Source organism: Gavia stellata, chromosome 25 (genome assembly GCF_030936135.1).
Source record: "Gavia stellata isolate bGavSte3 chromosome 25, bGavSte3.hap2, whole genome shotgun sequence".
In the NCBI taxonomy this organism is placed as follows: Eukaryota; Metazoa; Chordata; class Aves; order Gaviiformes; family Gaviidae; genus Gavia; species Gavia stellata.
In genome coordinates, this window is record NC_082618.1 from 6886384 (window position 1) to 7128329 (window position 241946).

Here is a 241946-nt window from a genome sequence, read left to right on the forward strand (position 1 = left end):
AGGATTGCTCCAGCGTAACCAGGCTCTCAGGTACGTTCTTCACTAGTTGCTCATACCTTGCCCTTGTCCGCATACTACCTGGACAGAAAAGGGTGTGCACTCAAGGGTGTGTTAAGCTTTCCAGGGCATATAGCAATTCCGTCCCAAGAGGATGTTTCATATTTGACTTATCTTTAGGGACATCTTGATTTCTGAAGATTTTTAAACTGACCTTTAAGTTTTGTCCAGTTAAATACTTCACATTCTTGCCTGCACAGCGAGAGGGAAAACAAGTGCAGGCAACAGGCAGGTTTTTTCTAGAACCAGTAAACATAAGTGCTTATGACTCTTAGAGAAAACCAACTACAAAAAAGCCTTTATATTAAATACCCTTATGCTTCTTGTCTCATGTAATAACTGCTCCATTACAATTACAAAGCAATTCAGAAAGATGGCCTGTAGTGGTATTGCTTGTGATTAGTGGTATCTGAAATTGAATTAATTTTGGAAAAAACAACATTTTGGGAACTAGCTCCCTGTGCGTTTAAGCCAGTACGAAGTCTCAACTTTAAGCCTGGACCCTAGCGCTGTTGTCTTCTCTACTTATTTTTCATGCCAAGTCAAAGGATGCAGTCAGTAAGTTGTTTGTTCACTTTCAAAATGTCTGCTCCAGGAGAAATAAGGTATTTGTCTTGGCTCTAAAAAGTGAGAATAATCACAGGTATGAGACTAGGAGTCTGGAAGCAGAGATCAACCACCCCTACCAATGTTATATTGATAGGATCTCAAGTTTCCCCCATGCCACCAGTGATGATCATAAAATTCTTCTCTAAATAGAATTCTTCTCTAAACAGGAACTGTCTGTTCAGAACTGCTGACACCAAAACAGTAAGTTTAAGCTGCTTTATTTTCTTTAGTGGGTTAAATCTGAAACCTAGGGAAGGCTATCTGAATGACATTATTCTTAATTATGTCAACACATATAATTTTACAGAAATCCAAATAACAGATTTATCTCCTATATCAGACTGCTTTATAGGAAACAGCTAAACTTGACTGACTTGTCCTATGCTGTCCTTTTTTCTTTTAATTGACAACTTTCATCACTGCAGTTTTGCATTAAAACAAGCCACACCCAAACCCAGACCATTTGGTACTGTGAAAAATAGTTTAAAAAGGAAATACCTCCCTCCAAAATAGCCAAATGAAATTGTTTCTTTTAGTTAATGTGAAGCTTTTCCTTTAAAGTCTGAATAAAACAACTGTTGAACTCCTAGATTGCTGTCAAAACCATGAGCTTTCCTGCTATGTGGAGACTGGAGCTCAGATAATATCTAGATTATATTAGTATATTCAAGCTTCCAATGTCAGAAAAATAAAGGCCAAATGACTAAAACTTTCCTGAAAAGCACAGAGAGAGGATCACATACGGAATACATTTCCTGAAATTCTGGGGTTTTTTTATAAAATAGCTTGTACATGAGTGATGCCCCAACAACTACTCCTACTCCCCAAAACAAAATAACAAAATCTCTAGTATGGAAAGTCTATAGTAGCATAAAGATGTATATACCAGTATAATTTGTACCCCACATTTAGGGAAATGTTGCTATAAGCAACATGTTGCTATAAGCAATATTTCCTACTGGTACAATGGCATCTGTCCCAGGTGTGTTCCATGCAATGTCTATAGGTTCCTTAAGGAAAAAACAAAACAACACGCCAACCTGCAAGTATTCTTGCGACATTTCATTCTGATGCCAGAAGCGGGTGATACCTGGGAGAAACGAGTTCTTATTTTCCTTCTGGGTGTGACTCTCTTTTAATGCAAACTTCGCAATGCTGTAAGCAAACTACAAACTACCAAGTGGAGCCAAGTTCTGTGAGCCCAGAAAAAGGGCACATTCAATGCTTTAGGCATTCAAACAAGTGGACTAGTTTTTAACTTGACGAGTTATAAGTGTAGAGTTTACAGGCACAATTTGTACTTCCACCACTTTTTTTCCTCTGTCCCAAACTGACTTTGTTGGCCTAAGGCAGGCAGTTATTTTGGGACAGAGAAAAGTTATAAATAAGTTCTAATAAAACTATTAGGAGCACATATGGTACTGAACTTCTTTCAAACCCTTCTTTGTAAGGGAACAAAGAGCATTTTACATTTATTGTGATGGCATAAGTCCCCTATGAAAAGTTTAAGGAAAGAGTTTCAACAACAGTCTGGAGTAAAACTAGATCAGGAACCCAAAATAAGAATATCCAGTGATCTGTAGAAATTCCAGATTATGCTAAAAGAAATGGCCTAAGCAGTTTCCAAAAGCAGACGAAAGAAAAGGAGACACACAGTGCAGACTGGCTCCCTGGCAGTGTGTCAGACTTGAGGCCTGGCAACCCGCAGGAGCACGTGGGCAGATGATATTGCAGCTGGCTTATGTCTGAACTGCTTCCCTTTACCCTGCCTATTCTGTTGCTTCTGAAACGGAGGGTAAAAGCCACCAGATGAAGGGTATTGTCTGAGGTAATCTCCTGACCAGTCTGACAGTACCCCAAAGATCCCCCAGTGAACAAAGTCTTTAACGGTTCTGTGAATTGCAGACATTTTTATCCTAAAATAGATATATCCTCAGTTAACAGTAAACAGGGAATGATGAGTTGCCGTCATGTTGGCAAAAGTATTCCGGGATGCCTGGAAAAAACAGACATCATGCAGAAGGACATCCCGCATCCACCAGCATCAGCTTGCACTCATCAAGCGATACAGAACGTTGTTTTCCAACATTTTAAAAATTGATATTGCTATTGAATCAAAACTACATTAAATCAAGATCTTTTTAAAGTAAAAGAAGAAGTAATCACATTGATATTTTAAAAAATTAAATAATTGGCTTGCAACTTAGTAAGCACCCTTTGAAGCGTGAGGAATAGCTTATCTCCAAGACATGGTTTCAACTCCCTGTTCACTCAGGAGAACTACACTATTCTGCTCACAGCATTTTCAAGATTTTCTGCATTATCAGGGACATAGATTTCATCAAAAACAAAGACAAAATACACACTAAAGAATAATCAAGGAGCCAATTCCTTTCTGGTTCTCAGGAATGCGTGTTCCACACCTGGATAAACATGGGCCTATGCAGTGAATGGAAACATTCATTCCTCAGCTGTGTCTAGATCCAAATCCTTTCTTTCTCTCTCTGATTTACTTATAGTCCTACATTGAGTGGTTGAAAAACTGCATAAATTCTGCTGAGGCAAACAAAATAGGTATTCACAGGCAGGCCCAGCAATCTTCCTACTGACCCTTTATGTCTACCATAACAAAGAAAACTTCTGGGCTGTGACCTCCAACTTGAATGAGAGATCCTGAAGGAATCCACAGCTCCTGTTACTGGGGTATCATCAGCTGGTTGTGACAGTTGTGGCATTAACAGAAATACCAACTGTCCTACAGCATTCTGTTCTCCATCAGAAGATGAGGACCAGCACCCCTAAGAATGAGACAGGAAAGGGGAAGCATCCACTTGTGCTGATGTAAATAATGTACCTTTCCTCAAGAAAGTGAAAGGTATCCTTCTGCCTTGAGGCTACCAGTGTGTAGGTGGGAGTCTTTTCCACTTAAGGCCACATCCTGCTAGAAGTGCAAGGATTTGGAGATCTCATGGAAGCTGGATATCCTTTGATCTTTTGTTCTGATGCTGTCTGAGCAAGCCCTAATGTCCATGGCGGCTAGGACGACAACAGGAACTGTCAGAAGTCTCATCCCACCAGCAAGGAAACACTTTCTTTCCTCTGATTTGACAGATCTAGATTCTCTACGTCCCCTTGGGGAAAGCGAAAGATCCAGGGCCATGAGGGAATCTGAGCTCTTCTCTGAAAGAAGGGTCCAAGAGTCTCAAGAATAGGTATCTCCCATGGAAAATCAGGACATGTAATCAAAGACTATAGTGTAAGAAATACCTACAAAATGCAGGCAGCAGCTTCGGTTCCTTTGCTTCAATTTTCTGTTCTAACAGATCTCAGATATTGCCAGGGCAGCATCACTCGTGTTGTAGCAACAACATGAGCCCAGCCTTAGCCACTCTACAATAATGAGAGTAGACTGCAAAAAGATGAGACCTGATACACGGTGCACAGCAAGCCCTAGATTAAACCGTGCTTCACGGAGGTCAGTGGGAGCCCTGCCACCAGCTTCAGTGGTGTTGGAGTACACCTGTGGCAGGAAAAAAGGTTAAGCTCTTTTAAATCACCTAAAGAAAAGCATCAAAACTTGAGGGTTTATTTCAGGAGCTATTGTTTGTATGGCTGAACTAGAAAAACAGAGGGACACAGGGAAGTTCATCACTGTAAATTATTGATCCACTGCTTTCTAGACATTGAAACTGGTAATTAAACAAATGGTAAAAAGATACTTCATCAATTATAGAGGTGTCACTTTAAATTACACTTGCTCCAGGATGAATAAAACACAGGGGTTAAATGCTATGGGTACTTCTTCGTGTTCAAAATCCTCACTACAACACTGATTCTAATTCTCTTATATTGCTGCTTCAGAGCTGCATGCTCTTTGCATGTATTAAGCTAGATAAGGGGAAATTAGAGCTTTTGTTTCACCAATCTTTTTCACACAATGTCCAGAAGGCACAGTCCCATGGTCAGGAGAGAGAATTTGAGGCCGAGACTAGCGGGATCCCTTTGCTGCTCAACATGACTAGTTATATGGCTGTAAGTCAAGGCCACAGCCCCTGTGAAAACAGCCCCCCCCCCTCAAAAATCAGACCAAAAAAAGAAGTTTTGTCTACTAACAGCCAGTTGTGAAAGCTGTGAAGTACTGGGCAGACATTTGATACTGGTAGGTCTTACGGTTTTTAGAAAATAAATACACGTACACACCCTCCACAACCTGAAATAACACTGGCAAGCTGCTTCTGAAGCAATATGATGATGACATCAAAGATACCCTTTTAAGCAGAAATCATGTCACAACCATAATGACTACTCAGATTTGATTTATGATAAATTTTTGTATCAGAGTGCATGCCTTACTGCATCAAGCTTGAAGTTATCTCCATTTCACATGTTAAATATTATATGAATGTAAAAATATACTTGCTCTAATACTCATTTTGAAACAAAAAGAACATCCAAAGAAGAGCTTGGCCATCTTGCAATTACTGGCACAGACACTCTCTAGAACCATTATTACATCTCTCAAATAGGTTTCACTCTGGAAAAGCATTTATTGAAGGCTGAGTTTATCAACTGATAGAGATAGGTCGGGGAGTATAAATATTCTAAGTGAAAGACTGCATATGCAGCACAAGCAGACAACTTAAAAGCGCATGCAAAAAAAACCCTAACAGGTGGACACAGTTGGCATCCTTCACTGAGCAGAAGCAGCAGTGAAGCAATAACGCTAGGAGGCAAGATCAGGGAAACAGAAGTTGTTGTTGGAGCCAGAATGATCCTAGAAGTCAAACAACTTGCACTTGCCATGGTGAAGTGGAGAAGAAGTGAAGGGATACCCAGGTGGGAGTTCACTTCAGAGAGGAAAGAGAGAGGCCAAGGTGGTGAACCGCAGGAATTTGCTGTGGAAGCTGGAGATGAATGCATCATCAGCTGATGGAAGTAGTCAAAAGTGGGAGATGAAGGCTGGACAGCAGAAGTTTTGTGAAGGAACACACCAGCTCTTGGTAGGGGGACAAAAGAATCAAAAGGCTGAGCTGACTCTCCCTACCACTCCCCAAATAATGAGTCTGAAGCGCAAGGAGAGCAAGCTCTCCTATGGGCCTGATGCCAATTGCACTATGAAGTTTTCCTTGCCTGTTCTAAGGAGAGTTACACCACATAGGGCTTTATTCATAAGTGCCTGATGGCGTCCTGTGTATACAACAGCTCCTACCAGCAGAACAGTATTTGTGGGAAATGTTAGGAAGAGTGTCTAAGAGAGATAAAGCCTTTGAGTTGCAGACGAAGCTGCCAGCCCTCATTTCTAGCTTGTCAGAGCAAGTCCTTCTTGAAGTCAGCAGCCTGGAATGAAGAGAATCTGGCATTTGTGCATATATGTATGGTTCAGACAGTCAGGGCGGAGCGGCTGACTTTAATCATACTTTCCACAATGGGTGGGGGGAGTGGCAAAGTACAATGAGTGATGGGTGTTATCTGCTATATATTCACAAATTCCTCTTCTTTGACTTTGTATTTCAAGCCTGACCTCCTTTCCTGCTTCCACTAGCCCCTAGAGGAGAAGGGGAAGGGCCAGCACACAGAACTGGAACTTGAGAGTCCTTCACATTCTCAGGATTCCTAGTGTCTGTGATAGGCAGCACAAAGGCAGCACACACTTGTCTGGTGATCTGACAAATTCCACGTTCTGGAGAATTACTGGAACAGCTGATGGGTCACAGGAGTAGCAGGTACTACCCTTCCCTACAAAGCTGAACCCCACTATTCCAAAATTCACTAATCTAAGTGCTAACCCATTACTGCCTCTGCTGCTCCAGCTTAACCTGCTGGGTGATAATCTTTGTGTTTAGTATACACATTTTAAAGATGGTTTTTTAATTGCCTTTTGCTAGAATATCTCTTTCAGGGGGGGTGAGGGTGGGGGATATCAATAGAGCATCTAAAAATACGGGCTTGCACTAGCAACTGCCAAGCTTTCTTAGCTTGTTATGAAGCCTCTATAACAAGAGTGCTAGTATGGTATCAAAAAGGAGTAAAGCTCCAAAATAGTTTAACCCAGCTGCCCTCTACTGTGTTAGCAACAATACTCTAAAGAATTCCAGTTCAAGCCACTTTTAGTTGCCTTCTACCCTCACAATGAGGCTACAGTCCACTAATCACATGGAGCTTCAATTCCATCTAGAAATAGCCTCTTGAAGTTTCTATTGCAGGATGGCGTTCCCAAATTTTGTTTACTTGGGTGCCACTACTGGTGGTGACAGCAATAGCAGCTACAAATTGCAGGAACCTGCATGTATGCCCAGAAAGGGCACACGTCCAGAACCAACCTCTCGCACGAAAGGTTTTGGCAGCAAAATGAATTCCTTCTCCCTTACCCTTTCTGCCTGTGTCGATCACAACGTCATGCTCAGATACCACAACACAGTAACCTTGTCCTACTACCCCACACATATACCTTGCTAGAGAGTCCCACAGGGCCCAAAAGTCCTTTAAACCTTTAGACCTGTTGAAGAGCAGTGCAAAAGTGGGCATCCCTGCATCCTCAGCTGGGCAGGGTGTCCTCCCTCCAGGCTCCCATTGCACTGGCTCTCCCAACCTCCATCCAGGAATGGCAATGCTCTGGGAAGCAACAGTGGTATATCTGCTCCAGAGAGAGCAAAACACACCCGACATCATTGCCCAGCTGGACCCCTCTGACTTGGGCTATGCTCCCCGCTTTGAACCCTGGCCATGCTGTGTGCTGCTCAGGCAAGAGAGAGAACAGACACCAGTTTCTCTTGACTCAGTGTCTAAGCGTGTTTACCCTGGCTGTCTGTACCAGCATTTATCAGTGCCTCTCTATTCCTGACCTGATGCCATGTTAACGGGCAACAGCAACGCAGGCACTCCATGGGCAGATGGTTACTGTACTGCTTAGGAGCTATAGTGAGTATTACAGCTTGGGAATCCCCATTACAAGAAGTGGAGATAGTGTATTCTATTTGTAAATCTTAATAAAGCCAACATTTAGAAGACAACTAATTACCATTTATATTCCAAACAGCTGGCCTAGCTCCACATCCACAGGCTGGGAGGTTTTAGTGCCAATCAGCCCACACACCAGCGCATAAAAGTCCCCCAGTACGACTGCAGAATCTTCTAGCAAACTCAAACTTCTCGCTACCACACACTTCAAGGATCAAAAAACAGTAGCATAAGAAGAGAACAGCTACACAAGCCATCATTCCCACAGCATTACCTTACAGACACTTCTCCAAGGTGAAAAGAGCACAGATAGTGTCCTCCAAGGTGCCAGGATGCAGTCCCAGGCCTCTGTAGGTTGACCTAGACAGCTGACATGACTGTGTTGCAGTCCATCCCCTGTCCCCAGTTGTGTTTGTCCTGGCCCTCTCCCTCCTCCGTACTGAGACCAATACCTGTTCAGCTCTGTGGCGAGACAGTTCAGGGAACAAAACAAACAGAAAACTTTTTCTTCTTTTTTTTCTTCATCATTGTTCTCCAAACTTTGTTTCAATTGATTCACCAAAAGGTCAAATGGATGCTAGTGTAGGTACAAGGCAGGGAGTGGAGAACTACAGCAAAACCAATTTAAATAAAACTTCATGTCAGTATAAGCTTATCTTAGATACTGGGGGAATACATCCTCCTGGCAGGCAAGTAAAGAAAGGGCATTTCATTGAGAGGGACGTGGATGAAGCTCTAAGACCCTCTGGCTGCTTGCTTCATCCCCTACCCTTTACACATATACATGCCTCCAAATGTTTAAAACCTTGAGAAGTAACGTATGTATATTATCACCACTAGCAGCCTCCAGGACAAGGCCAGGAATGACACTAGAGGCTACAGGACTGTCAGCTGTAGTGTTCCACAATCAACAATATAAATTACCTAACTTGACGCATGTGGGTATGTATGTCACACCAGATTTGCTGGCAGAAACATGCCGAGCTAATACACTGGTCTGCTGTTCAACAAGATTGTGAACAACTGACACTTTTTGGCAGGTGCCTTAGAAATGACGACTGATGATGCTGGACTCTGCTTGCAAGCACAGCGGAGGGTAGGAGGGGGGAAGCTCACTGCACACACTCATCACCGTGCCAGTTACCGACCCAAATGAACCTTCCCATTCCCTATCAATATGCAAATCTTAATCCAGCCCACGATAAACACTGATTGATTTTCTACTCTAACGAGCACTGTGTCACATTTGTGTTGACTAACCATCAGTTCAGATAAGTGGTTTGCAATTAAGATAATTTGGTTTGGGGCCAGTGAAAGTATGGCCTGAGAAGCACTTTTGAGAGTTCAGCACAGTGCTAGAGAGATTAACCAGAGAAATTCACTGCTCAAAACTGAAGGCCAGGTACCAAGCCAACAGCTACTTTTAGACCTTTATATCACGATTTACCTTTCCAGCCTATCCAAAATAAAAAGCAAGATTTGTCACAACAAAACTTTTCCTCGGAAAGTAATAGCTTGCTTGTACAATGCTCGGAAAAGATTTCTTTCTGGACACGTGCACTCAACCTGCAGCAACACTGATTTTCTTCCACTCCGTACCTCCACTCAGGTGGCAATGTGATCCCTTCACAAAGGCTACCTATTTCTGATGGCAGACAATTAGTATTTCAGGCAAAAATGCACTCGATCACAAATAGCCAACTTAACTGAAGCCTCTAGGAAAAAAGTGAACAATTACATGAGCGCAGCTTTTGAGTTCCATGGACTTCAGCCTTGACATAGTTCACATTCTCATCCTACACAGGGCCACTTTGAGGAATTTTCCTCCCATTGCAAGCTGAGCTGAGAAAGTGGTTTGGATAGCAGCAGTTGCCAGGTAAATCTATTCAAGGCTTAAGGTTGGAAGGAGCTCCCCTACGACCCCACCTAGACACGGAATCATCAGAGCAGAAACAGACACTTGGCAACCGATCAGGTTTCAGTTTAAAGACAGAGAAAGATCGAACACCCCCTTTCGCTCTGTAAGTTTTTTGCATACAGAACTTCACATCTCTTGCAACATTTCCTTTTCACATGGTGCCCTCATGACCAAGCTGCCAGAGCAACCTAAGTCCTCACTCCTGACGCTCACTACCTGCCAGCCTCTCAGCACCAGACACCCCCTGCTCAGGTAGCTCTCACCGACACAGGAGAGGAAGGTTTCAAGGCGGTCACTGTCCACAGCAATCTCCAGGAAGAGCAACTCATCTTCGACTTTTTTCTTTTGCTCTCCTTCCCTTTATATTTCTTCCTTGTATCAGGACACAATTATCTCAAATCAGATTAGTTTATACTTGAGACAAATAATGTCTGAAAGCTTTACCCAAATATATAAACAGCCCATAACCATCAACCCCTGTATTCTTTAACTATATCAGGCAAAAAGAAAAGATATTGTGCTCTCATCATTTTGTCATCACACCTTTTTCTTAAATGTTCTAGGGACTCTAACACACCTGTTTTAGAAACACCTCATGAAAGTGCATAAATTATTCCTTCTGTTACCCCAAATCGCTCCTAGCTTTCTCCAATCCCTGCATAAGCAGTCATGAGAGCACTGCTTCTTCTATGAATTGAAGAGACATCTTCTTGGTGATCTTAAAGGATAGTATTTTAAGGCAGCCAACATCTAATTGACAGACAGTGCTACTGCTCATCTGTACTTCTGTAATGACCAAGATTTCAAACAATTTAAAGAAATGCTTCCTGCTGGAAACCAAAATTGTCAGTGATGAAACTAAGCACGAACTTAAATAATAAGAGAGCCAAGATACAGGCATTTGTCCTTAAGTTATTTCATAAGGCTGAGCTTTAATTTTCTTCAGCTCTGCTAATTATCTGTAGATCCACTACTTCAGGAGGATGCAGAGACAAAAAAGAGAGCAAAATAAGATTGGTTGGATCTATAATACAGGCTTATTTTGGCCTCCCTACCTTTTCTGCCTCCCACACCTTTTTATCCTCCCCAAACTTTTCCAGCCTCCCCTTCTTCTTGGCCTTTACTTTTCTTGCTGACCTCCCACACCATTTTGGCCTCCCACTGCTTTTCAGTCTCTACATTTCTTTCTGGCTTCCCACCCCTTTCCAGCTTCCTATCCCTTTCCAGCCTCCACTTTTCCTTCTGGCTTCCCACACCTTTTCAGCCTCTGCTTTTCTTTCGGCTTGCCACCCCTTCAGCCAGCCCAAAATACTGAAATCCCCTTAAGGTTGTGAATACGGAGGTTCCCTATCCAATCAACAGTGTCTCACCTTGATAGGTGCATCCATACTTTGACCAGAAACAAGCTAGCTTCCATCCAGACATCCCACAGTCTTAACAGCACGATTTTATGCCCAAGGAAACATGCTGGCTCTCTCAGTAACTCCAAATCCTGCTAGGACTCTCATAGCACTGTACAGTTAATTGTGTTAATGGAGGTACAAAAGTAAAACACGAGAAATTCTGAGATGGTAAAAATCAGAGTTTCAGAGCAATGCTTTCATAAGGTTTAGGGGTGATGTAAACCCCCACCACGCTTGTTTAAACAAATGATAGATGTTCTAGCTTTGCTAATAGCTCCATAAGCTGCTGTTCCCAATTCCTATCCACAAACTTTCCGGACAGAAGATCAGCAAGATTAAAGTTAAAAATCATCTGCATTCCCACAGTGTGCTACAATTAGGCACACAAAAACACACTCTGTACTTCTCTGCAGAACTTGCTTTTGATCCCCTCCTCCAACTTTAAGAGCAATAAATCCACACACAAATAAAATGGGGATTTTGGAAGACACATATTTTATATTTGCCCTCATTTTCAAACGAGACCTTAAGTTTTCCTTTCTATTTTCAAACAAAATTATGGCCAAAAAAGCTTGCGACTTCAGGAAAAATCAAAAATATACATTTTGAATACACTATTGAAAAATGCAGCATTTGGTTTACTTGAGAAATGTCATAGGTACTTTTTTTGTTTGTTGTTTTTGGAAAGGTGCAACAGATATAAAAGCAGTTCTTCATTATACATTACTATGCTTTTCCAGTAATCGTATTGCTCTGAATCTTCTCTTCCAAGTTGCAATATTTTTCTATTTACGTGGTACTTAGTAGCTCTGAAGGAAAAGGAAAGAGAGCTGACCACAAAATTCAGAAGTGCATAAATTCAAAAAGAAGATCTGAAATGTCTGAAAAAGTTACATTTTAACAGCCCAAACACTCTTCCCACGCGAGTCAGGCACGCATAGCTGCCCCCACCTCATTCCCGCATGAACAAACCGATGGAGAAACCTTATTATATTGCATTGTGTGCACTTGGCGTTGTTTGTGCAGTACACCAAAAAACAATCCGGTATACAAACCCTGGTTGTTATTATAATCTTAATAGTTGTAATGGGCGGGTAGGAAAGCTACCTGTAATATCCATGAGAAAATAATGTGCTAACACAAAATAGCAGATAAACAGTCAAGAAAAGGCAAGAAAACTGCTCGCAACTGAACTTCAGTGCTCACACAAAATAACGCAAAAGAAACATCTGTTTTGCTGTCTAAGTTCCAGTTCTGTCAGAGAGAGAATTCCTGGCTTCCTGGTGCAAAGGTGTGGCTTTCCCTCCCAAGATGCAGAAGAGGCAATTCTGAACAGAGTCCAAAAATCCTAAGAGTATAAGACAACCTGTTATTTAAAACAACAAGATGTGCGGACAGAGAACAAGGCTTTCTGGTCTCTAATTTGGAAGGTTCAATAAAACTCCAGAAAAAAACCTCAACAATAATTTCGTGCAATTATCTTCCCTCTTCTCAAAACTGCACCATTGGACACATCAGCCTTTGCTACAGATCAAAACCGGAATTGCAGAAATACTACTTATAATGCAACACTGTGTAGTGTCGCACATATGTATCAGTTTTTGTTTTTTAAAAATGTTGATTATAGTGTGCTGCCTTGTAATGTGTGGAACTGCATATTTTAGTTATTAAAGTTAGCAAACAAGTCTGGCTGTTGAAAGTCATTTCCCTGAGTAAACAATGACTCAGTGTGGACTGTATAATGTAGAAGTTATTAGTTACTGTTAGCAAGTTTAAAAAACCCAACTTGCAACATTATACAAAGACATACTTCAGAATGGAAAATAGTTTTCCTCCTACTTCTACGGTTCCAGTTACACTGTTTCAGTGGAATTTCATTTTCTAAAAAACTAAACAGATCACTATCTCCTTATTATATAACTGGACATTGACTTAACTGGACCCTTCAACCATGAACAATAAGCACAGTGAGAGAGCTGAGTTGACCCTCTTTTCTGTTCTCAGTTTGTCATTATAACTCTGAAGTAAAGATGATTCTTTCCTGGACAGAAATATCCCATCTAGACCAGGCAGCAGGTGGCAATGAAAACAGACTTAAAGACACCCATAAAATATTGAGGATATGGTAATGAAGAAAAAATGCAATTGTAAGCTTACTGAAATTCTCTGACAAATACTGGTCTGTAGTTGGAATTACAGCTCCTTCAATAATCCTCCTCTTCATTAGTAAAATGGCCAAATACACCTGGTGATTGTCAGCTGGCATAAGGCACCACAGATTACTCTAACTAATGAAATGCAACCTCAGCTGCTAAGACGCAAAGGTTTCCCTGAAGTCTTAAAACCACTACAAAGGCTGTTCTCCAGCTATGACTACACACTACCTCAAAGATTAGGACCACATCTCTCTATTACCTTTTGTAAGGGTGAAATCTCTGGTCAGATATAAGAACAGTACAAGGAAATACAGAGTCAAACACCCATGGTAAACTTTTACCAGAAAAGCGCCTCCAGAAGAAATTACTGAAATCATAATTTAAAGGCATGGCCTTTTAAAGCAGCTATAGCTTTTAAGGTCCTGTCTGCATCCAAACAGCAGGATGAATGCCATCGTAATTGTCTTTTTGTCCACATGCATCTTTCTGCCCAGCAGCGATTTTGGAAAGCTCTTTTATGGAGAAAGAAAAAAAAATTCTGTTTGGGACAGCGTGGATGGAGGGGTTTTTTGTCATTCATAGATTTTCCATTTCCTGGCAAAATCAGAATACATTTTGACATAACGTTCTTTGCCACCAACAATTACACTGCCCATTTGGTTACCAAACTTTCCAATAACTGCAGGCTGCTGTATCGTCCAGGTCCAGGACCTTACTGCCTGGAAGGCAAACACTGTAGCACTCCAAAGGTACTGACTGCTGAATGCTAAAAATCTACGTCCATTTATTATCAGCTGCTGAACTGAATTACAGGAAGGGTGGTGGCCAAGCTGGACCAAGGTCAACGTACCGGTTAAAGGGCTGCAAGTGTCCCAGTGAAGAACAGCTAGCTGGTCATTCACATGTGACCAAGTGCTTTCCTAAAGAAAAAAAGCTGCCAGGGAGAGCTATCCATGCACGCATGAATGTCACAGGAGTTCCAAATACTAACCTTTATCGCCTTCCAGTACAGGAACTTAATACAGGCCAGACTACGCTGAAGATATATATTAAACAGAAAAGGTACTGGCCCTGCTGCTCCTTATTGTACTGAAGAGTATTTAAATAATGCAGGGCAGGGCTTTAAAGATTACTAGACCTTCCACCCCCACAGAACATGACTCAGTTGCAACAAATTACTTGAGATTTGTCCACTCAGAACCTTCTGTCATAACAAACTTCGTTAGCCTTTCACATTGACTTATACTGCTCGCTTACATTTTTATTAATGCTTTCTGGGAAGAGCTGGCCACCTACTCCACTAATGCAACAACAAGTAGTAAAGTATGCAGAGGAGGGCACAAAATACATAGTAGGATATTTTCCATCGAAGAGTTCCTTCAGTTCAGACAGAGGCACAGTAAAAGTGGCTCCTTCCGGGCAGAAAAATAACTGAGTTACAATCTCACAGAAAGACAACCCATGCAAACCTCACCCACTAGAAAAGATGGAAGGTTAGATGTATGGTTTCTGTCGAAGTCAAGGATAGTAATCCTAGTCAAAGCCAACCACATCACTCACGAGTTGGTTATAAAGCAGTATATAACACAGTAAAACCCCTGACGGAAGACAAACACGTGCTGTAATCAAAATCGCTTTATGCCAGTACAAAGCACTGCTGCTACCAACAGAGCAATCCCCGTCTGATCCCAGACATTTCTTCCTGTGCCATCGTACTCTGCGCAGGCGGAGATGTTCATCTGCTCACACAATGAGCTGAGCTGGGAAACCGCTCCAGACAAACTACCTGTTGGTTTTGCCTACTCAGTTTTAATTTGGATAAGTTCTGAAAAGTTAACCACATCTGACTGTCATCAATACAGGTAAGCCAAAGCACAAGACAAATGGTCTTCCTCACAGCAACATTTTAGAAATATACAAATACGCCTTTATAAATGGTTCTTTAGCTTGTATGAAAGGACAAGTGATTGAGCTACATTTGCATCACTTACAAAGGGCAGTAGGACACACCATCCTTAGGAAAATCTGCTGTACTTTAAGTTCTCTCCACCTCCTTGTCTGCAGTGCCAGTAACACATTGCATTTTCCCCAAATATAAATTTGTCCTGCAGAAGGCATTAGTTACTTGAAAGCATCCTGTGAACGGTCCTCACCCGTTACTCCTTCAAACTGGGATGCAAAATGCTCTAGCCCAGTGATCGTCAACATTTTGCAGGCTGGAACTATTCCAAACTGCCAGGTGAGAGCACTCAGCTGAGGGAGGGGGCAATGGACCAAAATGCACGGCAGCTATAGTTTATACGTTGCTCTGTGACTGTGGCCAGCTGCTGCAGTTTGTTTCTCCCACATTTGGTGCAGACTGTCCGTTTTGACAGCGGTAGCAGAATTTGTACAGTTCCTAGAAAGCATGCAGATCCCAACACAGTAAGGCTAGGTCCTCTAAGCAACATGACACTACAAACAGTAGAAAAATCCCAAATGTCTGAATACTATTGGAGTAAGACTAAGACTATTGTACCTTTGCAGAAAGGCATCCACAGAGTTTGAGCTTATTCGTAGAAAGAAACACCATATTTAATCTGCTATTAAGCTTTCTTGGCCCCCAGTTTTTTACTGTCCTTCCTCCCGTGGGCTTAGATCAAATTTAAAAAAAAAAAGTCTTCCACCTGGCTTGAATAATTTTGTCAGGATCTATATAACTTCTCTTATAGATATTATAAATTCTGAAGAGGTATTGTAAATCACAAGTTTCTTTGCTATTAGTTATGCAAAAGAGAACAGAAATTGCACACTCTGGATCCTGAGTCACATGGGATCTCTCACTCCCTTACTGTATTATGATTCAGACTTTTTTTTTTCTCTCTTTAAAAAGATGATCTATCCTTTATGTCATGATAAATTAGGATAGCATGTGTACAGTCCAGCACTCCATTGGTCCCTGCCAGGCAGAATAAAAGACAAGATTTATATTTACACAGGCCCTCCCTAAAACACAGGATTATATCCAGTATCAAAACTAAAAGTCCTTAAGTGTTATGACAGTGGTTGGCATACCAGGGCCTACTGGAAAAATTAGGAACTCATCAGTTCTGTAAGCCTTAGGCAGTTTCTAAAAGAGTTTTGAAAAGGTGCTGACAACTGGTAATTGTCTATTGCTCCAAAAGAAGATGAAAGAAAAATGCCTTTCCTCCCAGTTACTCTAAGATGTGGTTCTGCTTTTGTGGCTTGTCCCACCAACCAAGCAAATTTTCTCATTTGTCACTTTCTAAAACTAGGCAGCTGCCATCTACAAGTAGTTCTGGAGAAGCCTTCCACTTCAAGCAACTGTCATAGAAAACATAAGTAGCAGAATAATCTCTGTATTGTATCTCAGAATAATTTTTCTTCTGTAATCCCCCCAAACTGAGGATGCAGATCAAGCCAGCTTATTTGGAAAGTTCAAGTTACTCGAATGAGACATCCATTCAGCGCAGAGTCAGATTCCTTCCATAAATCACTGTCACTCAAAGCAATTAACTCCAGGTATATTGGAAAAGGGAAAAACTGGCATAGAAAGTAGCCCAAGAGATAGCGACCCTTGAGTCTTAGTGGGGATGTAGACCTGTGGCCTAAAAGCTGGAGAAGTTAGTGTTTGACAACATCTCCACCTATAAGAGAGGACTAAAAATGCCGAGCTTTCTTCGTGAAGTGCTTTTAGGCACCTGTCCAAGCACTGGCAAACAAGGAAGAATTATTCCAGTATAAGTGTAAGTGCTACCCACAGCAGGACGTATCACCACTAAGCACACAACAGCACGAGAACGCAGAAAACAAGTCAGGGGTGTCCAGAAAGCCATTCTTCAGAAGAGTAAGGCAGGACCTGCCTGACACACCGGCCGTGACACGGCCACGTTTCAGCTCAGGAGCAGCCTTTCTCTTGCCCCCACGCCCAGCCACACCCTTTCCCACCCCAGCTCCGGCTCCCCATGCGAGCCTCGGCAGGATTCACCCCGTCCCAGGCAGGAGCCCGGCGGGGAGCTCGCTGCATTGGGATACAACCAGGGAAGCGTTACCGGAGTGTATTTAGTAACGTTACGGAAGGGGAGGGGAGGGACTCCCCCGGGCTGCCGGAGACGTGCCGTGCAGCCGCCAGGATACCGGCTGCTGTGAAAGGGTCATTTGTTTCTACCGTGGAAATTTTAGAGTTTCCGGGAAGGTCGCCGACTTCGGGGGAACGGCCGACCCGCGGCTGTCCGCCCACCCCGCGCCGGGGCGCCGTCCGGTGCCGCCCCCGCCTCCCCTCCGCACCTCCCGGCGCAGCCCCCGAGCCGGCAGCGTGCTGCCGGCAGCCCGCGGCCATGTGGCCGAGCCCCGGCGCCTTTCGGCGAGCACGGGGCGGCGGATCGCGGCCGCGGTCACACACACCCCCCCCCCCCCCCCCAGGCTGCGGCCGGCCCGGCCGCGGGCACGCCGCTCGCCCCCCGCCCCGCTCACCTGCGCTCCGCGCCCCCCCGGGACGCGCGGCTCGGGGCCCTGCGGCGGCTCCGCGAGCGGCTCGGCGCCGACTGCCCACGGGAGCCCGCGCCGCGCCGCTAGTGAGCATGTCCGAGCGCCGGGCATGCGGAGTGCGGGCGGTGAGGCCGCGGCCCTGCCTCCGCCCTCACCTGCCGTCAGCTCCGCGGGGCGGGCCGCGGAGCACGGCCGCTCCCCTCCTCGCCGCCCGTCTCGGCAGCGGGAGGGTGGGAGCGCTGCGCCCCGCGACCCCTCCTCGCCCCCTCCGCCCGTCGCGGAGCGCAGGGCGCTGGAGGCAGGGACCCGCTCGCCCCGCTTACCTTGTTCGGGACAACAGCATCCTGCCCGTAAGCCTCTCTACCAGATCGGCGCGCGGTCCCGTTGCCTAAAATTAGAGGCACCTGTCTCCTCCAGGCGCACAACAGATAAAGCTCGGGCACCGGTGGTAATTTTACCATCCCCTCCCCACCGACGCCTGTTTGTGGGAATGACCCAAAGCGTATCCTTCCGAGAAGGCCGAAGCATGAAGTTCAACTCTGGAGCGATTCCCCATAGCCAGAGTGAACTCGGGTGACCATCCGCTCCGTGCAGCAACACACATGTCTGTTCATCTCACATACATGTGAAATACCAGAGGCAGGCTAGCCAGGATCCACAGGGAATTCTGCGTATGATTTAATTCTAACAGACTGAAGCATACTGAGCTGCAACAGTAAAGCTCTGAACTTTCCATTCCTGCAGCAGTTCAAAGTATCTTCAGATACTTTAGACAGAAGCTTCTGTTCATACTAAAGCACAGTGCATCAGAAACTACTTTTTTTCCTGCACCAATGATAGTTGACAAATACAGACTGCTGTTCTCAAAAGTAGCAAATTACAGTTTTATGGACTGTTAATGAATATTTAAAACTTTTTAGCTGAACTAACAGCTTTTCTCTCCCTGATGTCTCCCCCAGGTTCCTGGCACATGCTACTCGGGATAAGGTTTAGAGGAACGGTTCCCTCCGGGAAAAACAATTCAGTCCAGCCAGTGTCCTCTACAAATAAGCCAGTAACATTCCGGGACCATTTACTGGAAACCAAAGAATACCAGAATTGCCACTATCTCCTCTTCCAACCAGGCAGAGCTCTCAGGTTTTTCTGAAGTAAAATGACTCTACCAAACGATTGTGTCATCCACACAGTAAACGTCTTAGCTAATTTTCAGATCGAGCTTCAGATTACGTACTAGAAAGACAATGCTAGGAAACTGGAGCAACATGCACAGATGCGTACTTCAGTACAAGATGGCTCTGCCCAAAGCAGTCTGCTACCAGAACTGAAGGTCTATTAAACAGTTTGTAAGTACCTATGACAAAGAGATAGAAATTCATAGTTGCATGTAGGTACATTTAAACATTTTAAAGAGTTTTTACACAGTTCCTTCTCTTTAGACTCCTTTAATTAAAAAGTATACCAACCCAGTTAGAAAATATTCTGAAGCAAAACACGCAAAATGGCCATTCACTCCAAGTACTGAAAACTAAAATTATTCTTAGAAAAGTACTGTCTTTCTTAACTATTTACATCTACCAAGGCAAACCAGAAATAATCAGCTCATTGATTTTCCACTTGCTTACATACAAACCCCGAACCCAGGTCAATAAAAGTCAGAAGTTAACAGAATACTCAGTTCCTCAAGATTAATAACAGTCCGTCAGTATGCTCCTCTACCACTGAATTTTTGATGTGTGAACCTTCCTATAACATTCAGTGTAAGAAACCAGCAACAACATGAACAATCGGTATTGTAGAGGATCAAAATACTCTTTTCAAAGCTGTTTCCCTTCCTTTGTAGTTTGAAAGTGCTTCCAGAATTTTGATAGAATGAATACGGCCAGGCCACACACCAACTGCAAGTCACACCAACGTTGGTACACTGAAGTATTTCTACAGGAAATACACTTCAATAATTTTGTAAACTCCCAGCCACTTAATATTAACATTCATTGCTACTAATTTCATCATAGTGGGAGAAAACTGTTCACAACACAGCTACAGTCACTCTGATGACCAACCGGTCTTGCAGACGCCTCCCATTTTTGCACTAGCATTTCTCAGTTCAGAACAACGGTGACTAAGTTGGTTATCATGTAACTAACACTACAAGAAGGGAAAAGAGAACAATAAAAATCAGGCTTACAGTCTTGCGTTCTCCATTGCGTCTAACCACACGGATGATTTCTCCAGTAGGAATACATTCAATCTGCAGTTCCATTTTTCCAAGGTAAGTTAGTAAATCTCTCTATTCTTTACGGGTAGTTCCGATTTCAAAGCACAGCAGCAGAACTCTGCGAGTAGTCTGGGAGAAGACCTTGACTAACTGCAATCTTTGGTTCAGAGCCCTGTTGTGAGAGGAAGAGATGAACCTCTGTATTTATACTAAGTGTAGGTGTGAGCTGAAACAACAATTAAGTTCAAGACTAGTTTCCACTAGTTACAATGTGTCAAGACAGTTCCAAGAAGCCTAAATTTATGTTCGTGTTTATTGCCGCAAACTTTGTTATGTTCCATTTTAGTCCCAGCGGACTTAGAAAAGTCAAGTCGCTGCGGATGCCGTTTCACAGCTATTAGCACGAAACAATCATATGGTAGACTTTACAAATCTACCAAGAGATTTTACGTAGAAAAGATTCTTCATCTTCGCCTCCAAGATACTTGGTTTAGAGATAGAGCAATAGAAAATACTGATTGCTCCCACGGTAACTACAGGAAGTTCTTCAAATTGCTGCAGAACTAAATAATTATTAATTGAATCCTTGAGTAGCTAACTAGTCATGACAAAGAAAATTCACTTGGGCATGTTACTGCCCAAAAATTCCTACTATAAATATGAGAAAAATGATCTGGTGAACACTGGTTTAAGTGCAATTACAGAACTCTACTACAGCCACGTCATCCATTAATGCAGTATCTAGAACTATAACCCTCCCCATACACCCCCCCAACAGACGCAGATACCCTGCCTGTGACTGGGGAGAAAAAAGATCAGTCTACATCTCAGGTATTTTAAGACTTGCTGTTAGGGGACAATTCCTTCTATCTTCTTGGAAAAGCCAAATTTGAATTTTCAGCTCTACTCCAAACCAATTCCAGATGATACCACCTGTCAAAAAAACTACCTGGATGTTCAGATTAACAAGCACCTGGCCATTCAAGAGCAGATACAGGGAACACCATTCTGTTCAGCAACTGAAAAGAAATGTCCTGTCACTGTTCTGTGCTTCGTATCTGGAATTATTCTTATACTTCCCTTTGCTGTTACAGACAAGATTGTTCCAGTCCAACGATTGTTTCCTTGACCACTTACTTCCCAATATAGGGTTCTACTGAAAAAGGTATTTTATCACAGTTAAAAAAACACATCACTATCACTTCCCCAAACAAAACCGCCCCACTCAGTAATATGGAGCAATACCTAGCCTATCTTATCTACCATTCCTATAAGAGAAATTACAAAGATTAATAGTCTAGAACACGAGGGCTGTTCAACTGGAATGATTTCTGTAATGCAGATACCAGAATTGCGTGCAAAAAAGCTTCTGAAAATGGGCTACAAGTAAGTGAGAACAAGAGGAAAAAAAGAAAAGGATAAAGAAAGTAGAAAGAGGCTGAAGAAAAAAAAATATATATAAGCGAGAACAAAATAGAAGAAGGAAGAGACAAACACAGTGTGGTCTCTGCCGAGACCAAGCAGTACACTTTAAAACCACAGTTACAGTGAAGCTCGTATTTGATAAACAATGCTGAAACATTCCCCACTAGGGCTGATGTCTGTATTTGATAATTGTCAAAGTATGGTTAACAGGTTAAGATGTTTGCTGTTGTATTTTTCTTCTTTCTGTGGTGCTAGTAATTTCTTGTTTTCTGATTTTTTCCCACACCTCTGCATTTCCTCTCGCCAGTTTGCATTCCCAGATCTCATACTTCTGCTGACTTCAGTTTTCCTCCAATGATCTTTCCAACCTGCGCTTCAAAAGCTCCCACACAGGTTCTCTTGCTACATTCCAGATTGTGCATATGAGATATTCTTACTTTTAATTGCAGAGACCTTTTAAGGGGAAGATTACAGTTCCACTGTCATACAGGGAGGTGGTATGTACACACACAGATACATGACTTTTCTTAAGTTGAAGCAGCTGAATGGACAAGTTCAGTGTAGCTCTTGAGTAGATCAGTTTCCGGAGTAACTCAGTATGTACTGCACAGATTCATCAGGCGGTGAGTGCCATTGCCTTGGCTGAACAAAGCAGCCACAGAAAGAATAGCTTATTCTGCACTACTGTGTACAACATAACTCTAATGTTTGAGCTTGTGCCTGAAGAGAGTTAAGGATAAGAGAAAGCAAGCTGTGCATATAGACAACTGGCCTCAAACACCTCCATCTTTACACAAAAATCTTTTCCTTCATTCTCTTTCAAGACTGGTATAAAGAAAAAACAGGTATAAGGAAACTAGGGTATTATCTGCTTAATGCATGAGTTATAAAGTTAAATAACATTGGTATTCATGCAGTGGTGAGTACCAGGAACTTTCTGTGATCTCTGTATCTTGTTATTACAAAAGAAACTGCTTTATTTCAATCACTTTGAAATTGTGAATCCCTATATCCAAGGACAGATAGGGCCATAGGAAATATTTCTGTTAGTTAATGCAGAGTCCTCAAAAAAGGTATCGTTTCCTCTCTCAAGGAAAACCTAATTCAAGCTTTGTTCAACTGACCTTTCCACTGCAGCACATTAATTAAGACAAGTTCATCTGAGTGTCACTTAATGTCTAAGAGCAGAGAAGGAAGTAGTGGTAGTAGAAACAATAGTCTTTATCAGAACATATTTTTAGGATCTAACAAATACGCAAGACATCTTAGAAATATTTCCTGTTTACGCAGAGCTGTACTATCTATGTGCAATGATACACTGCACATCCTGAGGTTAGCTAGGAATCAGAAATATATGGAAGTTAAATAAGGCTACACTGGACAACATTCCTTGGTAGACATATATCCTATTTTAAGATAAATTCTCTAACAACAGGGAATTACAAAAAGTTACCCTTAGATGGAAATTACTTGATAGCAAATTTATATTAAAACGTACAAAATTTAAAATATGAAGTACAATGTAGCAGATCTTTGACAAAACCAAAAAAAGACATCTCAAATCATATTGTCAAAAATTCACTGTGAAAAAGTGAATTTAGAAGAACCTGTTCTTAAAAATTAAGACAGCAATTTAAGTGGCTTGAGCATTTTTACAAGGAAAATATAAAAACCTCCTCAATGGGGGAGGGGGGGACAGAAAATCCACAACAGAAGCCAGTTTAATACTGGATTCATTTAAATGGGAAAAAAAAAACCAACTTAGATGAATCTGCTTTGTCCAAGAGTAAAATAGTATTTGTCCTTGCCCTTCTTTTGCAGTCCAAAGCCCTACCACATGTTATCACTGACATATTTCCATTCTAAAACACTGTTGTATCTGCACATTAAACATGACCAAAGTTTCCTGGAGAAAGGTCATCATGCACAAATTAATCCTCCCCACCCAAACCAATGTGTTCGTTCTCAAATTAACAGAGGCCATGTAGAACACTTCACTGCCACGATTTATTTTAGTGGTACATGAAAAGAAAACACATGAGTATAAAAACATTTCCAGTGATTATAACATCCAATTAAAGGTGTTTTAAGAAAGATAAATTTCATCAGAAATTGCATCATTACAGGTCATGGAATAGTTTGAAAAGCTACCATAGGTAACAGTAGTAAACAAAAGTGCTACTGTGTGCATAATACTTAAGAAAGAAGTATACAGTTCTGTGCAGTGTCCTACTAACACACAAGCAGATTCAATCACAGCTGCTGTGGGCATTTTCAGTGAAGTCCTGTGGTTCAAAGGATTAGTTTACAAAAGGCAGCTTCTGTGTCCAGTGATTGAGAGGGTTATCAGCTCTCATACAACATTAAGGATCTTGAGTTTCTTGCCAATGTAAAGCGGCTGTATGGCTCCCCCTCTGAGCTGCTCATAAACAGCAGATGCACCCTGATTAGAAGAAACTGGATCTTGGTCCACAGTAAATTGCCAGCTGTGGTCTGGAATTCAAAGACCACTGTTCTTGGAGGTCTCCACAGAATCTCCTTGCACGGAGTATACGGTAATACAGTTACACAAGTAAAATCAGAAACAGAGTACAACTCAAAGAACTGGAAGCTCTCTGCAATTCAGTAGGGATTTGTCTGATGCCCTAATTGCCATGAAAAGTCATGTATCTGAAAGATTTAGTGCAAAATAAATTCTCGTAAGACTGGTACAAATGTGAAAACTGTTTCTAATATTGTTCCAAAGTGCAATAGGAATGTACAAACTGTAAACCTCAAGGCAGTTTTAATCCATGTATGAACACAGTATCCTCTGAACCTGCCCTCACTACTTAGAACTGGAAACAGTTCCCAACACCAAGCATTAAGCTGAGATACAACTAACTAAAATGTACAGAGGCTAGGTGTTCTTAAACCTCACACTGCAGCTATCTAACCAGTTAACCTATGTTATAGTTTCCATAGTACACAAAGATGCCCAGACCCCAAAAGATTTTATACAGTGAATGATATAAGCAAGTAACTGCAAAACAAATGTCCTATCAAGGTGTTAACTTTCTGTTGCAAAAGAATCCTGAAAAACTAAGGCTTTGAGAAAGAGAGCAAAAAGGAATCCATTCAGTTCTGAAGCAATATACCAGCATAAACACACCAACAGCCTTTGCTTTGCTCTTCCACCTGAGCCAAATTTCCTCTTTTCCACCCATAACCAACATGACAGTGATGAGTAACTAACTTTACTTACCATACACAGTAGGTAGCTCAAAGTTGTGTATCTAGAACATGGGAGACCCACAAGTGCTCTTTTCCGGCACTGCAGTTTGAGATTCTGTGGAATGTTGGTGCCTCTTCCAATCCTTTCCAAACATCTCCATTTCCTCATCAAGAAACAAAACCATTTCTGAAGCTAACTACCTTTTAGGTTTTTGAAAGGTACATGATCTTTCTCATTCCATCTCCACCCTCAAGTGCACAGGATATATTAAGGTCTGAGCACCTCCACAAAACCAGAAATTTTGCAGACTGATTGCTATAAATTTTAGAGATTTACAATTTTCGTAGCACAGATTGTGCCATAAGAAAGATCTTGTTCCACTGAAATTCCCCATTTATAATTCCCATCATCTCCATAGTAAGTGTAGCAATTATTTGACAGGATGGTATCAGGGAAGTACTCAAATATGGCTGTAGCTTTCTGAATTCAGTATGACAACAGAAAACAATCAGGGTTAGTACCATGGTCATTAGCTCTTTTCCAACAAGTGCTTCATGAACTATGGTCTGCTCCCCTATGCTAAACCATTTCTCAACTTAAGCAATTTCTTTCAGAAATTGTGGGATCCTGGTTAACTCTAAGCCAGGAATTAGTGTAAAAGTGGTTTTATTTTACTTTTTTAAATCAGAGGGAGAAACACAATAGGTAAATTGCTAAATTGTTTTATAAAAGAAGAATTTTTTAAAAATCAGGAAAAGTGTGTTTTGATAAAAGTATCTCAATCTGGAAAAATTATAAATGGAAAATCCTACAGTTATCAGTAAGGCATGAAGAAAAGGGATCTACTACCAAAGGAGAATTTACACACTCCAAAGATTTTCTTTTCATGTGACTTGTTGCCACATGTGTTTCCCAAAAGGTAATTAGCTTCCATTTGAGAGTCAAATAAAATTTGAAAACAAGCTAACTAGCTGTATCTAATAAATAATTTTTAAATAACTTCATTTAAACCCAAAATTTGGAATCAATGATTAAGTGGTTACAGCATTTTGTATCGTAAATAAAATATCCTCTAGAAAAAAAGGAGCAAAAAAATCTATTACAGATCACAACTTACTTAGGTTAAATCATAGTATTAGAAATGTCTATCACCTTAAAACATACAGCATTCATTAGGTGCTAATTTTACGGTTCTCATCCAGTGCAAGAGAGTTACTCTCCCCATAACAATAAAAATATCTGTTTCCACAATAAATTATCTTCTAAGAGCTTACAAAGTTTCTGAACAATCCTACCTGTCTTACTTGCACTGCCTTACTCCATCTTCTAAGAGTAAAAGCTTATAATCACTAAGACAAAGAATTATCTGACTCCTGAATCAGGACCACTAAATGCCCTTTCTGCCTTCAGAACTCATCATGCGATTCCGGATTGTCAGGTTTCTGCATCCAATTGTTCTCTTCCTGTGACAGATCCTTTCCTATTAATGTTCTGTTAGGCTGAATCTAGAAGACAGACAGTAGTTAACAAATTAACACATTCAGAAACACTGTGTTGCTCTGTACTATCAATACACCATTACATAAAGGTATCTTTCAATTTTCTCATTTTCTAGCAAGTATGTAAGTGATGCATCTATGCAGCAATTATGAAATTTATAAGAAAAATCTAGTAAAAACCCACTAAACTGGTACCAAACCATTAAGTGTTATGCAAGAAGAAAGGCACATGGTGTGTTGTATCCACATACAACTGACAATCATCCTGCAGAGTTTGTGGTAGATCTTAAGCTCAGAGACAACTGAAATACTGGACTCTGCAATGTTTCTCACCAATATAGGAAAAAAAAGATGAACAGTATCACTGAGATATACCAGCCATCCCAGTAACTTTCATTACTGTATCTCCTAAGGTAATGGAGTTTCACAGTCTTCTAAAACCCCTGCATCCAACAACAATGCAGAACTTCCATTTTAACCATCCTACAACACATTAGGAGAGCATGGAAAATTATGCATAAACAAAAGGATTTTGGCAAAAAATGCTTGTGTAGAAGAAGCAATGCCCAGTCCCTTCATCTAGTCCATGCTGGTTAAGTCATCCTTGCAGAAATTAAACGAAATCGTCTGTTAAACAAATAACTTGAGTTCCAGCTGCCCTGTCTTTCCCCAATTCCAGTGACTAAATATACAGGAAGCACTTCTGTGCAAATCTACCACAGAACAGAACACAATGAGTTCACTTAAAATCTGTCAGAAACTTGGCAGCATTTAAGTGGATTTGAGTTCTCATCTTTACAGAAACTAGGGACCTAACTGACAGAGCCTGAAGTTCCAAAAATGAAAGCTGACAGAAAGAAACTTGTCTTATTTCATTACAGCAATGTGTTGCCGTAATAGCTACTCAATGTCTTAGCGTATCAGGAAATTCTTTTACAGAATGTTAGCCAGCACATGTCCTTTTTGCAATTACTTCTGCTGCCACCTCCCCCAGGATTAACACAGCTGCACACACCTATGTTCAGATGCATATGAAAGCAAAAGAAATAAAAATTACATCAACATTAATCAAAGCTTCCAAATATATTACCTGAAAAGGTTGGCTGATACCAACTATAGACTGCAAATTATTGCTGTAATAACAAAGCAAAAATTCTCCTCCCATATCAGGTATTTCTGCAGCACTCATGTAAACCTGTCAACAAGAATAACAATAGGCAATTTCCACAGAGAAAGAAGCTTACAAAAAAGCAGTCTCTGCTATTCAGGACACCATAAAAAACAGTATTTACTATTTATAAGCAAGTTTTTAAATGTAAGCTAAAAAGGACAAGGACAGCAGTAACACATGAAACCATCTGAAAACTATGTCAGGGAGGAAAAGCAAATATCCTTCACTATGTTAGTAAGGTGACTTGGTTCAGCGAGAAGCAACCCAGAGCTGTTCTAAGGGAAGGGGCAAGGCCACAGAAGCAGCAAGGAGGGAGATGAACTTCCTCCTGGTGGCAATAAGCTGTTAAATGAAACAGCAGAGCAAACCCACCACCTCTGTTTTGTACTATCCTAAAGATCCTAAAGTTCCTGAACTGCAGCCCACAGTATCCCGCTTAAACAACGTTCACGGTGCTTAGAGTTTTAAGCTTAGTGATACGAAAGCATGATATCTGAGAAACTTTGAGATGCAGAATACTGATACAACACAATTTGGGCTCTTGTTATAAACTTGATGCTAATTTACAAAATCTCTAACAAGAAATAACTGTTTTCCATTGCTGTCTGGAAAATCTCATCCATCCCTCCACTCACTGTGCCTCCAGAATTAAATCTGAATTTCTGTTTGTTCAGATAAATACCTCTGGAAACAGATCATCGGTATTCAAAATAAGTTTTGTTTGTTTCTTTGTTTGAAATCACTTTCGGTAATCACTACTAGAAAGCTATGTAGCAGACAGCAGTTTTTAAAGAGGGACCAAAACACTCAATAGCCAAAACAAAGGAAAGTCTAAGAAGGCCTAATCTGTAGCTGTATTACATATCTGGAACTAATTGTGTTTGCAACATTAGGTACCTACAACTATAATGAAAATCACACAATAAATATTTAGGATACATTGAGCAACTTTGAGAATCAGATGAATAAACAGCCAATTTCTACTTTCAGTGGCAGAAACAGACCAAAATATAAAATGACAGTAGTTTTTAATACAATGAAAAGTCACTACAGCAATAAATCACTTTTTCATCCATTCCCTTAAGCTATATGATCACACCTCAGAAGGTGTGCTAGACCGCCTGAAAATTAATAACAATTAGGAAGAGGCATTTTAAACAATAATATCACTCTCCATTAGCTTTGACTGGGAAGGAAGATACAGAACCCATAAAAGGAAGGGGATACGGAACAAATAGACCTTGAATGCTATTCTGTGGAAAACTATATTAGAAAGAAATATAATTGGCTTACTTGTTTACTGTCTTTGTTAGAAGAAACTTCATCATCTTCTACCCAAGCATAAGTAACATAGTCATTCACATGCCTGAAAGCAACCTGCAAAGAAAGATGCAAACATCAGCCTTCTGAAGGCAACAAAAACTACATGGAAAACTCAAAATCATGAGAGAGATGTTTACTACTTCATTGAAGTAATTAAAACACTTCACTTTTAGGATCAAAACATTTTGGGGGCACGCACAAATCTTTTGTTTCTGAGAGTGTGCGAGTGCTCTGTTCTTTCACCCTTCCCCTGACTTTCTTTTATTTTTGTTCTTTCTTTGCTATATAAATCTTTTGAATTGCAGGCATTAGGGGAGGACAATTCCTTTTCACAGCTTCTGCACCATTTCACTTAAATAAATCACCACTTCATCTTAGCAGAGAATTTAAAGGATGCAAAAGAGCTCGCATGCTATGCAACTAAACTGTCGGCATACAGAAACTAATGGCAATCAAGGATACACGACTATTTCAGAGACTTTTGCACCAGCAAAAATCACAATGTCTTATGTCAGAAGACTATCAACTACCTCCTCCAGTCATATTCACCACCTTCATGAGAGTAAAGAGCCATGATGCGGTAACATTACCTTGAAGAGTCCAATCCAGTCCCAAGCACTGCTTGGGAATTCAGGCACTGCAGAATAGCTGATTAGAACATCACGTTCCGCACTCCACTCACCCTCAGGATTCAGTGTGACCAAAGGATCTGATAGAAGAGGCTTCAACTAGACAAAACAACAGAATTCAAAGTCAGTCAAGTCTGCCATTCTTTCAGTCATTCAAGTTACTCTCTGCCACAGCTGCTGTGGGACTCTTAACCGAATGGAAATAACCTGAAAGTGATTTGCTGCCTTCACTATAATCAGAATGAAGCAGAGATTATGACTTACAGAGTTTAGAAAAACAGCTTCTGTAAGGCAAGACTTAGTAAAACAAACTTTTTCTTAACAACATAACTGGGACAGCACCTCAAGCCCAAAAGTTCCTGTAACAGGTTTGTGATCGCTGATGCCATAGCTCATGTGACTGATATAGTTATTCAAAGTAACGGAAATTGTCTGTTCTTCTTCAGAGAATTCGCCTTCTTTTGATGCATGCTGGCAGAGATTTTTCACTCTCCAAAGAATTCTATCGGTCCACGCTGGCTTTCTTTTCTTCTCACTGCAAAAGTGTAAGATAAAAAGTGAAATGAGAAGAAAAACAGTTGCCAAAGGCTAAGAATACTGTGCAAAATCTACTCAAAGTTGAAAGACTGTCAGATACATATTAATAAAAGAAGGCAATCACATCCAAGCTTCATTTTACAGCTCTGTTCAATATGCTTTACAACCAAGGTTTCCTTAATTTGAACTCAACTCCATTTATACAGATAAGTTTCATAAGTTTCCGAAAGAGGAGTAAAATGAAGGGGAGAAGGGCATTTCAATGGGTTAGTCAGCTTCGTAAGGAAATGATACTTTCTCCTAAAACACTCCATAAGAACATGCAAGAACATTGAGATAATAGAGCAACTGCCCCAAGCTTCAAATCTGTAGTTATTCTGAGAAAAGGGGCATAAAGTTAAAGAACATGTAGGAAGAGTCTGAATGATGTTTGGAAGTATTCAAAACATTTGAGAACAAGTTTCTTTTAACAACAAAAAATGGACAAACTTAGGTAGCTTATACTAATGACAGGTGACACAGCAATGCTTTATTTAAAGTTCCTCTAACTTGTACTAGCCTACATTTCAAGTTTGCAAGCTATTGCTGTCTCATAACAAAAGACTTTAAAAATCCCATTATCGAGAAAGTTGTGCCTGCAACCTGCAACTGTGCTATACATCAAACTGTAATCATAATTCAGAGTTTCCTTTTATACCATATCAATAACAACAGAAGACATGAGCCTTTCGTGGTTCTCTCTGTAGTGGGAGGAAGACTTAACAGCAACTCTCTGTATGGATGTATCACTTCAAATTGAAATGGAGAAAAGATCATACCCTATGGAAGAGGAATTAGAATGGACTGGATTGAATTACAAAAGTTAATGAGCAGGATGTGTAAGGAAAACTGTCAGTTTAATAACTTTGAATATCAAAATCATCATAAACTGAAAATGCCATTTAGTTCAATATTCAACATACTTTTGTTTTACCCCTTCCCATATACAACTCTGACTCACCTTTAATAAGGTGGAAAGATTTTAAATTACTAAGGGGCCGTATCCCACTTACTCCAGTAATTATATAAACCGACAGAAATCTTTATGAGCTGCCATATGTCTGCTCTGCTGTGCAAGAAAATACCAAAAGAACAGCTTAAGTTAATACACTCACTCTTTTACAGAAAGCGGCATATTAGATGGGAAACAAAACCTCAAAAACCACACTGAAAAAGTATCAAAGATAACAAAATACCGTGCGCTTCATATAACGCACACTTTCCAAGGGTGTGTGTCTTGAGGTCTACTGATCACCCCCCATCCGACCAAAATATTTCTGCTAGCTTTAACAGCAGAAGGCACACAGTATGCGTAAGCATACTTTTTGGTCTTTAAATGAGCCAATACAGACTATTAGGCTATGAATCATTCTTAGAATGTCTAGGTTTGGATTACTGTAAGTATTTTTTGTTAACTGGATTTATTGCTGGTCCCATTTTATCTCTTCACGCTCAATTAGGGAGCAAAATGTCTTTGGATCCAAATGAATAAACTTCCAGTATTAAGTGCAACAGCAGAGTAGATAACGCTACAGCTTTCAGACAGGTTCAGAAAATCCCTGAAGAAAATCAGCTGTCATCTGATTTTCAAATATTTCACAAAAATCAAATCAAAAGCTCGGGAAGGAGCATTGTTTTGATTCTGAAATATTTACAAATCTATGAAATCCAGAAAGTTCTCTTCTTACTTAAACCAAAACAGGGACTTCTGCTCTCTGGAAGTAAAGAAAAAGATCAGTACAAAACCCCTGCTGGGACAGGAACTTATCCTTCCGTTGAAACATAACACTAATACTTAACAACAAACTTCAGTGTCAGAGAAAAACTTTGGAAAAGTAAGCTACTCCATTTTCAACTTAAAATCATTTATAAAGACACATTTACATGTATTTTCAAATACCAGCAGTATCAAATGAAGTGCTTAAACAGAGAAGGAAAACAAAAATTGCAGACAATACTCTTTTCCTTTTGCTCATTTCTGACAACCAATGGGCACTTTTAGTATTAAAGAACAAAAAAGACATGGCTTAAACAAGCACTGGTTTATTCTGTTAATCTAGTTTTTCCAAAAAGAGTTGTTTCACTACTTTCCTCATGCATTCAGCAGACTCAGGCTTCTTCAGCCAGAAATATTCATTTATTCAGATCTGACCACTGAATGAGCCTAACAGAATAGCGCAACAGCCCCAGTTAACCAGTACATTCAGAAAATTCAGGTTTGCTTACTAAAGTGATATTTAGTCAAGTACCACATTCACTCTAACATTCCATGTCTAAATTCATCTTATTATGCTTTTACCTTGTATCATATACATCCGAATAAAGGTCAAACTTGTAGGTGGGTTTGAACTGCAGAGGACCCTCTATGAATTCCTGAAGAAATGCTTCTTTCTTTTTTGCCATATTTAACTGCAGAAATAAAAAGTAACTTTTAAAGATTATGTTTAAAAATCAGAGCTTAAAGGGCAATTAGGAAAGGAACTGAGAAAGCATCTTCCAAGAAGAATTCAACTTCTCAGTCAGTAGAACATATTTGGAAAGGTAAATTCAGAAGTGCCTCTTCGTCACTGCCAGAACTCTTGACATGATCTGTTTAGAAGTTTTGTAGCAGTTCTACTCAAAACAAATTCCAGAATAAGTTTCTCTTGAAAATAATTCTTGGGAGAAGAAAAAAGGAGAAGAAATTAAGGTGAGGAACAATTCACAAGCCATGAAGTTCAAAGAAAGCTTCAGTCAGACACGAGCATGACAAATGCTGACACAAATTAGTAAGAAACTAAACAAAAGCAGAAAAAGTTTGCAAGTAATTGGGGCTTATGACTGAGACATGAGAAAGCAAACAGCTAGATCTGTTCCACTTCATGACTACTCTGAAATTGTGTTCTTTAACAGAAATTAGAAACTCAAGAGGTGATGTTAACTACTGTGTTATGTTTGTATGCATTAAAACCAAACCAAACAAACAAAACCCCCAAACAGATTGAGACAATATACCTGGTCCTTTTCCCACAGCAGATTGTAACGCTTGTTATTTATTGATTCTCGGACAAAATGTATGCCATAATCTGCTATCCGGAAGTTTAGATCTCCAAACCAGAAGAGAACACTTAAAAAAAAAAAAAAAAAAAAGAAAAGCAAAAAATCAAGGAAGATTTGTAGGAATCCATTAACATGAGGGAAGAATTCAACAGAATACAAGCCATGACGCTAATTAGGTGCTCTAATCACTTATATTACTTAATCTAAACAGCTTAAACACAAACATTAAGTAGTTATAGATAAGCTTACACAGGGATAACCTGCTGCTAAACAAAAAATTTAAAGGAATTGAAATAGAAAATTAAGTCCCTTGCATTCTTGCTGCTTGCTCATTACTGCCTGGGTATTAACTTCCCCCAAGTCACCTAATGACTTACATCTCTATTAGAGACAGATTTAGAATTAAATTTTAACAGTAGGTAAAATAATTCACAAAATTCATGACCTATACACCAGCTGGTTATGTTAATCCACTAACTCAGAGCTCTGGTTTAGTGCCTTGGGAAAGTGGGGATACATACTGGGTGCTCTGTAGTTATTAGGAAAGAAAGTTGTTATTACAAAGTACCAGAGTGTATTATCAGCAATGCTTTAAACATCAGGAAAGCTGTTTTTTCAAGTAAATTAACTTCTCTTTGAAGATCCCTACTTTCAACGTTTTGTTCAGGGGTCGATACCCCAAACGTGATCTTATTATTTTAATGCCATTTGCAATTTCTTCTTAGAAGATGACAGTAGGTGATTTGGTACATGCCCATGCACATAATCAAGAAAACGAAACACATCAAATTGAAATGTCAAACACTTATACTAAGGTAGGAAAAGCAGTAATTTTGAAACTCACATGTTATACATTTTTACCTAATTTTAATGAACTCATTAACAATTAAAGTGATATTACATATCTATTCTGGATTTATCTGTCCTGGCAGTTTTATGGGTATATAAAAAAAAAATGTTTTTCTCAACCCTGTTTTAAATGGTTTTATTACCATCTTTAGACTTCAGCACATGAAAACAATGGAACATACAAGTAATTCCTGCAGAATTAAGGAACAAGAGCTCAACTAGTGGCCCAAATCAGGTTTGCTTTGGGTTTTGGTTTGGGTTTTTTTGTGAGACACCTGAAGGAAGTGTAATTCATATAGCTACAGAAATCATCAATCAAGGTTTTAAAGGCTGAGAAGCCCTCAGCCAGATACTAAAATTGCAACAGAAATAAAACCAGCCCAAAATATAACATAAATCTTCTCAAAAAATGGAGAAAGATAAACATTTAATAGCGATCGAAAAGGGTTTTGGTATAAATGGGCTTTAGCTTCTACAGATCTCCAGCACATAACACGTGCAGTACATACACTAAAAATTTAATGTAATTCAAGACTGGAAGAGAACAGTCTTGTAAAATAGACCTCCATCTTTCAGGCTATCTTTTTCTCCCAGGATTCAGGGTCAAGGCTGAAAAGCCATTTAAAATAAAAATGATGGATGAAAATTCCAAAACCAAAACTCTTCAGTGTATGAGTTTACTGTGTAACAGATAAAAATAATACAGACAGAATAGGGTCTGAACAACTCACTCATGATCCAAGGTACTTGGAATATTCTCTCCTTCAAACTGCATTTCCAGAATTTTCTCAAAGTCATCCAATCGCTGCTCTGTGTTCTCCATGTGAGCTGGCAAGTGGCAGTTCATGAAACAAATCGTATGACCATAGAGGGACATGCGAATGGTGACTCCTCCTTTGTTCCCCTGATACGGAAGACGAACAACGTTCTCTGAAAACTATAGTCAACACCTGCAAATGTAGCTATTAACACCACCTATAAATTTTTAAATCTTGCTATTTAGATTTAAATAAATACAATTTCTTCCTACAGAGGTTGTTGTATATCAGATAATAAACTGGTAAAATTATGGTCTGTGCTGTGCACTTGCATACAAGCTTCAAACAAGTGAGTCTCACTACTTGTCAGTTTATTCGTTTTTAAGTAAACTCTACATCCTCTCTCCCACCATGAAACCATTTAGAGGCACCCACCACTGTAAGCATAAGTAACCACAGCAATCAAGTCTCAGGTGCTTCCTTACCCAGTATCCATACAGGCCTGTGCGTGTGTAGTGGGTATGAATATCCCGTATGAAAGGAAGGTGGACATGCTTCACAAAGATCAGAAGCAGTAATCCCTGCATGCGGATGGAAGAAAGCTGGAAGAGATACGAAAGATGGAATGGTCATTTCCAGGGCGGTATTTGGAATTCCTTTGGTCTACTTCATAGGAGCTTTTAGGTGAAGAATGCCATAGCAGAAGTCATGCAATTCCCTCGCCAAGCCTGGCTTCAGTACTGTGACACAGTAAATGCAGCTGCATTTCAGTGCTGTAAAGAATACATTCTTACGGTAGACTTGCTTATAAACAATTCTGATGAATCTCTCAACTAATTAACATTAGTTGTAACATAATATTACAAATCTGAAGTTGACCTCAAAACATGGGTATTTGCCCAAACATCTTTAAAGACCTTTCTTCTGCCTCACCAGCCTCTTGTTTCTGTCTTTAAGCATCCTGTTCATAAAGAACCAAATCCTTGATTTTTCACCTATAATCTTAATAGTGCACAAGTACAAGTCCTCCATCAGGAGCAAGTTTTTCAAACTGAAACATCCTTCAGGATATAACTAATCATGCTAAATGCCATTAAAATGCCTAAAAAGCACAGCAGTTATTCCTAGGTATTTGCAAAAACAATGAGCTGCAAACAGCAGTAACTCTTGCCTGCAATGTCTGTAAAAAACGACTTACCAAACACTTCCAAAGCAAAGATGCTTAGGGAGCACATAAGACACTGTTTAAGCTTTAAGATACTGGGGGGTTTTGCGGTTTGGTTTGTTTTGGGTGGTGGTGGTTTTTTTTTGTGTGTGTGTGTGTGTGTAAATAATCTAACAAAGATGTTCTCCATTAAACATTTATGAACTTTGCAATGTTCCTGGCGTGAGACAAAAAATTCATTTTAAGTGTTTGTTTTAATGATAATGATTCAACTTAAAATACAGGCATTAAAATACATTAATTGTAGTTCAATTTTATGCTGGATGAACTTAGAGAAAGACTGTACTAGAATAAAACCTATTATTAAATAACAACACTGACTATACAACTACTTGAGAAGTACACAAACTCAGCCCAAAATTTCAAACAGAATTCCTCCTTTCTTTGCCTCCACATCTACACAATTAAATGATTTCAGAATACATGTTAATGTTTTCATTGTTTTTGAACCCAACAAAATACTAAACAGTATATTGAAATGATAGATCGCAATAACTAGATAATGCATAAATATTTGTATCTGATTAGACTTTTGGTGTAACCAGTATTCTCCTTTCCATAATTATATTCACGAGATACCAAGGTCTTTCAGTCCCTTTATTATTTGCTACATTTCATTCTGCTGTGGGCCAGTCCCCAGACATTTCTCAAGATCTATACAAAACCTCTCCCCCCTGTAGGTTTTGAGCATCAAAACACAATGGATCCCTCCTCTGCTGGAACTAGCCCTAGTCCCACCAATATGTAGTGCCAAATCAAGCAAAGACCTTTCACAGAGCGGATGTGATTCTGGTTATGGCAAAAGAATTGACTGACTCCAACCAGCCTAAGACTCAAAATGGACCCTGCTATTAAAGGGACAGAATGCCACAAGGATGACAACTACCCTTCTACACCCAACCTTGTCACAGGTCAGCAAAGAAGGGGTAACTGTCCCTCTCCTCCTCAGCCAACTTCCCAGCTAAGCCCTAGCATAAGCTCTCCTCACTGCCTGTTTTGATTTTGACCTGGTCTGACAGTCCCCTCTGATTATTAGAGCTAATCAAGTCCTGCTGAGAACCATTAGGTGGCAGCATCCATTCATTAGTGCGTCCAAAGTGCCACATTTATAAATTAGAATTCAAAATCAATCACGCATACCACCAGGAATTCTTTTTAACTGTCCGTATACAGGGGCTGAATGTCAGTCCACAGCCAGATTTTTACTGTTTATCAGCAATGACTTACACTAGAATGAATGATGGGTTTTTTCCTTTTTATAACTCCCAATGGGTCCTTTGTCTTGTTTAATTACAGTTAAAAGAATGGCACAACTACTGAGTCTGATTAGCATGCAGATAATACAATCATCTCAGCAAAATCACCCTGAAATAATGCTTGACTTAGAAAACCAATACAACATTCAAAAGGCTTTTAAGATCTCTTTATTAGAGAAATTGCGGCTATCCTTCTACGTTTATTGTTTGCATTATTACAATAGCTAGTAGTACTTTAGCTTATCTTATGCCCCAGGTATTACCAAAAATCTTGTCAGTTAAACTACCATACAATGTTCTAGGGCTTAAATCAAAAATAAAGTCCTCAGAAAAATATATATACCCACTAAAATCCTGTTTTACATATATGCAATTTTTTTCACCTGTAAACAAGTTGGAAAAAAAAAAGAAAAAGAAACCTTACCAATCTTAACGAAAATCACTGCCATTGCTTGGGATATTTATAGTGAAAGCAGGTACTTAAGCAGACTACATTAGAAGCATCACAATACAGTTCCCCAATATTGCACAGAGCAAAAAAAATTTCTACAAACAAGAGAGAGACAGAGATATTGTGGCCACAAGAAATATGCTGTTGAGTGTAAGTTTACATCACATTTCATTTTAAATAACCTTCATTACTCTGTTCCTTGAGAATGTATTATTACGACAGGAGTATTTTTCTATTGGTCACATGGTTCTGCAGCACTTACACGGGCCATCGCGCGTATATCTGAACAACTTCTTGCTGTTTGTCATCTGAGCTGCAAAAGCATCAAAACTGCCCAACTATTCCAAATGAGAAACGAAAAACCGTATGTCCAATTTTTACTGCTAAAATTAACAAAATTATTATTATTAATAGAGAAAAATTTAAATTGTCTTTATCAACAAACCAGGAAAACAGAAGTATGATGAAGAATCGCTTCTAACGTAAGTGTACCTATGGAAGCGACTGACATCTGCAAAAACCACCATCAACTTATCTTTTATGGAGAGTTTGAGGAGAAAATAAAATCTGAATGGAGCTGGGGAAGACATTTTCCTTCACTGCTGTAACACTTAAGAGATGTAAACAATTACCTTGATATATCCCAATGGAGACAATACAGTCATGAAAAAAATGCTCCATGGATCATCAAATGCCAAGTCAGACAGAAAATTTGTGATTCTTGAGTTCACCTCCTGTAAGCTGAATACATCAAGATTACTCACACTGTATCACTTGGGTTTTGACAGAATTCATATAACCCTTTCAGAACACAGACCACAAGACCCTAGCAGACATCTCTCAGCATAAGTCACAAATTTCTTGCTGTTCAGTTTCTCATTTACAAGCAGCTTAACCCATCCACAGGTCTAACACATCTAACACTGAGAAAAGCAAAGTTAAAGGAGCTTATATACACCTGGAGACAGAGTTTAAGACAATGCTAGACTCAAGATATGTTACAACAAATAACCTGACTGTCAGGTCTTGAAAATTTCAAGAAAGTTTGGAAAACATGATGGCAGATTGTGCCTAATAAGCTTGCACCAATTTCTTTAAAACATGCTGAATTTTGGATGACTTTCATATCAAAATGAATATGCCTCTATGTGCCAACAAAGAATACAGCAGCCAAAAACTTTTTGTGTGTTCAGAAAAAAGATATTCTGTATTTTGTCACAAAACAACAGCAGAAAGGAGAGAAGTTTTGCTAGAAATCATCTCTGTTCTAAGTCACTAACTCTACTCTTCACCTTCTGTGAGCAATAATGTTAAACCACCTCCTAGGCAGTGATTCACATTCCACAGTCTTCCCAAAACAGACAGTAAGCTGTTGAGATTTAGCAGTTTTGCAATAAACTTACAAAGCAAGTTCTCTAATGTATACTTACCCTATAACATACATATCCATAGTTGGGCCCAGTGAATTGAGCTGAAGTAAACTAGTGACATCAGGAGGTGGAGAAGCTGTGCCCACATTCCAGGTAACTAAGTGTAGTCTACAAACAAACAAACAAACAAATAAAAATCACACAAAACCAATGCTAAAACTGAAACATGAACAAGTAACCAACCCTAAGAGCATCGAATTTCCCCGCAGAATTTCTATCTACAGAAAACAAAGATTTTCTGTCACTTTTCATCAATCAGAAATCTATTTATTAACTAGCATTAAAAAAAACAACAACAAACACAAAAACATGCAACTAGAGGGAACAAAACCTGAATTCTTGCCACTTATCCTTCAGCTTTTTCCCCCAGATAAGGAAAGCTTCATCTAGAGTGCGAGACACTTCTTCATGAATTTCATCATCTGAGCTGATGTCCTCTACACAAGCCATAAGCTGTGCTACTCGCTGACGGAGCTGCAAGCGGCCACTGGACCCTGTGCTGCTGAAACTTGCAGATCGACTGCGAAAGTTGTGCAGGCTTTCTAAATCGTTTAGGGAGAGGGCTGCTGAATCTTGAAATGCATCTTCACTACTGAAGGATGCCATTTGCTCAAAAGAAAATAATAACTACACTCTGAAGGACTAGCCCATTAAAATCCGAAGTATAAAAGAAACAGATGGCTACAGGTCTTCCAGATCAAGTTTTCACTTGTGTGAAATTCAGCATTGCTTCTAACGCCAAAGGACAAATGTAGATGCAGCAACGCTGAAAAAAACCTGTAGCATTACTACCACACTCAAGGGGTTGTTACAAAAGCTGCAATCACATCCTACCTCACACAGTGAATTATTTCTTCATAATAGATTTAATGTGGTTAATTCTATAAGCTCAAGATTTAAAAGAATTTATTGTTGATTTGAATCAATCATGTGCCTCCATCCGTAGGCTAGTAGAAATATAATCTCCAGCTCCCAAACATACAAAGAGTTCTGACCTAAACCAAGCAAAGCTACTGCTCCTCTCAAGCACTGTCAGAAACATTTGCGTGCCATAGGACTTGTCTATTGTTTTTTTATAAGATGGTAATTTCAATATCAGAGCTTCTAAAAAGGGATTCACTTTACCATAAGTCTTGTTACTTGTCAGACTTAAAAAATAATAAGCTGTTAATTTTCCATCCATCTTAGGGTCCTATAAGGACCCTATAAACACTGACAGTTAAATAACTAGTGAATCCCACCAATACACCCAGTGTTAGGGCCATATTTTTATACCCCAATCAACTGCCTGCTCAAGGTGACACACAATGTATGTGAAAGAGCTGGAAAGTGACCTTGCATACCAGACTCATTCCATAATTTCTCTTACCAATAGATTCCCTTTATAAGACTACACTGAAGTCAGCCAAAAGCTATTCTAAAACAAATTTCGGGGGGGGGGGGGGGGGGGGGGGGGGGGGAGGTATGTATGCTGCAGATCTAATTCTGCCATCAGAGATGTATCACTTGGGAACACTCTCCAGTTACTAATTTCGTAAGACAATTATCTGATTAAACAAAACTGAAATAATATTGAAGTCATCAGTCATTACTGACAGAAATTCCTCAAAGTGCCCAGTATCCACACTACTGATAAGAACACAGGAAAGACAGCAGTGCTAGAATTTACACCAATAGAAAAAATACTTGTAAAAATTTCAAGAACATCCTTAATAATTCAGTTTCACTGTAGGTTATGACTGCATCTGCAGGAAAAACGTAATAGTGAGGAATGTACACGCATCTGCAAAGCAAATAACCTACAACATTATGTAGTCCCAAAGGTCTACTGATGCTCCTGACTACTTCACAAAGCCGTACAAGTACTGCCCACAGCAAGGAGGGAAGACTATACGGCGATACCAATTTTCATCTGATGCCACAAAGACAGCCTTCACCAAAGGGAGGAGGACACTGCTCAAACTCTTCTGGAAGCTTTCAGTACCCCTGGAGTACAGTCCCAAGCATGCCTTCTGCAAACACATTCCTAAAGACAAGCAAACTAATGAAGGCGTTCGTTAGTGTCACTGACTCCTGGAATGATTCAATAGCAGAGAATTTTTTAGGGTCCTAGTGTTTATAACACTGCATTAAGATGACTTTTAAGATCTTTGAGCAAATGTTAGCGTGTGTTGGGGTTTGTTTTTTTTTTTTTCCTGTCATAGACAGCTATTCCACTACCCTTTAAGTAGATTTCTCTAGTGAACCAAGCCCACAGCGCAAGACACCGCAACTTGTCACCACAGAAGACACAATGTGAAGACACAATGTAAAAACACCGTAAAAGCAGAAACCAAAGATTTATTCAAGCGCCTTCCTCCTCACAAAAAGCAACAAATTTGAGGCACTAGATACATTAAGAGCGAGCGCAGTAGACCTTGCCCTCATTAAACGTAAGTAGGTGTCTGGAAAGTCCTAAGGACCCAAACAATACTCACTAAACCTCCCTGAAATGCCTCCAGTACCGACGCTTTCAAATCAGAAAATCAGCTTTTCTTTTCTATTCCATATGACTACGTAACATCGCCAATTAGTATAAGTCCCTGATAATAAGCAGAAACACAAGTTTTCCTAATTCTCAGCTAATTACGTAACGACTTAGCTACTCTTCTCCCGTACTCGGAAAAGCCGCCCTCAGACCTGCGCCTCACGCCGAGCCGCCCCCGACCGCTCACCTCAGCTCCCTCACGGCGCCGCGCTGGGCCGGGCCCGCAGGCTCCATCCCCAGGGGTTCCAGTCAGGAAGCGCTGCGGACACCGGCGGCCCCGACCCCGGCCTCGCCCGGCCCGGCCCGCGGCCTCCTCGCTCCCCTCAGCGGCGACGCGCCCGGTGCCGGCAGCGCTCCGCGCCCATTGGCCCGCGTGACAGGGGCGGGACGGCGGCTGCGGAAGGATGGCAGCGCGCGGGGACGCCGCCAGGCGCGCGGGAGGACCGCGGCGGCGCGTGCCGGCCTTTACACCCTCCCCGGGGCTGCACCGCGACCCGCCGCACCCGAAACAAAGGAGGCGGAGGCGTAAAGCTCTGTCTAGTATTTTATTAGATTTCGTTTCCAATATGCCTGTATTGGAAGATTCAGGAGACAAAAAAGGCACAAACTCACATTTAAAGAAACAACGAGATAACCTAACCCATTCTACAAAGTGTGTGTCGCCAAAGGGAAGAGCACGATGAACCCATGGGAACGTGTCGGGGAGGCCCAGCGGGGATGAACCCAGAGGGGTGCAGCGGGGTGGAGGGTGGGGGGCAAACCGCCCCCCTGACCCAGGCTGCGGCGAGGTACCTGCCTCCGGACCCCCGAAACCCACCCAGCGCGGATCGGAGAGGGTCACGGCCCAACAACCATCGCCCTGGAACAGACACAGCCCAGCGTAACCCCTCCGGGAGGCAGCGGGGCGAGGGGCTCTTGCCAAAGCCGATGAACGATGGAGCAGGGTCATGCTGCCCGATCTTCCCTACGCTCGCTAGCGGGAACCAAGCATCGAGAGTGAAAGGTCTTTATAGGATTTGTCCGTCCCAAGGCTGAGGGATGCTTTCACTTTGGATTAAATTGGAAGGAAAGAAAGCAAGGGGCAGGGAGCAGGGACGTTCCTGCATTTTTTATTTCCCCCCGCCCCGGTTTTTCCACTAATCAGGAAAGCTTTGTGTAAAAGCTCTTACTCTGAAATCAGAGGATCAAAAAAGGATTGCACGGTGGAATGTTACAATCTGCTTCCATAGCGATTAGTGTCATCGGATGGAAAGCCTCTTGGATAACACAAACTGAAAGAACAAGTGTGCTATGTGTATCCTCAAGTGTAAGAATCCCTCAAAACGTAACCAACAAACACGAACGGAAGTCAGTGCATAAATTTTCAGTTAAAAATACTTTAAACTGAAAGAATTCTAAGTGGGACCTACACTCCTAGAATACTTCCTGAACAGCTGTAGAAGATGCCACGAAACATCCTGGTCCCAAATAGCCTCGCAGATTAAAATTTAGTTTCTTCTCCTATTTTACAGTAAATTTGTTTTACTTCTGCCTGGTGAGATCGCTAAAAATCCCTCAAACCCCACCCCCACCCCGCAAAACCGTCTGAGGTCACTGAGAAGAGCCTGCCAGAGTTACTGGTACGATTCAGAGCTTATTGCACTTAGACATGAGTAAGGCAAAATAACAAACTAAAAATAAAGGGATAAACTGCCCCCTCCCCAGAAACCAAACACCATCCTCTCCCTCCAGAGCATGCCTCATTTTCCCTCGCACTGAAAACAGTTCCGATCCCAGCACATACTTGTTCCACACGGCACGGGATCATTTCAGGATCTCCTGCTTGCAGGAATGTGAAGGGCTGGAGGAGTCAGATGTATCACAGAATGCCAAAAAGACTCCTCAAAAGTGGTGCTACACCCACGACTGTGTTTGGCATTCAGTGTTTCATGTTAGTGCCGCCAAACACAGAAGTGGAAAATAAAGTGATTACTACTAGGCAAAAAAAAGAAAAATCAAACATTGGGCCTTAGGCATAAGCAAAGAAATTGGTTTTTTTCTCATATGTATTTAATAAAGCAGCATTTCTTTGATTCCGTTCTGCTTATTTGATTGTCTAAAGCTGATATCAACATAAGGATAATTACAGTAAGTAGTTGAGTTCATTAAATGACCAGAGCTCTTTACATTGTTTAACAGTATCCTTTGTGATTTATAGTAACTGACAGATATCCTAGAAAACAACTGCAGGTCTTCGTAAGTTGCTTTTTTATAGCATGAAAGGAGATATTTTAGTCAGTCTTGCAATGGGAAGAATATTATTGCTGAGCAGAACCACCGACCCAGGCACCTGGATGTAATCAGATACCAAGACTTTACTTGTACACCAGCTTTTGCTACATCCCAATTTGTCCAGGGAGAATCACATTATTATTAGTCAAAATAATTTTAGCTTTGTAAGTTATGGGAAGCCTTAGTAAATAAAGAACCAGGAAGTTGCAACATACATCAAGCAACTTTTCATAACGATTTTGTAAGACTGACACACACAGCTGAAGGACAACATAGCTACATGGGCCAAAGGGACCACGTACCACTAAATTGAAACTCAACAGTTATGTGCTGGAGGCCCTAGCACGGGGATGCTGAATGCAGCTTCTCTGCAGTCTTTAATTCACATGTGCTAAGACAGAACAAAGTAATGCCGTGCAGAAGCCACGTATCACAATTCATCGCAGACCAAGAACTACATCTGGCTACTCCTGATTATGTATTCAGATTACATGCCTTAAATTTCAATTTCTTACCCTGGGAGCAAGGGTCAGAGCATAGCATTTTGTGGAATAGTTTCGCACTCTAAAATACCGACAGTTTCCCTCTCCGAATAGACATTCAAAGAATGGTGAAGGGCTGGGCATGAACAAAGGTGGCAGTTTATCCCACTTGGGGGGAAAAAAAAAATAATCTAAGTCACCACATCACAAGACTATTTTAGCTAAAAATGTCACTTGGAAATCAAACAGGGCCACGTGGAAATTGGTCTGAACACAATGAAAAAAAAGGAGGGAGGAGTCGTAAATACAGCGATCTCTAAGTCACACGTCTCCAAGGAGCTGCCTCCTTCATATACGTGCTAACATTGGAGTGCTTAGTACCAGACGGTCTATTTGCTCACAATATTAAGGGGCATCTAGAATTAGCTATGGGAGATTTAAAATCGCCTGCCGATTGGATATAGAAAGGCTTGATCCAGAGATGGTCCGTCAGTCAAGAGTGTGGATTCCCCGGGCCTTCCTGATGACTGTCTTGCAAACTAAAATAAAGAGACAACAGGAAAACATTTTAGAACCACTTTGGAAGAGCAGTGTGCCAAAAGAAGTGTCAGACTGAACCTTCAGAAAGCAAACATGACAGACACTGTCACCAGTGCAGACAGTGGCAATACACCACTGCATCATTACATTTCAGCACTAATCACTAATCCAGAGCAGAATTTCCAACATTGTCTAAAAATGACAAACAGAAATTGCAATTTAAACAACCTAGCAAGTCCAGAGGCTACAAAACAATTAAGACCACCAATTCGTTTCTCTAAGAACTAGAGTAAACGTGAATGAAGAGGAAACTAAAAAGGTGTAAGTTGCATTAAAAAATTAAAATACATCTATCAGAAGACACGCCTTCAGACACTCCCTCACCTTGTGCTCCCCACTTACCACCAAACAACCAGCAGATAACAGAGGACAAGCAGAGGTACAGAGTCCTTGATCACGCTGTGGTTCTGCCCCACCCCACTCTTCCCAAGGATAGCTAGGATGGCGTTTTCCTGCCCTGGAAAAGTTGCAGCTAGCAACTTGGACTTCTCTACATGAATGGACAATTGCTTCTTTCTCCTTGCCTTCTTACTTCCCTAATACTATACCACATTTTTGTACAGTGTCTAAGAAAAACCCACCACAACCAAAGCCCAAAATGATTACACAATTTAACAGAATAAGGTTCAACTTTCTCAGCACTGCTTACAGGTTATCATCCAGCGTGCTGTCTAGAATACAGCCTAGGGATTTGGCCGGCAAAGGCAAATTCATATATGCTCTCCAGTATGACAGTCCTTCCCCGGCCAAGTTAGCATACTCATAATGAAACAGATGAAAAACAAGTCAAAAGCTTTAAAATTGTCATTGCTGCTTCTGCTGCAATGTGCAAGTGTTGCTCCAGGCCTTGGCCCATTAGTAAATACCGTTAACGAACAATGCGAGAAATACATTCCAAACGTATTTGCAAGGAATTTTCAATTTCTGAACGTATTCTAAGTATTTGCGGGTACAACTTATTCTTTTGGGACTGACAAAAGTTTCTCTGCAAGTCATGGAAAGTAACGCGTGCATTACAGAAATAAGAATAGCAGTAAAGTCTACAAAATGTTCTAACACATTTTTCTTACACTTTTCACCCTGACATTTTTTTAGAACAGTTCTGAAACAAGACAGTAAACTTACTCGTCAACCTGTCAGTGAAACAGGTTCACGATAAAAACAATTAATGCCACAGATTTGCCTGCCAGAAGCTATGAACAGGATCATTTCTTACCCAAATGCATTTTTTCTCCTAAATAGAGCAATACAGAGTTTTGTCAAATTCTCTTGATACCTACAGTGCACAAGGAAGAAGTCATGTTAGTCATCTGCAGCCGTCATTCCTTTCACCGGATCTTTTTCTCTCATCTGAAACAGAAAACACTATTCAAGTACTGTTTCTCACATGAAGTTATCTCAAAATTTATTGGTATGGAACATGTTAAGCTACCTCCTTTATGTAAGACACTGATTATATCTGAGCATCCCAAATCAGTGTTTGTGAATATGCACATGCAGGCACCACTTCTGGTTAAACTGCAGGTCTGCTAGGGAGCTGGAACCATTATCCAAAGGGCAGAGTGTATATGAAACTATAATGAAGTATCTTGAGGCATGAAGGAAGAGAAGGGTGCAGTGCGGGACACAAATCATGAAACAATGTACTCATTATTACCAAATTCATGTTTCTCATAGTAAGAACCCTGTTACATACCCCCACTACCTGCTTGTAATACTTAAAGCTAAAAATCCTTTTACTGAGCTGGTTTTTGGAAACTAACAAGGACAAAAATGACCATTCAGCTTTGGGTAAAAGCTAACAGAAGGTATTAAAGCAGTAAATGAATCATTGCCACTCATACCCTCATTACCTGTGGTTCAATACATTTATTGGCTCAACAAGAAACAGAAGGAGAAGTCCATAATGATTAGAAGGAGATGCCAACACAGCAGAGTCATAGCCAATCATTCAAACCACAAGCAGCATGACCTAAATAGCAGGAGGACAAGACACACTACACTGTGACAATGCAGCAGTCTTTCCTCTCTCTACTGTACTGGATAGAAACAGTTTCTCACACAATCCACACCTGCCCTGCTTTTCCACTGACCTCATCCAGCTGTCTCTTGGTCTCCTCCTCCATCCTACGAATGTCCTCCATAGTCAGATCAACCCACTTATCAAGCCAGCAAAAGAGCTGCCGATGGAAGTTTGTGAAGAGACGCTTTTCTTGCTGCAAAACGAGAAGGAATAAAACATACAAGTGAGCTTACTCATAGGGTAATTAATATGGATCTAACCAGATCATAACAATTTTCAGAGATGTGTACACTGAAGAACCAGCTCCCTCACCCACCTTGCTATATAGCTGCCACAATTGGAAACTGGAGCTAGCTAATTTTTATTCTTTTAACAGAATATCTAGAGCCTTGAATCCCCAGAGAAATGCATTTTTTTGTTAAGCCTAGACAGCAGCCTGCACAGTGCACTGAAAGAATTAGCGAATGCTTTAGTAATTCCCTTTGATTTGACAGTATTGTTCTGACTGAATAAAGTGCTCCAGGTTGGGTTTACTTAGAGCACGATAGTTGGCCTGAAGGTGCAGAAAAAAGGAGAAACAGAATACAGTATTTTTAAAATAATCCTTGACTTGCTAAAAACTGGAGGTTAGCAAGTGTAAAGGGTTGACATGCACCTATCTTGCTTTTTTCTTTTGCAGTGACCTAAAAAAAGCCTAAACTTGTTTTCCACAGCTGAAAACCTTCCAACGGAGGTAACTAATGTGCACAAGCTAATTCAAGTTCGGAGCAATTTATTTCCATTTTATAGGAGGTAAGATAGACAAAATCATTATATTAGAGAGGGGTACACAATGCCTCTTGGAAAGTTCTCATTAAGGAAGGACACTTCAGTTTTACCAATTATGGTTTCAGATCTGATAACTTGCTCTCATCAAAAGCAGCTCGACTGCTTTGACGCAAACATGTAGCTGAAGAGACACTCATAAAGAGAAAAGTATTCAAGGCACTACTTTGTTCAGAGCTTTTGTTACAGGTATTTGAAATCCTGCAGCAGCATGGTCATTCTCCCTTAGAGTTCTCTTTAGATTCTATAACCAGAGAATTGCTTTTGCAGAAGCAGCACTGTAGTTTATCAATATTAACCACTGAGAAGTCTCCACGATCTGAAGTCATAAGCATTTTATGAACATGGTATTGCCTGGAAGATTGCACGTACTGATTCCCAGGTCTAGCACCCTGCTGCAGTTCATGGGTTATGAACTCTGCCACAAAAAAAACTTTTTTCAGGATACCAATTACTCATGTTTTAAGTTAATGAAGTTTCCCACCATCTGCTTATTTTTTTAACACAGGTTTTTCAAGCAGACTGGGAGACGAAAACATAGTGCTCTAGGACTTGCAGAAATATCCTCAGCTGATTAGGATCAGATAACTGAAGCTATAGCTATCTCCCCACAAAAACATGTCTTGCCCCTGACCAAAATAACCCTATTATACATGCATCATCTCATCATTCACAAATCAACTACCAAATGACTGCAATTCTCAGGCTGATCTATGAAACAATGCAAAACAGCCAGTTTACCTTTATACATTAGAGTGAAAATGATTCAATAGCTAATTCACAGAACAATCAGCCAGCCCTGCCCTTGGATTATCAGCAAATTGAATCCAACTTTAACTGATTGCAGTGTATCAGGCAGAGGCCTTGACTGTATTGCCTGAGGTGACATGACTGGGTTTCAAGTTAATATCTCCAGGCAGGATACAGTATTAGAAGAAGCTGAGGTGCTAAAGCAGATGGGAGATGAACCATGCCTCATTTCTAGATCTCTCCCTATCAAAGAGCTCACTTACCTTCTGTATAAAGTTCTCAACTTTATTTTGCAGGCCCCACCACTTGAACTTGACTGTTACCAGTTTGTAGGCACACATGTATGGACAATCTGTCTGTTTCCCCAGCTCCTTCTGCAAAGACACAAAGATACTTGCATCAGGACGCAGGTCAAATGCCTCCAGGAAAGCAGCTCCTTGAGTCATAACTATGAAGTCTTTCCATAATTCCTCAAAATCATCTTGCATCCTTACACCTTGTCTATCTTTTATCAACAAGTTTTGTCACATCTTTGCTCACCCCTTTTCCAGGGTATTTAAGAGCATGATTAAAATAGACCCTAGTTTCCTCCACAGCTGAGCTTCCCTCTGTTCCTCTCCTCTGTTCTCCATTTTTTCTTCCGTTAAATTTATGTCTTTCAGTATCTTCACTGTTATGCCATGGCTAATTAGTTTCCTGAAAGGCTTTTGACAAAGTCCCTATCTAAAACATTTTGGAAATAGATTATATCATCTGAGTCATCTGCATAATTATCAAGCCTTAAAGAAAACTCCACCAGGTTTGTAAAGTGGACTTTCGTACTTCCTTTTACAGGAGACATATCCACTCTTCCCAAGTGGATCATATCAACCCTAGCTTCTGTTAAGATTGCCTGCTAGAGATCAGACTTGCATACCCATAGCTCCCCAGATCCCATTCAGGGTCCCTTTTAAAGACTGATATCATGTTTGCACTTCTAGAGTCCAGATTCCAAGGATTTAAGTGAAAGGTTAAACACTGCTGCTCATAACTCAGTTATTTCATCTTTGAATTCTCTTGGGTGAGCCCTTGGGCTGAACACCAGACAGCTCTGGCAATTTCTTGGAACTCATTCTATCTATTTGTACCACGCTCTTCCATTTCCTTTAACTTCAGAACAGATCACAAGCTGAATTCTGCATTTCCTTCTACAAAAGTGAATCCAATGTTTTACATATATGTCTGTGGCACCAAGCCCCAATATCTATACTTCATTCATGCAAACTGATACAGTTCCTGAACTCATGCAATACACACCTTCCAGTTGGGACCCAGAGGTCCACGTCCAGTCTTAACAGATTTAAATTTTGCTGGATCTTCTTCTGCCTTGTAATCCTATTGGATGGACACACAAGATTAAACACAAATTATTGTACTGTTAACCAGCTGCTCACTATCACAAAGGATTTATTTTTCTGGTGAGCAAAGACTAACCTCTAACTGCCTTCTCAAGAGCTACTGTTTTCAGACTTCAACATTAGGTCAGGCACTCTTCAAGGAAACATATTTCTCCCCCCTGTGCTGTGTCCTAGACCTATGTGAAGAAGTGGTAACAAACTGATATGACCTTTGTAAGGACTCCTTTGGGGTAAGACTATCAGAAGATCTGTAAGCTCTCAGGACAGGTTTCTGTAACCACTCATTCTTTGGGAGCTAAACACTGCTGCTGCAGGAAATACCACAGCTCCAGAGAGCGTAGCTATCTAATATTTTTCACAGCACTGTATCAGTATGATGCTCGCATACCGCACACTAGAAAAAAAGCACAGTCAAACTTGTAATACCACCAAAAAGAATGAGGCATTAGTTATGCCCCCTATTGCACAGCAAATGATTTGCAGCATTCCCTTCCTGCATGTTGGATTAAGACTGGGGTGTATACTCTACTCCTACCCCCAATTCGATTAAAATGAAAACAAACTCAAATCATCATCAGTTTAGTGCCAAAAGTGATCAACTGGCAGCATCTTCTTCAGGAGTCTTCTGCTCCAGGTGAATTCTCCTTGCTCTCTGGCAGCATTTAATTCACAGTAGTTTGTATTTGCAGATACAGCTTAGTACCTGCTTAACCTATCAGAATGAGATGCTACTTATGTTCTACCAATTCATCTTTATTGGAACGAAAAGCTAAAATAAGGACTAGTTCTGGTTTAATAACCAAGGCCAAGTTTGAGAACAGGTAAATTAGCCATATTTGAACGGTATCAGAAATACTAAATGGGGAAACTCAAACAACATTCCATTTTTATATAGTTGAGGGTTTTTCCAGTACAGTACAGAAACATCCCTTAGTTTCTTAGAGTAACTAGAGTGATTCTTAGAACAAAAGTATTAGCTACATGATTTCAAGATACACTTGTGAAGCCATGGGCCAGTTTCAAAAGGAGGCAGCTTAAAAAAGATCCTGTATGGAAAAGGCAGTGCCATTTCTTGTTATTCAAGCATTATAATCAGCTGCAGTGTTGTAGAACTACAAATGTACACTGTTACACGCACTGTAAGGCTAAGCAACACATTTTACAGACAGTATTGACATAGCTTTTAAAAGAGCTCTTCCTCTAGCTTGCTTAAACACTTTTAAGGAATGCCTTTTCTCCTCTTTCCATCCTCTCATTTGTCTTGTTACCTGTGACCATCCCTGGGAACACAGTTTGTACATTATCCCTCTTTTAGCACAAGGCCTCCCACAGTAGGGAGCTCTTACCCACCTACCATACCTTGGGAAGTACTTGACTCCGATCAGCAATGTCTATATAAATAGCTTCTACATTCTTCCATACGTCTGGCTCCAGTTTATGAACCTGCAGTGAAACGTAACTGATTCAACTACAGAACACTCCCATTCTAAGATCATAAAAAAGCAGATGGAGATGCAGACACCCAGTGTTCCCCTTCCACATACAGAGAGGACACCGCAGTAAACACACAATACAAGATCTTCTAAAGAAGCAAAGGTGCTCACACAGAACAAGTGTTTGGGGGACAATTTAATTCAGCATATATGAGAAGCCAATGGGAGGGAGCCTCTGCCTTGCTAGTGCAATAAGCTTTTCAAATCCAGGAACACAGCGCATAGACAGTTCCACACAGTAATTCTCTCATCCAGCACAGAAAGCAGCATTGTGACATTAAAGGGATGAATAAAATACACGACAGGAGTACTTACATTCTCTTGTGTTCCAAGATCTGATTTATGCCAGGTTTCAATTTTGATCAGGAAGTCATCCTTCATATACTCATTCTGTCATCAAAATAAAGCTTCTTGTTATTCTTTGGATATATAACTTGTCTTCTTATTAGCTAGATAAGCAGTAGGAAAGTCAACTCAAAGAATTGTAACTTGTCTGGGGTTTGACTTAGGGAACTTCACAATTATCTGTAAACACATCATTGCTATTAGAAAAATTGTTCGATCACTAAATACGTAAGATCAAATAAACCACAAGCTGTTCACTGAAAAAAGTTCCATTGTTTTAGTGAAACATTTGGAGTCTATAAATAGCTTTTTCTTTACAGGACAATACCTGCCACTCTATTTAGAGTTTAGAAGGGGTAACATAAGTTAACTAGGCAGAAATTGTCTTTTCAAAGAGATTATTATTGATCTAGCACTGAGTACATATTTGGATGCAACTCTTCAAATGAAGAACAACATTAAACTGATGCGTTGAGAGCTTTTGACACTGGAAAGGGAAGGGACAAGAAGCACAGTTCTGCCAAGTAAGCAAAAAACTTTCCATTTCTCATTATCACTGCGAGTAGAAAAGGACTTCCAAAGGTAACCCTATCCTCTCTCAAGGGAGTAGAAACAAAAGCACAAGCCAATGAAACACTCAGCATGTAAAAAGGAAATATCAAATTCAGAAGACAGATTACTCAAAGAGACATAATGGTATGAGCTAACTTTCTGTTAATCAGTTTATCTAGGCAATGGCACATTCCCATGTGTAAAGCTGAGCATTGCTGCAGTAAAGAAAGATCTCTGTCCCTAGTTGCAAAGTGCTTGTGGATATGCCACAGTTGGTAAGGGGGTTTAACCTACATGATCTTCCAATGACAAAAACTAAAGTGCTTTTAGCTCAGGCTAAAGAGCTTCTTATACCCAAACACTTCATTTCAGACATTACACATGCTTCCATAGATCATCAGTAAAAAATACTTACTGTAATAACTGGTCCAAGAAATCAACACATGAAAAGAAAGAGATACAGTACTTTAGTGAAAAAAGAACATACAGCAGCCATCTCCCTCCTCCCCCTATTAGCAAAACAGGGACAACTCCAGCTTCCCAGGGGGCTGCTGATACTACTGAGGAAAAAACCCTGTAAGTTGATAAAAACCAGCTAACTTCACCCCCTTCTCCTCTGGAAATTCTCATACTTGGAGAAACCCAGAGGAGCAGCAATTAATTATGTACTGCCACTTCTGCTCTCTGGACTCCAGCCAGCTGGATGAGAAGATGGAATAAGTATGTTTAGCTGACAGCATTTTACCAATCCTTTCTCAGCTTGCAGATAAGAAACCTCTCCATAGTTCTGAAGCAAACACGTGCTGGATTTCAGGCCAGTGCAGACCTCATCACGCCTGCGCACAGTAACCAGACCCTCTGCATCTCTACTGCTCAGGGTAACAGAACTCCCTGGATAGTAAGGCTCAATTATTCAACACAGAAAAGCAATTAAAGATCCTGTAACAGTCAGCGTCTGTTCTACCTGAGCCATCAGAGTACGTTCGCAATCCTACTCTAAGAATAAGGATGTCTGAAGCTAGAGTTGAACTTTGCTGCTTTGTTCTGAAGCTTAACACGAGGGCTTTACTAAGAAGCCATTTTGTTTTAAAGGTACCATTACAATTTGTGAGTTTCTAACCCAACACCCTGTAGACAGTACCATCCCTTATCACCTATCATGCACATCCAGCTACCTTAATTGCCTACTGCTGGGCCTCGGACTGCTCCAAACCCCTAAAAACTTGAAAATTGCTTTTTACAGCAATTTACAGAAGGCTAATTATTTAGACTGACACGTTGGGGTGGAGGGAAAGAACAAGCAAGCAGAGCCGAGGCTAATTTTTAAAAGGCTGAATTTCATCTCAAAGAACATTTCATTATTTCTGCAAGAAGGAGTTTTTTTCCTGCTAGTCCACATAAAATACTGAATAAATCAGCAGTAATTATAAACCACAGCCTTCCCACGACAAACTGCTTTTCCATGACTATGCACCATGACTATGCAGCTGCCTTAAAACAGGTTCCTTCACCTTCCTAATTTCTTCTCTGTAGGGAAGATGCCTCATTTGTAAAGCAAACAAATTAATCTCCTTAGAAATGTCCATTAAAACTTAGATGTTCAGCTTGCTATAAATTATGGCCTGCACTTGAGGCATTACAGCAGCAACTCCTACACATTTCAGCTGCAGTTATAACTTCTCAATTTCTTGACATTTGGCCACAGGCATCTCATGCTGACACCCAGAAGAGTCGAACACACATCAAATTGCTTTTCTATAAACATTTAAGCAACATTAATATTTAAGTCAGACTGCAGAAAAGAACCAAGAACACTGTTCTCCTTGGCACCAACCCATGGTTATAACTATTAGGCAATCCTCACTTCATTTTTACTGTAGAAATTGTAAATACATACAACAACAATCTAATTTACAGTTCATACTCTCAAAGGAGTGAAGCAAGGCTTCCATTCAAAGTACGTAAGAACAACATATTACAGCACAAACAAGTGTGCAGAATTGCAGGAAGTTATAAGCTAGGCATTTAAATTTAAAAACCTTCAGTATTTCTTTGATAATGGTATAATATTCATATTAAAGTAATAATTGAGCTTTTCAGAGGAGATATAGGGAAATGCAAGAAGGATGATCTCGTATAATTAAAAAACACCACCATGATGCATCATTAACTAAAAGTACTGCTTTATTCAAACTTAAAAGGCTCAGTGTGATAGCTGATATGCAAGTAAGCAGCGCTCCAGAGAGCAATACACTAATATCACCTTGGTACAGGAGGGCACAAGCAGCCGTACCACTAACTCCTACACAGTCAAACCAGATTTAGTTGTTACTGTGTCCCTGGCTCTTAAGTTTCAAACTCTAGTGAGAAGACTGAAAGCCAGCATGGCATTTTATGTTGCACAAAGATTCACACAAGGCCACCCAAGTCTTCTCATGTACGACCAAATTATCCGAGCGTGTCCCAAAGTAAAATGACAATGCACAAGGCAGCCTATACCACATACATGGGTTCTTCCCTCCTGCCCAGTACGAGCAAGTGAAAGTTGCAGCAACTTTTCTGAGCTTTTCTTGATTCATGTCAGGCTGGCAGATTCTCTAAACAGATTTGTCAGCCTCCGCAGAAAAACTGCCTTCTGCTCCAACCCCCACAACAAAGCACTTTCTATCTCATACTATATTGGTGTTTATTACAGTTGAGGAATTTTTTTTTTGTTATAATTTCTAGCATAGCAAAATCTGAAATTTTGTTGACTGTGCTGGAAAGTCTTGTGCTTGATTTTAGTATCACATTTTTTTCCACTTAAGTAGAACTTTAGCAGTGTGTAATTGAAGGATAAGCAGCTAAAAGTGAGAAAACAAGCTAACTCCATACCTTTATTTCAGAAATTGTTGGAGAAGAAAAAAAGGAGGGTATAGCTAGGCATTATGTCTAACAAAACCTATTGGAGTCAACTTAGACAGATCTGTTTCCACAATTTAAAGAATTAATGAAAGAACTGTTTGAGTTTAAACCAGTTTAGTGTACTTAACATGGAAATAAACTAGACATTTACTAGCTAATTTAAGTAATATGCAGCAAGAAAACTGCATAAAAATGAGAAAAATATATGTCATATATTAAGAACTTATTCTGCAGTTGATGATGACAGTATCTGAATTTTGTATTTGAAATATCCATTCCACTATGCTGCTGCATGTAATTTCACGGACTGAAGTAATGTTATCCTCCCCCACTGCAAAGCTTTTTCCTTCTTTTAAAACACTTAATTTAAAATTATCTTAAGTAATTCTCTTAGGTAAATTGTTGAAAAATAAATTTAGCTATATTGACTTTCAAGAACAGTTGGAATTTTTAAGTTTACAGTTCCCATAGCAACTGTACCGCTACCAAAGAGCAGAAAATGTATCCTTCAAAGATACAAACAGCATAAAACACAGCCAAAAATACTGCATAAGTTTGGAGGCAAAGTCAAATTTGCAGTTCTTACAGCAACAAAGACCAGAAAAACAGTAGTGGTTAAACACTGTGGCTGATAACATCAGTGAATAAATAAGATACTAAACACTCCTGTAGAAAATGAGTTTGACAATATTTCACCACTTTGCACAGCTTCCAGAGCCTCACCCCAGACTTTACAGATGGATTCACTTTACGCTTGTTGGATGAGATTTGGGTATCTGTGTGAAGCCCCCAACGCAGAAGCAACGGTAGCATTACCTGTTCACTAACCTTGGATACTGCAATTGAGCAAATACCAATCGCACAACACAGCTGCTGCCATCAAACTGCACTAAGCAAGAGGCAACCAATATCTTCCCTGTTCCCCTCTTGCATCTTCCATTTTTTCCCCCACCACACTGTGCTGCGTTTGAGTACATAAAATCATCCCTCATACATTCATTTAATTAGTGTTACACATCTGTTCCTTTAGTAGGACTAACATCCGTCTCTTGGTCTGTTCTTTCCCACTGTCATTCATTAGCAGCACATCAGACAAGGGCATTTCTTTTAACCCCACAGCACTGTATTTTGCTTTTCCTGACCACAGAAAGGGCTTAGAGAACAGAAATCTAAGGTAAGAGCTGAAATAGCTTCCCTACTGTTGCTTCTTTCATTATGCCCTCCCACTCTCCCTCCTGCCCCCAAGAAACGAAATCCACAGTCCTTCCCCACGAACTCACCAGTTCTGCAGTAGGGATAGGCATTCCATGCTTTTTCATGTATATTCAGAGCTCCTTCAGGGGCCAGCATTCTCACAAATGTTGGCACTTTGCTGCAGAATTTGGAAATAGGAAGGCATTGATAAGAACTACATGTAACGAGAGCTATGGCCCAGACACTCCGAGACAGGCAGAATATCACCTCAAATGCAGACGCTAGAGTCTTGCACATGTGCACATTGGTGGAATTGGTGGGGTATGATGATTTCCAGAGAAAGCTGAATTGGACAGGTTAATCTAAACCTTCTTTACATAATGAAAGGAAAGAAAAAAAGAAGGAAAAAAAAAAGGAGGCTAAAACCAGGTTGAAATCTAGGAGGCATTTTGCTCTTTAGCCAAATTCAAGTATCAAAATACTAGGTAACAGGATCATATTTGCTTTGAAAAGCCGAGACACATTTTCTTGGGACAACAGCCATGCTTACAGGGGCAGATAGGCATTACCAGTGATGCTCACTTCCAGCTGTACCATGTGCCAGCTGCTGTTATACTCCTGTCTTACCTCCAGGTCTTTCAGCCTTTACATAATCTGTGATTCTCACAGTCGCTGCAACCCTATTGCATCTTCCTCTAGTTCCTCTTGCCCAACTCTGGGAATAAGATGTTTCACATACCTCTGTAAGTGGTAGATCTTGTGTGTGTACTGCCCACGCTCTCCATCTCTTTCATAGGGTTCATTCACCAGGACCTCCACTCCTTCACCTCCACCAGTTTCATTTTTACTGGCTTCTGCCACAGAATACAGCTGTCCCACTTGATACTAAAGAAGTTAAAGATGCATTATTGTGATAGCTGTAATTTAGCAGAACTTATAACTTTACCAGAAGAAGCCAAAGATAAATTTATTATCTGGGGAGAAGGCAGAGAAAAGGACGTTCACTTGTGTGTCCAGATAAGCAGCTCATTTAATTTCATTTTGATATAGAAAGCTTGAGTGGTAGTTAGGAGGAAAGCACTGCCAACTAGATAGTTACCTTTAACACTTAAATCTCAAGCTCGAAACCAACACAAATTCAGGAGGAAGTAAAACAGATTAAAGGAATGTCAGGACAACATTTGAAGAAAATGCAGGAGACCTCAGGCATACGGTAGCAAAATCCATTGGTTTTCAATCTTTTCGGCACACGGGTGTCCTAATTGTTCAGGTCAAATGGAGAATAACGCACTGACAGTCCTAAATTAATAAGCATACAGTACTTTATCCAGAAGAACCCCAAAGAACTTCACATGAAGTTTTGTGACAAAATGGGGAGTAGGAGGGGAGCGAAGAATTGCAGAAGGGAAACAGAAGATAAAGGGTACTTGCACCACCCAATTTAAGTGCCCTGAGAAACATACTTGTTAGATGCGCACAGCTTAGGAGCCCATCAGAGTCAAAGATGAGCATCCCCCAAGTGCAGTTCAAAACAACTAAATAAGCCTGAAGTAAAGAGGGTATTTGCATCAGTGGGCTTTCCAATGAAGTGCTGCTACCTCTGAGGGCTGAATATGCTAAAATTACCCTTCTTGGCCTTTATGACAAGGCCTACTAACATGCTTAAATCTCTCTTGCCAAAACTGACACTACGATCAGATCAGGTAATTTCTCTTGACTGAACACCCATTTTCCTCCTGAACCTACTTCAAACTCTGTTCTATCAGGTCCTCTACAACCAAGCCTTTTCTTCCTTCTCAACTGTCTTTATGCAACCCCAAATTATGTTTTACTTCCACATAACTAAATCCATTCTAAAAACTTATTATCTTTGTTTTGGGTTGGATTTATTTCTGTATCACACTTCCTCTTAGCCACAAGCATTAAACCACTACCAGGGAGAGCACAGAGTTTCAACATACTGTAAAATTCTTACCTTATGATAATTTTTCAGTCTCTTACAAACACTCACTTGGCAGCATTATTTCCCAGGAATCAAACTACTTGACACTATACCATCTCTTTGATAAGAAGCATGCCCAAAGGTTTCACAGGGAAGAGCAGAGGAAAATCAAGAATATGAGCAAAACAGAACATTCTTCTCTGCAGAAGATGTAAAGACTAATATGCTCTTGCCTCTGGTAGCTAAAAAAGGGGATGCAGAACTCAAAAGATGATCAAATGAAGAAAATTCGCACAGGCCTCTGAGGCAAAGTTAGATGAGCAGACAAGGTTTGAGGATGAAGACGCTAAAGCACTAAGTCAAAAGGAAGTGTTCAAACTTAACAGAGTTAAGTTTTCAGTGCTCAAAGTGAGCAAAACAGCAACTGTTGCCAAAGGCAGTACAGAGAGGCAGTCTGAAAGGGTAATCCACAAAGTGTTAGGCATCAGAAGTGCAATGATTAAAAAAAAAACAAAACAGAACCCCAAAAAACTCCAAAACATAACTACAAAGCAATGGAACACTGTTTAGGCCTTCTTCCTTTTCCCCAGCACAGGGCTGTGCATCAGAATCGGGAACAGCACTTACCACTCCCTACACTGAAACCCAGGCTGGAAAAGAATACTGCTCAGAGCTTACAACCCAGAAATGCTTCAGTGGGCTGGTATATCTTCAGCAATGAAGAAAGATTTCTACAGTGGTTAAATTTCATTGTCAGAGCATCCAAAATAAAAACAGTACCCAAGCCCTATGGTGTTTTGTACCATCTGGTGCTAACAAAGACCAATAAAACATTTATTCCTATTGGAGGAGTAGCAGATAGTAAGCCAAAGTAATAAGGCTAGATGCCCTGGCCTCAGTTAATCTGGAGCAGGGCAAAAAGCATACCAGAGGGATTTAAGCAAGTGCTCTACAGAGTCTCAAGTTCAACACACAGGCATATTAAATAAGCCTGACCACCTGTTAGACTATCCCTGAAAACAATACAAAACAGCCATCTAGCAAAAGTAATCTGTAAGAAAAGCAATCTACAGACCACTTTTGAGCTAAGAGCAACAGCTCTGCTGGATGTCTCCAGAAGGTACTGGCCCAGGTTATACGAGGACTCCTCACTTGGCTGGACAGTTCCTGCACTGTCACCAGCAGATTCGGTTTCAGTCTGGATTTTGGGCTGCAGTACAACTCTCTGCCTTCTGACATTTCATATACTACATTGCTTTCCTTATGACTCCCTACAGATGACCCACACAAAACAGAATACTCACCTCCCTCCATAAGAGCAAAACATGAGTTGTGAAATCTTAGAAACAAGTTGATTTAGTAGAGTAAGAGCCACACGTACACTCATAGAGAATAGAATTTATCATGAGTTTGGCAACTACAGCATTAGAGGGGAGGACTGAATGGCTTTGACTGCTTTGCAGCAACTCTCAGGACAGGTCTCCAGGGGCACAAACTAATTCCTCTTAGTAACGGTCTCTCATTCATTCCTTTTCCCTTTTAAATACGTGGGTCAAAGTTCAGACACTAGGAGGATAAGCCCTTTGGTTTGGCATCTTCACCATTTAATCTTCCCTGTTATTTCTGATCCTTTAATCGCATTGATAAAAGACAAAAAGGCCCAAATAAAATGGTCCCAATGAACAAATCCCACAGCATCTGCCTGCAAAAGTTAACAGAAAAACAGATTTTGGCTCCATGAAGTCCAAAGTATCAGGCAGACCCATCCTTGCAGACCTGAGAGCTCTTGAAAATCTTCTCTTCTGCAGGAAGTTATCCCCCTTGATCTATGCCACAACACCTCTTATACAGCTAACAGCATATCTTCATTACACCAAATTTCTTTCAGAAGGCCTGATCTCAATGTAGCCATCCTCAAGCACAGTTATCCTCCTGAAAGCAGCTTTCAACACAATTAATAAATAAGAGTCCTTTGTGTTTGGCAAGCTCCTTACCATGTGAGAGGAACAAAGAGGCAGCACAGAATGTGTACACACAGCTCTAATCCATACCAGCATTTCAGAGTGGCAGCTGGCAAGACACCCACACAGACGCTCAAGTCTGCGCTCTCAAAGTTGGCACTGTGCAATGTGATGTTGGTCAGAGTACAAGAGTAAAGGTTAGCACCTAAGATACAACAAGGTTTTTTCCTTTTTGCTCCCTGCAGTGCGACAATGTATAAAACAACACAGAAGTGCAGCTTGCAGCCTGTGCTTCAGCAGGACCACATTTTGGCAGACTTTCCTAGTAGAAGACAGCCTGCTACAGTCTAACTCCTACATCCCAGCCTTCAAGTTTTAGTCATCAACAGGGCTTCTCCTCCATCATTTTGTTCCCATCTTAGCAGTTACTTGGCTAACTATTTGGTGTTGATCTCTTTATTCATCAAGTCACATCTCCGCAATGTCTTCCTGATCACTAGTTTTCTCTTGAATTCCTTGCTATTGGTTAAGCTCCATTTGCTAGGGGTGAGGAAACGGAACACATCATCCCCAGAGTATCACAGAATGACACAGAAGACTCCCTCAGCCCTATTACAATGCCTCAAAGTCGCAATTAATTTCATTCTCTATCTTACGCATTGGCATCAGACTTTTGGCAGCAATTTACATGCTGAAGGCGTGAACTCTTAAGCCTTTTGAGCAAAAATTCCCCATACTAAAGTGAAATCAGAAGTCCTCTTGCTAGCCAGAGATGCTTAATGAGCAGCTACGTGGTGAAGAGCCACAAGTCTCCAGAGCCCTATTTAGAGTTTTGTGCACAAGGAAATCCTTGAAAGCAATGAAGTTGTAACAGCTGTTTTGTAGTACAGACAGCAGTGTAGTGACCAAGTGATGCACAGATGTGTCAGCATCTTTCCACACAGGAAGGGGGATGAAGCAATACACAAATTTAAAGCAGTAGTCATCCTTTGAGTCAATACTGGAAATAACCTTTCTTCTTAAGCATACCTTTAAAACTACCATATCACATAAGTACATACGCAAAGCTAAGTGAACTCAAGAATTCTTTCCACTTAGGGAACTTTTTCCTGAAATCTGGCCTATCAGGTGAGAACCACCAGATCTTGAAAAGGGGCATCATTCAGGGGACATGCTGAAAACATGCAAGTTTGGGGAGAAATTAAGTTTGGTCAAGTTGGCAGTCTATCCACAATCCAAGCACATTAAGGTGTTCTCTCTAGTATTTTCTTTCCTTCTCTTCTAATGATTTTTATTTGCTCTTCACTTTACAGACTTTTCAATAGGTTACTCAACTCTCTGGAACTCCTCCGATCCAGGGGAAAGGAATACAACTTCTTAAAACAGATAACCCCAGGGCATCCTCAGACAAGGAGGTTGCTAGAGATCGACAGATTTACGTACCGCCAGAAACCTCAATTTTCCACACAGGCAGCCTATACACAAGGCTCAAACATGCCTGGCACTAAACAGCCAGCCAGGGAGGGAGAAGAGCATAGCAAGGGACTCGCTTTAACTGGATGAAGGTTAATCCTAGTATCAGAGAACTCAGAACCTGTGCTGGGTTCCATCCAGTCTAACCCCCTCAAAGAAACAATCTGTACACCGATGCTTTGACTTTCTCTTTACACAGCTTGATACCTAGGAGGCATATCACTACGAGGGAGGGCTCCTGCTATTCATGCCAAGGTCTTCTGTTTATTGAGCTCTGGAGTACCTTACCATTTACCCATAACTTTCTCTAACTTGCAAGTTTGCATCCTTTGCTTACTTGCTAAAGCTTATCATGTTAGTCCTTTCTTTGTCAAGGACTTCCCCACACAAGTAGCACTCAGGCACAATAAAAGATCTAAATATACCTACTCTAATACTTTAGTCGGACTTCTGTTAAAACTGCTTGAAACAGATTCATGCAGAAAGCATATAATCTACCGCTAAGGAGTAAGCGACAGACTTTTGGCATCAACAGTCTCATTAACATAGTACATAGACCTAAAACCACTCTCTGATCAGAGGTCTAGGCTTTCTGTCAGCATGTGATGCCTGTCACAGCACACTGATCCACAGGAACAAGGAACTCAGCTTAGACATCGCTTTTCTTTTACTTGCCAGTCTCATGGCTGCAGGAATACACTACACCAAGTTCGAAGCTGTGTTCTGTCAAAGGGGGAGAGAGTTACAAAAGGGATATGCTTAAAACAGTGCTGCCATGATCGGGCTCACCATTGTCTCTGCCACAGTAGCTGCTATATTCATGGGAAAGAAAAATGTACAAGAGTGCTGTTATTGCAGCTCTCCCCGAAGAGTCAGGGCAAGCCCTTGATCAGAGCTCACAAGCCAAAGGCTTACAGCCAAGGATCACAAGAAATAAAAACACATCCAGAAGAAGGAATCTACCACAGAAATGCTATAGACTCAGTCATTTCAATTTCTCATCTACCTTGCTAGTATGAACATTACAAAATAGAAAACATTTATATGGTTAGATTCTCTGCGAGAGTGCTGTTCAGTGAAGGGAGGAAGGAAAGGTAAGCTGCAACTCCCAGAGAAAACAGCAGGGAATCAGCCACAGACTTTGCACAGCTACCCTATGGCCAGTTTGGCAATCAAAATGACCGTCTCCATTATAAACTACCTTTCTTATCTCAATTAGAGCTTTACCTAAACAAAGAGAAAGTTTTCTTTCTGCAAAACCTAGAGAAGAGAGGTCTTTAAGAGTCCTAAGATATACACAATCTTTCCTTTTGCTATACCGGCCTCACAAATCAGAAGAAATTGTTGCTCTTTGTCTAAGAGTTTAAAACAAAAGAGTTCCAGCAAAATACAGTTGAAAGGGTAATTTAAATTTGTACTAAAGCTTCCTCTTTATGTTAAAAAAAGAGAACAATAGCATTAATCAAAAGGAAATTGCACTTTAGAACAGTCTGACAAGTCAAGATTTGTAATCAACACATCTGAAAGTACTTTATAGGAGTGAGTATCAGTACCCTCAGGCTTAAAGAAATTCAATTATCTGGTAAAAATGACGGTGAATGAGTAACAGCATACAGGGGTCCTGAAGACCCCTATAAGAAGCTTGCTATAAGATGCTATATCCTTCTCTTGCATTTTCCAGTTTTTGTTCATACAAACTGCTTTGATCACAAGTTTATTTACAGTCCTAAAGAAAGGAAACAACAAGAAAAGGACTTACCTCCTCCACAGACACAGGCAGGATAACGCGGCTGAAAGGAAATACAGAAACAGAAAGTTAATAAATATCCCTGCAGCTGCAAGATTTACATGACACATTCCTCACAGTAATGGCTACACAGCTCTCCTCTCCCCCCCAATATTCCAGCACGCACCTAGGGCTAGCATTCCTAGCACTTATTCTTTAGTCCCAAGACTATTTATACAATAGCCTCAAAGAGAATCAATACATGATATAGCATAATTGCAATCATATACTAAAACTGTATAATTCTCATAGACCCTTACTGGTAATATCTTACCAGTCTACAAATCTACACAGCATCAAAACAGTTGCATGTTCCTTCTCACTACATCCTTCCAACAGTCACATCTTATTTCTCATCAAATTGTTGTAGAGCATTGCTATGCGCTTCAACAATTCTGCAGAGATCTGTGATAGTCACAAGCCATTGCAAGATTTGTTTCTATGTCCTACGCAGTAGGAAACAACACCAAGCAGAGAACTATACAGAAGGATTTCTCAGAGCTGACTGTGAAGGAAGGTGTTGCCATTTCTATACATGAGTCACGGTTTTTTCACATTGTGGTTTCCTGAGGGCCTCTTAGAATCAATGGACTAGACTACAGAGCAAAAACTGCCAGAAGTCACATGGAGATTTTTTTTTAAAAAGACAAGAATAAAACTAAATTTAAAGCTGATAAAGATGCATACACATTAAGGCCTTTAAAAATATTATATGTACCTCCCAAACTAGATTTGTATTTGACCTCTGCTTTCAGTAAAGATGATGTTGAAACAAGGAACCAAAGCAAGATACAGATATGAAACAGATACGGCTACTGTGGGTGGAAGAATTCCCAGTTCTTTGGCAATTAGTCTCAAAGAAATTGGGATATAATGGGATTAGAAAAAAAGCCCTGTTTATTTATAAACTGATTTTAAAAAGCAATCCTGGTGAAAATTTAATCTTTTTTCTACGCTAGAGGAATGTTACCAATAAGATACCACGGGACAAACTGTAAGAGGGGCAAAAGTTTACAGATTATGCAAGGTTACTTATGACAGCAATGCTTTATGCTGGCTGCAAAGTACTGGAGAAAGAGCTACCGAGAACTGCAGATGAAGTTCAGTGTCAATAAAAGCAGAATAATGCATGACAGGCACTCATTTTCCCCAAACACATGGGGTTAATGAGCCCCAAATTAGCTATCGCCAACAAATATCTTGGTGTCCTTACGGAAAAGCATCTGGAAACATCAGCTCAGCGGCAGTTCAAAAGTAAACACAACATCAGAAGTTGGAACACCACACATACACACACACAAAAATAAAGACAGTTACGCCACTATAATCTCTTATGCATCAACATCTTGAATATCACACATAGTTCTGGTCACCTCACCTCAAAGAAGATACAGAGCAAGTGAAGGAAGGCAAAAAAGATGATCAGAGATGGGAAAAAGCTTATGTGTGAGAAGAAAGTAGTTAAACTAGGCTTTTCAGCTTGGAAGAAAAAACAGCAAAAGGGTTAAGATACGGCAGAGCATTGGACAGTCATGAATGGTGTGAAAAAGTGAATGGAGAAGGAACAATGACAGTGTATGTCTTACAACAAAACAACTCAGGACAGAATAAAAATCATTAGGCAACAGATTTAAGACCAACCAAGTGTACTTCTTTACATCATGCATACTTAAGTTATGGGATTCCTTGCCAAACAGAAGTAGTATAAGCAATTTTAAAATGGGATTTGATCAATTCATGGAAGTCTGTATGTCACTTACTGGTAGGATACAGTGAACAACAATCATTCTACTCACTATTTATATCTTATTTCCTAAAAATACCTGCTAGAAGGCAAGATGGAAGAGGACCTTTGGTCCAATTCAGTATGGTTTTCCTTTCATAAGGGAGAACAAAAACCAGAAAATGGATTTCCACAGGTAGACCATGCCATCAAGCATGACATTAGGTTAGTTAACTGGATAAAATTAAAAGAGGGATAGAATGATAAGAAAAGGTGGAAGACCAAGAAACAGGGAAGAAACAATGGCTTTGGAATGGAGTTCAAATGTTTTTCTGCAGAAAACCTGGTGTAAAAAGATTGATGTAAGCTAATGAAATTCCATTTAGGAAACTGGAAGACACTAGATCTGAACATTATCTTAGAATTCAATGATCATGAATGGAGAAACAGAAACACAAAGAAGTTAAATAGTTTACAATTCGTTTAGCCTAGCAAACAAAGAATGCAGGGTATGACTAACACTTATAGGTAGTCAAATGATAAAGAAGGAGAAGGGAAGACTACTCCAGAGGACAAGCTTTGCAGGAGCAGCAATGGGAACTTTGGGACAGAACTTGACCAACTTCTAAGAAATTATACAATGCAGTTGCCTGCCGTATCAAAGGCTTGAAAATGATGAAGAACACTTAAGATCCTTCCTAGATTAAAATCTGCCTCAAATGACAGCAAAGGGAAGTACAGCTGCAGAGAAGGTCAGTGTCATTATCGTCACTTCACAGGAAAGGGAAGTGAGTCTCTACACTCTGATTCTCCTCAAGGTCTTCCTATGCACTTTAAATCAAAATAGGGAGAGCAAGCAAAACTTCAACCAGCATTTACAAATCCTGCAACCAAAAAAATACAATCAAACAAACGAACAAAATCCATGCAGCTTATGTGCAGCATGGATAGGTAGAAATGAAAGAGAAGTCTTAAAGACTGATAGGACATCAAATGAAAACTTTAAAGCTATCACTGCATAACCATAAGTATGAGAAATGTACAGAAAAGATGATACAGATTGTCTGACAATAAGATGTGACATCAGGTTTTTGTTATATTGCTCTATTCCTGTAACATCTCCTAAAATACTGATGGAGCACATAATAATACCTATTTGATTTAGTAAGGAAGAGGTGACAAGGGGTCACAGAGCTGGAAGAATAATCTGCTCAGGTGGCACGCAGTTACAGCCCACTTATATTTTTACCACCTACATTAGGTAGGCAGTAAGGTACCTCTATGCAGTGTTGGGCCAACCAGAACTCATAAAACAATAATAGCAAAGTACTTCAAATATCCAGGTCACACCAAAACAAGTAGTTTCTATTGCTTCCTGGAACATGAGATTTAGTCAAAACACATCTCAAACAGCATGTAAAATGGGCAACTTTCACATACAACATCAAGGAAGATTTAGACCAGAACCAATACAGTGACACAGCTCAGAATGTGCAACCGTTAGAGCTAGTTGGGAATCCCAAGAAGTAAAAAAATTAATGCTCATTTCTAAAGTACAGTAGCAACCTTAACTGTCCTTAGAGCCACATATATCTTAAGAAAAACACGACGAAGGGAAAGAAAGAAACAGGACAATATAGCTAATGACAAGACTTAAAAGATTTGGTGACCCTTCTGAAAATAGAAATGGAAACCTGTAAAAAGGAATAGATTTAGTAATTCTGGTCTTTTAACCTTTAGTCTTAACATTTACACTTCACACTTTGTTTCTGGAACAGGCAATGTGAAAAACCAGTAGATATGTTGACTTGGTGAGGTAAATGATAATATCAAGTAAAATGACTTTTGGAAGTGATGCTCATGAAAATCAATTTTTCATACACTCAGAAATCTGAAAATTCAAAGTACATATGTTCCCATCTTTACGAGACGCCCTGTAGGTAGCGTAGCTCACTGGCAAGTGAGCTTTACTGCAGTACAGGGCAAGAGATTGTAAGCAGAAGCATGAAAAAGATACATTAATGTGAATAGAAATAAACCAGACAGGTGCTGTAAGAGGAAAAGTACATTAACCAACTAAATTAATAGGAAAATATCAATGAAAGAGATGTTATAAAAGAACAAGTTAATTATCTTTTCATGCACCTGAAACTAAGCACTTAGCCCAGGTTTCTGTCTGCTATACAGTTTTACACTACAGGAGGTAACAGTGTCTCTATGTTACAAAGACCAGCTCTGCTGCTGCTCTTCAATTCCACACCCCTATTGTTGGATAAAAATAGCAAGTGTTTAAGGATTGGTGAAAAAAAATAAGTTAATCAAGACTAAAGACAACTACAATGATCAGTACAACCCTCAACATAGTTTTAACATTTAAATCCACACCATGGTCCATGGTCTGGCAAAGTAATTGCTATAAGGAGGACACTGTCATGTAGGTAAAGGTGTCTAAGAGAAGACCTGAAAATCCACTTTATCATTGGGATCACAGCTATCTTCTATAAGGGGAAAAAAAAAAGCTTCTTCCATCAGTCAAAAGAAGTTTAAAATGATAGAACGCACTTGACTTAAGAATGCACTTAAGTTAACCTTAAGAATTCAGGAAAGAAATATGTGCAGTAGTATGCAAAGCTTGAAGACACCGAGCCAAAGTGCACCGGTCCAAAAGAGCATACCACGTTAGCAAGCATAAAGCAGCTGAACGAAAGACTACGAAAAGCGATGTGACTAATAGTTACACGCACACACACTCAGGACAGAGCGTCCAGGCCGTTTTCCACCCCTTCTTCCCCACCACGGGGCAGAACAACTGCTGCAGCCCCACAGACAGCAAAGAACTCCAAGGTGAGGTTTCCACACCAAAAAAAAAAAAAAAAAAGGTATTTTGGAGCTATCTTATTTCTGGCACATTCACTCTTGGTGGAGACTCTAGTTAGAAATTACACAGCTAAAGGAGAGGAGGGGGATGAAAACCAGGCTCGGCACTTAGCCCTGTTAAAACGAGCAGGGGGGGGCAAGATGCCACTGCCTCCCACAGAAACCGCTGTGCGTCGACCCGGCGGCTCCCAGCCGGGGTGCGAGCCCAGCTCCCGACTCCAGCAAGGCCCCTGGCGCCATCAGCCCCCCCCGGGAGCACCCGTCCCCCCACCCCCGCGTGCGGAGCCGGCGGCGAGGACAAGGGGCCGGGGAGGGGAGGGGGGGGGGCACACATGAACCGGGCCGCCCGCCGCAGCACTCCCCAAGCCGCCCGGTCGGGCACCGGAGAGCCGCAGCGGCGGTGCGCAGAGGGGGACAGCGGGCGGCCGGTGCCCGCCGGTTGCCCAAGCGGAGGGTGCCGGTGGCAGCCGCCGGCCTCCGGGGCGCCCCCACCCCGCCGCCGCCGTGACCTTCACTCCCGCCCCCACCGGCGCCGCGGCCCTCACACAGCGCTCCCCCCTCCCTGTCCGCGGCCCGACGCCGGCCGCAGTGCAGGGCAAGGCCGGGCCGCCCCCCGCGGCTGGTCACCGCGCCAGGCCCGGGCGAGCGCCGCCGGGAGCGGCCGGGGGGCGACCGGGGCACAGCCGGAGGGGTGAAGGGGGCCGGGGGAGCTCCCCGCACTCACTATTCCTTGATGAGCACCATGGCGGCGCCGCCGCGCGCCTCCCGCCCGGGCCGGCCCCGCTGAAGGTGACAGGCGCCTCCCGGCCGCTCCGCTGGACCGCGCCGCACCGGGACGGGGTGGGGGGGGCCGGGGCGGCGGGAGCAGGGGCGGGGCGTTTCTGCGGCAACGGCTGCGTCACGGCGCCACGCAGGCGTCCTTACCTCAGCGCCGCGCGCGCGCGCGCCGGGCGGGAGGACGGTGACCGCGGGGTGAGGGCGGGGGAGTGGGCGCGAGACCTTCCCGCCCTCCGCGCCGAGGGGCGCGAGCGTTTACCTCAGCGCGCTCTCGCCGCTGTCCCCCCTCAGCCCGGCCTGAGGGAGACGCGCTCCCCAGCACTAACACCCATACACTCCTCGGGGGTTGTGGCACGCTTGGTCAGTGACTAAAAGCCCCTCTCTTTTCGGAGGGCGGGGAGGAGGGCTGACAAAGGACGTGGGTATTAACGCAAATAGCTAGGGGATGAGTCAAGGCTGCAGTCAGGGTAAGTGTGTCTTCTGGGAATGGGGCTCCACCTTGACAGCAGGTCATGATTTATGGCGTTTTCAAGTCCTCTTGCATTTTCAGTACTACTTCAGAGCAGCAGCCACCCGAGCTGTACTGGGCATTAAGAATAACCCAAGATAGTTATTAGAAGACAATTGCAAAAAGCCCTTTTATGTGACCTGTACTCAATAAAAAACAGCTAAAGGGTACTACTTTTACCACTTCGTCACTGGAATCACAGAGCAAGGATTGTCTTTATTTGATTGGAAAAATAAAACGCTATACATTTGGTGTCACCAAGCTCAAGCATGGATAACCAAAATGTGCAGCTTCCCCATTGACACCCGGCACCTCTTCTGTAGCCTTCCCACCTAAGGCCACAGTTGTTCATCCTTCACCATTTGCTACCAGCTCACCCTGCGTAACTGAGCTTGATCTCTTTTCTCAACCTGCTGTCTACATTAAAACAGATTAAAATTTTCTCAAAGATTAACCGAAATGGGGCTGTTAGCTCCTAATCTAGAGAAGACAGACTCAAGGAAACATTCAACGTGCAGCCCAGCGATTTGGCAGATGACACTGTGTGAAGCATTCATGCTTACGTGGTCTCGTTAGTAACCAAGCAATACCTTTATTACGTTCAGCCTCAAAAAGAAAACTAATGATTAACTTAATACCACATTTATTTTTAGATAGTACTGCAAGAATGCACATCACCTTACAAACACACAAAAGATAACACAGGCCTGCCCCAAGGAGCTTACAATTCAACTTTGACAAACACTACCAAAATATTTTTGTCAACAGGAGGTGGGGGAGGCTAAAGCTGTCAGGTTAAAAAGAGGGGGCTTTCTGAAAAAGGGGATTGTCCCAGGAATAAAAAGCGAGTGAGAGAGGCTCAGGCACAAGGAAGCGACAAGCAGCAGTAGGAAGGATGACAACGTGGAGCACAGCACACTTGATAAAAACAGATTGCGCAGAGACAGGCTGGGCAGCACAGGTAGAAAAACAAGGACCTGTAGGGTTTATAATTAACACCTAAGAATGCATCGACATAACACATCATTGTTTCAGCTATTCCAGAGAAGATAACATTGTCAAACTTAAGTCAGAAATGGTGCTTTTTTTTTAATTTAAAAAAACCCAGTCCCTTCCCATCAGGAATACTACCGTAATACTAGTTTCCATTATGAATACTTTGCACTTCTAAACTGGGAAGTAGGGAATACCAAAAGCTCTGCAGATGCCGAAGAGACTCAAAGGAAAAAAAAAAAAGTAACAAAACTTGTAGTTTTAAAGATTTAATTCTTTTTTACCCTACAGTATCTGCTTTATATTTTGCGGCATATTTTCCAAATTCATCAGCCTGTCAAGAGGGAAATCTCCTACTTTAAAACATTTTAGTGATTTACTGACTTAGTTAAAATCTCATTATCCTACAATTTTCCTTTGTAGACAGAGCATGAAGAGGCCAGGCTTTGTTGTGGGAGTTAAACATTTCAATGGCTGTAGCAGCATTGCAGTTAAGTTGGAGTCTCAGCAAGATTTGCTCTTTTTTTTTGCAGACATCTGTGTCCAGTTTCATCTCAAGGATCCGGATACTCTATGACAGTAACCGAATAAAGTTATAAGTGTCCTATTAAGCAAAACAGCACAGCTTTTCTCTGCTATTCTTGATAGCATCATTGCATTAGTGCTATAAAGACTGTGTCAGTGGGGCTTAGGTACTGACAGATTAGCGAAAGGAAAAAGCTGTCATCCCTCCCTTACCCACTCTGTTAATTTATTTTTTATATTAAATGCATGAGAGCCTGCAGAGGCCAGGAGCAGTGTTTCCAGAAGGTGTAATCACCTTTACACAGCAACACCCTTGGCTCTGAGGGCTCCTACAAACAGATCAGGTTTCTGCTTCTTCACGTTCAGTTGGGGATGCTTCTATGGAGGAGATGAGGTCTTTCCCATGACAAACCTCCTTGTACTTCTCATATGGATGAGGGTAAGGGGGTACAAGGTGCATAAAAAGAACCCCTACAAATTCTAGCATTTAGGAATTATGAAAGTAGTTAAACACACTGACCTATATTTGAGCTATACAGGTAAATGCATTATTGATTCAAATTGATGTGGCTCTGCAGTCTTTGGTAGCCCATTAATTTTTTCCACAAGGTGGCTCGTGCACACAGAAGACTGAGTGCATCAGGAATTCTCTTCGTCCTGCATCACTTGGCTAGAAAGCAGCAATGCTGTTTCCCACCCCAAACGTAAGCAATCCACAATTACATTTCCATAAGCAAAATACCCATGAACAATCACGTGTAGCAGGACGATCCCAACAGTGTTTGTTTCTGCACCGTGCAAGACCGTTTAGAAGAGGCTGACGCCAGAATACTGTCCTCTGAGGGGCCCACCCCTGCAGGAGGTGCAGCATTTAAGCAGTTCTGCCACAATCAGTAAAGTATTTGCACATCTTGCATGCAGATACAGGGTTTTTGATAGATACATTTGAGACTTCTTTTAAAATTAGTTTGGTTCACAACTGTCAGAGTAAAGTAAACCCCACTAGATCAGACCAGTGTTTCACCTAGCCCAGCACATATTTTCTCCATCTTTGACCAGTTCTTAAGAGACAGAACATGTAGAAAAGTAATCTTTCCTTGGCATAGCTTTATTTATAGCAACTTAAAATCTCCCTGAGTTAGTGGATGCATCAGACCATTGTTTAACCAGCCCCTTTAAAAAAAAAAAAAAAGTTCTACTTCTGTTCCCCACTACGTTCTGCAGCAATGAATTCCACAGTTTGACTTTGCACTGCATGAGAAAGCGCTCCTGTTTGTCTGTTCAACCCCAAATAACTAAAACTTCCTTGTGTACCCACTAGTCCTGGTGACCGCAAGCCAAAGGCACGCTCAATCTGCAAACAGAGCCCGAAGCTGTGAATCAAAGGCATGAGCTCTATTCCTCGCAGCTGACCAGCAGCTTCTAAAGACCATGGCACATCAGCAGAGACACCAACCATCTATATCCACTGTTTTATCAGATGAAACTGGGTTAGAGGCTATTCCTAATGAAGGGCAGGAACTGGGAACCACAGTAGGGAGGTAGACGGCAGGAATAAAAAGGTGTTCTTTGTTTAATTTAGCTGCACGTACTTCAAAGGCAGCATCATGTCCACTGCAACTTCATGAAAACATGCCACCCTCCGTATTCCACCATTTTGCAAAGACATTTATATCAGCAATTCGAGTGACATAAGAGTGGAAGCTGTCACGCTCAATGTTCTGAAACTGAGGTGGAAGGAATGCTGAGTTAGCACACTGACACCCTCCAACAGCTGTCTCTATTTTAAGATTCTGTGAGTCTGAGGACTGTGGCTCAGATGTTCACCTGTCTGAACTCTTACTAAAAAAAGATGCTTAATCTGTCATTTTCATGTCACAAATATCTCGGAGCAAGAGTAGGAATATTCTCAAAATATTTAGGAGTAAGTATAGTAATATGAACTGCGGAAATCTGCAGAAAGCCCTCTGGAAATCTAGGCAAGCTGTTCTACTGCTCATGGGTCTCTGAACATGTACTTGAGACAATGCCAGCTGAACAGAAACATGAATCAAAACTCTTCCCCCTTAATTATTGCTCATCACAAAAGAAAGAAAATCTGGGAAGGTCGCTAAATCGTCACCAAAGCTAGAGGCCAACAAAAGACAAAAAGTTCTACAAGAGTGAAGTGTTGACAGCAGGCAATAAGGCTGTCTTGGAACAAACACATTTAATAAAGGCAACACATTAAAAAAATTCCACAAATGTGTAAAATACTCAAGTGGCAAGTCATTTCCAAATGAGTGACTGAAGACTAGAAGGTACCATGGAGTGGAGTAGCATCTGAACTGCCCGCAGGAGGCTGGCTGGAGGCAGTGACTCAAGATGGCGCTGCTGTCCCACAAAGCTGCTTCCTCATCCCGTGCTGGCAAGGCCACCAGCGAGGGACTCCACAGGGCTCCTGCCGTCCTGCCGAAGCTCTCTGCAAGAGGTCACCAAGCTTGCTATTTAGAGAAGGTGAAGGCCTGGCTGGGCTGAGCATCTGCATGCTTCAAACCATCACCAAAGGAGTCAACACCCAGTTTCCAGGTAATTTCTCAAAGGAAGGTCGAAGTGCGCTGTTGTTTCTAATCCCTCACTTAGAGCTAACGGGGCAGTGACTGAGTCTTGTACTTTTCCAACCAGACATAAAGAAGTTGAATGACTTACCCCTGCCAGGCTTTGCAGTAACGCAGGAGTTGGCAGTTCAGAAAGCACCACCGCTACACCTTCGTGTTTTATTTCTGCCCCCAACCGTCCTGCAGCCACTAGCTGAGCCAGCCCAGTGCGTATGCTGCTGCACACCCGCTGATGATGGTCATCCTCAACACTGCACAGTCCTGCTCCAAGCAGGTCCAAAAGGTGCAGTGGTTAACGCTGGTCACAAGGCTACAGAGGCTGAGCTACCGACCTCAACAAGAAGGTTAAGGGCAGAAAAGTCAACTTTAGACAAGACTCAGGAAAACCTCTATAAAAATAAGCAGGTTAAGAATTCCCTTTGTATTCCCTCCATGGTGAACAGGCCTGGGGTACCTTTACCCACATGTATTGCTCTAAGTCAGCTTCACCATACAATCAATCACCACATACTCTGTCCAGACAGAGCATGAACATCGTAGAAGGCTCTTAATACAGCCAAACCGGGAGCTTTTTGGTCAGTTACAGTAACCTGGTGTTCAGCAGCTTGGGGGCTACTATCAGAACAATGTAAATAAGCTATGGCTAGAGGAGGAATTACATCACTGCATCATCCTGCCATACATCCACAGGATCCAGTTACCAGACACAAAGGAGTGTTCTGCACTCTTGATTCTTTTCAACAGCAAGTCAGCTCACGACATGTGAACACCAAGGTATTTGGAGCCCCAGAACTCTCTTCAAGAAGCTTCTCCACTTTACTAAATACACGCGGCTGCTCCCCTCCCAGGGTCATGTTGGAGGGAAGAAGAGGCAAAAGGCAACAAGTCTCAAAGCACTTCATCGGTAAACAAGATCCAATTCCTATCTCAAATGTTCCAGGACTGCAGACAGTTTAAAACACATACAGGCGGTTTGCAGGCCGGGAAGAAGAGGAATTCCAGGCCTTTGAAGGCTTGGTCTAGGACCAAGCAGTCCGTTAGGCTCTTCATTTCAGTGTGGAAGGCAGATCCATTGCTCACAGTCTCTGTCATTTGCAGTAATAAAAGGTTTGGGAGCTGTCAGTGCTAGCAGCCAACATTTAGCAATACACTGAAGCTGTGCTCATACACTTAGGAATAAAATCCCCTTCCCTGCCTCAGAAACAGTCTGGGGTATGTCTGGATAGACAGTAAAACCACTGAGTCCAGCTACATATCAAGCAGAAAGACCATTATGAAGCCTCAGGGAGGGAGGAGAGTGCAGCTTGCATCTGAGACAACGTCAGCCAAGGTTGGGGGAAGAGGGGAAGAAAACAGACTTCAGTGTGTTACGTTCGCAAACTCAAATTATGATCTTTCTTCCCTCTTCCCCCATCCCTCTATTCCTTCTCTCCCCAATTTCCTATGCAGAGATTCTGCTGCTGGAGAGTGTGATCAGGAGATAATTTAAGACACAATATCTGCGTGGCCTTTATAAAAAGAAAAAGTGTCCCGTGTTCTGGAGTAAGGAGTGGGAAGTCTCCTCCTGCCATACATCTGAGGAAAGCTCAGTCATCATGTCCAGCCCTCACTCCAGTGAAGAGCAAAGACTGGCAGAGCCAGGAGAGAAAAAGCCTGGCTTACACCACAGGTAGAACCCACGGATGTGGTAGGAACCTGTACAGGGGAGGTTGTATTTGAAGCACCAGTTTAAACAAAGGCTTCCTCATTGGGAGTGCCATTGATTTTGAAGAAAAGTTTGGCATCATCCATCTTCTGTTTTTTTTCTCTCTCTAGTCTTCGTCTGTAGCAGATCAGGTAGATTGGAAGGCAGAAACCCAGGAAGCTCACACCAAGCAAGCCAACGTTCACCTGCAGGAAGGAAGACAAAAGAAAATTAGGCAGGCTAGGAAGACGACAACCCAGTCACACACGCCCAAGTGTCAGAACCCAGCCTATGTCACTCAGCTACGGGAAAACCAGGAGACGCCCTGCTCAGTGTATTGGCAACAACCTCCACCGTATTTATATTTGCACTCCTGTGCCCAGAGCACCACGCGTATAAACTAAATACTGCAAGAGTTTGTCGTTCTGCATCACAGCTGCGGGAGTCTTGTTCCACAGAACAGGCAGGGCTGTTTAAGCTGCAGTTCTTTTACACCAAGTTTGATGACTGAAGAGCAACACGCTGCTAGGGTGGGCACAGGTAGCCTAGAGACCAGGACTCTCCCCAAGACCACCCATGTCCTGATTTTAATGAGCTGCCCAGACAGACTCTCATCAAGACACCGTATTAGCCCTACCCTCAATAGCCACTCGGCTTTTCGGACATTAGCATCAGCAACCCAAAATTTACTGTTAATTGTAGCTAATGGCTTTCAAGGGAACAGAGTATTTCTACTGCATTTTGAGGTCCACACAGATTCACTCACTTTTACCTGACAGATTTTGACTTGCCACAAACTGTTAGCAGAAAGCACTCCCGCAGCCTTCTCCCTTCCTCCCTTTCCATACACCAGCATACGGGTTAATGGCTTTCCCTCCCAGGGAATCATCACTCAATACAGGGAAGGGTCTCCTGGACAGCACCAAGGTAACAGCAGACTGATGGACATGTAAAAATCCAGCTGTTTTTAACCTTGGTCCATGCACTGGAGTCCTTTTGTTTTCAAAGAAATGAGCCAAAATCATCTTAACCCCCCCACGCTTTCACATTAAATTTGAGAAGAACTTGCCCAGAGAGGGTCTCCTTCCAAAGGTCCCGTCAATGCCATAAAAAGAGGCTGCTGCAGAAGGGCGAAAAGGGCACTGATCAACGACTGCAACCCTGTCAAGCTGCCAAACTGAGTAGAGGGGTATCTGTCAGCAGAGAAAGCAACAGCATTATTATATGTCCCCTTGACTGTTCATATCACACAGATCAGATTACATTCCCAGTCGACTAACACAACAGAGCACAGTCCCAAGGCAGGCATGATACGAAGAACTTCTCTCTCCTGGACTTAGGTATAACTACCTCTTTTTATAGATTGTTTAGCTATACTCAATGGTGTGTGCAGTGCTCTCCAGAGCAGAATGCAGCTGGTGACAAGGCTGGAGCCTTCCTCTCCAGACTATTCTCATCCTGAACTCTCAAACTTAAGAAGTATCAGATCCAGCACTTGTTTTGCAGCTGTACTGTAGGCAGGTGGAAGTGCTTATACAACTACTGTTCCTATTGCAAAGGCAGAAGAGTGTTGATATTTACAAGCTAAAAGCAGGGCCTCTTTATCCAGATGACAGCATTTGCAGCTGAGCAATCATTTTCATCTGCTCATAACAATTTGCTCCCTTTAGAAGTGAGTGAAACCTGCATAACAGGTTAGTATGTGTTTTCCTTTTTAGAGGACAAGTCTGATCCTATGCCACACTAAATAATACTGTTGATTGGAAAGTGCTGAATATCAGATACTACTAACGGAAAAATAAATTTCAGGAACAATCTAACATCTTTCTCTTTCCATGACTGAGCAGCGTTTAAAAAGGGTCAGGTCAAACTAATCTTGGAAAGACAGACGTGGATCAAAACCTTCAAATATTCAAAGAAGTCACATTCAAAGCAAAAATACCTCACTCCAGGAAGTTCCAAAGAGTTGCAATGGTCAAACAGGATTAGTTTACAAGCGAGATGATAGGTACAGCAACAGGCATTTACCTTGCCTAAGACAAAAATCTTTTGCTTCTAGCTGCCAGGGAACCAAAAGTTTCTGCATTTTTGAAGCAGAGTCTTAGATGGGTTTTCTAGTCTGGATTCCCCAGACACTGGGACCAAAACCTTTGACAGAAGGAGTCTGGGAGTCTGGAATCTCCATCTGCGGAGATATTCAAAACCCAACTGGACGCAGTCCTGGGCAACTTATTCTAGCTGACCCTGCTTGAGCATCAGGGTTGGACTAGATGGTCTCAAGAAGTCCCTTCCCACTTCAACAATTCTGCGATTCTCTGAAAGATAACAGCTTCTTTCTGTTCCTCTGTCCAACAGCTCAGGACAGAGAGGCAGATCTGTTTTCAAAACCAAAAGCATTGCTTAATAAGGAAGAGAGTATTTAGATTCAGCTATTGATAGTTTTGGTAAGTTGGAAACAGGATGGATTATCTGTCCTGGGAAAGGGAGTAGGCATCACTAATGGTATCTTGAGCAATGCTTTACCAATGTAATTTCAGAGCAGACCAGTAGCAACGTATTCAATTATGTTGATGTTTTACCTGGACACACGCACATAGCTACTCATTACAAGACAAAAAAAGCCTTGAGTTTTTACTATCTAACCTTAGCATTGATAGCCTAATCTCACCTGAGGCCCATATATGGCTGTGCCTGTCTCACTGCAGTAGCTATGCCAAAGGGGTTAGCTGTTTCTAAACAAGGAAAGCATCAGCTAGGACTTCAGTCCAGCTACTGTCATATCCAGTGGTGACTGAGGAAACAAGTTGCATCATTTTTCCCCTCTGAGCACAAAGACTTCACTTCCTGATCTCCCTCTCACCTGGACAGCTTACCATCACAAACCAGTTTATCTGGCTAGCCACATATTATAGGTAAGCAGAGACTTACACAGCTGCATAGAGGCCTCCCACAGCTGAGTGAATGAATCCTCTCACGATTGTGTGCAAAATGAAGGAAAGAATCTGAAAAGAGAAGCAGAAAAATGTCACGTCCTAGATACCACCTAGATGTGCCAGACCCCAACATACAACCATTCCTAAAAAGCTGTTCTTTCTAGTAGAAAGGTGGGCTTGAGGAACCCAGAACCAAAACCTGAAAGATCAGCACAAGGGAAGAAATTTGTACTCATCTCTAAAAGCACTGCTTTTCCTTACTTTGCAAAGGCTAACATGTAGTGCCCCCTGAGATGAACCACACAGAAGACCTATCTCATTTGTAGATGGCACTGTCGCAAGGACATCTCCCCAGCCACATGTGGCCAGGGTCACAATGCTTCTTCATTGAGCTTGTGGCCAATTTAGTTAATTTTCCACAAGTTATTGAGGACAATATGCAAGTATGAGCAAACTGTATCTGTTTGCTTACATCATCAAGGCATGTTTAAGTACAGCATAAAATCACTGAACTCCTCTGCCAAAACCAGGTAGTGCCACAAAATAAATATTTTAACAGGTTTATAATCCCACAGGTACCATTGAGCATAGCATTTGATGCAGAAATAACCTGCTGTATATATCAGTGTCATGCTTCTTACAGCAACTTTTCTGACCAGCAGCAGCTTAAATCGAGCCCAGGTGAAATGCACTGGCACTGCTGAGAGGATCTCAGTAGGAAAGCATTTGTTGTTACAGAGCTCAGCTGCAGAAACTTCTAAGATTGAATAAATTGTGGATCAACTGACATTTTAACTATAGCTGCCTCTTTAGGTTCTCTCAAGAGATGTAAATTGCATGGTTTTACTTGTTTCAGCTCTAAGACTGGGGTTCCCAAAGCAGTACAGAAGTCTCCCAGCAGTGCCAGAAAGCCCTCCTGCCACTAGCTGGTTCTGCTGGCTTGCAGGACCTCCTGGCACTGTCCTGCCTGTCATTTTGCCAGGACCCACACTGCCAGCCCCTCCAGCACACCCACCCATTTGACCTATTCACCTGCAATGGTAGGTTAGGAATAAGACAGGTGATTCCAAATCCAACCAGCAGGACATTTGTGAATGCAAAGGCATTGGTGGCATTGGTGATTTTCTGGATCTGACGATCACGCTTCTTCTTTTTCTTGTCACTTCTGGAAGGATAGCAAAACCTGTGTTACAAAAAGCACTTTCACCAGCTACTGGAACTCACAGCAAGATTCTCCACATATCACATCAACTCTATCTAAACCAGTTTGGCTAGAGGTCTGCCTAAGGAGGTGGTAGGATCTCCATCAGTGGAAGCTGAGGAACATCTGGGCTATTACTTCAGTGCTGTTACTCTTACTGTTAGGCTAGAAGGGAAGTCTGAGCCTCCCCTGCTACAATTTACATTTGCTCTTCTTGACTGATATTAGTGGACATGGGAGATAGTTTGGTCCTTTCCTCTGCAATTATCAAGTCTTCCTGCAGGCTTTCTTTTCTATACTGAAGAACCAATATTCTTTTCAGTCTTTCATCACAAAACACATTATGCAGAGCAGAGGGGGGCTGCTACGTGGCTGCATGTCCCATGTGGTGCACACTACGCACTGCTCAGCGTTGCTGTCCTCATTCTCTTCTGCGCCATCGTCGCATTCTTTCAGTCGCCAATCCATGATGTACCCGATCACAGGCGCTGTCAGCAAGCACAGCAGTTGCAATACCCCAAAAATGGAAGTGTAGAGAGCCACTGCAGGAAAAAAAAATAGATTAAAGAAGTTGTCAGTCCAAGTGGTACCATAGCAGGAACAGAAAAAAAAGACACAAAAGAAACTGTTGCTCCCCATTGATCACTCTCATTAAGAGCACAGATCACACATACTTACAGGCTAAGAGGCAGGGCTGAGTGAGCTGCGACTCCAAAGCCCCACTTCATCATTTAGCCTCCCAGAGGCGTGACATTAGAGTGGACATACTGGGCGCACTTGCTTCAACCATTCTGATCCTGCACTAGTATTCTCTGGGCAGCATCAGCCCAACAGCAAGTAGGGCTCCAGGAGCGGAACCCAGCAACTGCTGAGTGCCAATGAGGTTTCTTCTGGCTAGGACCAACAGGGAAAGTTCTTACAGGCAATATATCCTGCACAGCCAACCCTGCCTTAGTCATCTCCTCTCCTGCCTTGCTGGGAGCTGCAGCCACATCTTCTCCAGCCGCGAAGCTCCAGCAAGGTCAAGCCAGGCTGGGAAGCTGAGCACTAACCCATCTTGTCCTGAATGGACAAGTTTGGAGACAGGGGGAAGGGAGATTAGCAGCCAAGAACACAGCATCTGAGAGCAATCATTAAAAACTGAAACCGATGAAAATTCCCTATGTGTTAAAGATGGGAGAAGTGTCTATATGGCTTGCTAAGGGAAAGCTGATGCCAGCAAACTTAGAAGAAACTGTCCCTCCTGTTAGTGAACAGTTCCCCCAGCCTGCAACGCTTTTTCCACTTCCTCTCTGCAGCGCACGTGATGGATTTGTAGGCATCACAGAGAAGGGCTGGTGAGTCATGGTGTACCACAGCTCTGAAATAAGGATGTAATTCTGAAACTGCCTATCTCAGCACAGAGTGCTTACAAGTTACAGCACTGTAAGCAAAATACAAGCAAAAAGAATTTTAGTTTATCACTCTCAATGCATCTTTAGACCTAGCTAAAGCAGTACAGCCAGGACTTATACCAAAACCAACTTGGTAATGGAGGGAAATTTCCAACAAGCCTTTCTCTCCTATACAGTTGTAGCAAACCCTAGCAGGGCTGCCTTGCTGTGCCCAGGCATGGCACCTGATGATACTTTCCTGGCTCCAGTTGTTGGCAAGGGAACCAAGAGGAACTTCCAGCTCCAACCTCCAAACTCATATTGATGCCTCCATTACCTCCGCAAAGGCAAGCCCTGAAGTGGCCCCACATCCCATCTCATTATAGCAACTGCTGTAGCCAAGAGAGACAGGTGGCATCACCCTCTGCAAACACTCCTGAAGCTGATTTGCTGTTGTCTGGTTATTTTTTAATAGAGGGTAAGAAGCAAGCCATGCTGTCATGTTTTGCCTCTTCATGCTATTCTGAACACTTAATCTTGGGCTCTAAACAGCAAGAGCAGAAGCCAACTTGAAGCAGGGAATGAAATTTATGGGGTCAGCAAGAGAAGAGAAGAGAAGAGAAGAGAAGGAGAAACAGTAGCTGCTACAAAACAGAGCCTCCTCAATTTATCTGTCATCTTAAAAAACATTCTTTCCTGAGGAGAAAAAAAGATAACAATACCTAGCGAATACCAGCAGAAGTAGAAGCCTGGATAGAGCAAACAAAGGGTGCACACATGGGCACAACCCTTTACATCTACTGTTCTACGTGTCTTTCCCTCAAAACTATCCTGAGGAAGCACCTCATACAGCTGAGTTTTCCAGCCCACCCTGATTCTACACAAGGTCTCCAAGTATTATCACATTTGAAAGCAAGGTGACAATTTATGAAAGATGCAGCCAAATTTCAAGTTCTAGACACATCTACTCTATCTTGCCTTCCTACAACACAATTACGCAGTCATTTACAGAGCTACTGAACCCCATAGCTTCTCCCCCGTCTTTTGGGGGTTTTCACAAGAAAAGTAGCCACAGGCTGACTGCTTTTTCCACCTCTAGGTTTCATGACAGGTCTAAGTCACCATAATCTGCACAGAAAGCAGGACTTTCAAAGACAAAGTGGCTCACTGCAACTTAAAGACTTTACTCCCTATCTGAATGATTTTCCCCACATCCTTCTCTCCTGTTCTGCTCCCAGGAATATTTAAGTTTTCTTTGACCATAACACTTTGCAGGATTGACTCAACTCTTTTCTTCCCTTGCTGAGTGCTCTGAGAGCAGTTGCAGGTGGAGGGAGCTCTCTAAACAAATCATGTTCAAGTAAATAACTGCAAGAAGAATGAGGAATCCAAGGGAACAGCATCCCATCCTCTTCCTGATCTGCACAGATTACATTTCTAGAGAGCTGCACGCGTCTTGGAAAAGCTCTTGCAGCCTGACACTGCTGTGACTAGACAATACCACTGTTTTGCTGATGCCATGGAAACACCAAGACAGCGAGCGGACTGCACTGTGAGCCCAGGCGACATTCAGGAGGAGGAGGGGGAAAATGGGAAGAAATCTCACAGGTGGCACAGAAAAAATGCAATACACCCAAGGGGCACAATCCCTTTTTTAACACAGAGCTTGATCTAAACAGAATTGGCAGCATATATAGTTAATATTAGTTCTAAAATACCAAGGAGGAGAGGAGAGGAAAATAATGAAAGAAATAACAGAGCAAGCCAGGGCAAAAAGAAAGGAAGAAAAAAAAAAATCAGTGTGAAAGAGTTACAAGGTAAGCAGAAAACTAAGCAGTGTTGGGAAAGGTAGGCAGTGTGAAGTTTGTCCTGTTTACTGTTTAATGTCTAAATTGGCTCTTGAGCCAGGAGATAAAGAGCTGAATGCTGCAGGCTGTCAAAGGCTCAAGAAACAAAGCAATTCAGGGAATGCCAGGGCACTTGGAGTTTCCTTCCCTCCCCCAGAGCTCACTCCTGTTTTCAGAGGAGTGCCTCTTGATTTATCAGCTTCATGCAATCCAGATTTAACAAGTTCAAACTGGATCTTACTACAAAGGACAAAAAAAAAAAAAAAAAAGCCTAAGTCTTGTTTTGCAATCCTGGGTATTTTCAACAACAGTAAACTAATGTACTCTTTCCTGTTTGCTCCACGTACTGAATCAGAGCTATAAATACAGACGAGTCCGGCGCAGTGAGCACCCCTGAGCCTCCCCAGCACACACCAAGCTGCACAAAACAGCTATGACTTCACTTCTCCCACCCCCGGTTGCTGGGCTGAGACACCTAGTCCAACCATTAGTCATGACAGTCAGCTGCTCTGTACTTTGTACTCACTTAGGATAAGCAAAGCAAATACCTGATGAAATAGGTTTTCCAATTAAAAAAAAATAAATTATCACAGTCCATCCTGAGAGGCTACTTTCAACAACCCATCTGGGGAAATAACATGGAATAGTATTTAACAGGCACTGGGCTAAAATTAGCTTGACATTCAAGTGTCTACCTTGCTGCCCCTCTGTCCTGGGCCAGTTCCAGTCCTCCACTAGACCCTACCAGCAGCTGTCAGCTGCTCTCTGACACCAGTAATTGCCATACACGGTGTATCTGCTGAGTAATCAGGCTTGGTGGCCTCTTGCAAGGACTAAGTCTGGGTCAGGTACGAGTTCCAAGGAAGCAGATAAAAGTCTTCAGGTTACCCTACCTTGATCTTCATCTCCAGACAGAAACTCAAGGATGGTATTCATGGCCCCCATGTAGAAGATGAGCCGTAGCTGAGTGACACACATGGTGATAAGGCTGAGCAACAAGATAGGACTGAAGACACTCTTCATGAAGGAGGGAGAAGCTGCAGAAGGAATAATGAGAGTCTCTGAAGAAGGCAACATACCTTCGTAAACATACAATTTCAGGAGAGGTTTTGGTCTCTGGGTTAGCAGGTCTTCTCCTAGCTAGTCATTCCAACACTGTGTGCCAGTGGCAGCTCCAAGAAGTTCACAGTTAGCAACTACCTGGTGCCTTACAAACTTCCATAATGAACAGCTATAGATGCTTGGAGTTTGGCTACCGGTAACTGGGGCAAGGGGAACAGGAAGGAAGACTTGCCTAATTCTGTGGATTAGAGCAAAAGGAAGCTTCAAGCCATTTGTTTTTGCCATACCCTTGAGTAAGGAAGGCTTGGTCATGATGGCAACAGTCTACCTAAGAGACAGCAGTGACCAACTGCTCTGTCTTTCTGCAGCCGTACCAGTTACCCATGATGTTGTCCCCATCGCTGTCAATAACATATGGTGTATTTAGACACATATACAAGGACAGGATTCCTTATATAACTGAACTTGTATTTAAATAATGGTGGCTGGCATCTGGCCCTGGCAACACACGGATCACGTATCGCTGTCTCATAAACAGGTCTGGAGCAGAGAGGCCACCAGCCTTGTGCCAGCACAAGCATCCCTGGGGCACTCATGGAACCACACCTGTGTTGTCAGGCTGGCACTTCACTTCTAGGTCCACCGTAGACAGACAGAGCTTGTTGTTCTCTTGCAAGGCCGTCGGCTCCTTGGGGCCCTTCATGGAGCTCCCCACACTGAGACGGCGCCCCACAGTCGTTACTTGCTTGTAAAACTGCTTCCCCGTGATTTTGTGGTCAAATCCCAGCCAGCTGAACTTTATTTTCACCCTGTTGGGCAGTAAAGAGCATAAGAGCTGCAACACAGGGTGAGGAATCAGAGGCAGCAAAGTTGCAGGAGTCAGAAAGGCTATATGCGGATTTAAGGCATTAGTTTCCATCTACAAACCCACAAATGGTCTGAACTCAGAGCACAAAGAGATACTTCCCCCAGGCCAATTTGGCATAGGTCAATATAGAAATACTTATGACTACTGACAGATCATTTTTCCTTCATAATTCCTACGCTTTGGAAAGTTCCACTTTCCACAGATATTCACCAGCCAATGCATAACACCAATGGCAGACGTAAATACTCAACCTAAGAAGAAGTGGCAGCAACAAACAACATGGAAGGGAGCTCCCTGTCCACTCCTCTAAATTAGCCATGCCAGCACTTTCTAGAGGATTAAGATTAGGATTAGCCCTCAAGGTCAATCTAGAGGACACTTACGAGTAGTCCATGTCTTCTGGTCCTGGGAAAGGCTCCAGTGGCCAGTTGAAGAAACAGTTGAGGAAAACTAGTCCTGCACAGCTTGCCCAGACAAGCAGAATAAGGATGAAGGAGACCCCAAAGTCATATATAACCTGGAAATCACAAGGGAATATGGTTTTGGCTTTAAGACCAGAAAGATACTTCAATATTCTTTGAATGAGGTCTGAGAGGAAGCTGTGGGAAAGAACAACATGCTACATTTAAAATGGGTTTAACTCAAGTGGTAACAAAAAACAGTTTTGTGACATGCAGGCTTAGAAAGAGATGTATATGCACATCTTTAACAGCAGCTACAGCAACAACAACAGGACCTCCAGCCGGAATAGCATACAGCTGTATTGCAGATGACTGCCATCAAAGGTTTTAATCTAGGACCTTCTCCTTGGAAAGCCAGCAGGAACTTCCCTGCACACTTGAGACTGCCTTACCTTTACTACATCCCCCTTATGCTAACTCTGCAATGAAACATCTCTGGTTCAGAACCACTAGCGATTTACCAAGGCAGTCCAAGTGACTATCTCTTCTGTCCCTTCAGTGCTGTTTGCTACTCTGAACTGTGTTCAAAGCCAACCGTCGGTGACAATCACACAGATTAAATATACACATATGTATTAAAAATACATATATATACTCCTTAAAGCTTAAAAAAGCAATTTTTTCATAAAAAAGATCTTCGGTTTTTCACTTTTGCTTAGCACCTTTAAAATTTTACCGTCTATTAGCAAACAGATAGTTCTCTTTGCAATATTTGTTGCGTTCATGAGGCAGTCACTTGGGAAGTCTTTTAACAGATGGGAACTGAATCTTGCAAATGCACATCTCTAAACAAAATCTTTAACAAAGAGTCCCTCTTTCTTGCCACATTATTGCTAAATGGTGCAAAACTCCAGCACACCACCACCAGTCACGAGTCACGATCCCATGGCCTCACCTTGATTCCTGGAAAAGTCACAGCAGAGGAAGCATAGGAGCCAATCATCAGAGCAATGAACGTGGAACGAAGGTCACCAAACATGTTGGGCAGCTGGGGAAAGAAAAATTGGTTGAAACTGGCTGCTGCCAAGACAAGGGAAGAAAAGGGAAGGAGGCTTTCTTGAGAAGACACAAAGCTAATGGCAGACATAAATCTGGCATTTAGGATTAAGACTTCTGAATACCAGAATCTGAAGCAGACAGTTTTACTCAGGAATGACTTAGCTCTTCGGGATATTGCTCTGCAGGTTGCATTGGTGTCTCCAGTGTCAGGGAGCATCTACAATCCAAGATTTACATACTTAATGACACTACTTCTTTCTAGGCTGACAGCATACTTTGCTTTGGTTATCTTCAGCACAGGAGTGTTTGCTCCAGCCCTTGTGCTTTCTTTAAGAGTTCCTTATCCTGAGGCCTGTAGCCACCACCTCTTTTTCTCTCCAACAAATATGTGCCCAGGTTCTCTACATATCACCTTCTTCTTAGTCAAGAGTTGTTAGACACAGGCTGTGGTAGCCGCACAGTCTTTAACACACCCTGCAACACCTTGAACTGCTATGTTTGTTTATACACCTTGGGTCAGCACCCAAATCTTTGCAGTAGACCAGAAAGTTCCTGTTATAACAAGAAGGAACAGAGACAAATACGAACTGTGTTGCTGTTGGCATTTCCATTCCTAGCTAGGTACCTGGCTCCTTCTGTGAAAGCAGACTCTCTCTACGAGTGGAGCTAAAGCTGGCCATTTCTGCGTCAGTTGGATGGCTCAGATGCCCAAGCACACTAGCTTGAAGCTAGGTGCAGGAAGGCAATCACAAACACTAGATATCCAAGGCTTTATTGCCCAGCGCAGCTACGAAGCTGCTGAACTCTGCACCAAGAAGCAGGCAACAGCATCTCACATTGCTATTCCTGCAACCCACCCCACTTTGCTGCCTGGGCTTCTATCAGGTGTGATGGCATTGCTGAAAGCAGACCAGGCCGGTTCTGCAAGGAGCTGTTGGGAAAGCAAAGCTCACAGCAGCCACTTCTGCCACCTCAACAGCAAAAGCACTCCCAGGCTAGCTCTCCAGCCCCTGCTTCCACTCAGTACCCAAAAGCAGAGTGAAGCAGGCAGAAAGAGCTGTGAGACCTTCCCAGTCTCCTGGGAAAGGAGGAACTCCACGTTTTTCTAAACAACCAGAAGTGAACAAGTTTCCATCACTAACTAACGACGGCCTGCAAACTGGAAGTTACAGGGAGAAGCTCTGAAGTTGTAGGCTACAGGCTCAGCTGGTACCTCCTGAAGCTGGTCAATGGGCAGAGATTCTGCTGCAGGCAGACACATTTCCCTTGCACCTCCTTTTTCAGGTCACTTACTCCCCAAATTCACTTGGGCATCACTACCATGTCAGCCTCAGAGGGCCTCAAAGCAGGACACTGTGGGTGCCTTCTAGGACTGAAAGCATAACCAGCATTTTATCTGTTTAAAGATGCTGCTGAACAAAATGATTCAGGGAACATTAGACCGAGTCTGAGCAAGCAAATGCTGTCATCACATTCCCCTTCCACTGCTGAAAAACAAATCCATCTTTCCCAGGAGTAGCATATAAGGCAAGCAAATCTGGCTTGTGTCACAGCAGGGCCAGCGTGTTTACAACACAAGTATTCCTGTGCAGGAACACTCTAGGATCCATCTGGCTGTTTATCATCCCTCTCTCTCACTGCAGAGCTTCCTATGCAGTGCAGTCTCCAGGTCCTCAGATAACCCCAGCCAGGGAACGGCAGCAATGATTTACCACGCCTGATGCTGCTGGTGAACCCCGAGCAGACGCACACAGCAGAGGCAGAAAACGCTGCACTCCTCTGCGGCGAGGATCCCCACACCCATCCCCAGATCCCTGCATGCGGGAGAGCTGCCAACAGGCTGCTTTCAGGAGCTGCAGACAGGAAACGGCAAAGGATCCAAAGGTCTGTTACCAGGCACAAAAAATCTCTTGGAAGCAGTGGCCTAAATACACACCCCAGAAAACAGCATCTGCAGAATACCATATCTGCAGGTTGCAAAAAGGCTAGTCACTGTCACCAGGCAAGGCATTCATTTAATCTCAAATACCCCAAACCTAAAATAATCTCCAGAAATTACAACAAACAGCTGCTCCTGCTGGGGAGCTCAAAGCAGGGCAAGGGCTCCACAAACACAGCTGCTTCTTGGCTCAGGCTGGTTTTCCCCAGAGCCCACAAAAAGCCTTTTTCATACAGCAGACAAGCAACTCCCAGGTGGATCCTCCTGCTCTGAGGACTACTTGGAGATGTAGAGCAGGCCTGAAAGCAAGGCATCATGTCCCAGAAAACCCAAGGCTGCTTCTGCCTCGATGGGGACAGAAGTCCTAGAAACGCTAGAGATTTCCTAAAATCCTATTTGGCACCAAACAAGCAGCCAGGTTAAAAAAAAATGGGCATAGGAGATTTAAGGTCTTATCCAACCCAATCAAAGTAGAAGCTGCAAACACTGAGCACTTGCGAGGAAAAGAAACCTGAGACTACCTGGAGAGGCAGAGGGGAGACGAAGGGAAAAAGTAGCCCATACCCAGAGAGAAAACCTCTCAGACTGCGAATGCCAGAGCTGGCAATGCCTTTCAGGTCTCATCTAAAGACCAGCTACTAAAATAACACACAATATTTACTAAGCCATATTTTATGCTGTCTTTATAGCAGTGAGCATTGGGAAAAAAATGAACCATAGAGAGAAAAAAAACCTAAGTCACAGAGCAAGTCGACTCTCTGTTTTTCTGTCACTGAAAAGATCTGATCCTCGTTCTGACTGTATCCCTGCAGGCCAGAAGGGACTCCTCCACTAATTTCTACTTATTCTGGTATGACAGCCCCAATTCCGCAAGTCCTACAATGACAAACTCTTATGCCTCCTGTCTAAAGGTCATTAATACTCAATGTATTATTAACTTTATGCCCCATAACTTAATTTTGCCATACCATAACTGTTTTTTCCCTGGAGTCCTTTATTACAGGTATGTAATCCTAGACCAATAAAATTATTTCCTCATCTGCCCTATAGTGAGTTTAAGACCTTCGATCATTTTTTATAATTTTTTCAGCTTTTTCCTGGAGACAATCCGTGTACAAAAAGATACTACAGTAGTATTACCAAACCCAGTTTCTCTCCTCTTGCAAGGACTGTTTGAAAGAACAGTGGAAAAAAAATCAAGGGATTGAGAACTAGACTACTGGAGAATGGTATTTTTGTTCAAGCTAAACTTTATTTTCCCTATCGGGGGTATATTTGGAAGTTATACAGACACTAAAAATATGTTTTCCAGGAAAGCCTCAAACTGCCCACTTTGTCCAAAGCATATGGCAGTTCCTGTTCCCATTCTCCAACAAACAAAAGATCACAGAGCCCTAAGTTTTCCTAATATTTCCGAGCAGAGAAGATTCCCTACACAGAGATGCCCCCCTGCTCCGATTAAAGGGCGCTGTTTGTAGCAGAAAATAAGAGCAAAGCAGCTGTAATTCTTTGAAAGGAAAACAGGACAGAAAACAATCTATAAAAGGCTCTTTGTGGTAATTTATCACACATGTTTATTTCTTTGCATGAAATAGCTTCGGAGCAGAACCAGCGCCAGATTCCTGTGTTGCTGTCAGAGCCACCAACACAGATCTGTTTCCATTTCCAATCTTCACTTATATTGGCTAAGACCAAGTCACGAGGCAGAAATCTCCCCTCTGCATTTTAACAACAGGCACAGTCTGACCTTGTTCCCAGAACTGGGAACAGCACCACTCGCTCACTCCCCCTCCTCCCCAAACCACAGCGCAAGGCACCCAGGAACGGCAGCTTGCTTTGGCTCCGCCGCTTGCCATGTGCTTTCATGATACCCCAGGGACTTGTTACTGAAAAAGGCTTTAAACCCAAGAGGCAAAGCTTCAGGGAGTACTGTCGCAGGCTGTAATGCTCAGAGATCCCGTTTATCCCTTGCAATGTGCTGGTTTTGGCTGGGGTAGAGTTAATTTTCTTCATAGTAGCTAGTGTGGGGCTGTATTTTGGATTTGTGCTGAAAACACTGTTGATAATACAGAGATGTTTTCATTACTGTTGAGCAGTGCTTACACAGCGTCAAGGCCTTTTCTGCTTCTCACCCCACCCCACCAGCGAGTAGGCTGGGGGTGCACAAGAAGCTGGGAGGGGACACAGCTGGGACAGCTGACCCCAACTGACCAAAGGGATATTCTATATCATATGATGTCATGCTCAGGATATAAACCTGGGGGAAGAAGAAGGAAGGAGGGGACGTTCGGAGTTATGGTGTTTGTCTTCCCAGGTAACCGTTACACGTGATGGAGCCCTGCTTTCCTGGAGATGGCTGAACACCTGCCTGCCGATGGGAAGTGGTGAATGAATTCCTTATTTTGCTTTGCGTGCATGTGCGGCTTTTGCTTTACCTATTAAACTGTCTTTATCTTAATCTATGAGTTTTCTCACTTTTACTCTTCTGATTCTCTGCCCCATCCCACTGTGGGTGAGTGAGTGAACAGCTGCATGGTGCTTAGCTGCCAGCTGGGGTTAAACCACAACACCCAGGCACTGAGGATCCCCATCTCCTGCCCTCCCATCAGATCACACCATGCCCACGCACGCAGGTGTCCCAGGAGGTTTCAACAACCGATGAAGCCCCACAAGCCACAGCACCCGGGGAGCATCCCAACCCCACATGCTGCAGGGGCTCCCTTCATGGCCACCCTGCTATGAAGCAGCAACCGTAACCCGCCCGGGGTGGCAGAGGACCAGCTCATGCACCAGTGGGTTTGACCCATTTCCTGGAGCGCTTCAGGTCACTTGCAGCTGGCAGAAGAAGGAAGTCACCTTGCTTTGATCTGTGCGTGCACGTGCGCGCTCAGCAGTCAGTGCCTGCGTCAGCCAGAACAAGCTTACTTGGCACCAGAAGTTGATTAGTGCTCACCACCTCCGTGTAATGAACGTCCTTAAAAAGGTCTTCGATTCTCCCCTTTCAGCACTTAGTTCAGCCCCTCCTGGGTGCAATGCAGAGCACAGTGCGTGCAAGCCACATTGCCCAGAGCCCGCAAGCCGTGGACCTGTCATCCCCATGTCCCTCCCTTGTCACACTCCATCTCCATGGGCCACAGGTGGAAGGGACCCACAAGAGATCACTGTGTCACCGCAGAAGATGGCTCTTGACACACCAACTGTGATCACGTCACCTTGCAGGCAGAACCAAGCAGGGACAAGAGAGTAAGCTGCCAATGAGCAAAATACACCTGCTTTTAACAGTCACCACCACAGCTACACTGTGATGCAGGTGAAGAAGTGCTTTCCCTCCCACTTTAGACTATTTTTAATCACACTTACATGCCTCAGGTACTGAAATGCCTCTGTGCAGCTCTGCAGGGAGGCACAAGCAGCTACATCCAAATCTGGATTTGGGAATCAGGCCTGAAGCCACCTCAGCTCTTTACAAAACACACTGCTGTCCTGAGGGGATGGGCTCCACCTGAGGTCTCCCTGTATGAGCTCACAGCATCACTACTTGCTTCAGACCTCCAAGAAGGGATCCAAGACCTGAGGAAGATTTGACCTTTTTCCTGCCACTGTATGTACTTAGTGCTGTGGAACTGGCTCCCTAATGAGGGAGCTAATAAGTGGCTTTGCTTACTTCTTCTGGTGCTAAAAGCCACAGTACAGTACATGCAATATACTTCTGCCCTATCCTTGCCCTTCCTCCTATCATCACCAGTCACTCTAAAATAATCTATGACCCCTTAATAACCACCCAGAGAGACAATAACCAATGCTGGAAGCAGCAGGCTGGGAATCCTCTCCTCTCCCACAGCAGTACTGATGTGCTCCTCTCTTGCTTGCTTTTATTTGAAGCGTGGCAGGATGACATTTGCCCCATAGTTCTTTGGGACCATGGCCAAGGCTTCCAGTGAAGAACATTACATATGAAGGAGAGACCGATGTCTGCACAGAGTTTTGAAAACTTTGAATATATGAAAGCAACAGCAGCAGCAATGTCACAGTACACACAGTGACCTGTAAACCCAGTCTCTGCCAAGTTTAGGTCCCAGGAGTTCAGCCAGTGTCTGAGCCTTGTTCAGCCAGTGTTTAAGCCTTGTTCAATTAGAGGCAATCTTAACAGAAAGTTTTACTTCAACAGCAAGTTCCAGGTAATGCAGTCCAAATCGGAAAGTTTTCAACCACAGCTCAAGAAACATCAGTGCTTCCCAGACTGTTTTCTGGGAGGCTTTCCACCCAGCCCTGTTTCAGCCACACTGACGAGAATCAGGGTAATGAGATAGAAAATAAAGCAGCTACTTGGAGGACAATACTGCTTTTCTCTCCACACAAAAAGAACCCCAAAATGTAGAGATCCAGCTGACAGTTGTTGACCAATGCTTGCAATACAATCCATGGACTAAACAGATCTAAGCAGGCTGTGCAGGTGAAGCTGGGTGCAGTCAACAGCGCAGAATTTCTAAGGAAACCTGGAAGGGACTCTCACTCTTCTAGAGCAAAAGTTTTTGTGCTCAAGAACAACCATTTTCTTGGTGCGAGATGCAAACTGCACTTGCAGAAAGCTGGTCATACCCAGCTGCAAGGGTTTGTGCCCTGCTGATTCTTCCCGCAGTATGTCAGTGCTAAATCTGGCGCAAACACACGCCCAGCCTGTGCCAGGTAGCTGAGCACTGCATGTACAGGCATAGGACAATTTGAGTCCTAGACAAAAACATTTCCGTTTTTCCCCCCACCTTCACCTGACATGCAAGGGACAGGGAAAAAAAAGCGCCTTAGAATAACCACCTAGCATCCAGCCTTTCAGGTAAAAGAGTGACTGACCCTTTGTACCAAACAAAAACATGTGCTATTCAAGCCACAGGCAAAAGATCCACTTTGTTCTTTCCTGCTAGCCCAGCTCGCAGCCATAGTAAGGAATAAAATAGAGTCAGGTAGTAACTCTTCACTTACCGTAAGTGATGTGAAGGTCATGCACATGCCACCAAAGCCGTTCAGAGCCAGCGCAATGAATATCAGCACAGACAGAGCTGCAACAATAAAAAAACACCCTTAGCCTTTGCTGGGGTGGAGAGGGAAAGGAGACAGAGCCCTCAGGGCTTTGGTCCTGACATGTAAAAACCTCAGTGGGTCAACATTCTCAGGATGTGCCATGCTATTCCTGACCCAGCACCCATCTTCCCAGCCACACAGCGAGGGAGGGCTAGGGCTCTCCTCCAAGACGGAGTTGAGGATGGGATCATCTCTCTCCAGGATGGATGGGTCTCTCTTCTAATGAACAGACTTGCTGATGCAGCTTGTCTGAATGGATCTTAAAAGGAAGATTCAATTGAAAGAACTGGATTCAAAGTGTCATCCCACTATCTGGTCTTGAGCAGCAAGCTCCATCTATCCCTGGTGAAAAGAGCTGATTACACATCATATGCTATTATTTATTTCCCAACCCTGAAAAAGCCATGAACTTGTTTGGAATTGCTCCTTTACAGGACCTGTCCCTGCCCAAACACGAAGCTGAGAGACCTGGCTATCTCAGACATTTGGCCCTTGCTACGCTCTCCACTTAGGGTTGTGAAACACCAGTCATCCCCAGAGCCACTTAGCTCCCACAGGCCAGCAGATGCTTGGCTTGTGTCCTCAGCAAGACCCTGGTACAGCACTGGAGGTGCAACAGTCAGAACATGCAGTGCTGTGCACACTTGTCTGCTTCCCCAAAAAAACCCAAGCCGCAGCCCCAAAGCCCTCCCAGCTCAGCAGAGAAATGCCTACTTACAGTCTGGGTTACTGGCACCATACGCAATCAGCACACAGGACACAGCAAAGCAGGCGCTGAAAGGGAACCAAAACCGTGAGGTTTTTTTTTTTTTTTTTTTTTTTTTTTTTACAGACAGCCTTACACTCAGTAAGTTACATATACTTCTACCTCCTCAGCACCTCGTTAAGCAAGCACAGTATAATTTCTGTAAGAGGGAGGGAAGCTGGCGATTTGGAAAGAAAAGTCCAGGGAAATACCCAAATATTACAGACAAACCTTGCACAAGGGCTGAGACGGCAACCTTTCCTCCCAGTACTCTGACACAGCTCTTGCTGGATCCAAATTCCCTACTGGTTTTCCAGCACACAGCTTTGCTAGCCCTCGCCTCGAGGTGACCCAAGACAGCAGCAACTTTCGTCCTGAGACCCAGCTGTGGTCACAGCACTCACAGCCTTTACCTGCTCCTCTCTGGTAGGGTCTGCATCAGAGACTTGCCCTGTTTTTCCCACTCTGCCTACAGGCCAGTTTGGTTTCTGGTATGGTTCAGTGCATTAAAATTCAGCAGCGCTGGTGTCTACTCTGCCCAAGAAGTCACTAATCCCTACATGCCATGATGGGAGCAGCTAACAACCTTGCTGTTTGAGGCAGAAAGCAACACACACCGCATGGCAGAGAAAGGACCTAGAAAAGGCAGGCAGGACGTGTTTATCCCTGACTTAACTCCCCAGCTTGCAAACGATGATGTAACATCTTGGTTTTGTGCCTCTTGGGACATAGCTCCCAGCTCAAGGAAAAAGCTACCCTCCGTGACTCACAAATGACTCTGCTCTTCCTCCAGGCTCCATCTGGCCAGGGAGCACAGAGCAACGCTGGAGAGCTGAAGTGCGGACATAGAGTCCCAGGCCCTTCCCTTATGGAGCAATTCACTGTGCTGGCCAAAATCATCCCAGAGCTGCTCTGGTGCCCTGTGTATGCCCAGCAGCTCCCAGTAGATCCCAGCTCCATCCCTCATACAAGTTCCCGAGGCTGCAGGGACCCCACAACAAGCACAGCACCCAAACAGCACCCATCTGGCCCAGACAACGTGTGAATTCACTCCTCAGCTCACCCAGGGAGCCCAGGACACCAACCTGCCAAGCAGCCGCAGCTTGCGAGGGCCATACTTGTCCATAACAATTCCCAGGGGCAGCGTGATCGCACTGAGCAGGAAGGACCCAATGGTGAAGGCCAAGTTCAGCATTTCGTCCTGGGCATTGCAGGAAGGCCATTTGTGCTCTGAAGCTGTGCTGTTCTCGTGTTCAGGGCTGCTGGTGGTGTTTTCTACATGGGATGATAGAGGTTCATCGTTGTAGTGCGTTAGGATGAGGCTTGCAGTGTTGCAGGAAGGAAGAGCAAAGCCCCACGTGCAGGGTGCCACAACACACTGGGCGTACACCCTCCACACTCCTTTTTTTATAATCAGTGAGAAATGGAGAAGGGAAAGAAGAGCAGCAGGACAAGGGAAACCCGATGAGCTCAGCTGGGAGCAGGAAAAGGAGGCACAGGCACCCAGGGGACAAGTATCCCAAGCAGCAGCAAGGTAACAACCCAAGGACAGAGATTCATTAATTTATGAAAACAACTATACAGCAAGGCCCTGGCAATTACCGGGGACTAAACCCAGCAGAACCTGAAGGGACTAATACAAAAATAAGGTCCTCCTAATCTACAACTGGCATGTTCTCACAGATCGTTTCCCTAACTAAACTGGGAGCGATAACTACAGCCAAATCAGTTATTTTAGGTCCAGAAACTGGGCTAACAAGGCCTGGCACAGAGCAACAGCCTGCTCAAACGAAAAGCTTCCTACACTCACCACGGACATCGGGGTGAAGAACAGCTTTGCAGTAGCCACCCTGCTTCCCGACTGCCCTGGCTCTGAAAAACCCTTCCTGGATTTAAGTACTCTGTTCCCAGGAGGGCTGGCAGCTCACCTGCCTTCTCCATTTGTCAAAGGATTGATGCATCTTCTGCCCCATAATTAGCATTTTCTATTCTTTCCAAGTGGGTTTAGGCCATACAGATCAATTATATCTCCAGCTTTCTGTTCTTGCCCTTACATGAGGAACTCCGCATGCAAACTCCCACACTGAACAGAGCCCACGTTGTGTAACAGAAACAGGACAGTTAAAAAAAGAAAGAAGTTCCCTTTTCTTTGCAGCAGCAGTTTTACTGCCTCATGTCAACTCTGCTCCTGTTACAAGCCCGTCCCAAGGTGGCTTACAACTCCTCAAGCGAGCACGTGTGCCTTTAGACTTTCATTAACCCAGGGCTCTACTGCACTCCACCTCTCCTTCTCCCAACGCTTATCTGACTTATAAGTAACCTTTGCTGGTATGACAAAGCACTTACTTTCTTACTGCTGCCACAAGCCAGTGACATAAAACGCTCTCCTCCATATTTAATAATTGATCTGACAAAGTTCAATATTAAAAGAGGAAGAGAGAGAGAAGTCACCTACATAACCATCTGCATGAAGCAAGACTAGAGATTCCCAGCGAGCCCTGGTTAGTTAGTTAATTAGCAGGAATCCCTCACGTACAAGTGACTTCACATTCACTGCTTGGTGCAGCTCGTGGAGGAGATCCCCTTGGCTGCTCTTGCCCTCCCTGCGTCTCTGGAGATCACATAGCCCCATCTTGCAACTCCTTCCCTTCCACCCAAACCTCAGCACCATTACAGTTACTGGTTTCACCCTGATTCTCCTAGCTGGCCAAAAACAACCCTCCCAGCATTGTGTCCATTGCAAACAAACCACGCTCCACCTTCCGGACATCAGGTATTAGCAGGAATTCAGACACTGATATCTGAGGCTTACAAGCTGCCTGCAAACCTTCCTCTGTCCCCTCCCCGCACTCCAGGGAAGGCGCAAGACATTCCTCTCCATTTACATTGCTCTCACCAACACCTTTACTAAGATAGTCTCAAACCGCCTGTGGGAAGTGATGACTGTTCCTTCTCTTTGCCATGTGCTCCTAATTGATAACTTAATCTGTCCCTTCTCTTGCCCACGGATAGCCAGAGTAAGCCAGAGAGATATCCCCAAAAGGCCACATGTCCCATCAGCATCCCTCCCGCAGGGAGAACAGCACTCCAGCCTGAGCCTCCCAAGTCGTATCCTTAGAAATCAGCCCTGGACAGACTTGGGAGGCTCTCTGCAGTTTTCACACCACACCTCAATCTTTTTCGACCATCTTTCCCTCACAATCTCCTCTTGGCATGGCCCAGGACCTTAAACACTGACTTCTGACAGCATCTCCGTGAGGCAGGCACAGGCACACAGCTTCACCCACAGCATCAGGGCTCTCCACAAAGATAAATTCATAGGAAACAGATGTGGGTGAGAGGTTAAACTTGGGAAAACAAGGGAGGGGGGAAAAAAAAAAAAAAAGAGTGACAAAGTAGTAGAGGTTTCCCTGTGTCAGCACTCTCCAGAGATAGCTCAGCTGTGGAGTGGAAGAAGGGTGGAGGGATGTGGACAGTGCGGTGACCTTATAACTCCCGGCTGCACCCATTACAGAGCCTGTCAACCCTCGCCACAAAGAGATCTCAAAACAGAAATATTCAACATTTAAAGCCGGGGTAGATGAATTACTGTTAATGTATTGACGCATACAGTTGCAACATGACCTCAAAGAGCTCCCACAGCACACGCCTGCTAGCAGACCCTCCGATGGCATGCATGATGAGCAGCAACACCAGGAGATGAAGACGACACAGCTCAGAAACAGCAAGGAAACTTGGCCCTCTCTGAAGGCTTGCTGCAGCCAGTAAGGCTGGGAACAGGGCACCAAACTTCAGTCGCTGCTTCTACCAACCACCTTGTTTACGGCTGCTCATCGGCAGCTCCAAGGAGGGGCCCGGCAACAGTGCTATGTGGAAATACAAATTAATTGTGAAAATAGAAGCAGCCCCTGAGCAACAAGAGATGATCCACTGAGGCGTGATGGAAATGATTCAAGCAGCACTTGGCACCCTGACATCCTCTGATCCTTTGAGCCACCTCCATAAATAGAACATTTTGGAGGGGCTGCAGGTGTGTGCACCATGCACAAGGTCCAGCCAAGAGCCATCTCACAGGGGAGCACAGATGCACGTGCCAGCAGGTCACCAGCACAGGAGAGTGAGCAGCAGCATATGACATGCAGCTAGGAGGAGATTAATGGGCAGAGAACCTGCCTAACTACTCACCTACCTAATGCACCTGGTTAGAGCAAACAGCAGTTTCCCCTCAATCACAGCTCAGATCCTGTTCCAGATCAGTGCATGCCACACTGCTGGGGAAAGTCTCCTACGTGCCTGGCTCCATCTGCAATAGTGCTTTGGGGAAGGGCTGTCTGTGCCACCAGTGGTGCCCTCCCCAAATTCTCCTGCCAAGTCCACCCGCACGCAAGCATGCCAGGTCTGACACGCAAGAGTGCCACCCGGGTAAGCCAGCAGCACAGGCTCAGCCCGTGTACGCTCACCGCCGTCTCACTGTCAAGCTAGAAGAAGCTGCAAGTTGTTATCAGCAATTACAAGAACATACTGCCTATTTTTACAGCGCTCCCCCTACAAGCAGCAGGATTTCTACTGCCCAATTAGTAGTTCAAGTTACTATTTAAAGAATGACAGCTTAGGTGAGGGGAAGGCTGCCTCGGTAATCATTTATGTCAAGCTCATCGCTGGGATTTGTTCAGGCTGTTACTGGAACCTTTAAAGTCATCCTTTCTCCCAAATTAAGTGCTGTAGGTTTCATGAGAGGGTCAATCATTAACTACTCTTTACTGACCTCTTCAAATCCCAGGCATACACTGCGTTACCAGAGGAATGAGTCTGGCTTTATCAAGAGTGACTGCCATCTCCGACAGCAGAGAGGAAATTTCCTTTCGTCTTGTTTCATGGATCAGACTGAGCCAAGCAGGCAAGACACCCCCAGCCACCCTGGCAATAGCTCTATGGGACACAGCCCGCACAGCCTCACCTTCCCTTTTTTTTTTAAAAAAGAAGAAATCAGGGCCAAAGAGTCTGGGAGCATTGGTTAAAAAAAATATTCAGTGAAAGACATGTGCAAACAACTGATCTGCAGTCTGCCCACATAAGAACATGTTTTCTCTTTTCAGGATGGTGTCATACTTCTGGGAACTGGGAGGAGATGTTCTTGCTTTATACCACTGCAAATGCAATTTATTCAGGTTTCCCTCTCTGCCTGTCCATCCACTTGCACTTCCAGGACACCCCCTCTGGGCACCCAGCTGAAAGTCTCATATAACTGAGGCACAGACTCCAGTTAAACTCCCATTCTCTCCCCAGCTGCGGTTTAATTTTACAGCAATTTTCACCCAGGGCCAGCGCCTTCCCATGCAGCTCTCCGATCCCCCGACAGCTGCTAATCAGCGCAGCATGTTTCCTGTAGAAATTGAACATTTACCGCATTTACTCTTTTCCTGTTTACAGGGTCGCGTGTGCAGCCTTTCCACTAGCTGTTGTTACATCTTACCAGCTTGGAAGGGACCTTCAGACTGCGAGTTCCCCACCACAGACCCCAGATAAATAAGAGCAGAAAGCTGTAAGGCAGCACCTTCCTCCTATGCCCATGTTAAGGGGCCTTAACCTGTTGTAAGTGAATTAGCTTATCGTCCCTTTGGTTTTCTGCAGCCCTGTCTTAGAGGAAGTCTCTCTGTCCATCTGGCTCCTTATCTCTGCTCTTTGTGAACAGATTATCAAGTTCAAGATTTTTTTTTTTTCAAACATGTCTCAGACCCAAGCCTTGAGCTTCCCAATCCCAGCAACACCGCAGCAACGCAAGACCCTGAACAGATCAAGTTCCCCAGCAGCTGATAAGGCCTGAATCCTGATAAAGACTGTGGAATCAGCACTTGCACCAAATAAAAGATGCTGCTTCAGTTGGTTAAAGGCCAAGTAGTAGTGTAGTAAAATTAAAATGGGAACAAAGTGCCACTACCAGACTCCTTGTCAGCACATTTCAAACATACCTCTCAGGATGTGGCCAAACCTGCCGCCCAGAACGGGTACAACCCCCCACCCAAACCCTGTTGCACAATTACTTTAAAAATACGTGTTACTTTAACACGGATTTTTCTAGGGGTCCATCTCCACTCTCAGGCAACTGAGTTAAGAGTCCTGCAGACCCCACATGTTTGCACGGTGGACAAGTAAAATCCAATACCAGAAGCCAAGGGCGGGCAGGGAAAGGGGGGGATTCAACAGGACGACAAGGAGTCCTTCATGAATTGCAATCACTTTCTGGGCAGCTGCTGGTACCTTCAGAGAAGAGCCAGCAGAAGGGACAAGGTCTAGTTTTTTCGTTGAAGGCATCACAAAGTGCAAGAGCTTTTGCTGACAAATGAGAAGCCTTGCCAAGAACCTTTGGCTCATTAGCAAAAGGTTTTTTTGGGTTTGGTTTTTTTTTTTTTTGCAATACTTACATGCACACAGCAGCATTAGGAACAACAAGTGCCCAAAGGCTACTAGTTATAATTTGTTTGCACCAGCCTTCCAGCCAAGTACCCACTCAGGCTGCAGGATTCAATAGGTTATGTTGAGAAAGGCAATCACTGGGCCATCCTAATCCCAGCAAGGGTCAAACTCAGCTTGGTGCCGGTCATTCAGTGACCGCCGCGAGGGAGTCTGCTCTCACCACCCTTGAAGCTAGGACTCTTCCCTACCAAATCACTGAGATTACTACAATGAGGACAAAAACAGAGAAAGGAAAGTGAGTAAGCATGGATGAACGAGGAAACCGGCATAACTGGTCCTCGATCTCATCATAAGCCATCACCGAGTTCAGCAGTGATGGCCAGATATTTGAGGACAATGAGAACACTTGACTACATAAATTTCTTTTCAGGCATTAAGTTCTCCTGCCTCCAGGCACAAGTTGGTCACTGGGAGGAAGAAATTGCCCCCAGGACAGCAATTTCACCGCTGTCCAAACATTTGCATCTTCCCTGTGGTCTGGGCACTCCCACGGGGAGAGCCAGACAGACCACAGATTGGCAACCGGGTGAGAAGCCAAGGTGAATCTCACTGATTTGGGGCAAAGGCAGATGAATTGAAAGCAATCAAAGCAAAGAGTAGGAGGTGGGCCCCAAGTGAAGCAGGGCTTTTGTCAGCAGGGCACATCTCAGGAAACAGATAGGAAAATGGCTGCTTTCAGAGACAGTCAGCATTTGCTTATCAACTCTCATGGGTTTTATCTCGGTGACAGAAAGCCTCCACCTGATAGGTTTAATGGTATCTCTTACACAGGCCTGTGACAAAGTCACCATGGCTTGGCAAGAACAGAGCAGCCTTGAACAGAAGTCCTAAACAGTCTCCAGCTGCTGAGGACTCTCCCTCACACAGTCTGGAGCACTACTGGAGACCCAAGTGACATGGACACGCCTGGAAGCATCGCACTATGAGCAGAGCATAGGATGGAGATTAAGCAGCCAAGCTACAGCTGGTAGAAGACTCAAACACGTGCATGTTTGCCAGGTGCATCAACCCAGGCTCTACAAGACTGAGGCAGCCGCCCACAGGCACACAAAGCAGAAGAGAAGACGATAACAAGCAGCTGGTGAATGGGAAAAAAAAAAAAGCAAAGTTTCATCACAACTATTCACAGTCACTTTTTGCTTGGACTTCGTTTCACCACATTTTAGATTTCCCCCACTATTAGCCATTACCCAGTGAGGGTCCATGCACTTATTTATTTCCAGCTCCTTTTTCTTCCCCTACTGCTTCCTCCTCCATCCCCATCCTCACCAGCCTTGAACGCACTGATCCACCTTCTCATCTCGCCCACCATGACACATCTCTGGACAGAGGCCAAACACCTAGCTCCTGCCTCTCTTCACTCTGCTATTCCCTTCTCTGAGCACTCGCAAACCTTCTATCACTAAAGCAGCTTTCCAAATCCATACCACACCTTTACCCTCAGGTTCCTTTTAACCCCGCTGTCCACCCTACCGCACTGTGCGATTCCCCAGACCGTAATTCTCTCCATGCCCAGGCGGGCAATATATGTCCACCCACATGTTGTTTTTCCCAGGGTTATCCTTCCCACACCACAGGATTGTCTCCTTCCCTGCAAGGCTGTGTCTGCAACATGGACAACCGCTTCCTCTGGCTGGGCCAGGTGGATCTCAAGCCCAATAGAGACACTGCCTGGTTTGAGCACATCCTGGGCGTTTGAAGAGGGAGAGGAACAAAACATCAGTAGCATTTACTTCTGTAACTTCTCCTCAACTGTAGCACTTGACTCCCCTAATCTTATTGTCACCCACATTCTTTTTTCCTACCACTAAAGAAAGAGTGCCCGTAGTTTCCTCCTACAAACTCAGGACACCCTCCCCACAATCATCATCTTCCAGTACCCATCAGGCCTTCCCTTGCAGAGATCAGCCAGGCCACCGTGCATAGGAAGAACCCATGGCCAAGTGGAAAAAGCTGTCCAGAAAAACTTTACCTAACCTTTAAGGCTTCTTTTCCAATCACTCTGCAAAGCAACAGCAACTACAGGCACATTACACTGTCACAGGGATGCCATCGGTTTTGGAAAGGAGCGCACATCCCTTCCTTCTGCCCCAGGACTGACCTGGAGCTCAGCCCGACTCTAGCCAGTTCCACACCACCCTCAGACAAGGAACCGCACCAGCAAACCTCAGCAGCAACTTATTCACACAAGTCTCCAGAGCATCCTTACCTGACTCGTAGCACAGGTAGGAATAAAACCCTTCTGCTTTCAGCATGATGAGGAGGGATCCCCAGCCCAGCAGGACAGCAGAGAAGAGCAGATTCTCAATGATGGCTGTGAATGCCATCCACCAGCGCCGGCGATGGGCAGTAGCAAGCGTGGGTGCCATTGCTGCGTGGGGAGATGGCCTCGTTCAGAGTCTCAACCTGCAGGGACCAGAACAACATCCAGTGAGTCCACAGACACAGCACGTGCTGCTCAAAGAGTGCAAAAAAGCGTGGTTTAAGAAGAGAGATCTCTACCGGGACGCAAGCAAACCTGCCTGCTGAACGTAAGGCACTCGGGTGTAAAACTTGTTTTTGCAGGTACCAGTTTGCCAAGTCACCTGGAGGGATGGGGGAGCACAGGTGCCCTTGGAGCAGCCCCTCCAGTGCACACACCGCACGACAGAGGAGCGTTCAAGGACTCCGTTCCGCTTCCCGAGCGACAGGTATGAAAATGCAGCAAATATCAACTGCCCGGAGCCCACTCCATCACCTGCACAGGGCAGGCAGCTCATTTGTAAGGCAGCAAGGAAACACGTGCCAGAGCGGGGGGCTTCAGCCAGCACCCCAATCTCCCGGCTGCTTGCAGGCAGAGGCTGGGACCAGGGGGGCAGCCCCACAGCCCTAACGGTGGCTTTAGTGACCCACCAGATCTGCTCTGGAAGGTGAGCATGGGTCCTGTATGTGCCATGGGTCCTACATACGCACTTTATGCCACAGATGGCTCATCAAGGAGCACTTTTTGCTAACTGCCAGACCACCCAGCTGGAAGACAAGGTGGGCCGCATCCTGCCCCATCCTAGCTGTGCAGACAGCCAGGGGCGCTGCCAGGACAGCCCGTGGCACATGCTGCTCCACCTCAGCACGCTGGCATCCCTGGGCTGCCCCATGGATGCTGCAGCTGGATCGACTGTCTCCAGCTCCACATGTCCCCATCCCTGGGGCTGTCCCAGTCCCCGGGGCCCACGAGAGCGAGCAGGGGATTCGGGAGCAGGCCTGGCTGGCCGAGGGGCTGCTCCGAGGAGCCCAGAGGTGCAGAGCACTGGGGCCAACGCTGGGTCATAAGGCAGGTGGCCATTTTAGACAAGCTGAGCCTCTTCCCAGCCCAGAGCACACCCCAGGCGGGTGCTATGGGGAAATCAGCTGGCTACACACCACAGCCCGAGACAGCTTCTCAGGGCTTTCCGCAGGGGACAGGCCCCAGCCCTGGGTTGCGTTTTAGGGGTGGGGGTCTGGCCCAGCTCCCTGCAAGGGTGCCAGGAGGACAGGGCCACCCTCCAGCCACAGCAGCCGGCGCAGAGCCCCCTGCCCCACGAAGCCACCCTGCAGCCGTGCCCCCCCCGCACAGGCCCGCTCCCCCAGCGCAGCCCACGACACATTTCCTCCACCATTTCCAGCCCCTCCACCCCACTCCTCCCCAGCACACCCCTCAACCCACACCCCCCCCCGCCTGCTGCCCTCCCCTCATCCATCCCCCACGCACCCACCTCCCCCAAAACAGCCCTGCCGCACCCTGCTCCCCCCCTCCCCGGTCACCCCCCCGGTGCAGGCTGCCCCCCACCCACAAATCGCTCCCATGCACCCGGCTCTTCCCCACCAACCCCCCTCTTCCTCCATCCAATACGTGCCACTCCCACGCACGAATCCCCCTGTGCACCCCCTCTCCCCCCGACCAACCCCCCCACACACCCTGGTCTCCCCCAGCGCACCCCCTCCCTCTCCACCCCCCCGTGCACACTGCTACCCCCCCTCCGACGCAACCCCCACCCCACATGCACCCCGCTCTCCCCCCATGCAAGGCCCCCCCCTTTCCCCCACCCCGCTCTCCCCATGCCCCCCCTCGATGCACCCCATCATCCCCCCGCTCACCCTCCGCCGCGCCCCCACTCCGCTCCGCCGCGCTCCCACCCGGGGTTTTATCCCTCCTCGGGAGCAAACAGGCGCCGCCGCTGATTGGCCGCCGCCCCAGCCAATGACGGCGCGCGCCGCTGCCGCCGGGGCACGTGCCGGGCCGCGCGCCCCCCGGTCCCCCCCGGTCCCCTCCGGTACCCCCCCCCGGACTGCCCCTGGGTTCTCCCGGGACGGGACGGGCCCACGCACCCCGACGCCGCAACCGTTGTTTCCGCGGCGGCGCCCCGGGGCTGGGCACGGGGCAGAGCGGGACGGGGCGGGGGGGACAGCCCTCCGCGGGGGCCGTGAAACGCACCCCCCCGCCCCGCCCCGCCCGCTCCCCGCACCGCCGGGGACAGCGGCATCCGGGCGGTGATGGGACTCGCCGCCTTCCCTGGACGGCGGCGGGGGGGTGACGCCGGCCCTCCCGCTCCCCCTCCCGGCACCGCGCGGTCCCGCAGGGACGGCGGGAGATTCCCGGCGGGGTTCGGTGCCGGCCGCTGCCGGTCTCCGCCGGCCCCGGGCGGCAGCGGGGGGAGCCGCACCGCGCTCACCGCGGAGCAGCGGAACGGCTCTTGCTCGTGCGGCCCCGACCGAGCACGAGGAGCCATTTCGGTAACGCGACCCGCGTTGTCTCTCGTCCGCTACGGCTACGGGCACCGGATCCGTCCTGCGAAGCCCACCCGCCCCGCTGCCCCACCCGAGGAGGGAGCGGAGAAGCTGTCCGCCCGGTAAAAGGCCGTTTTGGGAGCAGGCATCCAACACCCAGCCCGGGGCGAGGAGCCCCCGAGACACCCCGGCCCACGAGCACACCCCGCTGTTTGATGAAATAAAAATGAAATCACTGCACGCCGCGAGAGCGACTTTGCGCCCGCGCTCACCGGAGCTCTGACTCGTATATTCAGTTATTTTTCAGAGCCTTCCTCTGCGGGGTTGCTAAGTCCCGCCGTAAAGCCATCGCTCATCAGCGAGGTCCTGGGCCGGAGGACGTGGCCATACACCCCTGGAAATTGTCACGGGGCACCTTTTGTCGGCCAAATGAGAAGAAAACATGTGGCAGGTAAATATCTCGGAGTGGCTCAGCGGAAGCTGAGAGCCCGGACAGACGGACGTGCACCCACCGCTGCATCCCTGAGAACGGGGCCAGCTGCGGCCGGCGGGAAGAGGAAACTCCTCGGCCTCGGCTGTGGGATAAGGGTCAAACATTGCAACAGCTGGAAAGGGAATTTAAGCCAAAGCAAACAAACACAAAAAAGCCCCAAGGAAACAAGGCAGCCGTGGTTTTAGCGGAGGTAGAGGAAGGCTGAGACAGCACGAGGCCCCGGGAGACCTCAGCACCCAGACCTGCTCGCTGGGTCCAAGAAACATGAACTGCGGCGGGAAGGAGCACGAGGAGGGCTCGGAGGCTGTTCGGGGACACGGGAACCCTTTGCTAGAGCAAGAGCATGGCGGGGGGGAGCTCGGTTTTCCTATCCTAGAAGGACAAAAAGGAGCTATCAGGTGATCCGCTGCCATCTATAAATACACCCGGGGAATGAGTAAACATCATGGAGAGAAAAAAAATAAAGTGAAGCTGAAGAGCAGCGCTGGCACAAAGACACATTTATAGAAACTGGCCGGGAATGAGTTTAGGCTGGAAGGGAGGTGACAGCCCCGGCTCGGCCACGCAGGGAGGTCCTCAGCAGGCTCGGATGGAGCCGCTGGGAGAAATGACGTGGTCCTTTTCAAAGTCAGAGTTCGGACAGTTTGGGAAAGGAGATGACAAGGCCTTGGTGATGGGGGACAGACCCCCGTGGCCACGGGGGATGGCTCAAGCCTCTGTTCCTACCTCCGGGAGGCCACGAGCTGCCCCGGCAGCGGGCAGGACGGACGCCTCTTTGCTTACGGACAGGACCTGCACACGGGAACCGCTTCCCACCCGCTGGCTTCAAACCACTGCAGCGGGATTTGGAAAGTCAGAGATCCAGCACGGGAAGACATTAACCCCTCCCACACCCGCCAGCTCCGGCTCGCAGACCTCCCGCATCCAGAATTCAAACCACGGCAAAGCCGGACTGAAGCATCCCTAAGGAGAAGACACCAGCGCAACCACGCTGCGGGCGTGTGCATGGGCAGCCATGCGCTGGAAATCCACCGCTTGTTTTCCTTGCACCGCCCAGACAGGGTGAAAATGCTTCATCCTCAAGCAGAGGAAACATCCTGCCTCGCGGCTCAGCCCGTCAACAGGAAAGGTTCTCGCAGCAGCCGCAGCAGCGTTTTGTCAAAGCTGGGTGCTCATGTCAACGTCAGGGAAGGCAGTTGGGTTGTTGTCAGCTATTTACATGCCGTACCCAGGGTGAACCGGCTCACGTGACGTTCACTTCTGGCACAACGCTGCTCGGCTGACAGGCTGAAAATATCTAACCGGTTAGGAAAAAATGGCTGCTTATAAATAAAATGTGGGACTGTCCCTGCCACTGTAATAAAATAGCATCAAAACAAAAACTAGCCTGTGCAGAACAGAGGTCTGGCCGGGCTGCTGCTCAGGTCTTGCCAGGATGAGCATTTTTGTTCATATACAGGAATATTTGGTGTTATAACCACGGCAGTGGGTGATACCAGTGAAGGAAGGAGTGCTGCATGCTCTCTGCAAAACTGGAAGCCTCACCCATGTGGGACTGCGGGGATTCGGTGCCTTGCGCTGCGGAGAAGCACCCGTGAAAACCCAAAGGGAAAAAGCAAAACCCACTCTGCTTTTTGAAACACCCCAAACTCTAAACCCCAACTCAGCAGCACCAGACCAGAAGGATTCACACGGAGCTCTGCACGTGATGCGTGAGACGCAGCTTGCAATGTAGGTGCTCCGGACGCTCACAGCCCGTTCGCATTCCCTCTGCCCTCCCGTCTCTGGCACCGCGCTGGGCTCAGCTCCATAAATGAGAGTTCAGAATTCAACAGAACCAGAAAATTTAAAAAAAAAAAAAAACTGAAAGCCTCAGGCTGCTGACAGTTTCCACACTTCGGAGGGTATTTCTGACCATGTCTTTGATTCAGAGGACAGCTGGGAAACCCAAATCCTGAAGGGCTTTGGTAACATTTAATTTTCATTCAGAGGCTTTCATGCCACGCAAAATAACAGAAAAATACACATAAAACTTCTACCATTTAGATACATCTAAAACCAGTTCATGCTACAAATCCATGCATCTTGACCGCCTTGCACGGGCGGCAGAGCCGTCGTGCCCGTCTCACCCGCACTGCACAAGGTCCTCCGGCTGCGCTGGAGATGCTGCAGCACCTTCATCGCATCTCAGCCACCCGTGGTGACACGTTGCTGCAGCAGGAATGAGGCCTGGGAGATGGCAGGAGCTGAGGGCACCCGCGGAAATGCCATTTTCCGTGCAGCTTTTGTCCTTATCAGGACCAGAACAGCGCTGGGTGCACAGGTTGATGGTCACGGCCCAGCTGCCACGTTTGCTCTTGCACAATTGCAGCCTGGTATCACGTGGAGTTTAAAAGGCCGTCGATAAACCCTGTGCTGTGCCATGAGCCTTTTCATGTGCTACGCATGTACATAGAAACGAAGGCAGCCAGAGCCTGCCACGAAAGCCAGAGCCACACAGATAAACCCCTGCAGCCCCAGATACCCTTCAAGATAAGCAGCTAAAATTAATTTTTGCTGAAGCTGCTTGTGACAGCCCATCATCTCTCCCCAGCCCAGCTCCACAAAATAATCCCCTCCAGCGAGAAGCACCTTTACAGCAAGAGGCTTCGAGCAGCATTACCAAAGCTGGGACAGGGAAAGGTGAAAGCCGATGGGGTGAAACTGGTTTTTGTCCACGCGTTTCCCAGCGGAGCCCCCAGCAGCCCCAGTCCCGTTTACGAGGAGGATATGTGTCCCCAAACCCCATGCCGGCAGGGACCAGAAGGTGCCAACGCTGCGTCCAGAGCATCGTTGTCCCTCCAGGCTGTGGCAGACACGAAATGGGGCACATAGGGCGGGGGGTGTGAGGGGAGCAGAAGACAGCCCTGAAGCACCGCAACCCCATGGGGCTGCCACCGCTGCGGCTCTCAGCATCCCCGGTCCTGCCGGCTGCGCCCGCCAGCGAGGGTCCACACCAGCAACGCGGCACGGAGGAAGGGGGGGGGCAATGGGAAGGCTCAATGCTTCTCCAGTTCACAGCTCGGAGCGGGACCTCTGCTCCCCCCACGCTGGGGGCGGAGGGGCCTCTTGGGCTCCGGCTGCCCCAGCCCAGGCGGTGGTGGCTCAGGTGGCCCCAGGGGTGGCCAGCAGCTCCTTGGTGGGGCCCGGGGGCGAATCGGCCCTGCCGCTGGTCACGTTCTCGTATTTTGGCTCTTCCTCCAGGGCAGCCTGTCCCTTTGTCTCGAGGCTGAGGACTAACTCAGGGCTTTCGTCCCTCTCTCTGGCACCTACAGCATCACTGGCCCCATCCTGGGCCCCAGTGCTTTTTGGCGATGCGAGAAGGAAGGATTGTCTTTTCCCAGGGAGCTGCTGGTGCTTGCCGGGGGACGGCTCGGCAGGAGCCCCCGGGACGCTCTCCCTCTGCTTGTAGCTATTCACCGAGTCTCTGCACTGCGCCAGGGCCCGGCGGGGCGGTTTCTGGATGGCCTCGACGCTCCTCCTTGCCTTGGGCTCCTCCTTTGCAGCCCACTTGCCCCTCTGCAAGCTGCCCAGCCTCTTGAGCACAGCCTGGACGGGTCCCTCGCCACCCCCCTCCGCCTTGGGGTCCTGCCTGGCCGTTCCTACCATCATGTAGATGGTGGTGACATTGGGCTCCTTCCCCTTTGCCTCCCAGCTGCCGGATTTTGCAGCCGCTTCAAGCGCCTCCACTCTCTGGGCCACGTTCCTGGTGCTGGGGACCACCCGCCGGTGTCCCCCCGGGGTGGCCCGGGGCGATGGCCGGTGGCTTTCCTCCCCCTTGTCGAGGGGCTCGGGGCTCTCGTAGCAATCGCTGGCTGGTCGCTCAGTGGGGAGCTCAGCTGCTGCGTCCCCCGGCGGTGGGGACAGCTTGGATGGGCCCCAGGGGGTCTTGGGCTTCCGCCCGGGGCTGGGGGTCTCCGCCGCCCCAAATTTTGTCCCCTCGGCAAAGGACACGGAGGGCCGCTTGGCCTTGGCGATGCTGGAGGTGCGGGGGATGGCAAAGGGCTGCGAGACGTCCTCGGAGTCAAAGGCGGATGGGTCTGGGAGCGCCTCACCGGGGGGGGACGCCCCGTCCTGCAGCTCGGCCCCCCCCAGCAGCGGAACGCCTGCGGGAGAAGGGGATGAGAGTTAGGGCTGCCGGAGCTACCCCCCTGCCAAGGGACACACTCGGGGACATCGGGACAGGGGCTGATGCAACAGGATTGTCCCTGGGAGCGTTTGCCCAGGAGGAGGTTGTGAAATGGGGCTGCCCACACCAGGCACGTCCCATCGCACGAGGCCAAGCACGGTCCTGGTGCGTCCTTGCAGACAGGAAAACAAGGGTATGAAAATAATTGCTGCCTGCGCCCAAGCACCCATCCCTGGGACACCCAGGGTTGGTAACAGGGCAGGATTGACCCCGGGCAGCCCAGGAGGGCTGCGGGAGGCCAGGGAGAGGAGGAGCAGCCGCGGACGTCACCTTCTCTGGGAGGGACAGAGTACTCGGGTCCCTCGTTGTCGGTGTCGAAGGAGGAGGAGAAGCTGTCTGAAACCCATGCAGCCGACGGTGGCTCGATGAAGCTGGGGTTGAAGGGGATTTCCGTGTCATGGTGGGAAACTGGGGAGGAGAAGACACCCAGCTGAGTTCAGGCACCCTGGGGTGCTCAGGACTGGGGTGGGAGAGCAACACATACCTTGAGCCATGCAGTGGGGCAAGGGGGGCTGCAGGATCCCCCCCAAATGGTGACGATGCAAAGAGCAGGGGGGGAGGGTGACACCTTGGAAGGGCTGTTGGTAGCTCTGCTTTTTTTACCTGTGACTTTTGGAAGTTTGTAGCCTCCCAGGGAAAAGCAAGGCATCATAGCGCTGAGGTTCGCCAGCACCCCCTGCACGTGGTGCTTCATCCGGGCCACCACGTCATCGTCTGGCACGGCCGCCCTGCGCAGGGGAGACGGGCGTGAAGGGATGCGGGAGATGGGGTTTTGCATCGCAGGTTCCAAAGTATAAAAAAAATACCTGTCTCTAGCATCTGCTGGGCCAGCTCCGCAGCAACAGCAGGCGATGCAGAGCAGCAGCAGCAGGAGAGGGACAAGGATGGCGGCTGCCAGGGCCCCGTGGTCCTTAAAACCTGCACGGAGAAGATGGATTGAGTCCGGCATGTCCTGTGGCTGCCAGGTCCGCAGACCTGCCTTGCACAGAGTGCGCAGGAGCTGGCAACTGGTGGCGGGGCCAGGAGGCAGCTTTGCAGCCTCCCAGCACCTCCGTCCCCAGCAAGGATGTATGGTCCCTTGCCCAGCGCCAAGGAGTAAATTTGAGGTTGCTCTTACTCAACACGCAGTCCCCCCGCACGGGGTGGCAAGTCCCCCGGGAGCACTGGCAGGGCGAGGAACAGTTCACGCCAAAATACCCCTCCGGGCAGGTGTCGTTGCAGCTGGAAGAGAGAGGAAAGGAGGGAAATGCCGCTGGGGAGAGCGGGGTCCCGGCCCTGCCCTGCTCCCGGCGTTACCTGGCTCCCCAGTAGCCCGCCTGGCAGATGCAAGCTCCTGACACAGGGTCGCAGCTCCCCGCAATGCACTCGGGGCAGAGGAGCTGGCAGCCATCGCCGAAGGTGCCCGCAGGGCAGGAGCTGTTGCAGCTGCCAAGACAGAGAGCAAAGCGTCAGCTCGCTGCACCCCGGAGCAGGGACCCCCCGTGAGGACCGGTGGCCGGATCCTGGGCTTACCTGGGTCCCATCCAGCCGGGCTCGCAGTGCAGGCAGGACCCCGTCTCTGGGTCGCAGACCTCCCCGTGCCGGCAGCGGGGACATGGCTGGAGGCAGTCCTCGCCGTGGAAGCCGGGTGCGCAGGGCTCCTTGCAGAGGGTCCCGTTCCAGCCGGGCTGGCAGGCCAGGCAGAAGCCATCCACGGGTGAGCAGGGCTGGCTGCGCTTGCAGCTCCCACAGCTGCACAGGCAGAGGGGCGGTGAGGTCTTGACACCCACCCCTGGCCCCCCAAAACCCAGGTTTCACCCCACACTGGCGTTCAGCATCAGTTTGGATCACAGGGAAATACTCTATAGCACTTAATGCACTGTAGTAGCGACAGGGCAGGAGGCAAACGATGCTGCTTTATTGCTCTGGGGAGCGGTACCGAGGCCGACCGCATTTTGAGGAGACACCAGTGCTTTCTGCTGGCATTAGCAGGTGTTTCTTTTGGGGCAACACTGATGCTGCATCCGGCCAGGGATGCTCAAATCCCCAGAACGGATCTCCCTGCCCAACCAAAAGGACAGACACAATGGTGATGACTTCCCCCCCCAAGGTCTGGCTGCAGCCCCATGGTACCCGCAGGACCCCCCCGCTGCTCCCGGCTCACCTGTGCACGCACTGAGACCCGTATTTCCCCGCCGGACAGGGGTCCCGGCAGCTCCTGCCCTGGTAGCCGGGGTTGCAGCTGCAGTGCCCGCTGAGGGGGCTGCAGGAGCCGTGCAAGCAGTCGCAGCGCCGCTGGCACGCTGGCCCCCAAAACCCAGCCTTGCATTCGCACTTGCCCGTCTCCTGGGCGCAGGGCGAGAGGTTGCAGGAGCATTTGAAGCTGCACCTCCTGCCCCACCAGCCCGGCAGGCAGCGGCAGTGGCCGGTGAGCGGGTCGCAGCGGGAGCTGGCGGGGTTGCACTGACATTGCTTCTTGCAGGTAGGTGCCCACCAGCCCGGCTCGCAGCGGCAGGCACCGGTGAGGGGGTCGCAGTGGCCGTGGGGGCCGCACTGGCAAAGGAACTGGCAGAGCCCTCCCCAGTGGTTGGGGTCGCAGGTGCAGTGCCCGCTCGCCGGGTCGCAGCGCCCGTTGGGGTGGCACGAGCACCTCCGCTTGCAGTCGGGGCCCCAGTACTGCTCGGGGCAGCCTGCGAAGGGGACAGGGAGGATGGGGGGGTGACGGGGAAGCCCGGCAGCCCCCCCGAGCATCCAGGCTGGCAAAGGGGATGGCAAGGGCTGAGAGCCCTGCGGAAAATACTCACGGGAACTGCAGTCTGCTCCGAAGAAGCCGGGTTTGCAGAGGCAAACCCCGGGTCTCACGCACACCTCATCCACGCCGCACGCATCTTCCCCCTCGCACAGCGCTGTCGGTAGCAGGGCAGGCGTGTCAGCGCATGATGGCCCCCCCGGGCTCACACCCCACTGCCAGACCACCCGCCACCCGGCCACCTCCTGCCGAGGCAGCCTTCCCGGGAAAACCGCCATCCCGCTTCCCGCTCCCTCCCTCCAGCCGAGCCGCAGCACCATTAGCAGCTTGCTCAGTGGGCATTTGGGGGTTCCCACAGCACAGGACCCCACCGCCGCTGCTCGGGGAGAGCTGTAGGGCTTCCCCCCAACACCCAGCGCCGTGGAGGAGCCATCCGGCCGAGCGCAGGGACTGAGCTTTGGGCTTCGTCGCCATCCATCACTCACCGGCCGTGCACGCCCGCCCTTCCTGCTTCCAGCCAGGGCAGCACGCCGGGCCAGCGGGGAGCCTGCGGGAGAGACCCAGGGGCCATCAGCCGGGGCACGGGGTGCCGGGGCCGGCACGGGTTCGCATGCGGCTTCGCAGCTTCAGCTAAGGCGAAGTGAACGTGGGTGCTTGCCCCGGCTGGGCCTGGCAGGCGGCGAAGCGGCGCGGCCCCAGGGGCATCGCTCCGGAAGGAAACCAGCAAAATAGAAGGAAATTTAAGAGGCTGCAGCCCGAGCGGGCGGCGGGGCTGGGTGGTGGGGCAGGCCTGCCCGGCTCTGCCGCTACAGGGCCTGTGCCGGGTCCCTGACGCTCTGGGATCGGCTCCAAGCTTTGCCAGCGACCCAGAGCAAAGGCACCGAAGTGAAGGCAATGGAAGGCGCTGCCGTTGATGGCGAGACCAACGGGAGAGGCAATGTAGCAGCAAAGCGGAGGGGACGTCAGCTCCAAAAGCCCTTTGGGGTTTGCTACGCCAACGTTTCCCACCCGGCACACAATGAAAGCTTTGCCAGTGCTCCCGCATCCCCCCGTTGCCCTGCGCGCTGGGGGTGCCTGAGAAATAACCCCTGGAGAAGGGGTCTGGGAGCTCCAAATGCCCATGCGTGCCCCAACCACGCTCCCCAGCATCACCCCAATCTCTGCACCCACACAATGCCAGGCTGCGGGTCTCCGTCCATTGAAGGATGGACTGACGACGACCTGCTGGGGCTGCTGAGAGGCCCCAGGAGATGGAGGGGGGCGAGCAGGGACCCCCCTGGCACCTACCTGCAGACGTTCCTGCCGTCGGGGTCGAGCTCCTGGGCAGAGCTCTGTAGCCACAGCCACAGCTGGAGGCAGAGGACGGACCGGGCGCTCCCCATCCCGGCGGGGCGCGAGGGCCCAAATCCCGGTGGCTCCCCAGCCCCGCGCCGGCGTCCCGTCTGTCCCGTCCTGTCCCTCCCGTGGTGCGGCCTCTTCCTCCCGCCAGCCTTGGGTTTCTTCCTGAGGAAACGCGGGAGGAGGCGCCCCGATGCAGACGTAAGGGGTGCGGCGGGGAGGAGGAGGCAGGGAATGCCACTACATGGTCTAAATTTGGCCCTTGCTGCCACCCTGGCAGCAAAAACAGGCATCCAGGGGCTCGGTGCAGCCACGCAGGGGCTTCTGCCTGCCAGAACATCTCACCTGCAGTCGTCCCGCTCCCCCTGTACCATACTCCATCACCCCCAAAGTTGTTTCAGCCAAAGTGCCCCCAACCCACATGAGGCATCCGCTGCCTCCCCCTGCCCCGACCCCTGGCAGGGGCTGAAAGGTGGGGTCCCCATGTCCCCCATGGGGACACGGCGTGCCCCATGCTGGCCTTTGAACTGCTGCTGGCCGCCGTCCCACCTCGCTGTCTCCCCAGGAGCTTTGTGTCAGCAGATGCACAGGAAACACCTTTTTCCTACCCAAGGCCGGCTTGGCCCCAGGCTGGAAGTGCGCTGCTCCCCCCACCATGCAGGACTTAACTCCTCTGCGCCCAGTGCTGCAGCCCTGTAGCCCCGCTACCCATCGTAACTGACCCCCAAAAGGGTCTCCGGAGTCTGGCACAGCGCAGCCGGCCACAGCCTTTCGGATTGGCACACAAAAAGTGACAGCTACACTGGAGAAGCGTGACGGACGCCTGGCAGCATCACCCAGCCCTTCCCAAGCAAGGAGAGAGCAGAGGCTGCAGTGGGTACCTCGGAGGAGAAACGAGACTGATTTATTTCCGACTCCAGCTCTAGAGCTAGAAAGTACCTGACCCGAGGGGACCAACTCGCCCCCGTGAACACGAGGATTGTTCCAGTCTTCCAGTTCCCTGTAGCAGCAGGAAGAGGTCCCAGTACAAAACCGATTCACCCCACATCTGAAAAGTGCAGGAGTGGCACTGGCGGTGCTGATCCTGACTGCTCCCAGACACGGGAGCACCCGGACACCCGGTGTAGCGTGCTCAGCCCCTCCCAGCTGTGCAGTGACCCCGGGACAGCACCCAGCCGGCCGGGTCGGGCACCCCAACTCGACCTTCACATTGCACGGATGGGAGGAGGTATGAACGGAAAGGGGTGAAGCGAAATACCCCCACAGAGCAGGACCGGGCAAGGGGATCCTGGGCTGCGAGCAGAGGTGTTTGGCGGAAAGAGCCACCAGCAGACGGGAAGAGCCTTTTGGGGTGCGGCAGTGGAAAGAGGGTGCAGACCCCCGCCGTGCTGAGCGGCAAGCACAGAGAAGTGGGGAGCAGGGGCACGGCTGTGCAGGTCCCCATAGTTAAGCCACGGGCACAACAAAAGGGTGGCCGACAGGCAGAGATGCCTGGAGGTGCAGAGCCGTCCCGTGCCAGGCCAGCACCCCACGGCCGAGCGTCCCAGTGGGTTTGGAAGAAGGTTGCCCACGCTGCAGCTTTGCCGTCCCCACAGCATGGGGAAGCGGCCAGGGCTGCCGTGCTGCTCTCGAAGACGCCGAGAGAAGAGGAGCCGGGAAGCGCTGCTGCAAGGCCAGATCCAGCTCCCATTCAGGTGGGGTCAGAGGGGTGGCGTGGCTCTGTCGGGGGAGCCGGCCACCGGCTTGCTCCCTCCCTCCGGCTCCAGCTGCGTGTCCAGTGAGTCGATGATTTCCCAGGCTCCGGAGCAGCTGGATGCGGGGGGGTCTTTGCTGCTGCCCTGATACCACAGCCCAAAACTGCAGAGAGAGAAGATAACAGCTGTGGGGGAGAGGAGCTTCCCAAGGAAGCAGCCAGATCCCAACTTTCCTCTGCATTTGGTGGCAGCAGCTGGACGCAGCCCGGCTGCGAGCCCCCGGGAGCGTGCAGCACCCCTGAGGTGGCAGCCAGGCCTGCCCTTGCCTGCCCACAAAGCGGGTCCCCCCCGAACCAAGCGACCCCCCCCGTGGCAGCATCCCTGCAGCCCCACGCCGGGCAGCCTGGCTCAGCGGGCACCAGGTCCACAGCCGAGCCCCAAACCTCCTCTCTGCCAGCAGAACCACCCGTCCCCAGCAGCAACGGAGCACGGGAGCGAACTTACAAGCTCCTAATTTTGGATTCGGGAGGCTGAGCATCCACGCAGTCCGCGCGGCGAGCTGGGAGCCAGGAGCCCTCGTCTTCATCGCTGCAGCACAAAGGAGTGGGGGAAAAACCTGCGCTGAGTTCCAGGCTCGCCATGAGCGAGTGCCAGAGCCAGCCCGGGGCTCCCTCCCAAGCCAAGCCGTGTCCCCCGCAGAGCCGCACGTGCGGAGGCGGCCGCAGAGCCAGGGGCACAAGGACGGGAGCTCTGTCCCCATGAATCACCGTCGGGGTGTGACCTGCTACAAAGCCACAGGCAGCTGCAGTGATGCGTGTCCCAGACACAGCCGTGCTTCACGGCAAGCCCAGCCCCGGCTTGGTGATCTCAATCCACAACGTCTTCTCAGACACCCTTCAAACCCCCAGGACTTGGTCAGCAGACGGCGCATCCCCGGTTGCCGCAACAGCAGAAACCACAACCCACTGTGAAGTCTTTAGGCATCTCACCCCGCATGGCAAGCGCACACTTCTCCAGGGGAACAGCCAGACAACCGGCACCATCGGCTGCGGCTCGGGGCTGAGGTGGGGGGCAGCCTGGCACGAAGGCGGGTGACAGCCAGAACTCGCAGGGAAGTGGGGAACACATGAGAGGTGAGCGCAGGGCAGCATTCACATGGCAGCGGCTCTCCTTGCCAGGCAGGGAGGCGAGCAGGCAGGACCCAACACCCCCAGACCCCCGACACAAGCAAGCAGCAGGTTTCAGCAGCACAGAAGAGCTCAGCCCCCTTCAGACCTTTATTAAAGCCCCTAAAAGCCAGTGAGATCCAGCTCCCCCCATGCCACGCAGCAGCTTTAGCGCAGGCTTTGCCCCCCGCCGCCGCAGACACGCAGAGCCAGGGCTGGTGCCCGCAGGGTCCTCCCCTCCCCATGGTGAGAAGTCTGTTGGAGCCAGCGCTGCCCACGAGTGTCTTGCAGAGCCTTCAGGGAACATCTCTACTGTCATCTTCAAAGGCTCCCCATGGGACAGCCTCCAACCGTACAGCGCAGGGACCCGCCTTTCTCGTCCGGCGGTCCCAGAGCCACCACCTCGCCTCCCTTTTGCCACAGCCACACAGGGACGAGCGGCATTCGGCCAGGTCATGTGTGACTGGTGACAAGGACGTGTGAGTGGCAGCAGAGAAGAGCCCAGCCCCTGCGGCACTCCCAGGGCTAAGCCAGAGCAAGACACCCACTGCAGACATTACACCTTTGATCTCTGGAGGGAGGCAGGGAGGAGGCAGCTTTTGGCCTGGAGGAGTTCCCTTCCAGGGCATCACACCACACCTAAACGCCGGAGTCCGTCAGCCGGCATCCACTCTGCACGGGAGGCTCCCCGTCTTCTCCCGGTGAGCAGGACTCACCTGCTTGCCGACTCCTCCGCTGTTCCCAGCATTTTGGCTCTGATTTTTTTTCTCTGTCTTTTGATAGTCGACTTCATCGCATCCAAGAAGAAGCTGGGAACTCTCTCTTCGTTCAGCAGCTCCCTGGCAAGAAGCAGCCAGCTGGTTAACCGAGAGTCTGGCAAAGAAATCCGCCCCGACTGCACCAGGAGCAGCCTCTGATGGGCCACGGGTGGCTGCAGGGACGGGAGGGACCCAGCTTGCTGCCCCATGCCACGCGGCAGGACTCACCGCTGGTAATAGGCCAGCTCCTCCTGCACCAAGAACAGGTTGGTCTTGAGCTCGTTCCGCTCTTGCAGGATCTGCTGCAGCTCTTCCTTGGAGAAGCAGCAGTGAGCAGGGCTCCTGCCCGCATCTGCGTCCTGGTGCTGCAGCTCCTCTGCGGGTGATGGGGCTCCTTCCTGGGGGGATGGAAAGAGAATCAGCAGGCAAGCGGAGACCCCGAAGCCCCCACCCTAAAGCTGGGTGCCACGTGCAGGCAGAGATGAAAAGTCTCAGGAATGAGTTTGATAGTCTGGAGCTGCTGCAGCCCTCCACGGACCACGGCGGATCCCCAGCTCAGCCAGCACCTGCCACCCATTGCCACACATTGCAAACCCTCCTCATCCTCCGAGTTCCACCCGGCTTCTCCTCCCGTCACCTCGCATTGCTCACTCCTCGCTCCAGCCCTACCAATTGTTACGGACAAGGTGTTACTGGCATTGCAGACACTGCACCGTTCAATTTTCGGCAGTGGGGCTTACTCCAGCGGCCGTGTCCTGCTGGCAGCTGGTGGGTCCGGGCGTGCCAGGAGCCACACAGAGGGCCGGGAAGGTCGGGCCGGCATTAGCCATGCCCTGCAGCAGTGGAGCCACGGGCTCAGACTCACCAGGCTGGGCTTTGGGTGCTGGATCTCAGAGGCGGTCCTGCTCCTCCTGCTCATTTCCTTCTGGGTTTGCAGCATCGCAGCCTCCAGGTCCGACTTCTTCTCCAGCGCGCTCTTGAGCTGAGCCTGCACCACGGCCACCTTGTGACGCAGGTCCTCGTTCATGGCCATGAAGCGATGCAGTTGCTCCTGCAGCTGGAGGGCCCAGGCCAGCGGAGCGTGAGGCCCAGCAGCAGCGGCTCTGGGTCCCCACCCAAGGACATGCAGAGCCACGGGAAAGGCATCTGCCCCAGCAGGCTCACCAGCTGCGATCACAGCCCCGGGAGAGGTGACATGAAAGCAGGTCCCCAGGCCCTTCACGCACCACACCCGCAAGCTCCCACACGCTCACCGCCTCCGTGTCTCGACTCTTGCAGACGATCTCATGGGCCTGGGCACGAAGCTCATCCCTCTGCTTGTCCACCACCTCCTTCAGCCGCAGCATCACCTCCCGCTCCTTCCGCACTGTGCTATCTGAGCCAAGACCCGGGGGGACAGGCATGAGTGGCCCCTGGGACCCAAGGACTCTCCCAACCCCACAACGTTACGAGGTTCCTCGGTGCTTCTGCAAAGCCAGACTCCGATGTTCCCGGTAGATAGCAAAGTAGGAACAGTGGAAAGAGGGGAGCTGAGAGCTTTAGGCTGTGCCCTATGCAGCCTTGTGCTGACAACGGCAGCCCGCACCCTGTGTCTGCCCCCACCACCCTCCTGGGGGCTTGGGGGGTGCTCTGGGTGTTTGGGGTCCCTGTGGCCTGCAGAACAGCACTCATGCTCCCTGGTGGGACAGGTCTCCAGGGCTGGGCAGCGCAGAGAACAGGTTCAGCCCTGTACCCAGCCTGCCGTCCCCCCCGGAACACCCCATGCGGGCAGGGGTCCCCGGACCCCTTGGGACACCCACCTTCCTGGGACTGGCTCTCCTCAAGCTGCCCCAGGAGCTGCCGGTTCTGCTCCTCCAGGCGGGCCAGGCGGCCGTGCAGGGCCCGCTCCCGGCGCTCGGCCTCCCACAGCCTCTGCTCTGGGTCCTGGAGGACAGGGACAGCCGGGTCAGAGCCACCCCCGGGGACGGGGACAGCCGGGTCAGAGCCACCCCCGGGGACGGCGACAGCCGGGTCAGAGCCACCCCCAGGGACGGGGACAGCCGGGCCAGAGCCACCCCCGGGGAACGGGGACAGCCGGGCCAGAGCCATGCCAGGGGACAGGGACAGCCGGGCCAGAGCCACCCCCGGGGACGGGGACAGCCGGGCCAGAGCCACCCCCGGGGATGGGGACAGCCGGGCCAGAGCCACCCCCGGGGAACGGGGACAGCCGGGCCAGAGCCACCCCCGGGGATGGGGACAGCCGGGTCTGGGCCACCCCCGGGGACGGGGACAGCCGGGTCAGTGCTGCCCCCACGGGGACTCCTGCGAGGACAAGTGTGGGGGCGAGGGCCACCCCGTAGGGGACCCCCGAAGGCAGAAGGGTGGGACGAGCCCCCCGCCCCGCTCACCTCCGCGTCCTGCCGCCCGGCCGGCGCTGCCGACGCCTCCCCCTCGGCGCCCGCCGGGGCCACCAGCGCCTCCAGCAGCTCCAGCAGCCGCACGACGGGCGGCACCAGCCCGGCCACGGCCTCGGGCCCGAAGCGGCCGGAGAGGCGGCGCAGCTCGGCGCCCAGCGCCCCCGCCATGCGGTAGATGTGCGGCGGGGCCAGGCGGCCCGGCGGCGTCCGCCACAGCGGCTCCGCTCCCCGCCACGGCTCCGCCATCGGCCGCCGCCGCCCGAGGCCCCGCACACGCTCCGCCCTGCCCCGTCCCCGTCCCGCCCCGTCCGGGGCCGCCCCCCCCACGAGGCGGGATCTCACGGGCAGCGCTCCCGTTCGTAAAAAATTTATTGAGCCACGGGACAGTGTACAACAACCCGAAACATGGCGCAGGGGGCAAAAGGGGGTAAGGCGGGCGCGAGCAGGGGCGAGGAGCAGCGGGGGACACGCACACGCTGTTGAATATCAACAGTACTAAGAGTGGGGGGCGAGGGCAGGATTAGGCGTAGAGGTCCTCGCGGTCGGCGGAGTAAACCTCCCCCTCCTGCAGCAGGGCGAAGTTGAGGAAGTGAGAAGGGCGATGGACCTCGTGGTAGAACTCCTTGGGGTTGGCGAGCTGCAGCTCGTACTTCATGTTGGGGTCGTGGCGAACACCTGGAAGAGAGAGTCCATCACCCACCTGAAAGCCCCTCCTGCCTCCACCATTGATCGGGAGCTCAGAGAAGCCCTCTACCCTCACAAGGTAATTTTCAAAGCAAAGCATGCAGGAAGAGAGAATTCTAAATCCACAACATCATCACCCTTTGGGTTCCTCCCCCTAGAGATTTACAGAGCAATGCCCCCATAAGTCGTCTTCTGCTGGTCAACCCTTTTGTCTGCCCCTCTCCTCGTTTCCTGATCCCTTCCACAGCTATCCGTGGTTCAGCACACCAGGACCTCCCGTTACTCCCTACCAGGCACAGCTTTTCCATTATCATCTCTTCTGCCTGACAGGAATTAATTATTCAGTGGCAACAGACCAGACACTACAATCCAGAAAGACAAGATGTCTGTTTCTCCCCTCCATCAGAGCTTGCTCTCTTGCCCTCGAAAAAATCATTGAGAACCGACATCCCAGTGCTGGTACCAAGGAAAGGTCAGACCACAATGCTGGTAAACCCGGCCAGCCGCTGCGAGGAAGGTCAAGCTTCAGAACGGGTAAGGAACGCTTCCCCGAGGAGCCATTTCCTTCTCCTCCTCCCCAAGCTATTCACGTTGCCTCCCCTCCTCTCCCTTTCCTGGGGCAGCTCACCCATGAAGTTGTAGTTCCAGGACCCTTGAGCTGGGACCATGAAGAAGCCGAGGAAGCGATCCGACAGCAACATCTGCACCCTCTCGTAATGGGATGGCAGGTAGCCCTTGGGATTGTTCCCTTTGTCCGTGTTCTGCCTGCCCCACTCGTAGCCGCTCGGGGTCAGTTTGTAGGCTGTCAGCGTGCAGGAGCCTGGCGTAAAGCTGAAAGAAAGGAGAGATGGGGCAAGTCAGACTGATCTGGGGCAGAGGAGGGAAACCAGAAATGAGCAAACACTCCCTTTCTGCCAAATTTTTATAGTTTAAGACCTCAACACGTTCCCAAGCGCTGCACCCACAGGCCCTCTCAGCAGAAGGGGCACACAGAAGCCGCCCCTGCCTCTCACCTGCAGGTGATGATGATAGTCTTCTCCCCATCCCAGGAAGGGTTGTCAGCCATGACCTTGGCATGGGTGGTGACATCCTGCGGCGAGAGCTGAGGGGACTCGTTTGGTTGGGTGTGAATCCACCCCAGAGGTTCCATTTCCTGACAAAAAGAGTGTTTTGGAGAGAAATGAAAGATGTTTAAAACAAGACCGCTTCAAGCATGGCAAAAAGCACACAGGGACGTAAAGGCTTCCCTTTCACCTGACCCCAGATCAGGCTGGCTTCAGGCTGAGCCCTTGAAGTCCCAAGGGACCGAGGGAAGCTGCCCCACCACCTTAGCTCCCCGTTACTGGAGACGGTGATCTTCCACCCACACCGGGAGCAGCAGCTCAACTCACCTTGAGATATTCATGCTGTGGCAGCTGCCCCGGGAGATGCACAGTCTGATGTGTCCCCCACTGGGGCACCATCACAATGCACCGGATCTCCTTCACTTGGGGGTTATCGGGAGGGCTCACTCCATACAGGTAACCTGCAATCTAGGAACACAGATACCTGCCTTAGACACCCAGAAGAGACCTCCCTGTAACCGTGGGAGAGGGGGTGGGCCCCGCCCTTAGTTCCTGAGAAGAGTATCTCTCGACAGGCAGGTTCTCACTAGATGAGAACATCATAGTTTTGTTCAGTGCTGAGTTTCCCCCCAAGCCTGGGCCACGAGGAGCCATCAGGACCTGACTACAACTGTGTGCTCAGCCAGCATCTGTCTCCAGCACAGAGGGCTTCACACAGACAGCAGCAAGTTCCCAGCCCTTCGCCACTAGTTCCCGACTGCCCAGGACTGGTGCGTGCCCCAGCAGCGTGGAATACAACTCTGTTATAACAGACTCGTCGTACACTCACCTGGGCCCGCAGGTCTGAGATGCAGATGAATTTCTTCAACACGTTCTTGGGAAGAATGTACGTATAGCCTGTTTCCTTTATATCATCTGATGAAACATAAATGTGGTTTGTTCTCAGGTGGAGGTTGGCAGCAGAAATCGCTCTGTGAAGAGGAGACAATTATTAGAGGGTGCACAGATCCCTTCCTGAGCACTCTGACCTTTTCCTTGCACAACAGCCCTGCCTGCCCTCCTACCTGACTCGCCACTCAGTCTTGGAGGAGAAAGTCTGGGTTTCGTAGTTGCTGGTTGTAGAGGTGATGATTTCATCCCCGTGTTTGTTAACAGTGCGGGTCTGCGTGGCTGTCAGTTGTGACTGCTCCTTGGTTTGCTTCTCAATTTCTGCAATCTGCTGTCTCTGCTGAGATGGGGCAGAGATCTCCATGCCCAGGATAATGTCTCGGATCTCTGACTGTGTCAGGGATGCAACGTTCACACTGAAAGAGAAAATCCACTGAGGTCAGGCATTTCAAAATACATTCTGGACCCTTCTCACCAAGGCACAAGCTCAGAACATCCAGTCAGGGCACTATGAAAAATGAAACAACTTTTTAGACAAGAGGAGGGACCAAATCACATGATGCGCAGATGAGAAAAGGTTTGGTGCAGACATTTTTATCTGCCTTACTAGAAAGCAATTAATAATAATAACCAGTTTCCCTACAAAGCAGGCAGATCGTTGCCAAAGGCCCTTGAAAGTCTGCTACTCTCCACGAGGAGCACTTTGGCCATACAGTCTTTAGAGCAGGAAGGAAAGGCTGACAGGATTATTTCAGCTGGACAGTGGCTTACTTGTTCTTCTTGCCATAGTCAGCAAGGATGAGATCCTTCAGCTGCACCTCCACCTTGATCCACTCCTCATCTGTCAGGGTTGGCCAGATGTGGTGAGGCTCCGTTATGGTTGTCTTGTCTGGTTTCAGAATAACTTTGGCTCGATCGTTATTCACGTGTAGTGCCCGGAGAATCAGAATCAGACGAGAGAATGCCTTGGGGAAGAAAAAAAGATGCAGTTAATCAGAACAAAGGAAACCAAATATACAAGGCCCTAGTACAGCACTCCTCTGTTTGGGCACACCAACATTGCACGGGAAGTGCCAATGGACTCGATCTGAAGGAAAATCCAGGCAGACTCCAAGCCAAGTGCTCCCCAGCAACAAATTGTGAGGGATCTCTGAAGCCTTGGCTCCTGCCTCATTTATCAGCGGCAAAGCAAAATGCAGACTAGGCATGCTGTGCTTACTGTGTAGGAAGAGATGGTTTTCAGCCAGTCATCATAGAGATTGAAAAGAACCATCTGGGGTTCAGTAGCCTTCAGGATGAGATCACCAAACTTTTCCACTTTCAGACAGGCCTGGAAGGGCAGCTGCAACTCTGAGCCTTTGATCACAATATTGGGGAAATCCAGCAAGTGCACCTGGAGTTTAACAAGAAGAGGAATTAGCTCACAACTACTGCAGAACATTGGTCCAGATGAAGTCCTTCAGAGGAACACAGGACTGTCCTGTAATCTCCCAAAGATTTTATAGGTCCTCACAGAGCAGTATCTGCATTGTTACCTCAAGTGGGTCCAACATGCCCTTCCGTGTCACTATGATCTGCTTAGGCTGCTCCTCCACAGGAAGTGATCGAATCAAGGCAGCCACTTCTTCAGCAGTCTTCCACTTGGCCAGCTGCAGAAAGACAGCAGGGTTAGAGAAATCTCTCCCTGCTAACAGCAGAGCCTCCACGCCTTTGGGAATTGCAGAGACTCAAACCAAATTCTAAAAATACGACTGGAATTTATGGCTTGTTCCAGATCAGTGACAAGGCCCAGCATTTCCTTCTTACTGATCACAGAGGGCAGCTCCCATTCCTGGAGTTCAGTTACTCCTGACTGGCTCAGAAAAAATAGCTGGCTACACCGCCTCCCTGGCTTTGCCACCTGAGAGTCTTCTCACTGCGCTGGACGTACGGCCAAGTGCAACGTGATTTGCTGTAACAGTGAACACGGCACTGTTTCTCAAACCCTGCTTGAAGATGTACATTCTTTACACCTCAGAGCCTCAAAAACCTTGCAACACCAATGCCTGCGCTCTTTTACTTTTATATCCCATGCTAATGCTTGCCTGGGCACAGGTTACACACTGGACATTGGAGCTCCAAACTTGTTAAGAGGCAGGAAGATGAAGACCCTCATGATGTTTTCTGCTCAAGTGAGTGTCCCAAGCAGGCAGAGCCCATCCCCAGCTCACAGCCCAAAGCACAGCAGGCAGCCAGGCCCTACCTGTCCTAGACGCTTCTGTCCTGCCCACACAGATGTATGGATGATCTTCAGGAAGAGCTGTCCAGTTCTGGGATTGAAGATGAAAATGGCTCCATTGATGGGTTTTGTGGTCAAATTCCCTTCAAAAGTCTGAGAAAACAAGTGAAAGTGAAAAATACAGGGAGGTAAATGTAGCCTAGCCACACCTTTACACAACATCCGACTCGCTGTGTGCTTTGAGCAGGAACTGTACAGGAAATGTAAGAGCTGCTCTGTGCACACTGCAAAAATTTGGGTCCATGCTAATTCCTAGTTTTCCATCATGCATGCCTCCACAACCACCCTGAGCACAGGACACTTTCAGTCCCTGTCCTTTCCCCCTGCAGATACACCTCTGGCCTCACCTTGTGAATGGTCACTCTGTACACATTGGTGTCATCCACAAACCAGATGATCTGGTTGGAGAAGAGCTCTCCATAGTTCTGGGAGGAAAGATATGGTTCTGTGGGCTCAGATGAATACAGCTGCAACCCCTTGCGGATTCGTTCTCTCAACACATACAGCGCAGGATTTGCTTTCATAATTTTGGCCATAGCCTGCTGGATCAGAGGTTTGCTCCCAGGGAACCAGTTCCCATAAGCACTGAAGAAGAAAACAAACAGAAGACCTAGTTGTTACCATCAGCTCTGAGATGAAGAGACAACAGCCACGCACAAGTCTTTTCATGCAGCAGCCAGGCACCTTTCTGCCTGCTGAATACTACTGCATGATTTCTCTTGCGATGTCCCTGGGAGCTGTTCACCTATGGCTATTCCCTGCACCTCCTCTCAGTGGGAAGCCACAGCACACACATGCTGCAGTCCCAGAAAAGCTGCATCTTCTCTAACAAGCATACGGGAGCAGAGGCCTGCTTGCTGGGACTTGCCCCCTAGTTTTCCAGTGAAGAACAGCTGTCCCCACTTGTAGGGGTCCTTGAAACAAGGCCTGTCCCTCAGGTCCAAGAACAGTCTGACAAATCTCCTAACAAAACAAATGATCAGTGAGCTGGGAGAACCGAGCCATTATTATTGAATGAGCAGATATCGGGCGACCTGAAAGGACTGCCTAGATGCCTTATCCCATTCACTGCGTACTTCTGGCTTCTGCCTTCTCCCCTCATCCTCCTGCCTAGAATACAACCCAGTTCGGAGACGCACCAAGACACAGCCATGAACTTCCAATTACAGTTAAAATACAGAAGGTGCAGATCTCACCTGTGCAAGTTATAGGCCAAATCAATGGCAATGAGCACACCAGTAGGAGACGGATAGATACTCATGTTGTCTGTAGTGTAGTCCAGGAACTTGGCTCTTGCATAGCGCTCGATATCATGGGAATCGTAATCTCCCCAGCGCAGCTGGATATCTATCCAGTACTTCTGAGTGGTGGTGCTGTCCATCACATCTCTAAGGAGAAAGCAAGCCAGAACAATTTAATCTTGCACAAAAGTCTCCTGCAGTTACTGCATGTCTTTGACAGAGAGTAACTGCCACCAAGCATCATCACTGAAGCCAGCCACTATCTGCACATCATCCTGAAAAGGGACTCTACTACTCTCTTCATACAGCAGCTGAATGGAGAAGCCGTTAAGAGAAACCCTCAGCCAATGGGGTTCAGCTGCTGCTTTAAACAAAGCAGCACAGTTACTCCTCTACTGTGTAGTCATGAGGGTCATCTCCCCCGGGGATTGTCTGATGAGCATTCAGTCAAACTGACCACAGCACAGGCGCAGATAGTGTCCAATTCACTCCAGACTCTGGCCCTAGGACAGAACAGCTTTGTGGGGTTTCCTGAAGAACCCTTCAGAGCTCCTGAGCTCTGGCTAGGGGGAAGGGTCAACTAGAGGAGAGACAGGAGCAAAGAGTTTTCATGTTTTGCAGAAAGCGGCGCTAGGAGGTGCTGCAACCATCTACCCAAATGAGCCCTGCACTGTGCCAGGCGTGATTGTGTCCTCCTCTGTCACCAAAGAAAAACAATCCTAGATGCCCAAGAGATACGGGCTTTGGCTCAGGATGACAGCCTCAGCAGCTCTGCTCTGCAGCCAGATCAAGGAGAGGGAAAAGGGAAACACTCACTTGGAATCTGCGAGCAATGATGGACGTGACACATTCCACTTATAGGAAGCAAAGAGAAGGATATCTGCACATGAGGAATTCATCTTGTATGACTTCCTGGGATGGATTGTCTCTTTCTGCACTGTCTCAATCTCCAGAGCATCCAGCTCTTGATCAAACACCTGGGGAAAAAAAAGGCAGTCAAAGATGAGTTGTGTTCAAGCAACCTAGCTAAAGAATCTATCCCTCAACACAGAGCTAAAACAGGCACCCAGGAAAACCCCGTTTCCTACCCTTCCCTGTCAAATTGCTGAAGAAGGGGTAGCCCTGCTACAATCCCTGGGACAATCTCTGTTGCTAGCAGCAGGTCGTTGGTACCCAAGGAGCATGCATGCATTGCACAGAAACAAACTGAGTTAACATACTGCTCACCTGACACAAATCCATTACAATGCTCTCATGGATCTTTTGCCACAAGTGAGCTCGGAAAATCTGAATGAGAGAAATCTTCAGTGTGGGGATCTTGCCATGCATAAAGATACCTGTCAAATCCAGCTGCACCTGAAACCCAACATATACCTGCAAAGGAAAAGCAGCTGTGAGAACATGCAACAGTACAACTGATGAATTTTAGAAAACAGAACAGCTGCAGTTAAGGAGGTTTAGTTCATCTGTTACAGATGTTCTGAAGAATTAGTTACATCAATTAAGTGCTCTCAATTAGTGTAAGTTCCTACAGGTACAAACTCCAGATACTTACGTTGGCTCTGTTAATGGTAGGAGACCACCACAGGGTGAATCTTCTGTTTGGAATTTGGTTCAAACCCGATCTCTGGGCATTCGTCAGCTTCTTCCACTTCATGGACTCTTCAAAGCCACTGGCCTTCTCCCTAGAAAGGGCAGACAATCAATTGCGTTAAGATGCCCCTCAACTCCGCCGTCTGCCATGTGCCACATATAATAGAGGCAGGGAACACACACACTAGAAGCGGGGAAATTTCCATGGATTTGCATGCTAATGTTCAGTTACAGCCCAATCCCACATGCCCTCACAACTGAACTATACCCTGTGCTCCAGTGATGACTGAAAAATGCTCAACAGAATCAGTACAGCTTGAGCCAAGGACTCTTCCTGGTGCACCACTAAGCTCCAGTTCGCAAGACAAGGCCACATCAAGGTTTCTCTTACCAGAAGAGACCCTCCCATGTGGGGAAGTAAGTGCCCTTGAAGAGAGTGTGCTCCAGGATCCCTTCCACTCCACCAAGTGCCTGGATCATATCTGTGCGGTAGTTATTCAGGTTCCAGAGTTTGCCATCATGGCGCTGATGTGTCCACCAGAACGGGTTCTGTTTCAGGACCTGGAGACAACACCACACTAGTGAGCAGCTTTGTTTTCAGATCATTTAACCTGATTGCATTAATTGCAGGAACCAAGACGATGATGATGATGTCAGCTAACAAGTAAAAAGCCTCATGCCCTCAGTCCTGGAGGACACCTCTCATCTACAACATGAGTTCAGTCAGTGTTACTATGCAATTCAGACTGGGTAGAATCCAAGATGGTATTTTTATCTCTCAGGGACTGGCCTTCTACAGTCATTAGAGGCTTTAAATAATAAAAGTTTCTACTGTTATTAAAACTCAAGATTCTGGAATGTTTGTGTTGGGACCTTTTTCTCCCCTCTCTGGAACCGATTTCTTAATACTCATTTGTGCTAAGCGTGGTGTTCCCCAAGACACTGCAACCTACTGAAATGTTTCAGAAGTGGCTAGCTACAGATTTTGGAGCATCTGGCTCTCAACGGCCTCTACTAGTCCCAGCACATGGCCCTAAGTTCTTCCTGCAGCAGACAGACAAGGAAGTGCACCTGCAATAATGCAAGGTGAAAGGACATCGTCTGAACCTCGCACTCAGCCAGCGAAATTCCCAGTCAATACCTGATACTGCTTGAAGTCAGTCCTGACTCTCCATCCTTTGTCATAAGCTAGGGTATGCCGGTCCTTCTGGAAAAGGGTGTTAATACGAGGAATTCCCCTGTCCCATGAGTCCTCCAGATCCTCCAGTGTTAGACGCCTGAAGAAAAAAAATCCCCATACTTTGTTACCTCTCAGTTTTATAACACTGCATTAATGAATATTTCAGGTGATGAGATCACAGAAATAATACAGACCCTGGGGCTCTGGCAGGAGAGCTTCTAAAAAGCCAAGCACTCAGAGGCTCAGCAAAGTGTCTATAGCCGTCACTACGAACACGCTCATGTCAAACAGCCAAAAGGAAAAGCCTGCCCTTGTAAGTGCACAGAACTAACTGCAAATGGGTCTGATGTCAGCTTTTCCTGGCACCACCTGGCATATCATTTCCCTCAAACTGTGCCATGGGTGCACTATCTGCTTGCAGAGCCCGCACCTCCTCCAGAGGTAAGACAGCGCCTTTGCAGGCAGCCTGTAGCATGTATCATGGGCCCAGCAAGGTCTGCAGAACCCTTGGACAGTGCAATACTTCACTCCACTGCCTGTCCCCACACACAGAAACAGAGAGATCATGGAAACATACCTGTTCTGGGCTATAGCCTCTTGTCGCTTGAGGGCATACTCTGCCCATACTCTCTGAGAGTCAATGAATTCACTTTCCCATGGCTGGATGTAACGATACAAATTTGGGATGAGCTGGTCCTCCTCATGACTCATTCCTGAGCGGAAGTGAGTGATGCCAACATCTGTCTGCTTGGACCACCTGGAGCAAAGAGGCACAAGAGTGAGGTAGGAGTGACAGGACTTCACAGGACACACTGCCATGACCTACTGTAAAGGCAACATATCTCTATAACACAGCATGGTTTAGCATTCTCAGATATTTTTATGGGAAAGAGCATCTAACAGAACACTCGACCCCTTCAGGCATTACAGCAGCACAACTCACCTCAGGTCAGACTGCGGGATAAGAACGTGGCCCATGGAGAGCATGCCCAGCCCTCCCAGCTCTTTAGGGGTGTAAAACACCACAGGTGGAAAACGGCTGGGCATTTTGGAATTCAGACCAATTTTGATTCGAGTCTGGATTTTATTCTCACATTTCACCAGCAAATCAAGCAACTCTTGAGTATTTACAACAGCTTCCCGGAAATATGTCATCAAGCCAATCAGAGCTGTATTCCATTTATTGACAATCTAGAAAGGAAAGCAAAGGATCAGTTCTCAGCCCGTTCCCCAAGCATCCGCAGAAAGCCCTGTCACACATCCTCCTCCCACCTTACCTTAGTGAAGGTTGTGGAGCCAGATGCCATGAGGATCTGCCTCACTCTGTTGTGAAATCTCTGCATAGACTCATCATCCACACGCAGGAAGCACTGAGCTGTGCGCTCCTTGGTGACCTAACAAGAGCACAGGACCATCAGTTCCCTCCTGGGAGCCCTCTCTCCAATACAGACAGTAAGGCGAGCTCTTGCCATCAGGCATTTATGAAACACAGGGAGAGAAGAGGCTGAACAGCACCTCTGCAGCTTCAGGGCCCCCATCATCCCCAGCCAAGGACTTCCCATCCCTCCCAGGAAGACAAGTTCATACCCAGTTCATTTTAACTCTACCTGCTAGTGGTCCCAGCTACACAGCTGGAAAACGCATGCTGTTCAGCACCCTCCACAAGCACATATAAGCCCTGCTTTTATGCCAGGTACAGGCCAAGCAAGGACTACTCTCCCAGCCTGTCAAACCCTCATCCTACCTCATTCTGCAGGTTCCAGACACCATCCTTGTGGGTGAACTCCTCATAGCTGGTGCGGCACTTGGGCAAGATGCGGCACTCAAAACCACACATGTTAAACAGCAAATTGGGGTTATCCTTGCTGTAAACGGATACGAAGCTATTCTCCCACTGCACTGTGGTGACTGATCGAGGCAAACGGTTCTTGATATCCCAGAATACAGCACGACCACTGAAAAACAAGATGTGCACAGTGACAGGCTGTCTGTTACTGATGCGAACCAGAAATCGGGCAAGTTCTCAATGCTTTCATAGCACTATAGTCTCTCACACCCATTGCTCACTGTCAGAATTACAGCCCAGATCCCTCACCTTTCCTCCTGAGCATCCACCTATCAGTCTCCAACCGTTATTTATTACAACTAATTTTCCCACCCTCCCACCACTTTTTTTTTTTCCAGGTTGCAGCACTTACAGGTTCACGTCATGTTTCATGAGGCGCATCCGAGCATCCCGGGGCCAGCACTTCTTGTTGTTGTAGCCTACAATGTTCTCGTTGTTGGGATCTGGATGCTCTGTCAGATACCGCTGAATCAAGTCTCTTGCCTCATCTGCTGTAAACCTGGAAACGCACAGAAGAGGATCTGGAGTTACATGACCAACTTCTCCAAATACCAGTCTGCCCAGACAGATAAAGACTTGCTTATGGATAGCTGCTTGCCATGTTTGAAGTTAACTATCCAATTTCTGTATCCTCCTGCTGAAGGGGGCTTCAGTTTCATTAGCATAGAGCAACCCACGACTGTTTGGGTTATCTTTCCAAGAACAGACAAAAAATTTTATGTCCACTTGCTGGGAAGCCAGAAAAGGCTTATTTTACCAGTGGAAAATCTGTAACAATTGAACTTCTGACATTGTTGCTTTTCTACTGGTCCAGTGAAGCTGTAGATGAGTGAACTGACAAAGCAAGAGGAAGCATCTGTTCTGGAAAGTCTGTCAATTCAAAAATTTCTGATCCTTCTAAGCAAAAGGCACAAAAGCCTGGAGTAGGAGCATACTAATTCTCACTTTCACAGCATTTGCTGCAAGAAGCCAGCACAAAATTTCACCTGAGGAAAGCAGGACCACAGAGGTCTCACCTGAAGAAGATGTGAATACGGTCAATGTATCTGCAGAAGAGGCGAATGGGATGGGCCACCTCAGTGGCAATATCTTGGAAGCTGAGGAAGTCATTTGGCATCTGGGGAGGCCCAGCCATTTCACTGGCACGGTGCAGACCCAGCACCAGCAGGTCCATCACAAGCCCATAATACTGGACAATGAAGGAAGCAAACTGCAGCCCACGAATAATCCCATAGGAGTTTGTGTGATTCATGTCCTGAGGAAATGAAGGGGGATTGTGAGAACCTGCCACAATACATCAAAGACCTTTTACCTGAGCAGTTGCTCTTTAGCAGGACCCAGAAGGGTTTTCTTACTCCCTCATCACTTCTTTCTCTGGCAAGTCTTGTGTCCCCTCCTCCCCCATGGGTCCAAAACCTCTCCATTTTACAGTCCACATTCCCCCTTTCCTGATAGCAATCATCACCTTGTAGTTGATCACCACGTTATTCTTGGCTGTCATGTAGTCAGCAATGTTGTGATCAACAATAAGACGCAACAGCCTATTGAGCAACGTCAGGTCAATCTTCTCATACATCTTCTCAAATCGAGATTCCAGCATCACATTGCATTCACCTTCACTCGTTTCCCAAACATCCTGCAGATTATTAATGCCTGAGGAGACAAACAAACTTGTCATGGTATCTGACAAAATGTTTTCCCTCAGTGTGCAGAAGCACCCTTTTGGACACGGGAAGTCAGCATATTTCCTGTAATGTCTAATTTTTCAGCCTCTGGTACTTCCAGTCTATCCAGAAATGTGAACAGAAATATGTAAATCAACCACAAATACTATGGAAGTTCTCCTCCTCCAATATATACATATATATATTAATTTACAAAATACAGTCTCTTATTGTAATGACTATTGACTGCAAGTTGCAAACATGAAAAGTCAGCTCCCAAGGGGACTTATAGGAAGCAAGCTCCCAATAAGAAAACTCATTTCTGCATGGAATACAAGACCCCACTAACCTTGGCACCACTTGTACACCAACAGTGGAGGAGGTTCAGTGTCAGCAGGTTTGATCCATGGAGGGAAGAGTCGTCGCTTATCAGCCTCATACCACAAGTACTGATCCAGATAAGCATCTGTGATCTTCTCCAAGGGCTCAACATCGTAAACAGGAACTAAGTGGCTGTAGAGATCCATGAACTCAATACCCACCTAAAAAAGAAGAGGCAAAACTGAGGCTTATATTTGACAGAGAACACAAAGTCCCCTTAGCGTGCCATTTAGTTCCCGAATGCAGTGTAACTTCTAGAATTGTCTGGCTTTCACCAGGATATTTACCTCCTTGAAGGCTCTCTGAGTTAAAAGGTGTCGTTTGATTCTGGACAGAGCTTCATGAGGATTATCATAAGCCTGTTCAATCAAGCCCAACTCTTCTCTCTGCGACTGATTCAGGCGAGATTTCACACTGAAAGTGAGAAAGAACAGCTCACGCACCCAAGCAGGAACAAATTAATAGCCACTGCATTAAACTGATGAAAGCCACTGTTCAACCACACGGATCAAGACGAGATCTGTAACTCTTCACAATCCTCATTCCCCAGATGCCCAATGACCCTTACAAGCATGGTATTGTTTTTGCCCCAAGTGGCAGAGTCCATGAAGAACCCCCAGGCAGTCTTGACAGTACTGCAACCTACAACCTTTACCAGTCCATTAGGGTAAGTTCTATGGCATACTCAATTCCAGAAAAATGGGTGACAAAATAGCTTCAGAAGCCTTTCCCAGTGCAGATGTCTACGCCTTGGCAGAACACAGTCACTTCCCACTGCTTACCTGTAAGCTTCCTTCAGCCTCTCCAGGGCTAATATGAGCAACTTGGTGTCATGCTTGTAAGACAGCGGCGGGAAGGGAATGGGTGAGAACCTCCTGCTTTCCAGCCAGTGCACTGTGGTTGTGTACACAGCAACAGCCTCTTCCGCAGTGATGTAAGGCCCATCCTGCAGAACCACACCACCAGCATTAGTCAGTGAAAGCTTCCCGATGAAAACAGCACCAATTTGGGCAACCTCAGGCAGGACAGAAGTACCTTCAAGTAATTATGCTGCCGTTCCTGCTCAGCTTTTAAGTAGAGTCTGGTCAGCCGGCCCAGATTCTTCTTACAGACGGTTTTGTCCACAGTGGCACCCCGACGGATCCGCTCCCTGTTGTAGTGAGCTGTATTTGTCCACCAGTCAGCTTTTGCCTTCACGTACCTCAGGATCATGTTCTCAATGGGAGTTGGCAGCCCTGGGACCTGGGAAGGGACAGTAACGTGAGGGAAGCAGGAATGAGAGGAGCAGTTCTACCTGTGAGATGTTAAAATTGAACCAAAAGGCCAAGCGAGAGACTTACCTTCCAGGGAATATTCGCCTTCCAGCACCGCCAAGCCTCACTCAGATGCTGTAGGATGGTTCTGGCTTTGTTCTGTTTGATTCCTTCTGGCATCATGTCCAGAATGTCATGCATAACGGCTGCCCTCAGCTCCAGGTCAAAGTGAGACTCCACACGCTGCTTCGTGACAGTCTTTGCTACACCCTTTGAGTGACGGCCTGGAAAAAGCAAAGTACTTCAGCAGTTCTGACATTATTGGGCAGTGCTCCTCTTCTTCCTAACACCGGAGTGCACGAAGGTGCAGGATGAAGAAATTACACAGCCACAGTATCACTGATGAGTCTGGAGTAGATGATTAGGAGGCAATGGACCCCATAGTGCTATGGAGCAGGTAATCCCACTTCCATTTGGAATCTATTCTGGGGACACCAGTCTCCTAAGAGCTCTAAACTTGTCAATAGCTCTTGGGATTGACATGGAGCATGGATACAGACCACCACTTGGAACAGAAAACTAGAGTTCGAGCTGGCCAGTAAACAGTATTAATCTTTACCACATACTCCTCCTACGTCCAAGATTTACACAATGTGCTGACCTTCAAACTGCCTGGCCAGCAGATTCCCCAGCCAGCGCTCCAGGAGTGGCGTGATGCCCCTCATGAAGAACAGCCACACTCTCCAGCCTGGAGCCCAGAAGCCACAGCCAGGACCTTTGCCCACAGGCCCCTGGAAGAACAGACACATGGTAAGAGCAGGTCACTCTTATTGACACTCCAGAATCCCTCCCCTGTTGCTCAAGTTTACGTGGCATCACCATCACGTGGAAAGGTGGAACTTACTGTGTTAAACCTGTAGTAGATGAGATGTTTCAGGTCCTTGCACATACGAATCTGCCTCATCAGTTTGTACTTGTATCGGTACATTCCTGTCAGCTGACCCACATGGGCAAAGATGTACTGCAAGCCATCTGCCAACTGAAACACAGGGAGCACAGTCAGAGCTAACAATAAAACCTACATACATTACCTCAAGAAGCCGGGTTTATTTAACAGCCAGGAGCAAAGTGTATTAGGCCATACAAAGCTCCTAACACCGTCTCATACAATGATCAATTCTTACAAACTAGGGTAAAAGCAGAATTTCATGCAACGCTGCATGCTTTCCTTGTTCCCCCTCTTCTCTGTACCACTGCAACATTCAGTCATATTGTGCATCCTGTATAAGCCCACCCAGATATTCCACTCCCCCTCTCACTTCCTCTCCTCACCTTTAAAAAAACAAAAAAAATTGAGCCTACCTGAAACGCATCCACGTTTCCAAGTCTGTACTGGACATGGCTGTCCACCACCAACTTAGTCAGCCGCAGAACCTCTCGGCACAGATGAAAAGCATTACCGAAACGAGATTTTTTCCTTTCCTGGAAGAGACAAAAATCCAGGATTTATGTAACAATGTTATAAAAGAATGAAACAGCTCCAATTTGGTCAGTCTGTACAACAACTGAACAGCTGAGGCACTGTGGCCTGTCTTACCACAGTAGCTACTTAACAATCTCCAGGTAAATTTTACTCAAGTGAAATAGCACATGGACCAATACCTTAGTGGTGAGGGTCTTCACAGGCTTCAGGTTAAAGTTGTAATCCAAGTGAAGGTAGTTCAGATTCTTTCTGTGGATCAGCAAGTTCAGCATATTGTAGCCCTGGCGACACACCTGCAGGCCTACTTCCACCCAGTCCAGCTTCGTCGACTGGAAAAACTTTGTAGCCTTGAAGGAGCGGAACAGGTACCTGAAGAGAGCAGAGAATATAATCAGCTGAATCCCCTACGTAGATCAGCAGTTCCCCACTGAACAGACCCCCACCTACCTCTTCTTCTGGGCCTTGGGAGGTCTGTGCTTGAGCGCATTCAGAACGTAGTATTTCAGTAGCTTCTGATAGGAGACTCGCACTTTCACTGGCTGACCTGCTGGGCAGTGCTCACGATACCTAGGGATAAACCATATTTCAATTTTCCAGGTAACTCACATTCCTTAAAAAACCACCAGTCTCCAGAAACTCTCCTAAAATCTCTAGAAACCAGTCATCACAGGATGTCTTTATTTTATTTTCATTGTAACAAGATAATAATGTCACAATCACTAGAACACCCCTTCTCCCAGGAAAGAACTCACCAGTTCTTGACCAGTGGGATATCAAGAGCTCTCCGAGTCCTCCCAGACCTCAAGTTGAAGGGCCGTGGGGCCCACAGCAGGGCAATGCCATTGGCTGTGTTGTCTGTGTAGAGCGGGGTATCCTTCAGGAACGGTTCCACAAACTCTGGCAACTCAAACTCTTCATCATCATCAGGCAACGGTTCCTGACTCTGAAACGCAGAAACACCACACAACATCTGTTTCCTGGTCGCTTCAACTCCGTTTTCTAAGTTAAACCAGTTAAAAACCATTTCTTTGCTGTCACGGAAAAATTGTGATAGTGCTGAGTATAAAAGAAGCAAAAAGCACTCTACAAGGCAAACACTGGCTACTAGGCCCTGAGCTAGGTGATATGCTGGTAACTCACGGGAGATGTCAGCTCCATGAACGCTCTGAGGGCCACCAAAAAGATAACTGACCCATCAGAATACTCTAAAATAACACTGTTGATTAGGCATTGGGCTTTATCCTACAGAGAACAAAGGAGAAAGCTTTGTACAACACCAGAAGAAGAAAAAGACAACAAATGACTACATGGTTTTTTGTGAAAGAGCTTGTGCTTTCTCCTGAAGTATCTATGCATGTGCGCCGCTATCAGAAGCAAGGTTACAAACAAGCTGCTAAAGCTCCATCACCTCCACACGTACGGTTTATCACAGGCTCTCCTGGACAGTGACTCACCTTGACAGAATGTCTGTGTGAAATGGGGTTGATCAGCGGATCGAAGTAAAATGCTGGGAGATCAGGATCTTCTGTTTTAATGAAAACGACGTTTGGAGTATGGTACCTACAATACACAATATGCATTAGAGCATCCTGACAGCTTTCTCCTTCTCTCCCTGCTCTTGAGGCTGCTGCACTTACCAGGTCAGGTGGACATGGTGTGGCAGGTTATTGTACAGGTACGGAAAAGCGATTTTGTATTCTGTCCTGATCGGCTGCCTGATGATAATTTTGTTGATGTCATTAAATTCATTCCAGTCTTCATCCCTCAAATGAGACAAAAAGAAATTGTTAGATGAGCATTCAGGGAGACAGAAAGGCAAACGTTTTTGACTGAAGACATGATATCAGCACTTTTCCTTTAACCTTCGCTTCACACTAACAAGCATTCGGTGTCCGAAGCAGCAAGCACATCACAGACCTAACGCTAAAGAGAGTGAACACCCAGGAATAGCTCACCCAAGGCAAGACATCTGATAACAGATTAACCCTCCCAGCGCTTTTCACAGATAACCACTTATCTTTCCTCCTAAACCCAACACTTACTGAAGATTGATGTCTCTAACAAGAGGCTCAAACTTGGGACCTCCTGGAATAGCCATGTTCAGCGCCTTGGAGGTAAAGAATGCTTTCAGGTCAAACAAATAGAAATAGTTGTCATCCACAAGGTCAGTGAGCAGCTGATTGGCCAGCCGGTACAGCGTGGACATCATCGGGAGAGTGAACTGCCAACGCTGGTACGTTGAACCGTTTACATACCTGCAAAAGAACAAAGCACGGACACTCACCAGACAGCCAGAAGACAATTGGGCCTTTACCAAAGGCCAGAAATAACCGAACACCTTTCACTGCCCATCGTTTGCAGAAAATATTAAGGACAGCTAACACATGAGCCCCTCTAGACAGAAAGAAAGGCTGCAGGACTGCTAAAGACCACTATGGACTACATCTGCCCCAAAAATACCGACTGCTCCAGTTCCCATCCTCCTCCATATCCAAACTGATAAACAACATCTGTCTGCTCTTAACAAATATCAATTCAAATTCCAACTAGATGATCCAGGTTGTCATCTTTATGGCATGGTAAGAAACATCAGGAGTTTTAACAGTTAACTGGGCAGCAGCCCCCCTGGACAGAGAGGCCTTGTTTGCCCTCGCTGGATGCTGAAGACAAGAGGTATAGCTTTACAACAATCAGGTTCTCCCTCCCATCCTTGAGGGAAGGTTTTTCTCTCCCAACTGACATCACATGTAGCCCAGCATAACACAACCAAAGGTTATATACTGCTATGTATACATAATTTATGTAGTGCATATGTTTTTCCCCTCTCCCAGTGAATTGTGCTACCAGAGAGGCACGTACTTCCTGTTATCTTTCAGCGGCTGGTGGTCGTAAAACCAGTCCAGCACAGGGGCATCCTCCTCTGGATCCAGCTCAAGCTGAATCGCTTCCAGGGGCTCCACATCCAGGATGTTATCAGCATAATCCAGAGGGGGTTCTTCATCATCAAACGGGGGGAATCTCATCCTCTTGAAGTGACGCCTATCCCTCTTCTCTCGCCTCATCATAATCCACATCGACCTGGCAAAAACCCAGAGACCATTCAACATTGCTTTTATTGTGGATGCAGGAGCGTTTGCATCACCAGGGCAAAGGAAGAAGGCACTTACCCCCACTGAGCAATGTACACTGGCTCTATGACCCAGGGAATCTCATTCACAAAAGAGATGGCGCCTGTGATATGGTACAAGACTGGAACATCTCTTATTTGCTCCCAGGGCATAGGCATGTTCTCCAAGAGCTTCAGAACAGCATGAGGCATGTACTTTAGAGCACTACAATCAGAAATCAAGGAAAATTAGGGTTGGAAGGGATCTGAAGAGAATAGCCATCCATCTTCTGCAAGCCCAGTCACCTCTACACCTTTCACTTCTGAAAACTGCTCATCTAACCTGTTCATAAAGGCCACCAGTGACAAATCTGATGCTTCATGCATCACACTACCAAACTACTGGTTTGGCTTCCAAGAGATTGTTACACACTGAGAATGTTACAAACAAAACCAAAAAATTTCAAATTCGTTTCTGGAAGTTTTATGGGTAATGGTAAGTTAGTGCATTGATCATGATGTGCATGAGAGAGCTCTCTGAACCCAAACAGCAAAGAAGCCCTCACGATGCTTTTTAATCTTGCAAAAAACGTATGCTGGCTACTTCATGCTCTCCCCCAACTTCTTCTAACACAATGTGTTATCCAAGGTAATGTTTTTCTCATAAATTCAAAGCAACAACTTCCTTCACCTATCCTTTCTGCATTGCTACACTAGTGCGACTGATTATCCCATCCTCATTGAGCTACCATGCTGCTTTCTGTGCACAACTGACACGGAAAGCCCGTTGGAGAAGGGGCTCTCACTTCAGCAATCAACGAGGAGCTCAGACAGGGCAGCAGAGGAGGACTCAGCTCAGATCCTTGTGTGTCACATAGCGAGGGGCTCCCTTACCCCAGGTAGACGCGCTTGTCGTGACGGAATTTCCTGTTGGTCATGTCGCCGTGGTCGCGGATGATCTTCCGGACGTGCTCGGGGGGCATGTCCTCCTTCTGCGCGTCCACGAAGCCGAATTTCCTCTTCTCCGCGTAGCGCTTGGCCTGCAGCTGCTGCCACTTGCGGGCTGCAGGGACAGAAAGGCGGCGGGATCAGGCCCGGTCCCGCTCGGGAGGACAGGGATGCAGGGGCCGGCCCTACCCACCTTTCTCCTGCAGCTTCTCCTCAGACATGTAGTCAGGCAGCGGCGCCAGCGGACTGGGCACCGGGGCGCAGCCGCCGCGGTACGGGAAGACGGCGGCCATGGCGACGCACCTGCGGGGGTGTAGAGAGGCTCAGGGCGGGGACGCGGCCACCCTCGGCCTCTCCCCCGCCATCCCCAGCGGCACCCCACGCCCGCCCCCGGGCCCCCGTCGCCCCCCACCCGCCCTCACCGGCTGCCGCGACGCCCCGCGCTTCCCCACCACAATGGCGGCCCAGCGCCGTCGCCACCGCGCCTCAGAGACCCGGATGTGGGCGGGGCGCGCAGCCAGGAGGGTTGTCCAATCAGCTTTAGGGCTGCCTCGGAGACAGCAGCCGCAGCCCATCAGAACGCGGAGGAGGGGCAGGAGGCGAGACGAGGGCGGAAGAGGAAAGGAAGTTGTGCCTGCAGTACACTTCCGGTGGGATGCCCGGCCTTCTCCGGTCCCGCCCTTCGCTGTTTTCGATTGGCGAAAAGAGGCAACGGTGACAGCTCGACGCCGGCTCTGATTGGACAACGTGTGGCGCAGATCAGCCCACGCTACCTGTAGGGGGCGCTGTGGGGCAGGCGGCGCCCCGAGTCGATGAGGCCTCGTATGCAGCCGCCCCCCGCCTCCCCCCCGGTGGGGCCTTTTGGGGGGGGACACTCCACGGGGCGGTGTGGGGGGGATACCCCGTAGGGAGTGGGCCTGTAGCACCCCCTCAGTGGGGGCAGTGCCCACCTCGGCCAACCCCCCTGTCCCCCACCAGGGCCTGGGCCCACCCCACAGCCCCAGGCAGGGCAGGAGGACATTGCACCCCAGAGCCCCCGGGGAGCAGGGCCTCCCCCCCAGCGCTGCCCCCATGGCCGTTCTATGGCCCTTAATGCCTCAGCAAGTAGCCAGGCAGTCACTTGCCTTGGGGCTTCGGCAGGGCAGGGGGTCCCTCGGGGGTCCCCGTGGGGAGAGGGGTGTGTGCTGGAGGGGATACTGGCTCTTGGGATGTGGGACGGGGCTGAAGGGGGTATGGGTGGGTAGCAGGCTGGGGTGTAGCCTCCCCGGCGACTAATTCCCTGATGGAGATGCTCTCTCTAGCCCCCTGCACCCCGGTACGGGGGGATTAGAGGGACAGGTCCCCTCCCAAAGCCTTTCAAGCCAAGGCTGTGCCATTTTCCACCAGGAGGGACAAGCACAGGGTACCCCCACATCTGGCCGCAGTGACCTGAAAGGCCAACGCTTATCCCATCGTAGCACTGTGGGAAAATCACTTCTGATTAGAGGCTCCCAAAACAGGCTTCCCGGGCCTCAACCCCGTGTGCCCGCGGTACACGACATCCACGTGATGGCAGGAATGCGGTAACACAATCCAGGCCTTGAGAAACGTCCCTGGTGTGGGCAGAGGCTGGAGGACAGAGCCAGCGTTGCTGAGCGGGTGCAGAGGCTGTGCTAAGGGCAGGGATCGGCGGAGCAGCTCCTGAAAAACTGGGCATAAATGGGTCAAACCAAAGAGAAAGACCTGGCTGCTTGCTCCACTCTGGCTGGGAGCCGCCGAGCAGCACACGGGCACGTAATCACCGCTCGAGGTGACAGACCCAAACACCGAGTAGGTGTCTCCAGCACCTGCAAGCTTCCCTGCGCTCTCCACAAATAGAAACGTAAGCAGCTTTAGCCACAAGTCATCTCCAGCCTCCCACTGCCCGCATGCATCGCTCGTCTTTCCCTGCCCAGGCAGAAATGTGTCTGTTCCCTTATTTTCCACCTCGAAACAAGTACCGCCCACTCCAAGCAGTGCGTTGTTTCAGCCTGTCCCCCAGCTTTTCAAACCAAAGGAGAGATTTTGAGTTAAAGGTTATTTGCCACACAGAAAGCATGACAGATCCAGTGGATGTGTCAAAACCAGTACACGTAACCCTGAGTGGGATAATCTTGCTTTTATACATGGCGCTGGGCTGCTGGGGAACAGTTCAGTGTGTGGGAATCTGTGGGGAAAAGGAAATGTGGAGCAAAAAAATGTAAAAAATTCTGATTCCTTGTCCTAGGAAGCCTCCAGGGACAGGCAGAGGGAACCACAAGGGTCCTAGCTTTGCTGCAAGCTGGCGTCCAGCATCGGGAATGAGAGCAGTGAAGCCACGTGCTGGGTGCTCTGCCTGCAGCCTGCCCTATTTCACAGCCAGCACTTTCCTAACCCCGCAGGTCACTAGAGGCTCGGTGCAGTAGGGCTAAAGGCAGAGCCATGACGGGAGCTGGCTGTCGTCCTGCTGCCGTTTAGCCTCCTAGTTGCCAGCCCCAAGGGAAGTGCAGCCTCCCCTTGCCTAGGAAGGCAGAAGAGTGTCAGCAGCAACAGGAGAAACCTTCATCTTCCTCCATAGAAAGGAGAGGGGGAAAAAAACCCCAAGAGAGGTAGACTGTGCCAGCGTACAGTGTATTTTTGCTCCACAGTGGGGAGATGTAGGATAAGAAGCCCTGTGCTGAGCAGTGATACCCCTGGAGCAGGCTGGGATGCTGAGTCCTTTTTTCCCTCTAAGCCCCTTCCCCTTGAGCTGTTTTATTTGCAGTCATTTATTAAAAGCTCGTGTTAGTAAGAGCTCTTGCTGCTGGGTAAGAGCATTACACTGGGCTCTGCAGCAGAACTTTTCATTCCTAATAGATGCCTATGCCTAAAAACTCCACATCTGTGGGAAGTGACCAACACATAGCATCATCCTGGCCCACAACTCACACTCTCGCATCCTCGTTTATGGGCACTTAAGATATCTGGGAACAAAACAACATGGAAAAAGCTCCAGTTGTCAGGAGAAGTTGGCCGCCCGTCCCCGAGCACAGTGCCGCAGCACCCACTGCCCAGTGCTCTGCCGCCAATCTGGACCCCACAGCGGGCAGCATCCCACCCAGACAGGTCTCAGCCTCTCCCTCCATCACCCACCTGGGACAATCTCCTCGGGGAGGAGTCATGAGTGCAGGATTTGGCTTTTACTGGCCCTGGCCTTGAGAGCAAAGCCTTGGAGCCTCTCTTGCCTGGTGGTGCTCCCATAGGAAGTGCCACAGAGAACGCAGCGCTGAGCGCAGTGTCCCCCGGCTGATGGGATGCTGCGGGCTGCAGCACTGGAGGTGTTAGAAACACACTGTGGTGTTTGGATGTCCGGAAGAGCAGTGAGGAAACAGTGCTCTTCTGCTCCCTTCTCATCTCAGCGGTGCCTCGGGGAGCTCCAAGAGCTATCAAGGCTTCTCTGAGCAGCTCCCGGTCGTCCAACCACGTCATCCAAAGGTGCAGGGGGAGCAGAGCCCCAGTGCCTGGTCCGTGAGCACCTTCTCTGCTGTGCAGGGCCCAGGATCTGCACCCACATGAAAAGCCCGGATGCTCTGTTAGTGTGGACCCTCCACGCAAGGTACTGAAACAGCCACACTCACTCTTCACTGTGCTTTGCAGTCCTCCTCCACAGGCTCAGGGCCGCTCATTCCCCGGACCCTGTGGGGAAAGAGACTATTGCTCCTTCTCCCGCTGCACGTCCCGGCTGGACTTGAAGAAGTCACTACGCAGCAGGCGGTAGAAGAGGATGATGTTCATGGGCGTCATGATTGCCATGCCCACCGTACCAACAGCGTATGTTGCTGGGGGCACGTTCTCCCGATTGAGGAAGAGCCAGTGAGTCATCCAGGCCAACGTCGCGATGCGAAACACCACGTAGGTGCCCAGGTTGATGATGCTGTTGAGGCGGTAGCAGGTGGTGTGCACCAGGTTGGCCATGAGCAGGATCTGCCGCAGGTGGAGGAAGATGGAGTTAATCTCCACCAGTAAAGCCACGAGGGCAAACCCAACATACTGATGGAGCAGCACTGCAATACCAAAACAGACGATCACCTGGGAAGGAGAAAGAAGAGAGGCTGAGCCCAGGAGCTGGTTGCTCTCAGCTGCTGCAAGCCAGAGCCCTCCATGCTTGGGCGCAGTGTGGAGCAGAGGTGGAAATGGTTATTACGCCAGTGCCAAACCACTGGTCGTCACCCCACACATATCTCTGCAGCATTGCAACCTCCAGCCAGTGCCACAGCCTCACACATGAGATAAAGCCTCCCCACCGCTGCATGAAACCTGAGTGGGTTTCTTTTTTTCCAGTAGGAGGAGAGGGAAACAGTTTTATAAACTCCAGGTTGGCAGAAGAGAGAAAGCAGCCAGACCTAACCCTGCTTTTGTGGCCTGGGGAATGCTGTTGGTTGTGGCCCAGCAGGTTTTTCCGCACACAATGAACAGCTGAACGGGGGCAGGAAGGGAGAGGTGTAGCCCAGGGCTACAACTGCTGCTGGCTCAGGGATTCTCCCCGGATAGGCACGCTGCAGGGATTAAGCTGCTTTGGTGCATCAGAGAGCCCCGTGGGATGCCCCGAGCCTGGTATGAAGCACCCTGGGGCTGCTGGATGCTGCAGCAGAGGACGCGGCTGCTGGGGGCAGAGCAGGAGGGATTCCTGCCCCACACCCTCCCTGCCAGGCAGGGGGACAGGCTCTGTCTGCCCGTGCTTTAGTACACTCAGTCCTTTCTTCAGTTTGTACTATTAATGCTGTTCTCTGTATTGGCTCTTTAATGAGATTATCTGCTCCCTGGTCGTTAAGTCACGGTCTTGGCCTGAATTAGCTCTATTGTGGAGATGACCTTTTGACTCACGAGCAGTGGCCGGCAGAGCCGCAGGGCTCGCTGGGTTCTGTGAGACAGCAGGTCTGACCATTGTCTCCCCCCGTCTCATCCCAGGTAGGTCCCAGCACTGTCCCTGTCCCCCATCCCCAGGCTCTGCAGACCCCTGTGCCTCCCTTGCACCCCACAGCATCTCTGCTGCTCAGCTCCAGGCTGTGCCACCCCCCCTGCCTTGCAGCATCCTCAACGCTCCAACATCTGGACATTGGAGGTGATCAAAGAGAAACCCACACTGGGTGCAGCCAGCAGCAAGGCAGGCAGAGGGCACTGATGTGGGGCTCCTGCACCACGGCCGCTCCAGCCATACCAGCCCAGTGGCCACGGCTCTGACCCAAATGAGAGGAAAGCACCCTGGGGAGCGGGAGGTGGAAGGAGGTGATGTGCAGCCCTTCGTGGCAGATGCTCAAGTGGCTGAGAGCTGGCAGGAGCTGAGCTGCTTGCCTGTGCTGGCACGGACACCTGGGTCACTGCCTGTCCATGCCACTGTTACGGATCAGCCCCCTGGCCCAGCTCTCTGCCCCCCTACTCTGTGCACACTTGATGTTTTTTCCTACCTGATCTTTGGGTGCCTTTCTCCAGACCCTGGAAGAGTACATGAGTCCCACAGGACCAAGAGGAGCTCCGAGCCCTACTGCCTGGGCTGCCGGGCTCCTCTCCCCAAGCAGAAAAATCTTATTTTGTAACAGGCAGCAAACACCCACACTAGCAACAGCAGGAGCCCCACTCAGCTCCCCCAGCCCCAGCCTCCCTGGTGGCACAAGTGCCAGGGTCTGTCCCTTGGAGAGTGGCCGGTGGACTCACCACAGAGTGATGGAAGAGCAGCTCCCAGGACTGGTGAAGTTTCTGATTGCATAACATGTCCACAAAGTCTTCAAGGAAATAACCTGGGAACAGGGAGGCCGTGAGCAAAGAAGCAGGGCCAGGAAGGGCTGTGCCAGGGGGCCCCCCACCGCAGCAGGCCCTGCACCCGCCTGGGCCCCTCCGGGGAAGTGATTGCCAGAGTTCAGCCCAAGCCCTGGGTGGGTGCTGAGTCACACGCACAGAGCAGGATCACACACAGCAGGAGAAGGAAACTGGTGTGTTTTGGGTCTCTCCTGCAATCACTCTGTAGAACGTGCTCCTAGGGAGGGGCACTAACTAACTGATCACTTGGATCTGTTCCCAGAGCAGGATAAGAGTGAATTCAGCACACAGACCCTCACCCTTGTTACCAATCCAGAATTGGATCCCTTTCAGCCTGGAGCCCTTAACAGCTGCAGGATTCGCTGCCACCAAACCAACCCCACATTGGCATTTTAGATACTCAAACTTCCTTGCTGAGCTGTAACCATGCCGGGAAGCCTGTTAGCACTGACCACAGGGCTGGTGACAGATCTGCAAGGTGACAAGGGGGCTGGGGGGGGAAGGCTTCACACAACCAGAGGACTCAAAGCTCCCGACCTCCACACTAGCAGGTTTAGCTCGAGGCTTTGGGGGGACCTGCATCAACCCCATATCATGGGCATTTTTGGGACGCCCCAAGCCCTGACTGCCCCACGAGGATGCTGGCGGGCAGCCTGGTGCCCAGTACCTCCTGGCTGCAGATGCCGTGGGACAGAAAGGAGCCACTGTCCTTTGCCAAGAATAGTGCGATTGTATGGGATGCCTGAGACATCGCTGCCTGCAACATTGCTTGAGGGGCTGGTGTCAGGCACTCATGAGCCCCTGGGGACCCCCTGGGGGGCAGAACAGGGGGCAGCCCACTCCCCCCACCTCACCTACAGATACGGCGACCAGGCTGTGTGCCCCGGGCGGGTGCGTGCCCACCAGGTCCTCGGACAGCCCGGGGTAGAGGCAGAACCTGCAGAGAGAGGGATTGTGAGTGCTGGGCAGGACCTCTGGTTTCCCAATTCCCTTCCAGTGTCCTTGGTGCCCGCCTGTTGCTGCTGACCCCCCCGGAGCCCTCCTGTCCCCATGGTGCCCCCATGGCCATCCCTGTCCTCCTGTTTCCCCCCGGAGTCTCCCTATCCCCTGCTGCCTTGGTGCCTCCCTGTCCCTCGGCACCCCTGTGCCCCTCAATCCCTCCTCCATCTCTCAGTGCCCCCCAGTTTCCAGGTCCACACCCTCCCCAATACTCCTCAGCGTCCCCCAACACCCCCATTCCCCACCCCACTGTGGGCTCAATCTCCCCCGGTGCCCCCCTCACCGCAGGTTCCCGTCGGGGCCCCTCGACGCCCCCACTCCCCTCTAGTGCCCCCGGTCCCCCCCGGCAGTCCGGTGCCCCCCCCGGCCCCAGGTGCCCTCCGGGGCTCCGCGGTGCCCGGGCCGCTCACCCGGCCAGCGCCCCGCCGCCGCTAAGCACGCTGTGCGCCAGCGACGTCCAGATGTTGCGCCACTTCCAGCGGTTGCGCCGGGCCGAGGGCGGCGGCGGCACCAGCCGCTCCAGCCCCCGGTTCAGCAGGCGGAAAGCGGCGAAGGAACCGGCCACCACCAACAGCCCCGGGCTGAAAGCCATGGGCATCCACCGGCCCGCAGCCTCACCCGCGCTCCCATGGGCACCGCTCCCGCTCCCCGACGGCTCCGCCTCGCCCGGCCCCGGGGCCCGCCCTGCCGCCGCCCTGGGCACCGGCACCGCCCCGGGCACCGGCACCGCCCCGCCACCGCCCGGGCACCCGCCCCGAGCGCCCCGGCGCCGCCTCGCCCCGCGCCCGCCGTGCCGGCACCGCCCTGCCCCGGCCGGGACGCGCGGCCCCGGAGCGGGGGAAGGAGCGAGCATCGTCCCCGCAGGGAAGGGCCGGGTGGGCTGCGGGAGCCGCCCCGCTGCTGGCGCTGGCATTTCCCGCATCCCCCCCCCGCAGAGACGCGGACACGCAGGGGCAGTGCTTCCCCTCGGAGCGTGTGATTCGGGGAGAGGGGGGGGGAATGGGAAATGAGCACCCCAGGGAGTGCGTCAGCCTTCCCCGGGCGTCGCACAGCAGAAACGACGGCCAGCCCAAAAGCCGGTTGCAGGCGTTCCACTGAGCGAGGGCCTGGGTGTCCCGAGACCCTGTCGGAGCTGGGGACATCTTCCATGTCCCCCTGAGGTTCCTTCTCCACCTCGGTGGCACTGGGTAGCTGAACACCTCACCCGTGAGGTGCTGCAGCCGGTGGTCCTTCACCCCAAAGCACTCCCGGCACGTGGTGCCAGCGAGGCTCTTGACTGTTGCACCGTGCTGGAGAGCCGACCCTCACCCTGGGTGAGGACCCACGCAGACACACGCCACCGCGTCTGATTGCACATCAAGCAAGCAAGAAGGTCCGATTGCCCTGCCAAAAAAAAATGCTCTGCCCACAGCACTCTCATCCTCCATCCCCCTGTCCCATGTCTCCGAGAGGAGCTCCCCGATGTCTGGGATACCCCAGCTCTGCTGTCCAGGGTTTGTGGGAATTCAGGATCCCGTACTCACCATTTCTTTAGTTCCATCCTACAACTATGCTGCTTTTCCAGCTTCCCGTAATTTGATCGCTCCCTTGTTGCTTTTTGATGTCTCCACCAGAAGCGTGGCTGCTGCACAGCCCTTGCTTCTCTTCTGCAGACGGGATGAGTCACCGTGTACACACTGATTAATGTCAAACTCTGCCTCTCCTGTGAGGTATTAATTTTGGATGAAATTTGCTACTTTCTTTTCCCTGAAACAGAAACCGCGTTGGAGCCTGAGCTCTCAGTCGCTGGCCTGGCTGGGGAGATGGACGGTAAAACATCAACAAGTGAGACGCTGATGGAAGGGACACGGAGGAGGGGAGTCATCAAATCAGATCTGAAGGAGAGGGGTGAGATAGTCCCAACTGATAGAAAAGCATCTGTTCATGCTGCAAAAATTTGCTTAAAAGCCGGACAAGACAATGTAATTTCATAGCGGTTAAGTGGCGGGGAGATGCTGCCTGAAGTAATCAGCAAACCTGACTGCTCGAGGGATTATAAATAATCTCATGTATTAGGACTTGAAGGATCACATAGGCTAATCTGTTACTGAGAAGGCCAAATACAAAGACATTTCTGTTTAGCAGAAGATATGCCGAGGAAAGGGAGACATGCCTTGGAGACATGCCAGGCTGCTCAGGGCACCGAGGAGAAAAATCATTTAACAATTAATTGCAGTATAAAATTGCAGAGATCTGATTTCCTAATGAGAAGTTGTTTGCAGTGTTTTAGCCTCAGCAATCTCGACTGCCCCTTTCCATGGTGTCAGCCCTGCCCTTCACCTGCCTGCAGGTAAAGTCCCAGCCCAGGAACCGCCTGCAAGCCTGGCCTCGTTTATCCCAGGGGCTCCTCCATTTGCGGTGTTATTCTTCTAAAGATGAACATTTGGCCAGGCTCGGGTCGGGGACAGGAATAGTTAAAATGTTTCTGGACAATGGAGAGCTTTTACCTACCACTTCCGCATGGGAGGAATTTAAGCCATGATTAATTCAGCCTCTGGTTCAGGGGCTTTGATCCCACTGCTACAGCACTAGCAACAGCTACATAAATACTACTTTTTAGATAATTTTAGCCCAGATTTTACTTTTTACAGGACTTTTACATTTTACCAGGACTTGCCATTGGGCAGTGGTTTCTCACAAGCCCTGTTTCCAGCCTTTTCTCTTTGTCTTCCTTCCTCTGCGGCGATGGCATTAACTGGGGATGGTTTCGGAGCTGGAGGCTCCCAAGCCCAGTTACAAACAGGTCCCTTGACACCAGATCAGGCCAAATATTCAGCCCCGTCCCACAGGCTTGAAGTTCAGGCTTGTCCCAAGAGAAGCCGTGGAGAAGAGCAGGGCCAGGAGCTCTCGGGCTCAGCTGCCACAAGATGTCCCTGCACGCTCGCTGGAGAGCCGGGCAGAGCAGCCCGAGCTGATGGGACTCTTCATTCACACCTTATTTGGAGATACTGCCTTTTTCACCCAAATTTCGAGAAGTTTTCCAAGTCCCCGAATGGCCTCATTTTCTGCAGGGGAGCAGCTCAGCCTGGTGACGGGTCGCTGCCGGTGCCTGCTCGCAGCAGGGCAGGGGACTCCTTTCAGATGTCAGCAAGGACGTGCTTAGGTCCATCCCATAACTCTGTAGGAACCACAGCTAATCTCATAGCAGGGGCTTTACAGCAGCAGCCGGGGTGTTTTACAGGGCACAGGAGTTTTTTCAATAGCTGGACAGTGGCTTTTTTCTCCCTCTCGCAGGTAGACGTTTCTCTGCAGCACATCTGGGAGAGATAACCCATTTACCACAATAAAGAGCTGGCAGCTTATTGATAATCCCCCATATGAATTGTCAGATAAACTATGTCCTCCCCCAGACGCTCCCTGCTACTCCTGGACGGGGATTTGGGTGTGCTTTAGCAGCTCTGCCACCCCTTACACAAGAAGGAGCCTGATCTGCTGCCAAACACTGCCCAGGGCTCACCGTAGCCAACAGATGTGGGAGCTTCTGACATGGCAAAGTCCTTCTGGCAAAAGTCACGCTCCTGTTTTTGGAAAGCCTCGCTCCCTTAATCTGCCTCCCTCCAGCCAGGGAGGCATAAAGCCCATCTGCTCATCTAATGCCAGACCTGGCTCACATCTAAAATAATTTGAGGAATTCAAGATCTCAAAACAAATCAAGCAACTTGGCTTCCAAACTTTAATTAGCCGTTGTCTTCATCCGTCTCTAAAGTGTGTCATCGGTCTATCTGCTAGGCCATAGGAAGTCAGATGATACAGAAATGCTTTACTCTATATATCCACATTTTCATTCAGAAAGTCTGTAAGTGCGCACTTATGAAAGGATATACTGTGCAAAATGCACGCCGTGTATGGCAAAGCATGCCCAGGCATTGCAGAAGTAGCCATGAAGAGAGCTGATATCAATGCAAACTTGAGCGTCCACCCCTTCCAGCCAGAAACATCTTCCTGATGTGGAAGCTGGATATTCTCCAGGTGGAACTGGAGATATACTCACCATAGCTACAGGAGAAAGACACATCAGTCTCTGCGAGCATGGTGAGCAGGAGAAGGTTTTCTGCTAGCACTGGCAGTGTGGAGAGTTTCTATCACCTTTTTCCCCAGCCCTTAGCTCCATTTCACACACACAGCTCCAGGATTTAATGCAAGAAATGCCAAAGTGTGCACCACTTAATCACTGACCTCAGGATTTGATCTTGTCTGGCAGACAAAATCATCTGGCTTTGCAGCGCAGCCCATCCATTCACCTCGCTCAAGCCTGCAAGCTTGACCTCACAAGGGGAAGACTCTTCCCTTCCCTCCATCCCGCAGGTGTTCTGCTGCCCAGGTTGGTCATCCTTCCTGAGATCATTCCTGGAATAATACAATGTCTCCTGGGAGCTTCATGGTGCCGGGATGCTCTGGTGCCAGCTGCCTGGCCAGGCACAGCACGCTGCCTTCTGCAGCCTGGCGTGCAGGAATGCCCCCCTCACCCGAGGGCCAGAGCCACCCAGGCAGAGCCTGCTTTGCCCACGTGATAAACAACCCCATGGCAGGTTGCTCTGGATGCTCTTGCTTTTGGCTGCCTTCTTTTCTTCCCAGGACTGGAAGTCTTTTCTTCTCAGGATTTGGCACAAGGAACCTGCAGGAGAAACCTATGACAACAACACAGCATCCCTAAGGATGCTGTGAGCTCAGTTGACCCTCAAGGGCTTGGGCTGGACCAGTTCCCATGATACGGTTGCGCAAAGGATGTGCTCTCTCTTTCACTCCGGTTGCACAGGTGGGATAAAAAAAAATCCATTGGCAGACAGACTGACAGGCAAAACCCCTTCAAGCACAGCAGCATGGGCAGTTCCTTATATTTCTCCTCTGCTTTCAGTAGCTGACATGCCCCAAATTTGTCTGCTTTTTGAATTGTTTATCTGCTGCTATTAGTAAGGTTTCAGGTTCCTTCTTTCCTTATGGTCAACAGTGAAACGTGGGGCCGGGTGTCCGCCCAGCCTGTATCCCACCTCTCACCATCACCAGACATGAATGCTTAGGAAGAAAACGTGAAACAGCACATATAATTATTCTTACCCTATAAGCCAACTCATTTCCACTAAATATTTCCTTTTGCATGTCTTCTTCCCCTGTGGGATAAACATTTCTTTCCCTGTTTAGTTCACCATTCTCAAGCTTAAGTAATTTTTCACAGATATCTATGTGCTTCCTGGTTGCATCATGATGTATTTATGACACGTGCTTTTTTTGCAATTCAGACAGGTTCAGAATGAGCCCTGCAAGGTGGAAGCATGTCTCAGCCCCTACACCCACTCTGTGCAGCATCACACGTTGCTGAGCCCACTCGATTGCTCCTGCATTACGGATATAAGTACAGGAGCTTCCTAACTGCGTCTCCTGCTGCTGCCGGTTCTGCAGCTTGGAACAGGTTAGGTTCCCTCCTGAATTCTCTTGTTATTAATATCACAAACCAAGCTGTTCTGAGAGCGGTGTCCCATTAATCATTTTATCTCTGCTGCAGTTTTCACCTCGCTTCCTCTTCCTGCGCCTGAAGAGTCTTCAATAACATTCGAGTCCGTGGGTAATGCTCAGTTAAAATCAGCAGGTCTGCTAGGACAGGGAAGGACCCTGACCTGAGCAAGCTGAGGGCAAGCAAAGGTGGGACAAGGCTACATCCACACAGCCACAGCTGCACTACAGCACGAAAACGTGCTACATCGGCCGACGGGACTAGGGACTTGAAGGGAGGAGAGCTAACCCCATTAAATCTTCGCCTCTAAACTTGAATTTTCCGGAGTGCTGACCATCTGGAGAGACACAGCAAAAGCAAAGATATCTAATAAAATATGAGGGCAGCTCATGTGAGTCAGCACCAATGCGGGTGGCAGGTCTGGTCCGAGATTCCCGATGCCTACCTGGGGTCTGTTCGCGTTTGAGGGCACCGCTTTCTTTTTCTCTCTTCCTTCCTATGTTTAATCCTGCTGTGCATTACAAGCAAAGGTCTTAACCACTCTCAGTATCTGCCTCTGGGTTATGTAACAAAGTGCCAAAAGATGCTTACGGAGCATCTTGCCGAAAATCTGCCTCCAATACCATCCCATTGCCTGAATCCCTCGAGGGCATATTGTGCGTTCCTAGGTGCTGGCTCTCAGAGACGCAGTAATGCAGCATCGCTGCAGCTAACCCAAACCTTCCCTCTCACATCCAATGCCCTTTTCAGCTTTCTTTCCTTCGCCATCATCTTCGCCCCCATCAGAGATTAGCATTTTGTTTTGCCTTTATCCCTTTGCATTTTACAAAAGCCCTTCCCCAGGTGCTCGGCTGCATCCAGCAGCATCCATCGGCATCCATCGACATCCAGCAGCATCCATCGGCATCCAGCAGCATCCATCGGCATCCAGCAGCCGAATTAGCTGCTCAGCCCCGCAGTGCGAACGCCACCGCACAGGACCGAGCTCCACCTGGCTCGTCCCAAAGCCTCCCACCGCTACACACCTTTGTACCTGCCACTTTGCCGGCGCGCTGCAGCTTTCATCCATAAGCAAACAACGTTTTTCAGCGATTTCTGCTGAGTCAGAGAATGCCTCCACGAGGGCTGCTGCTTCTCCACGTGGGAACGCGCTTCTGGGGAATAATTACAGAGAGAGTTTAACAGGGATGTTCGGCAGCCAAATTGCTTCACATTCAGGCTCCTGGCCAGGAAGGCAGAGCCCGAAAGCTGCTCGTTGGCACTGTGAGAAAATACCTCGTACCTGCGCCCATCATGGGCGTGCATCGCCCGTGGGCTAAGACCACTCCTTACATGGCAGCGCCCTGGCACCCGGCACCGAACGGTGTGCTCGCGGCTTGGTGGGTCTGATGAAGCGAGCTGCTTCGCAAATAAGCCAGCTTGCGCTTACTGAGCTTCTTCTCCAGGCCGTGCCCACCAAAGGATTTTTATTCCCCCCCGCCGCTGGATTTGGGAACGTTCTGCGTGGCAGGAAGCTGGCGAAGCTCTGGTTTTGCAAGGGAGATGATGGAAGCACACAGCTCGTAACTTTTCCCCCCCTAAATTTTGAAGCATATTTTAAGGTTGTGAAACATATTGACTGTGAAATAGAGATAAGAGCTGGAGTAGACACAAACAGTGTAGGCGTTACTCCCGTTTTTTTGTAACTCCCACTCTTGCAAAAATAGTACAGCAAGGAGCACGCTGCTCTGTGCCATCCTTCAGGGACCAAACACCGATGGGACCACATGCCTGGACATCCGCAGACTGAACCAGAAGCAGAGCTGGGGCGTAAGGCATGTGCAGAGGTGCTGAATGCTTCTTCCTTAAAATCAATGGAGAGAGATCTTACAAAAAGATCAAATTAAATCATTTTAAATGTTATGGAAATACACAAAAAGTAGTGACATCATTCCAAAGTGCTGCAAAACCACGTTGCATTGAGCTAGAGCACTTTCCATTAAGAAACGGGGCAGTGGGAAGCCGCAGCGGGGTATCACTGCATCCACTCAGTTTCTGTTCACATTGCACATGATGCACCCGGTCTTTAGACCACACCCGCGCCATAATTCCTACGTGTCCTTAATTCTTTTTCAACGCTAAACCTGAACAAAATACACTTAATCAGGCGCAGACCAGTTGCAGAAATCAGATAAGACTTGCTGGCTGGCAGCCGCTTCCAGGAGATGCGTCTCCTGACGGACAGGGATGTTGTGCAACTTGGGGAGAGCATCACCCAGCCGTGGGCTGGCGGCAGGGAGAACGCTTGCGATAAGACGCAAGGGTGTCACCTCGGCGGAGGAGAAACTCGCAGACGGTGGCGGTGGCGGCTTTCCGACTCCAGGGATAGTCACCGGAGCCCCCCACGGCGGGACTGGGTGAGTACCCACCGATGCTTCTCCCAAGGGACCCGGGAGCAGGGCAGCAGCACGGTGGGGATTTGCAGGAGCAAGTCACCACCCTCCACAAAAACCTGCCTCGAACGAGCTTCCTCTGCTCCATTTCTTGCTTTTTTTTCTCCAAAACAGAGAGGGATGTTTCTAATCAGCCTCTCAGCTGATTGCTAAGGCAGGAACAGCTCTAAGAATCAAGATTTTTGGCTCCCTTCTAGCCCATGAGGCATTTTGGGCAGGAATTACTGCTTTCATGGCAATTAGTGCAAATAACAACCCTGCACAAACGTTGGAGAGGTTTGGGAGAGGCTGAAACGGTTCTTCAGACACCGATTTGGGGGAGTTGTGGGCTACGGTGCCTCACCATAAATAATTGTATTCATTTAAGACACGGCTGTCGTTGATCACGTTTGCTTGCTCACCCTGCGCTGCAGTTGAGTTTAATGGGACAAGGGGCTGAACACAAAAAAGTGGAGGAAAAAAGGGCAGAGGAATGGGCTTTGGGTTTGGAGGCAAAGTTAAAAAAGGGGGGGAAATGTGGGTTTTCTGCCAGTTGTGGGTTTTTTCCTGTGGTACCGGGAGTTTGGGACCCCTTGAGCACGCAGCGCTGACCCGCTCCCAGCCGGGGCGGTGGTGGCCCTCCATTTTAGGGTGGGATTTCGCAGCGAAGGCACAAGGGCGCGTGGGGAGGACTGTCTGCCAAGGGGAGAAAGACAGCGTCTACAGGCAACGGCATCCATGGCGGCCAACCCCTCCCTCTGCCCGCCCGCAGCCACCAGCATGGACTGCGATGACACCGTCACTGCCGAGGTCTGCAAGGAGGCTGACGTTGGGGACGGACAGTGAGTACCCAGTGGAGGGTGAGGCCTGGCCTGCAGACAGCAGGGGTGGCATCACCATGGCAACAGCCGCCATGTTGGTGGCTGCCATGTTGGCGGCCGCCATGTTGTTGGTTGAGGGAGCGGCTTGTTGGCTGCAAGGCACCAAGCCTCGGCTCCCCAGGGCACCCACCTCTGTGCCTCTCCTGCAGGCTGTTGGAGGTGATGGTGGCCGGCTACCCGGTGCTGTTGGTGAGGAACAAGAAGGAGTTCAGCGCCCTGGGCAGCAAGTGCCCCCACTATGGTGCCCCACTCAGCAAAGGTAACCCTGGCGCTGGGCCGGGGGAGCAGCCATGTCGGGGAGATCAGCTCTCACCACTTGGTCGTGGGGGGCTTTTCTATTGCAGGAGTCTTGAAAGGGGAGAGGCTGCGCTGCCCCTGGCACGGTGCCTGCTTTAACATCAAAACTGGAGACATTGAGGAGTATCCTTCTCTGGACTGCCTTCCCTGCTTTAAGGTGACGTCTTGTCTCTTCCTCCTCCTCGCTTGGGCCACGTCCTCCATACCACTCGCATTCATTCACTCCCACAAGCTCCGTGTTCCCGACACCAACTGAAAGGATCCTGCCCTGGCCACGGCTCCGTGGTCCAGGTCACACAGAGCTACACATGGGACCATTTCTTGAGATCATGTAACTCCCTGTCCTAAAGCTCCTTTCAATCAAAGGTGATGCCGTACATCCTGGTACACATCACAGCCAGCACAGCTCTTTTGGAAAGAAAAAAGGATTTACACCTCTTTCTGAGTGCCCTTGGGATGAGGAGAAAAGCTCATGAGCTCCTCAACATCATTTGACATCCAAGATCCCTCCATGTCACTCTCGGTGTATCAGACACAGATGGCCCACTGGACCAGACCCTCCCAGGAAAGTTCCTACCGCAACCTCATGAATGCAGCACTTAAATGCACTCTCCTTTCACCCTGGCAGGTAACAGTGGAAGATGGAAAGGTGTTTGTTACAGCAAAAAAGAAGGTACCGACCTTACCTGCTGTCACTAAGCACAAGCAGCACCTTGAGCTAGGCATGATTTCAGCATTTCTCACGTTCTTCTAGGATCTTGAAAGCGGCCTGAGGGTGAAGGACACAAGCAAGCTATGTCTTCTCAAGCGGGACACAATGCTCCTTCTAGGGGGAGGTCAGTGAAGTGGTCTGTACTGTGCCCTCCCCACAGATGCTGTGACCTGCCACTCTTTTCTCCAGGGAGGACTTGCCTTCTTCCTCCTACTCCATAGTGACACGTAAGAGGGCTGAGATGAGCATCTCTTGTAGGTGTGGCTGCCCTGGTGTGTGCAGAGACACTTCGCCAAGAGGGCTTTACTGGCAGGATCATCATGGCCACCAAAGAGAAACATGTTCCATATGACAAGTCCAAACTGAGCAAGGTTCGTATGTGAGAAGGGCAGGACTGTGCCTGGGTACCCCCTGTGAATTGGGGACATGCCCACGCTCAGGACCAGGCTGAGCAATTGAGTGAGCCATTTTGACAAGGCAGCAGGAGTGCTGAGGCACCCACAAGGAAAAGGGGTATAATTTCCAGCTAACATCTCACTTCTTCCTCCCAGAAAGTCTTTGATCAGAGTCCACCATAAGCTAATGGTTTTATCCCCTTTCATTGAGTTCTTCCCACTAGAGTTTGAGTTGATGGGTTTTCTGAGGGGGGACAAGATGATGGGGATGGAGCAATGTGGGGAGCTGTGATTTACTAACTAATGCAAAATTTACCTTTTATGCAAAGTTACTTCCCAGTAATCACTGCAAGAGTATTGCTGTCTGCAAGAGTCACTTTATTTCATATTTCTGTTTTGTTTCCAGGAAATGAAATTGAAAGCTGAGGATGTCTACCTGAGGAAACCTGAATTCCTCCATGCTCATGGCATAGAGCTCTGGACAGAGAAAGAGGTATAAGAGCAGCTGAGCTCAGTCCTCAATGGGTGGTCCTGTCCCTGCCATAGGGAGGGGATGCCCACACCTGCAGGCATAGCGCTGTATTTCTAGAAGTTAGGGTTTCTGCCTAAGTACAGGCATTATCTTCTAGGACAGCACTCCAAGGCCAGTGCTAGGGACTGATCTGTGCTACCCATGGCCAGATATGCCCGTCACATGCAAAGAGGGTGACCTTTGAAACTAGCCTTCTGCACACTGCTTAGAGAAACACAGATTGGCTGCTGTCATACTTAGTGCTCCTAAAGCCTAGGACCTGTAGGAACTGAGAGGGAACACTCCAGCATTCCTCATCTCACCTGGGTGTCCAGAAATAGGACATGCAGTCACAGGCAAGCAGAATGGGTTGATGTGGCAGGACACCAGTGGACCAGAGGTTCCTGTCCAATCTTTGCCTCCTTTCTCCTGCAGGCAGTGTCGGTGGATTTCCAGAAACAGAAGGTCCGCTTCATGGACGGGTCCTCTCAGAAGTACAATCAGCTGCTCATTGCAACAGGCAGCCAGTGAGTGCCCAAAGCATTTGCCACGCAAAAAATTTTAGACAGGACAAGAGGGCTTGGAGGTCTTCTAGAGGCGTGTGAGAGGGAGGCGGTAGGAGATGAGATAAAAGGACACAATGGGATGACACAGCCAAGCGACTGCATGGGTTTGTGCTCCTCCCCTCATTCTTTCTGCTTCATTTCTAATCATGAGACATATCTAAATTCTCTCCCTCTCAGCTCCAGCTCCCTCAAAGTCTCAGGTGCAGACCTGCAGAACGTGTGCATTCTCCAAACCCCAGAAGACTCTAGCAAGATCTTACGGCTGGCAACTGGGAAGAATCTGGTGATCATAGGAGCTTCATTCGTAGGTACCAGGCTGGAGTGGATATCAAGTCATCAGTCATAGCCTTGAAACCCACTTCTGCTGCGTGTGCAGATTAACTAGAGGCCCTGAGGGAAGAGATGTTCATTCACTGCCTGGCTGGGCTCCTCCCCGGAGCCCTATAGCTGGTGGGGGTGTGCGTTAACAGCACGCACTCACTCTTTCCTCTGATAGCCAGAAATTTTGAGAGCTATAAACAGTTCCTGGACATGGACAGAGGGAAGTGTGCCTTATGAAAAGGTCACTGTCCGTCAGAAGAGCTGGGCTCCCCAGAAGCATTGGGAAAGTGAGGGGGTAAGGCACAGAATGGGAGCTATTTTGTACACAACCAGGAGCCGTTCTCTGCATTTCCTAGTATCTGGGTCTGTAGTACATAAGAAGGAAGAACGGTGCGGGAGGGGGCGGAACTGTGCACAAATGCATAGAAGAGCAGTTAAGCACTAGCACTGCATCAGATTTGTTCTCCTCACCTGGAAGAGGAAAAGGTTTCCAAGAAGGAGGGTGCAGGTTCATGCTTGCAACAGGCTTACCTTGAGCATGCCTTCCCTTTGCAGGAATGGAGATAGCTGCCTTCCTCTCAGACAAGGCTGGTACCATCTCAGTGGTGGAAAAAAAGGAGTTCCCGTTCCAGAGTGCGCTGGGTCCTCAGGTTGGAGGTGTCGCCATGAAGGTTAGGAAAACCTCGTGCTCGTCTCTAGGACGGAGAACACATGCTATCCAAGCAGCCCTGTGATCCGCAACAGCCCAGGAAATCCAGCCCCTGTGCTAAGTCATAACCCTGGGTGCCCAGCCACCTTGCTCACGTACAGGTCTCCGAAGGAGCTGTGCACACACGGCTGGTCCCAGCCTCCCTCACACACACGTCACGCTCCCCAGCTCAGCTTCATCCCCAAGCCCTGCTTCATCCAAGACCCACCTCACGCACCAGTCCTGATCAGAAGAGCAGAGCAAAGCCAGGCTTCCAGGCACCCTGCACCAGCCAGGGACACAAATGAAACCTCTCTGCAGCCTGGAGCAGCAGCTAAGCTGCCTGCCTGGGTTTTGGCTGGGTACAGCTGTTTTTACAGCAGTACAGCCTGGAATTTCCTAGTGAATACTCAAACCAGCTTCCTCTTCCTTTTCAGATGCTGCAAAATAAAGGGGTGAAGTTTTACATGAAAACAGAACTTTGTGAGCTGAAAGGAAAGGATGGAAAGGTCAGTCATGCCATTGTGATCCCTGAACTGCTAATTTCAGGGGGAAAAAACCCCAAACTGAGGTGTAAACCAGCACCTACATCTAGACTTTTCTCTGCCACATCCAGACCCTCACATTTATTTTCATTGAGCACAAGTCTGGGCTCAAAGGGCACCAGTATTTGTTCCTATCTCAGGGACAACAGCATGATTTTTCTTTTACATTCCTGGCAACACACATTAGTTGGACAAGGTGATCTGAACCTGGGGAAGAAAAAAAGACAGCAAAGAATGAGGCAGCAGGGAGGCTGCAGGAATTAGGACAGAGTTTTTAACCCTTAGTTAATGATTCTTGCTTCCTTCCTAGGTCACAGAGGCTGTTCTTGCCAGTGGAGAGAAACTACCTGCAGATGTGGTAGTGGTGGGAATAGGTAAGAGACCCCAGTTGGGAGAGGGAGGTGGCTTTGGGAATGGGGAGAACAGCCAGCAAGCCCAGAGCATCCCAGTGCATTCCCAGAACACCATTTCCTACAGTCTCTTCCCCACTCTGTTATGATCCAACCCTACCTCTTGGCCCAAAACACTGGAGAAAGTCAGCAGCCCATGAGCAACGACAGAAGGAAAGGAGCTACTCACACTCTCAGTATGACTTTGGCATGCTTGCTGAGCTCCGTAGGTCACTGCTGTGTTATCAGAGCATGCCTTGTTCTGGGCCCTGGTTTTATTGCCCCGGATTAGCTCAGCATCAGCCCAAGCACCGGTCGCTGCTGTGACCTGCTCTGCTCCAAGCAGGTTGAACAGGCACCATGGGCACGTGCTTGCTGTAGGGCCGAGGCCAAGTTTCCTCCCTGCCTTTGCAGAGCTTTGCTGTATTTGTCCTTGCTCCTCTCTCTGCAGGGGTGTTCCCCAACTCAGCATTTCTGAAGGGCACCTCCATCGCCAGAGACGACAGCGGTGCCATCCTGGTGGATCTGGTAAGTGCCAGCTGAGTATCCCTGGTCCACACCCAGTCCCATCCCTCTCATCATTGCACTAATTGCTTTTTGTCCCATTAGCACATGCAAAGCAACATCCCAAATGTCTTTGCGGCGGGGGATGTGGTCTCCTTTCCTGTAGCACTGCTCAACGGGGACCGATCCAGCATCCATCACCAACAGGTGGCTGAGGCCCACGGTAAGACAGTGCAGCCACCTCGCTTTCCAGCTCCCCTTGGAGATGGGCATCGAGGGAATGAGGCGGAAGGAACAGCAGGGTAACAAGAGGCAGGGGGCACTTTGAGGACCTACGAGAAACAAAAATATTTCCTCTGCTGGTTCATCTCAGGTCACATTGCTGCCTTAAACATGCTGAAGAAAGAAAAGGAGTTGTACACTGTCCCCTTCTTCTGGACCACGATGCTTGGGAAAAGCATCCGCTATGCAGGTAGGAGGGGGTAGAGAGATGGGAACAGCCCAACCACTTCCCAGCCCATCTGCTCATCCACCAGCTAGGTCTGAGGCTTGTAAACACACAGCAGTTGCAGAACTTACCTGAAGCAGCTCAAGTTTTGGACTGGCTGCCACGGTGAGTTTGTGAACACCGTTTCTGAGCTCCAGGCCTGCAGGTTACCCAGAGCTCTTGTTTGCTGATCTCCAGTGGCTTAGAGGTCACAAAGGAGGAAGAATTTCCCTCTCCAAGCCAAGGAGAGGCTCAGGGTCATGACACAGTCTTGCACCTCTGGGTCAGTTCTGCTTGTCCAGGGCCTTCATGCCTGCTCCCCAGCCCTGTCCCAGCCCCAGCCTGGACCCCTGCCACAGTCCGTCGCTGTTCCCTCTGCCCCTGCCTACGATGGCACTGGGGTGGGATGAGTGGCAGATGCTGTACCAGGGCTCCCTGAGCAAGCTGTGATGCTCTCTCTCGCAGGCTGCGGGAAGGGATACACGGACACTGTTGTGAAGGGCAGCCTGGACCAACAGAAGTTCCTGATCTTTTACATCAGGTGAGCAAATCTGTGGCCAGTCTGCGCCCTGGGAACAGGGCACGGTCCTCTCCCGTATGGCCTGCAGAGCTCCCACAGAGGCTCCACATCACCCCCCACAGCTGCGCACTGCAGGCAGCTGCTGGCCGTTAAATCACCAGTGAGATGGTTTCAGAGCAAATCAAAGCAGGGCAGGGAAGAAGAGGATGAGCTTCGATGAAGACACCAGCTGGGCAGGGAGCCTGGGACACATCTCCTCTCCCTCTGCCCCACTGCTCCCAGGCTTGCTGCCCAGATCCCAACAGCGCCAGGCTATCTGCCACGAGTCCCCCTGCACCCTGCAGTACCAGCCACCCTGGCCTGAGCCCTCCAAAATACAGCTGGCCTCCCGCCAGGGTGCCACGGGGATGCTGCTGTGCCGAGTTATGTACACTGAAGAGATCCACATTCTTCCGCTTTCCCTTTCAGGGACGGCATCGTGACTGCAGCTGCCAGCCTGAACTGTGACCCCATGGTGTCTCTGATTGCAGAAGTTTTATACTCAGGGAAACAAATCTCTAAAGAAGAAGCAGAGTAAGTGAGACCCTGACCGAGCTGGTGGGCAGCTCTGCTCTGTGTTCCCCATGCCAGCAGAGCCCACTGAGAGACAAAGTCAAGATGATTTACTGCAAATCCCCAACATACCTCTCATTTGCAGGGCTTGCAACATCTGCAATATACCCTCGCTGGTGGAAACCTAAGCTCAGTATATGTCCTGCTGTGAGGGGCAGAGTGAACCACGTGTTAACAGCTCCATATCCTCCCATCCTGGCACAAGAGAAATAAAATCACAAGCAAAGCTGAACCCAGGGCCTGCATTTTGTGTTTGCAGACAGCCGTTGGCTGCTCACTTGCATGCTGGGGCAAAGCAAAGCAGCACTTTCTCCTCTCTTCTAGATGGGGATCTGCTGGGCTGGATAAAAGGATGCCCATGTCCTGGACCTCAGCTAAGGGTCTGAGCAGGCAGAAGCAGCCACATGTTCACAGATCCACCAACCCCTCCTGCTGCTCTTAGCTGGCTGTTGGCAGGAAGCTTTCATTCAGCACACCGGTCACGCTGACCTTCTGCTTTGCAAAAGCACATTTTCCCAGCAAGGGGAGCTGTGACTGAGGCAAGCTGCTCTCCCAGCTGGGAACTAGATAGTCTGCATGCAGGAACTGGCACAAAATACCCTACCCCTAAGGAGAGAGGGCTGCCATCTGACCTCTGAGCAAGCAGCACCTGCTGGCATTGCTACAGCCATCGTGAATATTGCATTAGCTGCTGCAGCGAGTGCTTCCCACCCCGTGACAGCAGCCAGCCTCGGGCAGAGAAATCCCAGCTCCGGTCGGCGTCATCTCCTGCCGTGTCCCTGCATGCTAGATGCTTCGAGGAGGTGGCCAGATGCTGCAGGAAACACAGCCTCGATGCTAGAGGAAAGAGTTACTAGATTTTTGCAAGGCAACAGCAAGCAAGGTTGTGCTTTCTACAGGAAACACTGCACTTACTCACCGGTCACATGGGGTTTTGCAGGAGGAAGGGTAAGCCCCGAGAGCCGGACAAGTTCCCGCAGGGACACTTACTTTGTCAGCCTAAAAGCTCTTTGCTTTTACATTAGATGCAGGCTAGCCAGAACCCGAGCCTGTCTGCTCAGCAGGTGAGACACTGCAATGCTGGTTTTGTGTTAAACACACAAACTTGCACTCTGGCACCTTCTCACATATAAATTTGGTCTGAAATACAGAGTTTTACATTTCCTGACCCCAAGGGCTTGGAGCTGCCGCTCAGGGCAACTCTCCGCCCTGAAATAGCTGCATCTTAGCAGGGAAAGAGCTGATTTTTGGCAGAGCAGGTCAGTCCTTCACGATGACAGCAAGAAGCAACAAATCTAAGCGTTACCCGTACGCCGAGGCATGCAAGGGCAGAGATGCTGGTGGCTGGAGCACACAGCTCCCCTCCATATCAAGCATTGACAGCACTGCGCTGCCATGTATGGGAGGGGGAGCACAGCCCGGGAGCTGCTCTTCCTTACCCTCGGGCATCCTGCAGACACACACACAACTTTTTGCCCCCTTGGTGCGCTCCAGGACTTGCTGAGGACTGAGCAGGCACCAGCTATTTTGTATGGACTTGCAGGTGGGCAGCTGCAGTGGAGGAGAGTGGGTCTGCCTCAAGCTGGAGGTGTTCGTCCACAGTCCTTTCTGCTCAGAGAGCGATCTGAAGGGGGTTCAAGCAGCCCTGCTCTTGCTGGGTGACCATGTCCCCAAAGAAACTCAGCTTCCTACAGCCATCAGCAAGCACACACCAAGCAGAGCAGCTTTATATAAAAAGGAAGGACCCCATGACAACAGACTTGCTCCGCTTCTACCACTTAATGGACACCCAGGCCACTTTCCGCACATTGCCAGGTGACAAAATTTGGTAGCAGCCCTGCCTTGGGTGGCTGGAGCCTGGACAGGCAGATTTAGTTGGGACTGTGCAGACTTATTTCAGCACAGGGCCGTGACTCCCTGTCCGCCCTTGGAGCTGCGACCAGACGTGCTCTTCCTGGCAGGCCCCAAGCAGCAGCACCCGGACACTCCTCTGCTTCCCAGCCACCACGGCAGCCTGGGAGGAGGTGGTCCCGGCAGTCCCATGGGAGAGGAACGCCTGGGGGTGCAAATGCTCCCAGGAGCCCTCGCTGGCTCCACACAGAGACATTTCACCCTGCACTGAGCAGGAGAGCTATATAGCTCCCCTCCTGCCCAGTGTAAGACAGGGGGATCTCCATCCTCGGAGAGCAGCTTTCAAGTCCTCTTCGGGGCAGTCTTCTGCTTCTGTCCAACAGCAAGGCAGAGCCTGGACCACAGAGGAGTCCAGCAAGGTTCGCCTGGGTCCCTCTCAGCGCTGCCAGCTCCAAATACCTGGAATTCTGGTGCTGCCCCAGGGCTGGCCACAGACAGGGCTGCCCGGCCTCTGGGGGTGGTGGTTCCCAGAACAGTCTGGGGCTGTGCGTGACTCGGCCCTGAGTCACCTGCTGCTGGCAGCCCAGCCCAACCCGCACCAGGGCAGCGTGGGTGCAGAGCTGGCCCTCTCCTCTGGCTCCGTCCCACTGCCCAACACGTTGCAGGATTAATTCTGCTCCTGAGCTCAGCAGCAGACCAGTCCTGCAAGCTACACCCAGCCTTGGCTCACCTCTTTTGCTTGGGACAAACCAGAGGGACCTGAACAACCAACCCTCCACCCACTGACCCCAATGTGGTATCAGCCATGGACTGAGCTCTGGTGCTACAGCCCCCCCACCAGCACCCCACAGGGTCTGCAGCCCCCACCATCCTTCCACCCGGCAGATCCGGGTACCCCACGGGCAACAAACTCCCTAAAACTGAACTGTTGCACAAAACAAAGTTTAATGCCTCTTTTGGTCTTCTCTAGTCGTCTCAGCTCAGTGCCACCCCCCTGGCAGGGACCCCTCTCAACAGCCCCGCTGGCAGGGCTGCCTGGCAATTCCCCAGCCAAGGCTCTCTCTGGAGGCTGCGAGGAGACTCCTTCATCCCGGTCGGGCTCATCCTCAGCCCTCAAATCCACAGGACGCTGCAGACTGGCTCATCCCGGTCGCGCAGGTCACAGATCCGGCTGACATCCAAGGTCCCGGTGATGAGAAGAGAGTGGCTACATTCAACAGTTCTTCAACTGGCAGCTTTAGCTACTAGAGAAGGACATAAAGCTTGCCACTGAAGAACTGGTGCTGGTTAGCCAGGAGCGGGGCGGCGGGGCAGCACCTGGGAAGGGAACACGCACATCAGAGCCAGGATCGAACCGCGCTGAGCTGAGACATCACCCACAGCAGCCACCCCAGCTGCTCCTCTCCCCCACCCCAGCACCAAGTCCTGATCCACCTCCTCGTCCTCCCCCCCCAGGGCTGAGATCCCACAGGAACAACCCCCCAGTCGCAAGGAATCCAGACCTCGACTCTTCCCATCCCTCCTCTCTTCCAAAGCAGGTGGTGCATCGGCTCCGGCACCTGCAGCCGGCCCTAGAACGCGAGCGACAGGCAGAAATCAAGGCCGTTTCTGCCGGAAAATAAGCGATAAGGCAACCAGCTCCGGCAGGGACCGGCGGCGGTGGCGGCAGGGAGGCTACCACAGGTAGGGGTTAAGGCATTCCCCGGCTGCTCACCTCCGGCATCCGCGCTGGCAGGGTCCCACCTGGCCGGGGGCCAGCTCCCGCCTGCCGGGGAAGACGCTTTGTCAGGCGGCGGCTGCCAAGCCGCTGCCTGGGGAATTTTGGGGAGCGCAGCCTTTTTCCATGTCATTTTGTCAGAGGATGAGGACACCAACCCCGGGGCCAGTGTGGGACCCCGTTGCTTCCCCTTCCACTCAGGAAAATCCCCCTTTTCCACACCGCCCAGCGCTTTGGCTGCGGGGATCGAGTTCTGGGAAACCCCCGGGCATCCGGGGGGGACAGATGGCCCCCGGTGTGGGGACAGACGGCCCCGGGAACCCTCCCGGACGGCCGCCACGGCAGCTGCCCCACAGCATCCTCCCGCCAGCGTCACTCCAAAGGCACTCGGGATCCCGGCTGGCCCCGAGCCTTCGCGGGGAGTGGGGGAAGGCCGGAGTCCCGGTGGGTGTCGTGGCGGGGGGCTGCGGGGAGGCTCACGGTGCGGGGCCGGTGGCGGCGGCCGGGGCGCAGCGGCGGCGGGGCCCGGCGGGGATGCCGAGCATTCCTGGCGTGCCGGGTACATCTGGTCCGGATTCCAGCGAGCGGGTCCCGGCCCTGCTCCACCCCCGCCGGCCCGTGAATCAGCACCCGCCGCCGAGCCACCGGCCCCGCCAGCCCCGGGAGCTGACGAGGGGGAGTCCTGCCGGTTAATGGGAGGTCCCCCCCACCCCTTCTCGGCACCGACAGACCTCACCGGCACTGGGGAGGGCTCCAAGGCGAGCTCGCCCCGCTAATAAAAGCCGCTGTGCCCCCAGCTGGTGCCCCTCTCCCGGTTTAACCGGGTCACTCCCCCCCGCCACATCCCCCCCCGCTCGGTAAAACCGATTCCCCCTCCCCCTCTAACGGAAACAGCTCCCCCACGCCGCTCCACGGTAAAGCCGGTCCCTCCACTCCCCCCCGGGGCACCCCGCCGACCTCCCGGCCCCTCCGCTGCCCGGGATGCTCCGGTCCGTGCCCACGGCGGGGAGCGGCCCTGGGTCAAAGTCTGCCCCGCCCGGTCCCGGAGTGAAGGTCACCCCCGGGGCGGCCACCGCCCCTCGCGGGGCGGCCCCGGCCGCGGCCCCGCACGTCCCACCGGGACCCCCCCTGGAGCAAAGACCGCGCCCCGGTCCCTGTCCCAACCCCCCCCTACCCCGCCCCGCCGCCACCGGGGGCGAGGCCGCCGGGCCCAGGCGGCGCCCGCGGAGCCCCGTGAGGGTCGCGTCGAACCGAACACCCCCCCGCCGCCCTACCCCGGGGAAAGGTGACCTTCCTCGGGAGGACTACCGGGCGCGGCGGGGCTGCCGGGCCCCTCGACCCCCGGCGCAGCGGCGGCCCCGCGCGGAGCCCGGCTGCCCGTAACGCCCGCCCCAGCGCGGCCCCGCCGGACCCACCTGCGCGGCGCGGCCCAGCGCCAGCGCCACCGCCCCACTGCGGCCCGGCCCGGTGCTGGTGCTGCTGCTGCTGCCGCCGCCGTCGCCACCGCCGCCGCCGCCTCCCCCCGCCGCCGCGCGCGCCGGCTCCCGTCTCGGATCAGCTGGCGGAGTCATGACGCAGCCACCCACCGGCCCCACCCCCGACCAATCACCTCCCGGCACGGGCGGTGCGCGCCCCGCCCCCGCCGCTCCCGCCCCCGCCGCGATTGCTGCTCGTTGCAGCCAATGGCGACACAGCACGGCCAGTCGCCCAACCAGTGGGAAGGCAAAGCAGGCGCTCTGTCCCGCCCACCCCCCTGGGTGAGCGCTGGGCTCTTTCCCGGCCACTCGGCGGTTGCCTAGGAAACGGCTGGGCCCGCCCCGCCGCGGGGCATGCCGGGAGGTGTAGTGCGGCGCGGCGCTCCCGGCATGCCCCGCGTGCTGTGAGTTGGCATTTTCAAGAGGGTGAAGGAGGCGGCGGGGGGGGAGGGTGGCTCTTAAAGGGCCCGTCCCTCCCGGAGGGCCCCTGGCGCGGCGCGGCGCTGTCGCGGGGCCGGCCCAGCCGCCCCCTCCCGCCCTCGGGCGGCGCCGCCCGCGCCTTTCAGCGCTGAGGCCGGTGACACAGCCCCGATTCCGAGAAGTTGCTCTAAGTCGGCAGCCAATCAGAAGTGAGCGCTCGCCCCGCGCACCAATCGGCGGGCGCGGGGGGCGGGGCCGCGGGAACTCGGCTGACCCCGGTGACTTGGCAGCGCCGCGCGATGACTGGACAACTTCTTTAAAGGGGCCGCGCCCTCCCGCGCCGGCCGGGGGGAAGGGGGGAGCGGAGCGCAGCGGCGGCCCAGCCCGGCTCGGGGGGCCCGCCCACAGCCCCGTGGGCAGCCGCGGTGCTCCCGCTCCCACCCCCGCCCCAGCTGGTTGCTGCGGGCCGGGCCGAGAGGGGGGCGGGGGGCGGCCGCGGCGCCCCTTTAAGGACGTTTCCTGCCCTTCGCCCCAGTAACAGCTAATTGCAGCGGGCAGGGGGCGGGGGGCCAATGGGCTGCCTCCACGTCCCGCCCACGTGACTCCCACGCGCTGCCGCCGCCGCGCCATGCGGCGCTGCCCGGCGGGAGCCCCCGGCGCCCTTAAAGGGGCCGCGCGGGGTCCGGTCGCAGGCGGGTACCCGGGCGGCCTCCCCCGCGGGCAGCCTGTCGCCGGCGGCCCCGCGCCTGGCGGGACAGCGCGGGCGTCGGCTGCAGGACCCGGCCCGGGGACCGGGGCCGGGCAGTGCCCGGCTGCCCCGCTCCGCCCCGGCCCCGCAGCCTGCGGGGACTGCGCTGAGCCCCGCGGAGAGGAGGGCGGGAGGGCTCCGGGGCGGAGGGGGGGGGGCGGCCCGGCCCCGCTCTCCTGCGCCGGCCCGCCCGGCACTCACCTGCCGCCGGTGGGGTCCACCTGCCGCCGACCGCCGCGGGGACCCCTTTAAGGCCGGCTGCCTCGTCAGCGCGGCTCGCCCGACTCCAGCTGACAGCCCGGAGCGCCTTTGACGTCACGGTGACCTCAGCCAGCCGCCGCGGCGGCGCTGCCGCGTCATGCCCTGCCGCCTGCCCATGTATAGGCACCGCGTCCCGGCCTTGCGCAACCCGCCCCACCCACCCCCGACCCGGCGGCCGCTGGAGGGAGCCCGGCCCCGCGTCCCGAGGGGGGCTCCCGCCCCCCCCGCTGCGGCCGCCCGCGGGGGTACCGGGGCTCGGCGGGGTGTGTGTCCCGTGTCCCGCCCCCCCCCCCCCCCGGCGGCGCCCCGCGTCCCCCGGGCACATGGCGGCGCGGCGGCCGCATGTGACCGCCGTCACCTGACCAACATGGCCGGGGCCCGCGCCGCCCCCGCCGCCGCCCGCTGCGGCTGAGCCCGCCGCCGCCGCCGCCAGGTAACGCGGGGCCGCGGGCCGGGCGCTGCGGGGGCGCCGGGGCGGTGAGGGACCCACCACCCCCGGGGGGGGTGAGGGCTCCCGGGAGGAGTCCTCGGGCCCGTGGGGCCCAGCCCGGGCTCTGCCCCCGCCCCGGTCTGCCGGTAGCGCGGGCCCTGTGGGGGCCCGGGGCTAGGGCACGGTGCCGGGGGCAGCCTCTCCGGCTGCGGCCGCCGGGTTGGGGCTGGGGACGTGCTCCGTGCTGATGGGCATCTTCTCCTGCCAGCCCCCGGGGGCTGCCTGTGCCCGGGGGCTGCAGAGACGCCATTGTGTTCCCCCTCCCTGGCCCTGGTGCTGCAGAGGTCCCATCCTGACCCCTCCTCTAGCACCGGGGCTGCGGAGCTCCCGTCGTGTCCCCCTCGCCAGCTGCAGAGGTCCCATCGTGTCCCCCCCGCTGGTCCCAGGCCTGCTGGGGTGCCATCATGTCCCCCTCCCCGGCCCTGGGGCTGCAGAGGTTCCATCGTGTCCCCTTCCTCTGCATGGGGGCTGCAGAGGTGCCATCATGTCCCCCCACCACCTGCAGAAGTGCCATCGTGTCCCCTTTACCAGCCCTGGGGCTGCAGAGGTCCCATCGTGTCCCTTTCCCCAGCCCTGTGGCTGTCCCCCTCCCTGGCCCTGGGGCTGTGGAGATCTCTCCTGGTGCCCCTCCTTGGCTGCAGAGGTCCCATCTTGTCCCCCCACAGCCAGGGCTGGTCCCTTCTCAACCCCTGCCCCTCCCAGATATAGCATCTTTTCAGCAAGATCCTAAAACCAGCATTTTTTTACCCGGGTGACAATGTGGAAGTGAGACTTGCTGCGTGGCTTCTGCTCGGCGGGGGAGCTGGGGCTCCCGCGGGTAGGACAGGGACAGTGCCGCCCTCCTCCGCTCACTCACAGCCTCTCTGGGCCCCTTTTCTTCCAGCAGAAGTCAATATGGATGGCTTCCTCCAGAGCGTGGAGAAGGACCTGAACATCGACCGCCGGCAGCTGGCTGCTGCTGCCGAGGGGACCCACGTTACTGCCTTCGTCCCAGTGAAATGGCTGGTGAGCCTCAAGGAGCGCCGGGTGCTGCCTGGCCTGTGCCCGCGGCCGGAGGGGCTGAGCGACGTGGAGGTGAGGACGTTCCTGCAGCACTCTGTGCAGAAGCTGCCCGCGGGCTGGACCCGGGTGGAGATCCACGGGCTGCGGAAAAACCGGCTGGCGTACCCCCTGCGGGTGCAGCCCCCCGCCTCTGACCAGCGTAACGGCAGCCCCGAGACCCTCCACGGCTTCATGCAGAGCATCGCCTCCCAGAATTACCGAAACCTGTGGTGCCGGGCTCACTGCCTCTACGTGCGGCCGTACCGGCACGCTGACGCGCCACCCACCGTGCCGGCCCTGGATGCGCTGCGGGTCGCCCTGCAGAAGGCTTATGGCTGCCCCGTCCTTCAGGTGGGCAAGAGCGCACCCGGTGCTTCCCCTGCCAAGGAGAGCGTGGCGGCCGCCAAGGGGGTGCCCTCCTGCCCCAACGTGCTGCAGGCAGAAGCTCTGCTGGAGTCGGCCAACATGCTGTACGTTGTCTACCCTTACGTGCAGTACTGTTTGCATGACATCGTGACTTTCAGCCCAGCCAAGCTCACCAACAGCCACGCCAAAATCCTCTTCCTCCTCTTCCACGTCCTGCAGGCCATGAAGGCTTGTCACCAGGCAGGTCTGGCTTGCGGTGCGTTTTCCCTTCGAGATGTAGCTGTGGACGAGAAGCTGTGCAGCCGGCTCCGTGTGAACTTCAGAGAGTACGAGGGACCGAAGAAAGAGGAAGCGAATCTGGAGGCTGGTCTGGAACAAATGAGCGAGCAAAGCAGCGCTGGCGTGAGAGGGCAGGAGGTGAGGTGCACCGCCTGCCAGAAGGACCTCCAAGACCTGGTGTTACAGTGGGTACGTGGGCAGGTCAGCAACTTTGACTACCTTATGCACCTAAACAGTTTGGCTGGGAGGAGAATGGGAGACCCCAACTATCACCCAGTTCTTCCATGGGTGGTGGACTTCACTACCAAAAACGGCAAGTTCAGGGACCTAAGGAAATCCAAGTTCCGACTCAACAAGGGTGACAAGCAGCTGGACTTCACCTATGAGATGACCAAGCAGGCGTTTGTTGCTGGTGGGTCAAGTGGGGAGCAGCTCCATGTCCCCCATCACATCTCCGATGTCCTTTCAGATATCACCTACTATGTGTACACGGCTCGGAGGACACCCAAGGCAGTGCTGTGCTGCCACGTGAGGTCCCAGTGGGAGCCCAATGAGTATCCAGCCAGCATGGAGCGCATGCAGAGCTGGACCCCAGATGAGTGCATCCCAGAGTTTTATACGGACCCCTCCATCTTCCGATCCATCCATCCGGACATGCCTGACCTGGACGTGCCATCTTGGTGTAGCTCCTATGAGGAGTTCATCCAAGTCCACCGCATGCTGCTTGAGAGCCGGGAAGTTTCTCAGGACCTCCACCACTGGATCGATCTCACTTTTGGGTACAAGCTGCTGGGGAAGGATGCTGTCAAGGAGAAGAACGTCTGCCTCCATCTAGTAGACAACCACACGCATCTGACGACTTACGGGGTTGTGCAGCTCTTTGACCAGCCGCATCCCAGGCGCATGGTGGGACCTGCCTACACGCCTGCTGAAGCTCCAGCCATTGCCCGGCCTCTTCTCCAGAACATCAGGGAGACTGTGTTTCTGGAGGATATCCAAGGCCAGGTGACGGATGCGGTTAATGGGCTGGTCCTGGAGGCTACTCCTAGTGAAACCACCTGGTCTGGGGAGAAATCCATCGCTGGTGAGGATGATTTAGAGCAAGGCACAGAAGCCCTGGATTCGATTTCTGCTACTAGTAGAGCTGCTGATCAGCCCTGTCCCACTGTGCCTTCAGCACCGCCCTCCACTCTCCCCGCTTATGCCACCGAAGGCAAAACCTCAGGTGTCCGACCTCTCCGTCGGAGCAAGGCAGGTGCTGTGGATCAGGTTGACATGAAGATCACTCTTCCTGAAGGCTTCAATCCGCTCCAGGCCCTGGAAGAACTGGAGAAATTGGACAATTTCTTGGTTAAAGGCTTAAGCAGTGAGATGCGGTTATTGGAGCAGCTGTGGGAAGAGCCACCCCTGGGTCTCTCGGACCTCTTCCAGAGGGACATGCAAGCTTTGGGCATTCTGGTAGCTGAGATTATATTTGCACCAAGGATTCGTCCTTCGAAGCCTGACGCATCCCTGTTGGAGCGGTTCCTGATGGTGCGTAATCTATGTCGCTATCATCCCAAGGAGATCCCGGCCCCGCTCCAGCATGTGCTGCACGTCCTGCTGCAGCTGAGTGTGCCAGTGGAGAAGCTTCTGAAGACCAGGCTGGGCAAGGGTGCAGTGCAGTTGTTTGAATACAAACCCATCTCCCAGGGCCTCCCCCCGCCCTGTCCCATGCAGCTCCTCAGTCCCTTCAGCTCTATTGTTCCCTTCCCCACATACTTCCCAGCCCTGCACAAATTCATTTTCACCTATCAGGCAAAGAAGATAGAGGATGAAGGTCAGGGCCGGGAACTTGTTTTCCAGCTGTGGCAGCAGCTGGAGGGGATCCTTTCTGAAATCACTCCTGAAGGCTTGGAGATTCTTCTGCCCTTCATATTATCTCTGATGTCTGAGGAGAATACTGCTGTCTATGCAGCGTGGTATCTCTTTGAACCTATAGCTAAATCCCTCGGTCCGAAGAATGCCAATAAATACTTGCTCAAGCCATTGATCGGAGCATATGAGACCCCCTGCTACCGCCATGGCAGGTTCTACCTCTACACAGACTGCTTTGTTGCCCAGTTGATAGTGCGCCTGGGGCTGCAGTCCTTCCTCCTGAACCTGCTGCCGCACATCCTGCAGATTCTTGTTGGCATCGAGAGCTCGCGGGAGGAGAGCAAATCCCTCCTCGGCACGGCTGAAGATGATGAAAGTGGAGGGGAAAGCCCGGTGTCATGTGTGTTTGGGGAGGAGATCAAAATGGACGTGGAGCACAGCTCCGCTGCACTCGACCTCCTCGACTACACCTCTGGTGTCAGCTTCCACGACCAAGCCTACCTGCCCGAGAGTGAGGACTTCCAGAGTGGCCTCTATGTTGGGGAGTCCCTGCAGCCTCAGGAGCAGGAATCACTCAGCCTCGGGCGGCTGAGTGACAAGAGCAGTGCCAGCGAGGTGTCCCTGGGAGAGGACAGACCTGCGGACGGGGATTCCCAGAAGGACAAGAGCAGCTTGAAGTCGATGGACAGCAGCCAGGACCTGAAACAGAGCGAGGACTCAGAGGAGGAGGAAGAGGAGCATGATGAAGAGGAGAATGATGACGCTGTGGTTGATGCAGAGCTGACAGTGGCTGTGGATGCTGGTGCCTCCGTGGATGTCACCCTGGCTGATGACGGCAGCGAGCCAGAGGATGGAGAGGGAGAGGAGCTGCCAGATCACTCCGATGACAAAGAGCAGACAATACTCCTGGGTAAGACCCTGCTAGCGTTGAGCCTTTCTGCCGAGCGTGGCAAACACCCAGTAAAGCAGTGAGTGGGAGAAGGGGAGAGCCTGGGAAGAAGTGGGTCCAGATTTGGGGGTGTCTGTGGTCCCAGCTTGGGGACAGTGATGAAACCGGTAGAAAAGGCCGGGTCTCCACTGAAGCGTGTGGATCTGAGACCCAGGCAGCTGCCTGTGGGGCAGGCAGGGTGTGGGCAGCAGCCGGGTGATAGCTAATCTGCGCCGTGCTGGGCTGTGTCCTTGCGACTGTTTTTGTTTTGCAGACACAGCCTGTAAGATGGTGAGGTGGCTCTCAGCCAAGCTGGGCCCTACCGTCACGTCCCGCTTCATCGCCAGGAACCTGCTCCGTCTGCTCACGTCCTGCTACGTTGGTAATGTCTGCTCCTCGGACCCCGGGGTCCCGGGGTGGGCTGTGCCCCAAAACAGTCTGCTGGGTGCCTTGTGGCTTGGGTGTAGCCTGCTGCTTCAGCTCATGATGTTGTCTCTGGGCAGGCCCTACCAGGCAGCAGTTTGTACCAAGCAACGATGAGAACAGTCCCCTGAGTACAGGAAATATCTACCAAAAACGGCCAGTGCTGGGAGATCAGGTGTCCAAGCCGGTGCTGGCCTGTCTTGTGCATGTGGCGTACCTGTACGGAGAGCCCGTCCTCACCTACCAGTACCTGCCCTACATCAGCTACCTGGTTAGTATTGCCTTTTCTCCTCTTCTTGTGCATGTTGGGGCGAGAGCTGTGAGCCTCCTGCATAAAAATTTGTGCTCGGCTGAGCTCCATCTGGGCCCATGTGGGCTGAGCAGCTCTTGCTGCGTTGGCTGAGAAGGGCTGTGCTGATGCAGCCAGAAGAGGCACTTTCACCCCCAGCCATAAGCTCCGTTGTGCTTCCAGTGAAGCGCGCGGCTGCGTACGTGGGCTTCGCTCTTTAGCAAGCCTCGGCTGCCGTGGATCTGCATCGGGCTGCCGCAGCCCCTCCTTCCCCATTTCACCTGGGGGCTTTCCATTTCAGACCCTTTGCTGGCGAGCACGAAGCCAGAGAAAAAGGTTTTCTCTTGCTTTGCCGGGTGAGCGTGCCGAAACGGAGCTGGCACGAGGGTGGGATTGTGATAATGGGCAGGCGGAGCAGCTTGGGCTGCTGTGGGATCGCTGGAGCGAGTGTTTTTAGAGGTCTGTATGGGTAGATAGAGGATGAGCTGGGGAGAGGCTGAAGGCGGTTTTTCAACTGTGTAAAAAATACTGGCAAGACTTACAAACTTTTCAGCTTGAAATTCATAGATGAATAGCAAGAAGAAAATGTGTGTAATGCAGCTGGTTGAAAAACAAACCAATTTTTCATTAAAAAAAAGTTTTTGAATGTTTTAAACTGGCTTATTTTTCACATTGCTCCCTTTTTAGTGGTTATAAACACTTTGGTTATGGATTCTTGTTTAAATGGAAAACTTCAATAGCTTTTTGATAATTTAAACGTAGAGGAAAAGAGGCCACAGCTGTTCATTTAAAGAAAACAAAAAGGCATTGTCAGTTTTTCCAGTGTTGAAGGGGAGATTTTTCAGAGGAAAAAATCCCATTTTTCAGCAAAATCATTCTCCACCCAGTTGCAATCATAGCTCCAGCTGTTCTGTTCTGCTTTGCTTTACTAAACTTATTGCCTGGGGGCGCTGGGGGGATTAATACCCCCATGAACAAACAGCACTTGGCAACCTGATATTAAAACGATGAAACTTGCGGGTCACAAATAGGACCGAGACAATCCTTCTTGCAGGATTTGGCAGAGTGGATATTTTGTGAGAGGAAGAGCCTCTGTGATGAGCTGGAAGATGGCAGGTGTACAAGAAATATAGCGGAAACTGGGAATTGTGGTTTTTGGTTTTGGCTCTCTTTTCTTGGGTGTTTGATCTGTCTAGGAGTTAGGAAATGGGACAATCTAGAAAGAAATCTTTCAGCGTTGCTGCTGATGTTGTTGACTCCTTGGCATTGCTGTAACCAGCATCAGTATGTTGTCAGCAAAAAAGGATGCGCTCTTCTGCTTAATGAAGTTATTAACAGCTGGATTTCTCCAAGTCAGCAGTAGGTTTGCCCGTAATTCGTGCTTGGATATTTCATGCAAGGCCTGTTCCTCTGCAGTCTGTGCATCCAGGCTCAACATAGCATGGGATGAAGACACTGATTCTTGCTTTAAGTCGCGTGTATGTAAGAGGTTTCCCCTCTTCCTGTTCTAGCAAACAATGCTCTCCGGTGTACTGGCAGATGATGGTCTGGGTCAGGCTGGGGTTGTCTCTCCCCCCACTGAGTTTCCCAGCTGTGGGAGCATCCTGCAGGGAGATGCCCTCCAGAGGACGTGTGCAAGCTTGGGGATGTCGTGCCCCATTCTTTCCAGGCTCATCTCTTGCGCTGACATCTGTCCGTCAGTTTCCAGGCTCATCCCTTGAGTGCAAGACATGAGTTGCTGTTGAGACTCAGTGCTCAGGTTCCTCTCCCAGGGGCTGTGACCAGCACTACCACGCCAGGTTTTGAGGCTGAGCTTGGGTCATCCTGGGATCACCCTTGATGTGTCCTGCTGGGGAGGTGGTGGCCCTGGCACTGAAGGACTCCTTTTGCAGGTTGCGCCCAGCAGCGGGTCCAGCGGTGGCCGGCTGAACAGTCGGAAGGAGGCAGGGCTTCTGGCTGCTGTGACGCTGACTCAGAAGATTGTGGTGTGTCTCTCGGACACCACGCTTATGGACATTCTCCCCAAGATCAGCCAGGAGGTGCTGCTCCCGGTGCTCGGCTTCCTCACTTCGCCGGCTGTCGGGTAAGCGCCGCAGTTTGCTGTGCCTTCAGCCAGGATCGGCACAACTCAAAACTGGGGATTTGGAAACGGTGCTGTGAGGACCTTAACACTCCTGGGGTTGTGGGGCTGCTCCTGCCCTGATGCGCACCTCCTTGCACTGGTACACAGCATGCACGTCGAGCTTGTGCTGCTCAAGGCCTTCTGATAACACAGGCAAGGCAGGAAGCATGAAGCAGAGGAGGGGAAAAGGGATGTGTGGAGGGCAAGCTGGTAATGGATGTCCTCTTCAGTTTCCCCAGCGGTGCCCAGGCCCGTATTGTCCTGTGCGTTAAGACAATCAGCCTAATTGCCTTGATCTGCCTGCGGATTGGGCAGGAGATGGTGCAGCAGCATTTGAGTGACACGGTGAGAAGCTTCTTTGGGGTGTTCTCACTACTGCAGGAGCTGCAAGACCAGGTCAGTGATGTGGGAGAGGTCCTCCTGCCATCCCCCAGTACCCAGCCGCAGGAATGTGGTGGGCATACCTGCATACACCAGTACTGGTGTCAGCAGTGTCCATCCAAGGCTGTGTTTGTGTAATGAATTATGTGGTGAGAGCATCTGATCTTGGGTATCTTCCCGTTTTCTCTTCCCAGGGGTTGACAGCGGAGTCGCTGAGCAGCTGTGAGGTGCCGGTGATGGAGGTGCCCCTCTCAGATGGGAAGCTGCTGGCCTTGGATCCGGCCATGCTGATGGAGTTACAGAAGGTGTTTAACCCTGAGATGGCCTACATCACCTACATCCCCTTCTCTTGCTTGCTAGGTACGGCTTGGCCACCGTCTTCTGGGATTTGTGAGAGAGCTCCGTGCTCTGTGCATGCTTGCTGGACCCTAACTCAGGAGAAGTCGAGGGCGTAGGGCTGCTGGGGGAAACCCACAGCTTCTACACTGTGGCTTGGTCTGCTAGGTGGGTTGGGAGCCCACTGGGCTTCAGGCTGCTTTGGCTGGGAGCAGCGTGTGAGTGGCTCGTGGGGGACGTTGTGTTCGCAGCCCTGTGCTGACCCTTGTTCTGTTGTTGATGGTGGGGGGTGATGGTGGGGAATTCCTTCCCTTGGAGCCACGTTCTCTCTCTTCAGGTGATGTTATCCGGACAGTTGTGCCCAACCACTCGCTGGTTGAGAAGCTGGCCAGCATCTACCTGGAGAACGTGAACCCAAAGAGCCTGCAGGTCGTTAGCCTGGAACAAACACCGAGTGTGGCGGGCTCAGACCAAGATACACGAGGGACCGAGCCCTTCTCTAGCCACCACGAGGACAGCCATTCTGGTACTTTTGGGAGCGTGCTGGTGGGGAACCGCATCCAGGTCCCTGTGGACACACAGCGTGAGGGTCTTGGCTTACTTCGCCTCAGTGCTGGCACTGATGGCTTTATTCCCAGCTCATCCAGCGAAGATAATGCCCTGAAGCATGACCTTCCTCGCAGCACCCACATGCTGTGTGGGAACTGGCTGGCCTACTGGCAATATGAGATTGGGGTGAGCCAACACGACCCCCGCTTCCACTTCCACCAGATCAAGCTGCAGAGTTTCTCAGGGCATTCAGGGGCCATCAAGTGCGTGGCACCGCTGAGCAGCGAGGACTTCTTCCTTAGTGGCAGCAAGGACAAAACTGTCCGCCTTTGGCCCTTGTACAATTACGGGGATGGCACCAGTGAGGTGCCACCGCGCTTCACGTACGCCGAGCACAAGAAGTCAGTTTTCTATGTGAGCCAGCTGGAGGCATCGCAGCATGTGGTGAGCTGTGATGGGACCGTACACATCTGGGACCAGTTCACAGGTAAGAAGGGGAAGGGTGAGGGCTGGCTGGAGTGAACTGGTCCAGTCGTTAAAGACAGAGGGGCCATACTGAGTTTTGATGGCTCTTGTTAAAAAACTGCAGAACTGGAGATTTGCTGTGTACCTTCTCCATACGTCTACTGCTGTAACTTCTCCGTCATGTTTTCACAGGCAAAATTCTACGGACTTTTGATGAATTAGACAGCAAAGTCCCCATCACAGCTGTGACCACCATGCCCCCTCCCTATCACAGCATCTCTGTGGCCAGCGCAGACTCCGTGCTGCGGTTCATCGATCACAGGAAGCCAGGACTACAGGTAGGGAGTCTGGCGCTCTGCGAGCCACCCTCCTCCATCCGTGTGCTTAATGATGGATCACGGCTGGCCCAAAATCAGCTGTTGCCTCCATGAAAGCCAGCTGGACTCCAGGGTCTTTTGTTCCCTAAATGCTAGATCCTCTAGTTCTTCGCCACCCCGCCAGTAGCTGGACCCTCTCTCTTGCAGCACGAGTTTCGCCTGGCCAGTGGGGTGAGCGCTGGGCTCATCCGCTGCTTGGCTGTCAGTCCGAACGGACGCAGTGTTATGGCTGGCTTCTCCTCTGGTTTCATTGTGTTGCTGGACACCAGGACGGGACTCATCATGCGGGGGTGGCCTGCCCACGAGGGAGACATCCTGCAGATCAAGGTGAGAGCTTCAGCTGGGATCAGGGTGGGGGGCTGCTTTGTGGGCCTCATCAATCCTCTGAGGTTGTGTGGAGCATCCTTCTGGCACGCACTGCTTGGCAGGGCTTGTCTGCTCCATCCTCTGGGAGTTCCTCCATCCCTTGCTGTGTCCCTAAGAGGCTGCTGAAGCTCTCCTGCCCCATGGTTAGTGCTGTGGGTGGCTGTTCTTGGTCCAACCTGTGCTGAACGGAGATCAGCCCTCCCAGGTGTCACGCCCTGCTGAGCAGGTCTGCAACGGGGGCAGGGAGGAGACACGTCACCTGTGAAGAAGCGAATGTGTTGCTTTCTCCGCAGGGCTTTCAGCCCCCCTTGGAGAGCGTCGCTCTAATGAGTAACTCTTGTCCATATTTACCCGCCCTCAGGGAGCAGCGTTGGGGCTCCAGTGTCCTCGACCCAAGTGCAGGTTAAACAAAGTTCAGCGGTGTTGGTTGTTTGTCCTCTCACTAGCTCTGCTAATAAGCAGCTCCAGGCTTCTCCTACCCTCAGCAGTGTTTTCTACCACGAGAGAGCCTCCCAGTTCCTTTTCCTGAGAAGGAAAATAATTTGGCAGGTGGTTTGATGGAGAGGGAGACCGCATGATAATCTCTTTATCCACTGCAGTAGTAACAGATGATAAATTAGTTGTGCCGAGTATCAGGATGTTGTTGAGAAGAGACACAGCCCATCTCTTGGAGGATAGCACTAGAAGAGGTTGCCAGCTACCAGAGAGTCCTGTAGCTTCCAGTGTCCACCCGGATACCTTGTTAATACTGCTCGGTACCCTCAGTTGCTTGGAAATGGCTGGGACTGTCCCAAGGGATTGCACTGGGACTGTCGGATTATTGGCAGCTACCTGCTAATCTCATTTGCAGGATGGGACTGTGAGTTTTTACTGCAGCAGTGTTGGTTCACTGGCCTTTCCTCTCCTGCAGGCTGCAGAGGGCAATGTGCTAATCAGCTCCTCTTCGGATCATTCCCTGACTGTCTGGAAGGAACTGGAGCAGAAACCTTTGCACCACTACAAATCTGCATCTGAACCCATCCACGCATTTGACCTCTACGGCAACGAAGTGGTCACTGGCACTGTGGCCAACAAGATTGGTGTCTACTCCATGCTGGAGTCCTCAGCCTTGCCCGTCAGCACGACCAAGCTGAGCTCAGAGAATTTTCGGGGTACGCTGACCAGCCTGGCAGTGCTGCCCACGAAATGCCATCTCCTGCTGGGCTCGGACAATGGCATCATACGCCTCCTGGCGTAGGGACCCGCGGCCCAGGAGCTTGTGGCTGTCCCACAGCGCTGGTGGTAGAGCTGAAAGCCGGCAGCGTTGCTTACGGAAGAGGCAGAGTTAGACGTTTCTGAACAGAGGATGCAGGGGGGAGGTGTACTTGTTAGTGAGCACTCGGTAAAGCATCTCTAACCTCTTTCTGTATCTTTAAAAAGAAAAAAGCCATAACTGAGAAACCTCCACTGCTGCTGGGAGAAATACTGGGCGTTGTAGATCACTGTCACCCCTGCAGAGAGGCCTGGAGCTTTCCATACCATGTGTGCCTGATCCCCAGGGGACTGTGAGCTGCCCTCCAGAGTAATACGGACCACGGGTATCCTCCCTCCTTCAGTTAAGGGGTAAGAGGTGCCCCTTGACAAGAACAGAACAGTATAGCTACTGCTATCTGCACTTAACCTTCACTTTCACTCCTGAACCACTGAACAGTCTTATTAGGATAGCATTAGCTGGGCCTGGGAACTGCCGCCTTCGGAGCTGCGTGGTGCTGGGCATCTCCTCCTCCTGTGGTCTGTGTTCGAGGCCCAGAGGATGTACTCAACTTTAGGTTCTGCTGGCTGAGTTGGAGGCTGTATGGGAGGAGGAGAGGTTAACTAGGGCCCTTCTGCTGCCTTAATGGCTCCAGGGCAAAGACTGGAATGGAAGTCAGCCAAGGCACAAACCCCATCTGCTCTGCCAGTTCCTTTAGGAATGGGCTGCTGCAGAGGGGACAGTTTGGGATGGGAACGTGACCCTCTGGGGAGGCCAGAACTAGATGCTTCCATGAGGATTTTGGCTTCTGGAGCAGTAGGGTAGGGATGGACTGTTGTTGGTTCCTGCCCCAGCAGCACTGCGTCCCGTGATTATCTAAACGGTGAGGAATGCCTTGTGTGCCATGCACTGGCAGCGTTTCTCAAGAAATTTTCTTTCTAATCCTCTCTACTCTCCGTTGTGCTGGTCAGACTCCTAGGGAAGACAGGACAGCAAAAAGGTGCTCAGTTTTGTCCTCTCCTGCTCTTGTAGGGTGAGAGCCAGGAGGCGTGATCCAGCATGGTCTCCTTCTGACCTTCCCTTTGGGACAGCACCCTCTGTTCCCACCTCGAAGGCGAGGAGAGTGCTCTTTGACCCAGCAGTAGGAGCAGTTGCCTCACTTCTATTGCAGCCCTTTTCCCATCCATCCTTCAGCCTAGTCAGAGCCAGTATCAGGGGAGCGGGAAGCTCTTATCTTGGGCAGAGGAGGAGCCTGTTGTGGGTTGTCCTGGGAGGCGAAAGGGCTTTCGTCCAGCTGCCAGTTCATCTGAGCCACCTGCAGCTGGGAGGGCTGCCCTCCGCTTCTGGGGAGGGTGGGAGGTGAGCAGTTGGCCCTTACTGTCCTTCCCTACCCAAGGGGAGCTCTCAGTCCCGTGTTGCCTATTAACCATTCGCAATAGATGTAAATACTTACTTCTAATAAACTCTTCGAAAGAGGTGCAGAGACGGGTGTGTGGCGAAGCTCTGTGCTGGAGGGGCCCAGGTGGGGTGCGGTACAGGGCTGGGTGTGCTGGCTGCAGCTCTCCTGCTCTGGCAGCCAAAGCTAAAGCTCTGCGTTCAGGCACCTCTCGTGTTCCTGGGCAAGCTGGAGGTGGGATGCTGTGAAGATGCCCTGGATGTAAGGTGGGTCTGTGCTGCACAGAGACTTGAATCTGCTTTCCAAGGGGAAGTTCCAAAGTAGTTTTTGGTTGCAGAGCTTAGACCTGTCTCCTTTCCACTCCTTCCCAGCGTCTGGGATGAATTTGGGAACCAAGAGCTGCTGCAAGGAATGGATGGCCGCAATTGCTGTGATCCCATTAACGTTCCCCACTGCTCCTTAGTGTCTCCTCTCACACTGAGAACACGGACAGAGCCGGGAAGGGTCACCATCGCTTCTGCAAACAGCACAAAACTGCACAGGACAGGACTGCTGGAGTTCTGCCTGTCCCCGAGACTCTTCCTCCATGTGGCAGCGGTGCGTGCGTGCCGTGGAGCCCGGCACCAGGGCCAACTCCCCCGGCAGGGCTCCGGTGCGTGCTGTGCCCCAGGGGAGGTACCAGCTGCTCTTGGCTCTGCCCAGCCCGAGCAGCGCGGGGCCTTGGGCATCAGCCATCTGTTAAAACCAGTGCCTCGCGCTTGCTGCAGCAGAAGCAGCTGAGATACAGGGAGTAAATACCTGGCGGTTTCTGCAAAGAAAATGCCAAAAACAGAGCAAGCCCTGGGGCAATAAATACCAAGCCCTACATTTTCACTAAAGGTTATGAATAAAAGAACGCATTCCCAGCACAGGGAGCGTATGGAAAGTGGAGCCACTACTAGGGACAACTGACTTCGCATGTTACTTCTGCTGATGGGAGTTTCGGAGCTGGTAAACTCGGTGTTAATGTCTTGCAGGTACAGCAGCCCAAAGTGTCTCCTCATCTCCAAATGCACCATAAATTCACTCTTATCCACCAAACAAATGTTTAGCCGGATGCTGTAGGTCAATATTTGCCTGCCAAATTCTCAAATAGGGGGTGGTGCCGAAGGTCGCTGCAGGCGGGTAGGAGGGGTGGGCTGGACAAGAGACTGCGTTTGCCTCACGCAAAGCCATCAGCCGGGCTAAAGCAGGTGCCAGCTCCAACGTGGACGTGAACAACCTCAGGTAAGGGGCAAATAAATGAGGATTTGACAGTAAATGGGGGCTCCTCCAACGAGCAGTTGTGCCTCTCTGGGAGAGGGGGGTGAATTTGGCAGAGGGTTAAAGGATGGGCACCATCAGGGTGGAAAGGGGTATTCGGGGTTATATGTGGCTGCAGGATTTGGGGTGAGGGAGGAGCGGGAATGAAATGGCCTCAAGTTTTCCTTCTTCTGCTTGGCAAGTGGGGTCGCAGCCCTGCAGTTTCAGGTCAAAGCAGAGACTGCTCGGAAAGTGGAAAGCAGCCCCAGGAATTAAGTGTATGGCAGCCATGCTGGGGGCTGGGCTTTGGCATAGCGGATTTACTTTAAGAAGAAGATACGTTATTTCTGTTTGAACGGGAAAAGTGGCTGGGTGAAGTGGTGGTCCGGGAATGGGTGGGGTTTCATCCATGGCCCTGGAAGCCCTGCTCCCACTGTCCCATACAGGAACCGGAGTGCGGGGGTGGGAGAGGTTGGGTTTGCCAGCAAAGGGGGAAGGCGAGTGCTGGGAAGGGGAGGACTCTCTATTCCAGGACATATTGCGGAGAAACTGCTCTGGTATTGCGTTTTCTACCTGCAAAGTCCCTCCCAGACAGCACTTGCTGAGTGCCTGCAGCCCCTCTGAGGCAGGTTAGTACCCCTTCTCCCAAGAGCCCAGGGCACAGCTGAGGATGCTGTGCCCATACCTTGGTGGTTTGCACAGGAAAGGAGCAGAGGCTCTTGTCTTCTTCCAGAGGCACAGTCCGCGCAGGACTGATTAGGGAAATACCATTTGTAATCCAGAGAAATGAGGGCGATGGGGTCAGAAACGCAGGATCCAAGCAGGAGAGTGTCATGTAGGAGCCTGGCTGTGGTTACAGCTCTGGTCCGGCGCGGGTCCCTGTTCCTCTCTGATTTCGCTGCCTTGGCGTCGGACCCGGGAGTCCTGTGTTGTTTCTTTGCAGCATTGTTCCTCTCCCTGCTTTCTGCAAGCTCCTGCGCCAACCTGTTTGGCCAGGTTGATAATTTTCTCCCTGTAGACCTGAATAGGCTCAGCTTGCTGCTGCCAGGCAGCTGGAAGTAACTTCTCTCTCGGCTGGTCCTTCTGTTCCAGAAATATGGTGTTCCTCTGGGGTCTGTGGCTGCTCTGCCTATCTGCTCTGCACAGTCACCAAAGGGTAAGTAAGTCGCTTCACTCCAGCGATGGTGGGGGCCTCTGCGGTGCGAGCACAGCCCTCTCCCCAGCCGGCAAAGGGCAAGGGGAGCGAGGTGGCTCTCCTGCACCAGACCACGGGGCAAATACCACCTGATGCTTCTGCGTGAGAAGCCCTGGAAGGCAGAGTGGTGGAGGACACTGCTTCTCTGCTATGGGGCTAGCCTGTGCCCCAGTGCAGCAAGGTTTCTAGTTTTCTTTTTCCCAGCTAAAATAGCTGTGGACATTCTCATTATTCAAGTGAATTTCTGTAGAAAATATTTGGAAACTTGGCTTCAACTGTATTTAGTGACCGTGACCTTCAGGGGTTAACAGGAGGTTGTTTAATAACAGCTTCCCCCCCACCCCCTTTTTTAAATCTGGATCCCTGTCAGATCTGAGATTGCAAAACCGCACTGCTCGCTCTTTAGAGGATACATTATTTTGTACCTTCTGACCTGGTCCCTTTCTAAACAAATCCAGCATTTGCAGTCTCTCCCAACTCCTGCCCACTTCCACCTCCCCACGGTGGACCCCACCACCTCTGCGTCTGCATCCTAAAGCCCTGCCCGTGCTGTAGCCACGCAGGGACTGCTACAGCCAGGCTGGTGCCGGTCTCTGACCTGGCCCCACGGGAATGTGTTAGGAGTGGGAGCAGAGAAGACTGACTCTGGAAATTCAGAGGAAATTATCTGGGACCTGACTTTGTTTCTTTGTTGGTTTTTTTTTTTTCCCCCCTACAGTTTTCTTCGGCGTATGTCATTGAGCAAAAGCGTCTCTTCTTAGACAAAGATGGGGAGCTGAAGGTAAGCAACAACTGGTTCCACGCAAGGGGACTGAAGTCATGCTGTAGTGTTTGCAGTGGTTTTCCAGTTTGTCCTGAGATAGGATGAGTCCAGGCAATGAGAAAGTCCATCTTTGTGCAGGATTCCCTCCCCACCTCACTCGCTGCTGCTGCCAACGCTGTGCTCCTTGGCGTTGGAAGTTCCAGCCTAAATAACTGGGCAGCGTATGGAGTAAACATCAGTAGCTGATGTGTACAGGGAGTGGCAGGTGGATTATTTAATTTCTGGTTGATAAGGGAAGATGAGGAAAACAACTAGCTATGAGGGTGACAGGGAGAAAGACCCATAGCTGATGCTGCCCATCAAGTCTGGCTCTGACAGTGCAGTGCTCCTGCAGTAGAGGAATGTCATCCGGATGCCGGTGGGAACAGAGAGAGCTGAGGAAAAAAGCATGTGTTTAAGACCGTACAAATGTGAGGACAGTAGCAGCAGTGCTATAGGCTAAAGCTTAGAAAACTGCAAAATGAGGAAGTTGGAGAGAAAAGGGATGGAATAGAACAGACAAGTCAAGAAGAGACAGATGCCTGGAGGAGGGTTTGAGCCAAAATGGATCAAGGCTGTGACAGCAGTAGAGGGTGCTGACCGATGCATGAGGCAGATCAGCAGTCCTAAAGTATGTGAGAGGAGGTGGTGAAATCAAGGTTGAGGACGATGGATCTATAAACAGTGAAGGCGCAGGACGTGCTGAGCAGGTGGTGGTTCTTGCCCTCAAAGCGTGCCTGTTGGGCTCGTTTGCCTGGGGCAGGCCCTGAGGGCAAGTGGAAGAGGAACCGCTGCAAGACCCTCACTCAGTCCGTTTTCCCAGGATACAAGACCTTCTGTTTTCCATACTCATTGCGGTGCTTTTAACTTCAAGGTTAAAAGGCAAAGTGAGGCAAATACACCACCAAAGCAGAGAAGCTGGAGAGTTTTCCCAACCCATTTAGGTGTGCAGTAACACCCAAGAGGGAAGGTAGCGCCCTGCTGCTGCTTTCTCAGTGCTATCCTTCTCATTTCTCCCCAGGACATGAAAAGTGCTGGAGTCGTACAGTCTGCTCTGCTGGGAGCCATCCCAACCCTGCCGAATGCAGAGCTGGCAGACTTCATCTATGACAACTTCCAGGAGACTGATGAACCCATGTTACCTTTCACCACCACCCCGCCAGGCATGAGGAAAGACTGGAACCCAGAAAAGGAAGCCATAGCTGGGGCTGGGGGCTGTCATGACCAGCAACCATCTGCGGAAATTGTCTCTTCTGAAGAGGAGGGAGAGGCTGAAGATACAAGCTGTGAGATGACTTGGAAGAAGAGCCAGAGGCTAGCACGTGGCTTGATGAGATTCAGTATCGATCTCCTGAAAGAGGTCCAGCTGGAGTCCAACAGAACCAATGTGATCCTGTCACCCCTTAGCATCGTCCTCGCCTTGTCTCACCTGGCACTGGGTAACGTCTTCATTACAAAAGCACCGTTTCCTGCCCTTCCCTGTACCCCCTCCTGGAGGCACTAGGAACCAATGTGCAAAATGCAAAGATTAAACACGGCACCTTCCACTTAATCTTACTCCTGCAGCTCTAATTAGGTACGATTACCATTGAAGCTGCCCTCCGTGGCCCTGCTGAGGCTCCTATTCTCAGGTTTCTCCAACCTCTTTTGTAAGGCACAGTACGGTTCTAACAGGAAGCAGCTAGAGTAACGTCCCTGTTTTCCACTACATGGGCATGACCTAACAGGAATTTGACTTTGGTTTTTAGGAGCAGCAAATCAGACAGAGAAGCATTTGCTGGAGGTGATGCATCTAGAGTCGGTGCCCTGTCTCCACCACATGCTGGGCACACTTAGCAGAAGGCTCGCAGAATCCACCCTCAGCCTTGCATCGTGTCTGTACCTGCAGAAAGGTGAGAGCTGGCAGGGGGGGCATACTGGTGTAGAATAAAACTCTCGGTGACAGAGAGTGATGGAAGAGTGCTGCCATACTGGGAGACATCTCTGTTTCCCTAAGCACTCCTCCTGGGGAGTGTCATGCCACTGGCTGAGCCACTGAACAAATTTTTTCAATGTCTGATGACTTCATGTAGAATTCTTCCCCTCTGCCAGGATTTGAGGTGAAAGAGAAGTTCCTGGAGGATTCAGAAAAATTCTACAGGGCAAAGCCCATGACCCTTTCCGGGATCAGTGAGGATGACCTCGTAGCCATAAACAAGTGGGTAAAGGAAGCAACGAATGGGCAAATACCCACCTTCCTACAGCAGCTCCCTGAAAACACAGTGATGCTCTTGCTCAGTGCAATCCATTTCCATGGTGAGTTCCACAGGCGTTACTTTTCAAGAGGAATAGTTAGAAATCTAGTTTTCTGCAAGTGCTGTAGCTGAATGGCATCTCCTTTCGTTGCTTCCTGCTAGTCAATCTGCTTGTTCTTTTCTTGTACATCTGCTGTTCCTCTTGCTTAGATTTCTTTACAGTAATGATTCCCATCTGCTTCACATGTGCTAAAAAAGTTACCTGACAGCAGAGCCAGAATGCAGCAGGTGGAACCTGCAGTATTTTTGCCTCCTGGTTCAGGATCCCAGACAGCAGCACGTCACTTAACCAGGTCACATGCAACTCACTACACACCAACCACGGAGCTTGGAGGCAGCTTCTGTGGATTTCTTTTTGACTACAGCACAGTGGTCAGGCTCATCTTCCCCTTTTAATTCCCTGAGGGTTGTGCATCGAAACACAGACCAAACACTTACTTCCAGTGTAAATCTGCAAATGTGTTAGCGTGGTCTTGGAGCACTATTTCACTTACACAGCACAAAGGCAATACTCTTCATTTTTCAAAGCGCAAACATCCATTACTTTATCTTCATAGCCTTCAGTAATCTCCCACGCTGAGGCATGAGGATTAACCCTTGTTCTTTTTGTTATTCCGTAGTCCCTCTCTGGAAGATAAGAGCTTCCCGCTGTTAGGGCTCTTCGAGCCTTAGTACTGACTTCTCTTCGCTGTATTTCTACTTGCCTGGTCACTATCTGCCTTGTTGGAGAACTCATGATAGGAGGAGTGTCGGCTCCACAGTTTCTGTTTTCCAACCCAAATTTAACTTTGTTGATGTCTAAACTTTTATTTTGATAGGATTTTGGAGGAATAAGTTTGATGCTAGCTTCACTGGGCCAGATGTATTCCACCTTGACAATGAGTTCATGGTCCCAGTCGAGATGATGAAAGCCCATAAGTACTCCCTGAGCTGGTTTACACTGGAGTCCCAGGACATTCAGGTAGGGCTCTATTAGGAGCACTGCAAGTTTTGATTGGTATTTCCAGTTGGTATGTTACTGACTGCAAGTGTTCTCTCCAAAAAAACAAATGTCTTTTAACAGGCATAGCACACAAAAATTTAATAAGCACCCTTTGTCCTTGCTTCTAGCAAGAATGTTGAGCCTTCACTCTCAATCTCTAGGAGAAACCACAAAGAGATATTCCCACTAAGTGGGAATTAATGGAGTTTTAAAGCCCTGAGTTAAAGATAAATGAGGAAATATGGAAAGGAATTCCCTCAGACAACGTACTGTTGGAGCCCTTCAGAATACAGCTACTGCCAGAGTGGGTACAATGCTTGTGCATGTGGGCTTCCACTCTGCCATGTGTTCAATCTTTACCAGTCAGTGGCTGGATATCAGGAAAAATTTCTTTACTGAGAGAGTGGTGAAACTCTGGAATAAGCAGCCCAGGGAAGTGGTAGAGTCACCCTCAGTGGAGGTGTTCAAGGAATGTGTGGACGAGGCATTGTGGGACATGGTTTAGTGGGCATGGTGGTGTTAGTTGATGGTTGGACTTGATGATCTTACAGGTCTTTTCCAACCATAGTGATTCTGTGATTCTGTAAATACTAAAATCTAATGCTGTTATTCCAACAAACATTCTCCTCTGAAGAAATCAGATACCTCCTTCCCACCAGGCTGTTTTCGTCCGATAGCTAGACTGGCTCTGTAGACCAATTAGAAAAAGACTAAATTAAAAGCATCACTTTCTGGACTTGCCTTCCTCTTCCATAAATTTTCTGGCTGGTTTTATTTCCAGGTGGCCAAGTTTCCCTTTAAGAGTAACATGAGTTTTGTGGTCATTGTACCAAACCAGTATACTTGGAATACCTCTCGTGTGCTGGAGAACTTCCCTTATGAACAACTATGCAGGCTTTTCCCCAAAGAGGTACCCACCACAGTGAAGATCCCCAAAATAAAATTGGACTACCAGCTGGAACTCAACAAGGTTCTCAGTCAAATGGGTAAGGCCTCTAACAGGATTTGCACAGAGTAAGTGAAGCTGATCAATCTATATGGCATCTGTTCGCTGACACTAAAAACTGCCATCCTTGTTTCTGAAGCTGTGTCTCACAGCTTGCTCCAGATAACATCCAAACTCTTTCATCTCTTATTCCTCTCCTCCTCCTTACTCTTTGCTTGCCTAGCACCAAATGTTTTGCTCCAACAAGATGATACTATAGAGAAGGCAGCATTCACAGTTCCTCACCATCTTTACAAGTTCTTCCTATTCCCCTATTTGTAGCCAAGACCAACTTCCTCCCATGCGTCAACCTTTATCTCTTACTTTGTCATTTAACATAGTGTCCAGGACATAGAAACTGCCAACAGAGAGAATGCAGATCACAAAACCTGGAACTGAGAGCTTACTGAAATAAAACACCATGCACTGCATTTCCAGATGAGAATAAATTGAGAGTTCACTTTGTTTTGCAGAATTGCTTAAAAAAACAGTATCAGCTGCGAAAGTGTTTCCAGCCTAGCAAGAAAGAGCCTTCAGACTTGCTGCTGCTTTTTCAGGAAGGCTTTAAGTTCTTATACTACTATTCTAAAAGATGTGGACAAAGCTTGTGAAAACTATTCTGATTTTGGCACCCTGTCTTCATACAGAGAGGGACTGGGGAACCTGGCTGGACTGCAGCTTTTGTTTCTGTTGCCTGCCAGTTCTCCAGTCCTCCATGGTGGATAACACATGCAGGAACAGATTAAGGAATTGCTTTCTTCAGAAAGCTTTGAGAAAAATCAGAGCTGGTGGCACCAACTGGGAAAGGTTAACTTAGTCTCATTTCTCTGCAGGCCTCCAGGAGCTGTTCACAAGCCCAAATCTCCAGAAGATCACAGATGAGCCTCTCTTCGTATCCAGTATACAGCATCAGTCTACCCTGGAGCTTAAAGAAGATGGGGTGGAAGCATCTGCTGCCACCAGTGTCGCGATTTCACGCTCGGGCTCTGCCTTCAACCTTGACCGGCCCTTTGTCTTCATTATCTTTGAAGATGAAACAGGCATCCCACTTTTTATAGGCAGTGTCCAGAACCCTAACCCCAATGCTGCTCCCCAGATAAAAGAGCCACGGGACTCACGTGAAGCAACAGATGTCAATGAGTCAAACCCCATGCCCAAATAGGAGAGGAGCAGAGCCTAAGCGTTCTGGGACTGCTACCTGACCCTTTGGACCAGCTAAGAGAGGCCTCCTGTCCTTGGAGACCTCCCTCTGAGGCCACAGGAGGCAATCCCTTGCTGTTTTCCTTTACAGATCCCTAGAGACCAGTCCTGGGATAGCCCATTACAGCCTTGATGAGCTTCTCCAGGCTGGGGTTCCCCTCTGTTGAACCTGAAAAGCTTGCTCTGCCTGCATTTCCCTTCCAGGGCTCTCAGTCCTGGAAGGGAGACTTCCTTGTCCCCAGACTCTTACTAGAGTCTTTATTAAGCTCTTATTAGAGTCCCCTGTAGCCTGGAATCATCATTAGCATCTGGCAGCTTGGACAACAGCCAGAGATATTAATATGGCTCTTCCTTCCGCAGTTCCTGTGAACATGTCTCCCTCAAAGTTCTCCTCTGAAAATTGTCTGTACCCACCTAGAAAACGACCTCTAGATCAACTGGACTAGTAACCAGTTGTCTTCTCTAGGATGCGTCACAGCCATTTCCAGGCACAAGCTCTTTTCAAAGATTCCCTTTTCCCACTCCTTGGCTATTGGGATCTGATGTGGGAGGGTCTGCAGTGGGAAACCCCTTTAGATCCTTATCTCCAGACCTTTTCCTGGGAAACTCTAGGTTCTTGGGTAATGCTAGATTTTTCGAGACATATTTTATAAAGTGTTTTTTAGTAATTTTTATGTTGGCAGAATAATAAAGAGTAAAGCAGAATGTATTTGTTTAAGGTGTTGCATTGAAAGACCCAACAGAGAAAGGAAAAAGGCACGCAACTTGAATAATTGCAAAGATTGGGAGGAAAAAAGTCTGGGTGTGACAGATGGAAAGATAGGAGGAGCTCTTGCAAAGGATCTGCTTTTTGTTACACCTCATCACAGAGGACAACAGGGGCTGTGAGGTGAAATGACTAATCTGTAAAGATTGTCTAAGGACCGACTCCAATAAGCTTTGGGCATCTCATCCGCAGAGTGTGCAGGGAACACTCACTGGGTCAGGGCTGGCTTTGTGAAATGGGCAGAATTCCTTGAATCAGGGCATGAGCTCAGTGGCATAGGGACAGGAGGATATTTTGACTGTGAGCAGCAATGCAGTGATAAGCAGGGATGTGACAGTCCTTAACCCTTCTCTTGGGCAAAACCTGACCACTGCTGGTATCTACTAGGAACTTCAAAGGTTCTGATCTGGCATCTGTTATCTGTGATTTGTTCTTCTACTGGGATACCCCTGGCTCCACGGCACAATGCTATGGATGGTTGGGACAGCTTCCGGGGGAAGGAGGGGCAGGTTTTGATGCCTGTAGCTGAATGTCACTGCTTTTGCCCTGTTTTGGCAAAACGCAATGTCCCGTTACAGCTTCACTTTTGTCTGGGCACATCACTTTTGATGGGCACAGCTCCCTGGGTCCTTGTTCAGAGGTAGCAGTGCACGTCTGAAATAAGCTACCATGAGAGAATCTTGGGAACCTTCCACCCAACCAAGCCATCCTACCACTTAAAAATATTAGTCTAACTCACTGTAGCCTGCCATGCTGCAGCTATTTCTGCACAAAACAACTGCTGTCCATAGTAGATCCTGCTTCCAAACTCCCTCAGCTTCTGGGTGAAAATGATGGTGCTCTGTTTTTGCGAAACAGCAGCTACGGAGCACAAGAGCCATCCTTCTGGTTGTGTTTTCCTCACTCGGGAAGTCTGCCTTCCCTCAAAGGAAGGAGCAGAATGCTTCTGGGAGCCTCCGTCCCTGAATAGTCTGCACCATCTGCTGGAATAAGAGAAGGACTGACTCACTAACCATGAATTTCGGGGATGCAGGAAACTTTGGGGAATAAAAAGTCCTGGCTCAAACCTGCAATTACACATTTCTTGCAGTCTAAAAGGGGAAGAACAGCTAAAGATAATGTCTACCCCTCTAACCAATGCAATGACACGTACCCTTCAAAAAGAGGGTGTAATTATGGGGCTATGTAATTTTAACAAGTAAACCCACAAGAATTCAGCCCTACTATGAGGGCATAGCTCTAGCCCACAGGGAACATTTTAGCTTATTTATTTATACAGATTTGTTCCTAACATTCAGAAATACCATCCCATGCCTTAGGTAAGTCTTACTTTGGCTACTGCAAGCTCAGCTAACCTCCCTGAATTCCAGCCTGTTGCACTGCAACCTGTGCAAAATTTGAGGTGCAAGTCTTCTTTTTCATGCCTCTGTCCTCCAGCTCCCCCCCTTTATAAAGTTTTTTTCCCCTCATTCTCAGTTTCCTGAACAGCTTGGTTCTTACTTCTTATTTTTCCATCTTTCTGCCATCCCTCCTCCTCCAAGCTATTCTTGTCAAACTATTAATTTCATCTTATTTGACAGTACAGCAGCCCTCCATGACTGTGCTTTGCTCAACAAATTATCAGTTACACCAACCTTAAGACTCTTTTTCACTCCATCGACTCTCCAGAAGAGGCAGTTTGTAAAATGCAAAGTAGTATTAATGTTTCTGCTCAGGAATTTCCACTTTGCATTGCTAAGCTTTCATTTTGACTGAGATCTGTTCTGAAAAGACATGACTAGCACAGGACATCTGCTCTATAGCTCATCTGCACCACTGGCGGAGAATATCAAATAAGTCTTAATATCTTTAATACTACATGTATTTTTTCCTTACTAGAGCAAATTTGTATGAACATATAATACACCGTTTAAGGGATACCCTTCACCTACAGGAATAAAGCTTGCTTTTGGTCTGTAATAACATTCTATACAACTGCCACTCCGATTTCAATGGTTTAAAACCAAACCTGTATTTAAACAGATGGGCTTTCACTGGAAGATACAGACGAGATGTAAAAACTTCTCTCGTGGTCCTTCCATAAAGGGCATTTTAATACCACAACTAAGGTATCAAAAAAAGATGAAAACCACCAGAAGACATCTCCACAGCCAACACCCCCATACTTCGGCCGACCACGGAAGACTAACAAGTACAAACATCCCTCTGCAGACAACCTCTCACAGAGCAAGCTGAGAAGCAGTTGAGAGCAGATCTGTTACTCGTTAGAAAGGGTCACCTTTGAAGCACTGACTAATCACCGGGCAGACGACCTGATTTGCTTTTCCGGCTTGCAAAACCAGCAGCTAATGCTTCTTTAAAACCATCCTTTCCTCTTTGCTGAGGGACTGTACGAGCTCAGTGCCAGCATCCTCCTCATTACCTGTCAGCGGTGAGGCTGGCAGCCCAAAAAGGAGATGTCCCAATGCAAGTCTAGGCTGGGGGCACTGACATTACTGGCTACAATTTACCTTTGGCATTTCCAAGTAGACAAACAGCTGCCCTGGATCAGGCTAGCTAAGTGTCCAGTTAGCCCAGTATCCTGGCTCTCCCAGTAGCCAGTAACAAATGACTGGGGAAAAAAAAGCCAAGAATGACTAGGGACAAGGAAAAACAACTGTTCTCTGGTTGTATCACACAGCTGCTGAGTCTGACGTTACATCTGACCATTGTTAGCCTTCAGTGGACCCGTCTTCCACTAATTTGGTTTGGATTGGTTTTTTCCCCCCAAATCTATGTATCTTTCATCTTCTGCATTATTTAGTTACAATGAGTTTACAATTTAATACTTATTAAAAATACACTCTCTTGATTTAAATGTGCACTGATGGGTGCTCCCCTAGAGTCTTCTGTTGCAAAAAATAATGAAACTCCTCTGCCCCTTTCCCTTCTCCAGATCATTTATCATTCTGTAAGCTCCTACAACATTCTGTTAATTCATCTTTTTTTACCAATAGTCCTTGTTTTTTTAGTCTCTTCGGCCAGAAACTTTAAGCCAGTTATGTTAAAAATTCCTTGTTAACTAGTAACTATCACTGGATAGAACCCCTTAACTGCTTTAAACAGCAACAGAATCCTGCTTCCACTTTACAAGTCTCTTCATTAAATCTTGGACATATATCCGTAAATCCATTGAACACTGCTGCATTAACCATACCTCTGAGACAGAAGAAATTCCCTCATGTGACATACGGCAAAGACTTGCTGAAACAGGGCAGGGAGCATTTGCCTCTCCAACCTGCGCTTTACCCGCTAGACTGCCCTTATCACAGGGAGCACATTTGTTTTGGAAGGCAGGGTTAAAAAGTTAGTGCAGTTCTGCGGGAGGGTGTCAGCAGCGGAAAATGGGAACAGAGCACTTTAAGAGAGCCCTGGGAAGCTGTAACCTGAAGCCTGCCGAAGGCTGGGCTGGGGGAAGCAGCAAAAAGCAGATGTGGCTGCAGCAAACCCACACTGTCCCCGACTCGCACCCGCTGGGAGCCTGCGACGAGAGGAGCCCGAGGTAAGGGGCAGCTCACCCTTGCTCCCTGCCAGCGGCGAGGGGAGCAGAGGGCAGGGGCTGAGGCTGGGGAGCTCTCGGAGGACCTGGGAAGCGGGAAGAACGGTTCTTCTGCAGGTGTTTAAGGGTGGGATTCCCACCAAATGAGAGATCTCACCAAGGGTGGGGAGCCACCAGCATCCTGGGGCACCTCTTCGCCTCCGGGCTGAACTGTGCCTGGGAACCGGGGTGGTTTTCTGCCTTTCGAGCATCTGTGTTGCAGCTGGGAATAAGCTTTTTCTTTGCGACGGTAACAATTTTAGTGATAGCCAAATCTTCTAGAGCTAGTGGTTGCCAGATGCTTCAGAAGGAGTTAGTGCTGTGGGGTGGAGCGATCACATGTGAGCAGTCTGAACTCGTGGGTGATGTTTCATAGCACCCCTAAAATCAGAAGCATTTATAAATGATGTGAGACTTGTACCGCTATAGATGGAAAGCAAAATGTTTCCTTTGCACCTGCAGGCCTTCACAAATAGACAACTCCCAGGCACAAAGTTCCTTCTCAGCTCATTTCTCAAAGTTTTCTTCCTGTACCTTCCTGACTGTAACATCCCATGCTGCATGCTGTTGCTCCTTCTTTTCTCTTTAAAGGCAGCCACAAATTTTAGTATCATGCCTGAAACCATCCCACCTCTGCTCCAACCAAATTCTTCTCTCTGCATTTTTGGCTGTGTGCTAAGAGACATGCAAATAGAATCCAGATGTTCAGGCCAATTCAAACGCAAAAGGCTTTGTCTTTCTAAAATGGAAATTGCTTTTTGGCAAAGTTTGAGAAATATGAAGCTGGTGACAGTACTGGCAAAAACAATACAAATCTGCAAAACCAATCTCCGCTCTCATGCTCCTGGGAGCTCAGTGTAGTTGGAAGCAGAGGTTGTGTTGAGATTATTATTTTTTTTTTTTCAGAGAAAAGGTTATGCTCCATGGAAAACCTTCATCTCTAAACTAGACTGGGCCAAACATCTTCCGCTCAGCATGCAAGAGTACTGCTTGGTGCAGGCATCCTCCCAAAGCCCTCGCTAAGACCTGTTTAACTTAGACTCATGCAGGGCTTGTGTCATCTGTCTTTCAGCATGATGCTTATTCATTGTAAAACTCTGCAATGATATGAGCGATCCCAACATCATATCCACTATCATACCACCAAACACATTGGTTTGTTCCAGTATAGTAAATCCTCTTAATACACATCTTATGCACCGGAATACCTCATCTACTCGGCAGCTAGGATAGCAGCAGGTCACAGGATGCCAGTGCACAGGGAAAAGAGGGTACCACTCTGTGTTACACTGCCTAAACATAGATGAAAACTTAAAACCTCCACTGTGACACCTTTTTCTCCAAGGCAGAACTACCTCCAGAAGAAAAGGGTTTTGCCAGGAAAGGGAAACAGTGAACTCTCTTTCACTGAAGTAAAACCTCTGCCTGAACACACTGGGTCCTGAACTGGGGCTGTTGTAGCCACGTGGCTTTAAGTTGTATTTCTACCAGCAGGCGTGTTTTCTTTATAGCTGAAGTTAATCTGAAACACATGTTCTTTCTCCTACTTCACTGGATGCCTAGATCACAGGGGTTAGTTAAATACAACCCTCTTCCTTTAATTTCTGGGAATCTATATAAACATTGCTTCAGACCAGCCTCAGTGGCGTCTGCTCTCGGGGGCATGACACTTCTGCAGTAGCTCTGATTTACCCACAGTGAAACCCCGGGTTACACACTGCCCTTTGGACCAGACAGATCTGTCTGGAAGGGCCACATACGCCAATACTGGAGTGATTAAAAGCGGATTCCACAGAAGGAACAAGCTTATAAGCTTTGTGGAGTTTGGTACTTTTCTCCCACCCCCATTAAAAATGTTGAATAAGCCAAACTCTGTCTTTCACCTCTTCTCTAGATCTGGCCTAGCATTAGGTATTTACTCGCAGCCCCTTTCCTTACTGTCTTTTAAGAAAGCTTTTCTACTTTTACTTTATCAAATTGCAAATAAGAAGCAAAGGATTCATATAGGCTGTACAGCCTTCCAGGTACATGCAGACACAAGAAACATGACGAACTACTGCTTGAGGCAGATAATTTGTATAGCAGAGCAGTAACCAGTCAGTTTCATCTTCTGCCCCATTCAGCAATATGCATTTACGACTTTTTATAAATGCTGAAGTGTTGAATTTTTAAAGTCTAAAACTCAGAAGATATGATTTAGTGCTTTTCTGGACCTTGGCACCCAGTAACTGCCAGCATCAGTGTGGTTTGGGCCACACACATCTGCTTTTTTGCTCAGGCACACTCAGGCATGTGCGCTTGCCCAATTTCAAAGTCATTGGGGCCAGGCTGGCTGAATACTTCAAACTAGAGAAGAAGAAAACCCAGCTAACATGAAGTGTTTGTTTCACAATCGGGAAGGACAAGCAGCAGCATGTGTCACTGCAGCTCCTGTCACAACCAGGTACAATGAACAGTAGTGGTAGGGATCTATTTGCTCGGTTGCTCCAACTACCTCTGTCGTATTCTTACTCTGTAGGTTCAGGCATGCAGATTCCAGTGGTTCTCCTTTTCCTGGGTCTCTTAACTGTCCCAAGCAGATCCCAGAACTCAGCTACGGAGCAGGTGAGTAGCAGACAACAGCAGAGAGCGAGGGAGAGATACTTGGAGCGGGTAATTTAATTTTAGAGAATCTTACAGAAGGATTAAGCACTACCCTCCTAAGTTACTAGGATTTTATTTAGCAACATAACGAGACTAACTCCTGCTTTACCTAGATAAAACCACAGTAGTTACATCAGGGGATGACCGTGAGGCAGAAATAGTGGATTCCAATCTGAGTGCTGCCTTTGGCTTTACTGGGACACTTTAAACTGTTCCTACACTCTATCAGTAAGATTAAGCCAGTATTTCTGTAGATCATAGGAGAGTTTCTGCCTTTGAAATGTTTATCACAACTGTACCTGCCCTTGTAAACTGCAAGTCTAACCAAAGCGCTCCCTGTACCTGCTAGAACTCTGCCACCGCTGATGGAGCTAACACTGGTGAAGTTGAAGAGGAAGATCCATTCTATAAGAGCCCCGTAAACAAGCTGGCAGCTGCAGTCTCCAACTTTGGCTATGACCTGTACCGTCAGCAATCTAGCCGGACAGCCACTGCCAATGTGCTACTGTCTCCATTCAGCCTGGCTACTGCACTTTCTGGTCTCTCACTTGGTGAGTTCTTGCCCCTTTTCCTCACGCGCTGTTTGGCTTGACAGGCCTTCCCTCATACTGTTGTCCTTCTTGTTGGCAGGGGCTGGAGAACGAACAGAAGATGTGATTTCTCGTGCTCTCTTCTATGATCTGCTTAACAAAGCTGAGGTCCACAACACTTACAAGGACCTACTGACCAGCGTGATTGGACCAGAGAAAAGCATGAAAAGTGCCTCCCGTATCATCTTGGAGAAAAGTAAAAGTCCTTCTTCCCCTCTATCAAATTTTACCTAAATAATTAGCAGCAGGTAGAGCACACTGAATAACATTGCACTAACAGCTTTGGCTCTGACATACTGTTGAGCCAGGACACAGACAGTGCATGGAATGCTGTTGCTGCTCCAGAAAAAGCCTGCAAAGTTTGTGTGCACATAAATAAAAGACCAGACTTATGCACACAAAGACACTGGTGACAGAGCAGCTAACACACAGAAGACCTAGAAGAAACTTGCTGAGAATTTTGCCTTCGCTCTAGGTTTTCTGGCAGGTGTTGCTAACTTCCAGGAATCACAAATCACATTTTCTATTTGTGATAGCATTCAGCCATATTCCTTTGTTTAATTCCTTGCAAAACTACTTGAAATGTCTGCTTTTGGCATGCAATAAACATCTGCTGAGAAAGCTAAGAGCCATCTTTTGGAACCTGCTGGTTCCAAGAATCCCATAGGTTGAGTAAGCTGTACTCATAAAGCAACCTGGAGAAAGAAGAAAGACTGATGTAGGAATAGCTGTCTCCAAGCCTTCTGTTCTTATCTCCATTCTTTACTTTTCAGAAGAGAGTTATCCCATACTCCAGCATGGGTGGCTATAGGATTTGGATCAGTTTCCTCCATGTGCCTTCACTGTTCTTCAAAGCAGGTTTCTGTATACACACAGCCACAGATGTTTTATGAGAGAACTGCTGCTGGGCTTTGGATTGCAATCTGCTGCTTTGAGATTGTTTTGATAAGGGAGCTAGCTGCAACATCAATGTTTTTGTTCCAGGACTGAGAGTGAAGCCTGGTTTTCACAGCCAACTAGAGAAGTCCTACAAGATGCGTCTGAGGGCACTAAGTGGCAATACCCAGTTAGACCTCCAAGAAATCAACAACTGGGTACGACAGCAGACAAAGGGAAGGATTATGCGGTTTATGAAGGACATGCCCACCGATGTCAGTATTCTCCTTGCTGGGGCTGCTTACTTCAAGGGTAAGAATGTTGCATACTTGGTTACAGAAAGGGTCTATTAAGCATTTGTTAGAAGAGATGTGAGGGAATGCTCTCACTTCCAATAGAGCAAACAGACTGCCAAAGAGACAGAGTATAAGAAGAAAGTGTTTGAGAATGTTTAGGGAAGAGGAAAAAATGCATGCTACCTGAACAGAAATAGTCCTTGAGGGAAGGATTATTACTCTTGGGAAGCTGAATCTTGACCTGTTTGCAGTAAGAGACCAGAGAAGAAAGTTTAAGTTCACAAAACTCCATGGCAAGAGACAGAATATGACCATTTAGGGAAGGCACAGCTTAAGGAGTGTATTGAGCCTTTTTACCACTGCAGAGGGAATGGAGGGAAATACCAGAGAGCTGTTCTAGAACATGCTGTAAGCCAGTATCCTGGAGAATCATTGCTTAGAGACAAGGAGCAAAATAAAGGGTGGGGAGAGAAGCACTTTATGTGCATTGACACAATTGTTACCCTTTAAAATAGTTTTGTAATTACATAAGTAGACATCAACTTCCCAATAGCTACTCCACCCATACACTGGCTTGATTTTTTTATTTCCCATTTAGCCAATTTCAGATGAAAAGGAGGGGCCAAAGAGTGGCAGCAAATAAGTAGCTCCAATCAGTCTATTTCCATCTCTATCATCATTCAGTTATGCCTCAACTCTTAAATACACAAATACTGTATATATAAAGTGCAAGATTACTCGGCCACAGATACAAGCCCAGTTTCATATACTATTATTCCAGAAAATCCTCCATTTTATCTTTTAAAAAATAGGGACATGGAAAACCAAGTTTGACACCAAGAAGACTGCCCTGAAGGACTTCCATCTGGATGAGGACAGAACTGTGAAGGTGTCCATGATGTCAGACCCCAAAGCCATACTGCGATATGGTTTTGATTCAGAACTCAACTGCAAGGTCAGAGAGCAAATATTGCACAAGATCTCCTAAACATACTGAGGAACAGGCTCAGCTACACTTACCTGTTAACCCATTCCAGAAGACAGCCTTGCTCCTCCCATCAGGCTAGTTTTGCAATCCCTATTTCAAAAGGCAGTACGTCGATTCTTAGAATATCCTACTTCTACATTCGCTTTGTGACAAGCAGTCCAGAATTTAAATAATGCACAGGTCCAGCTAGCCTGTATTGCTTGACCTGAAGTCGGGCAAGAAGGGAAGGGCACACTCCTCAAAACTTTTTCATCTCTACCTCTTTCAACAAATCTTTCACTGTAGCATGAGCTCAAAGGTGTTCCAGCTGAGAATCCCCCAAGGCAATACTGCACTTCACTACAGGATTCAACAGGTGAGAGAGAGCACTGGCCATGTAATAGCAGAAAGAGTGCAGCATGGGCTGATGAAAGCCTGAGCGCCAGAGGGGTCAGAAAGCATCATGTCCAATAAAAGCAAACAGGGAAGACGACCAAATATTAACTGGAAAGGTTGACCAGGCAGTCGAGATTCAGGCCTGTGCCTGGTATGAGACGGGTGAAACCGTTTCTTATTAATGTGACCCTTTCTTATTTATAACTGGCCTTCCAGATTGCCCAGCTGCCATTGACAGAGGGAATCAGTGCCATGTTCTTCCTGCCTACGAAGGTGACCCAGAATATGACTCTGATTGAGGAAAGCCTTACTTCTGAGTTTGTCCACGATGTAGACAAGGAGCTGAAGACAGTCCATGCTGTGCTAAGCTTGCCCAAACTAAAGCTGAACTATGAAGAGGCACTTGGCAGCACACTAAAGGAGACAAGTATGTACATCACACATCCTCTACAGACTGCCAGGGCTCAAAGCAGTGGGCGAGTTGCTTCCTGCTCTCAGAAGAATATGAAGCTGGTGGGTTATTAGTTAGGTCCTGCTCTCAGTCTGTAGAGATTTCACCAGCAAGTAAATCACCCTGGTCCAGGATTCCTCAACTTTTTATCACATCTTTCCACCAAGCTCATACAACGCTTCTGAGATTGAGAGGGAGAAGCTCAGTACAAACAGATGTAAGCTTATTCTCCCTGTTACCCCCAATAAACTCTATCAGAGCAGCTACATGCCCTCCTGGATCACAGCATTAGCAGTACTGCTCCCCCACCTGCAACCTATGCTTTCAGCTAATGGAATTTTCTTTCTTTCCTCCAGGGCTCCAATCACTTTTCACATCACCTGATTTTACCAAGATCTCTGCCAAACCTATTAAGCTATCTCATGTGCAACACAAGGCAATTCTGGAGCTTAGTGAAGATGGGGAAAGATCCACACCAAATCCTGGGGTGAATGCTGCTCGTCTGACCTTCCCTATAGAATATCATGTGGACAGACCTTTCCTTCTTGTACTGCGAGATGATACCACTGGAACCCTGCTCTTCATTGGCAAGATCCTGGATCCCAGGAGTGTTTAGATCCCTCCACAATAATCTGCAATGGTAGGGCCCAAATGGAAAGGGTGGTATTGGGAGGAATATTGTCTCCCTGCTCTGCTGCACAAAGACACAACTTGCAAATCTTATGCCTTCATGCTGCAATAAAAGAGCTTTTGCTATTAATCTGAGCAAGCCCCAGTATTCTCCCTTGAAAGATTGTCTGCCTATGTCATATGCCTTCACACTCCCATTTTCCGCAGATGAGCCATAATGCAGTTCTGTGTCCTATATGCAAGCGTCATCTGGTGTATACTGCATTTTTCCCTATCCTGTCTTCCAATCTGACACCGGTTGTTTATACTGAATCCCTCATGACTGACAGGTCTGCGCTGGTAGCCCTCCAAGTTCTGCAGTGCCCCCTCTTAGAGCTTGTAAGTTTGCACTTCCAGCCTGCTGCCTCACCCATTCCAACCATTTAAGTTTCACACTGGCAAGAAAAGTGCTTCATAGCACTAGAAATAAAAGGCTGTGTGGTCTGGATGACTGCATGTTCATAAGCATCAGGGTACCAGACATGGGAGATTCACATTTCTAGAAACACACGCATACACACGGCATCTCAAACATCTGCTTCAAACCCACATGCAGAAATTATACTACAGCATCTATTCCCACCGTACCACACACAGAACCCTCATGTTAGAATTGGTCATTTTATTTACAACAGTCTCACTGAAGAGCATTGCAGATTTCATTCAAGTTGTTGTTACATATGATTTTCCAGCTTGTACTACGTTACTACCTTACCACATGAAACTTAGCTTTGATGAAAGATCACATTGCAGCTTCCTTTGACAGGGAAATTAAGTCCTCTGAAGGATGCTTCTGGGAAGCTCTAACAGACAGGTCTTCATGTCTTGCAGTTCCTGGATCTGAGTACTCTCAGGACCACAGTGCACTGACAAAATCTCCTCTGCTCTTTCAATCGTGCTCAGAGCTTCAGAAACTGCAAATCTGCAAAAGGAAGAGAATAAGAATAGAGTATACAAAATACTTAATTCAGCTCCCTTGACTTCCAGAACCTTCAACCCCTCCCCAATAAAAGCCTAAACCTGTTCATGGGTACAGATCCTACCTTCCACGGCATTTCAGCACCAGGCAAATAGTTTGCACTTCAGCTGCAAAGGGAGGACGGGGGTGAAAAAAGGCAAGGAGATGGACAAAAACTTAAAACATTATCTTTGAGTATAGGTACTCACTACTTCAACACTACAGCTCCCGCTAAAATTCATTCCGTTAAAGGGAGGTGTTGTTAGATTTGCTGAAGCAGTCAAGGTATTTGCTTGCCAAAAGAGGGCCAAAATAGAGCAAGGGGATTTTATCTCCTTCTCTGAAAATATGTCAGAAATATTGTACAACTGAGGTGTAAACACCAAGGGTGACTAGTTGTCAAAATAAAACAGTTAGACAGGGAATAAATGGAGCCAGGAAGGAGAAAAGAATAGACAGGCATAAAGCACAGAAACGGGCCAAAAGAGAGTCATAAGGTATAAGTTAACCCCAATGGGGTTAATGAACTTGCACTTGAGTAATGGCCAACTTTTTTACCTGTACCAAACTGCCCAGGGTCCTGCAAGACACCCTGCAAGGTGCCAAGGACCACCTGCCATGATATTGTGTCAGACACACAGGAGTGGTACAGAGAAGGGACAGAGAATGAAAGCAAATTTACCCATTGAAGAGAATTTGTGCCAGCTTGAAAAGTTCATGACCCATTTCTACACTTGATGGCCCATGATGCATTTCCACAATCTCAATACTCCTCTCCAGGTGTCTGGCTGCATCTTGCCACTTCCCTGATGGAAAAAACCAAACCAAACCCAAAAATTAGTCATGAATAAATACTTTCTAGAGCTACTGCCACATTAAGAATCTGACAGCATTATGCAAAATGTGATGAACTGTGTCCACAGCATTCTTGGGAGGCTGCTGACCTCAGAACCAGGACAGGGAATCTAGAACATGAGATCACATTATTGTTCACTGACTGCTGGGAATGCAGTTTTGGCTAAAGTAGTCTTTCTGAGCGCCCTGCTGTCAAAACTAGAGAAATGCAACAGGAGAAAAGTGAAAGGGCGAGCCAGAGAGAAGGCTAGTGATGTTAAATTCAAAGTTCAGAAAACTAAAGATTGAGAAGACAATGCCATACCAAGAGTAGCATAGACCTGTGCCAGATGATCCTCCATCTCTCCCATCAGCAAATGCTCTGGAGACAAGAAGTTTCCAGCATCCATCTGACACTTCAGGAGCATTTTGATAGCCTGATCTATAACAAAACAGGGTATAAAATTCATCCTACTGGCCAGTCTCCAGCTTTCCATGACCCATGAAATAAAATCAGTCCCATCTCATCTTTGTGTCTTACATAGCTAGATTTGGATTTGGTTAGGATTCAACATCGACTTCATCTGCAACCCTGGTTAATCTAACGCAGTGTTGGCCAGACTCACTCCAGGAAAGCAAGGCCTGGGAATGCGTAACTCCAGTGTTACCCTGAGTTCTTTTAGTTACTATGGAACAACGTGTGACTTAGATTTACACCTGGATCAGGGGTATAAAAACCCTAAAGCTCAAGTCCCCAGGGACACCAGGCTGTATGCCCAAAGACCCCAACTGCATAAGCAACAGTGCCATCTCATGGCTATAACTACGTCTCCTGATGTGTACTCATTAGCTGCTGACCTTAAAGCAGAAAGGAGAGCCTTACCAGCTTTCCTGTCTCTTAACAGTTCTAGTGCTTTCTTGATTTGTTGCTGAAGGTCCAGTAAACGCCGTGACAGGCTCTCTCTGCTGACTGAGATTGTACAAGCTTCATTTGAACAACAAAGCATGTCTTCCCCCTGTGGAAATCATCCCTGTGATCATTCCTGCTCACGTTCAACTCAAAAGCTTACTTTCCATCTCCATTATCTCTGTATTATGTTAGAGAGATGCTAAATAGTTTCTCAGTTGCATTCATTAAACAAAGTGACTTGCTTATTAATTGTTATTAGCTTATTTGATTTTATGAGAAACTTCCAGGAATAGCCATGACTATGCAAGCTATAGGTTAGGCCAAAGCAGGGTCATGTGGTACATAACTACTGTTCATACAAAATATGTACTATGTTGACTCCTCCTCATCTAATCCACACTAGATGTTTTCATTTACATCCTGTGAACTGCAGAGAGTGTGACTCTCACTACAAACAGCCCCTCTATGTGCATCTTCCAGGCCTCCATTTTCTTTCCTAAATATCCCCCTTCCCCCAGTCTGATATTTTAAGGTTCCCTCAGCAAGTTCAAAGGGATTTTAACTTGCTATTAAAGGCATTATTTTTCCTATAATGCTGGAAGACTGACATACAAGAACATTACAAGGAAGCTGCTAAGAACAGTGAGATACTGTCTTGACTCTACAGGGGCTTCTGCCTTCTGAGCAGAGGTCATGAACTCGGGTCTTTAACTCTTGAATCTCCCAGAGACCCAAACATTACACATCCTGGTAAGTTATACAATCATAACTACCTGCATGGAAGCCCGGCAGTTAGGGCAGCAGAATGAGTTTCTCACGGACACCACACTCTTGACATCAGACTCTAACTCATCAAGGCATGCCTGACAGCGACACTCAAAGAAATACTGACTGAGAAGCTGTTGTCTCTCAGCAACCCTCATTCTACATTGGTGAGGCCCTGCAAAGGGATGGCAAGGGTAGAAATCACTAAACAGGTACATTTCTTAACATCAAACTTAATCTATCTTTGTTTTAATCGAGACTAAATATATCATATTTTGGAGAGGACATAACTGGAGACTGAAAATGTAACAGTGGGCTCAGGAGATAAACTCTTGCGTTGATATCTTTGACCAAAGCTTATACATAAGCAAAGACTCTAACAACATTATACTGGGAATTATGATATTAATAGCGATCAGTTAGCATGCCAAGTTGAGGTGAAAGGGTGTCTATGCCTTGAGACAAACAGAGAGTTAATACTTACCATAGCAATGGAAAATCTCTTGGCCGCTTGGGATTGGCTGTGATGCCCTGACAGTGGCAGCTGTCCCACTAAATGACACACTGATATTGGGACAGCATGAATGGTTCAGAAGGCTGAGGACAGGAAAGAAGGCTGTTGCCAGGCGCACAGGCTTCTTATTTACAACAGCACCATCTCCAGGCCCTAAAGAGAGAGGAAAAACAAGTAGGTTGAGAATGAATGCTCAGTAACCCACGCAACTTATGCAATGGGCTCTGTGACCAATTGCAGATAGCAGTAGGCAGGTTTCTGGTATTCTGCTGCAATAAATAATAGCTAAATACCCTCTACATGTGCACCAAAGAACAGGCTAGCATGGGACAGGCCATTACATTTTAAGCAAGTCATTCCCATTTGCAATGGGAGCTTTTTACAACTGATAATTCAATCTCTTCACACAAGCTAGATGAGCAACGACAACAGAGAAGGGCTTAAAAGTTTTTATCTTACCTGACTCCTGCATTACAGTGATTGCTTGTGCATTACATTGCAGCTGCAACACATGCCTCAGCATCGCTTCTGCCATAGTCTTCAGCTCTGGAGACAATTCACCCGATGTTTTTTCACATGTCTTTGGTTTGGACCACTTCTCAGATGATTCTTGATTCAAAACAGCAGCCTCTAGGCCAGCTTCTTGCAGCTGTTTGCATATAGCTACTACACTCAGCATGCAAAGGAACTTATGTTCAGGGCTATGCTTCTCAGCATGTGGCAAAAGGTTGAAGACAGCTTGGTAAGAACTCTGGTACTGACCATTGTCGTTACAACCAGGGATACCTCTGGTACCAGCTCTTGTATCTGGTGCCTCACTGAGATGTTTCCATCTTGCTTCAGGGTTATGAAGGTCCTTGTCACCATCTTGGGACCATTCCACCAGCCTGCTAACCTCTGCAAATCCCGCCAGTAGAACAGCCCTCAAGGCAACATGGCAGAAGATCCCTAACGTGAGAAGCAGTGCTCCCAGGGAGCACTCTGTCCTGTGGTACTGCTCCCATGCCACGTCTGCACAGTTTTGGCTGCAGTACTTTGCGTAACTGCACCCACGGCAAGGCACCGAGGCTAAGAGCTGCCTCAGACAACGGTGGCAATAAAGATCTGCATTAGTGACTCGAGTATCCCACACTGTTTCGCTGCTGTCCTGCAGAAGAAGGCTCTCCCCAGGGCAGAGCACGCTTACAAAGGCCTCTTCTTTCAACAGGCTCTGTCCTGGAAGGATGTCCTGGGAGGCCACCAAGTGACGTCCTCTCTCTATATCAAAATTCAAGCTCAAAGACGAGGATGCGCCTGAAATACTCTCATTCTCTTCCCAGATCTCCGACTTTCTTTGAATGTCACCATGTGCTTCTCGTGCAGGCTCTGGACAGCTCTCCTTCTCACATACTTTGATTTTCAGTTGACTTAACTTTTTTAGCAGTGTCTGGTGTGTAGGACTAGTCATGATCCCATCCATAGCAATTTTATTCTCCACCACACTGAGGGCGTCTGCTGCAGCCTGTAACCTCCCCAAACACAGCAGACATTCAGCTTTCCGCAGCAAGACCTTGGGCAGCAGCCTGTCTGGATAGCCATGACTTTCAGCCCTGGCAATATCTTCCAAACAAACCTAGAAACAAAGACAAGGCCTTTCAAATGTATTTGACCATGGCTGAGACTCGTGGTCTTTTCTTCCTTCTAAGATGCAGAATATTTTAATAAGACTATGTTAATCAGTAAATTTCATGTGCATAGCCAAGCTGCCGGCCAAATAAAGCCTGCTGATGTGGAACAAGAAGGAAAGGAGGAACCCTTCAGAAAGTATTGATGCATCAGAAGCACATCTGATCTACAGTTTCTTGTTCTAACAACCAAACAGTTGTTATTGCAGGGTTTGCAATAAAATAAGGTTTGCAGAAGCACCCACCTGAACCCCAAGTGCAAACACTGTGCAGTAACACCTCAGATGCCGCTTGGGCTCTGCCTCGCCCCAGTCCCCTGTCCTGCCTCACGGGAGGCCTCAGGCCGCTCTCTGGGCGTGCAGACTTGCTCGGGGCACCCAGCAGCTCGGGGAGCGGGCTGCCGTGGGTCCCGCCGCCCCACCACCGCTTACCTCGAAGTGCCCGAGGTGGAAGAGGGCAGCGGAGCGGTTGGCGAAGCAGACGGACACCTCGGGGCTGCCGGGGAGCTCGTGGGACGCCGCCTGCGGAGACCAGAGAGCTGCTGCCTCAGGGGGGGGGCCCTCAACGGGACCCTCTCAGCGCGGGGCTGCGGGTCCGCCCTCCCCGGGGACCCCCTCACGGGAGCCGCCCCTCAGGCTGGGCCCGCCGGATCCCTCACCGGGAGCCGGAGCCGGAGGCCCCGGGCCGTGAGGGGCCCGCCCCAGGGCTGCCCCCGCCCCACCTACCTGCGAGTAGAGCCTCGCGGCGGCACCGTAATGGCGGCGGCCGAACAGCCGGTTTCCCTCCTCCCGGTAGAAGCGCGCGGCCGCCGGCTCCTTGCCCGTGCGCACCCGACGGCACAACCGCCGCAGAGCCGTCGCCTCCGCTTCGGGCCTGGGGGACACGGGGGTCAGCTCCGCATCCCGCCCGCCACCATCCCGCCCCGCCTCGCCCCGTCGCTTACCGGAGGAGGCCGCAGCCCAGGCGCAGCGTGTCGTGCAGCGACGCCGCCGCCAATCGTTCCCGCAGCGCCGGCTCCAGCGCGGCCCAGCGCCGGGCGGCGCAGAGCCGCCACTCCTCCACTGGTAGCGCCATCACCGACACGCTGATGGCGGCACCCAACAGCACCGGCACAACACGCCCAGAAGCGCTTCCGCCGTACGGTGCCGGGCAGCCAATAGGAGCGTTGTACAGCCGTCCGCTAGGTCACGCGCGGCGTTGACGTAAGGCCGCGCCGGAAGGCGGGGGCACGGCTCTGGGCGGCGGGAGGATTTGGCGGCAGCGGCGGAGCGCGGCGGGAGACGCAGCACCATGAGCGTGCGGCTGAGCGAGGGTGCCATCGCGGTGAGGGGCCCGCGCCGGTGGCCCCGCGGGATGAGGGACCGGGGCTGGGTTCGGTCCTGGGGCGGGGGGGTGGGTGAAGACTGGGTCGGGCCTGGGCCCGGGGAGGAGGGGGCTGGGCGCCCAGTCCGGCCCGATCCTGAGGGGAGAGACCGGGCCCAGAGCTGGGCCCGGTCCCGGGAGGCAGGGAGGGCCCTGGGCGGGTCCAGCGGTGACGGCCATTCCCGTGTCTTTAGCCGTTCCAGGGCAATGCCTCCTCAGCTGTGGGTCTCGAAGGGTTCCTGAGTGAGGCGGTGGTGGCAACTTTCTGAGGGTCTCTTTTTCTTTTTTCTAGGCCATAATGCAGGGGGAGTACGTCTCCAAGCCCGTGCTACAAGTCATCGTGAGTACTCTCTCTTACCTCTCGTGCCAGTCCGTTAGTGACTGCGTGCGTTTCCGCGCAAGCTTCTGAGTGCAGTCAAGCTTCCTCTGCAGAGGAGCCGAGCAAGGCTGGTATACTCTTAGTTTTGTTCACCTGACTTGGCCTATGCTGTTGATATCAGTGCTCAAAAAAAAAAAAGCTGAATAGATAGGTCATTTGCCAGCGATGTCATTTCATGTTTTTGAAGAGTTTCTGAACAAATGAGAACTAATAATCTGTTGTTTCCACATAGAATACACGGGCTATTGCTACAGGAAATGGGCCACCGCGTTACCGAGTGTTGATGAGTGATGGGGTTAACACACTCTCCTGTAAGTATGACAAGCTGCAGTGAGATTTTTGTAAGTGTGGTGGTGCTAAAGTTTCCGGTCTAGTGCCTAGGTGCATAGTGACGAAATGAGTATTGAAAGAGAATATGGCTTATATGGGGACCACAGACTCTGAAGTGTGCAACTGCTTTTTAACATTTGGACAAAATCCTTCTCTTCTGGAACTTTCTTTGTGATCTTTAAGCAATTAGCTTGCTACAGGGTATAATAAAAATATAGAAACCTATACATGTGTTTGTAACAGTGACTTTTAAAGTAATTTAGCTTTTTCTTTCTCTGACTTCTTTGATATGTGGTCATTCTAGCTGTCACTGCACTCTGAAGTTTGAGGAATAAATATGGTATAGCTTACGCTCAGTTTTGGTGACTTGTTAGTGGTTACGCTGTTTTCTATGTGTTAACTAAATGAGCAAGTTTGTGGATCTAATGCAACGCTTGCTGGAAAAGTTGTGGGCAGCCATGGCAGCCCTGTTTAAGGCTGGCATGTGTTAATTTTTTCATTGTCTTTCTTCTGTTTCTGCAGCATTCATGTTGGCGACACAGCTGAACTCTCTGGTGGAAGATGAAAGCTTATCAGCCCAGTGCGTTTGCCAGGTTAACAGATTCATTGTCAACAGCCTGAAAGATGGAAGGTATATATGTTTCTTGAAGTACAGCTCTAAAGAAAGGCAGCTGCACTAGTGGATGCTCTGTCCTTTGTGATTAAGCAGAGGCCAAATGCTTTTGATTGGGATTATCTGAAAATACGCAGTCTTTAGGGTGCAGGAGGGAAAGTACGCAGCACAAGTAATAGCAGAAATAAAAAAAACACAGAATGTGACTGCAGTGGGTTCAGATATGTCTAGTACAGTGACTTAGTTATTTAATTTCCAGTAGGAATACTCCAAATTGTACAAAGTTTCATTAAAGAAATCACTTAAAATTATCTGCTGTGGAAAAGAAACAGTGAAGATTTCTTGTTACTTAGGTGTTGTGGAATTTGGTCTTTTTCTTATGAAAATTTGAGGGAAGGGAGATAGGATACTGCAAAATGAGAAGGGATCTGTGCGAAGTGATTATAGAAAAACTATGTATGTGTCTACGACAATATGAACTGAGGTTCCGTGTCTTTTTATTCAGCGTTTTTGTGGAGGGAATATAACTCCTTTTGAGGCCAGGTATATATTCTCTCTTGTAAAATCTGGCATGGTTTTGATACTTTTAAAACACTATGTTGTTTGAAGCCATTTTTGTGTGCCCGTTCAGCTTGCCATGGGCTTTCCTTCATGAAATGTACTGTTTCTAGCCTCCTTGTACCTCATGAGAGGGTTGAGTTGACAGTGGAGAGCTTTTGTCTTCCAGATCCCTAATGGTTGGTTCTCTTATCTGCACACAAAGGATATTCAGAGTCTGATAGACTTGCAGAGGGAGTGAAGGTCTTTATTGCTGTCTATTCTGTGTTTGTAGGAGAGTGGTTATACTGATGGATTTAGATGTTCTGAAAACTGCTGATAAAGTTGGTGGGAATATTGGCAATCCAGTGCCGTACAACGAAGGTGAGTGTCCTCTGTAAATAAATACCTTTCTGAACAGACTGTCTGTTTTGATAGTCTTTCAGCTGTCTGTTTCTTTTTTCTTTAAAAAGCATGAGTCAGACACATTCAGCTTTCTCATGCCTGGGACAGTGATGTCCAGCTCTTGAAAATCCTTTCTATTTGTGTGACACAAAATGGTTTTTTTTTCATATTTTCATAAACTCTACACCATGGCTGAAGCTTCAGTTTTTACATGGTATTGGGAAGTATCTATACCTTATGATAACATTGACAGGTTTTTATTATATGTTAGTGGTCTCTACCTAGAGTTCCAGTAAGTATGTGGAAGCTATTCTATGTCTCCCCATAATGAGTAATCAAATAGGTTATAATTTCTTTTGTCTGGAAAGAAGACAGCAGGAGGAAGACGTAATAATGATCTATGAAAGTATAAGATGGCATAGAGGAGATGAATAAAGAATGATGAATCTCTCTTTCTTTTCTATGTTAATTTGATGCTCTTTAGTTCTCATATTGTCAGGTAGTGGTTTTAAAACAAAGGCTGTACCGCACCCCCAAACAGTGCCTAGTTAAATTACAGAACTTGTTGAGGTAGGTGCCAAAAATTGGCACAGGTTCAAAAAGCAATTAGACGTGAAAGAAAAATCCATTAAAGGCTGTTAAACATAACAATACATCCTCTGCATGAATGTTAGGTTCAGGAAGCACTAAAACTTATATTGCTCAGAGTACATAGATGAGAGACTGGTATGAAAACACGGCCAGCATACAGACTTTCCTCAGCACCCATTCCTACCCTGCTGTCTGAAAAACAATGATGTGCTGGGTGGACCTTAATCTGACCTGCTATGAATCTTTTGTTTTTATTTTGTTGCATAAGTAACTTCTTCATTTTCATATGCTGAGCTTACAGTTCTCAGGCAAACATTTTTTTAATTATTTTTTTTTTTTCCCTCCCCTGAGATATGTTCAAAAGTATGTTCTGTTCTTTCAGCTCTGATCTTTAAAAAAAGAGGGAGGATAATAAGCACTTAAAGAAAATATTTGAACAGCTCGTGTCATTGACATATATACAGATAATGGCTGAAATTTAATAGCAAATAGTGCTTCTTGAAGAATTTTTTTTTCCTAGTGGAAGTGAATTAATATATTTTTATTGCTAAGGCACCATACATTAGTGGCAACAATTTTCTGTAGGATACTTTGGACAAACAATGATGGTAGGTACACTGCCATTGTGGTTAAAAATCTACTTTACTAATCGAAGTAGAAATTAGACTTCGTTGCAAAGGCAAAGACATCTTTCTTCATTAACTTTTCTTTTTCCTAGGGAATTAGAGGGGCGTTTGTTAAATGAGCCTAAAGAATCCTTTGTTCCTTTGATAGTTACTTAGCTAATTGCTGTTTAAAAAATGTGTTGACATCTCAGATTTTATGGTTTAATCCCACAGTTGCTGTAGAGACCAAGATTTTCAGAATAGCTGTTCAGCAGACTGTTTTGTGCCTTTCTCTTATTTCCCTTGCTTGTGTGATACAAGAGCTTGTGAACTATAGTGTTTTTCCGTTATCATATTGTTGCTTAGAAACAACTGGGAATGTGATATCTTACAGAACTGAGCTGAAAATATACTTTTAATACTATGAATTTTGGTAAAATTACCGTGACTTTGACCAAGGTTGTGTTCTTCACTTGGACTTACAAAAGTACTCAGCAATGAAGTTCTCATATCTAAATGCTTTTGGAGGTGTTACAGGTCTATAATCATAGTAAGTGTGGTCTTGCACTAGATAGTTAAGAGATGCAGAATTTGATGTGATGTGTATTTCATTTTAACACTGACGTTATTCTGCAGACTTCATACCTTTTCTTTTGATACTAAATAAGGTTTCCGTTACAGAAGACGGTAATAGTTTCGATTAAGTATGCTTAACCCAGCCTTTCTGCTCTGCAGGGCTGCCTGATTTGTCATGAAGGCCTTGATAAAATGGCAGAGGTGTATTTCAAGTTGCAGATTCTTTAAGATCCTGTATATATATTGAGAGATTGTAGAATGCAGAATGAGTATCTAAGAGCACTTTGTGGTTTTCATGGAAAAAAAAGTTCAGGTATTTTAAAAAGAATGTTTAGTCCTACTCTTGGCCCTACTTGAAATACAGATCTCGAATTGCTAGACCTAGGATTAAGGAATATTCTTTCCTAGACTGTAATACCACAGTAGGTCCCAGAGAGTGAGAAACTGGCTTTTGGCCACTTCACGCTTGAGCAGTAGGTGGTTAATCTGCCTAACAAGGAAGCTGGAGACACAATCTTCTTAATACATATCATAAAAACTTTTCAGGCAGCATTTCATAACACTATTGAAAATTAAGATTGAGCAGTTTAGTTTGTGTTGAAAACTAGATGGTAATGTTATTACTTTCATTACTGTCATTAATCTCATTCAAATTACTCTGATGCTGGACTTTCTTCTTACTATGACAATTACTTGCTACTTATGTTTAACTTCTGTCATTAATCTTCCAATGTTGAAATGTTTGTGTACTTATACATTCACTTGAACTCTCTATCCTTGCCCTTCCCATGGTTTGGTATGCATTCTTTGAAAGTGCATTTTCTTCCCTCCTCTTCCCCCTGCCATGCTGCTGCTCAGTTCTGGGACAGGTCTTCTGTCACCACAGTACTGTAGCAGGACCTCTTGGTAACAAATTATTGGAAGCAGAGGACTACTGTTATATGGCTGTTACATTAGAGTGGTCTGTCTGGCTAGCTTTGGCCAAAGGTTTTGGGTTTGACTAACCCAGTATATATGACAGAAATGTGATCAGGTATTTCAAGTGTTTTTTTCAGCTTCTGCTAATAAAAACTAACAGCAAAAACCAGGCAGAGGAGTCAGTTTTCTGAGCACCTTAAGTGATCTGTAGGCCACGAACCACCAAAAAATCATAGTTTAGGAATCCCTAGGCTCTACAAGCAAGAAAATTGGAGAGATATTTCTGCTACTTCATGCACAGATGTGTTAATATATTCTTAATCTGTTGAGAAACACTAGGCTATGGGTAGGCAGACATTAAAACATGAATTTGTGTTTCATAATACACAAGTGTTCTAATGTGTGTGGTGGTCTTTTGTTTGGTTTTTGGTGTGGTGTTTTTGTGGGTTTTTTTTAATTAAAAAGTCCTGGGGGGGGGGGGGGGGGAGGGAAATTGGAACTAAAATAGCAAGGAAGTACCTTGCTGTTTCATGTGCACATTCCTGTTCTTAAATATTCTTTCCCTGACAAGACATATTTTTCTCTTCATGTGTTTTGTTGGGTTTTTTCCTTCTTCTCCTCTTACACAAAATGAATTTGGGATGTTGAGCACTGACCCTGAGTGGGTCCTCCGAGTACCTGAGGCAGCTGAGCGAGGGTGAAATCTGGCTTCTCCATCTAGTGGATTCTGCAGTAAATACACGTTGCTGTTTGACGTCACTCTGTTGCCAGGGAGACTGCTGTCACCAGTTCAGCGATGTGACTCTACTGCGGCAAGTTAGAGGAGCAGATTGGTTTTGTGTAAGGACCTTGTTTTGGATTGAAAATAACTAGAGGGTTTCCTCTGTAGACTACACAACATCAGGCAACACTACATCAGGGTCTCCTCGTGTTGCTTCTGCTCCTTTACCTTACTCTGTGCCATCCTTCTTTGCCATTCCCTTCTGGGATTCTCTACTTTTGTTCCTCCTGATGCTTATGGGCTTGGTCTGACCTTCTTTTCCACTTTCTCTGACCATCTTCCTCCTCACACCTGAAATCAGGGGGGCTTTGCGTGCTCAGGCCTAGGACTTCCTGCAAACTGATGGCTTAAGAATTAGTTGCATCCAAAAAGATGAAAATGTTGGATATTTTCTCAGCTGGAGGCAAAATATGATAGGACAATTATTATGTAAAGGAATTCAAATTAGTCTTCTAATGTACTATTTATCTAGACATGTCATTCTGCTCTTTCTCTTGTAATTTATTATCAATATAAGGCAAGTAAAAGTACTGAAATCTAAAAAAAAAAAAAGTATGATATGTACTTACTATGGCATCACTTTGCTCCCTATGCAATATACTGGTGTGTCCCAAGAGGTACCCTGGTGAATGCTGAAATGATGACACCATCACCCCCACATGAAATACCTTCATATTTTGGAAATAAAATATAGCAGGTGTTGTCTTTGTCTTGTGTTAACTTCAGGTTTGACTTTACCCAGTGGGTTTTTGGCCCTTTTTGAGTTTTAAGAGGGGAATTTTTCTACAGTTTTTATCTTAGCTGTTAGGTAGTAGCAGAAACTACCTGTCAGAGCAGTAGAAGCCTGTAAAAACTGAGAAGTTGTCAAGATTACTTCTGCTGTCCTTTTAAATAACTGTCAACCCTGAGTTCTTTCGAAGTAGAAAGCAGATGCTTGAGGAAAGAGAACTGACTGAAATTCCTCCATGGTAATATCGTTCAACAGATAGCTTGCTACTGCTGTCACTTACAACACCTGAATTTTAGCACATGTTTCTGTGTTTTAATTTTTTTTTTCATGCAAGCCTTATTTCCTGAAGAGGCTTAAGGGTAGTTTTAATTACTGTGCTCCTTATTGTACTATATGATCTCTCTCTATTTGATTACCCAGGGCAAGGGCAGCAACGTCCTTCAGCTCCAGCAGCAAACCCAGCACCCAGCAAACCACAGCAACAAAATGGCAATTTGTCAGTAGCAGGTGAGAGTAATCCTGGGCAGGAATTGGTTTTCATTTGTGCAGTGCAAAGCTACAGCTTAAATTTAAAAAAGATCCTTTCTATAATGGTGTTGCACAAGAAACGCTCCATTAAAGACTAACCCATAGGTTGACAAGGTGAATTCTCTCAAGAGGCTACTGTACACTTGGATTTAATAATAAATTTAAAAAAAAAAGGTCTGTCCCACTTCCCTTCTCTTTCCCAAGGGAGAAAAAAATAGGAAACAACTTTGGTGAAGCAGTGTAAACTGAACATCTAGTCTAATGCAGTTTTGCATTCTTGAACCAGTGCTCTGTGGGCACCCAAGTAGGCTGCGGTTTGGAGCTGGCCAACAGGTGTGTTACTGATGCTGAGATATTGAGGCCAAACAGTTTAGGTGGTACAGGACTGAAATTATGTGGTAGTACATCTATAAATACGACTTTTTGATCAAGACTTTAAATAGTGAGATACTGAAAAAGGCAGTCAATTTAAATGTCAGCCTGTAGACTTTTTTTTGAAGCAAAAATGTTGTCAGTCCTAGCTCTTGGTACTGCTTTAACCTGTCTGTATTCTTTAGCCCTGCATTTAAGTATTTTGAAATAGTAAAATTTTGACACTTGTTTACTGCAGCAGAAAACAAGCTCTTCCTTCTTGTACTTAAAGCTGATCATAAAAGTTCTACATTTATACATTAACAAGATTCAGTGTAGAATTAGCAGTATTGCTTTATGTCAGGAATTTATTTGATTGTGGGGTACCATTCCTTAGTTGTTCCCTCAAATGGTATAGATCTAAATCTTGATGTGCCATATTTTAGAGGATTTACTGCTGACTAGTTGTTTCCCAAGTAGACTGTGTTCAAGTGATTGGCTCTGGACACATCTCTACTTCCAGTCTAAGTGCTCTAAAGGTCTGAATGTGTCTCTTCTGCAGCAGTTTTCAGCCTAGAAAATACTTACAACCAAGAGCAGAAGTGATTCAACAAACTTTCAGCCACTCTGTGGTGCCCACATAGCACAGTGAATGGAGCTTTAAGTGCCTACCCAGTGTTAAGTATGACTTTGCCTTCTACGCAGCTCCCCATAGTGTGGTGTGAAAAGTTCTGCCTACCTTGCACCACGAGTTGGTTTTAACCTGGCCTTTGTCTGCAAGGCTGAAATTCTGTATGCTTTGTTGTGGTTTTTGAAAGGTCCTGCTGCTCCAAAGTACCATGCTCCCTCAAACCAGTTTGGTAAAGCGAGTGCTCCCAGCTCAGCGAAGACACCAGGAGGATCGCAGGCCAAAGTAGTGCCGATTGCCAGCTTGAACCCATACCAATCCAAGTGAGTTATTGTGGTTTGCCAGGTATTACTCAATGTCACAGGCATGAAGGAACAAGAGCTTCCTTATGCTTTCTCGCCTGTGAATCTCTGTCAAATCATTCTTTCAGTCCTTTTGAGTTTATTGGTTAGCTTCAAACAAACAAACCCAACAATGCCAACAAAGCCACCCCAAAAAAAACCCCAACAAAAAAAACCTCCACAAAACCAGCTGTACAGGTTTTGGTTTGGTTTTTGTTTCTTGTTTGTGAGCTGGGGTTTTTCGGGGTTTTGTTTTGTTTTTAATTTCATCGACACTCTGGCAATCTGAGATTTGCCTTTGCATTGTCTTGGTGAAGTTACCCTGCTGAGCTTGATAGGTTTTTAATATTTTAGTTGAAGATCAATTGGCTTCCCTTTTTTTTCCTAAAGCAACCTTCTTTTTGGTAACTTAATGACAAAACAGCTCAGTAAGCTATTCACTTCGGCTACTGTTCTGTTGAAAAGCATGAGGATGTAATTATTTTGTGAATGACATTTTTAAGTTATGCAGACTGATTTGATTACCCAAGTTAAATGCGAATCCTATAATTGAGCTCTTGAGTTTGGCTTTTCAGAACAGCCAAACTGCTGCATGAGAAATGTACCCTAGAAGAGTAAAAGATTTGAGGCCTGCTTCTATGCAGAAGGCTTGTTCGCTACTATTATCATACTAGATGCTTTATGGCTGTCTTTGTTGCTTTCTCTACAACTTTCTGCCTTTAATGGTCTAGGCCATTAAAATAGAAAGTGGCAGAAAAGCACATAGAGTTGCTGAGGTGCAGTGGGAAGATTCTGGCTTTTAAATAGTGACATTACAGTTCCAAAGGTTTGTCAATTCAATCTCTTTAAAAAAAAAACCCAAAAAACAACAACAAAAAAAAACAAACCCTAAAAACCACCCAGACACAGAACAGTGATTTCTTGCACGATTTCAGGTGGACCATTTGTGCTCGTGTTACCCAAAAAGGCCAGATCCGCACGTGGAGCAACTCCCGTGGTGAAGGAAAGCTCTTCTCTATAGAGCTAGTTGATGAAAGCGTAAGTGTTATATGTTGAGAAAAAGATAATGTAAGCCAGATGCTGATGAACTCTTCATAAAGACAGAATAGAGGAAATAAAGTGTATTATAGGAAATGTTTTTTTTATTACGACTGAAGCTTGTATTCCTGTATTCATTAAGTTGAGCGTCAACGACCCAGTTTTTATCCAGAATGAAGTCTTAAATGTATGGCATTACTGATTATTTTTCATCAAAGTCTATAGTGTGTGACTAAATTTTTGCAGCTTCAAAATATAGCTGTTTATGGAAACTGACAACCTAATACTTAGGTTTGTGGTTGTTTCCTGCAGATTGAGAATGAGGTCTCATCCTTGCCTGTATACATGTTACAAAACAGGGAGTGAGAGGAGCATTGCCTCCAAGTTATAAGCTTTCATTTTCATGAGGAAATCGAAGTACAAATTATTGTAACACTAGGAAATTTCATCTGTGGTTTGTTTGGGAAATGGTATCTGGTTAATCTAACTAAACTTGCAGTTTGTCAAACCTCTTATCAAATTACAGCCTTCTGTCGTGAAAACAAACAAGATTCTGCTAGATTGTTTAGTATAAAATGTGAGGTTAATAATGTAACGTGTTGTCATCAGCCATTTGTTTTCTCCACATACAGTCTGTATTCAAATGTTTTGAAAAAACAATATTTATTTCTAGTGAGTTTATAATTGTTATTAATTCTTACTTAAAGACTTGACACGTATGAGCAGGAGGTATCACAATATACTGTGTGCTAATTTGTGGAGCTGCATGATCTATTTGTGGTTTTTTTTTTTTTTTGCATGTAATGGCAATTAATGCCAGTTTTATGAGTACCTTTTCAGAGGTATGTATATATGATATGTAGGTCTTATGCATTTCTTTCTGAAGCTCTAAGTATACTAATGAGACTTGAATATGAGAATTGATGGTCAGGTGTAGAATATGTCATTTTAGCTGTAACTACAAATGTGAGGAGAATGTTGTTTGTTTCTCACATGCCTGGAGCTAGCCTGGCAGACCACGCTGTGTCTGTAGAACTGATGCCACTTAACATTGCAAAGATTTCTTTTTATTTTTTTTCATGCCGAATTTCAGTTCTGACCAGCTCTCCTATTTTCCTGCAGGGTGAGATTAGAGCTACTGCATTCAATGATCAAGCAGACAAGTTCTTTCCACTCATTGAATTGAACAAGGTATGGTAGCATTGTGCTTTCATAGACTGACATGAGCTAGAAAAGAAGAACTTCAGCATAGCAAGGATTTTTAAAGGTGAACACAATCTATTTTCTCTGTCCGACTTCTGATAATATCCGCTGTTTCATTGCTTTCTCCTGTAGGTATATTATTTTACCAAAGGCAATTTGAAGACTGCTAACAAGCAATATACAGCTGTTAAGAATGACTATGAGATTACATTCACTAATGAGACTTCAGTTGTGCCCTGTGATGATGCCCAGCATCTTCCATCTGTTCAGTTTGAGTTTGTATCCATCTCTGACTTGGAGAACACACCCAAAGACTCAATTGTTGGTCAGTCTAAGTAGCAAAATGGCAAGCTCTAAAACTTTGAAGTTTTACTTTTGTGTCCTGAATACCGGGGAGGCAGTGAGCAGACAATGCTTTGAGTGTTGTGATCTCTTACATGAAGTTATCCAGTGATGATTGCCCTTAAAATACCTTATTGTACCTTATTGTACTATGACCATTGTTTTCCACGGAAAAGGGCTGAAAGAAAAATGTCCTTGCTCAGCACGTGTGCATTTCATACCTTCCATGGTCTTGCTTTCTTTCACTATCTAATTATCTCTGTAGTGATTTTGGCATAATTCATTGCATCCAAGTCCAAGTTGCATGACTGTTTTGGCTTGCTTTGTGAAGTATTGGAGGTTTGTTTTTCTGTAATTTGTTGGGCAGAGTACTCCAGAAAAATCAGAGGCTTGGATGGGGGCGAGGGTTCTCAGGTTTCACAGGCACAAGATGCCTGTGATTCAGAGGCATTCAGCTAGGAATTTTAAAGGTAGATCTATAATACTAAAAATGGTATATTTTTAGTGAGTGCAAAGGGGATTGTATTAGCACTTACTACCCAAACATGCAGATTTGTTTAAGTTGCAACTTATGGTTGCAGAGCTACAGTGAAGACACTAGCCAGCTGCTGCTTTGTGTTACAGTCGCTTTGAAACGCCTTGTTTGAGAGACTTGTACTTAAACAGCAAGTGTGTGTGTGTGTGTGTTACAGGATCAGGGCTGAAGTCCTTTGACAGATAGGAAAAGATAGTACAATGCCTTGATCTCACTAATGTGGTGAGGCTTGCATTCATGAATATCTTAATGAATTCATCAACAAAATTAAAGCACTGAAGAGTTCTGTAGTGGAGCATTCCTCCCATAATACACTTAATTTCCATATCAGATTTGATTTGAATAGGGAGCTACGATACAAGGTAAAAATCTGACACTAGGTTTGAATTCTTCTCTTGTGATCTTGTATTCCCCAATTGTGACCCTTGAGTAACTCTAAATTGTAACTTTTTCAGATGTAATTGGAATTTGTAAGAGCTATGAAGATGTCACTAAAATTACAGTGAAAGCTAACAATAGGGAGGTATCGAAGAGGAACGTGCATCTGATAGATACATCAGGGAAACTGGTGACAGCTACGCTGTGGGGAAATGAGGTATGTGCTCTCTCACCTGTTCTTAAGCAAAGGTTTCTTTGTGTAGGATGATGAAATGAGTGTGCTGTTGTCATCCAAGATGGGCATGGCACTGAGACAGAGTCCTGGGTGTTTAAGGATCAGGGGCAGAGAGAAGGTGAAAGACTGTCTGGTTTCATTCAGGTGTGATGTTCTTAACCTTTCTCTGACAAACTGCTGACATGATCTGACTAATGTGTTCTGAACAACTGCAGACATTATATCTCAAGCCCAAAGACTGAAGACAACAGGCTTCTAGTTTAGGAAAGGATATGAATTGCAGTTTCATTATGGAAAAGCCCGGTGGCTACGGCCGTCTCATTTGAGATAAGTTTTATTCGTAGGGTGGGATACATGTTACCCTGCATAAATTGCTACTTAACTAGGGGTTTGAGAGGCTGTACCTCAGACAAGGAGTTTAAAGCATCAGAGCCATGGAATTGAAAGTTTGAGTAGTTGCAGTAAACTGCTTCTTTATCCTTTTAACAGGCTAGTTTGTTTTCCAGCGGTGTTGTAGATACTTAGGGATTTATGTTCAGTCTATAAAATGGGAGTGATCCTGCCAGGTTGACAGTGATGCTTTATGGCTAAATGATCAAGTGTACTGATACTGTAGGTAGGTAAACACCGCTAACCGTCTGCTGATATAAATGAAGGTAACTGAAGTTCAGTATCACAAAGTTTTGAGGTTGAACAGGGTTGTTACAGGAGAGGCTACTGATAATCAATTCCTGGCAAAACTCTTCCAACAGAGATCAGGGTCTGCACTTTACAAAGTTAAATCTGTTTGCTTGCTTGTAGAACAGAGACAACAAGCATTGAGGGGAAGTGACGTATGGCTTGCAGCTGGCACAGTTAGGGTTAGAATCTGTATCTCTCTTATAACAGTCATTACCCTAACTGCTGGGATACGTTTTGTGTTCTTTTTGCATCTCATGGGTATAGTGAATGTTACTACTAAGTCCAGCTCGTTTGTAATGTTTAAGTACGTGATCCTCCCCTTGCTTGCTAAGTGGTTTGGGGTCCAGAAAATCTATACCTTTCAAAACCTCTCTCATGCCAAGAGGTTCTCTGTTAGTGTCAGACTTTACTTGGATAACAAACTGATGCCAATTGAATAGCATTAAAGCAGCTTTATGAGATTAAAAACAGAAAATGGAAAGTCGAGAAAAAGTGTTTGGTCAGCATACCTACATTTCTACTTTTTAAGTTATAGTGGAATAGACATGATTGGCTCAATCAAGCCGAGTGAGTTGTTTCATCCCCTGAAGAGTCTAATCTGACCAAATAATTTCTCCTGTTTGGAGAAACCTCCATTCCCATAACCCATCTCCCTTTCTAAAATCCTTGTGTAAATCACCTAATGGAGGGGACCAATCCTCTTTTTCCAAACCAGTGGTGTGACCTTAAGGGTTCTCTGGTTCCCCGGGAAAAGGGGTGTTAGGATTACAGCTTTAATTGTTAGCTGCCTTTTCTTAAACTCCTAATGATATAATTTAAAACCTTACCTTCTAAATACAGTAAGATTGTTTTGATTCAGATTGGTCTCTTGTTGTGATCTATGAATTATGACCGCAAGTTCAGTACCTTTACTGTAGCGTGCTACTAATGTTTTCTATCTTTTCACACATGCAGGCTGAACAGTTTGACGGTTCTAGACAACCTGTGATAGCCATCAAAGGAGCCCGAGTCTCTGATTTTGGTGGTAGAAGCCTGTCTGTCCTGTCCTCAAGTACAGTTGTCATCAACCCTGATAGCCCAGAGGCTTTTAAGCTCCGAGGATGGTATGAGTGTGTGTTTATGTTGATTCATTCCAGCCTGCTGCGGAGTATTTGTTTTATTCTGTTTCTCAGTACTTGAGTAGTCTGTATAGTACTGAAGAAAGGTAGCAGAAGATATGGGTTCCAGGATTATAGAAACTCCTCTTCGTTGAAAGCACTAGAGCCTGAAAGGCTGTCCGTTTTAAGTTGTTCAATTCAAAAACTTATCATTCCATGACAGACCTTGAAAAATTGAAATAGGAGTAGTGCATGCTGACCCAAAGCCTTGGAAGGCAGCATGAAATCAGACTTGACCAGCTCTACTTTCTGAGGCATTATCTGAGAGAACAAAATTTTTTTTTCACAGGCGTTTTCCATTGTGTGGAATCTGATATGCACTCTGTTAGTATGGACTGGAGGAACTATATTGACTTCTTCCATGTCTATTCTTTACCAGATATTTTTCAGATAGCAAAATAACATTTTTTTATTGCTGACAGGAAAACAAAGTGATTTCTTGGTGGCTCATTGCTGCTGCTGTAGGTACTTGCTAAATTGTCTGCTATAACTACTAATATGGTGAGATGTGGCTTATGTACAAATAGGGTTAAGTGCCGGCAGCATCAGATGCGCGAATCCTGGGTCTTCAGGTTCTAGTTAAATCACCCAAACATGGATAAGATATAATGGCGTTCTCCATTTGTCATTGAGCTGTGCTCTCCCATACTTCAGAGGGTTGTTGAAAATAAAATTGATTGTGGGTCTTCGCTATTACTGTCACACTTTTAATTAAAGCACACTTTCTGAGTCTTGTTGGTGTGTTTCTCAAATCACAAAAAAGACCAGAATTGGATGGCAGTACAACCTTTTGCTGAAAAGCAGTGCTTTCTTATTTTAACAGAGGAAGCATAATCTGTTCAATGCTATTTGCTTTTTCTTCCAAAGCAGCTGTGAATATAATGGTACCATGTAATTTAATTTTAATTGTGGAAATATCTTGATGCCCTTAAATCTTGTTATCTGACTGCCTTTAAGAAGCATGCAGTGCGTGGTTTGACCACTAGCTGGCAAACAAATTGCAATTATATAGAACAAAGCTGTCCTCCTTTTGTGGGTTTATAAAATACTGCGCTAATTAAGTTGGACTATTAACTTATTCTGAAATGCTATTTTTGTTTGCAATATACACAAATTACTGTAATTGTTTCCTTTGCAATCATTGATTAAAAAATCCCTCATGTATTAAGTACGTGAAACTCAATGTAAGCTTTTGATAAGTCTGTATGGCCTGCTGTCCAAAAATAGAAGGGCATCTTTCTGGTTCCAGGTTTGACTCTGAGGGGCAGCTTCTGGAATGTGCCTCAATCTCTGATGTGAGAGGTGGGCCAGCTTCTGGGGCGAGTACCAATTGGAAAACTTTGTTTGAAGCCAAATCTGAGAACTTGGGACAAGGAGATAAGGTAAAACATGGCCACTGAGTACAAGCCTTGTGTATTGGGAAAAAACCAAAAAGCTAGACTTTATGCAGGCGTCCTGCTTATTGAAGTAGTCCAATTGTTGAGCAGTATTTTCTTACTCTGTCAGAATTTATGCTGTTAAATAACTTTTTTCAAATTAATTCAAGCTTATTGCTGATATTGCAATATGATACTAAGTTTGCAAGAGGATTCTAAGCCTTGTATGAATGGGGGGGTAGTTCACCCCAAAGATGTTTATATAAATAGCACAAAGTGTTCGAGGAGAAACAGGTGCATTAGGAGGAAGTGGTTTCCAAGGGTGCACACTTGGTCAATAGAAAAGCTAGGAATAAAACCTAGGTCTCTGGCATTCCAGTCCAGTAATGTCTCTAGGCTTATACTGCTTCTTGACTTATTTTTAAGTTATTTTTTTTCAAACTTAAGTGCTAAGCCATTCAGGATATGCAAGAACTTCTATCTAAGGAAAAAAACTTTGCCTGTAATTCAGGTATTTTCTGTGAGATTTTTTGCACATGCTTCTTAAGCAGCCTGTGTTTATCTGTTGGAAGACTTGATCGTGGTCTTAAACCATTAGGATGATTATTTTAGTATGGTGAGTGGGTATTTTGTTCTGTAGGCTATAGTTTAATCAAATGCTTATCTGTAATACTACACAGTAGGCTTTCTGGTTTTTGTATTGGCTCCCAAAAGAAGCATAGGAAAGTGCAGAATCTTAATCCTGTGAAAAAGTGAAGATTTGAACAGACACAATGGAGAAGCAAATATGCTTTATCTAAAAAAAAAGACCTAGCAATTGGAGTTTCCTGCAATGGAAACACAAAATAATCTTGCTGTAGGGGCTTTATTTAACATAATGGAAGCCTGAAAATGATTGCAATAGAGGGGTTGATTTACAGGTTCCCAATAATCCATAGCTGTTAAGCTTTCTAATCCTGAATATCCAAGTATGGGTGCCTTGCTTTATAGTTAATTCAGAATTGGAAAACATTGAGTATTTTGAGGCTAATGTTGCACACTCGCTCTCCTAGGCGGATTATTTTAGCTGTGTGGGCACAGTCGTACATCTGCGCAAAGAGAACTGTATGTACCAGGCATGTCCCTCTCAGGATTGCAATAAGAAAGTCATAGACCAACAAAATGGACTGTATCGTTGTGAAAAGTGCGATCGTGAATTCCCCAACTTCAAGTACCGCATGATGCTTCTGGTAAGTAAATGGATTAGAGGAGACTGTGTTTCTTGCTGTTTTCCTTGTACCATCCAAATAGAAATTTTTCAAGAGAATGGGGTGTTAGAGCGCTGTTTGTCTATCTGTGGTGCCTGTGGGTTAGAGGATATTTAAATGGCTTGTATGCTGTACCTGAGTGAGGAATGTTTCATTGAGCTGATTAGCAGTTTGTTTTCCTAGTGCTCCAATTAAAAGCTTTTCTCTTTGCCAAAAAGTTGATGCTAGCTCAGTTGATTCTGGTTTCCAAGTGTACTATGCAGTGCAGGGTACAGATGGCCTACGCCTCTTCAGTAGTGAAGATAAACTGAAGTAAAATGGCATTTCTGGAGAGCGGTAATTGCACTTTTACAGCTGCTACCTATATTTAGTACATTTTTTTGGGCAGGTATTGTTCTGTCTCATGCTTTAATGGAGCCTGCTTCAGAAAGTTGTCTGGGGATTATTATTGTGATGCCCACTTACACCACAAGCATTGAACCTTCTTCTGTTTTACATTATAAATTAGAGTTGTATCTGCTTCTTAGAAATGCTGTGCCAGGTGGGCATGCAGAGAGAAGGGAGCTATCCCTGCAGTCTCACTAAAACACAAACTGCTTCTGAATAATTGCTAGCAGATAACTTCTAGGAATGCATGAACTACTCTACATAGCAGAATCATTCTCATAGAATATAAAGGGAATACTGAGGGTACAATCAAGTCCTTCAGAACAGTGTGTCTCCTATTTTCCCATTCCTAATTGTCAAAGCAGCCACGAAATGCATGTGAGGCTAGTACTTGATCTTTTTACTGCTCTGTCTTGTCCTTGAATGTTTTGATAGTTTCCTCATAACATAGTATTACATGTGTTTATGCTCAAGTGCTCAGGTATGTACAAAGTCAATGCAGTTTGCAGTCTCCCTGGTATCCCCCTTGGTGGTTGTTGTTCTGGGCTCCCTGTTCTTGCTTACAGCTCATCAGCGACAGCAGAACAGAGCTGAATATCTAGCAGTGTGTACCACTGCGATCTTGGTGGCCTTTTCCTGTGACACAATGTACTGTCGATATTAACTTGCCTTAAGTTACTGTGACATTGTATGGACCTTAAGAAAAAAGAAAAAAAAAAAAAAAGGCAGTAAGTCACTGCCTTCCACCCTCAGTGATGGCAAGTACCTATGGTGCATAGGGCTCTGATAGTTACTGGAAATTTAAAACCCTCTATAGCTGTGAAATAAATTTTTCTCTTGTACTGTCTTCTGTCTTCCTTGAGGAATAGGCAACTGGATGAAATAACTTTTTGGTTTTTTGTTGGTTTTTTAGGTGACCATTGCAGACTGTCTAGAGTATCAGTGGGTGACTTGTTTCCAAGAATCAGCAGAATTCATTCTTGGGCAAAATGCAGCTTTCCTGGGAGAACTGAAGGAAAAGGTCAGTCAATTAGCTTATTGTATTTTTAGTAAATGTCTAAAAGTTGAACTATGTTTCACACATCTTGTTGTTGGGCTGCCCTTGAATTTCTTGCCTGTTTTTTTGATCCTCCTGCTAAGGAAATATTCTTGTAATGTTGACTTAGAAGGCAGTTTGGAGAAAGATGTAAGGTACATGTGGAACACTAGTGCTGATCCATCAGAGAGCACGATCTCATCCCTGTGTGCACATGTATAGCGCTCCTAAGACAGCAGAGGTGGCAAAGGGTTATGTCCCTGTAGTTGCTGTGGAAATTAACAGCATTATTAAAACAAATACAAAAGTGCCATATGAAAGAAAGGGATATTCTACTTCATTTGACAAGAATTTGATCTTGCCCGTTCTCTGGGTAATAGGCCAGCTCAGGGCTTGGCAGCCCAAGATTGTTCTCCAGATGTTGGACTTCGTTATCTTTTACAAGTTCACAAATCATTGCTTCTCCCTAGTCTGAAGTTCTTGGCAGAGACTTGTTTACTCTCCTCAGGATTATTTTCCACGGGCCATCTGCCTGGAGAACAGAGATTTGCCTGGTTTCCCCCATAGTTTGCTCCCACAGTCAGTCTGTCTACCTCTGAGTTCTTTTGGCTGTTCAAAGCTGGAGATCAGCCTGTCCTTATCACCTGGACCTCAAGAGACAGCTGATTACTTGGCGATAGTACTACAGCTTTAACACACGTTGACCCCAATAGAAAGGACAGGCTGTTTTATCATTGTACCTAGATTGGAAGAATCTGCAAAAAGACCGTTTTAGCCATGAATGATAAAAACATTATCTCTGTGTTCCAAAAACTTGTTTACAAAACCAGAAAGTTCCAGAACACTTTGTATGTATCTTTGTAAGTAGGCAGGAAGCTTTTTGAACTAATGTGTGTTAGCTCACTTCTGAAGGCTCTTTTTTTCCCACCAAATATCATCAGAAACTTTGTGGGTCATATGAAAACCATGACTTGTAAAATGGGTCATTGGCAGAGATGCTTAAGTGATCATTCTTTGACAGATTAGAACAGTTCTTAAGGTTGTAAGTCATTAAACACTAACAGACAGTATTTTCTTCCCCTTTGTCACTATAAGCTTCTCTGCTGCATTTTCCTTTCTTCCAGCCAAAATAATCTTTTCCTGGTTTTTAGTTGTCTGCTATATAAAATCTGTGTGGTTTTGTTTGTTTATTTTTAAATGATGATATGGAAAGCATAATGAGTTCTTGAATTGCATATGAGCATTGCTGTGCTCCTAGGCTAAGGCTGGTTGATACTAGGGCTCCATAGATATACCAGTTGGTGGTTAACCTGTTGCTTGGCTGTGGGAGGGAAATGAAGCAGGAGGGATTGTTGAGGCTGTAGTCCTGGTTGTTCTGAGACCCTGTAGTAGGCCTCATGTAGTAGGCAAAGCAGGGCTATTTTCCTGTAATTTACATAAAGAATGGAAATTTCCTGCACTTTGGTTGTCTAAGGTAAGTGGTACAAAGCTTGTGGTTCTGGGATGCTAAGTTTTTGTGATATTATGAAGGCTGGACACCTCTATTCTGTAGGAGGATATATTGCTAGGGCATTCTAATGAGGTGTGCTTGCACTTTTGCATTTCCATTTTCAGACATTCTTAACTTGTCAATATTTTCTTACTTCAGTCATGCTTAATGTTTGCTAGAGTTCAAACAAAATTTCTTAGTCACTTTTAATGCTGAAGAGAAATGGGTGGGGAAGGAGAGACAGCAGATCCTATGTAACAGTACAAACATGTAATGTCTTTTGAAGAGCTGCCTAATGGAAATGGCTGAGGATAGAAAATGGAACAATATGGAATGAGCCCTTGAGCGTGAATGCTTTGTGTTCCAAGAGAAATTGGTTTTGATTTGACACTTTTATGAGCCTTTAAAAATGGTACTTGATGCACTTTCAGTAAGCTTTTCTTAGTGGTTTTTCTCTGAAGACCTGATGCAGTATCCTGTGAAGTTGCTGGGAGTCTTTCCACTGCTCACACTATGTATTGAATCCACGTACAGCCGGTGACCACGCTAAGCATAGATATGCATGCACGGTTTTTCATCTGCTTCTCCACTGTGCTTGTTACCAAAGGAGGTAATGTAGGGTAGCAGTGACTGGTATGCTAATGGCATTTTCCACTCACTAACGGTTAGCATAGTTTGTGACAGAGCTGGAAACAGAAGCCAAATGCTTTATTAAGTGAGTTTTCTTATCCTCTAATCTGTACAATGGTCAGAAGAAGGGGTTTTTAATATTCAGGAAGGCTATGCCTAAATTTTGCAGTCTGTGAAACTAGCTACTCCTGTTCACCTTCATTTGTTGTGCTTTTCTAAACCTTAGGAGAATCACTGTGTAGTGTAAAATAGTGCTGCGCGCATTTAAAAACAGCAGATGTAACACTTGGAATATGAGTGAAACTGAGGTGGGTTCAATTCCAGATCAGATGCTCCGTCTGCTGCTGGAGTGACTGATCAAGTCAAGTGCATCTGGTAGATAAATGCATTAATAATTACTTGTCTGTATTGTCATGGGGCTGCAGGATTTTTGTGGAATGTCAGCAAAGGTTTTTACAACTAATTTTTACAAAAATAAACTTTTTCCACAGTCTCCACAACTTGTCTGCTTCTATTCTACTGTTTTGACAAATTGTCTGTTATAAATGATGATGATGTTTAGTGTTCATATGGTAATTAGAAGCAGCTTATGTTATAAATATGACAGAGTCTTCTAATGGTTATAAAAGCATGTTCAAAACAGGCATCCACTTTTTTATAGAACACCCTCTTAAATAGGTCTGTGTCAGGATGTGAAGGATACATACAGCCTTGGATAAGCAAAGAAACAGAATGTCAAATAAGACAATTAATAGGGAAATAGGTAACTCTGTCAGTGTTTGTGATCATAGCAGAACATCAGAATTAGCCAGTTAAGCAGCATGAGAGAATCTCGTGTAGTTTTATAGTGTTTTCATTCTGTACACTTGGTTGCAGATTTGGTGCAACTGTACGTTACTTTGTTTAGGTACCTAAAAAGTTTTCACCTTGAACTAAACTTTTTCTTAAGACCTTTAAGTTACGGTTTTGGCATCTAAAATTTGATGGAAGATTCATCTCTGCCTACATGACCCAATTAGTTCCACCGTTTTGCCAACGTCGTCAAAAGATGAGCTGTTCTGAAAGTTCGTGGTACTACTGGAAGCCTGGAGTGTCTGCAGCTAATATCTGTCTTTGTCCTTCTCACAGAACGAGCAGGCATTTGAAGAAGTGTTCCAAAATGCAAACTTCAATACGTATGAGTTCAGGATCCGAGTAAAACTGGAGACTTACAATGTAAGTATCCCTCAAAAGGCAAATAACGTAGCATGTGGCTTTTGTAGTTTGATTTGTCTCCATAGGAGGTGGCTTCCTGCTCTTACGTTTGTGGGGAGAAGTTTGCAAAGATAGTTGCTCACACAAATACTGTCAGTCTTGAGCACTGAAGGAGGGATCCACAGTCATTAATATTGCTCCCTCTCAGGTTCATCAAGCCTGGCTTGTTTCAAATGAAAACAACATAGCTGCTCTGGGAGTCAAGTTTGCACTCTCAGCTAACCCTGATACCAAGAGCAGTAAGTTACTGGGGCAGAAGGAGGTTAGAACCAAATTCCTGGAGTACTTAGCGTTCTTCTTTTACATGCCGTATTTCTCTTTCACAGGATGAATCTCGTATTAAGGCTACAGCAGTGGATGTCAAACCTGTGAACTACAGAGAATACAGCAAGAGGTTGATTGCAAGCATCAGGAGAAATGCTCAGCTAGGGTGAGGTGGCTGGTGCTGACTGATTGAAGCTAGACTTCCAGGAAAAACTCAATAGATGATGTTACACTGACTTTTTCCCCACCTTATGTGTGACAATTTGGCATTAGTTACACCACGCATGGTAGTCCAGTGTAGTGTGGGCTAAGTGATTTAATGCATTTCTCTGAAGATATGTCCCTGGTAGGTAAGAGTGCACTCTGATGGCCACAGTATTGTAGACTGTTGTGGCCTATTAAGCTGTGACAGTGCTAAAGAGGAATCTCTAGACAGGTTGCCAGGATCTTTAGACAAACCATTCAGAATGTCTGAAGTAACTTTGCTTTCTTACTATATGTAAAGCTGAATTATATAACCATGTGTCTTCTTTGCAAGGAAGCAGTGACAACCTTGACACTTTGACTTGTTTAGCAGAGGGCAGGAGGAAGAGTGTCACGCAGCTTTCAGATACGGACGAAGGAGAACAGGTCTATTAGCGCAAGTTAGTTCCTTTCCATAGAATTCAAAGGCTTTCTCTTTCCACAGGTGCCATGCAGTTGTTAATGCTTGGAATGGCAATATGGTAGAATTATTAATCAAAGACATATCTCTTATATCTGAAGAATATCCTTCCTTTAGGGTTTAATAGACTGAGTCAGATGGGTCTGATATTAATCAAAATTGTCTCTTCTGAGGAAGGCAGATAAGCATTGACTCTCCATCCCCCAGGGAAATCTAGGCAACTACAAAGCATTGCTTTAGTTTTCTCTTCAATTAATGCTATGGATTTTTGAGTGATTTTAGCTCGCATCTCCTGCCTATACATATTTTGTATGTTTGTATGTTCAGTTTCTTTGGTTTTATTTGTAATTATGTTAATCACAAACAGGTCTTTAAATGGGGGGGAGCTTTGTTTCAATAAACACTGTTTAATTCCTGTGTAGTGAATTTTGCTTTCTTTGAACACCAAAGTCTTCTCATTACTGGAAAGCAATTAATTAGCTTTCATAATAAGCATTCACTTGGGGGAGATGTTACCTTATTACAAACTCTAAGGTTAGACTGAAGAATGGAGACTTATTTGCCTGATGTTAACAGCATGGAAATGCAGTGATATTTTCACCATTTCTGTGCCTGAGAATGCCGATGAGCTGGCACTTCTGGGATTTTTATTGACGTTTACACAGCAGTCTAAAACTAACCAGGCTTTGAGATTTGTTCAGACATAGAGCTAGTACAGAAAACAGTAATTACGCTACTGGGCTTTTCAGTCAGCAGAGCATGCTAGCTCTGTGTGCTCCTAATCACATTAATTATGTGTTCCCTGGCTGCAGCTCACAGCTTGGCATTTGCTGCACAGCTCCAAGCATCCAGGCAATACTGCAGTGGGTCTCTGGTAGCAAAGCTGGAATTTATTTATTTATTTTGCTCTGTAGAGCACTGTTTCTTCATGTGTTCAGTTGGTGCCCTTTATTTGCCATAATTTCCTGTTTGTCATCTTCAGTCTTTATGTTTAAGAACTGTAAATGCCATTTCCATTGATGGACATGAAGGACATTATTCTGGGCCCATTAACTGCACAAACAACCCCTTCCTCTTTTTTGGATTCTGAGGATCATGACTGGATTCTTCTGCTGATGTCTTGCATTTTTTGTTGAAGTATTTGTTCCCTCTGACCTTGCTTATAAAGCATTGACTATAAAATTACAGTCTTCAGCATGGTTTTGGATTGACAAATGGTAGGTTAGCAGTGATAATCTATCTTTCCACTCTGCTAACCAATCTTTTAGTTCTGCTCCTCCCTTCCTGTCCCTCTTTCCCATTTTGAGGGGACTGGTAGCCAGCAGTAATGCAAAATTTTCCTTGAGGCTATTTCCAATTCTCAGGCCCAGATACACTAGGCAGTTTTTATGGGCATTTGTGTTAGCGCGTATTTGCGGGCATTGCGGCTTGAGATTATGTTGCACACCTGTCTCTGTTGGGGCAGCTCATTCTCCCAGAAGGAATCGGTGTGCATCCGTATCGTTGGGTTTACTATGCCATCAAGCCAGAGCACTAGAGGTGGAAGGTATCAGTACTCAAGGGTATTAAGGTATCTTACAGGATCAGCTGAATGACCTTGAGAACTGGAGGAGAAAATCAACTTAAAACAGTTTGTGTGAAAAGTCATTTCTTTGAGGACTAATAAAAAAACCAACCCTGCTCTAAAGTGGATGCTCATTAGTGACTGAAGAGTTGGAGGGTTTTAATCATGCTTTAATCAGCTAGTATATGATAAAAACATCAAGCTATGTAAGGCAAGGTATTTCTAGTATAGCTATACAAGTACCATAGGATTATATAAGCCTCTGGTGCGAGATCTCATCTCAAATGCTATGTACAATTCTGGTCTGCTACGTATAGAGGCAAAAAAGAATCTCAGCTGGGGCGAGTACAGAGGAGGACTACACTGCTGAGTAGGAGAATGAAGATCTTTTTTAGGAGGGGCCTAGAAGAGCTAATTTAGCAGAATGAATCCTGAGAGGGGGATATGATTTCCCACTTATATAAAACATATATGCATATATCTATATATCTTGCTTCCCTCCCCTGATCATAGGCTAGAACTGTTGAAGATAATCAGTTAATAAATAGTCTGTCAGTCAAAAGAAAGTGAGATTCTGAAGCAGCCATCTAGCTGAGGAGCGAGGGCAGGGAAGCTATGGAGGGGTCTCCATTCTCTCCTCCCACCTCATTGCCAAGTGGCCACAGCCATCCAAACCCTGGCAGATCACTGTAGGCACTGACACGGGCCACGGAAAATGGGACTCTTCAGAAGGCTCTGGGCTCTTTTGACTGGGCTAATTAGGGAGAAGTGAGCGGACTCACAATGCTATTTGGGATTGTTGGCAAACAAGCTTGTGTCTTCCTTCCCTTCATCATAAATCTCCCCCTGCTAGTGTCCAGGTTATTGCTGGGTGGCTTCAACTGTTATCTGGACTGAATGTGTATTTGCTCAATTGAAAGGATGCTGGAATACTTCATAACTAGACCTCTGTGAGGTGAAGACTCCTGTGGCTCCTAACGTTTTGCTTTAAATTAAATGTACAAAGCGAAGATGAAATTGGGAGGCTGCTAGTTTTGAACAGGCAGGTGCAAGGGCAATTACATGACAACATCAAGTTCTGCATGGCTGAGGGAAGGAGGATCTGGAGCATGCTTTGACATGCCACATTCATGTAGTTTGCTCTTTGTGTTAATTCCCACTGTTATGATTTGACTATGTTTTCACTGTACATGAATTTTAAATTAATTGTTAGTGACCCTTACAAGTCCCTGGAGAGGAGATTCCATTTGAGTTGGATCTGTATTTCAAGATGCCTCAGGTGGTTTGGGTTTCTTCTCTTTTCCCAAAATAAAGCTTTGAGGAGTAATATATTCTAAGAGTCATTATAAAAAATAAGTGGTGGTCTTGCATGGATCAGAAGCAACTGCTCTGCCTTGTGTTTGGTAGCTGGTTGCTTTACGCTGTGTATGCTATGCCTGGCAGCTTGGATGAGTGTGTGTGTGGGCTTCCGTGTTCCAGCACGATGGGATTGTCCTTTTAGTGCGACGGGTGCGAGAGTGGAAGTTGATGAGTCTGATGTTTTGATTCTTAATTCTCGGTGATATTTGCATTTGCTGCCCAAGATACAGCATAACATCTTGAGGGGGGGAGGAAGACGTACTTTCCTTCCATGTCCTGTTTCGTCATCTTTCCTTTCCTTTTGCCTTCTTTTTTTCTAGCCCTCGAACTAGCCGCTTTGGAGAAGAGCGGCCACGCCACAGGGCTGCTTCCTCACCATGGCTGGCCTCGCTGGCTGGAGCAGCTGCCTTTCAGGCAGCTGTAGGGCTGCTTGGGTGATTCGGATGGGAAAGAGAGAAATTTCATATCACTTTTATATTAAAATCTCATGAAAATGTGAAATGGAGCAGGCTGCCTAATTCCAAAGCCTGTGTTCGGGGAAGGGAGTGGTCTGCAGCGTATTATGCATTATAAATATTGGAGTAGTGCAGTAAATATCAGTAATCTTATTACAGGGAGTGGAAAGTCTCTTTAATATATTATCTGCGAGGATGCAAGAGGCCCACAGACCTTCTCTTGTTTTTTTAGTCTGTTTTTCATGTTTACATTTTTACATTTCATTCATATGCATATCTAAAAAAAAAAGGTGGTTTGAATCGCCAGATGGATTTTTCATGAGGACTGTTACGCATTTTTCTGTCTATTTTATTTGAATACTTAGGTGTCTGTGTTTGGGGGGTGGGGTGTTGTTTGTTTTTAGTTTTTTCCTGTTTATAGTGCATTGATTTGTTGTTAAATTCAGCCTCTGTGCCATGCCAAAAGCGTGCCTTTGGGAGTGTTTCTCGGCTGCTTGTAGTACTTTTCTTTTTCCATCCTTGTATATAACTGTTCTTGCAAGTTATTTAAAATAAACTGGGCACTTGCAAAGGCATTTTTTTTAATTTGTCCCAAACCTCTTGCCCTTTAACGGGTGATTTTAAAAGAAAAAAAAATCCTCCTGAGCTCCTTTTCTGTTGCCTGATGTGATTTTCTTTGGGCTCAGCCTGGCTGAGCTCGGTGAAGGTCCCACATGAGTCTGTTACTTCTCATAGGGATGTGTTTTCCTAGGATAGTCCAGGTTATGATAAAGGCACCTCGAAAGCTGCACTGCAGCAGATGACTGTGCGGGGATGCACGAGAAACGGGTTCTTTGCTCTGAGAGTTTATCCTCGGAAAGTTGGCTGAGCAGGGCTGGGTTGCTGGTTTATCTGATGTAGAAATGAAAGATGTGAACGTTTGTCATGTCCACTCTGACATCACCGTTGAGCAATTAAGAGAAAGAAATCTAATTTTTTTGCCATCAGTTTAGCTCTTGGAATTCCCTCATGGCTTATTTTACAAAAGGCTGAAAAATAAGAGTAATAATCCGATTTTTGTCTGTTTCTAGTGTTTTATGTTTTCCATTAAAGCCTTGCTGGTATGCTGCGCTGACTTTTTGAACTGCAGGATCAAAAAATACTCCTCCCTTCTTTTTGTGAAGACTGTCTCTGAGAAGGATAAATATTATTGATTGAGGTATTTAATACACTAATGAAACCCACAATTATTGACTATGTAATTAATATACTGTCTAAAAGTAAAGTTTGACAGCGCATATAGAAAAGCTATATTGACTTGCGCTTCTTTGGCAACGTGCCTCGCAGGTTTTTATTTATAGACATTGAAACACGTTCTTCTTCAAGTAATGATTCAATCCCACTTTCTGCTTGCCACAAGCTAGAAGGCTGCCGTTCTTCTTGCTGACTATAAGGCTTTCATATTATCTGTGGGGAACTAAAATTTTCAGCGTTTAGCTTTGCTGCCTCTTGCATTAGATTTCAGAGCTGGAGCGTCCGTATGCGTGGCGCTGTTTCTTGCAGCTGGGAAACTGGACTTTTCCAAGCAGCTTTCTGCTTTTGTAAGCAAGTTTGCAGACTTCTTTGACTCGCTTTTGGTTTTGCTAACCTTGGCGAGCAACAAAAACATGGGAAATCCAAGGGACACCTTGGTAGACCTGGGAGGGTACTATCAGACAGAGGATTTCCTACTGGTATAGCGGCGTTTGTGTTTTTAAAGCAGCCCTTGCATATGCTTGGGGAGTGTATGCTCTGGTTTAAGCTCAGGGTGATACGTGGTTTTGTTCTAAGCTAAAGTGGCCTTTCTTAAGCCTAGCAGCAAGATTTAATCTGCTCCCTGAACTGACAGATGATCTGCAGCCCAGTGTGCGGTCCTGCCTTATTCCAGGGTTCGGTGGTGCTGCGTCCCCATCATTTTGGCTGACCTCAGGGTGGTAGCTCACCACATCTTCCTTAGCCTTGCTCGTCTTTCCCAGCTGGTTCTGCTTGCAGCCCAGCCTCGCGTTCTTTGCTGCTGCTTAAGTTGCCATAAACTGTGTTTAAATGTAGCTTCAGCTTCCCGGCAATTTATAAATGGCTTTAAGTTGCTCGTGTGCCCTGTGAAATGTTAAACTTCTTAGCACCAGGTGAGGTTATTTACCTCGAACTCAGAAGCTGATAATGAAGGTTTTTTTAGATTTCAAGTGATTTAAAAAAAACTTCCAAATCCCAAGTGTATCAGCTATCTGGTAATTGGAGCTTGTGCTGTCATTAAAAATGACAGCTTTCTCCAATAACATTCTTAGTGCTTGTAAAATGCAGCTAACATAACCTATATTTAACTTGTATTAGCTAGAATTTCCTTTCCATGCTTGCTTACTTTCAGAGCTTTGGTGCGAATACCAAGGTCCTTCTCTATTCATGAACCACATATTATCTTACCTGGTTGGAAGAATTGAAAGCTTTTAAGCAGAGCTGGGCAGCCGGGTATCTCTGTTGTGGTTTCCCCCATGGAAGTGTCTTTCAGCCAGCAAGTAGAAGCCATTCTTTGGGCAGAAATAAACCTTAAGCAATAATACATATTGCAAGAAAGCCCAACTTTGCTGAAGGTTAGCGGAAAGCTCCTGTTCCTTAACCCTGCTAAACAAACAAAGCCGTTTTTTTTTTTTTCTTTTTTCTTTTTTTTTTTTTCTCTCTGCGGTCAGTTAAAAACATTTGCATGTTGAATCGTGAAGGCGCTGTCCCATAATTGAGATGCTGGGTAGCAATCTGCTCCCCTCCTCCGCCTGGAAGTGTTCCACACAGAGCCCTCTAATTAAACAGAAAATGGTTTGTCATGTGTAACTGCCTCTTCTGAATGTAACAAACTCATTTCAAGAGATGCCAACACCATCTTTATAGCTGTTTTAATAATCTTCTCTTGAATCAGAGAGGGCTCTAACCTCCTATTTCACTTTACCAGCTGTTTTTTTAGCGGTTTGGTTTTTTTCCCCTTGCACTGAGAATGTGTAGACTCTTTTAGAGTGTGTGTGTGTGGAAATCCTCATTAGAGTAACTGAGTTTAAGTCTGTGAAATAGTCTGTTAGGGCTGCTGCTTTTAAGCATTACTATTTACAGTGGGAGCACGTGCGGGCTTTCAGCTCCAAGCCCTGTCAATCACCTGCCTGTTACCGGGAGGGGGCCCGAAAAGCTCTGCTGTCGTCCCCCTTTGCTGGGGAATGAAGGTGTTTAGGCAGTTTCCACAGCTAACATCTATTTTGCAGACAGATGTGCATGCCACAGCCACCCTCCGCACACGCCTGTAATAGAAACCATTAGCTTCTCCGCTACCCCGGCAAAGAGGAGAGCTGCAGTGTATTCTTAATGCATGAACTGTGGTCTGGGTAGGACACAAATAGTGTAGCAGATTACCAGGTAAAATTGGCTTTTACCTCTCCCCCATCCTTCTCAGACACTTTCCTGCCAAACTTCAGCTTTTAAGTCGGCGCTCAAAGAAATTCTCTCTGTGTAAAAGGCCTCTTGCTGCCTTTTAAATTGGCTAATGTTTGGCAGAAAATCCGAATGGCGGGTACAGTTATTTAGTGCCTTCATTACTTACTGCCTGGAGACTTCCTCTGATATTAGTGGCTCCTGTTTATTCAGGGTGTGCTTGTGTCTGCCTCTCTTCTGCCTGTCTTTTGGATAGGTGAGGACCTGTAGGAGCTCACAGTGGCATGCCACAGCCTCACGTCCCGGGCAAGTGCTTTTTCTTTGGACAAACCCCATCCCCTGCGCTGAGAACAAAGACCCTCCTTTGCCGTAACGGCTTACTGCACGGTAGCACCAGTTAGAAGATGAGGAGCAGTGTTCTTCCAACAAGCCATGTTGTTAACATCCAGCTGGGATGTGAAAATCACTTCTAGGTTTATATCTCTAAATGTTGCAAGCCTGATGCCACCATCTTCAAAAAGGGAAGGAACAGCAAGCCGACTCCTGTCAGTTTGTTAGAGCATATTTATAACTCAAATGCTAGTTCCTGCTCTTGACTCATAATAGCTTCTGAATTCTGAATCTTTAAATTCCGAATCTCATGTTTTGAGGTTAATCCATTCAGATAGATGCAGAAGCGGAATTTATAATTTGGAGAAGTAATGTCAGGCCTTCTTTGCTTCAGCCAGTCATTTCATGTTGGCAATAGGTCCCACCTGCAAGCCAATACTTGACCCTTCCTTATAAACTAGTCAAAACAAACGTGTTCATTTTATCTGACTTGATATTGCAGTTTCCTTCGTACTCATACCTTGGCCCGTAAGCTTAAGAGTCGCAGTAACCGGCTGTCAGCATACTTGCCTGATTCTGATTTAACTCATTCAGCTTATTGTAAGCCTTAACCTATTTTCTGTGCTGTCTCCAAGTGTACAGCTTCTGCAAAGAGATTAATCAGACAAAAAATTTATCTTAATTTTCAAACCTCTCCCATGAAGCAATACAGACTTACGGGGTTTGAAGAAAGGAGCGGCATTAATATACCACCCGTCAGTGGACATGGCCTTTAGCATCAGTCCTTAAGCCAGCTTTTGCAGGAGGAAGCTCGTATCACCACAGCTCTCGCTGATGCTAAAGCTCCAGGAGCTGCCTTCACCTTGTAGAAGGCTTTGCTTGACTTGCTCTCATTATACTTTAGTCCTGTATCGGATTGTAGAGAGCGCATGCTCATTACTAAGCAAGATTTAAGAAAAAGAGTAACTGTATTTTGATTAGAATTTCAATTACCATGTTTGGAAACAAATACAGAAAGGTAAAGCAATGAATGTGAATTTCTTTTTGAAACTTTAATACTTAGTTTCTGATGGGTTTGGGGGTTTTTTTGTGGTTTTTGGGTTTGTTTTTTTTTTTAAGATCACAGCATTTTAATGATCCCTGTTAGTGTCATTTCCTATGACTAATGAGATGTCATCTGGTGTTAATGACGGGTCCGGTCCCCAAGCAGCAACCTATTCTCATGCCTTGCCTCCTATTCTTTGAGCAGTTCGAGGACGTTTGGTATCGCAGCTGGGAGATGTGCCGCATCCCCTCTTCCAGCTCAGGCTTCTTGTTGAATTTGCCAGACCTAAGTGGGATGATTTAGCATTCTCCCCCAAGGGATGCTCCTGAAAGTAAACTTTAGACTCCGCTTATACACCTTTAGTTCATTGTGGTGGGTGCTAAGTGTTTACAGGGGGGGGCATTCATCCCAATTGATGCTTGCAGAGCATACTGTGCCAGCTGTGTGTGACTGCACCCATAAATCCCCCTTCCAGGAGATCCTGGTTGTGCGCTTTATAAGTAGGCTTGTAGCAAACACCTTTCAATGCATATTCATTATTTAGGCTTTGCTTAATGCATAAGACTTGGGGGCGGGGGAAGGAGAAGGAAGTGGCCTCTCTCACCAATTTGTGTTCCTTGAGCTAATCCACCTCTCCTGCTTGGCACCGTTAACTTTTAGTTGCAATATTTTGTATCTCTCAGAAGCAAGTTTTAATTGCGCTACAGGATTCCCTTTCTGCCAATAGTTCATTAGACTTCATGAATGCTCCAACTGAAGAATAGTCTCTCTGGGTTAGCATCATCTTCCAACACATCCTTCTTGTTGGATTGCTGTCAGACAAATTGATAAAAGAATATTAAGAATATTTCTGGATTGAGCCAAAAAGTACTGAGGGTGCGATACAACAATCTACAGGCTTCCAGACAGATGAGGAAAAACCAGGGAAAGCAATAATTCTGCATTCAGGATGTCACAGGCATGGCAGGAGCTTTGGAAGGTCTAGATTAAAATGTAGCTATTTTTCTTCTGGAAATAGGAAGAAGGGATTTGGTGCCAGTCAGAAGCAAAGCCTACCTGATTCAAGCAGGAAGCTAAATTCACTGCAACAGTTTCTCTAAGAGCCGGAGAGCAGCTGCAGTGCCTAATCAATAGGCAGAATCCAGAGGTGCTGGCAGAAACGTCTCTAATATGCCCACAGTAATTAACTCTGAATTATCAGGTGTATACTTGAAAGACTTAAATGACCATCCTAGGATTTAGCAAACAGTTTTGTGCAGCTAAGTGTTGCCTGGGCTCTTCGTCTCCATAAAGCTGTTAGTGACCCCGGTTTGCATCAGCGGGGCAAGTGAGCTCCATGCTGCGGCTAAAGCTGAAGGTGATCCGGCAGTGCAGCCACCGGAATAACCCTTGGAAATAGGGTTTAGGCTATAAACCTTGTTTCAGTTATCTCATAAGAGCTGTTCATCCTGGGAGATAAGTCATCGTGTGCCTGTCTTTAAAAATGACTGGCTCAGCTATTGTCTGCATAAAATCACCTTTGTTTATAGTGCATTTTCTAATGGCTCAACCAGCAGAGTAAAATTTAAATAAGTAATTATTGTGCAGAAGGTGCACGCAAAATGGAACGATTTCCCTGGCTGCTTTGCCCTTTTGGCTGCACTCTGAGCACAAGAGGACTCCCTCTGTAATCAGGTGGGTTCAAACAGGCAGATTCTGGCACCTCGCGCACCGTTGCTCTAGGAGCACTCTTGCTGCTCAAGATCTGCCTAAGCGAACTTAAATCAGCTAAATTATTGGTACAACCCAAGAAAAACATGGGCTTAGAGTTTGGAGATTTTGGGGGGGTGGGTTGGGGTTTTTTTGGAGGTTTGGAGAGGTTTTTTTGTGGTTTCTTTTTTAACTCGGGCAAGACGTGCAGAACCTGGGCTTGGGTTTTTATCCCAGTAACTTAATACAGGGATTTTAACTTGTGTCGCTCCAAAAACTGGCCCTTCGGAAAGCCACCGGCACTTCTTCCGGAGCCAGCAGGTGGAGCTTGAAGAATAGCATCAATTTCCAACCCCATTTGTGCTAGGGCCCATTGAGTGGGAGCTATCTGTGCTGAAATCCTGATTGAATAAAAATTGTTCATTATGCAAACTGTCTGGTTCAGTACACAGAGGCAGCCCCCAGGCACAGACCCCAAGTAGCTGCTTTCTCTTTCCCCAGATTAAAACATATGAACTGCTTTGATGTAATCTTATAACAAAGCCTAATGGAAATTTTATATCCTCTGAAGTTGACTGTCATTTCTCATTGCCCTGCTTCCTCTGTCCTATTAATACTCCAATCCAGAGAGCCGTAGCTGAACTTGCGCTCTTTTTGCTCTCAAATACGGTATGCTTCCCCGACCGTGTTTAAGTTTGTATTTACGTTTAAATACTGTTAGATTACATTACAGTATGTTTAATCCCTTGTTTTTTTCCATAGCTATTTATCATTTTAATGGAATGCTGCAGAATATTACATTGTGCAATGTGTTTAAATTGATAAATTGTATTAGAAAAATATTGGATAGGATTTTTAATGGTAAGTGGGGCTTTAGTAGATATATTTTCTCATTAGTAGACTAACTGCACACAGACTGCATGAGGCTGGAATGTTAAGGATTTTGGGATAAGCTATATTTATGACTTATTTGACTAATTAAGGCACAATTTTATCATAAAGTTTTTCCCAGACTTTGCTGAGCAGGATGAAGGAGGAAAACTTGCCCCAGTGCAGTTACTCTACAACATCAGTTGCCATAACAACTTCATGCAATACTATATTTTTACTTGAAATTCCTTTTAAGACTCAGTTGCTGTAATAATTTGTTTCAGCTGCTAAAAGGCATGTTTCTCTTTGTGGTGGTTTCAAGGCCCTTATTACAGTAACAAAAAAGTGGTTGTGTTAATATAGAGTCTTTTCATTTCAACATATGCAAAAGTTCAATAGACTCCAAAAATAGAATTAAAGGGTGGAGGTGATGAATCTGCTATAAAATCTCTTCCAGTCTTTAGGAAAGAGGAATGGGCTTAGCTGGTGAAGGTGAACTTTATTAACAGCCTTAAGGAGAGATGCTGCTGCTACTCCGTACCCATAATTATTGCACCCAATGGGAACCTAAAAACGCAACTTCACGTTGTATATCCCGCTGCCTTGCATCAGAACCATGCCACTTAGCTTCAGCGAGAGGCGGAGGGCGTATTCGCTCTCCAAGAGACTTGGGGCCTCAGCCAGTCGTCTTTCCAGTGATGCTAGTGCTATTTGGGTGAAGCTGGTCCTGAAGTCTTTGCTCAGGAGAACGGTGGAACGGAGCTTCAGCTCCTCCCAATGTATCTGCTCCTTTAATTCATTAAATAATCACCTCACACCAAGCGTATATTGTCTAGGTTTTGGCCACGGGCATACTAGAAGTGTAAAAACAATTTTCAGGCAGCCTGGAGTGTCGTCTGATCTCTGATTCCGACATTAATTTAGTGGAAGGCAAGGAGTGCATGATAAGAAAGTTGCTCGCTTTTATTTTTAACCCTTTCCCATAGCTTTGATGACTGTTGCTTTCCTCCAGGAACACGCTGTGCTGTAGCTGCCCCTGCCCGTTAAGCCAGCCTTGCACTGATATAAATCCCCCATCTGGCTTTTGGCATCTCACGGTTGAGGCAGCAATTCCTCAAACAAGTTCTTGTTCTAGTTCAGCATATGGACCCTGTTTCTACTGGTGCCAGGCAAATAACAAAGTTTTAAGTTATTTGGTTAATCGAGGCAGTCGAAATACGGCTTCTTTTTCATCGTCTCCGGGCTTCTCGGGTTCACGGAGCAAGAGGAGGAGATGGCGCGGTGGCTTCACCAGGCAGTTCTCCTAGGGACAATGCGGAGGCAGGAGGGGAATCTGCTGTCTCCAAAGCTGTCTGTGTGTCAGCTCGACTGGGGAGCTGAGCTGGCCTTCTAATTTTGGCCAAAGGATCATGGCCTTTCTAATAAAGCCCTTCTGGAGCGGCGTTGTGGGGTTGGGGGTGATGAAACCGCTTTTCTTCCAGGGCAGAGCAAGTGCATTTGCTTTCTGGAGCCGGGGGGATGCAGAGAGCC

At 47.5% G+C, this 241946-nt stretch overlaps 13 protein-coding genes across 14 annotated transcripts; 5 read left to right on the forward strand and 8 right to left on the reverse strand.

Annotated features, from left to right (window-relative positions):
- Window positions 1–23221: 23221 nt before the first annotated feature.
- On the reverse strand, window positions 23222–39098 carry INPP5K (inositol polyphosphate-5-phosphatase K). Its single transcript, XM_009806890.2, has 12 exons — window positions 38980–39098; window positions 38649–38756; window positions 37851–37959; window positions 34772–34888; window positions 34260–34432; window positions 32635–32746; window positions 31940–32049; window positions 29407–29599; window positions 29026–29163; window positions 28406–28489; window positions 27032–27136; window positions 23222–25947 (listed from the first exon to the last, which is right to left on the reverse strand). The coding sequence occupies exons 1-12, from the start codon at window positions 39096–39098 to the stop codon at window positions 25849–25851; spliced, it is 1467 nt and encodes a 488-aa protein (XP_009805192.2). The 3' UTR covers window positions 23222–25848.
- A 2614-nt stretch (window positions 39099–41712) lies between these two features.
- PITPNA (phosphatidylinositol transfer protein alpha) lies at window positions 41713–68561 on the reverse strand. The gene is made up of 12 exons (XM_059829122.1): window positions 68498–68561; window positions 63147–63177; window positions 56751–56896; window positions 56098–56189; window positions 52329–52336; window positions 51332–51406; window positions 50883–50966; window positions 49423–49500; window positions 48390–48500; window positions 46622–46744; window positions 45809–45878; window positions 41713–44467 (listed from the first exon to the last, which is right to left on the reverse strand). Exons 1-11 carry the CDS (start codon window positions 68515–68517, stop codon window positions 45831–45833), a joined length of 816 nt encoding a protein of 271 aa, XP_059685105.1. The 5' UTR covers window positions 68518–68561; the 3' UTR covers window positions 41713–44467; window positions 45809–45830.
- A 4178-nt stretch (window positions 68562–72739) lies between these two features.
- On the reverse strand, window positions 72740–102241 carry SLC43A2 (solute carrier family 43 member 2). Its single transcript, XM_009815433.2, has 13 exons — window positions 102045–102241; window positions 94447–94636; window positions 93335–93390; window positions 92518–92594; window positions 85498–85590; window positions 84525–84658; window positions 83880–84082; window positions 83105–83248; window positions 79395–79533; window positions 78823–78955; window positions 77786–77859; window positions 75927–76050; window positions 72740–75063 (listed from the first exon to the last, which is right to left on the reverse strand). Exons 1-13 carry the CDS (start codon window positions 102202–102204, stop codon window positions 74902–74904), a joined length of 1689 nt encoding a protein of 562 aa, XP_009813735.1. The 5' UTR covers window positions 102205–102241; the 3' UTR covers window positions 72740–74901.
- Window positions 102242–108095: 5854 nt separating this feature from the next.
- On the reverse strand, window positions 108096–113409 carry SCARF1 (scavenger receptor class F member 1). The gene is made up of 11 exons (XM_059829350.1): window positions 113315–113409; window positions 112513–112574; window positions 112083–112184; window positions 111443–111968; window positions 110812–111030; window positions 110596–110724; window positions 110417–110520; window positions 110106–110217; window positions 109903–110027; window positions 109570–109707; window positions 108096–109216 (listed from the first exon to the last, which is right to left on the reverse strand). Exons 1-11 carry the CDS (start codon window positions 113407–113409, stop codon window positions 108216–108218), a joined length of 2613 nt encoding a protein of 870 aa, XP_059685333.1. The 3' UTR covers window positions 108096–108215.
- Window positions 113410–114314: 905 nt separating this feature from the next.
- On the reverse strand, window positions 114315–119625 carry RILP (Rab interacting lysosomal protein). Its single transcript, XM_059829359.1, is given in 9 exon segments — window positions 114315–115222; window positions 115564–115647; window positions 116942–117064; window positions 117212–117381; window positions 117849–118040; window positions 118237–118364; window positions 118620–118659; window positions 118742–118906; window positions 119371–119625. Coding segments are annotated over 9 exon segments (1314 nt in total). The 3' UTR covers window positions 114315–115065.
- Window positions 119626–119730: 105 nt separating this feature from the next.
- Window positions 119731–139281, reverse strand: PRPF8 (pre-mRNA processing factor 8). The gene is made up of 42 exons (XM_059829108.1): window positions 139182–139281; window positions 138935–139103; window positions 138102–138266; window positions 137794–138012; window positions 136977–137189; window positions 136572–136697; window positions 136389–136494; window positions 135687–135877; window positions 135382–135501; window positions 135114–135303; window positions 134814–134933; window positions 134356–134490; window positions 134113–134242; window positions 133539–133735; window positions 133234–133440; window positions 132981–133144; window positions 132486–132612; window positions 132167–132359; window positions 131619–131806; window positions 131170–131408; window positions 130506–130652; window positions 130052–130262; window positions 129585–129701; window positions 129251–129498; window positions 128885–129064; window positions 128269–128404; window positions 127519–127688; window positions 127090–127219; window positions 126762–126908; window positions 126351–126511; window positions 125490–125681; window positions 124641–124878; window positions 124258–124386; window positions 123551–123664; window positions 123235–123408; window positions 122787–122980; window positions 122192–122431; window positions 121957–122098; window positions 121455–121595; window positions 121077–121216; window positions 120692–120894; window positions 119731–120054 (listed from the first exon to the last, which is right to left on the reverse strand). The coding sequence occupies exons 1-42, from the start codon at window positions 139279–139281 to the stop codon at window positions 119900–119902; spliced, it is 7008 nt and encodes a 2335-aa protein (XP_059685091.1). The 3' UTR covers window positions 119731–119899.
- Window positions 139282–142675: 3394 nt separating this feature from the next.
- TLCD2 (TLC domain containing 2) lies at window positions 142676–146494 on the reverse strand. The gene is made up of 4 exons (XM_059829469.1): window positions 146188–146494; window positions 145633–145715; window positions 144677–144759; window positions 142676–143053 (listed from the first exon to the last, which is right to left on the reverse strand). Exons 1-4 carry the CDS (start codon window positions 146373–146375, stop codon window positions 142676–142678), a joined length of 732 nt encoding a protein of 243 aa, XP_059685452.1. The 5' UTR covers window positions 146376–146494.
- A 7962-nt stretch (window positions 146495–154456) lies between these two features.
- Window positions 154457–161232, forward strand: LOC104257589 (apoptosis-inducing factor 3-like). Its single transcript, XM_059829382.1, has 18 exons — window positions 154457–154518; window positions 154707–154816; window positions 154902–155011; window positions 155483–155527; window positions 155609–155690; window positions 155825–155937; window positions 156368–156454; window positions 156908–156999; window positions 157216–157346; window positions 157915–158030; window positions 158485–158556; window positions 158903–158966; window positions 159433–159509; window positions 159591–159708; window positions 159859–159957; window positions 160438–160513; window positions 160961–161065; window positions 161190–161232. Exons 1-18 carry the CDS (start codon window positions 154457–154459, stop codon window positions 161230–161232), a joined length of 1602 nt encoding a protein of 533 aa, XP_059685365.1.
- A 7728-nt stretch (window positions 161233–168960) lies between these two features.
- WDR81 (WD repeat domain 81) lies at window positions 168961–180546 on the forward strand. Its single transcript, XM_059829360.1, has 10 exons — window positions 168961–172519; window positions 172812–172919; window positions 173041–173231; window positions 175142–175332; window positions 175602–175767; window positions 175947–176112; window positions 176426–177124; window positions 177295–177440; window positions 177627–177806; window positions 178756–180546. Exons 1-10 carry the CDS (start codon window positions 168961–168963, stop codon window positions 179080–179082), a joined length of 5733 nt encoding a protein of 1910 aa, XP_059685343.1. The 3' UTR covers window positions 179083–180546.
- Window positions 180547–182342: 1796 nt separating this feature from the next.
- SERPINF2 (serpin family F member 2) lies at window positions 182343–189905 on the forward strand. The gene is made up of 9 exons (XM_009821884.2): window positions 182343–182382; window positions 182846–182909; window positions 183667–183729; window positions 184772–185189; window positions 185499–185642; window positions 185842–186045; window positions 186863–187005; window positions 187808–188012; window positions 188845–189905. The coding sequence occupies exons 2-9, from the start codon at window positions 182850–182852 to the stop codon at window positions 189171–189173; spliced, it is 1566 nt and encodes a 521-aa protein (XP_009820186.1). The 5' UTR covers window positions 182343–182382; window positions 182846–182849; the 3' UTR covers window positions 189174–189905.
- Window positions 189906–193443: 3538 nt separating this feature from the next.
- SERPINF1 (serpin family F member 1) lies at window positions 193444–200534 on the forward strand. Its single transcript, XM_009821885.2, has 8 exons — window positions 193444–193518; window positions 196073–196158; window positions 196547–196748; window positions 196828–196983; window positions 197772–197975; window positions 198772–198914; window positions 199539–199749; window positions 200130–200534. The coding sequence occupies exons 2-8, from the start codon at window positions 196081–196083 to the stop codon at window positions 200387–200389; spliced, it is 1254 nt and encodes a 417-aa protein (XP_009820187.1). The 5' UTR covers window positions 193444–193518; window positions 196073–196080; the 3' UTR covers window positions 200390–200534.
- Window positions 200535–201077: 543 nt separating this feature from the next.
- On the reverse strand, window positions 201078–207161 carry SMYD4 (SET and MYND domain containing 4). The gene is made up of 10 exons (XM_059829367.1): window positions 207031–207161; window positions 206813–206960; window positions 206519–206608; window positions 204883–206035; window positions 204394–204576; window positions 203918–204084; window positions 203118–203250; window positions 202560–202676; window positions 202083–202206; window positions 201078–201364 (listed from the first exon to the last, which is right to left on the reverse strand). Exons 1-10 carry the CDS (start codon window positions 207159–207161, stop codon window positions 201214–201216), a joined length of 2397 nt encoding a protein of 798 aa, XP_059685350.1. The 3' UTR covers window positions 201078–201213.
- A 204-nt stretch (window positions 207162–207365) lies between these two features.
- On the forward strand, window positions 207366–230076 carry RPA1 (replication protein A1). 2 transcript variants are annotated; one of them, XM_059829250.1, is made up of 17 exons: window positions 207366–207410; window positions 207742–207789; window positions 208061–208139; window positions 208681–208789; window positions 209604–209698; window positions 214335–214421; window positions 215612–215744; window positions 216698–216800; window positions 217923–217991; window positions 218136–218328; window positions 219336–219475; window positions 221129–221277; window positions 222581–222713; window positions 223760–223936; window positions 225255–225362; window positions 228625–228711; window positions 229077–230076. In XM_059829250.1, the coding sequence occupies exons 1-17, from the start codon at window positions 207378–207380 to the stop codon at window positions 229182–229184; spliced, it is 1851 nt and encodes a 616-aa protein (XP_059685233.1). In that variant the 5' UTR covers window positions 207366–207377; the 3' UTR covers window positions 229185–230076. The 2 variants fall into 2 exon arrangements, with proteins under 2 accessions (XP_059685233.1, XP_059685234.1); XM_059829251.1 differs by lacking the exon at window positions 223760–223936.
- Window positions 230077–241946: the final 11870 nt, after the last annotated feature.

Bases quoted from the DNA above. Each gene is read 5' to 3' on its own strand.
- INPP5K (XM_009806890.2), bottom strand. From the start codon at position 39,098: ATGGCTTGTGTAGAGGACATCAGCTCAGATGATGAAATTCATGAAGAA. The intron at 38,757-38,979 runs GTTTTGTTCCCT...GTTTGTTTGTAG, and splicing joins GATAAGTGGCAAGAATTCAG to ACTACACTTAGTTACCTGGA. The intron at 37,960-38,648 runs GTAAGTATACAT...TGATGTATTCAG, and splicing joins ATGGATATGTATGTTATAGG to CTTACAGGAGGTGAACTCAA.
- PITPNA (XM_059829122.1), bottom strand. From the start codon at position 68,517: ATGGTGCTCATCAAGGAATA. The intron at 56,190-56,750 runs GTATGTGAAACA...CAAATTCTGCAG, and splicing joins AAGATCTACCACTTACAGAG to CAAAGTGCCAACATTTGTGA. The intron at 45,879-46,621 runs GTCAGTGGAAAA...TTTCTGTTTCAG, and splicing joins CCAAGAGACAGCTGGATGAG to ATGAGAGAAAAAGATCCGGT.
- SLC43A2 (XM_009815433.2), bottom strand. From the start codon at position 102,204: ATGGCACCCACGCTTGCTACTGCCCATCGCCGGCGCTGGTGGATGGCA. The intron at 83,249-83,879 runs GTGTGGTTCCAT...TTCCTTCTGCAG, and splicing joins GTGCCAGCCTGACAACACAG to CTTCTCCCTCCTTCATGAAG. The intron at 77,860-78,822 runs GTGAATAGGTCA...TTCTCTTTTCAG, and splicing joins TTCCTAACCTACCATTGCAG to ATTCTTTCCTTCATTTTGCA.
- SCARF1 (XM_059829350.1), bottom strand. From the start codon at position 113,409: ATGGGGAGCGCCCGGTCCGTCCTCTGCCTCCAGCTGTGGCTGTGGCTA. The intron at 110,725-110,811 runs GTAAGCCCAGGA...CTGTCTTGGCAG, and splicing joins CCCGGCTGGATGGGACCCAG to CTGCAACAGCTCCTGCCCTG. The intron at 109,217-109,569 runs GTGACGTCCGCG...CTTCTCCCGCAG, and splicing joins CTCTGTCCCTCCCAGAGAAG to GCGTTCCGCTGCTGGGGGGG.
- PRPF8 (XM_059829108.1), bottom strand. From the start codon at position 139,281: ATGGCCGCCGTCTTCCCGTACCGCGGCGGCTGCGCCCCGGTGCCCAGT. The intron at 134,243-134,355 runs GTAAGTTCCACC...CTGTTCTTCCAG, and splicing joins TCTACTACAGGTTTAACACA to GGGCCTGTGGGCAAAGGTCC. The intron at 126,512-126,761 runs GTGAGCAGTATG...TTTTTTCCCCAG, and splicing joins TTGTAATGGATTTGTGTCAG to GTGTTTGATCAAGAGCTGGA.
- TLCD2 (XM_059829469.1), bottom strand. From the start codon at position 146,375: ATGCCCATGGCTTTCAGCCCGGGGCTGTTGGTGGTGGCCGGTTCCTTC. The intron at 145,716-146,187 runs GTGAGCGGCCCG...CTCTCTCTGCAG, and splicing joins GGCGGCGGGGCGCTGGCCGG to GTTCTGCCTCTACCCCGGGC. The intron at 144,760-145,632 runs GTGAGGTGGGGG...CCCTGTTCCCAG, and splicing joins CCTGGTCGCCGTATCTGTAG to GTTATTTCCTTGAAGACTTT.
- LOC104257589 (XM_059829382.1), top strand. From the start codon at position 154,457: ATGGACTGCGATGACACCGTCACTGCCGAGGTCTGCAAGGAGGCTGAC. The intron at 154,817-154,901 runs GTAACCCTGGCG...TTTCTATTGCAG, and splicing joins TGGTGCCCCACTCAGCAAAG to GAGTCTTGAAAGGGGAGAGG. The intron at 155,938-156,367 runs GTTCGTATGTGA...TTTTGTTTCCAG, and splicing joins ACAAGTCCAAACTGAGCAAG to GAAATGAAATTGAAAGCTGA.
- WDR81 (XM_059829360.1), top strand. From the start codon at position 168,961: ATGGATGGCTTCCTCCAGAGCGTGGAGAAGGACCTGAACATCGACCGC. The intron at 175,333-175,601 runs GTAAGCGCCGCA...TGTCCTCTTCAG, and splicing joins CTCACTTCGCCGGCTGTCGG to TTTCCCCAGCGGTGCCCAGG. The intron at 177,441-177,626 runs GTAGGGAGTCTG...TCTCTCTTGCAG, and splicing joins ACAGGAAGCCAGGACTACAG to CACGAGTTTCGCCTGGCCAG.
- SERPINF2 (XM_009821884.2), top strand. From the start codon at position 182,850: ATGGTGTTCCTCTGGGGTCTGTGGCTGCTCTGCCTATCTGCTCTGCAC. The intron at 185,190-185,498 runs GTAACGTCTTCA...TTTGGTTTTTAG, and splicing joins CTTGTCTCACCTGGCACTGG to GAGCAGCAAATCAGACAGAG. The intron at 188,013-188,844 runs GTAAGGCCTCTA...ATTTCTCTGCAG, and splicing joins CAAGGTTCTCAGTCAAATGG to GCCTCCAGGAGCTGTTCACA.
- SERPINF1 (XM_009821885.2), top strand. From the start codon at position 196,081: ATGCAGATTCCAGTGGTTCTCCTTTTCCTGGGTCTCTTAACTGTCCCA. The intron at 196,159-196,546 runs GTGAGTAGCAGA...TGTACCTGCTAG, and splicing joins AGAACTCAGCTACGGAGCAG to AACTCTGCCACCGCTGATGG. The intron at 196,984-197,771 runs GTAAAAGTCCTT...TTTTTGTTCCAG, and splicing joins CCGTATCATCTTGGAGAAAA to GACTGAGAGTGAAGCCTGGT.
- SMYD4 (XM_059829367.1), bottom strand. From the start codon at position 207,161: ATGGCGCTACCAGTGGAGGAGTGGCGGCTCTGCGCCGCCCGGCGCTGG. The intron at 206,036-206,518 runs GTAAGCGGTGGT...CTTTGTTTCTAG, and splicing joins TCCACCTCGGGCACTTCGAG to GTTTGTTTGGAAGATATTGC. The intron at 204,085-204,393 runs GTAAGTATTAAC...ATCCCTTTGCAG, and splicing joins AGAGATTTTCCATTGCTATG to GGCCTCACCAATGTAGAATG.
- RPA1 (XM_059829250.1), top strand. From the start codon at position 207,378: ATGAGCGTGCGGCTGAGCGAGGGTGCCATCGCG. The intron at 208,790-209,603 runs GTATATATGTTT...CTGTGTTTGTAG, and splicing joins AACAGCCTGAAAGATGGAAG to GAGAGTGGTTATACTGATGG. The intron at 214,422-215,611 runs GTGAGAGTAATC...GGTTTTTGAAAG, and splicing joins TGGCAATTTGTCAGTAGCAG to GTCCTGCTGCTCCAAAGTAC.